General features: G+C 40.5%; 4 protein-coding genes across 15 annotated transcripts; 2 read left to right on the forward strand and 2 right to left on the reverse strand.

Annotated features, from left to right (window-relative positions):
• Window positions 1–509: 509 nt before the first annotated feature.
• On the forward strand, window positions 510–63118 carry GLS (glutaminase). Of its 2 annotated transcripts, XM_032114273.1 has the most exons (18): window positions 510–940; window positions 9017–9113; window positions 9601–9722; window positions 15622–15751; window positions 16443–16522; window positions 18119–18282; window positions 22958–23016; window positions 30587–30619; window positions 30874–30932; window positions 32022–32088; window positions 32665–32715; window positions 35118–35294; window positions 36417–36548; window positions 38008–38100; window positions 58206–58267; window positions 59170–59246; window positions 59406–59469; window positions 59837–63118. In XM_032114273.1, the coding sequence occupies exons 1-18, from the start codon at window positions 510–512 to the stop codon at window positions 59991–59993; spliced, it is 2055 nt and encodes a 684-aa protein (XP_031970164.1). In that variant the 3' UTR covers window positions 59994–63118. The 2 variants fall into 2 exon arrangements, with proteins under 2 accessions (XP_031970164.1, XP_031970165.1); XM_032114274.1 differs by lacking the exons at window positions 58206–58267; window positions 59170–59246; window positions 59406–59469; window positions 59837–63118 and adding an exon at window positions 38935–42098 and having other exon boundaries at window positions 568–940.
• Window positions 63119–63610: 492 nt separating this feature from the next.
• Window positions 63611–87731, reverse strand: STAT1 (signal transducer and activator of transcription 1). 2 transcript variants are annotated; one of them, XM_032114267.1, is made up of 25 exons: window positions 87630–87731; window positions 87193–87332; window positions 84949–85077; window positions 84175–84319; window positions 83395–83493; window positions 82006–82101; window positions 81269–81347; window positions 80546–80637; window positions 80168–80319; window positions 79751–79909; window positions 78637–78729; window positions 78140–78199; window positions 76946–76975; window positions 76766–76859; window positions 75830–75871; window positions 75270–75353; window positions 74617–74715; window positions 74004–74139; window positions 72132–72187; window positions 70878–70972; window positions 68714–68853; window positions 67390–67575; window positions 66821–66896; window positions 66301–66403; window positions 63611–65720 (listed from the first exon to the last, which is right to left on the reverse strand). In XM_032114267.1, the coding sequence occupies exons 3-25, from the start codon at window positions 85074–85076 to the stop codon at window positions 65697–65699; spliced, it is 2268 nt and encodes a 755-aa protein (XP_031970158.1). In that variant the 5' UTR covers window position 85077; window positions 87193–87332; window positions 87630–87731; the 3' UTR covers window positions 63611–65696. The 2 variants fall into 2 exon arrangements, with proteins under 2 accessions (XP_031970158.1, XP_031970159.1); XM_032114268.1 differs by having other exon boundaries at window positions 87193–87401; window positions 87630–87686.
• A 1251-nt stretch (window positions 87732–88982) lies between these two features.
• Window positions 88983–130413, reverse strand: STAT4 (signal transducer and activator of transcription 4). Of its 4 annotated transcripts, none has more exons than XM_032114269.1 (24): window positions 130132–130413; window positions 127132–127260; window positions 125484–125628; window positions 112915–113013; window positions 112044–112136; window positions 110097–110175; window positions 108438–108523; window positions 107647–107798; window positions 106302–106460; window positions 105268–105360; window positions 104370–104429; window positions 103563–103580; window positions 103388–103481; window positions 102463–102507; window positions 99887–99970; window positions 99530–99628; window positions 98167–98302; window positions 96754–96806; window positions 95861–95955; window positions 95163–95299; window positions 94549–94740; window positions 93272–93338; window positions 92646–92754; window positions 88983–89330 (listed from the first exon to the last, which is right to left on the reverse strand). In XM_032114269.1, exons 2-24 carry the CDS (start codon window positions 127257–127259, stop codon window positions 89295–89297), a joined length of 2259 nt encoding a protein of 752 aa, XP_031970160.1. In that variant the 5' UTR covers window position 127260; window positions 130132–130413; the 3' UTR covers window positions 88983–89294. The 4 variants fall into 4 exon arrangements, with proteins under 4 accessions (XP_031970160.1, XP_031970161.1, XP_031970162.1 ...); XM_032114270.1 differs by having other exon boundaries at window positions 88983–90555; XM_032114271.1 differs by lacking the exon at window positions 102463–102507.
• Window positions 130414–163672: 33259 nt separating this feature from the next.
• Window positions 163673–273869, forward strand: MYO1B (myosin IB). 7 transcript variants are annotated; one of them, XM_032114081.1, is made up of 32 exons: window positions 163673–163816; window positions 179377–179517; window positions 193119–193234; window positions 212224–212318; window positions 215435–215539; window positions 218478–218524; window positions 221244–221307; window positions 229624–229722; window positions 230073–230176; window positions 231057–231204; window positions 231889–232007; window positions 232795–232881; window positions 233186–233251; window positions 242479–242484; window positions 243590–243694; window positions 245192–245254; window positions 246047–246247; window positions 248502–248728; window positions 248904–249104; window positions 250133–250226; window positions 250670–250819; window positions 252924–252992; window positions 254649–254735; window positions 255037–255123; window positions 257800–257886; window positions 261011–261085; window positions 261491–261625; window positions 262475–262581; window positions 265481–265613; window positions 267144–267296; window positions 268186–268313; window positions 270869–273869. In XM_032114081.1, exons 2-32 carry the CDS (start codon window positions 179383–179385, stop codon window positions 270990–270992), a joined length of 3417 nt encoding a protein of 1138 aa, XP_031969972.1. In that variant the 5' UTR covers window positions 163673–163816; window positions 179377–179382; the 3' UTR covers window positions 270993–273869. The 7 variants fall into 7 exon arrangements, with proteins under 7 accessions (XP_031969972.1, XP_031969975.1, XP_031969974.1 ...); XM_032114082.1 differs by lacking the exon at window positions 163673–163816 and adding an exon at window positions 175926–176028; XM_032114084.1 differs by lacking the exon at window positions 255037–255123 and having other exon boundaries at window positions 163674–163816.
• Window positions 273870–288358: the final 14489 nt, after the last annotated feature.

Raw genomic sequence — 288358 nt, forward strand, 5'->3', positions numbered from 1 at the left:
GACAGAGTTCAAGAAGTGTTCGGACAAGGCTCTCAGGCACAGGGTGTGGTTCTTGGGGTGTCCTGTGCAGGGCCAGGAGTTGGATTCGATGATCCTTGTGGGTCCCTTTGAAGTCAGCATATTCTGTGATCCTGCCGGCACGGGAGAGGCGGTGCACTTCGTAATCAAAAACATACAGTTTTAAAAAATGGCCATATCCATGGCAACCTGAACCCCACACCGCCGCAGCCCAGCCCGCTCCCAACGCCTTTACACGTCGCAGAGCGAGGGAGGGCGGAAAGGAAGGCGTGAGGAAGCGACTGAGGGAGGGAGGCGGCGCCCCGGGGCCCCCTCAGCGCGCCCGGTCCGCCCGCTGGGGGCGCTGCTGCTCCCGCCCCGCCGGCCGCGCGCGACACCAGCGGCCCCGCGGGGAGACTCGGCCCGCGCCGGGGGCGTGGCAACGCCCCTGAGTGGCGTCCCTGCCGGCCAATGGGCGCGCCGCACGCCTGACAGTTAGGCGGGCTCGGCCAATGGCGCGCGGCGGGGGGCGGGCGCGGCGCGGCGCGAGAGGCGCGGCCGGGCGGCGCGGCGGGCAGTCGGCGCGGTGGCGCAGGATGATGCGGCTGTGGCGCTCGGCGCTACTGCGGGAGCTGCTACTGCTCGGCCCGCCGGGGGCGGCCGGCGGCGGGGCCCCGATCCCGGGACCCCCCGCCGGGACCAGGCGCCTCCCGCCGCCGCTCGCCGCCCTCGGCGCCAGCCCTCCCGCCGCCCGCCGCGGCCCGGCGGCGCTGCCGTCAGCGCGGAGTCTGTGCACCCGCTCGGAGGGAGCCTTGGAGGAGCCGGGGAAGGGGGCGCAGGCGCCGTCACCGACTCCCGGCGAGCCCCCCGCCGACAGCGGCCACAACAATAACCACGGCGGCGGCGGCGGCAAGGAGGTGGCCGGAGGCGGCGGCGGGGAGAAGTGAGTGTGGAGGGGGCGGCGGGCGCGGGGGATGATGCGGAGGCGCCATGTGAGCGCCGCCTCCCCCTCGCACGCGTGGTGCCTGCGGAAGGGGCCGGGCTGGGCCGGGCGGGCGCTTCCCCGGCAGGTGCGGGGACCCCGGGGTCTATCCCGGCCGCTCCCCGGGCGGTGCGGGCCCGGCTGCCGGCGGGTCCCGCGGGTCGCGGCTGGGGGGGTCGGAGCGGGAGGGAAGCGTACACGCGTGGTGGTGGGGCGTGTGCGTCCGTCGGGGCTCCGCTCACCGCGGCGTGGGGCCCAGGCAGCGCCTCGGGCTTCCCCCGGCCTGGAGGTCCCTCCTGCGTGTGTGCGGGGGTGCCGTCCGTGGGGAGGCCCGGCGCAGGGAGCGTGCCGATAGGGTGGCTTTGGTAGCGTTTCCACTTGGCTAAAAATATTTTTCAAGAGAAGCGAAAGCTGTGTCATCTCGCATTAATTATTAAAGGCAGTGTGCATGGTGAGTAGTGCTGCCTTGGAAGTTTTGCAGGATTGTCTTCTCTACGTCTGTATCTACCTGGGTGCGTTCCTATGTAACCCGCCCTAGGGTGACCCAGCCTTGGCAGGGGGGTTGAACTGAGTGATCTCCGGAGGTCCCATCCAGCCCTAAGAATTCTGTGATCTAGTGCAGCCAGGGACAGATACTGCCACTCGTACGTGGCGAGTACAGATGTTTATAGGCAGGATGTGTGCCTGTGCCAAGAGGTCCTTATTTGTCCCTTAGTGGCAAAGGTACGTGCAGGTCATAGAATGATAAGGCTGTATATGTTTATGAAGTTAAAATTCCTTCACTCAGAACTTGAAATACTCCAAAAAAAAAAAAAAAAGGTCAGAGACAGGTGTATCAGCTCCAGTTTTTTACCTGGTAATGACTGGTAGTGGATACCACGGATAGGGTATAATGATGAGGTAAATGGATTGGCAGAGCATTCTGCTTTGTTAGTACTCAGCATTATGCAAGTCTTGAATGTTCATTTCCTACCACTCCCTGTCTGACAGCCTATGCATTGGTTGTTTGAACCTGGGTACATTTAGTATCTCAGATAACCTTTTAGAAGAAGGTTGACAGCTTGACTGCAAGCCCATGATGACTTCTCCTTTGTGTGTGTTTGAAATGTGCCCCGTGGCATTCCTGTAGGCACCCTGTGTGCTGATTATGGGGTGGCATAATTAAAATTACACCCAAGCTGCTTTCTCAGGCTTTGCTATGCTTATTACCTAGATGAGAAGAGTAAATGACAGAAGGAACAGGGCTGAGAAAGGGCACTTGACACTGAGCAAAGTCTCTGTTAGTCTGATGCTAAGAGGAAGTCTGGAAAAGATTCCACAAGGCCAGTCAGGAAGGCTTCCCCTTAGCTTGCTAATAGTTCTGCTTTTGAGTTGTGGTTTGTGGGTTTTTTTTTTTAGCATGAACTTCAATATGGCAGGTGGGGAAGGAGGCTGTGGCCCTGTTTTCTGCTTTTTCCCCCCAGATGTGTTAGCTGCTCAGCCTGGTTCAGTGGGGTATAGCCTGCTTTGAAGGTATCACTAGTTACTTCTGCTGTCAGATGCCTTAAAAAATGCATGCACGTCAGGTTATGTAACCATGTACAATATAATACACAATCATACGGCTGTAATTTTTAAATATATGCTATTGTTCAACAAATATGAAGTCTCTTCTTTGAATTAGCTCTATATATAATGTTTTGGAATTATATATATAATGAAAATTATTCTTCTGTGGCTTGAATAGGTGTGGTTTATAAAGATTGCACTTCTGTTTTCAAGCAGAAATACAGACATTAAAACTTTGGAAAAAAACAGCATGCCAGGTGTGATGGGTTTTTGAGGGTATTGCAAAGGTGATTTATTGAAGAGGCAATGTTTTCTTAAACTGAGCTGTTATTAGCTTCCTACAGCTAGCAACAATTAGTGAAATTCTTTAATTTCTAATGTGTGTGGTAAAGTTGTGTAATCACAAACCAGTTAAGCACTTTTAATAATTTTTGGCTTTTGACAAAATGATGTTTTTTAAAGTCAGATGCTTGTTCTTTGAGTCTTACTGCAGAGTGAACCGGGAGGAATTCTATAAAACATCTATCATATAGTTATGATCAAGGAAAAAGCAAGAAACTTTCTTTTCATTTCAGGTTGTGCAGGAATTCCTGGTAGGACATTAGTCAGGCTGCTGGATACTTTCATTCTTACTTTTCTTAATGCAGAACTATGAAAATCTTCCTTCAAGCATTTGTAAATGGTAGAATACATGTGGAAATCATTGCTTTGTTAAGACAGAGTACAGGGTTGAGCAAAGTGAGGTTCTTCAAAAGATAGGTGTCTGAACTGCATCGACAACTGGGCTAAGTCAGTGCAGTCTGTGTATTCTGCTGATTCCAGCACTTTGCCATCCGTAGTGTCTAACATTTGAGTGGTGTTTGGCAAGTGGTTTGTGGACCCAACTGGCAATAGTCCTTTTTACTCTTTTTTTTTTGTTTATTTGTTAGCGTTGTTGGGCTATTTTTTTTTCTATTTGGTTATAAGGTCATGATTCTGGGATACAGAAATAACCCACAGTGTCAAAAGGCAGCAGTAAGGTTTTCCTGATTATTTGCTTGTCTAACAGTTCTTGCATAGAGAGAGTAGCAGTTGCAAGTGAGAGCCTAAAATGTTCTGTGCAAATACTGCAGAGAAATTTAGAACAGTTGAATTCCTCATAGAATAAATTATGAGGTCTGTGGCTGATGAAATAACTAGTATCCCATTGCATAACCAGATCCCCTGTGCATTTTTTCCTTCATATCTTCCACCACCTCCTTATCCCTGCTATCCAGCCTTCACACTGTGTATCCAACTAAAGCTTAATATATTTTAGAGAGGAAAAATAATTGAGCTTAAACTGAGAGTGGTCACAGACTGGTAAATTTAATTAATGGGAACTGTGGATTAAAACACAATAATATCTATGCTCATGCCTGAGTTATTAAAACACAGTAGCCTAATATACTCCTCAGTTATAGAAGTGTATAATATTTAATACCCTTTGCTCCTACTTTCAATATAACTGTTCTTTTCTTGCTTTTACTTTCAGTATAAGAGTGCATTGTTCATCTTGCATCTTATGCTGGACAGTAAAGGGATCAGTTTATCTTAGTAGAAGCTATTTCTAAATTACAAAGGCCTTGATTAAGGTGAGAGGGAGGAGCAAAATGTGAGTGACCCTAACTTTTGAAAGCTAAATTGCTCACTTTTTACAGCTATGTATACTGCTGGACACTAGTATATAGAATATCTCAAAGCGGTTAAAAGAAATGTTTCATTATTTTTTTTAAATGACAAGGGAGTGGTAGTGCTCATTTTTAAGGCAGAGATGAATTCTGGAGATACTTTTAAAAATAAATTTGCTTTTGCAGCCAGGCCAGATTACAGAGGAATAACTAATAACCAGGCAGTGGTTCATTTCGCTGATACTCCTGTGGAGTGTGGATACAATACTCAGAGATGCAAGAAACAGTTAGAAGTGCACTTTTATTAGACCTTTCATAACGTCTGTAGAGGCCAAGGTTTTGAAGCTGCAGTTTTTTGTTTTACCATAAGCACTTTGATAGCTAACATGTCTATCTTTGGTCTAAGTTTATAAATATGTAGTTTCCTCTTGAATCTTGTTTAAGTTCTTGGGTAAATAGTTGCCCACCTCTGTTATGGGACCAGCGTCTCACTATACAAGTGGACAGAAAGTAGTTTCTTAGTGACTTGACAAGTGTTTGTGTCTCTTGGTTGGAAATACTTATCTGTGTTATGGTGACAACTTCTTCAAGGTGCCTGTTTTAGATAGAGGGGCTATCTGACTGTGACTTGCAGCTTTCATAGAATCCCAGAATAGTTTGGATTGGAAGAGACTATTTAAAGGTCGCTCAGTACAAACCCCTCTGCAATGAGCAGGGACATCTTCAATAGATCAGGCTGCTCAGAGCCTCATGCAATCTGATCTTGAATGTTTCCAGGGATGGGGCATCTACCTCCTCTCTGGACAGCCTGTTCCAGCATTTCACCACCCTCACCATAAAATTTCTTCATTGTGTCTAATATAAAGCTGTTCTCTTTTAGTGAAAAACCATTATGCCTTGTCCTATTGCAACAGACCTTGCTAAAAAGCCTGTCCCCATCTTTCTTATAAACCCCCTTTAGGTACTGAAAGGCCTCAGTGCGGTCTCCCAAGACCCTCCTCTTCTCCAGGCTGAACAACCCTATTTCCCTGAACCTTACCTCTTCACGGGGAGCTGCTCATCCCTCTGACCATCTTGGTGGCTTCCTCTGGACCTGCTCCAACAGGCCAATGTCATTCCTGTGCTGAGGACCCCAGAGCTGGATGTAGTACTTTGGGTGGGGTCTCACCAGAGCAGAGTGAAGGGAAAATCCCTTTCCTTGACCTGCTGCCCACACTCCTCTGGATGCAGCCCAGGACAGGTGTGGCTCTGAGTGCACATGGCTGGGTCATGTCCAGCTGCTCCTCCACCAGCACCCACGAGTCCTTCTCGTCAGGGCTGTTCTTGATCTGTTTGTCCCCCAGCCTGTGTTGATTCCGGGAGTTACTGTGGCCCCGGTGTAGAACCCTGCACTTGGCTTTGCTGAGCTTCATGAGGTTCACACCTGGACAAGCTTCTTCAGTTTGTCTAGGTTGCTCTGAATAGTGTCCCATCCCTCAGGCTTGTCACCTGCACCACTCAGCATGGTGTCGTTGGCAAACTTGCTGAGGCTTCATTCTATCCCACTGTTGGTGTCATTGATGAAGATACTAAACAGTACTGGTCCCAGTACAGACCCCTGAGGGACCACTGTTTGTGACAGTAATTGTGACCGCATTTTTATGACTGGTGTCCTGTTTGTTAATAATGCCTGAAAGTATTATTAGCAATATCATATCTTTATATCATTTGTTGTTCTGTAAATCCTGTTCTGCATTTTGGCAGTTCTATCTTGAAGTACAAAGTAGGAATCTTCCATGTTTTTTGAAATTTAATTTTGTTTCTGTCCTAGAAATGCAGCGTTTGTTAAAATGAAATCATCCCCAGAATCTGGTGTAGGCTTTGTACTGATGCAAAAGGAAGAGCTGAAAGAACGAATGATACGGACTGCAAAGTCCTTGTGCTTGGAATTCCTGTTTTTTTTTCCTTTATATTTAAAACAGTCCACCAGTATTGTAGCCCACAGATTAGTACACTACCAAAGAAGTCTAGTTGTTTAATAGTCTGGTGCTTATTTATTTTTTTAAAGAAGGTAAATAAGTATCAAAAGTCATTATTCTTCAAATCAGGTAAACTGGAATTTCCACTTAATTTGACTGTGAAAATTGCAAGTTCCCCGACCTGAAAAACAGCTTTTTTTACGTGTGTGGAGCAGAATTATCTTGCTAAGTGTGCTCCCAGTGCCAAAACACATCTTTTAGGTTAAGCAAACATTGGTTACTGACATCACTGATCTGATAAACTGCAGAGCAAGCCTTTTCACCCCTATTTAGCTGATAAACTTTATGAAAAGGTGGACTATTTGACGAGGAGCAATTTTCTGTAAATATATTGAATGTCATCCTCTTTGCTTTCGTAGTCTGTGCAGCTCCATTGTTTAATTAGGCTGAGTGACCCAATATTGAACAACAGCAGATGTGAAAGATATGAAGACCATGTTGAGAGATTTTCTGCTGTGAAGGGTGCACATCTCTTTAATAGTTTAAAAGCCTATGAAGAGGCAGCTAAAATCTTGGTTAAATGTCTGAAGTATTTTTCTGCACCTTTCCAGACAGAAATTCTTGGAACAGCTGTAAAATTCTGAGTAATTGCTCAGAAATGTGTAATTAAATAGGTTATCTGTTAAAATTTCTCAGTGTGTTTGCTGGCTGGTTTTGCTAAAGTGAAATAGGAAAGCTTCCTCTGCCAGACCTTCAGCAGTCCAGGAATGACTCATGTAGCATAGACATCCCTTAAAACATGAAATCTTGACACGTTGGGGAGCTCAGTTAAAAGCTCTGTGTAAATGATGAAGATGTAGGGGTGTAGACAATGTAACTTAGCATAACTTTTCAAATTAGTTCCCTGCAGAATTAGGATGCAGATGCAGGGGGAAGCTTTAGTTGCTATGTTGGTAGTTCTGGTTCTGTTGGCTTGACTGGACATACTGTCCCCAAAGGACTGAAAGCAAAATATGCTGCCTGGAAGACCTGAATTTTCTTTAGGAAAAGGGCTGTTCAGTAATTTGCTTGAGGTAGTAGCAAGCGTTTGTCTTGGTTGAATTGCCAGCCTGTCTGTGCATTAGTCAGCCAGCATAATTTAAATTTAAAAAAAAAAATCTAGACTGTAAGACAAGGAAAGTTCTGTTGGCTTACAAAGCTGTCTTCTGTTCTTAGTATGTAAATACAGTGTTTTAAATTAGAAAATGAGAGGTGGTATTTTTTACTACTGGTTTTCACAGCTAGTTACTAGGAAAGGAGGGAGGCAAGGGCAGTCTAGAGGTTGTCTTAAATTTAAAAGGGTATTTGGATATAATCAGATTTTTATTAAAAATAATCATAAATCTGACTTGTGCAAGTATTGGGAGAGGAGAGGATTAAACGTCAGTCAGTAAGATTGCATTGGCCTGTCTAGGGTCTGTGCTTAGTTGTAGCATTTTACTTTTGCAGTTAGAACCCTGACTTCTGTTATTCAAAGATTACTAATCTCTTGAAAACTTCAGTGACTAGAATTTGGACCTGCTTTTTGTACACGCTTGCATGAATGTATAAAAATACATAAATGGCCACTGAGCATTCTAGTTTCAGGCATTAGTTTATCCGTTACCGTATAGTAAGAAAGTATTGCCAATATTAATAGATTATAAGATAGACCTTTACAGTTGATGGCTAGAATGATGTAAGACTACATACTCTGCATTTTAGTTAATATCTACATTTGTTTTCTTTTGGTTTTATGTATGTTTGCTTGTCAAACATCGGAACATTGGCTTTTTTTTTGTCTGGAAGCAAACCTAGGCACTTCAGGGGACCAAAGGATGGGAATCCCTTTGCTGTTGCTGCCCCTCCCAGTCTCAAAGTGTATGTTCTACTGCTTACAGGCCAAGTGTAAAGACTTGGGCTCCTGCCTGCTGCAGGGTGCTTTGGAATATCAAGGAGAGCAAAACTTTTTATAGGTTAAATCTATAACATTCCAAAGGCTTTGAGGGAAAGCTGTCAGTGCTACAGCTTTCTGTCTTAGAAGGAATCTCAATGCTTAGTCTGGTAGGTTTCCTTCAGATTTCACATAAAATGGAGATGCAGGTAACAAGAAACTGCAGCCATAGGGGAAGCCTATCTTGGAGTGAAATAGGTAGCACCTGGGATCTTGGAGAGCCGGTGTGTTTACACTGATAAGCACAGTGACCATTAAAGGTGCATCTACACTGGATTTACTTAGCTAAGTAGGTGTGATGAGAGTCACTCCTGCTTCAGGTGCTCCGATGATTATGCTGCAGATGTCTTTGCTTGTTTCACAGTAGCTGATGGGCCTTACATAAGCTACTAGAAGGATAAGGGCTTCAGGACTCCTCTGTGGAGTCCTGAAAACAGGACTGTTTTGAAGAAAATATTACACATTTATCATCTCCTCTTGCTTGTAGAACAGTTGGGTCATAATGCTCTACAACTTTATTATGAGGCATGTACATCTTGGAATCTTATAAATAATTTATCCTCTTGCAAGTAACATAGCTATCCTTGGTAACATCAAAAAGAGGGATATGTGATTAATCTACTCCCAGAAAAATCTAAATATAATCTTAGCAGTAAATGTATGACAGTAAAAATATAACTGTGTTGCAGTTAAGAATGTTTGCTACTGTAAAATCTACTTGTAATATTACCATTTTTTTTCTACTTAAAGTCAAACTAAGCTTTGTGTTCACTGATAAAAACGTTCTTTGAAATTAGTGGTAGCAGTTACATTGGTAGTGAAAATGTGTTTCCCTGAGAATAATGTAAAAATGTGTATAAATAAAAATAGGCACTAAAATAATCTATACTTTTTATATTCTGTTTTCCAGTAAAATGAAACAAGGTCTCCTTCCCAGCTTAGAAGATCTACTTTTCTATACTATTGCAGAAGGACAAGAAAAAATACCAGTTCATAAATTCATAACTGTAAGTTTACTGTTCCAGAGTGCTGTATGAAAGCTAACTACTGCAAGGTTATTTTAACATTCTAAGTGCAAGAGCAAAGCAAAGAATTTCTGTCGACCATGTTTAGATGTGGGAAGGAATATAACTTGTTTTTCCCCCAGTGCTGTTTCTGTAGTTGAGTAAGAGAATGAGTATATTAATGTTGTTATTCACTTCTTTGATGTGCAAAAGAGTATGCTTGAAAGCATCTGTGCCTATGGCACAGCTCAGTAGTATTTGTGCTTGTGTAAAATGTAGTTGGACCACTGGATTTCAAGTAATATTAATGCTTTGACATATAATGCAGCCAAAATTGCCAAAGGAAATTGCTAAAGAATCAGTAAAGTGTCAAAATGTCTCTGTTGATAATGCAGTGGCAGATCTCTTGTAGTGATAAATGCTGAGCAGTAGATAACTTGATTGTAATAGCATATCTTTTCACTTAGTAATTACTGTTTTATCATAATAGGCACTCAAATCTACAGGATTACGTACATCTGATCCTCGATTGAAAGAGTGCATGGATATGCTAAGACTGACTCTTCAGACAACTTCAGATGGTGTTATGCTGGACAAAGACCTTTTTAAAAAGTAAACTTTCTGTCAATTATGTAACTATAATTCTGAATGAATGCTGTCTGTGTGTTACTGAGTGCTGTCTTAAGGAGAGACATAAGGTATATAAATCGATTAGAAAGGGAGTCAAATGTACACTCCTCATGCTGTTTTGATAAAAGTTTGTTCTCAGATTTCATGTAGCAGACAGGCTCCATGATCTCCACAAGAGTTTAATATGTCAATGTTGTTTGCATGTGTTTTCACCCCATACTGCAACTATTGGTCAGATGCCAAACAAATGATTTGATGCAGCATGAAGTATTTAGTAGGATTATGTAAAACTGCTCTCTCACTACATTGTCAGTTTTTAATCTGAAGTTCAGGATGCTGCTTCTGTGTGGCAAGATGTTCCGAGCATGTGTGTAATTCTAAAAGTGAGTATGTGGGAAACAGTGAAGTTAAATTTCAAGATACGTGGAAATGAGAGGAGTTAGGATGGTAGACATTCCTTTGGTCTGTTTTGGAAAAGACCTGTGTGCTGTATTTTAGTGATGCTTTTATTGGTTTTTTTTTTAGCAAAGTCTGTAAGCTGAATAGTATAAGCACTGTTCAGGTTGTCTTCTGTTCATTTCAAGCACACTCCTTTGCTCCTCTGCTTACAGCTTTTGTGCGCCAAAATATTGGAAATTTGGAGGTTCTTAAATTTTGAAATGTAATTTTTAGGCTATTTTTCCATCTGCATTTTAATTCCATTTACAGGGTAAATCATAATATTTAAAACTTATTTGCACATATTATTTTGTATGTGTGTATATATTATACATATATAATATGTTTATTTTATATACATATAGGTATATAAAATATATACTATACTGTGTATTTGCATAGTTTATATAAGTGTAAATGTATAAACATAAAAGGTATGTATATAGATATTAAAATATATATAAACATTTTTGGAAATAGATTGAGAAAAAGCGAACGTCTGTGTGTGAGAGAAAATAACAGACCAGTCAACTCCTTAAGCAGATGTGAGATACTTTGTAAAGATCCAGCATGGACTGACTTTACTCCTGTGTTACGTTCAAGACCAGGTTTTCACTGTTTTTATTGTCAGCCCAGTAAAAACTTGAAATTGTTAGATTCAGAAACCTTCCTGGGTGTATGGATGGTTTGGAAGGGAAATGCATTTGTTATTATGTGTTACATTTGTACTAAAAGGCTTATTTGTCACAGTACACTCTGAATTACGTTTTAGGCAAGGGCTGTACATTTGAAAAAGGACAAGTGATTGCTAATTAGCAGGATTATCTTATGTTCTATGTCACATCTCTGGGATTCGATCCTCTGTGTGAGGAGAGTAGTCGTTACTATAACAATTTGTGGAAAGCTTACATGGTTGCTTCTTTTGTAGGAAGAATTTTGAACATAAAGATAATACAGACATGGAGAGGTGAATCTTATTTCACATAGCAAGTTTTTCTTTGCAGCAGCAGAAGGTTCCTTTGCAACCTTTTTCGTAAATTAAAAACCCCCAAACTTCGCTTACCTGTTCCTTGTAGGGACACTGCATTTGTTGTGAAGAGACTTGCACAGAATCCCTGTATTTTCTTCTACAAGTGTTTAAGGTGTGAAATATAACTAATGTATCTACTCAACTGTACTTACCTCAGGACTTTGAAGCTTCAGTTTCCTAAACATAGAAGTCAGTGGTGTAATTCTCATCTTGAATTTGAATCCAAAGCTGCCAGATCACATAAAGTATCAAGGTTAAGTGATCTGGAGTAGTGATAACATAAGCTTGACTAAATCAATGAAATCCAGTAGAAATTAGCTGTAAAATACACCAGCTCATATGTCTATATTGTCTGTTTCTGTATGCCTTTTTAGTGGTTCTACACATTAGGCTCCAATTTGACTAAAACTGCTTTATTTTGAAGTTTTTTGGCTTTACAGCACTCTCCACATCAGAATCTCCATGTTACAGGCAGAACAACTTGGAGTTTTAATCTTTCATCTGCGGAATTTCTTGAGTTGAAGATTTCTGGGGTGCACATTTTGGAGAGAGTGCTGACAGATTCATGAATTAGTTGCTTATGTTGCTAACATGGCCGTGATGTGGTCTTTGCAGAGTGAGACCAAGCTGCTACTGAAAGCAGTGTGACATGCTGATTAGCTTGCTATGTGAATTTTCTTCTTTCTGGTATTACTTACTACAGTAGTACTATCTATTGTTAGTTGAAACTTGGGCAACTTAATAAATATGGAAGATTGTACTTGCTAATCTTCCTTACAAAGTGTGCACATTTTGACATGCCCTGTGTTTTTAGAAGTTTCTATGGCATTGTAGCTAGTTTGTAGAAAAAAGTCTGATAATATTTGTAAGAAATCCTCCTACCCCTCTTAGCTTTTCCTTAAACTCATAGCATGTTCCTAACAGAAAAATATACGACTTGCAGAAAGCCCTTTTTCTCAAATAACAATATTTTGGTCAGTGGGGTAGAGTGGGGAGGAGGGGTAGGAAAGGCATAAGGCAATCAGAATTGAGTTAATTTGATTATAGTGTACACTTGAATGAAATGATAGCTACTGAGTAGCAGTTCAACTCTTAAGTTTAAACCCTGTTTTTTTTTCAGAATAGCTTGCTTGGCTTTGTAGGATTAGCCTTTGTCACAAGGTGCTGTCTATCCTGCTTTATTGACCCAGAAGTGTGGTATTGCTACCACGTCTTTGATGTGTGGGTAAGAAGCAGCAGTCTTAGTGTGTTACGTACTGAGCATCAACCTGTCAATCTGTTTCTGGATCTCAGACAGGGTTTGCTGTTTGCTGCTGAGTGGCTGTGCTGCTCTCAATATAGGTAGCAAATCCTGATGAAAACTTTAGTTTTAGAGGAACTTAACCCCAGGTGTTACTAAATGTTTTCATCCTGTTTGAGCAATTAGATTTGAGCAATCTTTTGACAGAAGGTAGAGGATTTCCACCATGTTAGAATATTAATATCTGGTTTGTCAACATGCTACTTTTTTTTCTAAAATGTTTAAATGTGTTGAACACTTGTATAGACCTAGTAATGGAATTTCACATGGCTTTCTGTAATGCATAAACTGTAGCTTTCAAAGCAGGAAAAAAGTGTATCTGTACACATAGCTGAAAAGCTCTTTGGAATTGAAAATTCAGATTATGTTTTTAGCCATGTCTGTTTTGTGTAGGGAAGCAGTAATCAGCAATCTGAGTCAGAACTTGAAAAATGATGGATAAACCTAACAAGGTGATAAAGGAAACAAAGCAATTCTAACTTCATGCTAGAGCACAAAGATGCAGTTTCCAAAGACCCTCAAACTGTTGCTTTCAAACTTGGATATACAAGTCATTGACAGTTAATATAGATCATAAGACTTGCAGCCTAATCTTCCTAACCAAAATGTGTCTGGAAACATTTATAGTTTGAAAAGACTTTTTTTAAAAGTGGGGCAAGAAATGCTTGGATTGGGATTTGGCAAGAGAATTGTTTTTGTTTTTTTAGGCTGAGATTGTGAAGTTCATTGAAATGGAAGAATGTAAAATAGGAAGTTTTTAGTGCACCTGTCCGGAACACTACTAAACTGTATGAGAGATAAGAGCCAAGTTGTTCACAACATTTGACCATAGAAGGGTTTTTATTGATCAATGTATTTATTTATTTAAATTCCTCCCTGTGATCTTTTCCTAGTGCTCCACTTCTTTGGAGCCTGAAGCCAGCCGTCTCCAGGGGATTACCTGGAACATAAGTAGTTAAATATTTCGGTGGGGAGGAGATGTCAGCTGCACAATTTTAGAGGCTGTCATGGCTCATGTCCTGGCTGACTGAAAACATTGCTGTCCTGTTAAAGGGAGACCTAAGAACTCTGTTATTTTGTCCATGCACCTATTGTTCTGAATACCCATCTAGATGACTTGAACCCTTGTATTTAATTTAGTCTGTGAATTCGTATGATTTGCTTGGGTTAATGATAAATACCCAGACAATGACCTTGGCAGAGTCTGGGAAAAATTGGTAGTGATAGGTAATGTCCTTCGCCAGCTTAGCCATTTCTGTGGTGAGTTTCAGTCCCTGCATTAAAATGGTTGTACTGCTGAAGTGAGCATCATAGACTTGGTGTGAATTTTAAGTGTATAAATGCCCTTCCTGTTTCAGAAACACAATGTGATCTTAAGAGGACTGTATTTCAGTGCATACTGCCTTCTTGTTTTCCAGACTTTGTATTGACTTGTTCTAATAGGTTTGGGTGAATTTTGGATATTTTTTTTTCTTACAAGCGTGCTTAATGCTGTCCAGGTGGTATAGGCAATGTTAGAAATGTATCTGCAGTTTGAACCTAGTGGATGTTATGTTGTTACTCATTCTGCGCACAGCTGCCATCAGTGTTATTAATTACTTTTGAAAAGGGGTTTTGCACCTGGAGTAGGTAACTGTAATTGGAAGCTGCTGGGAACAAAAGCAAACAGGATTTTTTGCAAGATACAGAAAAAAATATGACAGATTGCAACAAAACAACTCAACTGCAATTTTAACATAGGCTAAGAAAGAGAAGCGTATTACAGACAGTAGTTTGTAAGGTGACTGTGTACATCGGAAACGTCACAATTTCTCGTTCACTTTCGGAGACCAGTGCCTATCAGCATTTGAAACGGGTATCAATTGAATTTAAGATAAGTCGTCTAAGTACTAAGGACTTTAAAGGCGACTTTAAAGACTTAGAAAAAGAGAGGGGGTTTCAAAGGGAGGAAAATTCTGTCTCTTCACCGATCTTCATGCACCTTCGTTTTGAACTGATGATGACTTTTAATAGTAGGATTATTGAAATACCTAATCTAAGTGAAAACATTTCCCTAAAAATTATTTTTTTTCTGAGTAACTCTTAATTGGAAGGTATGTTCTTCTTTGTAGCATGTGCCTAGATGTTCTTAACTTTTCATTTGCCTGCATTAATAGTATGTGTCTGCTTTTGTCAACACTGCCAGAAGGCATGGCATGAAGGTGTTAACTGTTTGTTTGGTGTTAAACCTCCCTTTGTCTTCCTTGCACTGGGATAGGGCTGTTAATACCCTTCATCAGGTCATATTTCAACTGACTTGGCTCCCAGTTGCCACCCTGCTCGTGCTCTCCCCCCTCACCCACAGACACACCACTTTCAGCATGTCTCAGTTTGTGTTCATCCTTCCTTCTGTTTGTCCTAGATACGTCCTTTTTACCTCATCGGTTTTTTGACTGACCCAGATGGGCTGACGTTCCGAGGGTGTGGCCGATAGTGTAACTGTGTTCTGGGCTGAAAGGCAACAGAGATTCCTTAAGTGCTGTCGGTTTGAAACTAGAAACTTGCGGTACTGCTCACTATGAACTTTTGCTCAGTTCAGGAGATGTTACCAGGTTTTTCCACAGGGCTTTTTTCTTATTAGAAGGGAATCACATTCCAGTTTGGTCTGTTGGCAGCGTTCTCCCCTCAGTTCGTGGTGAAAGAGTCAAGTGAGGGAAAGCAACCCTGAACCTCCTAAGTCTGATCTAACTCTGAAATTAGTACTGTTTTGGACAAGGACTGGGCTAGATAAACTACAGATGGCTTGATCCTGAGAACTGGGTGCTTTAGATCCCTTTTGCAAGCTGAGGTGCTACTTGAAGGCAGATTGATAATACCTTGCAGTATAGCTTCACAGTTGAAACTTCAAAAAGAGAGCTTTAAGTAGAAAAAAATAAAAATGAATGCAATAAAACTATTATAACTAATTTAGAAAAATAGAGTGACAAATTGGAAAAGTAATAAAGCCTTGTTCTTGTAGGCATGTAGCTTCAAGGGACTGAAGGTCCTAATTAAATAACATGTAATTGCTACTTAAGTAGGCTTTTTGACAGTACATTATCAAAGTACTAATAAACTTTTTCAACTTTTTGCAGGTGTGTACAAAGTAATATTGTGTTGCTTACTCAAGCTTTCAGAAGGAAGTTTGTCATTCCAGATTTTATGTCGTTTACTTCCCATATTGATGAGCTGTATGAAAGTGCTAAAAAACAATCTGGAGGAAAGGTAACCTGTTTATAAATTCAACTTCAGACTTCTGTAGGTTTTTAGTATTAACCAAATGCGTCATTTGTTAAGTAGATAGATTTTTCTTAACATTTTTAGAAAAATTAAACTGATAGCGTAATGAAAGAGTTTTGGAAGTTCAGTTATGCCTGCAACTTGTAAACTGTGTTAGAAATACAGTCCATAGCCTCTAAGAATCTTGTAGCGTTTTGATGTTGGAATATGAAAATAGCATTATTCTTTCTTATAAAACTGCTGTATAATTTGTCAGACTACACTTAGTCTATAGAAAAATTATGCAGCTCTACACATCTGGCAATTGTCAATACCACACCTTTGTTAGTAAATAAAATTTATTCTGGTGCTTATTTTCAATAAATTAGTTTTAAAATCCCAGACTTCATTACAAGCTAAAAATTTTATATGATCTGAAAATGCTGAACATGCTGTAATACAGAACACAGATACCTCTCTGAATGTGCTGAAAATTTTACTTTGAAAAAATGTTTTATTTGATAGTGATCCAGTGAATATAATAATTTCTAATGAAGCTTAAATATACCAGGTCATTATTAGTAGTGTAACTCAGTTCTACCTTGTGTATTCTTTCCATTGACATTTATTTTAAGTAACGTAGAGTTAAGTATTTTGGATATTGTAATGTGTCTCTCTTTATTTCACGCTGTAATAGGTTGCTGACTATATTCCACAACTGGCCAAGTTCAGCCCCGACTTGTGGGGGGTGTCACTTTGCACCGTTGATGGACAAAGGTATATCGTAACTTCTAGATTTTGTTCTTGGAATAGTTGAAGGACAGATAAAGGCAATGCTTCTGTAGTATTAATCTTTGGAAGCTGAAAAGCTTTGTCTCATAGTACTTGTGCATCGAGCTGTATAACTTTCTGTGTAGGTCACAATGTACAAAGTGTTAGTTCCTTCTCCGCATTTTAATGTTTTCACTGTAGCATTGTTATATAATATGTGTGTCACTGAAAAAATGCAGATACATGTTCTTTAAAAAGAAAATGAAGATGTGGAAACTGGACAGAGCTGAAGATGATTTTGCTTTTCAGGTTTATCAGGCTTTTCCCTGTGAGGGTTTATGTAGGTCTTAGATATAGTCAGAGTGATTTTATTTTTCTCAGTATTAGTAACTCAGAGTAGCAGACGGTTAGGAGCCTCGATGTAAAGGGATACCTTGCACCATCTAGCTGAGAAGTAACACAAACTCTGTCTACCTTTGTGAGTACACTATGCAAGATGTCCATCATCTCTGCTGACCTGCAGTTTGGTGTGGTCCTACTGCAGGTCCTGGAAACTGCAGTTTTTGGGTGTTGGGTTTGTGAATGGGGCATTCCTGAGAGCATCAGACTTGCTTCTGGTGACTATGGCTTGGAAGTTATTTTGCTATGATCTCTTGAGATCCATATGTTTGCTTCTAATTAGCCATATGCTCTGTAATCTCAGGGGAGGAGCTGTACAAGTGAGCTGAAGTATATTTTTCATCTCCCTGTTTAAGTGTCTGAGCTACAATCTATTAATAGTAAAAAACCTTATACTTTAAATTGGCATTTTGCTTTGTTTTGGATATTATGTGCTAATGAAAGTTTTTATAATGTTAATTTTTGTGATGTTTAATGTTTAGTAATGTTAGCTTTTATATTGCCAAAATGGTATTGTGATTTTCACTGAAGCCTGCTTGTGTTTTTTGCAAAGAAAAGAAGCAAATACACTCCTGATTTTGTCACCAGACAAGTGACTGCTTCAAGCCTTTTGCTCTAGATGTGGCATATGCTGCTTGCATGAGTCACTCTTTGGTGCAGTCTGACATAGATGCTGAAAGTAAACTTTCCAAAAGATAGCATGTAGTAAGTGTTATAAAACATCTCTGCCATTATCACAGGGAATGTAAATGCAGCTATTTGATTATTGTTCTCAAATTGCAAAACCAAACTGTATCTCATATTTGTTTATATAGACATGAATAAGTGTAGTGGCTCTGTTTGGGTCAGCTGTACCCTGTTGAGTATGTGGTTTGCAACTGAGTAGGATAAGTGTAAGATGAGAGGTCTGAGGTGATTTCTTGCTCTGGTACAAACCCGTATCTGAACCCATTTTCATTTTGTTACCTCTGCAGTAGTCAGCAACTGACTTTGTTATGCTTGGCTTATGGAGTCAGTTGCTAAAACCTGTAAATCTCATTGTTAAGTTCTTTAAAATGAGACTTAGTATTAATATGCTTTTGCTTTTTGGTGCGTTTTTGTTATTAGTCCTTGTATGTGGAAGGATAGATGAAGCATTTAACATTCTACTGCCACAGCTGACAATCAGGAAATTCCAAGCCTCTTCATCTGTGTTTTTCCCAGGCATTCTGTGGGTGATACCAAAGTTCCATTTTGTCTTCAGTCCTGCGTAAAGCCTTTGAAATATGCGATTGCTGTCAATGATCTTGGCACAGAGTATGTGCACAGATATGTTGGTAAAGAGCCTAGTGGATTACGGTTCAACAAATTGTTCCTGAATGAAGATGGTAAGAGATACATTTTACTTAATAATGCAAATACTCAGTTTTAGAAAAATATGAGGCAAGCCTACACAGTTTTTTCAGTCTTGTCATTTTACCCTATCCTCTTAAGTCATATTACTAGGCAGCTTTCTGGAATATTTTGCATCAGCAAGGTAAACTTAGTTTTTGTTAGTCACTTTTGCCTAATTTAGAATGCTAGTAAAAGATGTTGTATTGCTTCTATTCTATTTGCTAGTTATTGAGCTGTAGGAAAACCCAAAGAATTTTAACGATGAAAGTATTTTAAATTTATTTTTATTTAGTTGAGTTGGTAGCAAGTGTTCCTTAATCATGGCTTCTGTAAAAATGGTGGTGAAAGAATCAAAGATGTTAAATTGATTTTAAAAAACATATCACTTCTCAGCCTTCTGAGAAGCAGGTGCTGGTGCCAAAGGCCAGCACTGACTAGTTTCCAGAAGGCGAAATCTTCCCACAGATTATTCTAAATGGAATTTGGCTACTGATTCAAAACGATGTTTTTATTTTTTTCCCTGTGGCAGGAGTATTTTAGCAAGAATTTCTCATACAGCACTTACCTAGATTATTTCTTTTTCATGTTATATTAATTCTCAAGCATGGAAATTTAATTTTAATAAACTTTATGGCAAAAATCTGAGAAAGGTGACTCAGGTGGCCCTAGAGGAAATACTGGATATTATCTCTGAAACACAAATGTTTCTTCTAGTGGATCTGTCCCAGTAAAAGAACAGACAATGTTTCCATTGCCATGGTATTGCAATTAATATTTAATTACCAGCATAAGGCTTGGATGACATTTTTCTCAAGGACTGTATTGAATTCTGACTTAAATATCTATATTATTAATATATTAATGACACCTGATTATATTTATTATGTTTATAAATATATTCAAACGATTATATAAAAATTATTTATTTATATCTTAAAATCATCTTACCATATTTAAAAATACAATATATCATGACAATTTATTTTCTCTGTTTTATTATGTTAGTAAATGGTGATGAAATACCAGTATGAATATATTGCCAAGAGGGATTAAGCATTTTGTCAAGTTTTGCTGTCTTGTTTTTGTTTTCCTAGTTTTTCCAAATATACAGTGTTGTAACAGTGTGAAGAAGACTTGTCTTTCATATCTTACAAAAAGATTTACTATAAAAAAAGCTTTGATGGTGCTGAAAATGGCTCCTTAATTCCTTTGAACTAATATAGATGTTCTGTTTTTTCTCTTTTTAATAACGTGACAAAGTATAGAAACTATTTTCTTCTTTTTATTGCTACTTTTAACATTGAACTATTGGAGAAGAACTGGTGGGCTGTGGTCTTTTACATTACTGTTATACTTTAAGAGTGTTTATAAGGCAAGAGTGTTTCTTATGCATATTATGTTATGCATAAGAGAATTTGGACTATGGAAATTTTGACCAAGGAACATGAAATTAATAGAGAAGACTAGTTCACATGATAGAAAATTTAATTTTTAAATATGTGCTTCTATGGCTGATAGACACAGGAAAGAAGTGCTGGGACTGACCTGGATGGCCTCTTATACAGTCGTTATGAGAAGAACTAAAACAAAAAGTAGGAGTCTAATAAATAGGAACATTTCAGTTATAGGGAGAGAAAGGGAGGTTGAGTTTCTCCAAGTGAAGGAAGAGGAGGGAAGAACGGATTATACTTTGCTTGTAGATTTAAACCACTGTATGAACTTTAGATATGCAGAGTATTTGTCAGTTTGAGCATCCATAAATACTTTGAAGATCAGATTTGAAAATGAAAAAAAAAAATAGATATTGAATCTATTTACTTTCTGAATATTCAGATGTAGTTGAATTCCATGTTCATAATCCAGATTCTGTGAAGTGATACACAGGTGTTTGAAAACCGTTTAGACATGCATCTGAAGCTATTTTTTCTATACTTACTTTGTGGAAGATTCCTAAAACAGGATGTTCTTGTATTTCATTGTTTACTAGTATTGAGATTCAAGCTGGAAAGAATGAAGAATATTTTAACATAATTTAAAATTATAGCTAAAAATGCCAATTTACAACAAAAAGATGTTGCTGTGTTTAGAGTATTATCTGTGCTGTGCAATGGAAATTTGGAAACTTCTGCAGGCTTATGCATATTCAATTTTAAAACTTGTTTTATCAAAGGGAATATATTGCCCAGTCCAAGTCAGATTTCTGAAGGAATAAAACAATCTCCATGCTAATTTTAAAAATACTATTCCAGTTGATTGAAGTAGATCAGGAATTTTACTATGTAAAATATGTCTGAAACAGGCATTATCAGGAATAATTTTCCTGGCTATGGTCATTAGGCAGCTACAGGCTTTTTAATATCTATTGAGCTCATGATGCTACAAGTGTGACAATACCTGTATATATGAACAGGTAGTATCTCTTATCCATACATACAACCTCTTCTTGGTGAGAATTCAAACATACACGTGGTATGGAATCTGGTTGTGTTGTTTTCTTCGTACTGTGTGGCAGATTGAAACTATAGAGGTGCACAGAAGAATCAAGAGCAAAATATTTATAAAAATATTTTTAGAATGGGCTCTGTATGATAAAGTCATGAGTTTATGGACTGGAGTGATACCTAATGCTGGTGAGAGGAAGCTGTAAAGAAGAGAAGCATAGCTAGAGTGAGAAATGAGGGTGACAGTGTGTTCTGATTAAGCACGAGAGCCGTGTTGTCTTGAATTGTGTGTCCAGAGTTGGGATCCCCAGCTCAAGGAGAACAGCGAAAAACTGGGGAGGGCTCCAGCGAAGGGCTGCCAGGATGCTGTGCAGTCCAGGGCACGTGCAACTCCCAAGGAGCAGTCGGAAGGGGGAGTCTAGGGGCTCCCCTGGAAGCCTCTTCAAATTCTTGAAGAGGAATTGCCAACATGAAGAGTTCTGTAATTCTTCTTGGTAGTGGCACCTGGTACAACAAGGGCCAGTGGCCCCATGCAGTGGCTTGGGAGCTGCAGATTGGATATTAGGGTAAATTTGTCCTCTAGGATGAACAGGATTGCGGGAGAGGTAGAGGATTTGCCACATCTGGAGGTTTTCAAGACTCAGTTAATAGAACCTTGGCAATAGCCTTGCATTGAGTGGGAAGGTGGAGGAGATGACCCCCCAGATGTCCCTTCTGACGTGCAGGCTGTGATGCTGTGAGTGGTCATTTGACTTGTGTTCAGGTCTGTGGTCCCTAAGGAGCTATGGAAATTGTATGTTTTCTTATCCAGGATCTGGTCTTAATTGAAAGTCAGATACATTTGACCCTCGTTGCTTGCATTAGTAGATTACAACAGGATATTTTATATATGTGGATCTTAAGTATAATCAAATGAAATCAGAACAATTTGTTAGTCTCGTTCAGAGAGAGAAGGAATGGCAGTAACAACTTTAAAATAGTATCTAGACAACAAGTTTGTATTTTAGGGGAGCTCCGCTGTTTTGGAAGATACTGGCCTTTTTTCCCACTAATAGAATAGTTGGATTTATTTAAAAGTTCCTTTTAATATTGACTTTCTGAAAAATACTAATAAAATTGATGATCAGTTTTTGAAGATTAACTGATAGTCATAGATGGCTGTCATTGACCATACCCAGTGTAATTTTCATGGGAAGATGTGTGTTGGCTGCGAATATCAGACTCATATCCAAAACCCCAATCATCTCAAGTTTCCTTTAGAGTCCATATTTGTATATCATGCAAAAAAGTATTACAGAGTTTTTGTGTTGTTTTTTAATTAGTATTTTTTCAAATTTGGAGATAAAGGAATAGCAAATAAAGAATTCAAACATGTCATTATATTAATGCATTGAGAATTGTTCCAAGTTTGCTCAGAAGTCAACATCCTAGTTAAAAGGCACAGCAAAAATGTTAGTTAAAAAAAGAAAAGGGTTATTTGTTGAAGGTGGATTATTTGGGAAAAGTAAGATGGCTGATAAGGAGAGGTTTTTCAGAAAAAGAAAATAGAAGAGAAGGTGATTCATTCAGCAGTCAAGAATGATTTGGGAATGCAAAGATACTGTTAATATGGAGATCAGTGGGAAAAAGGAAAATGTAAGTGTAGCAGGTATGTGCAAGTCAGCTATGAAGTAAGTTAAATTCTAGGGTGGATGAGTAAATACATATTTGCATTTCAGAAGCTGCCGGTAGAAACCTCTGGCTCTTGAAAAGAATCAGTGTTTTGTATTCATGGTCAGCAATAAGGAAATTTAAGAACTGGATTTTAATTATTTTTTAAAGGTCCTGTTTAAACACTTTTAAAATCACTGAGACTTGGTAACTTGGGGGAAAAATTGGAAAGTCCTGGGGTTGCTCTGCTTTTAAGTGTTGCGTTGATCCAATACTGGAACACTGAAGAGCATTTGTAAGTTTCAAGAAAAGAAATTATGCCAAACCAAATAATTTACTGGATTAAGTTGCATAAGACTGAGTGTGTTCTAAGCTGTAAAATACTCAGAATTATAAAATATTGTGTATAGTGTTGGATTACGGTATTTTTTTAAAGGTTTAGGATTATATAATAGCTATTCTGTAATAGTAACTTGAAGTCATACATCTAGAATAATTTTTCCCTTAGGCACTTGACTGGTTTTGTTTGACAAACTTGTCTTGGAATATATTTGTAATTGAAAACTTTATTTCACAGACAGGCCTCATAACCCTATGGTGAATGCTGGAGCAATTGTGATCACATCTTTAATCAAGGTAAAAAGTTAATTTTTAGTTTCTCTCCGAGTATTTTAGTAGAATGTAGAAAAAAATGTCTTGTACAGATTATAAACTGTATTTGATTTTTGACTGCAATATCTGATGGCACTTTACTCATTGGCAGGTAGACAACCTCTGATATTTTGGAAATAGTAACCCTTGCAAACAAATGCAGTGTTAGACTAGCAGTTTCTAACAAGTATCAGTGCATCTCAAAAACTCTGTTTCCTAGATGGTATTAATTTGTTTCCTTCTTTAGCTGCACAACACTTGATATTCTCTCGAGAGTGTTGCCTTCTATTTGTTAATTGCTGAGGAAGTACATTGCTCAGGAACATACTTTATAGCACTTAGAAGTACATTTCTGAGTGTCTAGTGCTCTTATAGAGCATAAAGTTACAAGAGTATTTCTTGCTGTGCAGAAGAAATGGAAGATACTATAATTTGTACAGGAGCAATTGTGCTGTATCTAAATGTCAGTCTTATGTTGAATTTGTGTGCTGTTAACATCCTGCACCACTAAATTATGTTAGGCTTCTATGGTACACAGTTGTTGTTGGGATGTAAGTGTGCTTTCATAAATAAGAATGTTTGAAAATAGTCACTTATTTTGCCAAGCACACCAGGACTGAATAATGACTTTACATCTTTAGTCCATGATCTTGAGACTTTTGGAAAGCTGTATTGTATTTTTTCCGTAGAATAGCTGTGTATAAATGTCTTGAAGTTGTTAATGGTATAAACTCCATATAATGTTAATGCTTGCCAGATACTTGACTTGTATTTTCTGCTGGTGTTGGTCGCCACAGGTACAAAAAATTAATTTTTTTTTCTAAGGGTACCTGCATAGAGTTCTGGGGAACATGTCAGTCCCCTGGAATTTTTGAGTAGTAAGCTTGATACTGTTACTTCAGAGGTCTAAAAGTCTTGTTTACAACCTGTTTCTTGGTTGTGTTTCAAAGTCCAATAGCTACAGTGTGTTTCCTACCCTCTATTTCCAAAACGTTGATTTTAAAATTATTTAGATCTTGATTTTCTGTTATTTTATATTTAAAGAAGGTGTAAGAACTCCTGCTTAAAGACATTTATCTTTGATAGCTGTAGGTGAAAGAAAATGGCCTTAAGTATGACAGGTAAATTTATTCACATTTAATATTTTTTAAAGGTTGACTGAGCATTGAAATTCACTTGGATAATAGTGAATTTTAAAAACTGACTTAACACACTTGTCTGAAATGTCAAAATGTTAGTCCAAATACAACATGCCCTGCTGATCATAAGGCAAAACAAAAGCATGTGCCTCTTGCAGAAGGCACGTAGTTCTTGATAAATGGTGTACTTCTGAATAGATAACATGGATTTGTTTATTGCATGCAACTGTGGTATTTGTTGCAAGGATGGGGGATTGGTTTTGCTGGGTGGCTTTCTTTAAATTTTTATTTGGGTTTTTTCTGTAATATTCTTATAAAGAGTATTGCATTGCACTAACATTTCTGCATGTGGTAACTGCACGTCTAGTGGACGCGTATCTTATCACACCATTATTTGTTTTCAGTGTGATTAAAATGTAGATTATTTTCTGTACTGCTTTCACTAAGATACCATTTATCATTTGAATAACTAACCAAGCTAAACATATTCTGAAGAAAATTATGTAGAGGGACACAGGTACAAAACTACCTAGTAGTTGTATTTTTTGTGAAGTAACTTCTTTACAATCTGCAACTTAACATTATTCCTACTAACCTGTGAATTACGTAATTCACGTTTGTATTTGATCTAATATCAAACTTACCTTTTTTCTGAAAAAGGTGGCTTCATTAACTCATGTTTTGCCCTCAATTCCTCTGCATTTGTTCTTTTTATTTAAGGTGTTACTTACATGTCTTAAAGGCAGTGTGTGACTCTTAAAGTACAAGAAAACTTAAATTCACCATGTATTGCAGATTTATCTAATGTGACAACATATTAATAACTATGGAGAGATTGTTGCTGTATTTCATAGTTAAGAATGCTTTTATCTCCTTTGAGATTCATTATCTCTTTCTGAGAAATGGATCTAAGAAGTCTTTCAAAGTTCTCATACGTGGTACTGAGTTTAGCAGCTATTAGTAGACATGATCTTGCACACAGCTGTCCTTAGAGCCTGGCACAGACAATGGTTACTTGTGGATGAGCAATGATGCTTGGAGTAATCTTTCTGTCAGAATATGTTAACATGTAATATGTTAACATTTTAGGGGTAAAAATGGCTCTTAGCATCACTTACCCGGTTCTGGCTTCTGTAAGAATTTGGTGTTCCCACCTTGGAACAGAGCAGGGACCTAAACTGTAACATTACATTGTCTTTGCAATCCATAATAATAAATAATGAGGGGTATGTGCATGTTAAATTGTACGTTTGTTTGAGTTACTTAGGCATGGCTGTATCATGCTCCTGCCATCTTAAGTGATTCTCCGACTGCCCTGGGTTTGGAGCTACAGTGTATTTACATTTTGGTGTCTCAACCCCTGGCTCTGTTCTGATTGTACTTGCATTACACTCCATAGACTATTTTATCAGTTTAAAGGATGTATCTACAATAAAAATGCATTAGCAAAAGGACATCCTGCAGGTCACTTTTAAAGAAATAAAATTTAAAAAAAACCCCTAAGGACCTTTTCCCTTGTTGATAATTGTACAGCCATTTGCCTGTAATACTAGTTGTATAAATGACATGGTTACAACAATTTTCAAATAATTTTTATCAAAAGAAAATTGTGTGGCAATTACAGGAGTTTGTGGAAAGGTGGTATGAGATAAAACAGTAATTTTTTCCGTATCTTTAAGGAAATATAGGTGCTTGAAAGAAGGTGATTCAACTCCTGTACAGATTTAGTACAGATTCAGTGCAGCTTTCTGTACATCACATTGGCTGGGAAAAGTCTTTATTGCCTGTAGTAGGGATAGATTTTACTGCTTTGATCTGTTTTCTTAAACTTCAAACTCAATTCTCAAAGCTTGTCAACTCCAGGAATAACAGTGGTTTTGTCAGGGACTTCCCACTTCCACTTTACCTGTACTGACTTGTCGTATTAGAAGTGCAGGTGAGATAAAGAGGAAGGATTCACAGAGAAATATGTGGAAGAAGGCAGATGGCTGTGGATGGAATCACCAGAGGATAAAGGATTAATCTTAAGTCATTTTTATTGTGTGCTTTAACATTCCATCTATAGATAAAAGTTTTCCTAATCTAACAGCAAAGGTTCAGGCAAATACAGCATCTTTAAATCCTCTAAGTACTGGCAGCCACACGCAGACTGTAAGACAGTGTGGACTTGAAAGCTCACTGAAGGGAGGTGTTCTGTGGTCTTGAATTATGTGGGAAGCATTTAGACATGTTGGGAATAACAAAATTCATAGTTCTTGCAAAAAATTCGGTGTATGAGAAAATGAAAATGCTGATCTCGCTGACCCTGAAAAGACCTTAGTTCAATGGAAGCTTTTTTTTTTGATAAAACATGGAGGGGTTTGTGATATATTTAAGAGCTTTCTAAATATACTGATAAATCAGAAAGTAAATGAGGCAAAGAGTGGTAGAAAAAACCTGTCTGGCTGTGCCAAGGGTCTGTTTGCTGTCAGGATTCAGTTATTAGGAAACCTATGCAGTTACAGTTTAATACTTGAGAGGTGGGAAAATGCATGGTTTATTTGGCAGTATAGTTATAATAAACTGTACTGATTTAGCTTAACTGCTCTATGCTGTCACTCCAGTTATCCTTCCTGATAGACTGTTGTGTAAATATACATACAAACCACTTTGCATCATGTGTTGGTGTTGTGATCTTCTCTACCAGATACTTGTCTTTACTTTGGTGACATTGCCTCTCTTCCTAGGTTATTAATTTTCTTTTGGTAACTAATTTGGGGATAGAACTTACATCCATGTTTTTCTCCACTTGCTTTTTACTGTAACTCAAGTATATTGGATGTTATCTGATGTAGAATATGTATGAGATTCTGTGAAATGACGTCTGTTCAGTGGTCACAAACGCACAGAAGTGAAGGACACACAAAATCTGACATGTATTTGAAATTTTCATAGTATTTGTCTTAGGTCAAGTACTGTCTGTCACAGTGTACTCTCAAGTATTTCAGAGCTGAAAATGGTACACTAAACTGGCAAGACACCAGTTCTCACAGAACAGGACCATCTTAACAAATAAATATAAAAAGTGTGTAAGTACAGAAAGCTAAAATAAAGACATAAAGAAAAGACATAAAGAAAAATGCACAAGTGTAAAGAAAAGAGTTTTCTTGCACTCTGATGTAGTATTACGATTTTTTGTTTCTGGATATTTTCATCACAGGATAGCGTTAGATTATAAATTTGGCTTTAAATATTCCAGAAATTAATTTTTAAATAATCTTCTATTATTAGAAGATTATAAACTTCTCATGATCCAGGTGTTTTTGTTAGCTTTGCTTAGATTCAAAATCGAGAAATTGCTTTAGCAAGAGACATGTGGTAAGAGCTTATATGGTCTAATCATAGAAACAGTGTTGATCAATGAAAAGTGGCTAATATTAACTACTTTTCCAATAAGTATTGTCTGATTTTGTTGTTGCAAGCTCTGGTAAGTATCCATGGGTCTCTTTCCTATGTAGGCATGTAGCCTTTGCAACTGTTTCTATTTTTTAATAGAAATACAAGTAATATAGTACAAGTACCTTGTTTAAAATAAAAAAGGGAAGATCACCAAAACCTGACACAGTCAAAAAATTCAAATTTATGATTGACAGCCATAGGTTCATTGGGGTTTTAAGTGTTTACAAAATTGTGTTGAGCTGTCTTCTGCAAGTTTGAATTTTCTGCCTATCAAAGTGCTTCAGTCCTAACATTGTAAATTTAATTTTGTATTCATTTAGAAGTGTTTTTTCATATGTTTATACACACAAGCATGTATAAGTGTGTATATGAACATATGTTCCAGTAAATGTACAAAGTGTTTGTGGAGTTAGTGCATGGAATGTTTTCGTTGATGTTCTAGACAGGTTGAATTGCATCTGAACTTTAAAAATGCTTTTTAAGAAGTATTGTCATGGTTGCCCTCAAATTCATAGGTTTATACAGTTAAGCTAAAAATAAGGGCTTGTGGAAGAACAGAAGTTTCCTTGTCTCTTATATTTGTTTAAATTATTACGGAAAAGCTGCTTAGTACTCTAAATGTTAGGATTTTATATTTGCAATTGAATTTTAATCATAGAATGTGTGTTGCCACTGTGTCTCTTCAGCTTTTTAGGAGGAGCAGGATACCTCTGTCAGCTGCTGAAAGAGGGGAACTAATCTGCTGGGGTTTTTAGTCATCATGTGTATGGAAGCAGAGTTTCTCATTTCAGTAACATGTTGTAGTAAATCCCTACTGAGGTCTTGATCGTGTGATTGCTTAAGCAAGTAGTTCAGGTGAATGAGCAGTCTGATTTCAGTAACAATGCTTTTGTGTGTGATATGAAATACCTCTACAAGTGCGCGGAACATCAAGGACTAAAAACTCATCATCTGGCTTAGTATGCAGAAGATTTTCTTCCCAAAATACGAGTTTAGTTGTGAACTTTGAAAAGGAACCTTTTTTATTAAAAGTCAATGTGGAAAAAGTTTGCATTGAGTCTTTCACCCACCAATTTAATGTGCTGCTGGTAAAGCCATGTTTTTGTTGAAGGGAATATTTTTTTCAACCAGGCAGAACAAAAAAGTGAAGTATTATGTATTTATATTTTTGCAGAAAGCATGATCTCTTTCTCCCTCTTTTCTTTTTTTTTTTTTAACAAAAGAACCTGTTTCAATTTATTAAACATGTCTAACCATACAATTATCAATGCAGCATCCCATAACTAATGCTGACCCACTTTCCCAGAAAAAGATGTTCATTGTGCATTTGAAAGGTTGAAAAGGTTTTTGTGGTTTAAATGTTGTTACATATTTTACAGCATTAGGATCTATGGAATATTTTGACAACTGCAACAGTTCAATGAAGTTGGTAATTTCTTCTTTTAATTATTTTTCATTGAACAGATTTGGAGTTAAATTTTTAAGATTTGTGTTCTGGTATATTATACAGGAACATTTTGATGAAATGTATCATGCATTTTTTTATCTAATTGAAAATTAGCTAGAGATTATTGCCTTTAGGAGTAAGGTTATTAGCCTTTAAACATAAGGTAGCCACTGGCGCATAATTTTGAGAGAACAGTGTGGTGTTCCTTTCACCAGTGATCATACGTGTGTGTCTGCACATCCTCCTGTAGATGAGCTGATGCATGGGCTTCCAAGATTATCTGCAATACCCTAATCCACACACAGAGTGGGAAATGAGACTGGCTTTATGCATTTCATTAAGTAAAATACTGGTTGATATAAAGCTTCCGTTTTTTCCACTTTCTTCCCCATCCCCACACTAAACACAGTGCAAGTAGCATCTTGAATTGTTTGAGATTTGTTAGAGGCTTGTTATTCTAAATAGAGTGTATTTAATATTAAAATAATATATTAAAACAGATACATTGTTTCCACTTGTGTATGCGATGCCATTGTTTTTTAAACTTCCTCCAAAAATTCTACTTGGCTACTTAAAAAAAATTAAAAACTCCCCCCAGTAGACCATATGCTATTTTTTACCTCCCACTCCTCTTTCAATCTCTTTTGATAGGAATTTGTGAAAGGCCACCCATCAGAGACCTCTGAAAAATTAATGTTTTTAACTGGCAGCTACTAAATTTGAGAATGTTCTTCAATGTGGGAGGAAAAAAAAAATTCTCAAAGTAACACCCCTCATCCTTCCTGAAAAACCCAAACCAAGCACACCCTAAGAATTAAGTTTCACTATCATCCTTATTAAGTTGGATTTAGATTTTCCTGTACATTGTTATCACAATGATGTGCCCTATGATGTGAAATTCTATTTTTCTAGCTGTTTAACAATTTTTAATAGGTAGGACATTAATCAGATATTAACTAAATCAGATATTTTAAAACTAATTGCAGTTATTTTCATAGTAAGGGGTAACACTTCATTTTTAGTCTTCGGTCTAAATTCTTAGTATGGGCACTGGCCATGGAAATATTTTAACTTCAGTAGCCTCAATCTCCCTATGCTCAGCTCTGTTGGTAATATGAGAATACTTTTGGCTTACTAATCTATAAAAAGTTAGTGTTTTTACTGTAATTATCCTGTTTGTAGTTACTTCTGTATTTTTTTTGCTTTAGCTACAGCATTTACTTATGCTAAGCATGTAAAGTTGAATAGAGAGCACTTAAAATAAAGCATACCTTCATTTATTACCTTCCAGTTTAAATTAATTTCCAACATACAGGTGTTGGTTAAGATTCATAGGATTGTTTAAATTATAATTAAAGATTTACTTACCTAACACTTTAATTTTTTCATTAATATATGAAGTGATTGTAGTACCTTATTCTTAATTAGCCTCATACCTTAGTTATGTGCATTAAAATCCTAATACTGTTAAGTGAACTAACTTCTTTCCTGTGTTAACAATTTTTGTAAATTATTTTTTCTTTTCTTGCAGCAAGGAGCAAATAATGCAGAAAAATTTGACTACGTAAGTTGATGTTATAACATTGCTTTTTAAACTAAATTCAATGGAAAATTTTCAAGATGGCAAAAGAATTGAAAGTTAAATTTTAATAATATCCTATGTTTTGTCTTTGTAGATATACTTGGTTGTTCAAACATTTAGTGATTTGTATTGCATTTGTAAAATGGTGTTGCAAGATTTAGGGTACGGCTGGGTTGAAAGCTGATAACCTTTTCATGTGTAAAAATACTGCTTTTCCTTCTCTTTGTCTCTAACAGGTGATGCAGTTCATGAATAAAATGGCTGGTAATGAGTATGTTGGATTCAGTAATGCTACGTAAGTATTTTTTATTCACTTACTGAGGTTAGGTGGAAAGTGTTTCAGCTGATAACTGGCATACGAGCTTATGACAAAGTTTAGTTATTTACGTTTCAACCAGCATTTCATCCCTTATATTGGAGGGTGTTTTTGACTTAAAATTTACAGCTAAAGTTGTGCATGTCCCTGACATCAGTGTGGCTAAATTTCACCTAGAAGTGTTGGTTACCTCTTTGAAATGTCAGTATTCTGTCTTAGTGCTCTGCTGGTGCTATGGCAATGAGAGCTGTAAGTGCAACTCTTCCCTTCCTGGCATTCATATTAAAAATTAAACTCTGCATGTTGGTGGCTGCGTAGCAAATGTTTAGAAAGCACTGTTCATAACAACTGGGACTCCCTCTGCTTTTTTATTTTGCATATTTAAATTCTTTTCTAGAAGAAACAGTTCCCCTCATAAGCTCAGTGTATAGCATTCCAAAAATCTGGAGAGCTTTTTCCAGCAGCATGAGGGAAATCATGAAGATTCCCTTTAGCAGAGTTGCTTCCAGGTTGCCAGCTGGAATGCACATGCAGAGGTGTTTTTCCTGAGCTTTGTTACAATAAAAGGTGTGGTGGTATAGAAGGAACCAGGCAGGTATTCCTCCTTTAGTTTTCATCCTTACCTTAATCATCACAATGAGGAGTGCAGCCATCAGTCTGGTCACTGTCTGATCTGCTGTGTGTGTGTGATCCTCAGATTCCTCTGCTTTGGTCAGGAATGACCCTTTCGCTGTGGGATGTTCCATTCCACTCCGGCCTATTTAGAAATGCTTCCGAGATTAGGATCTTGCCCTCCTTTGCCTTATCTCCAAGTCAGCTTATGTTGTGTGGGTAACCAGTACTGTGTGTATTTGGATGTCAATGCTGATTCAATCCAGCTGCGTGAACTGGGATGAACTTCTATGGCCAATTCTGTCCCATTAGTAGAATATTTGTGTTCAGAAGTGGTATATCCTTTACATGCAGTTTTACTGAATTACATTATACATCTTGAGTTCAGCGATTTTTGGGGGTTTTTTGGAAAGTTTGACATGTTGCCTTGTCTTTTTTTTTTTTTTTTTCTTTTAGGTTCCAGTCTGAAAGAGAGAGTGGAGATAGAAACTTTGCAATTGGCTATTACTTGAAAGAAAAAAAGGTTAATCTCTTTTTTTCTTGAGTGTATTTTGAAGATGGTGTGCTGGGTTTTATCCATAGTCTGTGAAGACTTTTAATTTATTTTATGTACAGTATGGCTTAAATTAATACTGTATATGTCTTATCAATGTTATTCAAATGCTGTCATTAAAAAAGTGTGATACTTAAGCCATTCTCATAAAACACCTCTAAATATTTTTCTGTATTGTAGCCATGGTAATTTGTTTTATTTGTTGTAAAGCATATAATCTGTGCTGTACAGGTGACTTCATAAAACTCCTGGATGCATTTTTCAGTTTGCTTATTTAAAGATGATGGAAAGATGTACTGAAAAAAGTACATTTAAAGATGTACTGAAAAATATTTTAGTACCTAGTTTATTGATATCGCTGCACCAAGTTATTTTTAAATCTGATGTCATCAAATATTTCTACTTATTATATTTAAATTTTTATATTAAAATATGCTTAATGCTTAGTATGCTGACAAAAATATAGCTTAATTTACGTCTTTCTAAAAGTGATACTTAAAAAAAAATAATAATTTTACCTAAAGAGTCTTTATTTTTCTTCCTCAGTGCTTTCCTGAAGGCACGGATATGGTTGCTATACTAGACTTCTATTTTCAGGTAACTGACTTTAAAATTGAGACTAACTATAGACTTAGAATTGCTATTGTAAGCAGTAGAAGCTGATTTGTGCCTAGACATGGAGGCTTTAATGACTTGCAGTTAAATTTGTCAGCTTCTGTTAAACTCTGGAAATGACAGATGTGTGTTTGATGTATCCAGATTTGCTTTTGTTTAGGTGATCTACTCAGATGTCTTTATTGCTAATACAAACTAGCAATAGTCTTTAAACCACTAATAGAAGTTTAAAATGTCTTGTATTACTTCAGTGAGTTTGACAAAACATTTCTTCTTCTTTGGGTTGCTGCTTCTTATTGTGCTGTGGAGTACTTTACTGTGTAACTGGAGAATGCATGCTGAGCTGTAGGCTTGAGGGGAGTGGTACAAGGGAAGTAATGGCAATATCTCCTTCTTTTAGTTTAATTCAGTGAGTTTAATTTTGAGTAAAAGAATCTATATATATATTTATTCTCCCCCTCCCCCATTTTTTTTCTTTTTGACTTTCAGCAAGTTGTTTGCAACTGTCACAAAATGAGAACTTGGCAAGTGTGAGGTATTTCCTCAGTAAGGGTTTCCTAATGTTTAAATGCTCACAACTCAGCCCTGCTGTGTAGGGTTCTCAAGAGGTAGTTCAAGTTGTGTTACTGATTCACTTCATCTGGGAGAGTTTAAAAAAAAAAAAAACCACAGAGTTCAGTTCTCAAAATCTGTTTTTGACTTAGAGACTTGCTGTTACTTAGGCAAATCATAAGCCATTATTTTCAAAATGCAAATTTTATTCAAGTTTTTTGTGTTTGGATGCACCTGCTCTCTTATCTTTAGATCAGATGAGTGTTTGTGTGTGTGATTAGCTGTAGCTGACCTCTTGTTGAGTTAGAAACTAGGTACAAGCTAATAGTCTGCTCTAAACTTCCCTTGTGGCTGAACAGAACGTGTAATTTATCTGAATTTACTGTGTCAACGTGCTTTTTAAATGCCTTGTATCCCACTGCCTGATAATGTGTTCTAAGTGAAAGCTATTCATAGCTTAAGAAATGTTAAAGCTAACTTTTCTGATGTATTTTAATTTGGCCTAATTTTTGTGCATTCTGATCTCTGATTTAATGACCATGTGTCATTCTTTCTTTTTTCCCATGAAAAATCCCCTTTTTGCTCCATGCTCAGGAAAAGGATAGCTCATACACGAGCAGCATTTCTGTTTTCTTGTTAGGGTACAACGCTTAACTTTCCAACACTCAGATTCTACTTGAAAGTCTAGTTGTTTCTTTTCTTTGGGTTTTCTGTAATGTTCCTTCCTCCCTTTTGTAACTGGGAACTTTCTGAGCAGGAATAAAGGTATTTGCCTATTATCTCTGTAAAGTGAGGATGGATTGTTCTCAGATTAGAGAACCGAGGTACAAAATGCAGGTGCTTAAACTGAGAACCTAGAAACAATTTTTTTTTCAAAGTAGGTGATACTATGTAATACTTCATATGTTTAAAACACGGTTGCCATTTTAGATGCGTCTCTGACAATCTCTTGATTTGCAACTCCAGTTGATTGGACTAGGATGTATTGAGTTTGGCACCCGGAAAATAAGAATTCCAGGTAGTAACTACTCATGCAAACGTGGCTTAGGTAACTTCATGAAGTATCATGTAATGACTGTTTGGCAAAAGCAAGAATACGAGCACTAGTTTGTTTACTTTTTAGAGCAGCATTTCAGCTTCAGGTTGAAACCAACTTATCTTTTGGTTTCTGCAGAAATGAGGCAGCATCAGGTGATGGCATCATATCACATTTCCTGATGTGTCACCAAAGTATGTATAGTCTGTACTGAAGCAGGGATCCTGGGAAAAACTATGATGTGGTTGTATAATTACTATATAAAAAATTAAATATGAGAAAGGTGAAATAAGGCTGCATCAGCAGGAAGTGCTGGCATTAATACTTGCATGTGCTAGAATTTGCAGCTTTAAATTGTACTTCTAATAACGTGTGGGATCTTCTAAGGCTTTAAAATGAAAAGAACCCACCACACAAAACTAGCTCAAATTGAAAAAAGCAGTCATTCTGTGGCTTTGCCATTTAAGCAGATGCAAAATACTGAGATTGTTTTACAGACCTCTTCCTCTCAAAGGAACATAAGGGGGGGTGGGGGGAGGAATTGAGCAGAGACACTAACCCATAAAATACTGTCCCCAGCTTTTAAGAGGGCTTACAAACACTGTCACTGGGATCTTTATAGTAGAAAGATTCAGACTGTATTAATTGATGCTACTAGTGTCATCTGTAACAAATGTATGTTACAGGTGATTTTGAGATGTTATTTTAATATTTCTGTATTTTGTTGATCCTGCTGTAGTTGGCCTTACTGTGCTAGAAGTACCAATGCTTATAATCTCTATTTCTTTTCCATAAGCTTTGCTCAATAGAAGTAACATGTGAGTCAGCAAGTGTGATGGCAGCAACTCTGGCTAATGGTGGCTTTTGCCCAATCACTGGTGAGAGAGTCCTGAGTCCTGAAGCAGTCCGGAATACCTTGAGTTTGATGCATTCCTGTGGCATGTATGACTTTTCAGGGCAGTTTGCCTTCCATGTAAGTACTTTCCAAGTGTTAATTACAGCTGACCAAGAAGACTAATCTGTGCTATTATTTTCTGTGTTCCAGGGGTTGCTTCCTTGTTTTTGAGGCAGAGGAGAGGGCGTTACATGAATTGTTTAGAAATTGAACACACTGTAAGGGAAAATCTCACCTAAGATTCATGGCACTACTAGTGTCACATACCTTATAGCACTCTGCCTTCACATTTGGGAATCCTTTTCCTATCAAAACATGAATACTGTTCCTTAGGAAAGGCTGTTCATGAGAGAAACAGGTCATGATGCAGATGGAACTAAAAACATGGCTGCAGAAATCCTGCTGTATGGGAGTCAAGGATAGCAGAAAGCCTTTGCAGACAGTTGTTTTTCCTTCACTAACTCAGGCTCAGAAATTGTCTTTATGTGTTGTAAAAATGGCTGTCATACACAGCACATGTACTGTGGTCCTGTTTTCTAGCAGTGTGTTCCATACATGTAAATATTTCGAGATGGACTGTATCTTATTGATACTTTCAGTACTCTGGTCTGAGCATTTTTAGTTTTTCCTTAGTGCATACACGTAAAAGTGGTTATGGTGGCGTTGTGTGACCTAAGAGTTGCTGCTTGGAGAGCTATGAGGATGTGTGACATGTTAGTTCCTTCTGGAAAAAAGTAATGCCTTTGTTCATATTGTAAGTAAGTAGGTTATTGTATGATTTCGTAGACACTCTGCAATTTTCTTGTGGTTTTGTTTTTTGCCTTTTCCAGTCAAGATTTTTACAGCTTCATTCTACCACCTTGTTGTAAGCTGTTCATGAGACATACACTTGTGTACTACTGCTTAGTCACAGTTGCTTGTTTTATAATAGATTTAAATTATCTTTTTTCACAGTATTACTGACTCACTGTATTCTGAGAGCAAATAGTTTTATGATTCTGAACCTCGGATTGTCACAAACTGCATCAGGTTATTGTTTATCTAAAAAGAGATAAGTAATAATGCTTTCCTGGCTTCAAGTGCCTTCCAGATACATGTTTTATAAATGCTACACAATAATCTTCAGGAAAATGCTGATGCACTGTGTTACAATAGTCAGGAACATCTGCAGAGGCCAGTAATTCTCTGATTATTCTATAGGTTGGTCTTCCTGCAAAATCTGGAGTTGCTGGTGGCATTCTTCTGGTTGTTCCTAACGTCATGGGCTTGATGTGCTGGTCACCTCCTTTGGACAAGATGGGGAACAGTGTTAAAGGAATTCACTTTTGTCATGTAAGCAGCATTGCCCTTGGGGTTTTTTGGTTGGTTGGGTTTTGGTTGGTTTTTTTTTTTTTTTTTTTGCTTTTGCAGCTGATGTTTACGGAGTTTCAGTTGGCATAGCTGAGATCTAAGTGAATTAAATGGTGATTTGTGATTGTTCCCTACATAACAAGTTTCATTGATTCAAGGGTGAAAGTCTAAGAATAGATATTTGCTTTTTAGTAATAAATAGCACTTGAATTCAGTGAGTGTTAAAATATGATGCCAGAAATGCTGTAGAAATCTGTTGTGGAAAAGCTTTGAGAAGGAACACTTCATGAAGTAACAAAAGTGCTGGATGCCAGTATATTGCATTAAAAACTGTAGAGCTCTATTTATAGACTTCTTTCCCTCTCTTGTCATAAAGTGCAGTTTTCAAAACACTGGAAATGCAACTCTTATTTACTCTTATTTCATTGCAATAAAAGAAAAAGATTGTAATGAAATATTGCTGTTCTGATGTATTTTTAAACTGATTTTTGTAAACCATGTGACATAAAAGATGTCTTCATACATGATACCCAGCTGTTAGGCAAGCTCTTCCTAGCTTTATGTTGTGCCAGTGAAAGGGCTGTGGATAGTCTGATGATAGCAGCATTAGAAGCAGGAGAGATTTTGGGGAGGACTGTGTAATGATTAATAAACATGTTTTGTGGGAGAGGAGAATGTAAAAAATTTCTTCCTTTTTTCTCCCTAAAACTACCTTGTAATGAATGATTGCTTAATTATAAATGGGAGGTTGAGCAGCAGTTAAAACTTTTCATGCTTCTATTTATCTAACATTCGTACAGCTTCAAATTAAGATGTTACTAATTCTAGTTTAAGTACTTTAAATTTCATATGAAATTGTGCTGGTAACTTAACTCTAAAATCCTGGAACAGCAGGCTAGGTGAAGATTTACTGCGTCAATTCTGCATTCCAATGAGACCCAAAAACTGATACATGATCATGGCATACAAGTTACATGAATGTAACATTCACTTTTAAAAATAGAACAGCGTTGCCAAGTTTTGTAATTACAGCCTTTCATGCTGTAACTCAAACTGACTTAGGATCCATTATGTCACACATTTCCTTGTTTCATTCTTTAGACTGCAGTTTGATGTACTGGACTAGCCCAGGCTATTCTTTCTGCTCCTGAAATGTTCCATACAGCTGGAGTAGGAATTTATTAAAATAGGTATTTTGCAAATTGCTCCTTGTTTCGTTCTTCGTTAGAAGGAGTTTAAAGGTATTATTAGAGCTTTATCATATAGTCGTGCAATGTTTAAAGGGCCTTACAGACATGGGTATTGATTTATTAAATCAACCTCTCTTCTTACTGGTTTAAGTTACTAGGATATGATGCAAAATGTAAGGGGTAGTATTATTAACGTATATGCATTTGGCTATCATATGCAGATAATAATGCATGTTCTTAAATATTTGCAGGATCTGGTTTCTTTGTGCAATTTCCATAACTACGATAATTTGAGACACTTTGCAAAAAAGCTTGATCCTCGCAGAGAAGGTGGTGATCAGCGGGTAAGTTACTGTCTGTGTTCAGTGAGTATTGCTTGTAGACTTCAGAAGAAATATGGAAAAGTTCTTCTCTAAATGCCAAACTGCTCAATGACATGTATTGCATCAAAGCTTTCAGATAACGCAGTTAGTGCACATTATTAGTGGACACTTGCCTGGGTGGACCACACTATCACAGGGTTTTTTGTAGTAGAATTTCATATTAGAAATGAACTCCATTTCATACAGTTCATCTCCCCTGCTAGATTAAGTAGATGGTATCTGATCTAAGTTGCAAAGAGCTTTACTGTACTGGTTGCCTTTAATAAAGACTTGACCAGCTGGTGGGCTTAGCCTTTCTGTTGGGTGCTGCAATGCAGGAGATGTGTTTAGCTTTATTTTCATGGGGGTATCTCTGACCCCACATGACCTGCTGAGAGTTGCACAGGCAGTGAATTCAGGCATGAATAATGCTGCAGACAAGAGCCTGTTACTTAGGGAGCAGCGTAAGCTGTCTTTGGGAATGAACTGAATCCACTCCAGCTACACAAAAGATACAAGTGTGAGGTGTTGAGATAAGGAAAACCTCTTTTTGTTTTCAATACCATTAATGTTTTGACTAAGACATGAAGATTTCAATAGGTGAAGTAGAATGATTTTTAAAGTGCTTCTATTTGCATGTATACATCTAAAAAATACCCAGTTTTGAATTTGATTTTTTTATAAGTGGAAAAGAGAAACTAAGAGTTTATGTGAGGAGCTGAGAAACTTGAGTCTGTTAGCAATGACTGCAAGTATGGATTTTTTTTTTTCCCTTCAAGTACACTAATAAATAATGTATGTTGCTTGAACAACTAGCATTCCTTTGGACCAATGGACTATGAGAATCTCCAGCAAGAACTTGCTTTAAAAGAAACAGTATGGAAAAAAGTGTCACCTGAATCAAACGAGGACATCTCCAGAACCGTAGTGTATAGAATGGAAGGTCGGGGAGAGCAGAACTAAACGAATGGGTTCTGGTTTCATTAAATTCTTCATTTTAAAAACCCTCAAGCATCTCTAGATTTAACTTTGGTTTGAATATTGTTTACCTGGTGTTTCATTTATATATACATTTTGTGTAAATTCTGTATGCTATACCAAAAAGATTGTCAAAGTTCAAGGGTATGTGGGGAAAAATCATGTGCAAACAACAAACCCAAAGCTGTAAACTGACTTTTGTAGTTACTTAGAACACGTTTAGTTAAAAAAAAAAAAGTAAAGGTAAATCTTAGTGTTTTCGAAGATATACCACAAAAGTGGTATATATCTGTTTATTTTTGTTTATATCTGAGAATTTTAAGTATACAAACTTTTGAGGCTGAGGAAGAACTTGTGTCACTGAGCAGGGTCAGCATGCAAAGATAGAATATTAATTAAAATATAAAATAGTGTTCAACAAAATACACCAAATTCCTGAATTTCTAAATAATTGTATATTAAGTGGAGATGGGTTCTGAGTCATATTAGTACCGCATCAGGGTTTTTTTAATGTCAGCTTTCAAATTTGAGCAGAAACAGACCCTTTGCATATGCCGTGCTAGTGAAGATTATTTTTTCTTTTAATCAGACCATTAATAATTATTAATGCTAATGTTGTAATAAAGAGAGCAAAAATGCCTGGGCAGGAGTGGGAGAAGTAGGGAGGAGAAGGAAAAAAACCTGTCCTGTTTGCAAGTTAACTAATGCAGCAGAGAGATTTCTGACACAATTATTTTGAGTGTCTCTCTTGCTGCTTGTGCTGCCAGCTGGTAGTTATGACTCAGAAGTCTGCCTTACTAATAGTGCTGTGCTCCACCCTGGAAAGGAATGTAAGCAATCTGGGGTTTGGAGTGGTAACCAACTGAGCAGTGGGCAGGAAATATGTTCAGAGGGAAGCAGATAGGTAGATCTTACTAGAACTGTTTACAGTTAACTTACTTTTCAACCATTAATGCGTGCGCATGTTTGTATATGAAGATGAGAGGTTTCACTTACACACGAGCAAATTCTTGAGAACTTATCATTAACTGCTGCTTTTTGAAATGATTTTGAGTTTGCAGCTCTGTCAGCTTGCTGAGAAAGAGGACTTGCATTTTTCTATAGGCAGCTGCATCTCTTAAACTGCATAATTTGATAATTTGAGTATCTTGAGTAGGATGTAGCTCCAAATGATATATTTAAGCTTCAGGTAGGCTCAAGAGGCAGTTCTGGACAGAGGTCAAAGACTTGCTAAATTCTTAACACTTGTAGGAATTAGATTCTTAATAATGCTAAAAATCTTAGAAAATCATTCTCTATAAAGTTTTCTCCTTTATAAATTTGCAAATTATATGATATGTCCCATCCCTAGTACACATCACACAGAGTCCCGGTTTATCAAACTGGGGAAACTTGTCCAAGCAATGATAAATGGTATTAGCTGGTAGAAGATTTTAAGAGACAGTGACAATTCTGTAGGAACACCTTCACCTCTTCTCCCTGCTCCCTTCCCCAGTCCCTCTCCCTTTTTTTGTTTATCTAAAACTCCAAAATGTTGATAGGTGAGTTTTGCCTAATGGCAGAGTTAGTTTTTTCCTGTCCCTTTTTTGACCCATCCGGGTGTTTATGAGTTTAGGAAGATGCATAAAACAGAGCTTATGTTCTCTGAGAAAGCAAGCTGCTCTTAATTACTCTGTTTAGGTATTCTTGGTTTTGCATAAACATCTGAAAAAGCTCTGACTAAACCCTGAATTATCTTCATTTAGCAGAATATTGTAAAAGGATGGGCTTCCTGTCTTTGAAGCCTAGGATGAAAATATTTAAGCAAAACAGCACAGAACATAAATTTTCAGTGAATTTGATGCCCTACTGGGATGAAGAGGTAAATCTGTGGTGCAGATGTCAGTAATAAGTGTCAGTCATGAATTGCTGAATAATAACTGTTTTATATTCTTATCTCTGATGATAAGGTTAGGTTTGTTAGTGCTTATCCTCAAAATAAAGGCAAAGTCTTGAATTATAAAAATGTCTTGCCTGTTTGAGGATTTTACAGTAAACTAGTAGCTACAGAGACATAAAAAGTATTCAGATCCCACAGAACTACTTTACCTGAAATGCCCTCAGTTGCAAGAGGGAACATAATGTGTCTGTGCTGCTAATGAAAAGTATTTACAGTGGTGACATGTTGCTGGATGCATTATGGATTTAACTAAAAATGGAAAAGGCAAGATGCAGGATTTGCTTGATCTGATTCTACCCACCTTGATTTTTAGTACTGTTTGAAGCCACTTCTAAAGATGTGGTTGAAGATAGAAGATTTTTCCACACGCAAAACTTGTGGTAGAGTCAAGTCCTGCATGGGAAATACAAAAATAAGGAAACTACTAGGTCTTTAATATGCATAATAAGAATATTTAGAGTACAGCTTACACAGTCTTTAAATAAATATATATATATATATATTACAGTTCTGTAATATATGCTTTTGAAGCCTGCCTCAGAATTGAAGGCAGCTTCTAGCTAGGAGGGGTCGGGAAGAGACTCCTCTGACCCAGCTGTTCTTTAACTTGCCCACACTTGTAGTTTCTTGCCCTGGCCTGCCATGTGTGCAGAAGGCTCCTCTTCATGGCAGGGCACCTGGGCAGCCGAGGCCAGGGCTGGGTGTGCCGAGAGGCGTCACCCATGATGGGCAGGTGGGAGAGGCCGGGGCCACAGAGTTTTAGTCATTCCATGTGTGAAGTCTGCAACGGTTTTAGTGTTCACCTGTGCTACAGTAATAGCAATTCTTGATATTCAAGCATTTTAGCTGTTTGTTTGTTTTTCTTTGTCAGCATCATTAACATTTCATTAGAAATGTAAATGCTTTTTAAAGTTTTATTTTAGCATTTGTGTTGTACCTTTTGGCTCAGTTGTTAAGTTACCTGTCTCGTTTTCCATTTTTCATTTGCATTGTATGTTATTTATGTATCTTGATTTCCAGCATGCTTATTTTTGTATTGTTTAATAAATTTATTTTAAGCTGATTTTTATTGTATTTTTTTTCTCTCAATGGAGAACAGATTTGTTCAAACACGTTTTTTAGATTGAAATTGAGATAGTGAGCACTCTGTTCTAAAAAAGATTCTGAAAAAGTAGGTGGAATAAGCAGATTTAGTTAAACCAGTCACTGAAAACTTCCTGAAGATTTTGTAAACATTTTGTGCAATAATCTAGTTATTTTTCTCTTTGAACTGATGTCTTAGAAAGTGGAAAGCAAAAATCAAAGAAGCAAAACTTTGTCACCGTGGCTTTTTTGATAAAGAAGTCCTGGTGCAGTAGAGTATTAACATCACTGTGTATTTGTACGGTTCTGAAGATACTGATTCAGTCACATAGAAAATGTATGGTTAGTGGTGCCAGTGCCAGCATAGTAACTGCTGATCGTGAGCATTTTGAAGGGAAAAATACAGCTTGTAATAAATCCTGTATAGCAAGGATGGGTCCAAATCCCACATTGTTTTGGTAGTGATGGTGGGGCCTTCCTATACTGAGGATGGTCAGAATTGTTAATTTAGCTTTTCTGTAGACTGGTTTATAAGCTGAAGTTATTTGTTCTATGGTTGTAAAATTAGCTGTATGTTTATTATACGTAAAACCATCGCATATCAGAAGAGTTTGTTCTCTAAAAGTCATAAAGATGATGGAAGGAAAAAGAGTAGTAGGTATAAAGAAAGAGCCACAGGTGATTTACTGTAAAATTATTTTGCCTCTTATATTGTGGTTTTCAGCATGTATTTGTGTCAGAAGACCAGTGGGTGGGTAGATGAATAAAAAGGCAATGGATTCAGAGGAGGGTGGGTGGGAGGTGGGGGATGGATTATGTTGGTTTTTTATTGCTCTTATATCTCTTGGTCTTGATACATACATGTCATTGATGCACAGTAATTTGTGAACAAAGGAATTAATTATGAGCGTAATTTATGTACGATGTTTTAGTATCCTAAACATTGTTTGTAGGCTTTTACTGACTTTTTTTTTTTAAATTCTAAAATGTATTTCTGTGGATTATTTGAAGGGAGCTCAGAATCAGTTATTGCAGTGAAAGAAGAAAAAACTTGTTTCAGCTGATGTCATATTAGAATGACTTTATGCACCGAATAATTTGCCTTCAGTGCAGAGTCTTGTTGAGGATTTGAGTCCACAAATGTCTGTAGTAGTTGGAGGGTTGGCAAGAGGCTTCAAATTGGGTAGAAATCTTAACTAAAGCTTTGTTTTTTCATCATGCTGGCATCTTGTCTGTTCCACATTTGTCCAGTCTGGAAAGGCATGACTAACTAATATATGTAAAGACACGGTTGAGTCATGCACAGCCCCATTTTCTTTCAGGAATTTGTGTCCCAGTATGTTGAATAATTTAAATAGTCTAAATTATTAAACTACCTACCTTGAATCAAGTGTGGTTTCTGATTTGCCATTTGCTCCTTCTGGAGAATGTTGTGTGCAAAACAGATATGCCCTCTTTTCTTTGATTTTCATGTGAGTAGGAGTTAATTTTATTACTGGCATCTAATCCTGCTTTTGCAGACTTTTGGTATCACTTGGACACTGAGCATTTAAAAGGTTTTGCAAGACTTGAGTGGCACCGCTCTGCACATGGTTCAGCTACTCCTAAAAATGCCACGTGCGTTTCTTCTGCGCGTAGCAGGGGTACGTGATGGTCACATCTGAGGCTGCAGCTTAGCTGAATAAAGCCTAGAATGGAGTTGAGTGGCAGAAGTATGGTAGGGGGAAGTTTGTTGAGTATTTTGTTTGTTGTTTTTTACCAGTTTAAGCAGGACTTAATTGAGGCAATAAAGCTGTCACTGGTGCTTGACTGAGGACAAGGCAGGGGGATGTTTGGAGAATAATAGACACTTTGACACCTCAGCACTAAGGCTGAGGAGGAAACGGGGTTGTAGGAAGGACGAGGGGAAAAGGAAGTAATTCTAGAATGTTTTTCTATCCTCAAAAATGTTCCAGCCAAGCATACTTTGATGTATTTTATGTGCTAGGCAGGCACGTGGAGCAGCATATCTGCTGGAAGGTGCTGCTTCCTGTTTTAGCTGCTGCTCTGCTCTGATTCTGACTCAGCTGGCACATAGCTGTGCCTTTACGTGGTTTTACAAAATTCATGTGCACACTGTGAATTGGAAATTTATTTTCATATTGTATCTTTTCTTAAATCAGGTCAGATTTACTTAGCTAGGTGCAGTTACTGTAACCTATCTGTATGAGGTGCAGGAGGCACTAGTGACTGTAAGCAACCTGAGAAGGAAACCATGAGGTCACAGAAGCTGGGAGGGATCTCTGGAGATCTTACAGTCCAGCCTCCTGCTCAAAGAACCATCTAGTGTCAGTTGGATCATGTTGCTCAGGGGCTTTGCCAGTCAAGTGTTGAAAACCTCCAGAGATGAGGTTTTGTCATCTGGCTGGGTGACTTATCCCAGTGCTTTAATGCTTTGATTGAAGAATTTTTTCCTAACCTACAATTGGAATTTTCCCTTTGTAGCTTGTGATGGTGACTTCTGTCATTTCACTGAGCATGATGATTTTACCACCATGTTGTAATCTGTTGGCTTTTAGGGAGTCCTAGAAGTGGCATAGGTAAAAATGGCTTTTGGTCAGCAGTAACTAGTATTTTCACTTCCTGCTGTATTTTTCCTGCTGGATTCTAAGTATTTTTTCATTATGTCATTGGAAATGAAGTGATTTAGGGACTTGAAAAGGCCATATTCCCTTTATTTTTCTGCTGAAGCCCAACAGGCTAAATGCAAATGTGGAAGTGTGTAATTTGCTGAGGGATGGCATGTTACTGTTAGGACCCCTTGTGATCAGAGCGCTTGTCAAAACAATGAACTGAGAACACAAGTGGAGTGATAGGAAGAGATAATGTTACTCATTTCCTGTTGATGTCATTCACTAGCCCAGCTTTTTCCTTGAGGCAGGCAACTTTATTGTTTGTTCAGGAATTACTCATGTAATAATCAGGGGTTTTTTGGACTCATAGACCTGCCTTTGGTTATATGTGTGGCTTTTACTTTCTGAATGGAAAGTACATTTCACACTTCTTTTAAAGGACCTCTCTCTTAAATTTCTCCAACTTGTAATTATTGCAAGTCAAATAATTAAAATGTAATGTTGATCTGAGAATAAACTGTTTCGGTTAAACATGTTTTAAAAAATCCCCGCTCATGCCATTGCAGAGCAGGATTAAGAATTATGGTTGAGGACATAGAGAAGCAGGCTTATCCAGCTGAGTACATTTTGTCCCATATACCAAGGCTGATGGGGAGTAATATGACTGTTTGCAGTGTTTAAAGATAAAAGCAGGGAGGCAGAAGATTTGATTAAGCTAATAAATATTTCCAAAATGAGGAAAACAGGTAAGGAATACATAGCCTAAAAATTAGAAGAAGATTTATAGCAACTTGATCCTAGTATTTAGAAGGAGCCTTCACGGCAAGAGTAGACTGCAAGCATCTGGTAAGATTTCCCCATTCTGCTTTCAACCGGTAGGGTGGAGTCAGTCTGTTTGTAGTGCAGGTGCCTTATGTCCTTTGAGAGCAAAATCCTTTCTTTTGGGAATAATTCCAGTTCCAAGTCTTGTATTTAAGAGTAAACTGTCAGCCACAATTTGTGAAGTGCCTACAGGCTGGAAAGTGGGAGCATTGCCCCACTCTACTCTGTTGTGTGGGTGGGTATCAGTGTGTCAATAGGTCCTTGAAAAGGCAGACATCCTTTTGTCCTGTCTGCTTAACACAGCTCGTGTCACTAAAGCACCCATCAGCATTCCACTTGATTCATGTGACTGTGGTTGATCCCAGTCCTTTGGTCCCAAATCTTGCACTGTTAGTGATGTCTATATCCATTACTTCAAAGGCTCTTGTTTTTTTTTCCTGCACCCAGGATCAATGGCTTAGCATTCATTCCTCTTTTTAAGGTTTCTGTATATTTTCCCTATGCTCTTTGTTGCAGAACTGTTAGCAGGGGGTTAGTCTTTGAAAAGGAGCTACCAAAGTAGGTATCGCGACATTTCTGTGATAGTTTACTGCAAGAATTATTTTACCATTTTTGAACTACCAGCCGCCATTATTTACTGACAGAATGTTTCATTGCTGATGAGAAATGCTGAAAAAGTTTGATAGTGGAGTAAGTGAAACTTTTTGAGCGCGTCATTTTCTTACATAACTTGGATGCTTTGGACATGGCAGCAACATTGAAGTATTGCCATCCAAGCTGCTGATGGCAAATGCATGCCACCTAGAAACGAAAATGTGCTTTGTCTTTGTCTTGTGACTTGAAGGGTCTAAGTCTTTATGTTTTAAATCTTTCACTTGATCTAGTAAACTTTTTGTTGAAATGCTTAATTGACCTACCATTCCTTTGTGATACTGTTCATGGCCAACAATGCAGCAGTAACACCTTTGGTCATCCATGACAGGAGCCAGGTTGGATTTTTCTGTGACTGACTCCCTCTTGTTAATTCATGGTTCTGTGGAACTGCCTGATTCACTGTTACTCACTACTGCTATTCTAACTTGGCTTTCCTTATTAGGTGTTCAAAAACCTTTCTTGCTGGCATAGTTTGAGTTTATGGATATCCATGAAAGGTCTTTTAAAAAAAAACCCCCAAAACCAAGAGAGTGGAATCAGCCAACTTTAGCTCTTAAGTCTAGTGAAGGATGATTAAATGCTCAGTTGATATTTTGGGGGTCTTTTCAGCGATGTGCTTAATTCTGTTGTTTCTAAAAGCAAAAAGTGTGATAATTCATTGGTACCAGAAGAAATTGGAAACAGCAGGTGGAAGCAAGCATGGCCATGCTCACTGTAATCTAGTGAAGGCAGCTTTGGTACTCAGTTTTCTCTCTTCTTCCCAGTATTTGTACCTTCTGAAATCAACATAATCATTCCCAAAATTTAGGGATGGGAATGGGTATACCCTATGAAGCAGAGTATAAGACATCTGTCAGAAATTGTTAGTGAGTAGCTCTTGAGATCAGCTCCTCTTCTGCCAGTCTCTTCTGTTTGTCCAGGCACATGTGTGCACAGGCAGGGAAGCTCTCCAGTCACGACATTATCATCTGAGCACTGCTGAAGCTTCAGCACTGGGTACTGTAAGGCCTTCTGTGTTGAAATATTTAGGATGATCTGTTGTTCCGGGATATCTGTGACAGCAATATTGGCTGGGTCCATCCTGGTACCTGTTCTTGATGCTTCATACCAGGCAGTTTTTCCTGGAAGTTTCTTCCAACTACAGATTCTTGGGATCTAATGCTGATGGAGTCAGTTGGTCTGAATCTTGAGCTCTGATTTCTGTGGGAATTTTTTCTGTGTACCCCTTGAACCCAGTTCATCATTAGTTGGTTTTATCTGCTAGAAAGGAGAAATACAAACCTAGTTTGCTTCCCACAACATTTCCTGCTGTCCTGCTCATGATGATGGCACTGGAAAGGAGAAACTGCCCCATCTACACACCCTGGGCGTTCTTATGATACTACGTAATATTTGCTAGTTAAATTGGTTTGGAATTTTGGAATTCCCTGATTCCTGGGGGAGAGGCTTGTATGCAAGGATCCAATTACACTTTGCTTTGTGTGACCCACTCTCCACCTTTGGATATCATGTTCTGGAGTCAGGATTAGTGAATGGTTGTTTCTTCTGCCTCCATCAGGGGAGGCAAAGGCAGGAGTGGGGCAGTTCAGGAATATGGCTGGCCAGAATAGCCTTGGCTCACCCTGTGGGGTTTGCACATCTCGGGAGTGGAATAGATGGGCATGAGCTTTCTGAAAGAATCTCAGTTACTGAAGGTAAGTAGATGTTTCACTTACTCTAGTAAACATTTTTTTTAATTACTTAACTCTTAATTCATCGTAATTAAATAGTCTTACCTGTAATTTAAACAGCATCAGTTTACTAATACTTCAGAATTAATCAATATTCAGAACTGTAAATAACAAGGCATTGCAAATTCCCAGGGTGTGTTGCCATGAAACAAGGTCTCTGCTTCCGTCGCTTGCCGTCATCAAGGGCTGTTCTGTATTTCAGGCGCTTGAGTAAAACCAAACATAGCATGAAGCAGACTACAGTTGCGGAATCACAAACTATATTGGAAAGATAGATGATTCCGAATTTCATTTACAAGATTCTAAATCTCATTTAGCATTTAAAAATTAGAATAATTAAATGTAATAATCTCTGAGCATGCGTTGGCTGAATTAATTGCAGAACTGAGCTCAGTCCTACCTATGGCTCTTGCTTTGTTCTGTATGAGTCAAAGGATATTTTTGGACACTTGAAGAGCTTGCACCTCCTATCTGATAGTGTTCAGGGTGAGTTCACAGGTAGAGAGATGATGTGTTGAGGAATACCAGTGTTACAAACTCCTTCCAGAAATTTGTGTCCACTTGATGGCCATCTTATGAGCAAGAGGTTGGTGTTGGAAGAGATGAATTCTGTCTTTCATGGCTCCAAATGTGATTGGAGGAAAAGTACCTCCTGCTCACAGTTACTGCTTCCTGTGTCCTTAAGCTCTTTCCATTTTATGCAAACTAGTACAGTAACAGAGAAGAAAAAAAGAGACAAGCACTTATGGTATTGTGCTCGTTGTTAGAAAGTATCATTTTCAGATGGTTTTGAATACCTCCATTAAAGTATTTTGACAAAAAAAAGGACTTCAGGCAGAGATGGACAAGGAAATGCAGGTTACTGTAACATGTGGTATCAATACTCTTAATTATTTGCAATTTTGGGTGGCATAATCCAGTACTTATCTTGAAAAGGTTTGAATCAGAGAGAGATATGAATGGTAGAAATCCATTTGATGCCAGTGGGTGGAAGAGGGGAGCATACCACCTCTGCTCAGCCTTCCCTCCAGGAAAGCTCCACTTCTCCTTTAGCAGCCTTAGCCCGTCTATTTGCCAGTAAAGCAGGCTGACAGCTCTTCTTAGGCTGGAGAAAGGGTCCTGGTGTCACGAGAAATCTTTGGTGTATATATTTGGTTTATTTATTTCTTACATTCACCTGCATGCACGGCTTCTGTGACAAGTTCCAAGACTGAGCTACTGGTGCAAGCTTGTTTGAATGTTCCTGTATCTGAACTGAACCTAGTCAAAACTCCTCGCTCTGTTTTTGGATTTTAAATAGACACTTCAGGACCATTGAAAAAAATTTTTTTTGTTAGTGTCTACCAGCTAGTTCAAAAATGTAGGAAGTCAGAAGGAGAAAATGACTAGCTTTATTCTAAAAGATTGGATTTGGATTTGAAGCAGTGTGAGTAGTTGAATTGCAAGAAGACATTTAAATGCCTACTGGGATTTTGGCCAGCTTTAAGTAAAAATAATTACTAACCGGTGTGCTGGCTTGCCTGAGGGTTTTGCAGCTCTGGCAGTGCAGTTGGTTTAGAGCTGCTTTGTGTTTGGATACATGAAAATACAGCCTCTTGTGTGGCTGCAGTCTAGACATCACTCATGGGAGAAGCAGCTTTTGGTATATGCATGGGTTGTGTTTGAGCAGGGCTGCTGGAAACTGGAGGGAGGAATAAATAGACGTTTTGTTAGTCTGTTAGTTTGCTATCAACAGCACAACCTATATGGATAATAGCTGTGCAAAAGGCATTTCAAGTTAATTCCACCAGGGAGACTCCAGAAATAAACTCCGTGGTAGCAGCTTTGAGTCCAAAAATAAACGCTGCACCCACAGCTCGTAAGACTGAAGGAGCTGGGTATCGTCCTCTGTCCCCAGCTGTGAAGAGGGAGGACCTTGCACCATCTAGAGGAAAAGAAAGGATAGTCCAAGGGTTAGAAAAGGGACTGGGAAAAAACCCTGACAAAATCTTGTTTCCTGTATTAGTTTTAAAACATGTCAGAGTAGATATTGGCAGATTCTAAAGTTATTTTTGCACTTTTGTCACATTACATGAGGAAACAAGATCAGTAGTGCAGAAAATAGCCTAAGAGGTGGTGGAAGTCATCAAGAAGAAATTAAAGTTTTATGTAACAACTAGCCTTGTCTGTATTTTCAAATATATCACTATTTTAATGTGTGTAGGTATATGCATTAATTTATTCACACATCTGCTAATTATTTATAGTGTAATGGGAACAAAGACTCTTTCAAGGAATTCTACCTTTAGAATTTCTTAAGACCCTTGTATTTGTTTGAAGTCAGGGCGGGAGGCTCTGTCAGTGTTGGGTTTCTGTAGAGGTACATGGGGTGATTTGATCACTTGCTGAAAGCCTTACTTTTGTGTGCTTCAGGAAGTTATTTAGAGAAATTACCTCTTCTTGTGTAACTGAGTTTTCTGTGGAATAAGGTAATGCTGAGGCTTAATCCAGAGGTTGCTTTGAGTGCCTTCAAGGACTGTCCATCCCTAAAAATATTCATGAACAGAACCTCACTGGTGAGCTCTGAGGCTACTTCAGAGCCAGCCCTTGCCTGGGTGGTCACTTATACTAGTCTGGGATTCATTTAGTGAATAAAATATGACACTTAAGTCTGGGAGCTGTGTCCTGGCAGGTGGCTGGCAATGGAGTGGGGCAGACAGGTCAGGTCCTGGCTGTGAAATGGAGGTGATGCTTGGCTGGGCTTGGAGGGCTTAGAGCTTGGTTGGGTATTTGTCTGTAGTTCAGTCTTAGTTTTTACTTTGAAAAGTAAGTGGTTTACTTACCCTTAGGTAAGAAGTTCTACTTTATTTCATGGGAAACAAAGCAGAAGCTCAATTGCAAGAACAGGCTTTTGACTGAGATTTCTTTCCCTACGAAGTACAACTTCATATTGAACAATGGTATTTTAAAGGAAAACTATGGCTGTCTCTTTTAGACCTGAAGAGTCTGAATTTTTTTCCCAACAATAGCCTTGTATGTGGACACTGGAGAGTAGGTTCCAGGTTACTGAAAATTAAATGTAAATACAAACCTGGCCTGTTTGTAAAATAAGTGATCCTTCTGAACATACAGATACCTGCATTCCACTCTCAGATCCAGCCCTGGTTTATTTTTGTCCTTTTAGGGACTACTACCTGCATCCTAGTTTCAAAGTTGAAACTCCAAAATTCATTTTGGGCAGGTTTGAGGGGTTTGTTTTCTGTTTGTTTTTACTTTATTTTGAAACCCTACATGCCGGGAAAAAGCTGTCTAAAGGCTGTGCTTCAGCGTAGGTGAGCTACAAGTTCAATGTGTAAAAACCGGATGACTAAATTGTTTACTTTGTGCTCTAGATTTACTTTTTGTGGTATCTGTAGGTCAGCGCTGCTGTTTCAGAGTTTATATTGGCATCTTGGGTTTCAAGAATTGTTTTCCTTTGATAAAACAAGCATCTAAAAATTCCGAAGAGCAGGAGGAGGGATTGCTTTTTGCTGCAAGCCCCGATGACCTGCATCAGGGGACCAGCTTTAGGAAAAGCAGCTGAACAGTGCTACTGTGAAAGTGGATTCCTGTTGATTTTGGAGCTTTTATTGCTTTGTGCAGTCGCTTGTGGCTCGCATAAACTCTGCTCCTGCCTTCCTTGTCAGGCCCTGGCCGTTTGTAGAGGCCATGGGAATAGGCAGAGTGTGGTGCAGTCGGTCTGTCCCCTCTGTGGATTGCTAATCCCCGTTCACTGGACGAGTGCTCACCTTGGGCAGCTTAGCAGTCTATTTCTGCGTTTCCGAGTTAATGCCGCGCTGAGCCGGATTAGCTGTGTGCTGCGAACAATGGATGGAGAGCCGGCGTGTGCGGGGCTCCTGGGCTCATGTGTCCCCTGCCAGGCAGGGTGGGTGGCCGCCAGTGGGCTGCGGGAAAGCACGGAGCCTCCTGGCTGGAACAGTGTGCTGCCGGGATGCGCTGTTTGGAAATGCCACCTGGCAGATTTTCCGTGTGAATAGGGAGCTGTGGAGCTGTGCTGTGTCACCCTCGGTGTGGGCGCAGGTGCCCCAGGGAGGCAGCCAGGGTGTCAGACGTGCAGATTAGCTGTGCTCAGCGCCGCTGGGGGTCAGTGGCACGGAGAAGTGTGCCTTGGGGACACTTCCAGACGAGCTGGGCTGATTTCCCTGGTGTGCTCTGTGCTGATGAAGAGCTGCAGGACTGCATTCTGATTGCTGTGCAGCCCTCCTGGGGCTGGGAGCCTCTCAGGAGCCTGGGGAGCACATAACCCAGAGCCCTGCTTGTCTGGGACCCGTTCTGAGATCCCAGTGCATCAGGCCCTGGGGTTGGTGTGATAGTCACCTGTCATTAGGGAAGTCAGGAGCTGAATTTAAATCCCAGTTTATCTCTACAGCTCTGTGCTGTGCAGGGGAACTTTTAAAACTTGGTTGTTCAAGCCAGTTGGCCAGACGGGCAGGGTTCCCCAGAAGGAAACATTACATCCCATTTTAAGCACAAAAAGTGGGATTTGAGAGAAGAGCGTGGTTCATGTGTTCTCTCAGCTAGCTCTACTCTCTCTTTTTAACTCCTTTTGTTCTATTTGAAAGTCTCCTCTGAGCACACTTGGTCTGGTGCACAGTAAAGGTCAGATACAGCAATGTTCCTGAGAAACAATATCCATTCAAACCTTTTTTCCTCAATAGTTTGAACATCTCTTCAGAAGTCTAACCTGGGGCGTCATCCCTAAATATCGGGGAAAGAGCATTGCAAAGTTTAGGGGAGTTGTTTATTTATCCTTGTTTGTATTGCCTTGAGCAGCACTATTATGAACTATAGGGCTTGACTGTATTGCTCAGCCATCTGGAGAAACGTAAAGTTGGAAGTAATACTTTTTTTCAGAATGTTAATTCTGTAATGTTTTCAAAGAAATTGGAGAGGAATTGCAGAGCATTTTCAGGAAACAGGGCACAGTAGGAAATTAAAGTCCAGATTCACTGACCTTTTTAGCTAAGGGCTTCTCATGGAATTAATCCAGCTTTGAGCTAAATTAATTTTTTCTGAAGGATTTGCTTTCTGTACATGTACAGCTGTTTGGCTTTTCTCTCCTGAGCCCAGTGCAGTGCGGGGCAGAGGCTCTCCCTGCCGTGCTGGAGGCATTGCAGTGATAGCAGAGCAGGACAGAGCCCTGTGGTGACAGGGACACGTGGGCAGCGACAGAGCACAGCGCTGGTGTGCTTAGCTGCTTGGGTTTGGCTCCTACTCAAGGTGTGCTTGTTCTGCATTTGTGATGAAGGCAGTGGGCAGAAGGTGTCAGGCCACTCTCCCTTCACCACGAGACCGTAGCAGTTCATTTCTGTCTTTGGGCCTGCATTTCCCATCTTAATGCCAATAGCAATGTCAGTGTGCTCTCTGTGAAGGGTTTGGAGAGGTCTTCTGAGGATGGCGTTAGAGCCGGGCAGTGACAGATGTGCTTTTCTTCAGTTTAAAAAAAATCCTCTAAACTGGTCTCTGTTAAGATCTCAGTCTTGTGTGCGCATTTGCTATTAGCCATCATGAGATTATTTAAGTAAGTCTGGATTTGGGTGTGCAGCTCAAGTAAGGAAAGACTGTTTTGTTACCAATACTCCACCAAGGCAATTCCCACATTCCAGCCAAGCCTTTCAGATCAGTTAGATGTGTTGACATTTCACTTGAAATAAGTAACTTCAGCATATTAATACTGAAGTTAAATTTTTCTTTTTTTCATTAAGTTTTTCCAGTTGGTACACAGAGAAATTGAAAACCACCCCAAAAGCTCTCATGTCATGCCCAAGTCGTTTGTGCTTGGAGAGAAGGGGGGCACAGCCTGCACTTGCTGTGTGCTGGGCCACGTGCTCCCTGCTGCAGTTCCTGTGCATCCGTTCACGTCAGCACTGCTGCTTGAAGGAGGCTTCTTTAAAACTTGCAGCATAACCAGGCTCAGGAGATATTTAAAATAACTGTGATAGGAAAGCTTTGGACGAGGAGTCGCTTTGACACTCAGTTTCCTGTTGTAACTGTCAGTGCTGTAGCTCGCTGTAGCAGTTTGTCCATTTGGGGTTTTCGGATGGTGTTTTTTCCCTTTCGTTTTTTGCCTTTTTGGCCCCCGTGTTTATCTGAAATATCTGCTGCAGCGCTGTGACTTCCTGCCGCTCTGAAGTCCGGCTGTTTCCTTCCTTTGACGTGACCTCAGTGCAGTTCTTGAGCAACAACAGTCTTGATTTTTCTTTCTTGAGCTGCTCACATCCTCACCCACAGACTCAGAGAACCAGTAGTTGGAGAGGTACCTCTGGAGGTGTTGGTCATTTGGCCACCGCCGATGTGAAGCAGGACTTGAATCCTTCATAGCTTTGTCCCGCTGAGTCCAAGACCTCTAACACCTACTAACCTGACAGTGAAACTGTGTTTCTCATTTTTACCGTTGAGTGACATGAGTATTTCTGAGGAACCTTTCCTTGCTGGTTTCACTCCCTGGATAACGAGGATTATACCCAGTGCTCAGGAAGGAGTGCTGTACAAAGAGGGTCTAATTGGAGCTGAGTGAGCAGTGCTCTGTATTGTTGGCATGGTGAGAAGAGAGCTGCCAAGTTGCTCTGCTTCAGTGCACGCAGGTTTTCTCTCCTGATGGACAAAAGGGGGAACAGTTCTGGTCTGGGTTTGATCCTGCCATGCAGCTGTATGGCAGTGTGTGACCCCTCCAGCTCATGTAAAGCAAAGGGACCCCATCCCTTCTCCTTTTATTAAATTTTCATAGTTAGGGAAGTACATGCAGTAGGAAAAGGTAATTCATGGCTGTTGGGTTGAAGGGGAACTTTGTTTCTAAACATTAGGGAAGCTTGTGTTCACCAGTACAGTTATCGAGACACCAACACTGAATGTTCATGAACCACTTGGTGAGAAACTCACTGACAGTGTCTCTAAACACTTAAATTAGTTGCCTTGTGCCCTACTTAGTTTGAATGGATAGAGCTCATCTGTCATCTTCACTATTTTTTTCTCCCCTACAGTTAAAAATCCCCAAATCGTATGTTTGCTGCTGCCACTTTGGAGTTTCTTTTGCCTTTTGATGTTTTTTGCAATGAACCTGTTATTTCAAGCTAGTACACTGTGAGTTTTGGGTAGAGAATTTGTACTTGACTTTGTGGCAGCCTAAGTGAGATTCTGCACAGATACAAAGCTTATGGCAGCAAGTGCTGCTCACATAGTGGGTTTTTCTCACTGTAAATGATAACCTCTTACATGATGATTTAGTATTATGCTGCTTCCTTGAAAACTAAGGAAGACCCATAAGATGCTTGTGGAGATGGTATATTCTTACTTTGAGTTCAAAATGAATTTTGTATTTGCAGATTCACTTTTTATGTGAACTCAGTAAAACTTCTGTTGTTTATGGCTGCCTTCTTAGCAATTTAATTTCATACTTTATAAAATCTGTTAATTTTTTGGCCTGGACTATGCTGCTGTTACAGCAGAGTGCAGTTATGGGGTTCAAGGTGTGTTTTGTTGGTAGCAAATCCAGTCTAATTCTTCTATAAAATCATTAAAGTCTCTCTAGAAGCTGGAGGAAGTTGTTCCAAGTGGATTTTTTCAGCTATGATGGCCACACTTGGCTTGTTCTAGCTTGAGTTCATCTTTGACCAGCTTTGGGTAATTACTCTGCTAATAGTTGTTCTGCTTAATTTGTTGGGTTTCTCCTGCTTTTTGTATCCCATTACTTTTTTGTATTGGACAGGGAGCAAATTTCCTTCTGAGCTAAACAAGCAGAGATCTTTTTGTCTGGACTTGTATTTCTTTTTGTTTTGATCTGTCAAGCAGTTCAGTTTGATAGTAACGTGACGTTTGATTTTACTTGATTTATCTTAAGGAAGGAGCAGCTTTGACCTCTCCCAGATTGCTGAGAGACATGATCTAAGGTGATTGTGTTACAAAGCCTCAGGAATCTCTGAATTACATTTTGTCACGTCGTTATAGAAAACAAAAATCGCTTTTTAGCAAAATGTTCAGCTGAATCCAGGATTCTGGGTTCTGACTGCACTTGGAAAGTTGTTTCTTGAAGAGAGGAATGTGTGCTATTTTTATTTTATTACTTTAATATATATTTGCATTTCCCAGAAACATCAAGAATCCCAGCCAAAATGGTCAGTTGCCTCTGAAATGGTTTTTATGAAAGACAGAGTGTATCCTTTGCTCATCCCAGATCCTGAAAAGGGAGAGTATTCAGCACCTGTAGGACCTGAAACATGGGAGTGCCTCCAGCCCGGTCTGCCTGGGGCCCCAGCAGCTTCTCCTCCCCGAGAAGAGCTCCTGAATCACCTCGATGAAATGTAGAGATTATCAAACTAAATTCCCCTTTCACACCTGCATTTAGTCTGCAGCCCGGTGCCTGTAACAGATGCTGTCTCTGTTAGAGGGTTTGGTATTTTGGCGTGGCTGTGGTGTTTCCTATGGAAAGCCCAGGGAGTGTGGTTGGGTGGTTGCTGCCCTGAGCTGGCCTTGCTGATGCAAGTCCGTGTGTCTGTGACACTGCAGCAGCAGACCCCAGCCCTGCAGGCTGCTCCCAGGAGCTCATTCCCGTGCTCCTGCAGCCCTGCTGCTGAGCCAGGGCTGGAGAGGGGCTGAGCCCAGCATGGGGAGCTGCCTCTGGGGCAGGAGGGCTCAGCTGGGGTGGCTGGCTCTGCCTCTGGAGCAGGGCCCTGCTGACCTGCTGAGGAGTCTGGGTCACTGGTTTGGCTTTTGGCAGAAACTCCAAACAAAAAAATCTTTGTGGGAGGAATAGAATCACTCAAGGCCTGTCCTCTATAACACTGGCGAGGAGGGTCTGGGGCGTGATGTCAGGTTTGCCACAGTTCAAGGTGCTGCGGGGTCAGAGCTGAGAGAGCCTGACCAGGGGCCCAGCCTTTGGAGCCAGTCAGATTTAGGGACAGCCCAGGGGGGCAGAGCCCCTGAGAAAGGAGGGAGTCCTACAGATCTTAAGCCTTACAGCCCTCATAATGCAAACTTAAAAGGAGCTGCAGGAGTTTGTGGGTGCTGGAGTGAGGGTGGCTCTGTGTTCCCTTTGTATTTCCATCCTGGCCTTTGTGCCTCCTCTTCCTTATGCTTCGGTCTCTCCTTGCGTCAGTGCATATTTGAGGTGTAAAAAACAACAAGCAATTGCGTGGCTTTGGTTTAGAAGAGGCGCAGATGTTGGCTCGTCTGTGGCCCTGTGAAAATACACCAGTGTTCTTGCAGAAATCTGTGGGAGACTTGCTTGTGGGTGGAGAGTTTTCATTCTGTTCGTTTCTCCTCCTTGTTGCAGAAGGTCAGTGCAGCATCAGCTCCCTCCTTTATCTCTGTTGCTTGGCTGGTGGCAGCGACAGAGCTTTGTAGACTCAGAAAGCAAAGCAGCATTTAGAAAGTTTACTGGAAATTACTGTGAAATGGTGCCTAGAAGTGGCTATGTCAGCTTATGAAAGAAGCTGATGTGGGATGCTTAAAACCATCTAGCTTGTCATTTTTGGCTCTTGTTAAAACCTGCAGAGTTGTTATGGCCAGGATGTATTAAAAATATGCATGGGACAAGGTTGGTGTAGCCTGACAGTATCATTTCTTACTAGAGTAATTAATACAGCTGAGAAAAAGCACTATGTACCTGAGACTTTACCTGTATCATGCTTTAAGCCCATATTTATCTAAAAAAATGCAACTTTGTCTGCCTGGAAACCTTGCTTATTATGTAACAGAATCGCTTAAAACAGTTTATTTGAGGAAAGTCTGTATGTTGGATGTATGCAAGGATAATCTGTAATATGTAGAAAAAAGGTATCATTTCTTCTCTTCTGCTGACACAGATTTCTCCTGGCATTAGGAATCTTTGCAGTTAATAATAATAATAAAAAAAATCTTACTTTTCCAGAATGAGTTTGCTTTACAAAGGAGTTAATGGTTTTATAAGTTGTGCAGCGTGATGCTGTCCGTGCAATTCAATACTTTTGTTACTGGGAAACTGAAGAGAGAAATACGGTTTGCCCATAGAGCAAGGCTCATATTTTTTACCACAATAGAGCAGAAATTAATTTGTTTTAGTTCTTTTACTGTCCTTAATGACTTCAGCCTTGGAAAGACAGACCATGCAGTACTGGTAGCAAAGCAAGCTGTACTGCAAAACGTGGTCAGGCAAGAACAATTAACAAGTTCATAAACACTGGACCAACTGGCCATGCTGGGTTTTCTTTTTGAGGAAAGAAGATCAGTAAACTGGAACTTAATCTTTCTTTGTAGGTGAAATCTGTGATAAATCTGCTGTTTGCTGCCTACACAGGGGACGTTTCTGCACTCCGGAGGTAAAAATCATTGGGGTTTGGGAACAGGATGCTGCTTGTTTGGTTCCTGCTGTTGTTGTTGATTTAGGAACATGCACATGCACTGTGTCTGTGTGGGGGACATGGAGCTGCATGAGCTAGAGATTGAGTATGTTCACCCAAAACCCAACCATCAAAGAGTACCCTCACACTATCTTGAATCCCACTGTGTTCCATTTCTTTGGATCACAGTAAAGTAATTTCTTTAACCAATTTTTTTATAGTACTGGCAGAAAATCCTACCTGTACTCTCACCTGCTTTAATACTCAATTCTGAAAGTGCCACAAAAATTCAGGTTGGAAAATGTACATGGTTATTGGACAGGTTAGGACATCAGCTTTGCTTTTTAAATCTGGAAGAGAATCTGGCAAAATTTAAAGTAATAATGGTAGGAGACTAAATAAACATTAATTTGGCTAGAATATATCTAAATATAGTTAGTGGGTGGAAAAGTGTGTATAGTTCAATTTTGCTCTCCCATGGCACCATAGTGTGAAGCAAGAACTCTCCCAATCCCTTAATGCTGCTCAGGATTTTCAGACTTGGGAGACTTACTGGGATTTTCTCATCTGGTATAAATTTCCGTTGCCTTATGTGGCTTAGCTTGTCCGTGTACCATTTTAAATGAGGTGTGTTGACTGTTATGTTTCCTGCAAAGATGCTTTATTTTTCTTCATGACGACTAAAGAGCAGAAAAAAAGAGGCACTAACGTGGTTTTTAGAGCCAAAGCCCCTTTCATTATCAGCAAAGATCCGATGTGCTCGTGATGCTGCTTACATCCTCTTGTGGCAGAGCGATACTGTTCCATGCTAGTTTAGTAACGTGCTTTAATTATGGAAGACTTGCCTCTGCAACCTCTTTTATTTTATTTTGTTTTTTAAGGTTTGCTCTGTCAGGAATGGATATGGAGCAAAGAGACTACGACTCACGGACAGCCCTGCATGTGGCGGCTGCAGAAGGTACTGTCTCCTCACACAGCATTTGCTGTCTGTCTGTCTGCCTGTGGGAGGGGGCCAGCTTGCTTTAGAACATCTTTGCTGTCTCTGTGTGTCTGCTTTTGTCTGTACATACATGGATATATAGAAGTACATGCACTCACAAAACTGCTTTTCTCGTAGGACATGTGGATGTTGTTAAGTTTCTGCTGGAAGCATGCAAAGTGAATCCTTTCCCCAAAGACAGGTGAGTGTTTTTATTGCTGCTTTGGAGGAAAGATGCTCCAGTAGTCCCCATGAGGAGGAGGTGCCTGTCAAATAAGAGTGGAATGTATTGAGCCAGTCCACTGAAGCGGGGACAATGGGATCCTACTGATTCTCTGTAGGTTCTGCAGACTGAGCAGGAATAAAAAATGAACCGCTAAGCCCTTTTTCAAATAATTTCATTATTTGAAAGGTTATGCTCAGCTTAATGAAGTAGTTCCACAGTTACTGAACTGAGTGTGGTCTGTGTGCTGAACTATTAGTGCAGTATGTAAAGAGCTAGATTTGAGGTGCTTTTTGGCTCTGTGCTTAACGTGCTGATCTTAAAAATACTGTGCTGCTTTTTGTAGGTGGAATAACACTCCTATGGATGAAGCTTTACATTTTGGACACCATGATGTTTTCAAAATTCTTCAAGAATATCAGGTCCAATACACGCCATCAGAGGATAACAACGATGGGAAAGAGAACCGAACGGTTCATAAAAATCTGGATGGCTTACTATAATCATCTTCAGCTAGATCCTAAGAATCAAATCACTTACCTATTTAATTGTGGTATGCATAAGTAATGAAGAGCGTGTGTGTTTCTATCTGATAGTGGTATATATTTTACAGAAGTCTCTGTTACTTCAGTGTTACGTTGCAGGAGTTTCTATACGCACAGGACAAATCCAATCTCTTCAAAAGAAACAAAACCAACTAAGAATCTCCCTCCATAATGTGAGCAATATTACCTCATGCTGCATATAATTGATGTATAAAAATATTTAGCTGTTGTTGGCTTTACTGTGCACTATTAATTTATTTTTGTGTTCTATGTGAACTCTAGTCCGTGGTCAGGAACTTTTCTGCTGAATTTTTGTTTCTTTAGCCTTCTGTTTCCAGTATGGCCAGGATGAGCCAGAGTACTGTCAGGTATGAGCGTCAGTGAGGTTTTTTGAAAGCTGAGGATGCTGATGTACATTTAGGCTGGGTGTGTTAAGTAAGGATCTGCACTTATCTTTGGGAAAAAATAGAGAAAAGAATTCCACACAACCTTGTTTACATACTATAAATATCACAGAGTATATAGGTGACACTTGTCAATGGTCTTAGAGATAGTCTTGTCAGGGAATGTGTTTTAAGGTTTGTTTGACCAAATGACGTAGGGGAGTGTGACTTGTAGCACCGGTGTGTAGTGGGATTTTTGTTTTGGGAGTGTTTCTCTCCGTTCCCTTTGTCTTGCCTCCCTCCTCTCTCTCTCCATGTTCAGCTGCTAAAGTACTTCCCTGTGGCTGGGGAACTTGGGTGCTTCCACTCCGTGCAGGTGTTCCTTGCAGGTATATTTGCACTACAGCAGAACCCCTGGGGGGCTGACAGGTGCTGCTACTGGTGGCTGTGCCAGGAGCCAGCAAGGGCAATGGAAGTGCTGGAAAGGCAAAGAACTAAACCAAATACTACACGCCAATCTGAGCTCATTTAGGCTTGTAGTGAGGAACACAGATGGAGTGAAACAGCTTTAAGGAGCATAGAGCCAATCAAAACGGGAGCAGAGCAGGAGATAAGCCAGGTTTTTGGGTATGTTCTCTTCTTGCACTGCCATCAACCAGGGAGCAGGATATTGCATCACTGGGATTCCCCTGGTGTAGGACAGGAGTTCAGCACCAGGAGCACAAGTAAGTAAATGCCTTTTGTGGTGAACAGTGGAATTCAATTGTCTTGCCACTGAAGCCAGCGTGGCACGTGCCCCGTCATGGAAAACATAGATGCAGGTATTTGTAGTTCACAGAAGTCTAAAATTGCCACAGCTCCCTGTCCCACGTGCAATTGCTTCTGCCAGTACTGTGGCATAAAACCTCAGAAGTGAGCAGTCACTTAAGATATTCACAAAACACTACAGTTGTTGGACATAGGCAAGAATTTCAGCACAAGAGTTGTAGGCAGGAATCATTTAGCACATGGAAAAGGAGATTGTGCTTGAGAATTGTGTATATGGTGGTTTTTATCCTAGCATGTAGTGTACAAGTCATTAATAGGTCTCAGAGTTCAAATTTTCTGTGTTTTGGCACCAAAATCCTCTTGAAATAATGCCCAAATTCTTCCTAGAATGGCCCAAGCACTTTATAAAGATGATCTGAACCACATTACCCTCCTTTAGCAATGAGTACACTAAGGCTTGGAGAGAAGTAACTTCTCCAGAGCGACCCAGCAGGTCAGTATAGTTGAGAATAAATCCTTTCAAGTTCCTGTACAGTCTCTCGTTGAAATGCCATACTGCCTCCCTGCAGGGAGGACAAGCCACATGGAAAAGTGCTTGGTACTCATCACAAGCAGTGACTGTCTTCATGATGGTGAAATCTTTGAAGAGTCTGAAAGTCCAAAGCCCTCAAATAGCATCTCAAAGCTGGCTGGCATGGTTATCAAACACTTTTTCTCAAGAATCCTACTGTTCTTAAGCTAGTTGGGTTTGTTTTTTGGTTTGGGTTTTTTTGTTGTTCTTCTGAAGATCAGCTGTTTTTCTGAAGGCTTTTAACCCGTTCTCTTCACATCCTGTGTCACAGCCACCCCTGTTGTAACCAAGAACTAAATGAAATGGCCTCTGGCTCCTTGTTGAGCCACACCAGTCACTGGGTAGCACAAGGCCTCTTCTCTGCTGCACTCTGATCTAAATTCCAGCATCTTTTCTCTGGCAACAGATTTATTGGCTTCAGTGTAAAGGAATATTTTCAGATGGATCCTAGTTCAGAATTACGAATGTCAGTGCTAATCTTCCCTATTTTCCCCCTATTACAACACATCCTATAGCTTCTCAGAAAAATACCTGATTTTGCTTTATTTAACTGACATTGCATTGTTCAAACTGGTGTTTTTAAACATAGGTATATTATATAGTACACATGATATAAACAAACCAAAACCAAAAGAAGGATTTTAACTGAGCTAACATTGAAGATCATAGCTGTTCCTCAACTTAATGCTTTCGTACCGAGTGCTTTTAGCCGGTCTTAGCTTCAGTGCATTTTTGCTGGTTAGTTCTAGTATTTTCTCATTGTGAGAAGATGGATTATTTTGTAATGTTCAATTCAGCAATGCAGCTATGTAGACATGGCATTATTTATAAATATATGCAGTACATTGGTTTGGCTGTTTATCATTCATGACACTGACATGTAGATTTTACAGTAAATAGCTTTTGGTTATCTTTACCAACGCTGACTTCCTTATGCTCCAAAGAAGATTCCCCCACTCCTTTGTTTTTATGTCATATATGTTTCTTCTGTATCACAACCTAAAATTGTTCAGCTAACTTAATGCTTTGTACTCAGAAATATTGTCGTAGTCTTAGCATTAATTAGCCTATCTTTGTGAACAAACTTTATTGTACCGGATTTTTTTGCTTCAGAGCTGGACTATCCGTGACTATATTTACTGGCAGTGTACTTCTGGTCATTGTAACTGACTGGGCTGATCTTGACTTTTAGATTCTGTATTGTGGGGACTAGACAGTGATGAATGTATTTCTAGCAGTTTCCCATGAATGAATCTAAACTTGAGCTGTACTGGTTCTGAAAATGAAAGTTATTTATTTTAAGAAATAAAATCCAGATAGTGTTGCTTTTTACAGCATAATAAATGGAAATACCAAGATGATAGTGGTGCTGGTGGGTTTTATTGGTTATCTGTGTGACTGCCATTGAAATAAGTCTTCAGTCATGGGGAAGGCTGTCCAGGAAAACCTACTCTGGTCATTTCCACTGTGCAAAACATACAGGAAATCAGAATGCATTTATCTAATGTAGCCTTTTTCTGATTTTTGTTGGTGTTTATTTTGAAACCTACACTTCCAGAGCTGTGTCCTTTCACTGGCTGCTTTTTGTTAATGCTGGAATTCTTAAGTGGATTGGCCAGGAACTCCCAACAGCTCTAGCTTTCTCTTGCCTTACTCCTGCTATCCTTCATCACACCAACAGTTTCTTTCCTTTATTCTCTGTCTGGCTGTGCAGTTCATATAAAAGCCTGACAAGTGTGAGATGAGGGATTTTGTCACTTAGTTGCCCCAGAGAAAAACGATGCAGCACTGATCCAGCTTGGTAGCCTGCAGAGATGAGCCATAGATCAGTTATCCTACTGTGAGGACTCAAATTAGAAATTCAAATTCAGTTTATTGAAGTTTGTGTGGGGACAGAAACAAATTAATGAAGTGACAGAAGCAGTAATAAAACAAAGTTAACAGTCACCTTCTAAGAACTCTAGTGCAGGCAGACCTGCAACAATGCAGAGAATTAAAAGCTGCAATACTGCCTTGGGCTTCAGAGCTGTATCTCCTTAGTTGCACAAACGAGTTCAAAATGAGATACAGAGTAGTAAAATACTGACAGACACGTCCACTTTAAAATAGAAATGACGACAACACAAGAGAGAGAACAAAAGTGGCAACTAGCAGTTCCATTTATTTAAAACATATATAAGAATATTCTATGGAGGAAAAATCACTGCCTCCAGAACTACCGCCTCTGGAAGGACCAACCTGTGAATAAGGCCACTGCTTTAACTCTCACAAAACTGAAGTATAAAAGTAATAACATGTAGAACATGAATACAAAGCATAGCTCAAAAAACAAGTAACTTGGTTTTTGTATTAGCAACAGATGCACATTCAGCTAGTTACAGCAAGATAAAGGCATTAAGTCACCACTTGCTATTTCCTGTAGCACTGTTAATCTCGGTAACCCAGGGCACCAAAAATAAGTCAGTTTGGCTTTTATTTAAATTCTTGTGTTGGCAATGCTTTCATTTAAATAAAATACATGTGTTACCTGCTCTAGGTCCTTTAATTTTTCTTTGAAGCTTTTGCAGGGGGCACATCAGATGTCTTGGGCACAACACACCAAACTGAACCAGTCCTCTGCTCCCCAAACAGCAGCTGATGGGTCTGGAGAGGCTTTGGGAGGTCACCTTGTCCAAGCCCCTGCTCAGGCAGGGAGGGCCCCCACAGTGGGTGCCCTGTTCCTGTCCCTGGACAGGTGGGGTGCAGCACGAGTGCTCTGCAGCCCCTCTGCTCAGCTCCATGCCAATTAGCAGCCTGCACTAATAGGTACCCTTAAAGGGAGAGACCAGCTGCCTAGAACAGCCTCGCCTCTTGAGTTGTTAATTACCTTCCAACCTGCTGAGAAACAAACCTGTTCCTCCTCTAGTGGAAGCACAGCTTCATCCTTTAAGTACTGCACACTGCATATCCTGCAACCACTGCTCTGGATAAACTGTAACTTCTTCACCCTCCTGTGCCTTACCCCTAATTACAACCCACTTCATTAGCAAAGCCTGTAGAAGCTTTTAGCTATTCAAATTAACAGTTAAATAAATGCCCTGGTTCATAATGCACGAGAAAACTGAGTTCCATTCCCCCTGTTACAACCTAAATGGGGTCTGTATTATGGCAAAAGTTAGGAGTGACCAGATCCCAGCCTCGGCAGACTAAGCACAGTTAACAAAAACATACTTCAATTCCTTTTGCACTCTTTAAGAGTAGGTTCTCATTTTGTCTTATGACTCCAGTCTGCAGAGGCTTTAGTCTTGATTATACACCTTGGGTTGCAAGCTCAGCATATGCCAATGCAGCTTGAAGGTGGTGTCCTAAGAAATGCTTTTTATGAGAGAGATTGTGTGAAACATCCTACACAAGATTAAGCCTTAGGAAAACTGCAGAAGTGAAATGCAGGTAACATTTTGCGCTTTTGCTCTCTCAAAGTGCCATGCCCAGAAAAACTAAAAGCACAACAAACTTCAGCAGCACAGGGATTTGGTGGGGCATGTAGCTGTAGAGTGTTTTGCAGACAAAAATTGAAGGTGTAAGCTTTCTGAACAGAACCTCTGCAAAAGAACCAGCTTTTCTTTGAAGCCTCCTGTGTACAGTCAACTGTTTTAAATGTTTAACTAATTCCTTTAAACAATGAATGCACGTTTCTCCTATCACTGTCATTGAGGAGCTCACATTCCCATCCTGCTCTTCCTCCACTCTGGCACGGTATCTTGCTAATTAAACAAAGATATGCACGTAAGGAGGCTACTCAGGCTGCTGCTGTTGATACTCCCATTAGCTAAAATTGCTACTGCACCTTCAGGTTGAGAAACCAAGGAAGTGAAGTGTGTCCCCAAGGCATTGACTACAGCACAGGATGTGTGAAGCGAATCGGCCGTGCTAATGACGCAGGGAAAACTCAGCCAAAGCTCAGAGCTGAATGTGTGTACACATCTGCAAGGAGAAAAGGAAACCTCCATGACACAGGCCGAGCCCTAGTTCCCAAGTCTTTGCTCTCCACAGAGCGTGACCACGTTCTGCCCCAATCACACCTGATTCCCATCTTAGGATTCAACTACTCAGGGTGGGCAGTGGGAGGGATGACTTTAACTTGTTTCTTTTTCTGAAGCACACCCTGCAAGGATGGCACTGCTCTGTTCACAGGCAGTACCTCACCAGCACTGGCAGGGCAGCACTTCCAAATTGCACTCCTGCTCCGGGCCCTCCCCACACAGACCCCACAGGAAGCACTACTGTGATCCTCCTTCCTCCCTTCCCATCTTCCCTCCACCTGCAAGGCACACACAAGAAGCTTTGCTCTCCTGTTCTTCACCCCCCTCCCTGCAGACAAGTGGAAAAAACAGCTGCTGGCAATCCCAGTCTAACTCTGGATCCCCAGCTTTTCCTATCCATGTGAGGAGACGTGTTCTCAAGTGCTTGCTTAGGTGTCTGAGGTATGTCTGAAGGGGGGGAAAAAAGGGGAAAAGCAAGTTCTGGCTCAACCCCCTGCTCCAGGCTGTTTCATGATACGTACCACAGTATCAATGTCTGCTGGGTCCACCATCCGAGACACCTCATCAAACTCCTCGGGAGACATAGGGAGCAGGTTTTCTGGAGACTGGAGCCTGGAAGGGTGGCTGAGGGAGAAGAGCAGGGGTTCAGCGTCACTGAAGGAATGAGGCACAACTGGGCTACCCTGTCTGGCTCCAAGGCCCAAAGGGCCACTAAGGAGGCCTCTTGTGAAGAACAGCCTGGCTCTAAATGAAAACTCAGGCTATTCAGGGGTGCACATCCTAACCAAAGAAGTCCAACAAGTCTTTGAGAACGTGCTTTTCAGGAAATTACTTGCCAGTACAACTACCTGCAAGTTTATAGGGTTTATACCTAAAAATGGTGTTTTGAACACAGCACTGCATTAATGTGTTGTGATCAGATTCTCAAAGAGGAAAGACTTGACAGGGGCACCTACAGGTTAAATACTGTGAAGAAGCACGAACTACAGCTAAAAACTTACGATCAGTTCTTAAAAATCCAGCATTTTTGTGGGAACTTACACTTCAGATACAGAGATTAACTCAGTCTTGATGTAGCCGTTTCCCTTGGGACCATCCAAATCCATTGGCTCTGGTGCTTCAAGGAGAAAAAAAAGCTTGTGGAGTTTTTTTTCAGCAATTTTATGTCACATTTTCATCTTTATTATACCAAAAATATAGCCTATGACCCAGATAATGTGCAAGTCTCTCTGTCGTGCAGTTTACAGCACTATGGTTAATTTATTCCATTTTTAGTCAGTTTTCCCTTTCCTCCTATAAAAGATGGCAAAGAAACCCCTCCCCTAACCAGGCACGGTCGGGGCTGCTAGTGGGAACCTACATTTCTGAAACAGCTCACGGGCTCACATGACAGCTGGGTTGGAGGGCCAGTGACAATTACGGGTTTCAGTTTTTTGATCTGATTAGATCTCATGTTGTGCCTCTTTGTTAACCTCTAAACATGGGACAGGCTGCCAAGACATTGAGGCCAACTGCTCCCCTTCTTTGCACGCCACAGAAATGGTACAGTGCCCCAGTAGTTCAGGAACAACCAGACAAGCTAAAAGACACAAGCCCCTCACAGCACTCACCCTCCTTAGGCCTGGAGTAGTATTTGCCAAAGGCGTTGTCTTTGGGTATGTTCGGGTACAGGAATCGCAGCGGGTTCTCAGGAATGTTTTCAGCTGCCATCACTTTGTAATTGCGGATGATATCAGGGAAAGTCACAGCAGAGAGCTCCTTCTTGGTGTAGGGTTCTACTGAGTGGAACTGGAGCTCTGCAGAGGAGAGAAGCAGCAACTCTTAAAGGTGGTTTCAAGGTTTTTTCTGAAAGAGTCCAGAAAAGCTGCAGCCACTTCCCCAAATTCAGAGTCCACATGAGCAAAAGGCTTGCCTGAATGACACCTACATTGCTGCAGTAAATATTTCATGCCTGTCAAAGGGAGCATAATTGTTCTGTGGGGTAGGGAGGCACAGTGATGGTTCTTGGCGTGCTTTGTATTCAGAATGACTGGTGTGGCTTGTCCATGGAAATTAACTGCAGTATTTCATTAACTGCAGTATTTCATTAACTAATTCAGGTTGTGCTACCTTTTTAACCTTCTTCCAAATGATGTAATTCAGACTCTGCTGCCTATTAGGAAGTTTGATCCAAATACACCACTTGAGGCTTTTATGAATCATCAAGAGACACAGATAAGCCTTCCTGAATGCTCCAAATACTATCAACCTTTTGCTTAACTTTTGGATGTCTCAGGTAGCAAAGGGAAGAAGCCAGACAAGTACATTCAGCAGTTTCTCTTCCACCTGCTGCCCTGATTTGGGCTCATCAAAGTGTCAACAGCTGTCCCATGCTGGCAGGGGGGGCTGTGTAATTAGTGTGGTAAGGGGAGAGCCCTGACTGGGTACAAGGGAGGTTATAACTTTCTGCAGCTGTGATGGCTCCAAGCTTCCTCAAGATGAGAAACGAGTCCAGCTCACTCTTTCAAAGAAGCAAGCTCTTCATTGATCCTTTTGAACAACGGGAGGAAGGAGAACTGCTTAGAAAATGAAGTATGTAATTTACCTAGGCAGAATGTGGGAAGGCAAGAACAAAAGCTCCATTTGGGTTTGGAAAGAGATGCAGGTGTGTGTGTACTAAAGGCTGGGAGAGAGCTGAAGGAGGCATGGAAGACAGTCCAGGCAGTTTTTCCTACCCAACTTCCAGCACAGAAGCAGAACCTGGGAAGTGCTAGCTGAAACCTTGATCAATTCATTGTGTGGTTTGAGTTACCCCAAGTATGGTGTGTCCCTGCTATTGCTTGTGCCCTGCTGCTGCAGGGGTGTTGTGCTGGTCCTCAGGGTGGAGGAGAAGGGCATAAAGACTTCTTGTTCTGATGCAAGTACATGAACAAAGGTTCTCGGCTGCTGACTTACCATTCTGAGATCCCTCTACCCAAGTAAAGGTGATTGCTCCCTCCCTGCTGCTTTCACTGAATCTCAGTAAAAATGTTCCTGGGCTCTGGTCCTTCAGTAGAGCACGTTCTCTCTCTTTGCTGATGAAACCCATGATGCAGCTGTAATGTTGAAAAGAAAGAGCTGAGTTACTCCTCAACATAAAACCTAAGCTGTGCTGGGCTAGCTAGGAAAACTAAAAAGCTTTCCTCACTTAAAAAAGATGAGTACTGCTGAAAGCTTCATGAAGGCTTTGTCCCGTGAACAGCTGGCAGCAGGACTGACTGACTGGCTGCAGTCAGGTGGTGATTCATGCCCCTTGGCTGCCATGAATCACCACAGCTTCCCTCAGCACTCTCACTTTCGCCTGGGGGCTTATACAAATATCTTTCTGAACTTGGAACAAAAGAGATTGTCCATTTTGCTGTCAAAGCTGGGCTGTGCAAGCAGAACTGAAGTTGCATGTGTGTAACAAGGTCAGATCCCAGCTAGCAGTTAGCTTTAGCTTCAAAAGAATGCTAAGGAACAGTTGTTTCTCCTTTTTGGCTGATGAAACAAACTTTGCTAGCTGCCAGATTACACTCTTAGAGGTGTGGGGTTTGCTTTGGTCCCTGTGCATGTTTTCTAGAGGAGCTGTTAAGCTTGTGTGACTGATTCACTATGCTCAACAGATGCTATTACATGGACAAGGAGGCTGGTGTGGTAATTATAAGAGATTGATTGATTTGGACAGGTACTGGGGAGGGAGCTGTTCAAGTCAGTACTAGGGTATAACCCTGGCCAAGCCCCACCTGTTTGGTTTTGGTTGCTTTGTTGGTTGATATTTTGCTTTTGATAGGGTTTTTTTTGTTTGTTTTTTCAAAGGTCAGAACTTCTCTGCTTCTTATTCCTCAAAATACTCCATCAATAATGAACTTTTGAGTACTATGACTGTCCTTGTGTGCATTAAGTTAGGGAAAGAGGGTTTTGCACAAAAAAATACTAAATAATCATAATTTTGCTTAGAATTTCAGATGCTGTAAACTGCCCTGTTTTACGGGGTTTGGGGGTTTGATTGGTGAGTTTTGTGTTTTGGTTTAAATACCATGCTTTAGGTAACAAATGCATTCAGCAGTCAATATCCTGTGTATAAGGAAGTCTTTTGCCTTCCTATCTCTCAAGTATGAAGAAAGGCAAGTGTTCTTGAGGCTGTACTACCCTTTTGTATACAAGGGGAGTCTCTGCTATTCAAGCCTGTACCAAATCCACATGTAATCCCAATCCCAGAACTGACACTCTGCTTCAGTAATGGTGGCAAATATTCCCACTGCACTGCAGCCCCCTCATCAAAGAAATGGGGAGGTTTGGGGCAGTGAAACAAGGCTTTGAAGAACTCTCCTGGACCTGGGGGGGTAAAAATGTGAAGCCCACTGCTGAATGTAGCAAGACAAAGCAATCCTGCTGCTGTAGATCCTGCAGAACTGTGGGATACTCCACCGTCAGTGTGCTGTTTGATGAGGTTTCATAATGTGGCTGAAGCTAAAAGGCAGGATTGTGACTTTGGATAAGCCTAGTTTGGGCAGAATTACTTCTGAAATCGGAAATCCCAGAATGAAAAGTTTACTAAACCAGTATTAAAGGGCAAATGGAACTGTGTTCCCATCTGGCAGAGTCCCTCTACTTAGTAATAGTCTTAAAATAAGTGAAGACTGCTGGGTTCTGGGCCTGTGCAGGCACAGGCATTCCAAGTCTGGCTGCTGCCACCTCCAGGCAGCTCACACTAACTCTCTTTGGGCAGGCAGTTTGGTTTTTTTAAAATCATATCACTATGACTTGTACGTCCTTGTGTTTCAGTTTTTCTTGGCTGTGTTCTAGGATGTGGAAAGAACTGACTTACAGTGGGAGCAGAGGCAAAACAAAATATAATCTAACATTCAAAGCCCTGCTCTGTGACTTAAACGGGACAACTCAGTCACCTGACGTTCCTGCTTCTAGCAGTTGCCTCACCAGAGGTTTCCTCAATACTACAATCCACTTGCTTCAGATTCTTCTGGTTTCAAGTTCCACTCTCTGCACAACCAACCACCCAGCAGCTGAGGGTGCAACTGCTGGCCTGAAAGTGAGGTCTGAGGCAATGACCACATCTTTAACTTCACTCAGGTCTTACCCATCATTCCAGAGACACAGGAGATGTTTCTTAATAAGCTCCAGGATTCCCTCTATCCACAGCCAAAAGGGGAAATTTTTATCATTTATGTTTTCCTGAAATTCAGAATATGGAAAGGCAGGGATGGGAGTAGGGAAAACAGGGATAATGAGACATGAGTTTCATTAAGCAGAGAGGAAAGCAAGGTTTCAATCCTGCCACTGTCTACTTGTTCTTGTGTTTTTCTTTTCTTTTCTCCCTTTTTCTTTTCTCCCACCCTCCCTATATTCTCTTATGACTCTTTTTCTGTCTCTCCAGGACAGGAACTATTGGTAATGAAGCATGTACTGAATCTTAAGGCAAGAGGAGAATGAGAAAAATGCCTGTCTGAGCCTCCAGTACCCACAAATATGTGATCCATCACCTCTCACATGCAGTAACACTGGTCTAAGAGCAGAAAAAAGGCTCTTGTTCCCTGCCTGGGTGCTACCCTTACTGAGTTGTTGGACATGCAAACCCATTCCCTTGGGGTTTTTAACTGGGCTGGCTAGCAGAAGATTTAGAGACACTTTCTGTTGAGACTTGGATCTCAATTTCTCATGAGACATCCACATTAATGAATTTCAGTGCTTGTAGGTCACCAGAGCCTTGCTCTTCCCCTGGAGTCTGCTCCTGGTTGCTGTGATCGCCTACTTATCTGTATCAGTTTAGGGTCTAAAGCTAAAGAAAATATGAAGAGCCCTCCTGTCTTGCTGCAGCCAGGGCTGTGAAATTGCATGGTGTGGCTCTCTGTCATCATACTGACCCTCTCGGCCACCCCGTGTTAATCCTCACCCTAATCCATTTGCTCCTGGCCTGGGAAATGTCCTTCACTAAGATACAGAAGAATTGTTCATCTTGCTGATTGTTTTGTTTACGTTTTCTGTAATAGTCAAAATGGAGAACTATTCTATTAATAGCAGCTGCATTAATAATAATGAAGGTGCTGTGTTTGAAAGATACATTTTTTTTTCCTATGGAGTTTACATGGATCAAAAGCAGTCTCAAAATCATCTACTCCTTGCCATTGCAAGCTCTTTTGCCTCCTTCTGCCGCTACTTTAACCTTGCCACCAAAGCCTCCCATAACTATGTAAGGTCTAGAATAATGAGAGGATCCTACAGAGAAAGAAGGCACCCTGGGGGGAAAAACAAACAAAAAAAGCCCAAACAAAATCCACAGTAAAGTAAGATGAGACCCCCTCTTCCATCTCAGCTTTTAAAACTGAGCTCATACCTTGCAGAATCTTGTCCAAGGAATAAGGCCATCCTGAGATCCTCCGTTTGTTGGCCCTGAACACAATACATTTTACTTCAGTCATGTTCCATAAGTTACTTAGTAAGGCTAGAAGTACTTAGAAAACCAAGTTCTGAGTTATTATTTGGAATTCAACTGTTGAACTACGAAAGAAAAGGAAGGGCAGGCTGCTGTGCTTTCACAGCTAGTGCAGGGGAGGGTGCAAAGTTCCCTCTGGGAGGTTTTACGATAACCAGATCTGTGTGAGCAGCCCTTGCGTAATGGGAGCCAATCCATCCTGACACTTCCTGTGCTGCGCTGCACCAAACACTTGCCAGCTTCAAAATGCTTCCAGGAAGGAGGCTGAATCCTTGCATAGTTCTTGCCTGCACAAGAAGACTGCAGCCCACAAGCTCCTCTGCAGGGGCTCAGCAGACCCTGCAGTATCTCTCTAAGATTAAGCACTTTACTACCTTGATTCTGGTGACCTGCAGGCTTTTGCCCCAGAAACTCTTGACTCCCAGGTCTACCCCAAACACAGACTCATCTTACTCCTGTTGCAACTGTTTCCCCCAGCCTTGTTTTTATGTCCACAGTGTTTCATAACCATATCCAAACCACAAAGAAAAGTCCTGTGCTGTGACTACAGTAGCTGGAGCTTTGCAGACCCTGACTGTAGTCAGAGCCAAATTCTTTCCATTAATGATCATGCTATGGCTTCCAATAAATATGCTTTTCTCCGTCATTTTTCTGAAAATGAACTGGGTTAGGGAGCTTGTTACTGATACTGCTTGGTGTTAAGAGATCAAGATTCTGTCAATTTTCACATTGCAAAACCAGCTACAACCAGGTTGTAGCCTGGCACTCTGCTAGTTCTGTCTCCTCCTTGCATTGAGGAATCCTGAATCTACAGTGTTCAGCAACCAGGATTTTTTCAGCTGTGTGATATTTTTATCTACAGAGGTAAGATGTAAGGAGCAAGCCTACCATTACCAGAGCTCGACAAAATTCCTGTAGTTCTGACATGCACATTTGCCATAGAAATATATCACTGGTCTCCTTGTGTTGGTTAATTAAACAAACAACAACAAAAAAATCATTCTCCTTGTAGAATTTTGAAAAGTAATCTATTAAAAATTAGCAGCTTTTTGTCAGATCTTATGTCTTGGGGGAATTAGAGAGTGGAATGCTGTACTTGCCACCTAGACACACTAAACTCAAATACCTTTTAAATATAACTTTTTCCTGAAACTTAAGGTCGGTGAAATATACTGAATCAACAGTATTTTTCATCTAGAGTCTACTGTGCAAAATCAGTAGCAGTGGCAAGTGCCCTGCCTATTCAGGCAAACTGCAAGGAGTTTGTTTCCAAACCCCATGGCTGATGAGGCTTTTACTAAGGACACTCATGTGGGAGATAATTCTATTTGATATCCTTTAGCAGTTCCATAGTGTTTGCATGTTGATATTACAACTGTGTTTATGCAAAGTGAATCCCCACTGCAGCTCAGGGCATGCACGGAGTTAAAATAAATGGAGGTGGATTTAAAAACAAAACCCAAAAGATGCCAAGAAACATCCACTTCAAAGACTGACTAAACACGAGTGTTACTTCAAAAGGCAGAATTAGGCCCAACTGGTGTTGCTCTAATGCATAGAACTCCCAAGTTAGAATGGCAGATTTTTTTAATGACATGATCTCATTTACAAACTCTGCCATACTGAAAAGCGGAAAATACTTAATTGCTACAAAGTTGTATTGTAGAAGGTGAAAAGGTGTGAGAGGAAATGAAAACTTAAAATAGGTTGCAGGAAAAGATGCAGAATTAGCTTCAACTGAAACAGGCCATCTGTGATGAAAGCAGACCATACCAAGAAGCTTCTCTCCCAGCATGCTCAGCTGATCTGCATTGAGTCCTCTCTTTGTTACAGAAGAAAACTGCCAACTCAGAACTTCAGAAAGCTTAGACCACTTTGCACAAGGCGGATTCAGAAAGAAGGACAAGTTCTAGAATGAAACAGAAAAATACAAGCTACATAATACACGTAAACATTCATTTTGGAATGCCACTTGAACTTATAAAAGTGTATTGTTGCCAAAACAAACTCCAGAATTAAGAATGGATGTCAGCTTGAGAAGAAGCTCTGCAGAAGCAGGCAGCTATTCTTCCAGGCACTCTTTACCAGGAAAAGCAATCTCTGGGGCTCTGGGTATGTCTTCTCCCAGTGGGCAGAATTGCTGGATTACTCAATGCACCATAATTGAGTTCTTGATTGTTCATTTGTCATAGTGTATATCCTGAATACATCCTCCCCTAATCTGGGTTTCAAACATTGCTCTGTTTAGGTCAGGGAAGTTGCTGCCCCTCTCTACCCCTGAAACTCATTAAGAGTCATCTGCAGAGCTAAAATGCAGCAGCCACTTGCATACAATGCTTGAAAATTACATATAGTACCTGATAAAATATTGTTTTCCTGCAAATACCTTGGGATCAGTAGACAGCATGTTGAACCACAAGATAGAAGCCCATCCACTGGGAAGCTGGCTCACATTTGAGATCACAACAATGGGAAGGGATGTGGTCTGAAAGGGGCACAAAAGGAAACATATCAGGTTACCCTGCACTGCTGCCACAATCCTCCTTGAGATTATTCACAAACCCATTTCCATTCTAATTCCCTGCTTGCACAGTCTTGACTTTTTCAATAGAGGTTGGTATGTAGGGGAGAAAATATCAGTATGATGAAATACTAGAAAGAACTTGGGTAATTTTTATCTAATAAAGACTTTAATGTCAGTTATGACAGCACTAATAGTGACAGTAGAGTTCATAGCACACTGCTTCTGAAATAAATGTAAACTGATAACCAACCCTGTGGTTTAAGCCCTCTAGGTATCAGACACTTTTGCAAAGCGCATCTATTCTTATTTACCCAGAGATCTGACAGCATTCTCTCTCTGTCTCTATACACAGTTGTGAAGTGTCATTCCCATACTTTGAAATAACTGAAAGTGCTTGATATCCCAGTACTTAAAAAAAAGAAAAAAAGAAAACAAAAGAGAGGAAAAAAAAGTTAAGATTGTCAGCATGAGTGACACACAGGAATTGAGGTCCGTCTGTTTCATCTAAGACATACCTCTAGGTCTATTACCAAACCAGGCTGGCACAGCTGCGTCTCAAAACTCAGAGAGTGAAGCTCTTCTGTTACAATGAGAGGACCCTTCAAAAAAAATAAAGGAAAACTTTTCAGGGACTGAAAACTCCTAGGGTGAAGTAGTGGGGCTTTATTATGGGGAAAACCCTTTTTTGCCCACAGTCGTGCTCTAGACCTCAGTAAGAGCTTACAGATCAAAGTCAAGTGACAGTGCTGACTTCCTAGAACTGCCTCTCCAGGCATGTGTTTTTTGGTTTTTTTGTGGCTACTACCACCTATAAGCCACATAAAAATCAGTGCTTGCCAGGAAGTCCTGTTAAAGGTAGATGCCAGTGTGGGAGAGTCCCTCACTGCCATTCTGGCTGTAGTTCTCCTTGCAGACTGTTCCTACATGGATCCCTTTGTAGAAACACTGAACTCCTCTCCTATGATCTCTCATCCCATGTGTGTCTTCATGGGTCTGATCAGAGAGCACTGTCTTAAATGAATGCCTTGTTAGTATTATGCTAAAACTTGACAAAGAAAAGGTTAGTGCTGCTTACCTCATTTGTTCTGCTCCCTGCATTTTTCTGTTCTTTCAGTTGCTGCAAACGAACAAAAACCTCTGTCACTCGTTTATGTCAGCCACAAATGGAAGTGGTAGAGGAGGTTTGCATGCTCCACTTGCTCAACTGTATGCAAACTTGCTGCACTAGTGCCTGATTCTATTTGGCTCTAAGCTGTGGGAGCCAAAGGATTAAACTGTAGGTAACTACTACGCCTTTATAAACTGTTCATCTGTGAAAAAAGATATTGCACAGTTATGATGCAATGCCTTTATGTAAGAGGCCTTTTAAGAACAGAAGCAGTATGAAATCAGAATCAGATGGAATATTGGTTTATCAAAGAACCCCTCTGAATAGGATGGTAAACTCTAAGCAGTCTCAGTTGTGGTCAATGAAGAGAGAGTTCCATGTTCCCTGGTCCTGGACTTGCATTTTTCCTTTCCTGTGGTAGGAAGGAACCAATCTGTTCCCTCACAATGTGCAGATCAGAAGTGTGGTACAGTCTGCTGAAGGCACTGACTTCCTTGCAGCTGCCCACTCCTTGACAATTTTCATCTTCCAGACTCAGAGCTCTTTGAACTATTCCAAGCTTCCCTACCTGTGGGCCTTCCTCTGAAAGGCCCAAACCAGCCTTTCTAGGCTTTTTTAACTTCCTCCTACAAAGAACCCATTGCAGCATAATCTGTATAGCAGAAAATAGTCTTGCTTGCATTCCTGTCCCTATTTCAGTGACAAGCAATCATATTTTGATTGAAACAGGCCAAATATTTCAAAAAGGAAAGCACAAAGAAAAAGGAGATAATCACAGTTCCTCTTTACACAAAAGTAAATAATGACTTCAATAACAAAAGCCATTTGTTTCCTTCCTACCACACTCTACCAACAAAATTAAGTGGCTGTATCAGTAAAAGAAAGAAAAAACCAACCCCCTACCAAGTGCCTGAATTCTGCTGCTAGACTTCCATTGGTAGATTCTTCCATGTTCATTACTTTTGTGTTTGTTCCCAAAATATTAAATTTCCTGAACCTACACAAAGAGAGAGAGAAAATGTAATTAAATCTCAACTTTGTTGAAAGAACCTAATAAATATACAAAACTCTGATGCCACCTACCCTTTGACTGAGTTCTTCTCAGTTACATCTCTGTCAAGAAAAAAAAAAAAGACAAAATAAGAATCTTTTAAAGATTCTGCCAGAGACAGAGAAAATGTGCATTTTTTAGTAGCTGACAGAGCTGACTGAGAACTGGTAAAATGCTTTTGTGAAATTCTTGTGCAAAAGATGAGGCAATTGGTTCAAGCAGTCAAAATAAATACTGTGCTACACAGCCTGTGTTTTACTGAGGCTTAATATTGCTATGGGGGCTTTATAATCAAAGCAAGTACTTTCTTTTACTCTATCTATTTTTTTCTCTTGTGCTGAGGAAAAAAGAATATAGTTCTGCTACTCTAAATCTGCTTTAAAACTTGTTGAATAAATTGCTGCATCACTTGAATTGGTTTTCCCAGCACTTGGGATTCTACTGAGTTGCATTCTGTCTAGCGCACTTCTCAAAGCCTCACCTCCCACAACCACATAAGAACTTTTTTTTTACTTTTTCCCTATTCTATGCAAGTTTCTGGACCCTAAAGCCATTTCAAGTGAACAAAATTACTTGGCTGAGAAGACAAAAACCCACTTGCTTTCTTGAAAGCACAGTCCCCGTCATTATTTTGGATAGCCTGTCATATTTCTTTCCATGCCCTTGAAGTATGGAACTGCTTACAAAATACAGAAGGTTGGTATTAAACTGTTTCAACTGCTGTGATTTTTCCTCTGATTGAGAACATGTCCTATGTTACAGGTAGGCAGATTATACCCCTAACTCAAAGGCTGCTTTAGGATAACCGTATTTCTTACTAGACACTACCCAAAAAGTAAGGTATTCTAGAGACATGACTGAATTATGTGACTGGAAAGGGTGGAGTTCAATTCGACACTTGTCACCTTGTGCTAATCCAGGTGAAACAACCCAGCAGAGCTGTGGCTGTTCCCCACGTGCTGCCCTGTGCCTGATTTAGCAGTAGTGAGCTCTCCTCAGAGGAGATGACGGTGAGAAGCTGAAGCCATCTGCCCTTTGTGACATGTCTCTGGTGTCAGAGATTTAGAACAAGGGAATGGATAAGAAAAAGGGAAGGATGTACTTGCTGTCACAGAGAACCAGCCTGCTGCTGGCCTAGTCAACACTTACAATGTGACTGCTCTTTGGTTTCTGAACGTGGGGACTGTTTACCTTTACATAAGATGGATGAAATAAGTGCAACATACTTATCAAATAAAACTTTCACTTTCAAGTTGTAGTTCAGTTCCTGCAGTTTCACCAGCAATCTGGAAAGAGAAGTATTTTTTTTATGTCAGCAATTGAAAAAGATGGGTTCTCTTCTATTGTGTTGCTTACCACAGATATTTAAGGAGCATGCTTGGGGCCACGTGCAGGCTCCAAGCTTGCTCCGTACCAGACAGCATTTAGAGATGAAACTAAATGGGCAAATGAGTTACTCTTTGGCATGACAAAGTGCTCTGCACTTGTTTTCTTGCTGTTTGGTTGTGTTTGTTACACACTCAGTACACCCCACTTCTGGTAAAGGGTAAAAGCTGAATGTGAGTTAAACTCTGCCAGAAGAAAGCCCCTGCCCATGGCACTTCCCTCCTCCTGGCCTCAGTCCCTGGGCTACAGGACAGGCCGTGCAATCCCCCTGGCTGTGGAAAGCCAGTGACAGGAAAGCCTTACCACAAAACAGGAATAGGGAAAGGGGAAAACATACCTCAGCTTCACAGTAAACTGTACTCCTGTCTTCAGGACTAGTGGCCTCTGAGGATGTGTTGGCATGCAAGGCTGCCTCTCCACCACAAAGGAGCTATGGGAAGAACAGATTAAAGGCACTGTGGTTTATCTGTGCTGTCCTTAAATAAGAAACCACATAAAAAGTGAACTTTAAAAGAATGCTGATTTACCAGTAATACTACACACTTTATTCACTCAGTTTCTATCTACACAGAGGTGTGTGCATCAGTTCCTTTCAATTGTTTCAATGGGGCTAGAAATAGTGATTTTTAAAGTGCTGGCTTTTCTGCAATACATTGACAGCTTGAGGAGGGAGATTGCTTCATCAGACTTCCCTAAAATCAAACAGCAAGGAAACACTGTGCTGTAATTAGCACAGTGCAAGTGAAGAGTGTTGCTTTGTTTGCCATTCCCAGGACTTCCTGAATTCTTACAGTGACAGTGCTGTGTAAAAACAGGTGCCCAAGGGATGGATACACTAGCAGGGGATTTGATGAGGGCCAGCTAACCCAATGAAACAAAACTTCTGGGGCTAACTGGTTCTGATACACCCCAAATTTTTATATGCTGTGTGTGTACAGAATAGGACTCTGATCTTACGTGAGGCAACTACAAGCTACAGTACCTTGCCTCATAGAGGTGGTACAGAGGCAGGGCTGGCCTCCCTGTGCTGGCGGCAAAGATGATGTGTCCAGTGACAAAGGATTGGAGAATCTAGTGTGTATCTATCTTGGGCACAGCTTGATGCAGATTGTTTCTTGCCTCTCTTCACCTGAACTCTGCAGCGTTGAAGCTTGAAGCAAGAAGTGGACTAACAGACTGGGAGTTTGACTCTGTAATCAACGTGTACTGCAGCAAAGCATCTGCTAACTTCAATAATGACTGATCACAAACCCTTTCCACAGGCCTGAACCTGTGGAAATCCTAGATAGAGTAAATCTCAAAAACAGTAATTCAGTTTAATATTTGTGACAAACTTAGGAAAACCTTGGAAAATGAAAAGTTACTACGCAAGAAATACTGAGGGAACAGTAGGGAAGGTGCTCTTCATCTATTTATTCATGTAACACCAAAAGATCCTTCTGGTCTGTTACCTTTGGATGAGTTGTTTGAAAAGAGTGTGCGTTAGGTCCTGCAGAAATTGTTTATTTTTTGTGATGGGATCAGGGTCGTAGGTAAACTTCTGTTCCAGTTCCTCAAGCTTCTTAAGCTGCTGACGAACTTGCTGTAGACTTTCAGCAACAGTGGTGAACCTAAAATTGACACGATCTTGTTACTTTTAGCATGTTTTTGTATTTTTCTAATGCAGAGGCACCAGCCAGGTGACTGTCCCCGAGGATGTGGCAGAGCTTGGAGAACACTTCATGCTCACTAGAAATATAGTTAGGTAATAAAATTAATGTAGTTATAGTAAGACAGAATGAAAATGGATAATATAAATCATCAGTATATTTCCTAGATGTGGTGTTCCTTCATAACCTGGCTCAAACGCAGCCTTACAAAAGACTTACCAGTTCTGCAGCTGGTCGAGGCAGGCATTGGGTGGCCCACCAATGCATGCTGTCTGTTGCCTGTGCTTCCACTCCACCAGCTCATCATTAATAAGGGCAGTCTGTGTGTGCTCTGTGCTGTGCAGCAGCTGTACTATCTTATTCACCACCTCCTACACAGAACATGAGATTACCCTGTTTATTAAAAATACATCATACAGGAGAACTAAGTACTGTTTTAGCTAGTGCTCATCTGTCTTGCAAAACTCTGCAAAGACCCCAGTTCAACTGACATATTAAAAAAAACTTTTCTACTGCTATTTTATGTCAATTCAATGAAAATGAACATGTGCTTAAAATGAAGAGCTGCTGACTTCTGAAAGAACACTTGAGCACTACCTTTCTCTTGAGGTCCAGGTTTAAGAACATCTGCTGGAGACTCAGCTGTTCTTTCTTGTACTCCTCCTGAGACGTATTACTGGACTCGTGTTCTGTAAAATAAGTCCAAATTGTGAACGGGAGGCTGCAGGAGTGCTGAAGGACGGGTGGGGAATATGCTGGGGGGAAAGTGGACAAATACAAAAAGCAAGATTGTAGCTCAGTGCTTCCCTAAGTACCTTCTGAACGTGTCCCTGTTCTGAGGGACAGTCAGCTCTGCCCAGCTGTGGTGGAAACTAAAGCCTTTTCTAGAACAAAGAATTCGACATCAGAGACAGATCTGTATAATGAAACCAGTGTGGACTCCGTGTGTTTCCCTTGGTGCACAAGAGCCTACAAAACCTAAAGCTAGTCTGGCATTTGTGAAATACAAGACGGCAAAGGGAAGCCTAAACATCCCTAATTAAGTGTATGGCTGAATGGCCACAGAGCCTACAGGGCTTGCTACTTCTACTGGCAAAGGGCTGCAAAGGACAAAGGAATGCTGTGTTAACAGGGAGGCTCTCTTACTTGGAACTAAAGACAGATGCAGAAATTTAGGTTTCAGTGCGAAACAGAGTTAATAAAGGAGGGACATTACCAGTAAGTTTGGCCGTGCATCATTAGGCTCAGTGTCTTGACATAAAGAGCAGTTTACTCTGACAAACTACATGCAGTAGGGGATGTCCTTGAAAAATTACTTACCTCTATTCTGCAGGGTTTTACATTTGAAGTCATACTCATCTTGCATATCCTCTAATGCCTTGATGTCCTGCTCCACATCCTGTAATGCATGAGTGAGGGTGGCCACAATTACTTAATATTTTCAAGTAATGCAAGACTACATCTGATGAGGAACTGCCTGGTACTAGCCCTTGACAGACATGAAGCCCAGTTTTGTTACACTGCTTTTTCCTGGAACTCCCTAACAGGAAATATTCCTAAATTTCATCACCTATTCATCGTTCCTACTTCTCAGCTAGCTGAAATCTATTAAAGTGTGGAAGTGCCTTTGTGGTCAAGCCATGTAAGTTCACAGAATTTAGAAGAACCTATGCTACAGTGGAAAAACTTAGCACACAGCATTTTAAACTTTCAAATTCTTAAGTACTGCTTGGAGAAAAGCTTTCTGTTGTGACTGTATTTATTAAGACAAACATTTGTATGCTAAAAAAAAAAAATCTTCTAGTCAACAACAAATTGGTCAGTTACAATTTAAGAGGTTTTTTTCCTCAGTTGCTAGTATTTCAGACAGGTAAAATGCTTTTGTTGCTAAAATTTAGGCACAAGGTACTTTCTGTCTTCAGACAATCCCTGGTTATAGACTTGAAAGCCCCTACGTTACTTTTATTTGTCACTTTATCAAGTCTAATGTACTACTGAAAGCTTTTCAACATCTGTGAATCAACAAACACTACTATGAAAAGTTATATTATACTTACCGTAACACTGCTTTTTATAGCCTTAACTTTGGCATCAAGCTCCTTCTGTTTGTCCAGCATCCCAATCACAGTGTTCTGTACATTCCCTACTTCCATCTGAGGGAAGAAGCAGTACAAGTCAAAACAGAGTGACCCATACTTTTTTCATTAATGTAAATTAGTGGCTTTTGTTGACAAACAACCTGAGGAAGCATGGCTCTGATAAACCATACTAAAATTTTGTAGTATAAGAAAATCAAGTTCAGGTAAATTTGAAAGAAACAAACAAAGTATTTATTTTGGTAAACTGCCAAAGGTGGTTCCCCATCATGGATTTAAGTCAGTGGTGGAAGTGATGGCCAAGCTGGATTGGGCATCAAGCAACCCAGTCTAGTGGAAGGTAGATGATTTCTAAAGTCCCTCTCAATCCAAACCATTCTGTAATTCCCTTTCCCTTTTCGATGACCCCAATTTATTGCACACTGGAAAGGCAGCAGCAAGTGCTTTATGTCACGTGCCAGCACTGAACAGCTGTGCTGCAGCTACAGGGGCTCTGTCAGAGTCACACTCTGAGAGCAGCTGCTTTGGACACTGTTGCAAAGGGCCCCTTGTTGAAAGCCCGTGCCCAAGTGCTCTTCCCACACTGCACATTCAAAGCCCTGCTATAAACTGAGGTATTTCAGCACCGGGAATTAACATGCTTGGTCAGTCATCACTTTATTTCTACATAAATGGATTACAGCTATCTATACATTTTTGCATGCCTTTCCCAACTGCAGAATTTTTACTGCAAAACAGTTATTTCAAAGGAAAAAAAAAAAGGTGAGAAGCTGGAGAACAGGTGACGAAGGAGAAACTATGGCTTTACCTGTAATTCAGAGGAAAGAAAAGGGCTTCATTAAAAAAACCACCCCAAAACCCCACCAAAATTAGAAAGAAATACTTGGGAGACAACTGGGAAGGAGAATGATGCATCATTTTCCCAGAGTAAGTCCAGAGAAGCATGCTCAGCTGCTTAACAGAGAGTAAACTGGGGAGTAAAATGCAGAAGAACAAACCTATAATCTTTCTGGATACGTAAGTTAAGCACTAATTATTAAAACAAAATCCAATTAGCATATCAGGCTACATCGTACTACAGAAGCATTAAAACAACCAGCATAGCTTTTACATCATTCAAGGAATAAAAATTATTTCCTGGCCATTTATTCTGCAAATGCTTCATTCATGAGAAAAAAGCCATGCTGTCCAGCTGGTACATATCAGCGCTCACTCATCTGTTTTTTAAGGAACTTCTTATTGTGCAGAGAGGGAACAGCCTGTTTCCCCTGACAGTCTTCATCCACTTCCCTTATCCCAAATAACAGGAAAGGGGAGATACAACTGCAGCAGACATTTCAACACTGTTACCTCATTCGACGCCTGGGCACTGTTCAGTATTTTTCTCTCTTCTTTCAGACAGTTGTAGATGATCATTGCCATGTGTATCGGGTCTTCTTGGAAGTTATCCTAGCATTAGAGACACAGTCTATTGTTAAAGTTCATACACATCATTTCTTGTCCTTCAGTAACTTTCAGATTAGCAAAAAATAGGGAATTACCAGTGTGTGAGCCTCAGGGAACACACTGGTCATAGCCTGCTGAAGGATTACAAGCTGTGACAGCCACAACCAGCTCCAAGAACGAGTTTCTATTGTAGTTCATTGGCATACAAAGAGACAGAATTGGCACAAAACAACAGGAAAGGGTCAAACATTACTGGGAGATGTGGGATAATACCCTACAGTCCTAGAGAGAGCTCATCCCTTATGAGCCATCCTCCCACACCTTGGTATGGCTGCTGGTTTAACACACAGTCCAGGCTGGATGCAAATTCAACGTTATCGTTTTACCTGCATACAAACTGGAAATGTGCTACAGACTGAGTACTGCCCTGCTCAGGATGGTGCTACCCTGGGGGGTTTTCTTCTTCCTGTAGTTCTCAAACTGTAGCTGTTCTGATAATTAAACTGTAACTTTCTAACCATAGCAAATCAAAACAAAAATGGAGCAACACTTGAATTCTGGCTTTTAAATCAGGATTCTCACACATCCTCTACGAAAACCCCTCATGGCAGGGTAGTTGCTTGGAGGCATCCAACTGCACTGAAGCAAATCAAGCAAATGTATATATATAGAACCCAGGCGTACCTGAAGATTACGTTTGCTTTTCCTTATGTTGTGCTGCAGCAAAAAATTGTTTTCTATCAAGAATCTGCTGAACTGATCATCAAGCTGTGACAGCAGGTCATGGAATAACAGCGTAGCAAATGAGACATTGCTGGCGGCATGTTCCCTAGAATAATTTAAAGCGTGCTTGGGTTAAATACACTTCCAACACAAGATCCAAGAAATACATACAGGTGTACTTGATTTTTAATCCCCAACTCCAGTTGTAGAATATGCAAGTAGTGAGAATTAGCTTCAAATGCAAGCCAATTTCATTCTCTTAACTTTGACTTTACTTTCCTCGATAAAGAAATGTTTTCTCTCTATTCTTTTTGCCACATTCTCTTCAAATTCATTTACTCATGCCATGCACGTCAGGAACCTAAAAGTGACCCTGATGCACGTGCATGTTGTACCACTCTCCAAAGAGAAGACACTCCACAGAAACTTTTGCAGAAGTTCAGTCTTTGAAGAGTGAGAGACTGAGCTACAAAGGCAGTAACTAATTGGTCTTAAAACAGCCACCACTGAGAGCAATGTGAGCAAGGACACTTACTCCAGGTATCAGGCCCCTCTAGAAAGCCCTGAAGAGGGGCAGGAACACATGCTGTAGTATCCACATAGCTACCGAAGCATCCTACCAGCAAAGGTTCACCTAGCAGCTTGCTTCCCCAGCATTCTCCTGCTGCCTGTAACTGCATGTCTGAGGGCATTGCTTATCACACGACCCAAAGCCTAATAAACTTATGTGCTTACCAGTCCTGGTTTTCCAGCCACTGTGCCAGGTACTGCCTGATCTCCATAGGAAAGCTGTCATCATATAGCTGGTGAACTTGCTCCAAAAACTTGGAATCAAGTTGCTGCAGCTGATACCACTGAGTCATCCTGAGGAAGGGGTGAAAAAACAGCCAGTGTAAATGTTTAAGGAGTATTTGGACTGAACGAGTGAAAAACAACTAATTTAAAGTTTTCATGAACATTGACAAAATTGGAACATGTGCTGATTTTGGCTGGGATAAAGTTTATTTTGTTCACAGTAGCTAGCATGGGGCTGTGTTTTGGATTTGTGCAGGAAACAGTGTTGGTAATATAAGGATGTTTTTGTAACAGCTGAGCAGGGCTTACACAGCATCAAGGCCCTTTCTGCTCCTCACCCCACCCCACCAGTGAGGGGGCTGAGGGTGCACAGGGAGTTGGGAGGGGCACTGGGCAGCTGACCCCAACTGACCAAAGGGATATTCCAGACCATGTGGCATCAAGCTCAGCACACAGAGCTGGGGGAAGGAGGAGGAGGAAAGGGGGAAATTTTGCATGATGGGGTTTGTCTTCCCAAGTCACTGTTAGGCATCATGGAGCCTGGCTTTCCCAGGATGGCTGAACACCTGCCTTTTGCTTTGCTTGTGCACGTGGCTTTTGCTTCACCTGTTAAACTGTCTTTATCTCAACCCACAATGCTCCTCACTTTTACCCTTCTGATTCTCTCCCCATCCCACCACATAGGGAGGAGGGGAAAGTGAGCGAGTGGCTGTGTGGTGCTTTCTTTTTTTTCTCCTTTTCCTCTGAACCCCTTTTCATGGCACTTAGAGTACTGCTAGTGTTACTGCTCTCTTGCTTAGCAGGGATATGGGAATGAGGACCTGTGTGTTTGATACCTGTACCCTGCATAATTGAGGTCCTGAACGTGGAGTATTGCCTTTTGTTTGTGCGGATGTATTCCCCATCACCCCCCGCCAGAGCGTGCATGAAAAATCAAAGAGCCCTCTAAGTGCCCATTTTCAGTTGCTTTGTGTCCACACTTGCCTGCTCTGAAAATGGACTAGTTCTCAAGTCACTTTAAATGTTGAAGTACTGGAAAGATGTTTTGTCTATGTGTTTTAGCTCTCATGATCATCTTTTCAAGCTAAATTCAAGTAACCTTTCCAGCAGATACAGGATGCTTAAATGAACTAATATTGTACAGAATAGCTTCTCTCAGTCCTAACACTTTTGTGACAGAGTGGCTTTATGGTCTCTGGCAGCAGATCAGTTAGCCTTACAGGCTGCAGGTTATCACCTTGTAGTGGAAATGGCACGTAAAGATACATCCAAGGAACAGTCCAGGCCGAGAATACAGGTGATGAGATGCAAATCCACTCACACCACTCTTTTTTACTGACTGCCTAAAAGACCTGTCCAAAAGACCAGGACAGCATCAGGGTGAAGGACTATTTTCTATGCTCCTTCCTGCCAAATCCTTTAGTGTTTGTATGCCAGTGCCCCTGGCATGTGCTATGTGTGAGAAACAAAGTAGTTAAAAATGTTGTTTAAAGTGAGGGTTTTGAGGCTTTTCATGCGTGTGCTTTTCAGATTACAGGTAATACAGCATTTGAATGTGCTCTAGCAATCCCAAAAAATGAGACTCCATGACCTCCCTGGGTAGCCTGTGCCAGTCCTCTGCTACCCTCAATGTAAAGAAGTTCTTTCTCATGTTGAACTTGTGTTTTAGTTTGTGGCCATTGCTCCCCATCCTGTTGCTGGGCACCACTGAGAAGAGTCTGGCACCATCCTCTTGGCACCTGCCTTTGAGATATTTATATGTAATGATGAGATCCCCTCTCAGCCTTCTCTTCTCCAGACTAAACAGGCCCAGCTCCCGCAGTCTCTCCTTGTAAGAGAGATCCCTCATCATCTTTGTGGCCTCCGCTGGACCCTCTCCAGTAGCTCCTCTTGTTTTTGTACTGAGGAGCCCAGACCTGGACACAGCACTCCAGATATGCCTCACTAGGGCCGAGTAGAGGTGGCTGATCACCTCTGTCAACCTGCTGGCCACCTGATGCACCCCAGGACTCCTTCCTGGCCCCTCTCTACCTCATTTTCTGCCATTCCCGGGGGATCGCGGCCGATCCACGCGGCGGGGTTCGGGAGTAAAGGACCCGGCAGCCGTCCCTACCCTCGGCCGGCTCCCTGCCCGCGTTCCCCTCGCTGCCGGCCGGCTCAGCCCCTCGGCTGGGAGCACCGCACCTGTTCAGCAGAGGCTGCCCAGCGATGCTGGAGGCATAGGATCAGCGTCAGCGCCGTGCCGGGGACAGGGGTCCGCTTCGGGCGCTCCGGCGCTCCCGGGCAGGGCAGGTCTGGAGATGCTGATGGACGGAGAGTGAAAGCTGTGGACAAGGAGCCAAGAGTCGGACTTGGGAGCAGATGCAACAGATGACAGAAGAGCAGGGGTGTCCCTGCAAGGAATGAAGACCGCTAGAAGATATCTCCCGCTGCCCCTGGTGCAAAGACACTAAAGCACAAAGCTCGGTGTTCCGCGGGCAGGGACAGTCTGAGGAAGCGACAGTTTTAGTTACACCGGGCATTCACCCCGCCGGCCCCCGAGCTGCAGGCAGTGCCCGGCAGCACCCCGCCGTGCCGCTCCCGGCGCCATCCCCCCGGCCCCTCAGGCCCGCTCCCCTCACCTCGGGTCCGGCTCGGCAGTGCCGCGCTGCCGGCTGCGCTCGGGGAGCCGCGCGGCCAAGTGCGCATGCGCGGGGGCGGCGCGGGGGCGTTCCCGGAGCGGGAGCGTCACGTGACTTCTGGGAAAAGCAGCGGGCCGGCGAAAGCGAAAGCGGCGCGGTGCCGTGAGGGCGGGGTGCCGGCCCAGCTGCGGCTTTTGGCCCGGGCACTCCAGCCCCTTTGCTAGCCCGGGCGCCGCTAAAATGCAGGCGGCTGAGCGTTAGTTCCCTTCCCTTCCCCTTTCTCGTAAGCCTTGCTCGCAGGGACGCTGTGGCTGTCTCTTGGACCAACGTGGTGTGTTTGGGTTTTGTTTGGTGTTTGAAGCCAACAGAGACCGGCCTATTAAGTCCAGGCTTTGCTGCGGGTCTCCAGGGTACTTTGTGCACCCTCCCTCCTCAGATGGAAGAGGCAGGTCCTACTCCATAAAAGAAAGAAATCAGAGGTCCGTTTGGTGAACTTCGTGGCATGAAATACTAGGGAGTAGTGGATATATAAACATGGCTATAGAAAAAAACTATGGAAGAAGGTAACTGACCGTTTTTATGTTTTTTAATTAGGACCATTACAGTGATGCACCAAGACAGCACAAAACAATCACATTTTTTTTTACTTTGCTGTTGCAAAACACAGCAAAAGCACAAACACAGTAGAAGTACTTAAAAGCAGACATTTTGTTTTCTCTGGTAGTATCTGGGCACCCCTTTTTTGTGTTCCCCACCCCCCCCACTATTTTACTAGAGAACCACTTTCGTACTCATAGTGGCATAAGAACAAAATTCTCACTTTTTTTAATGGAAGGAGGCTTGGGCTGTATATATTCATCCTACAGGAAATTATTCCAGTGTTCCTTTAAAACAGTGAAATGATTTCAAGTCATGTGCTTTTCAATGAAATGTTAAGCCTACCCTCTGCAAAAATCTGTTCTGAAGCAATAGCAGAAACTGTCCTGCCAAAACGTGATCCACAATGCTGTTCAGGAACACCAGTTTTATTGGGCTGAAGTTAATACTTGAGAGTCGAAGGGTTGCCTTGCATGGGGAGCAGGGAAGAAGGAGAGAGGAGACTGTTTCTCATGCCATATCTGATCTTTTCTTGCTATACTTCTCATGAACTTCAGATGGTCAAAAATATAGGCCATCCCCTGTTTTGTTTGTATTAAGATTGTGAGAAGAGGTTAGAATGGAAAGACATGCAAGAGCTGATGTGAGAGGAATGTTTACTTCTTTAGAAGTCTGTTACTGCTTGTAGCTCAGTTTAAGGTCAACAAAAAGGCAGCAAGACTATTTTTGTTGTGCCTTGAAAAAAATCCACAGAGGTCTGGGTATGCAACTTGAAGCCAAAATCTGATTTTATTCATGCTGGTTATATAAATTACAGATATTACCATGCTATATACAGAATTGCTCTTGTTTTTTATTTTATACACGATGCTTTCTGAACGTATGTGCAACTCGCTTTAAGTCACTCAGGCTAAGGAACAGAGATGTGTTGTTTCTTTGAAATCTACTTCTTTGTATCACAAAAATATCCCATTACTCTGCTTCTGCTCACTCGCTTTCAACTAAGGTAAGTAGCATGGGTGAAAGGAGAATTGGAAGTCCAATCCATGTCTTCCTGATTCAAGGAGGTTATGTTTTCATCTCAGATGTCTCATTTATACCTGCCTGAGAAAGCAGTAAGGTGCAAACATTCAAGGGCTTGTATTTTAAGCATGCATTAACCAAGTATTCTGGGGGCAAGACTTAGGTCTTGATTGAGCCTGCATTTGTGAAATACAGTGGCCTTGTAGTTGTCTCTTTATTATTCATAAAACCATAACAACAAAACCAAACAACCCAAACTCAGCAGTAAACATGCCTGAAAGAAAAAAAGAGTATTAAAAAATTTACCATTTTTACAAAAACTAGTTGTCCTGCTTATTAAATGAGCCTGTGACAGGCACATAATATTCTGTCATGCAGCACAAATTGCCAGGTGGTCAGCAAATGCTGCAGCTCTTCAGTAACTGTTTTTTAAAACTGCCTCCCTGGTGGCGTTGACCAGTTAGTATCCAAACTGTGTCAGGTCAGGATTTTTTATGTGTAGATTTTCTGACAGTACTTTCTGCCCAAATAGATTTACTTCTGCAACTATTTTGTGAGAGGGGGAAGTTTTACTAACTCTCTCTTCCAGTGGTGAAATGGAGACAGCCTTTTTAACACCACAAGTTTTGTGTCTGCTTCCTTTGTGGAACTCCCTTCTCTCCCCAGCCTTGACTACCCGCCTTCCACAACTTCTGATGCGGCATCAGATAAAAATCTCTGCTGAAGGCAATTCATCTTTGGAGAAAAGCAAACCCCAGACACCTCTGGAACATTCAAAGTCAGGGGAATGAGAATCTTTGCTTTGAAACAGTATCTAAATCAGTGGTCCACAAGATTATGATTAAGCAGAAAGTATTTAACATAATAAATCCTAATTTCTCCAAACATATTAATGTCTTTAGGTATCTTTATACACTGTTTTCAGAAGCAAAACATTTTATTCTTATGCTCTCATATTTACAGCAATTCTATGGAAATTAGTTAAATTAGCATGTAAAACTTATCTCTGCTGGCACCCCACTGAAGTCAAATGATTTCCAAGCCAGAAAGAATTTGGTATTTTTTCAGTGACAACAGCAAATCTGACTTGCATAAGGCTATTTGAATTCCTAGGGAGAAAATTCCTTGTTTGTGTGTTATTGATAACAGAAAGATGCCTAAGAATAACAAAATGATTTCCAGGAAAAGCTAGTTTTCAGAGGTGACAGGAAAAAAAAATTATGACTTCTTTAACCCATCCAGTGTTCACATGATTACTAATTTTTCCAGTATGTGAACTTCAGTCAGTGGAGTAAGGAGAACTCAGCTAGAAGAAAAGAAGGAAAAGATTAGTCTCATGGTACTCACAGCTGTTCCTTCAAAAGTAACTGCAGATGAAACCTTCTCTGGCTCAAGGTAACTATAGCCTCACTTTGACAATGTGAGAATCTTGTTTCTAGTTATATATAGAATAGAGGGATACTCTTTAGAAAACACTGTGTGGGAAACAGTTGCAATAGGAATAAGCATAGTATTTCTTTTTATATGAACTTTTGTTGTTGTGGCCTGTGGATATGTATTGCAGGGTTCTTCCTGGAGTCTTGTTGTTTTTGACGGGCAAGGGAAGCTGGATGGGAGGATAGAAGGGAATTCAGCAAGGCTGCAGAAAGTATGCTAAGACTGAGTTAGTGAGTTGCATGATATTTTGTCCTGCTGCAGATTTCACTCTTGTTTTCTTTATCTCACATGGTGCTTTTTTATTGGCATTTCATGGAGAAAAAGTATTGCTTTAATAGTGCAGATTGTGTACTTGCTGTACTTAGCCAGCTCTTCAGCGGGGTAGATTGTTGTGTGAATTTGGGGTGATAAATAAAAAGCCTCCATATTTTCCTCATTTCCATTTAGGAAGGTAAATAGAATGGAAAAAGCAAGGAAGGAATTCTTTTAAAATCTTCTAGAACTCTTTTTCTCATGAAATTTTTAGCAGAGCTTGAAAACCTTCCTAGTAAGAGCCTATAGAAGTATCACCATCTAGCAGCACTGAACCACTTGTCTTGATACCTTTAAAACCCACATGACTGTATTTAACTTTTGCAGTTTGCCACCAGGCCCTAAACAATGGCCATGGTCACAGCTTATTTTGAAGCTCTGAATAGAGATGGTTTGAGATTTACTGTGCCTGCAAGAAGAAACCAAAAATGTTTGGAGCCTGATGTTAAACGAAAGTGAATCCAACTATTTACTCTGCCGAAACTTCAGGAAAGCAAATGCGTGCATAGTTCAGAAAGGCAGTTGAGGAGGTCAGAACCATTTCCACATGTTATACACCACAATAGAAATGAAAGGTGACATGTCTTGGATTGGGTGGAGTAGGTTTTAATGCAGAATTTTAATTCAAGCTGGTTATTTCATTTTCAGCTAAAGAACTAGTTTGTCACGAGTGCTATTGGAGAAAAAAGTGAAGAATAAAAAGATATTTTGCTCTTGAGCAGTTCTTCAGCTTGATGTATTAAAGAACTCATCTATTTATATGTAAAGTCTAACTGTACTTCCAATCATTGACAGTCAGGAAGGATTCTGGTTTCGTTTTGTTCTGTTTGTGGGTAAGGAAGAGTGTTTACAGAGAGGCATTTAAAGGGGAGTTGGCAGGCTTTTAAATACATAACCATTTTAAGATCATAAATCATTGAATATGCAGAAGGTTAAGGGCTAGTATTTAAAAAGATTTTCTTCTAAAGCTGCTAGAGCCAAACCACTGCTGTGTTTCCTAAGAAAAGCCTGCTGGACAAATCCCCACCCGGCTCATTACTCTAAAGACTCTGAGCCATGATGATTCTGAACACATTTTCTAGTCAATAAGGAAAGGAGGAATTTTTTTTTTAATACAATGTTCACAGAGTATTTTCCTAATCTTTCTATATACTAAGTTAATATTACTTTTCTTTGCTGAAAGTGTTTTAGTTGACTTTTAATTTTGCACTTTGAAACCCCATGTAAAAACTTGCAGCATTAAAAAGTTGTGCAAGTTTGCTGAATGGGAAATTACTGTGTTCCCTGGGCAGCTCCCCTGAGCAAGTCCAGGCCTTTGTGCTGTCTAGAGAGTTAGTATAAATTACATGTATTTGTCAGTGTAAAGCCTTCTTTTGTGCAAGAACTCTGGGATCTTTGTGTTCTGACATTCATGGTTCATTGGCCAGCATGTCAGGTAATTCCAGTGCTTTCAAGATGCTTGCAGTATCCTGCACCATTTAGAATAGGAAATATCTGCACCATTGTTTCAGAATGTAGTGCAGCAATTGAAGAAAGAGCTGTGATTCTTTCACAATTGTGCAAGCAGCATTTTGTTAACCAGCATCTGTGCTGGACACACCCTGTTTGCTTAATATTTACTTACGAATGGGAAAGTTTACAACTTACAGCAGTTTCAATGGCTGTGGGACTCAGGTGTTCTCTCAGAACAGCATAAACGCTTGGAGACATTGGAAGAAGATCTGATGGGGAATGTGGTTCTGTAGAATCATTTAAGCTAAAAAGAAAAAATAAGCAAACAAAAAATATACAAAAATAATCTTAGAAAGAACTTAAATCCCTCTAACTTTATGCGTATCAGTGGAGTATGGTGAATGTTTTTTAAGTCTGTTAACCCTGTACTCAGGCTTGCTGGTGGCCCTGCAAGCACAAGCCAACAACCTGGTATACACTTAAAAATGTAGGAGATAGAATCATGTTTATCCTCTTTTTCCTTGGCCTTAATACCAGCTGCTGGAGAGAAGAAGGAGACAGTGAAAGATAAGTAGATCAGAGTACCATGAAATCTGCATTCACTTTTTACAAATGTTTTGCCACATGAATGGGAAAAGCACCATGCAGGCAAAGTTTTTTATGTCCCTTTCTTGTGTTTAGCAGTCCTTGGCCTTGTGTTTCTATGCCAAACTATTTTCAAATAGTTTGGGGAAGGGAAGCAGGGGAAACTCTGAAATGGGATGTAAATTAAGTAAAAAAAAAAAACAGTTGAAGTGTGACACACCTGTGAGGATACTTACATTTTGGAGACTGGGATAAATACAGAAGGAACATAACCTTTGCCTCCTCCATCTGAGGGCTTTGAGACTAGAATAAATAGTAAATAAATTAAATATTGTTGAGTCATTTTATTATCTATTTGAAATTGATTATTTGCTTGAAGTGCTGCAGACAATAATAAATTGAAAAATCCCTGCATAAATAAATAGCCATAAAAGTGAGGAGAATTCCTGAGATTAGTCCTTGAGTTCAGGTCTTAGTCATAGAATTGTCTGTGTTCTCTTGATATGAATCACAATACAATACCACAACCGATGAAAGAGATTTTGTTAGGCCTTCAAAGCAAATACACAATTCTTTAAGTCTGGTACTCTGGGCCTCCACATTTCAGTTCTGCAAATGCTTGGAGCTCTGTCTCTACAGATACAGCTTCAGCAATGTCTTTTGCATGAAATTAAGCATATATGTAAGATTTTAGAGGATTGGAGCATTAGGCAAAGTCCACTGAGTTAAAATGAAGAGGGAGAAAAAAACCTGTAGCCTCCAAATATTTTTGAGTTGTGTAGGAATTTGAGTTCAAATGGAACTGTAACCCTTGATACTGAAATTTTAGAAGAATGTGTTTTATCTATTAAAAAATTAAGGGTTTGAGGGCTTTCTTTAAGCGAGAATGAATTTGATCTAAAAATGTAACTTGGACAAAAAAGAACGTGGGCCTGAACATATTTGGAACCATCCTTTTTTGCATTTTCCAGTGCAGTTGCCAGGGGTTTTTAGGGACATTGTCTGCCACAATAACTTTGTAATTGTGCAGTGTATTGGGAAAAGGTGGTGCAGATAAATTACCTTTTTTAATGAGGTTCCATTGGATGAAATGAAACAAAGTAGGGCTTCCAAGCTGTTTGGGAAATACTGAGTTTTCTTGAAATTAAAGAAACAGCATGCTACAGTATAACACAACTATGAAGCCGATAAGCAGGATGACTTTTCAGTTTCCTCTCCTTTGAACACCCCAGCACTGAATTTTGTGATGCATCAGTCAGGAAAAAAAAAAAATCAATTTCTTAACTTTTTAGAAATATTTTCATCACCTCTACTGCAACCTCTAAGACTAGGGATGTATTTGCAAAATGAAGCTGTCTAAATGATAGACACATGTTAAAATAGTTCTCTTGAAGATGACTATTAAAGGAGGCATCTTAATCTGTTCTCTCCCTCCTCTCTCTACATTCCTAAAATTGCCTCTTGACTTTGCAGCTGCTGTGCAGAAAGGGTAAATAGAGAAGTGGAGCCCAACCTTCATTTGGCTGACAGCTGTAGTGTTTGCCAAAGGCCTTATCTTTGGGGATATCTGGATACAGGTACTTCAGAGGGTTTTCAGGAACGTTGTCTGCCATAATAACTTTGTAATCGCGCAGTATGTCGGCAAAAGGCAGGGCAGATAAGCGACCTTTGTTATAGGGTTCCACCGAGTGAAATGTTACATCTCCTGCAAAAACACAAAGGCACCATCACCTGTAGATCAGCATCTGCAGCTGGAACACACTTTAGCCTTTCTTTTGAGGTTTACACTTGCATAGGCTTTACCTGTTCTTACCTACGTTAGTATCTTTCAATATATAATTTTGGCATATTTGGAAACAAATCTAAGGTCTGCAGTAAGCAGATACACCTCATAGAGAGCTTTGTTAATATAAAGAACTCAGAGGTGGAATGTCAGAGTTTTGGTTTGTGTTTGAGAAATTGTGATACTTGTATCTTGTCCAAAACCATACTATGACATGATATATGTGAATTTTACTTTCAAACCAAACAAAACGTGACTCCAGTATTGCAGGTATATTGCCGAGTTTGGGTTGGTTTTTGTTTGGTTGGTTTTTTTTGGTTTTTTTTCTTTTAAATTATACTTACCATTTTCTAGCTGATCCACCCAAGTAAAGGTAATTCCACCCAGATTGCTCTCACTAAACCTTAATAAAAATGTTCCTGGTGTCTTGTCTTTCAGCAGAATTCGCTCCTTTTCTTTGCTTACAAATCCCATTATGTACCTGAGGTATAACAGGAAATCATGGGTTTACTTTTGGAAAAAAATACAGACTTCCATCTGGGCAATGTGTAGAATCATAGAAGGGCCTGGGTTGGAAGGGACCTTAAAGTTCACCTGGTTCCAAACCCCCTGCTGTGGACAGGGACATCTTTCACCAGACTGGATTGCCCAGAGCTCTATTCAGCCTGGCCTTGATCTGGCCAGACTTTATACAGGTTTCCAAAATGTGGTTACAAAGCTTTATAAGGCCTAGAGACTGTGACCTAAGCTTTGTGTGATTTACATGTGGAGCATGGCATTGAGCTCAAAGTATTATGAAACTGGTGAAATTTATCCCAGTACTTAACTGCATAGACAGAACTGAAGAACAGATCTAAACCTGCATTTCTAAGGGATTCAGTGTTGTTCCCCTTTGGCAAAAATTTCCAAAAGCTGTAAATGGGAGAAGGGAGAAGTATTAAACTCATTGCAAATACTCCTCTGCATAGCTAAAACTGAGATTAGTGAAGGACAGAGAAAAAGCGGAGAGAGACCAATATACAGCAGTTCCCTTCTTGCTCACCCATCAATCCAAAGAGGAAGAATGTGTTTTTTAATCAAGTCCAGGATTGCTTCAAGCCAAACCCAAAAGGTAAAAGACTTCCCAGGCAAATGCTCCTAACGGTTAAAAACAACCACAAAACACAAACAAAACCAACACACACAAGAAGAGAATCATGAGAGTGATGTTACCCAACGTTCACATGACATAGTTTCTTCTCAGTTTCTTAAGAATAAGCTACTTTGCTCAAGTGAGAATGACAACTTGAGCTGTGGTTTTGAGTAACATATCTCTTTCAACCTGACATAAAACCAACTGATTTTTAAGATATGCATTGGAAGCACCTCATTTTTCAAGGGAAAAAAAAAATCACATCTGTTGTTTCTTCCTAGTTAGAAAATCACGTTTGAATGAAATGAAGATGAGAAAGTTGAACTTCCTTCCAAGCTTCTGTTCTTGTTTAAATAATGTAGTTAATGAGAATTAAACGAGCTTACCCTTCTTTATCAATACATTCTCTGTTCCTCATCAAAGTTATTGCATATATTGACTGTCTTGGAATAATTTAGGTCAAAACTGAGCATACAAAAAATAGTACCTATGCTTTACAGAAAATATATTACATGCTTTGATAAGACTTTCAACTGATCATTTACAGAAATATGTTAGGCACACTAAAATGGCAATTTCTGATATCTGTAGCAATATATCTAACTAGATCCCTAATCCCAAGCTTTATGCTTCTGGAAGTGTTATTTTCCTAGTTAAATTTTTACAAGGGATGTGATTGTGCTGAGCTGTAAGTCCCACATATGGCAAATGAGAATCTTATCAGTAGCATCAGGGAAACAGAGATAGGCATGGCTGTGGGTGTTATGAGACATAAGAGTCTAGTTTTACTTTTGGAACAGTACCTTGCAGAACTTTGCCCAGGATAGTTGATAATCATTGTAACTGACTTGTTGCCCTGAAAGAAAAAAAAAGCCCAAATGGTGCATGTATTATTCTGAAGTTATGAAATAGATATAGCTTGATATCTGTATAGGTGGGTGAGGGGAGAAGTACAGTACATACAGACTTGGGGAGGGAGGGATAGGGGCATGCTAAGGGACTGTAGATCTGCTTTTCTGTATTTTTATGAAGCAGGTGATAATTGTAGTTTTGGGAATACTTGCCTAAAGCAGCCCGTGACTTGGTGTCTGCAACTCTACATGCTCAGTTTCAGTTTTTAGCCTAAATGTTACTTCTCAGTTTTCCCCAAGGCCTCTCCCTTCTGGGGCACACTTGGGTCTCAGAGTAGTCAACAGTTCATCTCACTGAGGTTACAGGGCCTCTTTGCTGTGCTGACACCAGTGAAGCATCTCTGGTGAGGTCCCAGAAGTGAACAGACCCACAGGGACAGGTACTTAAAATGAAACAAACCCCAAACCAAACCTCATAAGCAAGCAAAAATACTTCCTTTTGATTTCAGATGTAAGAGATAATTGCTAAGGAAGAAAAATAACATCACAGTTCAGTGTGACTTTGATGCCCTCTTCCTTCAGTTGAGCAGCCTGGAAGTTGAAAGTTGAATTACTTTGTGATAAGAATAAGCTGATGCCTGCTTTTCTTTAAAGAAAAAAAATGTCATTGTGACATTTTTGACATCAGCCCTGGAAGTGGAGGTCATGACGTGCTGGTTTTGGCTGGGGTAGAGTTCATTTTCTTCACAGTAGCCGGTGTGTTTTGGACTTGTGCTGGAAACTGTGTTGGTAATACAGGGATGTTTTAGTTCTTGCCTAGCAGGGCTTACACACTGTCAAGGTCTTTTCTGCCTCTCACCCCACCCCATGAGCAAAGGGGCTGTGAGTGCTGAGAAGTTGGGAGAGGACATAGCTGGGACAGCTGATCCTAACTGACCAAAAGAATATTCTGCACCATATCATGACATGCTCAAACTAGGGGGAAGGAGGAAGAAGGAGGGGATGTTTGGGATGATTGCATGTGTCTTCCCAAGTAACTCTTACGCATGATGGATCCAGCCCTGATTTCCAGGCTGAACACTTGCCTGCAGATGGGAAGTAGTGAATGAATTCCTAGTTTGCCTTGTGTGCATGTGTGGCTTTTGCTTTACCTGTTAAACTGTCTTTATCTTGACCATGAGTTTTCCTACTTTTACCCTTCCAATTCTCTCCCCATCTCACTCTGGGGGAGTGAGTGAGTGAGTGGCTGTGTGAGGCTTAGTTGCCAGCTGGTGCTAAACCACAACAGGTGCTTAAAGCCCTTACCTGTAGCCATCAAATATAAACCCCAAAGCAAATAAAGTCTGTGTATTTCTACACACTTACCCGTAAGTTTCTCTGCCAGCATGTTGAGCTGTTCAGAATTGAGTCCACGACCTACGTATGATGAAAATTGCCAGCTCAGTACTTCTAAGAGCTGGCTTAAAGTGGCAGCAGGGGGGTTGTTGAAGAAAGACAAATTCTGCAACAGAATGAATGCTTTGTTTAGACAGCAGCCATGAAATACGTATCAGGCTGTAACAGGAGGCTGCAAGTACTTGAGCAGAATCTGGAAGTGTTGAAAGTCAGCTCTGTGTGTGGGGAAGCATTGGGGCAAACATCTGTGGGCCCTCCCATCTGCAGGCACCCAGCAAGGTCCAGTGGGGTGCCTGAGAAGAGTTGTAGGGCGACACTCCTAGAGAGAGCCTAAGTCTCTGTGTGCATCTCGGATGCTAAAATACCTTGCTATGCTTCTAGTAGTGTCCTGTGTAAAGACAATGAAAATATGCTTAAATCCTGCCTGAAAAATCTAGATATTATCACTATATTTTAATGTTTAGCGCATGGAAACCTTAAACCATTACATACTAATATGGTGATGTGCTGTTGAATCATTTGGCTTATCTTAGTTTTTTCATTTGTTTTTTTTGGATTGTACACACCATGGACACACTGAAGACTGTGCAAAAACTCTTTGGAGTATCACAGAGTGATAATGCAGTCCAGCCTGCTGGTCTGCTGGCCTGCCACCATGGTGGAGTGTCTGACCCTTTCCCTCCTCCGAGTATCCATGTGACTGCATTAATGCCCAGCTGAAAGCCTGAGAGCCATTGACAGCACTGTTCCACAATCTGCAAATACAGTAACAGTGACTGAATCTAAAATATGTGCTGAGACAGCTGGAGCCTTAGAAAGAATGATTCTGCCTTTGCTCAGGGTTAGAGCCACTAGAAGCTGCTACTTAACATTTATAATCTTCTCCACAGAAAGCACAAGTTCCTATAAAATCCGTGGTGGAAAGCAGCACTTAAGTACATTAGAGACTCACCTATATGCCTGCTTTCATGGTTTGGAGTTGTACTGGTAGAATTATCTTCTAACAGCTCTAGTTTTAGTCAGCCACACCCAAGAAAGATAAATTCAAACTACAGAAGTTAGAGAAGTTGTGGAGAAGGGCTGTCACCTTTCCTTAGTTTAAGAACTACTTTAGGCTACAAAAAGGAAAGCTAAGTGTGCATGTGGTTTTATATCTGGGAAAGAAAGATAAGGAGGACAAGATTAAAGTGTGATGTTGATAACAGCGTATTGTGAAAAAAAGTAAGGCCAGTTCAAGAGCGAAACACATCTTTTTTATACTTAATGTATTTAGTAACCAAATAACACAAATGTGAAGATGCGGGAAATTGGTATTTATATACTGAGGACCTACCTGAGGATCGTTGGTTGACAGATTGTACCAAATAATAGAGGCCCAGGCATTGGGCAGTTGGCTGACATTGGAAATCATCACCACAGGCAAAGAGCTGGTCTGGTAGAGAGAATGAATGCAGTGTGTAAATGCTGCTGAGGAAAGTATTAGTGCTGTGCTGTGCTTTGGTGTTTTAGCCTCTCTTTCTTCCCAAAGCATAGACTTATTTTCCAGAAGTTCTGAAAATCTTGTGGTTACTGCTGAGGGCCTCACCGAAGATAGGCAGACCTGTGGTCTGGCCCAACACAGTTGTTCTTCTATGAACTGCCGGAAAATGCCTTTTACTCTTGCCCCAGAAAATCTGTCTCGAATACTCACTTCCAAATTTATGGTCAATCCGTACAGGCAGACCTGTGTTTCAAAGCTGATGGAGTGCAGTTCCTCGGTCACCATGTGAGGGCCCTGAGGGAGTAAGGAGGTTTTAAAGCTGTGAGTGCACAGTTGGTGTTTTAGTGATCCAGCTGCTGAGGTCACACTTGGAAAGAAAACTCATATCAAATACATAAGCAGAACAGGAAAAAAAGGAAGTGAAGGGAACAATTTGTTTGTTCAACTATAACATTACATTAGTCCAGAAGCTTGGTATTTTTTCTGATGAATCTAAAAAACCCTGAATATTGTTAAAAGAGTACTTCCAAACTTTTAACTTTTTCTAAAATGGTACTTTTAAACACAGATTTGCACACAAGAAGTTAACAGATAATTTTGTGTGTCTGATAAAGGCTGTCTCCAACTTTCCTTTTCCTAAAGTTTCCTTACTGATTGACAATTTGACTTTGAACAGACATGTTCAACTTCAAGGAGAAACAAACTAGAAACAAAGTCAATAGCCACAGCTTTAAAGACAACTAGGCCTTCATCCAGGTTTGCTGTGTGTACTGAGATGGTACTAGTTGAAGGAGTAGAGACCTACATCATTAATCCAAAGTAAATCTGGTATTAAAACCCCAAGCTTTTCTTGGATGGAAAAAAAAATAAAATCTGTTTGTCATCATTGATTGAAGTTTGTAGTACAAGTGTTTGTTGATTACAAACCAGCATAGCTCTGTAAAAATCCAAATCTCTGCCCCTTAGGAAACAGGTCTTTCGAAATACATTTCCATCTCCAGAACTCAAAGCATAAAAATATATTTCTCCTTTTCCTGTTTTCTTTGTTGTTGGTCTTTCCCTCCCTATCATGCGTTTGTTTTGTCGGACTTGTCTTTTAAAAAAAGAAATTAAAAGTTGCAAATCAAAATGCTTTCCCGTATTGAAATATTCTGCTTTCAGTCAATGTAAAATAAAACTATTTCTTGGCAGAGGACCTCGTGGCCTTATCTTTCCCATGGAGCACCTCCTCCAGGATATGTACAAGCCACTGCAATAAAAGACACTGAATAAATGAGGAATTGAGACCACAGGAGATCCTTAGGCATCTGAATAATAAATCTGCCTTGCAAAGGGAAAATCCAGCTTAGACCTGAAGGCTTTTACATGAAACACTCATCCATCAAATGAGCTCAGATGTTTTAATACAGGTTAAATCAATCCAGCTCAACCTGTATTACTGATACAAAGTTGAAAAGGGTTGGTGAAACCACCCTTCTTCCCCTCATTATGATTTTGCAGAAACAAATTTTTCTCATGGAAAAATCATCTAGGCAAAAAGGTACATCTGCATGAAAGGACAAATCTAAAATAGAGAACTTCCACTTTTTTAATGAGGCCAATTATGTTTAACTACACTTTTAGCAAACTGAATGTCTTATAACAAACCTAGTTTTGAAAGTATTATAGTTGCTGTTAACAAAGAAAATCCCAACTCTTGTTCTGCTAATAACCACTTTCACAGACTGACTTGACCAAGGAGAGGCTCTGTTTGAGGAAATCAGCAGTGAGCCAGGTCACAGTCCAGTTGTCCTAATTCTCCACAGACCTATGATAGCTTTAGATAGTTTTAAAGGCACAATGTGTGGAAGGGGGAGGAAAATGCTGCCAGAAGTAGAGTGCCAGCATTTCTTAACCTACATTTTTGCATTTGCTTGTTGTGATGTCAGTGATTTTGTAAATAGCAAAGTAACTGGGAGGTGAGCCTGGAGTTTCAGTCTTGCTAATCGGGTTGTGAGTTGTTCTGTTCAGAAATGTGTGTGAAACAGGCACAAGTATCTCCTGCTCTAGGTTTTGGTAAAATTCTTCATGTTGATCACACCTTTTACTTTGTACTTAAAGACTACTTCAAATAACTGTTGTGCTTATAAAACTGCAGCTATGTGGGCTGTGATATGAGTGATTTTATATATACATATACATATATACATGTGTATATATATATATATATATATATGTTTTTTTGGGTTTTTTTAGCTTGCTAATTCAACTTTACCCTCAGTTGTTGGTTTTAGCGCTTTCGTGCCATACACAGAGTCACCACGAGAGGGGAACCTACGACCAGGCTGGGATGAGTGTCAGTAAATGAAGCACATTTTTGGTCCTGGATGAGGCAGCAAATCCATTTGATGCAAAAATAATGACATCCTGACTTCAGCTGTGAACCTGGCCAGTAAAACATATATTTAAAGGACCTTTCCTATAGGAAATAATTATTTCATTATTATTTGGTTTGGGTTTTTTTTCCAAAATATAAATGACCAAAAAGGTAACCTTTGAGAGGAATGCACAAATTTGGATTATTACTCTCCACCTTCTATTGTAACTTTTTCAATATACAAACTTAAGGCATGCAATTACAATTTGAGTCATTCCCACCAGTTCTCATTATACTTATACTAACATAATAATTGGATCCTGTACCTAGTACGTATTTCAGAATCTAACAGCTCTTTGATTTAAATAAAATCAAATATGAAATACTTGTGAGAGTAGGCAAAAACAACATGTAAAATAAATGCACAAACCTCATTTCCTTTGCTTCCAGCGCTTGTTTTCATTTCTTTGGGTTGCTGTATAAAGCAAAGCAATATTTATGTGTCAGAGAGACTACAGACAGAAGTACATATAAAGAACATAATTTGTAACCAGGATGTTTTTAGTTTTAATAAGATTTTATTTGCAATATACAAATGAAGTCTTCATAAGTCTCTTGACACTACACCTCAAAATTCTATTCAGTGAGGGTCTTTTGATATTTTAAAAGAATTTTTAAGAAACTAAATGAATGTAACAAAGCATTACTTAGGGTGCTTGCCAAGTGTATAACACAAAAAAGCGCTAAAGACCATTGATCTCAATCTCCTTTTGCAAAACTACACCAAGGCACTGCATCTGTGGTTAAGCCCCAAAAATACCACAGGCAAGGGAGTGTTAGTCAGAAAGCAGGACTCACAGGGCTCTCAGAGAAGTCACAGAAGCAGTACTCTAGTCTCTCACAAGGCTGTTATCACAGGCATTAATTTCCGATAGATTTCAAGCATTCAATTCTATTTCCCCTAGAAAATTGTGGTGTGGTTTAGGGTTTTTGTCTGTTTGTTCTGTGTGTTGGGTTTTTCTGTTTGGGTTTTTTTTGTTGTTGGTTTGGTGTTTTGGGTTTTTTTTAACCAAACTCAGTTTCTGAGAAGCTTTTTAATTCAGCATGATTAGTCTTTCCTTTTCTGGTGGTAATTAGGGTTTGCTTTGTCATTTCTGTGAAAATATATAGTCTTATTTTATGGAATGGATAAGGTATGGAATGGTATAAAGAGGTTCTAGGAGTAAACTTCCTGTATAAGCAGAAAGAAAATGAGTGTGGCATTGACAGTAATACAGTTCTCCCTCCACAGCTTCCAAAGAATCTTATATTTCTCTACCAGAAGTACACAACAATAAAAAAGCAGTCAAACCTACCAAATGTCGAAATTCTACTGACAGGCTTCCATTTGCAGACTCATCCATGTTCATGGCTTTCACGTGCGTTCCACACAGAACGAACCTCCGGTTACTGGGGAGGACATTTCACTTATGTACTCAAATACCATTGTATTGGAAAAATTTAATAAATGTGGTACTTTTATTGTCTTACCTTACAGTTGAAACATTCCTAGAAGAGAAGAGGGGTGGGGGAGAGGAAACAGATTGTGAATCAGTAAATATGTAAGCCATGACTTGTACTGAGAAGCATATCTCAGATGGTAGATTTTGCCTGGTCGAAGTTGGTTTGCATTGACAACACAACTACAGTTTTTAAACTGAAGAACTGAAATTCATACTGTCCATTTAGAGTTTTGCATCTGGCCATATGTAGGCAGTGTATTTTATCTTGCTCTTTATTATCAGACAGTACGCGGCTTTTTAGAGAAACAGCCCTGGCTTCTCTCTTGCTCCCTCCTCACTAGGTGTTTTCCTTCTTTCTTGTAGGCCAACATGCAGTAGGTCCATGCAGTCAAGGTGTTTTTTAGGGGCTTGCAGAAGCACAACAAGCAGAAAGAGGGAGGTAGCTGTACTGAGGGCTGGGGATGGAGCATGGTGAGAGCGGAGGTATTTCAAACCTAACTATCCCATAAATGCAACACAGTTTGATTTCAAGTTTTTGTGTGATGCTGCTGTATCACACAATGATGAATTTTTTCTAAGTCTTGAGACAAATCTTAAATGGATTTCTTGCCTCCAATTTGAAAACATCAATTAGACTTAACAGCTTTGTTTTAAAAAAAGACATCATCCACATAAAAAGGAAGTGTTACTCTGATCTTTTAACTGGTGGGGGGTTTTAATTTTTTTTTTCTTTTCCTTTTAAAAGCAGTTTTATAATCAGATAGGGTAGCCACTGAAAAAAACTGTGTTGTCTCTGTAGGGAGAAAGAGAATATCTTCACTTTTAAGTTTCTTACTTGTCAATAGTTGCTTTCACTCTGATCTGGTAGTTCAGCTCTGGCAATTTAATTAGCAACCTTCAAAACAGAAAATGAGAGAGTGAATATTAACAGAATAAGTGTCTCACCAGAAAACACCAGACTAGTTGCTCCAGATTCAAGTATCAGAAATTATTATAATCTGAAAACAGATTAGGCACCTAGGATTATAACACAATTTACAGGGTTTGAATACTCAGTAAGAGGAGCTGGGCTGTACTGGTGGTGGGTGCCCTACCCTCTCTCTAAGTGTGTGGAAAAGTTAGCATGTGTTTCAGGGAATGTCTGGAGAGACACCAAAGTAGTAATAATTAGGAGATGGATTTGTATGATCTCTAACTGCACCACAGATTGTGTGTGGGCTTTCCTTCATGTACCTTTTCTCACCCCCAACCCTCCATGCACTTTGTGCTGCAAGGTGGAAATGAAATGAGAGTTCCTCTCCAATTTTTGTTCTTTCACAAAGTCAGGCAAGGAGCTACTGGGAGAGAAATAACTTGTCTCTGATTCACCAGAGACCCCCAAAATGCAGCAGTTTCTCTTTCCTCTGTGTATTCTCTGAGTATTCTGATTTTGGCTTGTATGATATGGATCATTATTTATTCAGTTTGTAAAGTCATTAGAACAAGAATTCAATGCATACAGAACCCTGAAGGTGCCACCTTTAGCCACAATGTGCCTTTCTTCCTCATGTTTTACTCTTTGCTGCCACTTGTTCTGCATGACAGATTCTGTGGACTTCATATTCCCATTCCAGAAAATCTCCCTGCAGTTGAAAGGATCCTTAACACAAGTTGGTCTGCTTTGCTTTCTAGATTCTCCTAGGATAAAATACTGTACAAAAATGAAGGACTTTATATCAGATTTTTTCCCTTACCTTAATTTAACAGTGAATTGTATTAAAGTTTTGAGAACCATTGGCCTCTGGGGATGTGTTGGCATGCAGGGCTGCCTTTCAACCACGAAGGAGCTGTGTGAGGAGTGAAACAAATGTATTTTTAGGAATGTGTATGAACAAACAGCTGGGTTTTTTTAGGGGGGAGAGGGGGGAATGGGGCTAGTATCTCTTAAAGACTTATTTCTCTACAGATTCTGAAGTGGGAGGTCTGCATTCCAACTCTCAGTTCTCAAAATGATACAGTGGTCTAATTTTCATTTAAATTGTTCCTTTAAGGAACAGATACTTGGAATACATTGAAAATCACACCAAATTCTATAGTCCTAACATACAATGATGATAAAAGTCTTGGTCTTCTAAACTTTTATCAGAACCATGAAACAGAGTATGAAAATACACTATGTCTCCAAGGAAATGAAACTATCATAATTAAACTATAATTTGAACTTATATATTTATATATATATATATACACACACACACGCATATATATATATATCTCAAACAATTGAACACACTTTGCTTTCAGAGACTCACTTGTGGTATATATCTAGTATAGCCAGTAAAAAAACCAAGAGAAATGATGATAATATTTTATCTATTAATAGAATGATGAGTTGGAGGGCAGCAGGAAGAGTATCTTGGTGAGTAAGAGGAAAGACAAGACACATTTACCTTAAAAAAAAATAGCAAGCCTACAAACACAAAACCCCATAACTTTTCTCAGCAGAATGTACGTAACTCCTCCTAAAATAAGGGGATTTCTAGCATGCAGTTAGAGTCAGAACTTGATGACAAACCCTTAAATGCTACTCATGAGAAGATGCCTGGCACCTTCAATTTCTATGAGTTTTGATGACAGCTGTACATACTTCTTATATTAGGAACCTGGACCTTAAAATCCTCAGATATTCAAACTTTTTCCTTTTCCTTTTTTTTTCCTTCTTAACAGTGTGTTCTCACTGTTGTACCAGTTCAGGTAAAGTTCTGTACATTGGCAGTGGCTCACGCACTTCCGGAAGAGGTTGTAGAGCAGAAAGTTGACTTTTTCCAGCAGCTGAGGTCTTTGCACAGGAATAGGGTCCCCATCATAAGTCAGCCTGATCAAGAGTTCATCCAGCTTTTCTAGTTGCCTTCTGACTTGAAAGAGACTCTCTGCCAACAGCGTAAAGCTACAGCAAGACAAAGAATTAGTTCGCAATCTTTTGTGTAAACAGTTTCTTAGAACAAAAGAACTACTGAAGTTCTTGCTTGAGGAACATCAGAATTTGTATTGAATGGTACTTTCCAGCTTTGCCCAAACTCACATCCATTCATCTTTTGTTTACAGGAGTTTATAAATACATTGGGCCAATCACCTGCTTTATCTTCAAAGACAGATATTTTCATAACAACACAACACTGTCTGTGACAATTTGGAAGAAATATATACACAGTCCTGATGTTGTACAAGCAGGGCTCTTGTGCCAGCATTAATTCTTTCCTACAGCCCAGTAGTTTTGCAAAATGTACTCTTTAAAATGATAATATTTATACAAAATGAGTAGGTTAACAAGACTGAAGAAGTGTAAAAGCAGTAAGGAAAAATAAATCCAAACACACTTGCTAACAGTTCAATAGGGTATGTGTGTATAAAATTACATTTTTAAGCTATTTTTAGCATCTTCCTTGGAAAAAAAAGTACTTCAGTAAAAAAAAAAAGGAACCTAAACCAAAAAAAAAAAAAAAAAAGAAGGAAAAAACCACTTTTTTTTCAATCCTAAATTTTTTTTGGTAATTTCCCTTCCTTTTTACTTCTTAATATTTACTTCACCTTTTCCATATGAGAGTTTCGATCGGAGAGTAATGATCATGATATGTTGACATTCTCTGAGTCCATTATCTTTCAAATATAATGCTATTTGCTTTTTACTTGCAATCACTTCAGAGTTGCCACCACAGAGACTACTGCCATTCAATTCCTGCACAGCGTGAAGTCTGGAGGAGTGAGTCAAAGCACAAAGCCTCTACCCAGCCCCTGCCTATACACAACTCCCACTGTCTTCAATGACAAACTCAGTCAGCACCATTCTTACTCAAGCAAAACTCCGGAGAGAGTGTGTCTCATGTATCTGGAGGAACTGTCAAACCCAAAAATGAGTGAGTGCCACGAGTCAGGCTCAGCAGTTCACCGTGGCATTAATTCTGAATAGCGGGTGTTGCCCACCGCATCACTTTTAGTTGGCACCTTTTAGTTATTTACTTTCTTAGCTGCTGATGAATTTGCTGCTGTTGCAGCTGATCTAAAGGAATGATCATTTCAAGTGTAGCAGACTTCCTGTGGTTTTCAGTGGAAACACAAGGTCAAGGCAGGTTTACCAATTCTGGAGCTGATCGAGCCCACCGTGCAGGGGCCCCCCGATGCAGGCGATCTGCTGCCGTCTCTTCCAGTCCAGCAGCTCCTCAGTCAGCATGTTGCTCATCAGCATATCGATCTCATGGATCACACGTCCTATTTTACTGAGCACTTCCTGTAAAATAGGAAAGGTGTTACAAACTGACCTCAGGCAACAGCTGCAAAATTCAGCAATTATCATGAAGTGCTTATTAAATTTTTTCAATTATTCTGAAAGTAACCATATTTAGTTCCTATTGCTTCAGTGACAGGATTAATCACCCATTGTACATTAATCCTAAATCTCTATGAACTGTTCTTCAGTAAAACTTTTTATTTTGGGAGGGTAGGAGGGAAGATTGTTGCATTCTTTGTGGGCATAACATCTCCAAGATTTTGACACTTGCAAGCTCTGTCAAGTTCAAAAAATTCTGCTTTTGTTTTGCATCATATAAAATGCATTGGTTTTTTGTTTGCTTGATTTAATCATAAACCTGCGCCTCCCCCCACCCCCCCCCCCCGGACTCCTTGCTTCACTCCTGAGGTGTGCAGAACCATATCCTTCATTGAGCTGTTACTTAATTGACAATTTCTTAGCTTTTAGTCAAAATCACTCAGACCCACCCAAACATTTTGCAAATTTTTAATTCCTGTGTAATTTGTCTGTTCTTCTGAAATGAGAATTTAAAAAGGCACACATACACATTTGAGTATTTGGTGTGGGAATAAGGGGAGAAAGCAGATTAACCACAAATGACAAAATATTGTCACTAACCTTTCTCTTGTAGTCCAAAGTATTGAGCATTGCCTGCAACGCCAACATTTCCTGTTTAATGAGGGCGCTGTTTTTGTCATTCTGCTCTGCAGGGGATGAAAAAAAATCAGTATAAATACATGTGTGGGTGTGTGTGCCTGTTTATAAGGGGAGGAGAGGAAAAAAACCACGACCAGACTGCAGCATGAACTAGTGAAAAAATAAACTGTGGACATCAGTAGATTATGTAACAGAATATTTCATTTGAAAGGACTAACTTTAGTACTAGTTTAACATAAGGTGTAATGTTACCTGTCTGTAGATGTGTATGTGGGGTAGGAAAAGGCAGAAAACATGCAGATGATACCCAGAGTTCCCTAAATTTCTTATCCCTGTGCATACTCCTGTGTATTATGTACATCTGGCTTGGATCAATGATTGATCTGTACACACAAATGCACTCTTGGTGTCAGCAGTTAGGCTAAAGCTCTTTGGACTTGATGTGAATTACAATGTCTGGCTGAGAGGCATTTGAAACAGAGATGAAATGTTCATCGCCAGGGGAATTTCAGCAGCCAGGAGCACTGATCGCTGGGCATTTCCCCATCTCTCTAACTTCTGTCCTTCTCTGGATCATGTACTAGTTTCAAGAGTACCTAAGCTCACCCATGCTCTTACACATGCAGCTCTTCCCCACCCTCACTTTTCCCGACCTTTTGCATCTTTCATGCTACATTCAAAAAAGAAATCGGTGCCAACTGTGTGTCTGCTAAGCTCTGGGTTGATGCCTTCCTAGTGAGTTAGGGTAGATGTTTCAGTAGAAGTGGACAAGTAACCACCAGCAGCTCAGCCACAGCAATTGCTCCCACACATTGTAAGCTGGATGTGCTGGAGCAGAGCAGTGAAATTTTAAGCCCTGAAAGTCATTCATGTCAGCATGTTTTATTTTGCAAGTGGGGCAGCTTTCAGTTATCTGTGTGGTCAGTAATTATGATTGGCCTGATAACTAAACTCATTAAACTGTGGCAACTCTTCTGATTGCTGGGTCATATCCAGCCTTCAACATTTAGGATTGATGTGCTTAAGGACTCGGACGTTTCAAGCCCAGTATCTTTGCATGTTCAAAGGAAGATAATATAAAGATATCTGAGCAGACACAAGCGGACCCCAGTTTCTTTTCTGAAAAAGATCATGCAAGGACTGTTGCCACGTGCCGATCTCAACCATCACAGGCTGGTCAAACATGCATTCAGAGTGCTTACCAGCTGGTTATCACCACTGTGGTCAAAAAAGAACAGAAAGCCAAGTCAGAGGCTAGAAAAATCAGTTTTGCACAACTCTGGGAAATAAGTGTCTCTTCCTCATTCTGCCAAAGAAGGGGCACGTAAAAGGTGGGGAAATTGAAAAATAAGTTCTTTAAATTAAGAAACGTACTACTTTACGTGCCATTATGCAGCTTACCCATACAAAATAACTATACTTTCTTAACACAATCCTCTTTACCCTCTTAACCCCAAAGGAGTCATTATGTTCCAGGACTATAACTTTATATAAACTAAAGATCCATTTTTATGTTTACATATATTATTTAAGTAATACACAAAACCCCCTGATGCCAGAGTCTAGCTGCAGAATCAGCCATTTCCTAGAGAATCTAAAATTTGGTATAAAAACTCTTACCTAAGCTCTGTATTGTTTTATACCTGAAGTCAAATTCCTCTTGCAAATCTTCCAAGTATTTCACATCTTGGTCAGTCATCTTTCCCAGAAAAGAAATGAACAAATGCATGATGCAGTATTTTCCTTTCTTACCACTTGAAAACCCCAGAACAGTTCTGGGAACTCTCATTCACTATCTTGTAACAGGATGATTGAATAATAAATACATGTTTGTAGCTACAGATGTATTTTACTTGTTTAGAAAGTCAAATATTATCCTCTATCCTGCAGTTGACAGTGGTTGATTCAGCTTTATCCCTTCTTGTTTACTAGCGCAATGACATAGAGGAAAGTAGGAATGATTGTGTTAGCTTGAGCTAAACTGAAATTGTTATGCCAATAATGTTACTCTCTTCTTGAAACTTTAAAGCAGGGCAAAGCAATCATTTTACATTTACTTAAATGGAAATTGAATTGGGGTGTCCAAAGCCAAAAAAGGTGGAGTCAGACACAGAAGTAGAGCTCACAGAATTTATTTACAGAGTGTCTTAAGAATTTGGATAAAGAAATGAAACATTTTTGCTGCTTTGGCATTTTGCAAGTTTCTTTTCATATGTGCTATAAAAAAATGTTGATGATATTTTCTAGTAACCAATCAAAAAACCCCATCAAAAGAAGGAAAATAAAACTGTAGGAAATTATCTGTTGTGCTTTGAAGGCCTGTTTCTGTGCTGTTTATAGGAAGCCTTGATTTTGCCAACAACTCATAAACAATCCTTTTTTAGTTCCCTAAGATGTGCACATTAAGTGTCTGTGAAAATACAGAAACTTGTTTGCTAAATGAGCCCACACACAATTAACCATTTTGGTTTACTCTTTATTTTTGGGGACTAAAGTTTTGATTTATATGTGTAAAGTATGAAATTACATACACGAGGAGCTGGATAATTTCTGTGTTCAACTTAGTTACCTACTGAAAAAAACCCCTGGTATGTAGAAAATGTTCTCATTTTCACTGGTCCTTCAGGGGTGGCTGTGCTTCTCCACAGGCAGAAGGAGCAGCGTGACAGGCTGCTGCTTCGTCTGCTCTGCAACTTTTATCTTACAACTTTATGTGTAGATAGAGATCTAGTATTGCATTCTTCTGAAACTACCTTTATCCTTCTAAGGGTCTGATCTCTCTAACCCTTCTTCCCTGTGAAAGGAGACACTGATGAGCGAATGCTGCTAGGATCTCTTTCCAGTATACCAAGAGCATTACTCTTCAACAACATATGGACAGGTATTTCAAATATAATTTCCACGCTGAGACTGATGCAAAGCTGAAAGTGGGGCTGGGATAGCAATAAAGCCGTGGGTAATCTGAATCCTTATCCTGCCTTGAGCTGAACAGGCAGGTGTTGTCTGAGATTTCAGGGTCTCTGGGACATAGCTATGGGTTTGACTCAGCCCAGCTCTGTCCTGCAGTGGTATGAGAAACTCCTGGAGAGTGGTTACCATCAGCTCCCAGTGTTCTTGTCCCCTCACATCTCCAAACCATGTAATTATGTCACGTAGCCTTCGGCTCGACAAAGGTCTTGGTACGTGACTCAGAGGTCATGAACGTTCAGCTATTGCTGATCCAGCTAAGGGAGGTGAAATTGCAAAAATGCATTTTCTGAACCTTGCATCTTTTTAGAGACTGTAGGTATGCTCTTACTGCACTCAGGGATCTGTCTGCAACTCACATAGGGATGAGTGTGATAACTTTAAATTAGGCAGCTCTCACACTGAGCCCAGACAGCTGCTAACACCTGAGGATCCAGGTGTGTCCTGAGCAGTTAGTCTGGGCAGATGTCCTTGGAATAATGGAAAGTGGTTGGTGTGTCTGTTGGCAGAAGTCATTGTGCTGCCCAACTTAAAGATAGTTCAGGTGTGTCTGTATGAAAATCATGTGGGCAGAGACAGCAACCAGGACAAAAAACCTACCTGAGCACTGTTCTTGATGGCTGACACTTTGTGTTCTACATTTCTTTGACGTTCTGAAACCACAGAGTTCTGCAGAGACTTTTCCAGCGGCCCCTGGAACACATTGAACAGATAATTGGCGGATGAGTAATAATAATAATAGGTGATAGAAACTGAACTGCAAGTTCCAGCACAGACAGGGAATTTAGAAGCCAGTGTTCAACCATCTGGAGACTGCTGTAAACACACAGACATGTTTAGTTCCACAGATTTGAAAAACATGCAGCTTTAACTTTGAAATCCAAAAGGTGAAAAGGTGTGGGTATACTGCAGACATTAAACATCTAGTAAATTAAACGTAGATTATTAGGTTTTTGAGATCTTTATATTCCTATATAGGAATACATATTACATCCATAAGTGATTAATAAAAACACATTTGTCTTAAAAATTCTCTCTGGATTTTAATCATGTAACAATTTCCCAAAAGTAAGTTTCATGTGTAATTTGAATTATTTTTTTCTTCAAACAACATAAAAATCATCAATGACTTTATAAAATATTGGATAGAATGTCTTTTGCATTCCATAATTAATATGAATTAATGCATTGCATAATTTAAAATACACACATCTGTTTTGCAAAGAGTAATCTCTTTAAAACCTTTCCTACAGATTAAAGTCTTTGAAGATTAGTTGTGACATAGAAGTCTCTTATAGCAATGCTTCCAGCAATAGGGCCACTAATGAAGTTCAAATGTGAGTTTAAAGGGCAACATTTGGCAACCCCTAGTGCACACAAATCACTTCAGTGGAATGAGAGGACAGGATTTGGTCTTAAAAGCATGTGAGCAGATTAACATGGAGCAGATTAATGAAATGTAATTCATTACCTGTACAGGCATGCTGGCTGCAGCCAATATTCTTCTTTCTTCTCTTAAGCAGTTTGAGATGATCACTGCTATATGCATGGGATTACCATGATATTTGCCCTGCAAGCACAAGTTAATACAAGTCAAAAGAATTCCAGAATTCAGGATGTCCCTCTGGAAATCACAAGCAATATGATATATGAGTCTCTATGAGCTACAGATTGGTGTGGGTGGAAAAGACTCCCCTTTTCATGTGCTAGTTCAGCCTTTCAGGGCAGCATCAGTTACTGCCACCATCATAAAATATTCTTAACAACATTCCACAGAGATTATAAAGATACAATTCCAAGACGTGTATCATTTGAAGATCAAATTGCTCCTCTGCTAACACAGCTGTTTTGAAAAGGCTTTCCTGTCAGCCTATTCAAGGTACGATTTTATCACGTCTTCGATTTTCAATAGGATGTTGCTGCTTAGCATGTAGCACTTCTGCCAACAAAAAAGTTTGTAAGCATATCAATATGGTAATGATGCAAACAGGAAAGCTTCCTCAGCATAAAGCAGAAGACTTAAATTTTAATGTCTATGAACAATTTTTCTCTTTCACAAAATAATGTGCCTAAGATGAAGGAATAAGCAACTCTTGTCCCAAGCCCAAAGAATCAAAAAAATCTGTATTTTTACACCACCATAAATAAAGTGCTGAATTGCTGATGCGTGACTGAGGACTGGGCACAATTTGAACTAATATTGGTTTATGCTGTATTTATCAAATTGGAATGATCGAGGACTCTCAAGCATCTTCTTTTATTGTGACGTATCCATTCAGTGTTTCTCAGTATCCTTCATGCCTTTCATTCAGTATCATTCATTCAGATACTCTTCATTCAGAGTTCATAGTGTTTGTCCATTCATCAGTATTAATCCATTTAATTTCTTTTCCTGTATAGTTTCCAGTCCTGGACTTCTCTATTTTCTCCTCTTTGTGATCAGCCTTTATTCTCATCCTATCTTCCTGCCACTCAGAACCTCTTTTATTCTAGATGTCTCTCAATGGGGAACAATAAGTTTATACATACTTTAACTGATGCCATATCTTCCTTTGATATCTCATACCAATCACTGTGTTAGAAACAAGGGTGTGAATGCATCTGACAGAAATGTGAACACATTGCTTCTGTATGCAACAACTATCATGGCATTAAACATACATTTCTAATGCTTTTTACTAAACATTTCCTGTGTGCTCTTGCATGAAATGTGTAATCTGAAATATGTTTTGACTTCAATCGCAAAGTAAAGAAATACTATATTAAAGATGGTATTTTTAATCATGGCAACTTGGTTCGAGCTGCTTGGTATTAAATACCATGTGTTACTGTGGTTTCAGGTACAGAGTAAGGTGAAAGATAGGACTCTTAAAACTAAATAACCAAGCTACAAAATGTTCCCTTCTAAGGAAGCTTTGACTGCCATGGCATTGTTAGCAATGAATCTACAGGTTGTTTCTTTGATTTCTGAAGTCTTTTCAGGACTTTTCAGGAAAAGTACATGGCCCACAGTGCAATCAGTGCACACCCAAAGTAGCCCCAGTGCTGTGCCTCCTTTGATTTCCTTAAAAGTAGTTCAGGATGGTACTTAACTCCAACAACCATCTGTATCAATTACCCTAAGGAACAGGAGTTATGAACCTGAGTGGTTTTTAGGAGCTTCTCTGTAAACAAGAAGTGGTGAGTAATATTACCCCAGGACACACTATGCCTCAGATGAAGCACCAAGCACTCCCTCCCTGCCTGCTCCTTCCTGGGCAGTGAGAGGAGACTTGATTAAGGATGCACTGCTGATTTCCATGTCAAATAACAGTGCCAAAGATCTGTCACTACACATTTCTCCCTGACAGCTTCATGGCTGTAAGGACAGTAACTACGATGTTGCTGCACACTTCCTTCAACACCACTGCACTTCAGGCCCAGTAATATATTCAGTCCCCTTTACTGGGCATATTCCCAATCTCTCTCTCCGTAGTGTCAGGATGTAGCTTTGGGAAGGGGATACAGAAATGTGAGAAATTGCTGTGATCTTCCTGCAAAGGATTGAGTGGGGTGTCATGTGGAACTGTGGTCCAACAGCAACAGCCAGGGCAAATCAACTGCTGCAGAGAGTGGCTGTGCTCCTGGCTGTACTCCAGCCCAGTGCCTGACTCCTTAGGGAGCCAATCCAGGCTGCTAGCTGGGGTGGAAACGACTCATGCTTTTTTACTAACTGGATTTTCTGCTCTTTGGTGGACTGAAACTGCTCAGCAAAGGATGAGTTTATTGTTAAGGACAAGCATATGTGAGGTCAGAGAGGGGGGAACAGTCCTGCCTTGTTTCAGCTGTTATCACTAAGCCTGTCTATTCATCTGAACCTCGATTAGAGGGGAAAAAAGTCCAGTTATTAATAGGCTTGGGATGAAAGCTGTGAGGAGAAATCTGCTACTGGTGTAAGTTTACTGATGGACATATTAATTCCTCTGTTAATTTCTGCTTGTGGCTGTTATTTCTTTATGGTAGTAAAACAGGATTTCCCCTTCCCCCTAGATGGCCAGTAAGTGACCGTGCCACACATGGGTACCTGAAGCTACAAAGCCTGGGGAGTGTTTAGTCCTGGCTTACCGCTGCCCAACAGAATTCCAGCACTGCTAGGGTTTAAAGGAGTCAAAAAAAAGCTATTTAACCAAGTCAAGAAGAAATAAATATCCTCTCTTGGAGCTGGAAAAATGCATTTATGTAGAAGAGACTCTTAAAAAAAAATTCTGACAGTGGGATGTGTTAAAATTCCCCACAAAGGATGCCGGTTATTAGGGACTTCCCCAGCGTTTTTACACACTATTCATATGCAAAACTTTCAAAAACTCTTTCTCTCCTTTTCTTTGTTTCATTAAGAGAAACCTATCTGAATCAAGAGATGGAGTGGAAATTCACTTTTTCACCCCTTTCTTTCTTCTCTAACTCATAAAGCTGTGTCCATAGCAATTCCCATACTTATGTCTGGCTGGTGCTTCTTCAACTTGATTCAGTTTGAGTAGATGCCAAGAAGGTCAACAGAGGGCTGCCACTTGTGCTCCTGGAACAGCCCCTTTTGCAGTAAAGGAGCAGATGGATTGCAACTCATCAGTAATAAATTGATAAATAAATTGTAACACTAAATATCTCAAGAACTGCAACTTATTAAGTAACAATAGCTACTAGAAGTCACAATAACCACGTGTTTGACTCTGGAAAAATAATAACACTAAAAATTTTCTGCCTGTGTTTTATACTTCTCAGCTGTAATTACACTTCGGGATGCACCACTTGGTATTCCCTTATTATTCCCCTACTGTCAGCTCTTGTTGTTCTACACTTCCATTTTGTCTTTGGCTGAGGGCAGAATTTGCTCAACATGACCTTGATTTCTGAATGACTAATTGAAAATTATCTCCTATCAGCAAAAGAGTAGTATACGTAGGAAAATTAAGGAATATTAACCAAAAATGGCTTGAGATGGGGGAATCCTAACTTAGTGTGACATGAACACTAGCAGCCAGAAGAGGAAGAAGAGTGTGGATTCTCTAGTTATGCAAAATTGTATTAATAAGTTTAAACATTTAAGGAGAAGATTTATAATTGTCTTTTGATAAATACCAACAAAGAGAAATTGAGGATTCGCTTTTCTTCTTTCACATCAAAATGTCTGCTAATATTACTGTAATTTTGTTGTTCACAGAAGTTTTCTTTCTCCTCTCTTCTGTTCCAATGAGGTCTTTCCATGTCACGAATTACAACAAACAACAAATGATCTTATTTGGACTGGCTTCTTCTCAAGAACTACCAGCATGATGCTAAATTTAAGCAAACAGGGGAACTTGAACTTTCATTCTGAACAGGTGACAATTTTCTGTGAGTGCTGATGACATTTCCTTGGAGAAAACCTTCCTACCACCACCTGGCATGCACTCTTTCTACTTCAGGGACATCTGTTATGACAGTATCTTACTAGATCACGGAGAAAAACAAAGAGGCATTCCTGCAAAAACAGTTTGTACATTACAGCATGCAGCATTTATGCCCTTTAGCCAAATTTTTAAACAGCTTGAACTATTTGGAGTATGTTAAAGGTGCATGATACAGTGGCTGGGGAAATGCAAGGTTTGATTCTGTAAGTTGCAAGGTCATTGAGAAACTTTAAAATACATATTATGACATTTTAAAATACATGTGCTTTCAAAAAGAACACCAAACTACTGTCAGTTTTAGTATCTGGAATTTACTGCTTACTCTGACAGGAATGAAGAAATCTAGACCAGAGTCATTCTCTTGCTCTTCTTTTCTTCCCGCTGCTTACATTTTTCAAATTTTAGCTGATTTTCCTGTGGGCAGGTCCATCACAAAGTGGGTCACTCCCAGCCACACAAACACTGACTGCTTTTCATGTGTCAAAGGTGTACACACCCATCAGTGAATTCTGGATGTGCACTACATGAGCAGCTGGGTCTATTTTCAGTGGTTAAAGCAGGGGATTAGGTGTTAGTTGGTCTCTGCTTGTAATGTAGAAGGATGTGCTGTGAAACCTTTAGAAAATCAATCAGGGGTTTGCCTGGTTATCTCCGTGTTTTCAAGGTGACCTTAGAAAAGGACTTGAGTAGGTTTTGGTGCTTTCCAGTTCTGAAAATTGCTTCAGAATTTGGTCTTTTTTTTCTTATTTCTTTCCTTTTTATTTTTCTCTTTTTAACTCTTAAAACCATCAGCTGTATTTCTTCTCATTTCTGCTAGAAAAAACCTTCTTGAGCCTTTTAATTGTATGCAATAGGAGATTTACTTGGAGGCAAGCAAGCATTAGCTAGTATGATCATTGAAGTGTTTGTTCATATTGAATGAATATTTAAAGAAGCTGATGGAAGGGAGGAGAGATAGGAAGCAGCAATACAAAGTCAAGCAAAAATACATTTCCTTCCCTATTGCTAACTTGTGAAATGATTATTTTATTAAGTCTGATACTAAGCATCTTTCTGGGTAAGCAAATATCTCATCTTTCATAAAATCAAAAGCAGGGAGAAAAACCCCCTTTTCTCTATCATTTTATTTGTTTGAAAGAAAGAAAGATTTGGTTTAGTTGTGTATCTTGACTGTGTGGGTGGGAAGGCATAGCTGTACATACATATTTCCCGTTTTCACCTTCAAATATGACAAATACCACTTGGCCTTGATTTGTTTTCTACCTTTGTTTATGCATCCAGGCAGAAAGTCTAATGAAGACAATAGCAGAATACAAAGAAAGTCGGTCCTTGTGCTAGCCTGGCAAAGGTTAAATGCTTGGGAGTTTTTTGAAACCTTGTACTTAAACAGGCAGTATTCTTACTAAAAAATCTTCTTCTACTAGAAAGATGTCTCTGTTTTATCTAGGTCTTTAAGAGGAAGTACCTGCAACACTATCTATTTAGACTGCTCTTGTTGTACTTTATTTTTAGATTTCCCCTTCCCTTCTCAAAATATGTGAGAGACCTTAAAGGGAACCTCATTGTTTTATAAAACTCCTGTGATGTGTGGGAAGTCCTAATAAACAGGTCTGTTTTTCATAGCATATGATGGATAACTTCCAGAAGATCATAATTTCTTTAGGGCATGTGCAACCAAATTGCAATAGGCAAAGTTGTAAAAGCACAGTGAATGAGCTGTGAAGGCAGAGGTCTTTTTCTCCACCCCTCAAATTGCACTGCTGAGTCCCTCCCAGCAGCCACTAAAACCACTCAAGGAATAGTCTATAGAAGCAGCAGATTTCTGAGCAGGTAGGGTGAGATACAGCTACAGAAAATACATTTCTGCAGAAATCATAATCAGACAGTAGAACTGTACAGACAGGGAGGGATGAATAATCTAGTGATGCTTTTATTTGAGATTCATTTGAGAATAAATAACTTCCTGTTTAAATGAGATTTATTTGAAAGTAAATAAAAATACTGTGTTCCCTATGAAAAGGGTAAAACATCAGAGGACACAGAGGACTGATCCCCACATCCCCCTCCTCCTCTGGGCACAAAGACCTGAGTATTATTAACTAATCTCTCAGGCAGATGTTCAACTGCAACTGGGCTCTTAAAATTTCAGAACAAACAAAGCCCACAGGAGGTTATTTAGTTTGCTTGTATTTTTACTTCTGTCTGTAAGTTAACTCTTATTCATTCTACAAAAACAAACTGAAACATTATAAACTTTTCTAGAGTTGTGTTCTTTAAATAATAACTAGAAACCCCAAAATATTTTACTTCTAACAAGTAACCTTCTTCAGTCTTCTATCAATCCTTTTTAAAACCCTTTATTAGCTGACATGCAGTCACCAGGCTGCAGTTGCTAGGAGCAGGCACCTAGCTGCTTTAGCAAACAGACTTCTGTCTGGGGTTTCCCATTTGCATGCCAAAATTTTCTGTAAACAGCTTTAATGGTTGTTCTGAAAAACTCACTGGGAGCAGTCTAGTACAATCTGAATTAGACAGCAGGACACACTGGTTCAAAACACATGTCCTACTTTAGCATGTTGAGTTTTTGATCTGGCAGGCTGCACGCGTGCTAAATATGGGTAAATAACATTTTGAAATGGATCTTCCGTGGTTTATTAGGAACTTTCTCTGTTTTGTTCCATTCTCACCCTTTTGTAAGCTTTAACGGGAAACTGCAACTTAAACATCGATGGATGTTTCCACTCTTTGCAACTGTTTCTCAGCACAGGGCTTATTAGAATTGTTTGTCAAGGACCAACTGGAATGTCCTGTTTCAGACCTAATGCTATTTTGTCCACTTTCTTTGATGTACTGAAATAAATAATCTTATGATTCCTCATGCATGTTCCTTTCTGGTACAGAGGCTTTTGTAAACAGTCACTTGAACTAAGGAACCTTTATATGTTCATTTAGTTCTATCTGGAGAAGCACAGTGATGTTCAGTTCCCATTGCAGATGGAAACAAACCGGGCATTCTAACCAAGAGCATGACAGAATCAGGAATGCATTGCTCTGTTACTGTTTTAAATAGCATCATGTAAAGATATATTTGCTTGTACTACATAGAAATGGTGAATTTTACATGGAAAGAATTGCCTTAATGTTAATATATGTTGTTTTAGATGACAGAAGATACTTTCAGATGCTATTCCAGACCTTCCCATAAAAACAGCCAGAGCCATGTAGGAGAAAGCAATGTAACTAAAGTAATATTTCCCAACTACTTACTGTAACTTCTGAAAGCTTGTTTTTATATAACTGGTTGCTGTGAATCGGCAGCTCTGGTGCTTCTGCCTGACCTCTCCCTTTGTAAACAGACCCCAAGGTGTTAATGGTGTGTGTGTCCACAGACCTGCTTATTCAGGCATAATCCCACTGCCCTCCCCACCCCTCATTTTAGGCTCTAGCAGGGCTGGGGAGTAGGTAGAGTTCACCAATACTGGAGAATCTGCTGTGAGAATTAGGTGAATTTCATGAATATACATAATTTACAGCAAATTGATCCCCAGAGCACACAGTATACTCATTAACTCAGGCTTCAATGGTAAAGGAGCAGAGCAGCCCTTCTTATTCCCAAAATCTGTTATTTCACTTTTATAAAGGAAGATTTATGTAATCAGATTTCACCCCGAATACCATAAACAGTGAAGTAACACAGATGCATGCTGCCATTAACGAGAAGGAATTGCTTTCAGAAGTTATCTTGAGACTAGAGCATAAATAAGGGCTTCAGTTATGAGTAGGGTGATTCTGGGAATTTCTGCCTTTGTCCTGATGGGGTTGTCCTGCACCCATCACAGAGCACAGCACAGACAGTGGCTCTTCCTGAGAGCCACACTTGGGCCAGGCTGCACTCCTCGGAGCTACTTCTTCTCTAGCAAGCACCTGAGGAGCACTCCAGGTTTCCAGCTTGGAGTGTGTGGGGGGAAGGACATCCCTGAGCTGAACAGGCAGTTGCCCACCAGCATCATTCCTAAATGGAGCAGTGGGACACGGGGGCACAGTGCCCATCTCTGATTCCCAGGCTCCTCTGAGCCTCCCCTGCCCTGGCTCCCCGAGTGCACTGCAGCCTGGCTGCTCTCCCCCAACCCAGGATTTTGGCATGTGAGTCAGGTATATGGACAGTGCCTGTCTTCCATGAGAGTCTCTGCATTTCACCAGTCATCTCTGCACTAAATCTCCTCGTGTATTGCACAGGAGCTTACATCAGGGACAGGTACACTGTCACATAAAAACATTCCTTCTGAAAGCTAGGATGTAATTGTCCACGAGCCAAGGTCATGCAGTCCCTTACACCTGCAATTTGGTTCCTAGAAGTGCTAGGCAGCTCTTCAAAGCTTAACATCTGCCCTTTACATTTTGTTGTCATAACAACAGCACAAACCATCTCCTTGTGACTAATCCGCTTTGTTTTTCTCCATCTAGATTTTAAGGAGAAAGAACCATAGGCATAGTTTCCCTGCTCTTTCCCCACTGCCTCTGAATATTTTCTCCCTCTTCCCTTTCCAAAACTGCTTCTGGGGGGAGAAAGAGCTCTGTAGGAAGATGGACAGAGAATTTAACCTTAGAAAGTGACTGTGCTGTTCTGTCTCCCACTGAAGAGCACAGCAACAAAAGGCTGCTCTGCTATAAAAAGGAATCCAATTTACTGACTAGAGAAGTAATAATAATGTAAGAAGCAAATGTGAAGGATTTTAACCTAAAATGATGATCCTGATTTTAATACAATATGTGCATTTATACCAGATTAATGTCAAGAAGAAGAGATGTTTCAATGAAAGCAAGAAATAGAGAAGCAAATTACAGAGAGTTAGCAGTGACCACACCAAGTGCTTATAACTTTTTCAAATGACATATTTCCTGACTGGTGTTTCTTTTTGCCTGCAGATCATTTTGGAAATGTAAGCAGTCTAAGTAGGAATGCCATGTTCCATAGTTATTTCTCTAATGGTGAGAGAATAGGGATGGTCCCTGTGTTCTAAAAGCAGGGGTGCCAGGCACACCCACCTTCCTGCTTGGACTTCTACTCTTTGCCCTTCACAACCCCCGAGGGTGCCCAAAACTTTGTATTGCAACTGAGGCAGGCAAATTCTCTCTTCTTTCACGATTTCCATTCTTATTTTCACAGAACAACAAACATATTTATGTAAAGATGTTTCAGCAAACAGTCAGAATAGAAGATTTTCTTAATTTTATAAAAAAATCTCAGGGAGATCTTTTACGTGAGGTGTGCTTGGCTGTGGTGCTGGAGACTCCTTGACATACTGTTCTCCAGACTCAGTAACAGCACCAGGAATCTTGATCCTAAGGAGTCCTTATCTGTCTAGAAAACAGCTGCACAGGCCACTTATGAAGTGTACATTGCTTCCTCTTCTAAGGCTGCTCTTCACTAACCATCCAGTTGTATTCCTGATTAAACATTGGTCTCTCATTTTGTGTTTTGTCAAGAACTACAGATTGCTTTTGAATATCTTTTGTCTGTTCTCTAATTGAATTTCTTTTGTATTATTGCTATTGTCATAGTGTTTAGGAACTTTTACCACAGCCCAACATACTATGCTGTGTGCATAGTGATAAGTGCTGGTTTCCAGTGTTATCTATTTTGTCAAGTATTACTCAATAGGGTAATGCAATTTGGCTCAAAATAATGAACAAACGTTGTACTCAGATTATGTATTGAGGTTGGACAGCCTTGTGTGTGTGCACGATGTACTTGGGTCTGTACATCTGTGTGTGGTTCAGAGGGGAAGGAAGAGGAGGGAACTGTGAAATTTCAAAGAAGTGCTTGCACTAGAGAGTGAAGCAGAGATAAAGGTGGGCTCATGGTAACTAACCTTCAGAGAAAGTACAACCAACACTGTTCACAGAGTCACCAGATAGGAAAAGATGTTTACGAAAGCAGCTTCCTCCCCTATTTAGGAACCCAGTCTTTCTTTCATCAGTTGGTCAAAAATCTCATTAGTTTTACAGTGTACCATTCTAGCCTCCCTTTCCCTACGGGGTATGTTGGGACAAAACAGATCATGGCATTCTACTCTGTACATCAGTCACGTTTTTCTGGCATTGTCATGTCATGAAACTGTCACAAACTAGCTCAAATTGCAAGAGTTAGGTATCTGCAACGACTTCCAGCTGTGGGTGGGAAGCCAACTGCCCATTTCCAATCTTCTCAAATATTCAGCAATAAGATGCAACCAGTGATGCATTAAAAAAATATTAGACCCACAATTAGATAATTTGCATACTCAAATTTAAGAACATTACAGAACATACTGTCCATGCTATGTGTCATGTTCAGTCCATTAATAACACTTAACAGTTGATAACAAGGATAAGCTGTCAGCTGGTTTCAATGACTATAGCATTTCTTTACTGATGGACTTACCTAATCAGTGAAGAAATAATTTTAATAGCTGAAGCAGGAGACTGCCTGTGCAGCTCTACAGAACATGCAGCCCACACTTTGGCTGAAAATGTATTAATCTTCTGTGTTCTATAACTTAAAAGTTGTAACCTAGTGCTTTACAAAAAAGTAAAAAATACTGGTCTTACAGATTTCTTAAGACAGTTTAAGTTATTTGTCTTATCCAATAATAACAACCCTCAAACATTGCAAGAGCCTGGTCCTACTTCAGCCTATTCTAATAATTTTGGAAATCAGAATATGGAATACAGTGGGTGATAGTGTTAAAGATCAAAAAAAGCTGCAACAGTGAAAGTGCCAGCCAATTTTTGGTGGTTTACATGTGTATTTTGAAAGTGAATGGGTAGCTTTTCGTCTAAATCCAGGTTATCTGCTGTCTTGATGCAATGAAGAAAGGTTAGCATTATTAGTGATGGGGAGAGCTTCTGGGGTTTTCTTTTGCCTACCTGGAAACATTCTACTGCAATGCTGAAGATTCAGATCCCTTTTTATAAGCAGTGTAATTCCAGCATCACACATGTCCTCTCACGGAGTTCATAGTGCTGTTCAGCTGTAATGGGGATGCCTGAGCATTTTAGCTTGTTCTGGAATTGTGACTCAGACCCTAGCACCTGAGAAACCATTGAATCACAAATCACTCAAAACTCCCCCCGCCTTGGCTTTCTGGAATAAGCCTCCTTTGCTTTGTGCTCTTCCTGAAGCATGATATAATTTCCAAACGTGACAGGACTTAAAGGAAGGGGTTTTCTTTCGGGCCATTTTCACACTGGTTATTACCTGAACTCTTGTGTGTTCTCTCAAGGCCTGATTGCTTGGCTTGGTGTGCCCAATTTGGCAGAGCATGCAGAGCTGATGCCTCAAGTTTTGGTAAAAAATTTAAAATAAAATAAATGGTGCAAAGAGCAGGAGGAACAACGAGAGGCTTTAACTTTGTAGAGCTTATTTGTAAATATATTCTAGTCCTTCTGCCTGTGCACATTGTGATGGAATAATCACAAATGCACTGTCTTTTAAGCCAGGAATACACCAGTGCAACTGCTTGGCCTGAAATGCTCTTTCCATGTATATGCCACTGTGGAAGAATCCTTTACTAAATTGAGACAGCTTTGTGGTAAAGCTTTGTGCCAAGACCATTACGTCTGCAGTTCAGTAAATTTTGTGTTTGAAGAGTACCGAAATTATGAAAAGTGCTGCTTCAAAAACCAGAAAAGAAACAAAAAGTGACTTTATTTTTAAATTACAGGAGGCTGCTTGCATAACGTACGATGAAAAAGTGGTTGCAATGGAAATAGTGTCATATTTTTAAGAGGCCACCACTAGAGATAAAGAGTAGAAAGACACAGCCATAAAGAGAACAAAATAATTGACAAAGTCATGCTAAGATTTTCCAGGCCAGTGTGTGTGTATGTATATATGTCTCAAATAAAGAAAATGTTTTGCAAGCAATGTAATTATCATTTAAGTACTTATGGAAAGCACCATCAAAGAAGAGAAAAACCCCCAAACTTTCATTAAACTCAATGGCATATCTACTTTATGCAGAAGACAGATAGATGTCAGGAAGTAGGTGACTAATGAAGTGGAATTCTGAGAATCCTTGCCTTAGATAAACAATTATTAGAGAAACATTCAGCCAATCAAAATAAATATCATTTTGCAGAAGCCTAACGGTAAATCCTTCAAGTAATTCATAACAAATAATCCCAGAAAAGCATAAAACAGCGAGCATGCTAATGATTTACAGGGGTTCCTTTTTCATGGTGCTGCCCTAAGCCCCAAGCATGTATTTTATCCCATAGTTAAATATCTGTAGGTGTCCGAAAGGTGTTAATTACATTTGTAATAAACATGAGCGCTATACAGCCTTATTTGTAAGAGCTCAGTGAAACACACATATGCACAGAGATAAGAAGTCACAGCATTTGTATCCAAGCTGCATGCATTGAAATAGGAATTATTGTGCCACAGACAGACAGCAGAATTGTTATTTTGAATTATCTTGTTGAAGGCTCAGTCTTGCCATAGCTGCTCGGAGTCTACAGCAGTCAGGGCAGGGCATTGGAACAAAGTGCACTCGACAGAGCTCGAGCACTACCTCCAGAAACCAGCGAGAGTGTGCAGTGCAATCTGTCATTTGAAGTCATGACCCACCTGCAGCAGCTTCCTGACTCTTTTCAGGTTGTGTATCAAGAGCAGATTCTTCTCCTGTGAAACCCGGTCCAGCTGTTCATCCACTTGTATTATCAAATTCTGTAAAAGGATCATTGCCATTGCTTCATTGTTGGCTGCAGCCTCCCTAAAGAATCAATGAACAACAACCATGCATGTTTAAAATGTTGTATGATGTGCCAATCTAGCAGTACGGAAAATTACAATCTATTCAGAAATCTAGGTAGCAAAAAAAGACTTTAAGTATATGGTGACTTGCATGTAGTTAGAGCTTGTGAATAGTTGATTTTTATGATTTTGTGCCAGTTTTTTTAATACTCCTATAGATATGCACCTATAAAAACAGGGTGAAGTGTTAGCACAGACAGTAGAGTCAGCCAGAGGAGACAACCAGGGTTTTCTAGTCTCTGGTCCAGTGAATATTTAAATACTTCCAGCTCACTTGTCAGAGGAAATGGGACTTATGCAAACTGTCCCTCTCACTCAGTCACACAGATATAATTTCTGAATTTGCTGCCCAGTTTCAGACAAAGTTGGCAACAGGCTTGAAGTCCAAAAGATAGAATGTTCTTACAAATTTCATGGAAATCTGGCAGGTTGGTAGAAGAAAGGAATCCAAATTAGTGCCTCCACTGAGGAAAACGGCAGCAATAACTTGCTCCAGGAGGCAACAGCCAGATGGCCAGGCAGCAGATCCATCTCTTCACACCAGGCACCAGATGAGCCTTCCCCCAGCCAAACTATTTGGGGATACAGGAAGACTCTGAGGCTACTGGTGAAGGGCATGTAGGGGACACAGGACACAAACACAGACAAAGCCCGGCTTTACTGGTTCTGCTGTTCATGGTACAGCTTGGGATGTGCAGGGCAATGGCATTAGTCAGCAAAACTGAGGAGGAAAAATTTTGGACAGTATGGCATCCTTGTCCTTGGGATGGCCTCCTTCCTTGCCTCACAAATGGCAGGTGCCTGTTTGAGATACACCTCAACTAACTCAAAGTCTGGCAAAAAGGAGATTTTAATGTTACCTGTGTTGCCACAGCCCCATAAATACTGAGCATTAACTGTAAGGAAAGATTATATTCCTTAACAGATTTTTCTTCTTCCCCTGCACAATAGTCCTCCAATAGTCCTGTGGATTTAGCTTGAAAAATTGAGATGTCTCTATCTGATACGACTAATATAAATTTTTTTTGGCATTTAGTTTGGGATTTTCTTAAGATAACTATCAAGTGAACTGAATCCAAATTTGTGCACAGGCTGACCTCCTAGAGCAGAATTCCTGTAAACAGCTGGCTTGTTCCCCAGAATTATCCAGCTCTAAGTGCAGTTTTGGACAAGTGAATAATTTTATGCTGCAAGAGGTAAATGTATAACATTTCCATTGAAAATTAACTTGCATTATTTTTTAATAAATTTTTATTGGATTTTGTTTAGGAGTAAGTTCAAATGTGAAACCTCAACTCCCAATATTCCTTAAGTTTAAATGGCTAAATCCATAACTAGTGAAATAGTATTACTGGAGTGTAGATACCTGCACAGTTTGTAAATGAGCACCCTAAAGCCTACCAGAAAACCAAAGAATTGTTGGTGATTGAAATAATAGGAGAGAGAATAAATGAAATCCTACCAGTCCTGGCTTTCTATCCATTGTGCTAATAGATGCCGGATTTCCATGGGGAAGTTATCATCGTAGAACTGGTCTACCTGCTCCAAAAACTTTATTTCCAGTTGTTGAACTTGACTCCATTGGGACATGCTGCAAAAGAAAAGAATTAAACAGGCTTGCCCTTGGAAAGTGAATATGAATTACTAATCCAAACTGCATAAATCAGTTATTTTCATTGTAGCTCTTACATACTTTAACATTTTATTCTGTCTTTCAAAACAGGTGGCACTTGAGTAAATGTAGAGTTAAAGGGAAGAGGGAGAAAAGTGAGCAAGGACATTAAAGAAGTTTTGGCTCTTAAACGTGAATGGGCACCTCTGTCAATTCCCTTCCTTTATGTAAATGTTTTGAGGTACTTTATGATGCTTATGAAGTGGCAAGATTTACACACCATCTCTCATCAAGAGAAGAAGTTTAGGACTGAAGTCTTCAAACCCAGGTAGAAATATTCTTATTGAAGAGTAGTGGAAAGCAATGATTTCGCTCTCTTCTTGGTGAATTCACACCACTCAAGTTTTTCCTAAAGCCATAATTGTTGTGTGTTGCTGTGCTGTTCCTAAAGCCCCACATTGTCTGTTTGGAGAGTACTGCTTTACAACCTAAATCTAGCACATCTTCTCTATTTAAAATTGCCATTTAATTATGTTTGATATTACATAAAGGGGGGAAAAAAAAAAGTAAGCATAAAGTCATATGAAAACTATAAGACAAGCAAAAGTAGCACTACCTGATGACAGGATCTGAAAGTCTAGTAAAAAAACTATCCCAAGTAAGTTTTGCCTGATAACTGAGATGCTGGCGATAGAAACTTGGTTGTTCTAGATTGTAGGGGGGACTGAATTAATACCTGCTCCTCTCCATGGTCAAAAGACATTATTTTGGGTGAGCAGACTCTGCAGGAGGACACCTCAGCCTGCGTGACTCCCTCCACTCATGACAGAGTCCATTCTCTAGGGTTGCACCCTGTCATTATTAATCCCACTGGTGAAAACACCATTTTCACTGTGATGTGTTCAATGCAGAACAGACTGCATTGATAAAATGTTGCCTCAGGGCAGGCTATGCCAGGCTGTAATCCCAGATGTGGCATGTGGATAAAAAGTCAGTGGTGGGGTTGAGAACAGGCCACCCTGGATGAGCAGGGAAGAGGGATGCTCTAGGACCTGTGCCCTGGGATCCTAGTCCTCAACTGGGCTCTGCCAACACCCTGATCCCATACCAGAGGTGGTCTTCCCTTTCATCAGACTGTTAGTTCATGTGAACAAAAGACACAAAATCCATTCTGGGGCTAAAGATTGAAGTGGGTCAAATTGTGGATCTGTTGGAACATTTTTGATACAAACTTTTCCTGAAGAAAAAGACAAGATTTCATCAAAATGGACGTTTTTGCAGAAAGCTGACCTTTTTATATGCAGCTTTTCTATTTTCAGTTCTGAATCGTAGTTTCAGAATGCCAACAGTTTCAAATAGAGAAGACGTATTTTTAATGCTGTAGTCTTTCCTTTTGCATTTTTTAAAGTCAGAGGAGAAAAAAAAAGTAGTAGCTCAAGGTTTAATGGAGTCCTGAGCACTTACTCATGCAAAAGTAAAAGTGACAGGTTTTAGTTTCTCCCTAATGAAGGCTGATGGGGTGATTCTGTGTGTGGTATGAAGGACACTGTATATAACATCAGTGGAAATGTATCCAGTGACATTTCCCTCCTCTTTATTATTTCCATTCTGAGAGGAAAAAGATATTGCCTGAATATTTACTTTGTTTCATTAAATTGCTGAGGAGGACTTAAGCACAGGAGTGTTTCGCTGTCTGTGTTGCTGTATTGAGAGTTACAAAGAATCCCAAACCTTATTTCTGGTGATATATACAAGGAATCAAATCATAATGCATTAATAATTTATGGAATAGAATCAGAGAATTGTTAAGGTTTGGAAGGGATTTCCACTATCACAGAAAGTGACTGTAACTTTTTTTCTGAACTTACACTCGGAAAAAAACTCCAGATTTTTAAGTCTGTTCACTTTCAGTGGGGGTTTTTATTGTAATTGCTAGTGAATTCTGGTGATTATGATATCCTAAAAAGATTCGCAAGGAAATTTAATATTTTTATCTAACAAACAAACAAATAAACAAACAACCACCAAAAAAACCCCACAAAAACCCAACCAAAAAAAACCAAGGAAAAAAGGGAAGATTTTGTCCAGCCTGCAGCCCCCTTAGGCCTGCCATGTAAGTTGCAGGGATGCTCACATGCATAAACTCTTAGAAAGCACACAGGTAGGGTTTGTCCCTGGGATTTTGTGACATGCTCAGTACAACCCATGTTCCTTTTGCGCAAAAGGTTTCGCAGGGACAGCTGAGAAGGTCGGGCAGTTGTAGCTCATTGTGAATGGCCCCTGAAGGGAGCTGAAAGAAAGTTTTCAGGAAAGATGGGGCAACACTGTCTACAAGAGCACGTAGTGAGAGGACAGGGGGAATGGGCTCAAGTTGAAAGAGCGTAGGTTGAAGTTAGAATTGGAAAAAATTTCTTTACTGTGAGTGTGGCGAGGCACTGGAACAGGTTGCCCAGGGAAATTGTGGATGCCCCATCCCTGGAGGTGTTCGAGACCAGGTTGGATGGGGCTCTGAGCAACCTGGTCTCTAGTGCAAGTTGTCCCTGCCCATGGCAGGGTGTTGGAACGACATGATCTTTAAGGTCTCTTCCACCCCAAGCCATCCTGTTACTGCAAGGCGGCCTGCAGGAGCGGGTGCTGCGTGACGGCGGGCATGGCGCTGTGTCCCGCCGCACTCCGGACAGCGCAGCGCAGCCCCGCTCTCCGGGTGCCCAGGTGCTCTCCCGGCTGCCGGGCTTGCCCTGGAGCCCGTTCCCATCGGCCCCGCCTGTGCCGAGGGTCGCTGCGCGCCCCGTCCCGTCCCGTCCCGCCCGGAGCTCGGTGCGCTCCCCCCGCGCCCGCCGCCCCACTTGCCTGTGCCGGGTCCGGCCGAGCGCCGCCGCTGCCGCCGCCCCGCAGCCTGTAAGCGGCCGTGCCCCGCAGCCTGTAAGCCGCCGTGCCCCGCAGCCTGTAAGCCGCCGTGCCCCGCAGCCTGTAAGCGGCCGTGCCCCGCAGCCTGTAAGCGGCCGTGCCCCGCAGCCTGTAAGCGGCCGTGCCCCGCAGCCTGTAAGCCGCCGTGCCCCGCAGCCTGTAAGCGGCCGTGCCCCGCAGCCTGTAAGCGGCCGTGCCCCGCAGCCTGTAAGCGGCCGTGCCCGCCCCCGGCCCGTGGCAGCGCCTTCCTGTGCGTCAGCCCCGCGGGGCCCGGCACGGCCCTGCCGCGTATCGCAGGAGCCCCAGTCGCCAAAGTTACCTGGGCAAAGCTCGGAGCGTGGAGGAAGCTGTTTGTCCTCAGGAAGCTGAAAAATACCAAAATCTTTCCCATTCGTGCTGTGATAGCAGAGGGCTGGGTCCCACCTCTCTGGGGGACCAGTGGCATCCCTGGGCACTCAGGGTTCTGCTGTTCCCCCAAAAGCCATGGAGGCACTGATGTCCCCACTGCCCGAGCTCTGCTCAATGAACGCCAGTGAAAAGGCAAAGGGCAGTTCTTGGAGGAGCTGGGCAGCAGAACAAAGCATCTTGTGGCTTACAGTCATAGAGGTTGAACAACACCTCCAACACCATCGAGTCTAACCTTTGCCTGAACATTGCCATGTCAACTTCAGAGCCACAGTCAACTTGTTTATTGAACACCTCCAGGAATGGTGGCTTCACCACTCTCCTGGGCAGTCCATTCCAATGCTTAGCCACCCTTTCCATGAAAAAATTCTTCCTGATGTTCAGCCTGAACATCCCCTGGCACAGCTTACAACTATGTCCTCTCATCCTGTGGCTGGTTGCCTGGGAGAAGAGGCTGACCCCCACCTGGCTACAACTTCCTTTCAGGTAAGTGTAGAGAGTGTCTTTCTGCAGCATTCCTTATTCCAGGTAGTACCTGGGATGCAGAAGCTGCCCTCCAAGATGAAAGATTTGATCCCTGTCCTACGGGGCTAATGATCCAATAGCATATCTGCAAACAGTAACAGAGACATGTTCCAAGTATCTTCTCCCCGAAGAAGTACGTTACTAGAAAGGAGACTTCTATAATTTCAGATGCAACACTGCTGAAACCAAAGTGAGTGAAAAATGCTAAATTATGACCATTTCAAAGCCATCTTACCTCAGCACAGACTTTGAGTGGTAGGATCATGGCTCTGGTGTGATGTGAAGCAGCTGCAATCTGCCCTAAAGCGAATCCTTTAAACTATTGTTTTGTCATATTTTGTCTTTACCAGGAACCCCAGCCATGAGCAAGGCTTTTCTGCACCAGGCTGTGCAAACCTGGAGTAAGAGACACTCACAGAACCTGCCAGGGAGCTGACAGTGCACATCACAGTGCACTTTGTGCACTGGGAGGAATGTGCAGCCTCGTTCAAGGGAAAAAGCCAGGTGCTGGGGATGCAGTTAAGAGGAAGGTGTGTGTCACTACTGATGCACAGTTATGTTTTCTAGACAGAGCAGAGGGAGAATTAGAAGTGAGGTGAGGAGTTTTAGGGAGCTTCTAGAAGATCATATACAGGTGTCAGCAACTGACCGATGTCTGAATATTGGCTGGGTAGAGAACATATTCACCATATGCCTTTGAAATGAGATTTGGCATTATCTTTAATAGCATTTAGCAATTTTTCAGGTGCATTTGTGTAGAGAAAGGCAAGATCATAACAGGAGTTGACAAAAATCGTGTTTTATAGATTTGTGTGGTCCAGTCCATATTTGAGTTGATTCTCTTTAGTTCTGTTACTCTTTTATGTTTTATCATTGCATATTTGTTCTTTTTTTTTTTTTTTTACTTTCCCAAATGAATTGAGGATATAATCTTCTAGAAGATTTTCTTCAGCCTTTTATTTTTTAGCTAAATGACCAGAGTGCAAAATCACATTAGCTTTACAACCCAGAAATGAAAGCTAGGTGTATAAGGCTGGAGGAATTATTTGGTTGCTATTCGTGACCAGAAGCACATTTAGCCCCAAATTGCATTTGACTTCTCTAAGTGGCTATTATTGGTGCTGATTTAACTGCCACTGGCTCAAGAGAACTGGCACTAGAGCAGAAAGATAATATTTTCATTGCTTTTTGTTGGGAACTGAGGACCACACTGGCTGTCAGACTACCTCTTTGTCCAAAGAGGTCAGTCCCCAAATACAGCCAGAATTTGGCAAGTCTCTGCTCAGGCCTGCCCTCTGTCCTTTAGGTTTCAGCAAGCACAGGAGCCTGGTTTGCTTATGTGGAACACATCAGGACAGCGAATTAGTAATTTGAGGACCACCCAGGAAATAACATTGATTAGTAATCTGAGTTTGTGCTGTCAGTAGGGGGAACTATTGCACTGTATTTCTTTTAAATAAATATTGGTAACTATTTGTTTTTCTTTTTACATTAAACACAAATTTTCTGAGCATCCTTATGTGACTGCTGCCTGTAATGATGAGCAGACAGGTAGTTCATACTGTTGCAACAAAACAAGATAGTAACAGATATTCAATCCTCTTTTGCTTGCTTTTTCTCTGCTTAAACCTAGAAAATAATCTATATGGTGGAGTGGTTGATATTAAGACAATACAATGCTTCCTGTTATCTGATGAAAGTCTCTGTTCGGGCTTGCTTCAGGAGATCATAAGCCAAAAGTTCAGCTAGGTGATCTCAAAGTCCAGGGTAATCAGAGGTCATTCTTCAGCTGAGGTTCGGAGATCAGTTTCTGGGAAGATGGTTCCCTTCTTCCCTTCTTCCCTCCTTTTTACCCCCACTTCCTGGCAGGCAGAGCAGTGAAGGCAGGTCAGTGGCTGGGATGGAGACCAGCTGGGGAACCAGCTGTTGGGGCTGCAGGATGCTGGATATGAGCCATGGCTGTGGAGGCAGGAGAACAGGGGCATGATCCTTACAGCAAGGGGTGCAGGAAAATGGATGGAGTCACTTGTGATGTTACAGTGAGCTGGGGACCCCTGGGGCTTTGGGGGAGCTCATTGGAGAAAGAGGAAGGGAAGGGCACTTTGTTTGGTGGAGGGGAATAAAGAGGATTGTGGTCCTAGGGCATTAGAGCTGGATTGTGAAAGGCATTGAGGTATGGCTGGGGTGTGCAGGGTCAGCCTGAGTATGGGGGCTGTTTGAGGGTGGGAGAGGAGGGTGTGGAGCAGCAGAGCTGTCAGGGGTGGTGAGGGCTAAGGGGTTCCCTTCTGAGTCTGAAGCATAGCCCAGCTCTGTGCTCTTGGACAAGGGTCAGTGGGGTGTTAGCACACTGCGAAGGATGTGATAGTGTTTGGAGATGTGAGGGAAACTGCTGTGGAGCAGGACTGAGATAAGAAAGAGATGGTCTAGGTCAGTTCAGGTAAGTTCTGGAGGGGATCTGTGTGGATGGGATCCTGGAAGAGATGGCACGAGGCGTGTGATGGATACTGCTGGGCTAGCGCAGGAGGAGGCTGTGAAGGAGGCAATGCCAGGGCTGATAGGAGAAGTTTAGGGAGTTGTGGCTCACACTCAGTGCAGGAGTTCAGTGAGCACAGATAGCACAGGCCAGGAAAGGTTCAAGCCACCATTGAGTTTGATGGGTCAAAGTTAATCTTCACTGTGTAACGTTTCATTCCACTTCATCCGTGTTTCAGCACTGGTCAGAGCAGGAGAATAAGAAGCAAGTGTCTGCATTGTGTGGGCTGTTTAAAGGGAAGAAAAGGTCTCAAGCGATGGAGATGGAATTCAGGACATAGTAATCTTCTCATCAAAAGTTCACAAAGTTTTTTCTAGGAACACTGAGCCAATTTATTACTTTGATCTCTCTGACCAACCTGTAATCAAGATTACCATCTCTCGTGTTTGGCCTCTAGTCATTATACTCCTTGACTAACCTTTAATTAGAGTATGTATCACCTGTCTTTTACATAAAGAACACATTCAGCTTGTCCATGCTATACATGTGTTATGTCTTGTATCTGAACTGTTCATAGCTTTCTTCGTGCATTCAGAACATGGACTTCTGGTCTTGGTAAGGCGAGTAAATGCTGTAATTATGAGAAATTGTCGTGCTGACAGCGTAGGTCCTTCTAGTCAGCACAAAATAAATCAGTAGTTGTGTGTGCAGGTCACATCCCTAACTGTCCTCTGTTTGGAGAAAAAAGACAGAAACAGTAAAGTTACACGTTATAGTATCATAAATATAATATTTATGAATGCTGGAAAGAACTCTTATCTCTGTGTTCATATGTTAAAAGAATGATCATTATCCTTAGAAAAAGAGGTCTTTGTCTGTTTGCTGGTTCTTAATTGCTGGAATACTTACTGTTTTCCCCCTTCCAGTAATGAATGAACTGTATGTGCAGATGTATAAATCCATCTGAAGTAAAGATACATATCTTGCCCAAATTCAACGTGATATCAATGTGATAAGAAAAAAATTAACTTGACACATGGAGAATAATGAGAAATAAGGAATTATAGAAAATGAAGTTTTCTGCCGCTGACTTGGGTTCAGGTCTCTGCTTTCAGGGTGGAATGGCCTTTTGATACTGCAGTCTCTGGCTTTCCTTTTTTTATTAGGTGTGGGTAGAGTGACCACTCAGCAGTGCACGGGCAGGTCAGAATGAGTGACCTGTAGGTAGATGACTTCTGTCCTTTTTGCTGCCCAGGCTCTAATGGAGGGTCCATGCCCATCCCTGCTACTGGGGAAAGGATCTTCTACACTAGTTCATAGCAAGGTCAAGGTGAGAGGTTCCCTTGTGCTGGGACAGTAGGAATTTTCGTCTTTTATTGTCTGTTATCTTTGAACAGCAGGTGTGTTGTTTTGGTACATGCCTTTTTCATCACTTTACCTCTTAATGTCATATTTGCAGTTTTGCACTGGGTGCTACAGTGTGTGCCCTGGGAAAACTTGGAGGTGTTTATTCTCAAAAGAAAAGGTTTATGTAGTTCTGGTGAGATTTTTCTGGATTTTTCTTAAGGAGAAAGAAGCCTGTGCATCTTGTAGAAGTTAAGGCCAATGCCACTTGGGGTCCTACAGACACCATACAAACTTCTACACTGACAAAATTAAGGTAGGAAGAAATTACATTAAAGGCCTCAGTTCCACCTGAGTGCCGATCTGTCATTGTTTATGGAAAGGGCACATGTGGAGAAATGAAGGAAGCATGGAAAGAAGTGAGGCTAAAGACAGCAGTTTAGAAGAGGCAGGAGAAGGAGAGAAACTCTGGGGGCCTTGTATTAATTACCTTGTAGTGTAAATGAAAAATGGCATATGCAGAACATCATTGTAAATAAGCTTTGTCTTGTATGCCTGCTCCAGTCATTATTTTTTTCAGCAGTTTTCAGCTCTTGAAGTATGTGATTGATTTAACCTGTCCACTTCCTGAATGATATAATGCAAATTTAAGTTTTATTTTTCCCGAATTGCTCTAGTCAGGTCTCCTTTTCTGGTTGTGATTATGTAAATTGTTAGGAATGCTGGTAGTGCTATTTTAACAGGCTTTTTCACTCAGTGTGGACTGTGGGAGCTCAGGAAGCTTTTCTCTTATACAACAGCTTCCCTGACAATTGGTAATGATCACTTTTTGTCTGTGCATAACTTGAACATTTTAAGATCAGTGGTAGAGTGTGAGAAAGGAATACAAAGTCAGTGTGATTCAGTGAATGCTGTGGGTTTTTATATATGTACCTGTGAGATAGAGCTTGGAGAGCAAAATGAAGACCCTTGCTGGTGCAACTTGACTAGTAAATAGGTCAGTGTTGGCTGGACAAGAGAAAAGAGAATTTTTTCGTAGTTAGCTCCCTTGGGATTTGTGCTGTCAATAATTGCTGAGGTTCTTACTGCCCTCCTTGCCTAGGGTCAAGATGACCATGCATAATGGTAATTCCTGAGCATACTTAGGAATATTTTCATTTTGTAGTCTCTTGGAAGAGTCCTTGAGTTTTATTAAGCCTGCTAGCGTAGGCTAATTGCAAAAACCAGTTTGATGCCAAACAATGACTTCCAAATGCAAAGATCAATAGTTTTAGAATTAGTAATGGATTGTGCACTGAGAAGATAACTTGGTTAATTAATTTAATAAAGTATTTTCACAAAGGGAGCAATTAAACCGAAATCTGATTATCTCTGCTTGATAATACTTGAAATATTACATACTGAAATTACAGGTTTTAACTCTGGTGATACCAAGAGGACCTCTTGATTTATGTTATTCTCTGAAACTCCTTATTTTGGTATTCTTTGTATAACAAAGAACACATCTTCAGAAGTGATGTCAGCTTGTTGCTTGGCTAGGCAGTAAGACACCAACAAATCTGAAGTAGTTGTACAGTTGATTGTAATTGTATTGTTGGATATCACAAGCAGGACGGCAATCCCACACCTGTTATGGACTCATTGTCTTCCTTCTGGGTTGCACAAAAAGTGGTATTTGGTTGGATTCTTCTATTCTTGTCTAGCTTCCTATAAAAACTTCAGGTCAGATGAGATTTTATTTTATTTCATTTCTGTAAACCTGCTTTTTTCTGGATTTCAGCCTCTCAGCATGCTGTAGAAAAGGACCCTTGTGGTGGGAAATTTAGCTACAAACTGACATATTCCCCACTCAGCTCAATTCCCATGGCAGCAGGGAAGGAGGAGCATTATGGATGAGTGTAACCATCCTTTATTTATTTTGAAAATTTCTGAATTTCTAAATGGATTTTTATAGGATGTTTCAAAATTTTCAGATGAAGCAATTTTTTAGTACAATCGGTTCACACCAGAAACAAAAAAAATGGGTTAATTTTCACTGGGAGACCATTGGGATGACACAGAGAACTGAGACTGTATGTGGAAATTTAATATTGGAAGTTAGATTGATGCAAGTAATACTCGTGTTGTTCCCTTGCCTTCACAAGAAGAAAAAAAAGTGATTTCTAGAGCTGGCTAACATGAGGTGAAATGCCAGTACGTAAGAAAACAGCTTGTGGCCACAAGAGGACATGAGTAAAACAAAAGCTCAATTATTTTGTCAGTTTGTGGTCATCAAGTTCATGTCTTGCACTGCCCCTGAAACTGCTCTGGTCATGAGGTTCCTGTAGAGTGGGATGGATGTTCTTCTATTTCTCCTGGAGAAACAGATTTGAGATTCAAGGAGACCATTGCTTATTCACTGCAGCCTGGCCACTCACTCAGTCCAGCATCAAAGTCCAGGGATTTTGTGCCTAACAGGAAGAAGTTACGATGTCTGATACACGCAGAAGGAATCAAAGCCCAGTTATCTTCGTAGTAAAAGCTGAGGGCCTTTGTGTTTGGGCATAATGATGCTTTCATTCCTGGTCTGGGTGAAGTGGCAGAGCTTCAGTTGTGAGAGAAAGTACATCCTCCCTCTGTTGGACTCTGAAGCAGACTGCAGCTTCAGGATTGCGGGAGTCTGCTGGAGAGGAAAAGAGAGAATATGTCTGAATCCCCTCAGTCTGGTTAGGAAATTACAGCAGGTCTTTGAGTCCTGCTGAGTGCTTTAAATACTGCTTACTGATTTATTTGCAATGCAGTGCACAAATTTGAAGGGAAGCGTAATGTTTGCAGCAGGAAATCCTCCCTGAGACTGGTGCGTGTCATGCGTTGTTTGAGATGTGCTCTGGGTTAGAGCGTGCTGAGACTCCCAGATTGGAGAGTCCCAAATCAGAACTGGGTTGGGGCTGAAGTGAGCAGCAGGCTCTGGACAAAGCTGGGTATGGGCAGCACAACTTGAGTGGCATCACTTGGACACCCACAAATTCTGGGTGTGTAAAAGACTGCACAGCAATTCTGAGGATGCATTCCAGAGCTTGGCTCAAAAATGCTGCCCAGATTTCATTTTAAGTGCATTTAGGATCTTGTCTTTAATTAAAAATGAGGCTAAGGTTTGTGTTGCTATGGTGCCTTGTGGTAGACAACCAACTCCTGCCTTGCTGCTGCTCTGTGCACGTGGCCATGTTGGGTGGATGGGTCACAGGAAGGAACTGCTTGAGTATTTCTGCATCTGTCCCTGTCAGACCTTTGTGTGCAGGGGGAGCATCCCAGCAAGCTGTCTGCTGTTAGATTCCCACTGGTTAAGAGGAACTGAACCAGGGCTTTTCCTCTTCCACCCTAAGTGTCTAGTAATGTAAATAAAGCCAAAATATGAAAGTGCTGGTACTATGTAGGTACTATTTTAAAATATAAGCCATAAATCACTTATTTTCTGATGTTCTTTGACTCTTTTATAATTTCTAATACTTAATGATATGCATTTAACACAATTCTCAATGCTTTGAACACAGAATAAAGAGTCCCTTTTTGTATCATTTGTATCATTGGTTCTAAAACCAACACGAGTGGAAATCTGTGATCTCAATTTTCCTCTTCTCTCATCTAGTTCAGGATCCCCAGCATCAGCCTGGTAAGAAGCTGCAAGTGAGATTTTCAGACAGACAACCTTGATGGTGAGGCCATCTAGACCAGTGGTTTTCAAGGTTTTTTTATGGCCTTCTAAACTTGTTGGAAAAAATCTGAGAATTGCCTAACCTCTGTGGGGGAAAAAATGAATCACAAATGCAGTGCGGAGTGCTGCCACAGTAGTTATCATTTGCAATCAAAATAATGAGGCAAAGCTTTTGAATTATTCTCATTTTTCCAGTGCTGATTTTGTTTAGTTCTTTCCATACCAAGGAAGGTACAGATATCTTCTAAAAACATCTTACTCTGTGTAGAGTTGTTTTGCAAACTGCTGCGTGAAGGCTTTTGACCTACTTGTGACCCAGAGCTTGAGAAGTGCTGCACCAACACTACAGGAGTGCAGATAACTTACACCACTAAAACTATCTTTTGTCAAAAAAGAAACCACTGGGTTCTCTGAACCCCTGAGAACCAAGCAAGAGCTTCTCAGTTAAATTCTTGTGGTATTTTTTTTTTCAAACTTTGTTTTACAAACCCTCTGTTGCTCTTTTTTAAGGTGCTTTTACTGAGAAGGAAATAACCTAATGCTGTATTTGAACACATGGTGCAGTCACAGCGCTGGGCGGTGCAGGGCACTGAGGTTGAAGTATTTTGTAGTACATGGCCCTGTTTGTGGCTTCTTCCCTTGATGCCCTAGAAATAAAACAAGCAGCTGAGGGGTTTTGCCCAACCTGCTTGCCATTGCTGGGAGAGGTGGCTGCCCAGTGGCTTGATGAGTGGCACAGCTGTGGGGGCCTGAGCCCTGGGGCACCTCAGAAGGGACCTGCACAAACCCCTGAAGGAGGGAGGCACAGCTGGAGTCTGTGTGCTGCACAGTTTGAAGGCTACGTCTTACAAAGTGCCATTTCCTTTGCGGACAAATATTTTTTCTTTAAACTGGGATTGTTCAAGCCAGGAGTGTAAGTGCACTTCTGTAATGAGGGGACTGCTTTGTCTGAGGAAGCCAGTGATCTCTGCCCCTTGGTGGCTCCAGTGTCACCAGCTACGAGGACAAGCTGTACATATGAAAATGAAAAAAAATCATTTCTTAGTATTTAAAGAATATTTAGCAATAGGAACTAATTATTCATGCAAACTTAAATGGCCATACTCAGCTGATAAGGACAATCTTGATGCGTAGTGTTAAGTTTTGCATACTTCTGCAGTTAGATTTGAATCTTCTGTCTCGAGCTCACTGCCAGTGTTGTGTAAATCATACCATATGTTAGGCATCTTCAAAAGAAAACTGAACAAACCACACAGTAATTAAAGTGGGTTTTTTGAAAAATCAGAGGTTTTTTGCTTATTTGAAGATTTGTTGTTTTGCAGTTCTGCTGAGAACAAGTATCTTTACATTGCTTTGTGGACTGCATTATTTTTTTCTCAATAGGAGAATAATTTTTCTGAGTAAATGCAGAATCTATGGTCTTTGTGCCATGCCCATTAGCATTAAGAGGGGGAGAAACTCTGAAGGGAATTCCCAAATTCAGCAGATTATAGCTAGGGGACAGCAAAGCCTACTGCTGTCTCAAAACTTTTCCTGTTTCATCAGTCTGAAAAGATACAAGTGCTGATAGGTTTAATGAGGCTCTCAAATTACAGGAGGTTATGTGCTGATGTGGGGCTTGTGTGGTGACTCAGAGGTGGCGGCATTTTCATGAATGCATTTGTTTTCAAGCAGTGTGGTTATGCTACCTAGTTCACCACGATAAACACTGTGTTTTCTACGTGTCTTTCTTTATCAAAACCTAGTGTTGTGCATGGTAGTGAGTAATTAGCAAGGAGGCGTCTACAAAGAGTTATCCTGATGTAATTACCAAAATTAAAAGAACTGTGCTGCCATTCAAAAAGATCCTGTTGAGAAAGACAGTACCTTCAATTAGGCTCTACCTCATATTATGGAAGTAGTCGGATACTGAATCAGAATTATTTGGGTTGCAAGGGACATTAAAGACCGTCCCGTTCCAATAGCCTGCCATGGGCAGGGACACCTTCCACTATCCCAGCTTGCTCAGAGCTCCATCCAACTTGGCCTTGAACACTGCCAGGGATGGGGCATCCACAGTTTCTCCGGGCAGCCTGTTCCAGTGTCTCACTGCCCTCACAGTAAAGAATGTCTTCCTAATATCTCATCTAAATCTACCCTCTTTCAGTTTAAAACTGTTACCCCTCGTCCTATCACTACACTCCCTGATAAAGAGTCCCTCCCCATCTATTCTGTAGGCCCCCCATAAGTGCTGGCAGGCTGCTATAGGCTCTGTCTGAAGCCTTTTCTTCTCTAGGCTAAACAACCCCAACTCTCTTTGCCTGTCTTCATAGGGAAAATGCTCCAGTCCCTCTGGACTTGGTTGATAGAGCTTTTTTCCAAACCAGATCTTGCTCCCATAGCTACTTCTACTTGCCTAAACATTGGCTTGCCTTGGCTTTGTCCTCTGCCTGCTGGATAGAACATGGAGGATCTCTTGAAACTAAGCCAAAGTAATGGTGTTATGAGGTGTGTTTAATTCCAGCATATTGTAAAGCAAGTTGTGTCTTGCACTGAGATTCAGACTATCCAAGAAGTTGTTATCCATGAAAACATGAGATCAGTATTTCTTCCATCAGTTGCAAACTATCTTTCTGGAAATGGAAAATTGCTTAAAGAGAATGCTGCTTGGAAAAGGTGCTTCAAGCAGTCCAGGAGCAAAGGCAAGATTCAAAATGCAGAAGCCCATTTCTTTCATCAACATTCAGGTTTGTGTATGTCACAGTATCTGCCAGATCACAGCAGTAAGCACTTCTCCACTGCAATAAAATATTTCACTCGTTCTAGTATTTGCTTTACTATTTTGGTGTTGTCCAAAAGGGGATTTTTCTAATTATGGTTCCTTTTTTGTTCTTTTTTAGCGTTTATATCTTAATCTCTGGTAGGTACTCTTGTTTGACCTGGAGAAAAAAAGCGTGTTGGTGACAACACAGGTGCTTCAGAGTGGTGAGGTGGTGCATAAGTTTTGCAAAATAGAAGTATCAGATTGATATGTAATGAGCTTTATTTCAGTAAAATTTCCCTCTCGCAATCATTCCTTCCCATCCATCCTATAGCCAGCCTTAGGACTGTTACCACTCTGTGTGTGTGGTGATGGTGCTTAGAGGCCCTGACTGTATTTTGCTATACATCGTATGCATGTCTCAACCCAGGCATGCATTATTCAAAGACAGATGGGTGTGCAGTTGAATAAACACTAGAAATGTGGAAAGGAGAATAGAAGATGAAAGCGGAGCAATGATCAGCATTTGAAGCAGTAGTCAAGTTGCTCGGCTAACTCTCTGACTCAAACTTTGAGGCAAAACCCTTAGGGTAGAGCTTTTGGCTTTCAGTGGTTCTGTTTCCCTATCTGTAAAATGCATGTAGCTATATTAGGAAAAGTGTGTTGTCCTTGCAAAGTTCTTGGTTTTGCATAAAAATGCCATTGTGATGGCACAGGCATTATTTTTGTTAATAGGGACTTATAGTATTGTTAGAACTGTCTTACCAAACCTTTTTCCAAGGAGACTGTGTTATTAAAATCATCATAATATAAATAAATAAGGCTATTTGGGTACAGCATAGGTCATTTTAAAGATCACCTCTGTCTTTATCTGTTTACTTGTGTTCCTTCCTTCTTCATTTTGTTATTTGTGTCCCTGTTACTCTTTTTGGTTTTTTGAGGAGGTGTGCTGTGCCCCTGACACATGGATCCCAAACAGCCAGGGTTTCTATTGAAATTCCCGTTCTGGGGTATAATAAGTAACAAACCAAGGAAATACTGGTGAGATGAGACCAACAAGTGACCACAGGTGTAATTTGGCAGGTTTAGTACTAGAAATGTTTACAGGCATCTTCTTAGCTAGGTTATTTATTATTGTTTCACATTGTAGTGTCTACTCAGTGATTCTGTCTCTCATGGATGCCAAGACTTCAAACCTCAACAAACTAAAATATACCAAAAAAAAAGAGATTTTAATCCTGCTAAAATTAGCATTGAAACAAAATCCTTGTGCGTAACTTTCTTAATCCTTGTGCAATTTTAACAATTGAGTTTTTCCTGCTTCCTCCCCATTGACCTTGACTATATGGAAAATACCTTTGAAATATATATTTAAAACAGGACTTAGATTCAGGAGCAGACACCCATATATGCTCATCATCTGGAATTTAGTACTTTCATGACAAAACAGGGTGTAGCATAAATCTCTTTGGATATAGTATTTTAATTGAGCAAGAGTTGCTTGTAGAAACACTGGTCAAGTTGTGTTGGAGGTTTTTTAATAAAGGAAAAGATGATGCAAGTGCAAATTGTTGTAATGCTGAAATACTGTAGGTGTAGTTTCAGTGGAAGAATAATACAGTCAGGGCTAATGTCTCTGATACCTCATCCTGCTGGTTATTTGAAGGTAGTGAAATACCATTTCATTGCACATGTTAAAACTTGCCAGTATATTGTTTAACTACTGTCAGATGAATATTTAATTTAAAGGAAATATTAAAAAACCTCAAAGGCTTGTTTTTCAGAGCTTTGTCAAACTATGCTCACCTAGAAATTGTGCTTGAGTTCCCTTTAAATTATCTTGAAGTTCAATAAGAGAAAGCTTGTCAGGATTTTGAGGCTTGCTATGTATTTAGACAGCTCAGCTCACAACTCTGGCTTTGAGAAATCCTGAAGTCCATCACCCATCATTGTGCTGCTCCTCAGCAAGGATTTATCTAGCCTGGTACCCTGGCAAAGCCCAACTTTAATTGCCTTTCAGTACTGCACTTCAGTGTACAAGCCTTTTTATGAGCAGGCAGTCTTATTTGCAGTGAAATCACTTCTTACAAAGCCATGTAGTGAAATAACGAAGTCACAAATCTGCAGGTATGTCAAAATGAGAGCAGTAGATAGCCCTCTGCTATAGGAGTGTTTCCTGTATAATATTGAGCTTCTCAGGAGAGACTCCTAAACTGGGAAAACCAACGAATACAGTACGGTGTTTATAAATCTAGGCAACGTCAAAGTTTCTGTTGTGGAACGGGAAGCGCGGGATTTGCTAAACCACGTTATTGCTGTGAAGCCCGTTAATCTCTTTTTCTTGTTTCTTTGCTTTCATCACTACGCTAAATGCCCTGAGCTATCTGTATAATTATTTCAGGCAGCAATCCACATTGTTAGCTTATTTCCCCTGGGTATGTTTGGTGCATTTTTGAAAGTCGATTTAAAAATTGCATGGATCCATTTGGAAGGAATACAGAAGCCTCCATTCAGTTTTGCCTTATGGGTGTCTCTAGCAGTCTGAATTACCAGAGGCACACAACTTCTTGGGAGCCTACTGTGAAGTGGTAGAGCACAGCCCCACAGGAAAGGTGGTGTTAACACATCATGGCTCTGGTATTTGATGCTCCGGGTGAAGAATTGCAAGACCGGGAAAAGAAAATCACATGTTAAGTAATACCTGCACTTAGTCACTGAGTCTGTAGAGGCAGATACCCCTGCTTCCACTTCATGCATTTGCAGGTGATTGAGCAAGGCAATGAGCACAGCCAGCCTTTGCCACATTTTCAGCTGTTAAATTCACTGAAACTTTAGCTGAGACTGAACCTCTGATTCTTCTTGCCATAAAATAAAAGCAGCTGAAGATTAGAAATCTGGGTAAAAAGCTAATTTACTAATTTTGTATTTTCCAAACCAGAGCCAATTGAGGTGGTCACCTCAAATCTGCAAAGATCAAGGCTGCACAGTGTGCTGAGCTTTGTAAATGGCAACTCAATGGCAGTGGCAACTGCTGAGCACCCTCCTGGACCTCGCTGTGCCCAGCAGCACAAAGATCCTGGACTGTGCCCAGTGGCTTGTGTCACAGCAGCACAGCTCTTTGGCCACATGTCCACCAAAGGCTTGGAGAGCAATTCCCTACATCCTGGGAGCACTTGTATTTGACCTTGCTGATACAACTGCTGAGCTCAGTGATGGCTGAGCTGCTTCTCTCCCACCTACATTTCCTCCTTTCATAGCTATGAGCTCTGAATCCAAAAATGTGGCATCATTAGAGATGTTCCTGCCAGAGCTAATGTCCCTTGAAGCTTTTGCCACAGGACAAGTCCTGTGCCATTCTGGGTTCAAAAAGAAAAGTCCTCTGAACAGCTGGTCTCAGCTTCCCAATCCCCAAATACTTCTCCCAGCATTAACTGCTTAGCCAAAAACCTTCCCCCCTGATGTTGTTGTGTGCATTTCCATTTCAGATTGCAGCTCCCTGGTGCTTGGTGCTTATGTCTCATGTCACACCTTGCTAGGGAACAGCTGCTGGTTTCTTGCTTTCCTCTCAATTACTCAGGTGCTTGTGTCTAAAGGCCACCATGGTGGTACCGTTCAGATGCTCTCCTCCCCCTTAAATGTCACTACTGCTGGTGGACGCATTGATCTGCATTTCCATATCTGGATTTCTAATGGATTTTGCATATCTGTTTCACCATGACCTCAGCATTTAGCTGGGGTCTTACTCTCTACTAAAACCAGAAGGACTTTTTTTCATCTTCTGCCAGGGAAAAGTGACTTAACATCAGGCTTTTCATTTGTTAAAGGTCTTCTTGTAATAGCTGTGGAAATGCTGCTATGACTGAACAGAAGTAGGTAAATACGTTTGCAGTCCAGACATCTGTGCTCTGTTGTTCTGCTTTTATTTTAGAAGACCTGTTCCGATTTTAATTAAACTCCTTGGTTAATTTTAGAAGAAAATGTTTTTCTGTGATCTGTGATCTAATTGTAATAATAAAAAATTGCCTCAATCAATAAGTAAGAGGAGGAATTCAGGGGCTTAGCCTACCATGTGTATTGCAACATGCTAAATGCAAGAAATTGTCCTCTTTACTGGGTTTACATTTCCTGCAGAGACTTGAAGTACAGACCATCTCAACATTTTATCCAGGATAAAAGTATCACTGCCTTGCCTCAGGAAAGAGATAATAAGACTGCGCTTTAAAAATACGTGATGATTACTTCTCTTACAGAAGAATATAAGCAAGCTGTCTGCTGGCCAAGCATGAGGAACTCCATAGAAATATTGGATTTGTTTGTGTGTGTGGTGTAGATGATATTACCACTAAAATTGGCATCCAGATTTCTGCTAAATTCCTGCATAATTCTGAGAAAAGCTCTGCAGGAACACACAGAGTCAGGGCTAGTGGACTGTACAATTAAACACTTTTGCTGACTTACAGGATTCCAACCCTTGATCAAGATGCACAACATCTCAGATAATGCCAGATGTCTTGCTGATTGACAGTCAGATAAACACAGACTTCATGAGGATTTTTGCTTGGTTTTCAGAGTACCTTGCATGTTTGACAGGCACCCAATCTATGGACCTTGGGATGCTCTTGAAATTTGCCTCTCTAGTGGCTTGGGTTGCCCTTGAACTTCAGAATAACAAGGTTTCCTTTGTGTTCAGGTGGAGGAAAGATTTTACTGCTTGGTCCACTCTCAGGCTTGTACATTTAGTGAAAAATGTAAGGTCTTCATATTTACAAGGGTATCTATTTTTAAGCCATTTGCAGAATCAAGGAAAATTTTGTGGGAAATCTAATTTCATTGCAGTTGCCATGTTGAGGGTAGACAGACTTACTCATGAGTGATAAAATTTTGGATGTGTTTGTATTTCAGATAGAGTTGTAATCCAAGCTCCCATAATCCATTGGGACAGAGGTGATGTGATTTCTTCTAGTAAATGAAACATCTAAATGGAGGCCACTTGTAAGGAATACATAGCAACAGAGGATACTGCAGGTGTGAAGCCACACACTCTTGCAGCTCATACCAAGTAATGCTTCTTAAATGATACACTGGGGCACTATTTTAGGTAACTTGCCATCAGATGACATAAATTCTCTTACAACTCTTAACTACACTGAAGCAAACATTCTTGGAGTAGATTGCAGTACCGGAGCCAAGCAGTTAATCAGGTGTAACATGAGGCTTTGACGTGATTTACTGCCTGCTGGTAGCTTGTACTGGGACTGTATTGTCCTTCTGTATGAACTGTGTAATAGTTTTAAGCTGTCCTTAGACAGGACCCTATTGTAAACATGCTGTCTGGCTTAACTGGGATGTCCTGTAAAAATACGTTAATAAAAACTGAAGTCATTTTAAAGGATCCTATTCCTACTATTTCTGTTTCCCAAACTATTCCCACCAGTAAAGTACAGGCCATGCTCTTAACTCTTTCTGTGCTGATGCTTTGCTAATGCCTGCTAGAGCTGTAATTCTTGTTTCAAAGCTGATCAGTCATTGGGTACCCTCTCAGTAGCCTGCTGCTGTGCCTGAGTTCTCTGCTGCTTTGGCTTGCACAGTGCAGAAGTTACCAGAGAAAAAAAGCCTGTCCTCAAGGGGGTCACTTAAATTTATTAAGACTTACTTTATTTCATGTCCCTTCTTGTCTTGGCTTACTCAGGTCTATGGAGGGAGTTCTGAGGTAATACTTTATTTCAGTTAAAGGAGTTTTTTAAACAAGGTAACTTGTGTTTGGTATCTGTATTTGCTGGGTCCTTGTAACCTGGAGCTAGCAGGTCAAGGTACAGCAGTAAAACCTTCATGGGGTGCAATTTTCAGAAGGATATGCTGGAAAACATCATTCACTAGGACAAGCTGAAAATGTGAGTCCTTGCAAATGAGGTGTTGTTCATTAAACAGAAAGATTGCACTCTGGTGGGTTTAGGCATGCTGAATTTTTGAAGGAAACAGGTGCAGAGAGATGCATACTGAGGGGCTTATCAGAGAAATTACTACATTTTATAGGCAGGATGGGACATGCAGGAGAGCCTCAGAGGAGATAGTGACCTGCACAAAGGGCTCTTGTTTCCTAACCTGCCTGCAGTTCCTGGAGCACCAACACCTCTGCTAGAGGGACTCGCAAAGAGTAGCACCAAGCAGCAAGCAGAGAATGATGCTTTGGAAGGATTTCTGATTCCTCCCTCTCTTCTTCTCATCCTGGAGCTCTGCAAAGTACAAATCCTCTGGAATATGGCCTCCAGGATTTTAGCAGGGCCTCAAAGGGACCTGTTGGTGGCTCTAGACAAACGTATCAATCCCAGTTTGAAATAGCCCACTCCCACTCCAGCCATTTTTTTTTAAGAGAAATTTGTGATGTCCTTCCTTTTGTGAACTAGTATGTAATTTTGAATGTAAAGCAGGCATCAAATGTTTTTAGTACAGATTTGAATTGCCCTCATAGTTGGAAACAATACTTGTATGTTGGGTGGTGGTTTGGGAAGGGGGGAGGGTTGTGTGTGTGCAGCTGTTGAAAGCCATTAAAAAGTGACCTGAGCCCCCCTGAGAGCAAGCCTGGCATTAACTGTAAATTGATATACCAGGTCTCAAACACTAATTTCAGATTTCTTCATGGCAGGGTTTTGCTAAATGTTCTTATTCTAGGTATTCTGGTTACACTAATCTTTCATGTACTTTTAAAAATAGACCGCACAGCAAGTGATCAGCTGTTGGTACAACTTAATAATTGAACAGTTAATCCTTCAAATCTGAAACAGAAGAATGAATTCCCCTGATGTATTTCCAGCATAATAGTTAATATAAAATTTATCTTAAAAAAATAAGGAAATATAAAAGGACAATTTTGATTTTTATACTACTAAAGGAAAAATTATTTTTCTTGGTTGGCTTTTAAATTAAGAAATTAATGTTGTCTTTGCTCTAGTAAATGTTTATCTCTGAATGCTACAGGACCTACTGTTGTGATTGTGCTGCTTAAAGTTTTAGCAGAGCTTGGAAAAAATTTGGCAGACAAAAAGATGGTGGGTCCTGATTTAGATTTGAAAGAAGCTTGCAAGCAAATGTCCCATGACGCAAACACTGCTTCCTTCGTTCTGGCTTTTTTGTTTTCCCCTTGATTTGACTAAATTTAAAGTTGCTGCAGTGAACTTTAAAAGCTGGGTGTGGTGGTTGTTTTCCAGGCATCGGTAACAAAGCTGAAGTTACTTGATCAAGACCAGGAGCTGGGCGTCTGAGCTATTGTGTTTGCTGGATAGACGAGGAGACCTGCTGGGAGACAATTCCACATGAAATCCCAGATATGGTGCCTCAATATTGCAGTAGAGACAAAGCAGAGGCGTTTGCCTCTGCTAACAGGGACGGTGCCTGTGTGGGGCTGAGGGGATGGTGGCAGAGACCCAGCACCAGTGCAATTCATCAGGAAAAAATTAACAGTTTTGAGGTGGCAAAGAGCTACAAGCAACTAAATCCTTCAAACGGCCTGAAGATGGTGGCAGCTGGCTGGCTGGTGGGGCTGGCTCTGAAGCTCGCCTGTGTTTGCAGTCGCCTGAGTGCTGCCGTGTGAAAAGGAGCTGCCAAAAAGATTTGGGTGGTAAAAAGCCATATTCTTGACTTCATGGAAGTGCTTAATTTTTTCAAGGCCTCAGTTATTATTTCTTTTGATTCCTGTGAGCAGGATGAGTTCCAATATCACTGGAAGCAGCTGTCAGCTGTTCAGGACAGTGTTCACTTCTTTTCAGTGGGAATATAGAGCTGATGAGTTAGTGCATACCTTTTGTGCCTGCTTATGAGATTTTTATTATTGTTGTGTTATTATTATCAATTATTTTTAGTTTTGTTGCTGGTTTTTTTGGCTGTTAGCTTAATGAAAACACAAGGAATGGAACCTAATTTTTACCATCTAACTGTCTTCAAAGCAACAACACCAAAATCAATCACGTAACATTGCATGTAAATGAGCATCAATGATCTTTGGAGTTAAATACAGACAAATTGCTCGTTTTCAGTAAAAAAAGGCTCTTGCTCTCCTTACCTTCTTTTTATTTTTCAGGTCCTGTGTGCACCAGTTTGTATGGGAGTTGCACAACTTATTTCCAGCAAGGTAAAGCTGAATGTTTTCCTGTTCATGGGGAAAGGTGATGAACCATGGCCCTCAGAATACCATTTATTCACTCAAATGTGTTGGTCATGGTAGTCATGTCTTGCAAAACTTTTTGCCCTAACTTGTCTCCAAATTTTTCATTGTCGTAGTTCAGATTCATCATTTGTTTCCCTCCCTAAGCCAGTGAGATTCAGGAAGAAGTCATGGCAGAAGGTTAAAACCTGTGGTATAACTCAGTATTTAAGCTGTGTGCCTTTTGCATACAGTAAAAGCATCAGGGATTAATGAAAGCATTTTAATGGATTTCTATGTTCCTGAATCATAGCAGAACCATGAGATCACTGTGGATAGCCTGATTACCAGATTTTCAGGCTGGGTAGTGGTCCTCTATATTACTGAGTAGAGATTTTCTACGCATTTGAAAAATTACCCGGTGAATGAATGGTGTTTTTATGTTCCCCGTTGTGTTTTTATACTGTATAAGATGCATGGTAAGGCTAATCAAAATAACGTAGACAGATACAGAATTAATCTTAAATTTGATTGTAGATGAATGTGCCTTCTATCCTTTTTCTGAAAAAGTGAAGCCACTCTAAAATGTCATTTCACACCACAGATACTCTCTGGATTCACATTCATTCCCAACGTATGATAAAAAAGTGCCCGCCTATAAATACATTCAAGAAACACCACCAAAGCAAAATAATCATCTGTTTATTTGAGGGTAAGGTAAGAAGTTACATCTGCCTGTGACATGTAGGTTATCTCTTAAGTATGTGGAACAATTACTCTATGTGGTGCCTGGAGCCAGACTGCTAAGTGCACTGAAAGGTGATGTAAAAAATGGCTGGAAGGGTAGGATAGAGCATGGGCTTGGCCATGGGCAGTTTGTGATGCCTCTGCAGCCACTGTATTTCAGTAAAGCAATTTAGACTAAGCTGAATCTGAAATAAGTTAGTATTTCTAGTCATTCTTTCAACAGACTTAATATATTGCCCTGATTTATGATCCCCATCAGATTTCTCCAAGGAAAAAGCTGTAGGAAGCTTCCTTTACCGTGCATCTTGAGGGGTACAGGGACCATATTGTAGGCTGGACAAAGGGGGTTTCTTTTATCCTGTATCTTGTATACCATACCTGTATCTTATCCATGTGGCTTTACATAGCCTGATTATAAACATGATGCAGTCTGAATTACCTTTATCCTGCCACCAAATTACCAATACCTAAGGCTTGGAAGCCAAAGATTCTTATAACTTCCCTGCCACAGGTCCACTATAGCATTTTGAGTACAGTGGGCGTCAATTCTGAATACGGGGCTAGAAAGCTGTTACTTAATGTTGCTAATAAATTTACAGATGAAATGTCACCATATGGATCACTGCTGTGCATGCAGAAAATAGAATCAGTGTGTATGGCTTGTAGTTCACTTTTCCACTCCCTTTATGTGCTGGGGAGCCTAACTTCTCCCTTTGTAATGAGACCCCTTTACTTCATTCTGGCCTTGTCCCTGGGCCTTAGGCTGTTTCATATGGTTCCTTGAAAGTGCTCTACACTGCTGGAGGGAGCCATAAGGAGTATTTAATGTAAATGTAAATCAGATGCAGCATGACACAATAGGCCTGTTCATTGCTCTGTTTATAAAGTCATTAAAAAATGAGGAGAGTGACTTCAAAACAGAAGAATGAGCAGAACATGTCCAAACTCCATTAGAAACTGGACAAACAGAAATTCACATTTTCTTATAAAGTGATAATTGTTTGTTATAGGGGCCATATGGAGCCTGACAAGAATAGCTGAGATGAGACTAACAGTTTTAGACATTGAGCTTTCTTTAACCAATCATCAAATTGGTTAATGGCTTTTCTCCCCCACCACAATCAACATAAAGCAGCTGCAGTGAAACACTGCAGTGGGCAATGCTATGGAAGACTTTCCATGTGGATGTTAAGTTTGTCCATTTTGCAATGACAGCAAAATGTCTAACATTGTTCTAAAGAAAAGGACAACACATTTAGAAAGACCTTGGTCAGTGGATTGCAGTTCTTTGTACAATCTTTGACTGTTTGCTAAAGATTCAGGGCTTGCAAAAATGCAGGCCTGGAGCATGCAAGGTTTAATACACAGCACTGTTCCATACAGACTGTTTTAGGGAACTGGAGAGAATTCACATCTAATTACTACTATGCACATTTTTTTTTCAATTTTCCTGATTTAGTTTCAAAGCATAGAAAACACCATTTTCCCCATCTTTTGATTGCCCAAGTAATTTTGATTGTTAAAATACATTTAGTATAATTTCTCCACTTAGCCCTACAGTGCCCCCTTTGAGCATCTCTTTTAATTATACTGAATCAAGCTATGATTTCTCTGGCTTAAAATATCCAAGACTGAATGCCAGTAGCAATGTGTTTGGCTACTGCTTTACTCTAGTTCTGCCAAAGCAGAAACTCCCTAGGCTATTCACTTCTGATTTTTTAAAACATTTTTTTGGGGATATCAAACCTTAAAACAAGAGATGCATGATTCAGTGTTGGTTTTGATTGACTTTAAGACTCATTTATCAACACATGTTTCTTCCTCTAGGCAAAAATAGTACATAGGAGATCCAAAATAATGAAAAAAAAAAAAAAAAAAGAAGTGCCTGCTTTAGCAATGAGAAGAGAAGGGATTGGAATTCGCTCAGCATGGAAATGTAGTGGTGGTGAATAGTAAGACTTGCAGATAGTGTTTACAGCTGTAGAGGATGTTTTCTTGTAATCTCATTCTTGCCTTTATGGTTATTACACTGAATAACTTATTCTGTTTGCTCAGGAGAGGTCTGTGTTTGGCATCCTGTGGAGTGGGAATACATAATGCTTTTTTCATTTTCTAGGAAGTGTACACTGAAGGAAGAGAACAAGACAGTGTTTAGCACATCCTTTGTGCCAATAAAATGAGTTGCCATACATTACTGTTGTGTTAGAAAGCAGCTATAGCTAAGTGATTAACAAGGGAAGGGGCAGGGGGAAGGAAATGCTGCTCAACATTTCTTAACACAGATCCTGGAAGGGAACAAGCAAATGAGCAAATCTTTGCTTTTTTTTAAACAAACAAACAAACAAACTTGGTTTCTTGTTTATTTTTTAAGTGCCTGAACTGAAAAAAAAGTGGTATCTGAGATTAGTCATCAGCCTTACTAAGAAAAAAAAAATTCAGACAAGACTATAGGTATGTATGGTGTCCCTAGTTAATATTACAAACTGTTGTGATATTAAATGAAATGGGTGATTATGTCTCAGAACACCAACTCTAAGGGAACACCTGCAGTGAGGACTAAAAGGTGACTTCAACTCATGGTAGGAGTCCTTGTTATGCTCCATTCCACCCTGACTGTGTTCTTGGCCCTATCAGAGGTGGTTCAAGAGTCAGTCTGAGGCTCCCAGCTGCAGTTCCAGCTGCTGTAGCTGGTATTCTCCTAAGTTTACAAGTTTAGCTGGCATCTGGAAGGAAGGATGCTCTTCCTTTCCTTTCTTTTTTTCAGCTTACATTTCTGTGAATACTATGGGAAAATACAAGTTGAGGGGAGCAGTCTCCTCAGCTGTGTCATAGTCTTCTGCTAAAGAGGACAGAGGAGCTGTGTGTCCTAAAGGAAAATTTTGCTATTTCAGTAATAATTGGGTGTTCTTTTTTTGGATAACAGTATGGTGGTGAATTTATCCTGTGTGAAGCAGTGGCATGATCCTGCACTGTGCTTGGGCTTCAGGAAGTTTTCCCTGCTATATGCTTTTTCTGAAGTACAGAGATAAAATTGTTCTAAACAAAATGCCCTGAAATGGGTGTCTGTTTTGAAATATCCATGTAATGTGGGCAGGGAATGATTATGTTATCAATGATGTTTCCATCATATCTTAATGTAAGTGGCTTGGAATCTGAGCTTCACGATGTGTTCTGTTTGGAGTGGTGGCAGATAAGAAGACTATTGGAACAAACCCAGGCTTTCCTGAGGAAGTGTTAATGCAGCTGCAGGATCGAGCTAAAACCTGATGTCCTTCATCACCTGATACCTGCAAAGCTCCAGGGTAAGTGCATGATTTTCAGAAAGCAGTTTATTTGCTGAGTAGGAGTTTTACCAAATTTCCTAAAAGTTTGGTTTGAGTGAGGACTGAAAAAGCAGGAAGGATAACAGGCTGCAGAAGTAGCTTGAGTATCACTGCCAGGGAAGAGTGCATTTGCCCCCTTATTAGTAGAATATTGCTTGCAGAGGATAGGGCTTTGTTTCTGCAGATTGCTGAACATATTAATTGCTATTTCATACCCCTTTCCACACACATTTTCCTGTTGCAGCCCTTTTTGAAAAGCTTCAAACATTAAAGTGTATTATTACTGCAAAAGGGAATAATACAGATGCTGAGTGAGCCAGTGCAGTAAGAAAGGATTCTGCCCTGAGGGGAGGAGTGGGAAGCTCCAGTGTCAGATATTGAATGTTTCAACTGTGATATGTCCATGATTAATATGTTCATGAGGGGCTGTTGTGCAACAGGACACTGAACAGGTCAGTGAGTAAGCATTTGAAAAGCCTTATTTTAGTAGACTGATAATTATGCAGGGCTATTATAATTTTGCAGGAGATATTTCACTATATCAACTGAACCAATAGATATGAAAAGGATAAGTTCAAAAGGCTTCATAAAAATCTAATACTAGTAGAAATAGTTTCATTATTGAAAAATTGCACAAAAGCCTTTTTATTTTAAATTAAACACCTGTATGCTTTTTGTAACAATATCACAGCTGTAGACTCCTGGCATAATCAAAAGACAATAAAATAACAAATCAAAGGATAAAAAGAACCTGTATAAATCCACCTCATAAATGAGGTGAAGGGACTCATTTTCTGAAGGGTTTGTTTTTAAAATCGATGTGATATTTAGTTTCTGGCTTTCAGTATGGCTTTTAATTTGGAATCCTCTCTCCTAGCATGCACAAGAAATAGCAAATCAGTATGTCCAGTTGTGTTTGATTTGTTACCTTTGGCACAAAGCTTCAGCATCTCTTCTTAGCTTTTAGATACACAAGGCTTTTAGAGTGGGGATGTACCTTTCTGTTTTCCAGTAAGACTCCAGGACAGTTTCCTTTAGTCTCTGGGTTTACAATGACAGCCCGAAACTCAGCATAGCTGGCTGAGGCAAAATTGCATCAAATCCTGAACATTTTGCAATCTAAAGTCCAGAATTCAAGTCCAGCCACTGCCACTTGGGATAAGCTCATTCCTTCTGGCCTGATCAATGCTTAGCAAATAAAATCTGGCTGTTCAAAAGATTGAGGACATGATGAACTCAGACACTTGCCCATATCACAGTGTGGATGTTTAAACAAGACTGAGTTGTTCATTAACATGGATAACCTTTAAAAGAAATCCTTCCTTGCCTCTGAGCTTGATTAAGGCCTCTTGCCTCTCGAACTGCACTGTCTAAGGGTGAGCAACTGCAAAGTAATCAGGGTTGATATCCTAGTTTCTGCTCTGGGGGAAAAAAAAAGTGGTTTTCTTTGTGAGCTCTGAAATCTCAAAGTGGCAACAGTTGGTGAGTGTTTGTATGAAATGTGCAGTGGTCTCTGCAGCGCTCATTCATTCCTCTGAGCCCCTGTCTGCTGGAATTTCTCACATGGAGAAGTTATCTGTTCTTTAAACAAGAAAATGTAAATTAATGTCTTTTGTAGGAAACATGCTGAATAAGGATCTCCTACAGACCTAGTTCTGTATGTAGGCTGAGACAGTTCCTGGACTCGAGCCATTCATTTTTCTCCCTACAGTCAAAAACATTCATTATAGCCTACGTAGCTTTACTGGAGTCTACCAGCTTTGTTTGCAGTAAAGGCTCCAGCATTTTGGAGACTTTGCTATCTGTTCTGCTATGTTGTCTTGATAAAGATACCAGCCCTAATTCTTCCATCACAACAAATGTGTTTATCCATCCTTTCATCAGATCACAGAATCTCCCTTGCTAGATATGGGGCAGTATAGCAAGGACTTTTGACCAGTCTGGACTCTTCTTATTATTTTTGTATAGGCATTAAGTAAATGGGTTGGGTAAGAGGAGCAGGCACTGTTTCCTCATCAGTTTCCCAATATTTATAAAATGTATGGCAGGAGCAATCCTTGTGCTCTAAGTACACCACATCTAACTCTCACTGGGATGGGTGATGTGCGGGAGGAAAGGCTCGTTTTTTATTTCATTCTCTCAGGACCCCCACTGTCTTTATTTTTTTTAAAGCAAAAAGACTAATTCAACCCTTAAGGAGGCACTTCAGAGCCCATGGACAAATTATGCAGAAGAACAGGCAGCTTTTAGCTGTTTTCTCTCTCAGCTGTGCTTTCCTAAAGAGAATAATCATAGAAACCATAGGGTCGTGGTTGAGCCCTTTATAGTAGCGTGTGTTATTAAAACAGTAAATCACTTTCATGAGTGTGCTTTTTCTGTGTGGAGGCTGTTGGGTAATTTAGTCCAAAGTCAGCTGAACATCTCTAGTTATTTCAGAGATAGTGTGTCCTACAGATGGCTTCAATTAATGCTTGTTCAGGGCTGTCTAAAGCAAGTAGCCAGTCTGATTGTTTAGTAAGTGTCAGTTAGAAATATCTCTATATATGCACGTGAAATGTGACCTTCAGACCTGTTGTGGTCTGCTGGGTAACACCCCCAAAATGGCTTGGCATGGGGTTTTAATTTATGTTCTTCTCTTTTCACCTTTTTTACCCCATACTGGAAGTGGGCACAATACCCGGGGCTTGTGGGATGGCCAGCCCCAAACCTGTGCATCTGTTTGAGGAACAAAAATAGTGATCTTTGTTAAGCAGTTATTACGGATTTTACAGAGAGTATTTTCAATGTTGAAAGCCTGGCTCAGGCCAATTATTCTGCTTCAAATTAGCGTGTATTTAGGAATAGAACTTAAATGTGAACATGGTTTAGGAACTTCACTGGCTTCAGTCCTTTGAGAAGTAGCAGGGCCTTTTTAGTTAAGCCAGTATTGGAGGTAAATGTGGTTTATTACTTGCACAATAAATATGTTTCTTAATAAGTGAATACAAAATAAAGTGAATGTTTTGAAGAAAAGACAGACTGTAATCATTTGTTGAGGTGATCTATGAAAGCAAATGGTTTGTAATACATATTACAGGACACGACATGCATAGGAGCAAACACCATAAATACACAGAACTTGAATATAATGTGCTTATGTCAAAATGAGAATCTATATATTACACAGAATAATAATCACAGAATAGCTAAATCATACACAACCAGTGAAGCAGTGAAAGTGCTCTTTTTACAGAGAAAGACTAGTGTTTAATCTGGTGACATTTAATAGAATATATTCTTGGATTGAAACAGGTAGTGGAACAGCTCGAGTAACAGCATTGATGAGGAAGCAGTTTCATCACTGTTGCCTTGCTCCTTTCAGTAGAATTGCAATTGGTTCCTGCTGGCCTGGCTGGGCTGGATTCAAGATCCTTGCTTCCAGGAAGCTGTAAATATCTTCTCTTACAAGCACTGCATTCACCTGTGATGGAAGCAGAAACACACCACATACATATGTTATTAATTTGCTGCTTCTTGGCAAAAATTTGCACTCCTAAAGAGCTCACCATGTTGTAATAAAGTTGGAGAACAAAGAAATTGCTATTTGCCTGCGTATAAGACGTGCGTAATCCCCAGTGAGGCGTTCACATTTGGGGAACATAGGAAGAACTCTGGTGCTGGCAACATCTGCCTGGCATGTGCAGTCACATCCTTCACAGCTGAGTTACCTTTCACGGGCTTTTCTTGCAATTAAGGTGGAAGAAATAATTGTTCTTAAGTGCTTTAGATAAATTGATTTCTTTTTTTTAGCTGGCAGGAGAAGTGGAAGGCTCACAGGTTTACAAAATTAGTAAGAAGGAGCTTCCAGAAACATCTAATTTTGAAGTTCTTTAGCCATTGATTTTTCCATGCTGTAATTCTCTTTCTTATTCCTACTGCTTTCATCATTGCTGCCATTCGTACACTGGTGCATAGCCAGCAAAGAGCCTGGCTGAATTGTCCCTCTGTCTGCACTTTTGCATGGACTCAAAAAGGGTTTGGATCCACAGCTTAAAACTTGCATAGTCAGTTCCCCTCTAAACCCTTCTTTAGGAAAATCACAAAGATGAGGGAATCATACATAACTAAAGGAAACACGTGCATCATAGCCTCCGTGTCTGTAAACTGCCTGGACACTGTTCAGGATTAGTATTATGATGAGACCTCTTGAAAGGTCATTCTCTTTTAAACTTCTGTTGTCTAAAGTGGTGCAGCTCCTTTTCTAATACCATCTTCTGTCAATTACTTATGTAAGGAGTGGGTGTGCATTTAAAAAATTATAGTGGAAATTGCAGACCAGTTTCAAATAGTGGGAAAAATATTAATAAAGCGTAACTCCTCAAGAGAATTTCACATCATTTCACACTACCACACAGGGATGGTCATTCCCAGACACTAGCAACTTGTTACACCTCAATATGTGGCATGGGAGATGTAGTATATATATATATATATACTTGGGTTTATTCTGAAGGTAAGCTTGCATATACCTGCAGTTAAATTTCAATGCCTTTGTGTTGGATAATTTTGTTGGCAAGAATGGTTGCAGGCCAGTATCCATAACCCAAGTACAAGTTTTCTTTCTCAGCAGAGTCCTTGATAACAGAGGGCCACACAAATCACAGGAATGTGTCATCACCACGTCCATGTGCCTGCGGGAAGGAGGATCCCCACAAACAGATGTTATGCGTGGTTGGAAATCTCCGTAAAAGCACAGCTCCAACACATCACATATTGTGCTTGGGAATCCACAAAAATACATATATTATGAAATCAAAGGATTCTCTGAGAAGTATATAAAATGGGAAAAGAATGTTCATAAATACTCTGCAGCAAAGGTTTTCAGGCTGTATGTCCCTGTATGCATGGAGATTGCAGTGCAAATACTTTACTGGTGATGTTTGTCTTTAGATGCACTAAGAGACATTTCCCTGGTGCTGTGTGGATTCAAACTGAAGATTTTTCTCTTGCCACTTAATGTGCTGAATGATCTGACATGAACTTTTGAATCTCACGGGACACTGGGCCTTTCCCTTTCCTAATTACAGGTTTTACATCTGGCTTGAGGGAATGCTTATGAAAGGATGCATGCAGCTATGTCTCAAAAACATATCTTTTGCAGAAGGAGGAAATATTAACTTGTTCTACTAGGAAAAATGGGACTTTCTCCTCTTCTGTAACATCAGTGATAAAATCCTTCAGGAGAGTGGGGAAATATTACTTAGGAAGTCTGCAATTTCAAGACTCACCTCTGATCAGACTCTTCCTTGAACTCCTGAAATATGTTCCAAGTTTGCAGAATTAGCAAGATGGCAGTTCAGAAGGTTCTCGCAGCTCTCATGTTTGTAATTTTTTATTTTTTGTGTTCTTCTTAATTTTAGTGGGTGTACTTACCCTTGAATTGAAAAGTAGAATAGCTAAGGCTAAGTGAACACTGCTTCTCAGATCCTGTGCTTAATCCTAACACACAAGGTAAAATCTCCCCTGGGTGACCTCTTCTCTTAAATTCTAGGTCTAGACTTTTAGGCTGTCTTATGCAAGTCTTTGCTGCAAAGGAGAAAAATACCATTCTAATTGGAGGCATACTGCTGCCTCTAGACAAAAAGCCAAAGTCCCTCCTTGGAAAAATGAGGAGACATTATGGCAAAATGGGAAGCTGACAGTGTTTTGACAGGTGGAAATACAAATCCTGTAAAAGATCCATCTCGGAGAAGGCAGATGATCTGTCTCAGTACTGAATGAGCTGATGTTTTACAAAGCACCTGAGGAGCATTCCAGCGAGTGGCTGTACAGAGCCACTGCTTGTTCTCCTAATTGTGTGCAGTTTAATTTGCCACGAGTGGGTGAAGGATGAGCTGTGCTTTCTGGTTTTTTTAATCTAAAACCTGGAATTCTCTGGACCACTGGCAGCTTGTTTGTTGAATCATTCACTTGTGTACAGGCAGAGCTCAAACCTGTGGCCATTTTCCATGACAAAGAAGCCAGAGACTGTTAATGTTAAATCTCCTGCTCAGATTAAAATTTTCTGTTGTTTTGAGTACTGGGATTTTTTTTGCCTGAAGCAGAAAAGTGTTCTAACTACTCTAAGGTATATTCCCACAATTCTTGGTATACACTTAGAACAAGAGGCATAGCTGCTACATTTTATGAACATGCAGAATTTTCTCACTGAGTATAGGAAAAATGGCTAAGCTTGGTCTTGTGGCTAAGAATGGGATTAGAAACATGGACATCTAAACCATTTTCCACTCTGTCAAGGAAATTTACTTATTTAAGTATTTATGGCTTTTTGTTGTTGTTTTGTTTGGGGTTTTTTTGAGTTATTCTTGCTGACTCAGTTTCTTCATTTATGAATAGCAAAATATTTGATCTGGTTTAGTTAATCTCTCCATATATGAAAATTGTATATCCAAAGAAATATGAAATAATAAAGTCATGTCGATCAGTAAATATCCTTTTGTCTGAAAGAAAGATTAAGAAAAACAAGGATTGATTTATTTTTCTATTTTAAAAACTATTGCAAACTGATTTAAATTTATTAATAATAATAATACTTGTCTCAAGTACTGATTTGTTAGTTCTGATATTGAAGTACATGGTTCAACCAACTAAATGCATTTGAGAAACTTCCCATCCAGTTTTAATTTATACCATCAGGTGTTTCTGTATTTCTAGTGAGCTATCCTCATCCTAGGACCATGAACTGGGACTAGATTCCTCTCCTGCCTTGCTGCAAATCCTGACAGGCCATGCAAATTGCAGTTCACAGTAGTTTTGTTCTCCGAAGTGGCTGGGACAGCTGTTCTTTGCCTCTCTTCCTGGCAAGGTTGGCTAGGAGGTACTTCCAGCCATTGACCGGAGCTCTTCTGATTGTCAGGGACTGTCAGAGGCCACTCCGAGGGCTGTTGAGTGTTTGATTCATGGTTTGTCAGACTAAACCATGCCCTAAATCTCCACAGTTTGGCCCTTTCAGTCTCAGCAACAGCCAGTTTTACAGCGGGTTTTGTATCCAACTTCTCGCCTTGTGAAGCTGTAGACTTTAAGGCTGTAATCAAGAAACTGTAATTCATCCTGTGGAAACATCCAGAAAAAGAAAAGAGAAAAATGAAATGTCATTTGTAAATAAGCAGCTCTTAAACTGCTCTGATGTACATGGATATCTGTCCCAGCTTTTGGTAAATTGTGATGCAGGACCTGCAAAACAGGGATGCAGCCACATTCCCATTTTCTTCTCTGAAATGTCTGTAGGCTGTTGGTGAACAAAGCTTCTGCCTGCGCCCCTTCAGGGTGACATCTGTGTGCTAAAGAGAACATATTTAATGATTCAGTACTTGGAAATTCCCCTTAAATATCCTCCAGGTTATACCTCGTGTTTGAGAGATACCTTAATGTGTGCCAAATACTGATTATGCCTGATCTCTTAAATGGCTCAGGATATACTATTTGGCTTTAAGAAATGAGCCATATCTTAAAGAAAATAATTCTTGGTGTCTGACTGATCATCTATGACCAGACATGCTTTTTAGTCTATTTTAGATTTTTAAAATTATTATTTACTGCAGATTGTTTCAGAGGTAGTCCAGTAGCTGTAGCAAAATGAAAAATATTCTAGATTGAATTGGATACTCTCTGCATTGCACTAATTTGCTTTAGGGAAAGAACACAGGTTTTGGGAGCTATGTTTCTTCCTTTGCTTGCTCTACAAAGCACAGAATGTCAGATATAGTGACAAGCTGCTAATTCACATTTTATAGTGAAATTCAAAACTTGACCCAGAATAAGGATGGGTAATGATATACCTTCTTTTGCACAACTCTGAAACAAGGCAGGGAGTGGAGTGCTGGAAGGCTGGGGAAAACTCTGGATAATTTTTGTTTGTTTCACGGAGGAAAAGGCAACTTCACAAAGGTGCTTAATATTATCTGTGTTACAAATGCTACCAAATATCACCAGCTGTCATGGATGGTTGTTGTATTTACAGGAGTCTAAGCATCAAACGGGCATGAAGAGTGTGCCTGAGAAGTAGCCACCGTCACCCCTTTTGAAGCCTGGTGGTAGGACCATGGAAGGAAAGTTGCACTTCTTTATTCCTGTGTGACCCTTCTCTTTGGATCATATGGAGAATTTTAACCTCTGAGGTAGAAAATTTTGTATTTTCATGCCAATGCAATGACTTACGATAATTTTAATGTGTAAAGTGGAAATATGTACGTTCTCAATGAAGTGCTTGCAGTCACTGTCTCGTGGTGTTTCTTATTGTTGTGTGTGTGTTGCAGATAAATAGTGTTGACCGGACAGCAGTTGCTTTCCTTACTGAAACTTGAATTCAGTTTTCATTTAGATTTGGAGTAAAAGGAAATTGTCTTTTTTTTTTTTTTTTAAATTATTATTATTATTTCCCTTCATTATTTGGGAAAAAATGCAATAACTATCTCCCAGAAAGTAAGTTGAGTCATGAGCAAAGCACTTACCTGAAGCAAGAATGAGGTGAAAGGACGGGCTCATGGACTCATGCCTGTGCCTCTTTCAGACCACCCCAAAGCTAAACTATCCTCCGGAGAATACCTGCATCAGGCTGTCACTGTTTCATACACCTGAGTTTTGACCAAGCCCTCAGTTCTTCAGCAGGAAAAATATTTTGCTGAACTAGGTTTTGACCACTTCTAATGAAAGCAGTAATTAATTTCACAGATATAAAAAATTAAGGGCAAGACAAATCTTAGGAGTTAAGCATCTGTGCTGAACATAATAAAAGAGTGATGAGTCTATGAATCAGCAGGGCTTCAAGGCTCCGGTTCCTGGGATTCATCTGAGAGCTGTCTCCAACACTTGTACAGTTACAGATTTGAAAATTGTGTGAGAACACAATCTCTTTCTATAAACAGAAGGACTACCAAGGAGATGTGTGTCTGGGAATGCGGTACTGACTTTGAAATATCTCAAGTGTTTTAATGAGGAAGGCTTTTAGAATGCATCTTGCATCTTCACAGTGCGGTTCCGATCACATTGAATCTGGTGATATAAGCTGGATTTCTTCCACATGCTGAAGAGTTCTGGTTGTGTATCTGCAGTTCGGGTCCTCTTCTCACTGTTATCTAGCAAATGTAGGTTTAGCTCGGGGTTGAATGGAAGGTTATTGCTGTTTAGAAACAACCCAGCTTGGAAAAAGCCTGCTTGCAAACATGAGAAAGTAACAAAATGTGCTAATTGGTTTCTTAGGAAAAAAGCACAAGCAGTGAAACTTTTCACACGGGGTATTTCGCCAGGAAGTGTCTCAGTGTAATACACAGACCTACACTCTCCGTCACTTCTCTGAGTGGGGAGTTTTCACGGGGGTGAGGAGAAACCTCCATTCCTTGCCCTCAGTCCCAGAAACAAAATATGAGCCGTTTAGGGCTTTTTCTTTTTTCCCCTTCTTTTCACACAATGGGGCAATCGCTCTATTATTGATGGCTTCTGCGCTTATCACGGTCAGGATTGGGCAGATAAGCTATGTTATATCAAAGCTTGCTGTAAATACTTTCGGGTGCTTACATTCAGTTGAGGAAATACTGAAAACACTATTGCAGAAACCGAGTGGGACATGTTGGGTTTCACACTGAAACAGGCCAATTTCTCTTTTTCCTTAGTTTTTGACGGCTTAAGGTGAGGGTGAAAGAAATGAACTGGAGAGCTGCAGAGCAGGCGGGTCTGGAGCGCGGGAGACCAGGTGAGGAAGGCGGCGGCTCCGGGATCGCGGGGGCTCGGTGCAGCCCGGGAAGTGGGAGCAGCCCGGGGAGTGGCAGCAGCCCGGGGAGTGGCAGCAGCCCGAGGAGCGGGAGCAGCCCGGGGAGTGCGAGCAGCCCGAGAAGTGGGAGCAGCCCGGGGAGTGCGAGCAGCCCGGGGAGCGGGTGCAGCCCGGGGAGCCCGAGCAGCCCGAGGAGCGGGAGCAGCCCGGGGAGTGCGAGCAGCCCGAGGAGCGGGAGCAGCCCGAGGAGTGCGAGCAGCCCGGGCCCCCGCGCAGGGCGTGGTGCCCGCCGGGCGGCGCTGCGGGGCCGGGGCGGGCGGGCGGTGGCGCCTCCGCCCCTGTCGGGCGGGCGGGGAGGGGCCGGGGCTGGGCCCCGCTGGCTCCGCTCTGCTCCGCTCTGCTCCGCCGGCTCCTCGGCAGGGCAGCGTCCGCCGGCGGCTCGGGGCGGGAGGCGAAGGGCGGTCGCGGGACGGCGGGCAGCGCCCTTCGGCAGCAGAGGTACAGCACCCCCCGGGACTCCCCGGCCCGCACGGCTCCCTTTGTTCCGCGGCGCCGGGGGCTCCGGCAGCCCGCGCGGGACACGCCGCGGGGATGGGCAAAGGGATGGGGTCGGCGCTGCAGCGGCTTGGGGTGCTGGTGTGGCGGCTCGGCGCTGGGTCTCCTGTGAGGAGGGGGCGGCGGTGCCTGCTCCGGGTGCCGAGCACGGGAGCCCCGGCGCCTCCTGGGCGCCCCTTCCCCTCGCAAAACTGCGGCTTCGGGACGCTCTGCGTGCGCTGTGGCTGGCGTTCAGCGGCTGGTGGATGGCAGCGGGGCTGGGACAGCTTCATTTATGCATGAACGCTGTGCGCACACACGCATGGACGGTCCGGGGCTCGCTCCCTCAAGCATATATGTGTGTGTGTGCGTGCTCTTTCTGGGAAGAGAGCGTGGCATCTGTTTCTTCTTGTCTGAAATAATTACCCTGTGTGCGCGGCTTTGCTGAATTCAAAAGAACGGGCTCGGCTGCGGGGCTCGGGGGAACCGTGGGAAGAGTGCTGGTAACTTGGAGCAGGATGATGGATTCTGCTGTCGGGTAACACTTGGAGAGGAGACTTGAGGAAGGGCTTTCCAGGGCAGGGTCATTGTCCCAGAGAACTTCCCTGAGGGGACGAGTTGGTGTAGCCTCCCAAGGAAGACCGCCTGTCTGCGCCCATGGAGGCTGTTGGGATTCGGTGTGGGACATCTGCTGCCGCTGTGTTTTGGGAAGGGAATCCCTTTGTTCCTCGGAGTGGCCAGACTCCCCGTTGGAAAACAATGGCCTTCCTAGAAGAGCCACAGGGAGTGGGGCTAGCGGTGCAGTCACGAAGTGGTCCAGTGCTCGCTTGCCTTGCCCAGGGTACCGATGTGCTCACACGTCCGTGCTCACATGTGCTGTTTGCTTTTTCATGTAATTTAAAGCTTTGGAGTTTCACACCATGTCATGAAATCAGTTGCTATGCATTTAGTCAGGACCACTATTCTAAAGGATGAATGTAACAGTAACTAAATAAAAGCTAACTACTCTTAAAATTTACGTTAGAGAAACAATTTAAAATATATCCAGATTGGAAATGACCGCTGGCGTAAAGGTCAGGTAAAACTCCTGACTTTGCGATTTTTGTGTCGAATCATGAGTCTTCCATATCCGTCTGTCCTATTGTTAATTGTGAATTAAGGCTGGCAACAAGCTGCCCATCCTTCCCTGGATGAATCATCACTTTGTCAAGCCCTGTGTCAAAAACAAGGCTTTCCCCAAAAGTGTGCAGTGGTAGAGAACAGAAATAGTCCAACCCATCTGTTAAAGTAAAGTTCAGTCCTTGGCTGCTTTTAAACCTATGAAAGGTAATGACATTCTTCTCATCATGTGCTTTTATTTCCAGTTGTCCTAGGGCTGAGTTTAAGAATGTCTTCAATTTAGTGCTAACGCTGCCTCTGGCTTAATTTTGTGTGAAGGTGTTAGGGTTGGAGCATTCCAATTATTCCCAAAGTAACATAAAGTGGTCACTGCTTACGTTGGCTTGTAGCAGCTACTGGCGTGTTAGGTTGCCACAAGTTCCTCCATATCCTTAGGAAAGGAGATGTTTGTAAAACACCGGTGGTGGTGTTGGATATCTAAAAGGATTCTGGCTCCTTATGAGCACCACAGATTGAATGCTCAGCAAGCTGAAGGTGAAAGGACTCATGAAAGCATCCTAAATCACAGAAGCTTGCTCCTTTCCTTTCCTTTCCTTTCCTTTCCTTTCCTTTCCTTTCCTTTCCTTTCCTTTCCTTTCCTTTCCTTTCCTTTCCTTTCCTTTCCTTTCCTTTCCTTTCCTTTCCTTTCCTTTCCTTTCCTTTCCTTTCCTTTCCTTTCCTTTCCTTTCCTTTCCTTTCCTTTCCTTTCCTTTCCTTTCCTTTCCTTTCCTTTCCTTTCCTTTCCTTTTTTGTAAGAGACCTTGTTAAATCACACCTGTGGGGAGGAACTCTGAGGAAATGATGGCAGGGGGTGGTAGTTTAGCTCTGTGTGTTAGCCCTTTCAAGCATTGTGCAAAACTTGATGTAATTACCTTTAGAAGGGCAAATGTACATTTCAAGCCTACTAGTGCTTCTGGGGGAAGGGAAAATAAAAGTCTGGCAAATGAGGAGAGGAAGTGGGAGAGAGCAATTGGAAACATAAGCAAAGTCATTAATTTTTCCCACTGTGCACTCTTAAGAAACTGCTGGCAACATACTGGAGATACTCTGCCTCATGGAAGTGTCAGGGACTTGCTTCACATGATTCTCTGAGATCATCTGGTTTCCCTGAGCTCTGTGGGAACAGAAATTCCTCATGTTGGAGGCTGATCTCATCTTCCTTCGGCAGCAGTAGTAGCAGCGGCTTGGGAGTTGGAGAGGAAGGTGAAGAGAGTGCCAGTGGGACGGTTTGGAGAAAAGCTTAGTTCTGGTGTAGGCCAAGCTGGACACTGTTTCCTCCTTTCATTTGCCTTGTCTGGTCAGAGCTGGGACAAATGCTGACATACCCACCAAAGTTCAGTGCCCTTTCAGACTGCTGAGCTCATTTAGCACAGCTCATGTACTGGACTGTCCTATAAATCTTATCCTGTATTTAATTCATCTTTTCTTTTTACTGTACTAGTGAACAGCAAACTGAAATGGAAAGGGGTAACTTGAGTGATTGTATGCATCAAGCTTGGGGAATCTCCTGAGTTTGATGAAAGACAAAAATAAAGGGTTTTTCCCTCCCTTATAGCTATGTAGTTAATCTATTAAATTCTCAGAGCTTTCTAAGTAGTGTCTTTTGTTTGTTGTAGGACTACTGGCAAAAATTTTAGGAAGGCTGAAGTAGTGATGACCAGCCCTGGAGTCTGTAACTTGATCTACAGCTTTTTCTCTTCAACTGGGAAAGGAAGTAACAGCTCTTGTTACACCCTTATGTAACCTCTCCATTCATATCCTCCAGAAAGAAGGAAACCAGAGCTTGATTTCTGGTATATAAGCTGATATCAAGGCATGCTTTGTCATAAAGAAGCAGTAAAGAATAACATTATTTTTTTTCTGTTTTGCAGTTCCTAGAATGAAAAAAAAAACCAAACCCAAACCCCCAGCCCTCCCAAAAGTTAAACATTTTAATTTTGTGCTGATTGGATAGTGGAAATCTCTGCAACTCCTCATCATGTGCTGTGAAGTAGCTGTTAAACTGCAACAAGGGTCTTGTGAATCTTTCCTGGTGTGTTTGAGCATTAGTCTCAAAACATTCATCATTTGCAGTTGTGCCCCAGTTCGCTTGTGGTTTGTGAAAGCTTTGGTCTTTTGGTGTGTATTACTCCAGATTTTGGTTCTAAACAGTGTGGAAACTAGGATTTCTTTTTTGTTTGTTTGTTTTGCTCAGTTTGGTTTTTTTATTTCCTGTTAGTGGCATAGCTTTTAGAGAAAACTGTACAAAAAGTTAATCTTTTTGTCTCTTCCAACTCCTTTTTACTGGGAAATTTCCCATTTGGTATCACCAAGTAAACTTGTATCCATTTCTTGATATATATTTTAAGTCAGCGAAGTCACGCTGGTGATGGAAGTGTTTCAGTGGGAAAGACTAGGTCTTAAAAATACAATTTCAGAGGCGAAGAAGAATGATCAAATCCCCTTTCCAGATGCAAACTGGCTGGGGAATTCTTCTATGCAGACAGTACAGCAGGAGTAATGGACCCTAGAGGCCAGAACAGCCTCTCCAGTACTCCAGCCTTTGGGAGGGAAGCAGTCTGAGAGGTGGTCTCCAGCCTAAGTGACCAGATTTAACACTTCAGCAAACAAGCTGAAGGCTCAAGATAAGGAATCCGAATATCCAGAGTCCCAAGGAGTAAGGGTGAGAAACATTTACTGTCACTGAGATTTTTCTTTCCTCTGCAGGGGTGGGGAGTGGGTGTATCCTGGGGCTTAGGTAATTGCCTTGTCTCTGGCTTTGTGTAGTGCTACCTTGGAATTGCTTCGTCGCTGTGGGTGTACTAATAAACTTTTCTTTGTTCTCCCTGTCTTGGAGAGGCAGCAACCCTTCCAAGGGTCTTATATTGGCAGAAATCCTTACGTTGTTGGGCAAGAGAACCATGAAAGTAAAAGACACCAGGAGGAAAGTAAGAGCATTTATCAAGGAGAAAAAGAGGCGATCATCGAGAGGAATAGGTGCTGAGTAGCAGAAGGGCTGGTGGGTGTTGTACTATCAGAAGTGCTTGTTGTGGATTTCTTTATTTTCTAAATGGAGGCAGCAAGGAAAGACTCATTTTTCCCAACTGTAAGCAGAAATCAGTTTTTAAAAGTCTATGACCACAGCCTGGTCAGCATTGGTACAAGCTTCCTGGGCCCACAAATATGCTTTGTATGTGAGCTGTCTTGCTGTTTGCTTTATGCTTCTCTTTTTGTAATATTCTGTAATTTTCATAGTTTGTACACTCTAAAGTGCTACTGGGGGTACTTTGAATTGCAGTAAGAGTACAAATACAAAATTACGAATAAGAATATTTAAACTGTAGGCTTTGCTACAATGGAAAGAAGAACAGGTGGAGAGCTGGGACATCCTGAAGTGTTTTGTCACACCCCAAAAAGTTTCTACTCTTTTATATGCATTTTCTTTATGGAATCTGTCCTCCGTTTGTCTACATGAGTGTACTGGTGTTTAAAGATCTTTGAAAAGACTGGGCCTTAAGGTAACCACCAGTTTTTATGCACAGTGGAGCATATGCAATGTCCTGATACTGTGCTTAAATCTTTGCCAGTAACCTTTGAGAACCTGCGCCTCAGAAATGAGGAAACTGCTGGGTGATGAAGTGTTGAAGAATTCTGTATCTTCGAAAAGCACAAGCAAAGGAAGTTACACTTATTCTCTGTGTTTTAATGCCTTTGTGTTAAAACAATTTGAAGCACAATTAAGGGTATCTTTTTAGATCAAAGAGGTATCCTTAAAGTCCTTATTGCGTAAGGACTCTGCAGATGGCACTGTAATGAGAAGTCAGCCCTGCTTTTAGGAGAGCTGTTGAAGGGAGTGAGTTGCTATTAATCCTCTGCACTGTGCCTCTATGGAAGCAAATAAGCAGCTTAACATAGAGACACTGATGAAGAGATGAAGAGGTGCCATTTTTTCTGGGACTCTGGGAATTGGTTCACTCTTCACTGAATAGCTCTGCTAGAGCTTCATGTTTGAGGGCTGAGAAGAAAGCCTTTCCTAGCAGAGCTCATGCTTATCTGATGTGAAAGAAGGGATACCTGGGATGTCTAACTTCCAGCAAAAATAACAGCTGCTCTACCTTTTCATCAAGAGAGGCTTGGAGAGAGGGCAGCAGGAAGGTGGTAGAGGTTGAAAGGCAGATTATTTTGGGGAATAGTTAAGCCTACAAGCTAAACAAGTGGTTGCTTGAGTGTCTGGATACCCTTCCTAGCTTTTAAGTGTGTGTAGGTCTGTGACTGATGGAGCAGTTGAGGTTTGTTGCGCAGAGTAATCTAGGGAAGTGCTAACTCCCTGTAAACCTTTGGAGAAGGAAAAAGAGTTGTAGAGGGGGTGAAGGAGTATTCCTGGTGGTGGTGAGGAAATACTGCTGCCATGATGTACCAGGAATCCTCTGTACAGCCTTGTTTAAATCCCTGCTTGGCCAAGATGGGCTCAAAAAGGGGAGGGAGCAGAAAAGGGTGATTGGGATGGTAAAGGGAGATGGAAAGGCAAATGAGAGGGAAATGGGCAATACTGGCTATGCATTATTTGGAATGAAGTCCACGAGATGAACCTCTGTCAATACTTTCCTGTGAGACAGAAAACACATTTAAATTTAAAAACAAAACCAAACCACAGCAGTATGTGCAAAAGCAAGAAGTAGTAGATATTAGCTGATCATGAATAAATTTAGTCTAGAAATAAGGCACACCAAAATAACTATTTCTCATGGAGAAGGATGGAAAATGGCCCTCTGGAGCAGTGCAGTGTAGTAGTTCGTGGCTGTAGGATGCAGTGTGTTTGGCACCGGTCTGGAGCACACAGAACAGATTTGGCTGCAATTGCCATTGTTCAGCTCACAGGCTGTCAGGCTGCTGGAGTTAAAAGGGCTCTGGAGATTACCTTCAGTGATCAAAGAGTGCAGGGCTCTGTTGAAACAAAGTTCACTCCAGGAGAAAGCCTGGAAAATCTTTTGGCAAGCATGGAGAGAGCTGGAGCTCCTTGTGCCTTGTAACAGGTTTCTGGAACATGGGGAGCTTGCCTGTATCTCGTGTGAATAGAACTTTTTGCTTCCCAAAAATTGGCAGATGATAGTTCTCATGAAATACAGCAACAGGAAACTTAGTAGCTTTGAGTTTGTGTTGAGTTTGCCTGCCATGGGACCGGCTGTTTTCTGTCTGTGGAAGGGAGTTACTTTCTATTGATGTTTTAAGAAGGTGTCCCTCTCTACATCTGTGAAGTGTTATATTTTATTTGGAAAATCTCTGTTTATCATGCTAGTTGTTAATAAAAACACCATCTGCTGGTTTTTAGCTTCATGGACATCTGGACAAGAGTGATGTGTTGAAATGCAACTTCATGGACCACTCCCATTGTCTGAAATATCTCTTGATATGATACACAGGAAGAGCTGGAGATGCCTTGATTCAGAAATTGATGACTTTTGTCCTCTAATTGCAGGTGTCCATCTGAAAATGACTGTTGAGGATGAAAATAACAAAATTGTGGGTATAGGTCAACTGCTTGAGACAAGCAAATATGTCTGAACAGTACATGTAATTAAAAAAATTTTTCCCTTAATAGATTTTAATTTTTTCCCTTAAATAGATTCTTTTTTATCTTAGGTTTGGGCAAATAATGCTTCCTCTTCCCACAACACTTGCATCCAAATTCTTTCATTCCCTCCCTTCATTAAAAAATAGCAGTGGCTTGCTGGACAGAAATTGATGTGCAGAATAGACAGCGATGGCAAGTGGTGGGGTGAAACCTTGCACTACTGTTTTACCTTGGCAACTACTCCTGGGAGAAGTGGGACTAGTTGAGTCTGACTTCCTGCAGGTTTTTCTCTTGTGATGGATTGACTTGCAAAGAAGTAATAATTTCCATTTGAAGCTTTTTTGTGCAGCTAGGGAATTTTGCAGAGCAATTTTTCTGCTCTGTGGTAGTTAATAAGGGGTTTGTTCTCCTCGCAACCCATGCCTCCGATGGAATGATTGTGCTCAGATCTCCTGTCCTGCCTGCTTTTGTGTGGAACATCAGCTGTTCTGTTGTCCTTTACTCTGTCCTGTTCAATGAAATTCAACATTAGATGTGTGTAAGAGTAGATGCATAGACCAAGAGAGGTACAGCTGGCATGATTTGTCTTATTTTCGTAAAATACTAGCCTAAAAACATTCCAAACTTTATTTACAAATATTACAAGGACCCCGCCAGTGAGGTTTTGAGGAGGGGAAATTGCAATGGGCAAGAATAAGGTCTATGGCATGGTGTTTGTGTGACTTCTTTTCCTCCTGTTTTAAATGGAAAAGTACAGGGACATTTTTGGTTTACCCAGACTTTTACTGCTTGTAAGAGGATATAGGTGCATGGAAACTGCGGTACCCTGTGAGTGCCAACTGCTCTAGGAGTTAGGGTGTGCTCAGTTATCATGGCTGACTTGATGCTGGGTAGATACAGGCACCAATGCCTCTTCTGGGGTCTGGATTTCCTGAAGCTCCTGATTAGGTTTGTCTTCATCTGTGACTGCTTTTAAGCCTGGTTCAGTGACTGTTGCGATGACTTTCTGTGGCTGTTTTTCCTTCTGCTGTTGGCAGCTGAGTGAAGCTGTGGTGTTACCTGGCCTGTTATTTCATTTTCTGCATATCTTCAGGGCCTATCACCAACGTCTTAACAGGCAGCAAAGCATTTGAGCAGAAGATTAGCCTGTACTCTGGTATTTTAACCCTGTGGTATTATGGCATCTCTTAGTATCTACCTTCCCCACAGTGTAAATCAGTGTTCACTCCAGTTGCTCCACCATGAGCAGTTCTTTTGCCTGGATCCAGGGGTGTGTAGTTCCCGTGCTGTCTGCAGGAAAGCAAGGCTTCCTTTCTGCCTATGTGCTTGTGTGGAATAGAAAGTAAAAATCCTATTATAATCAAAGATCTCGATTACAGCTGATTGCTTGATTGCTCCCGAGGGACTGAAACCTCAGTTGAGAGAAGTGATTTGACTTTGTGAGGGCTGATTGTGTGTAAAAGTGTTTTGTGGAGATCTACCACTGAGAGATCTTTTGAACCCAAGCTCTGGTGTGGTGGCAAGCAACTGCAAACAAAGAAGTTCCCCTTACATAAATAAACACTACCTTGTGTTTTGTGCCCCTGTTCTGCAAATGTAACCTTTGGATTGGGCAGGATCCTCCAAAATTGGCAGAAAACTTTAGGCGGCAGCTTGAAAGATTAAGATAATCAGTTTGAAAAGGCACCCACTGCTTAGTGTAGCTTAGCTGTCCAGTAGTAAAAGCTATTTTTTTTTTCTGAAAGAATGGGGGTGTTTTCTATGTGTCTATATCCTGTACTGACAACTTTTTAAAAGTTGTGTTGTTTGAAGAACACTGTCAGTCTAAAATCAGTTTAGGGGGAGAAGGCAGGACCTTTGACAACTTTTGCCTTTGCAGTCCCATTTTGTTCCTTATTTTGAAAAAGATTTGAGGAAATCTTAGCAAGGTATGTGCCAAAGATGGAGCCCCTTTGTTCCTGAATACTTTATCCCTTTCTGTAGATGTGGACCTGGAATGATTATAAAACTCTGTGGCTAGGCAATGACTAAGAAAAGCCTAAATATAAGAAACCACCATGGATCCTGTTTCTGCTGAACTCAGTGGGAATTTCACCAGAATTTTGGACTGTAAGTAGCCTTGGTAGTGAAGGCCTATTTCTAGATGCATTCAAAATGCCCAAGGTGTTTTCCCCCATTAAACTAAATAAAGAAAAAAAGAGGAACAAAAGGACTCTAGAATAACCATTTACAGAAAAGGCCACTTCACACCTATATTCTTTGAAGCCTGTCAATATAATCCAAAATGTAAAGGAACATTTGCAGAGTAAAAATGGAGTAGCAGACATATTTTGACTGTATTTTCACAGCTGCTACAGAAGAGTGCCTTAGCAACGTTGAAAGACCCAAATGTTTTTCCCAGAACCTGGTGTGACTGTATGACTGACCCAGATTAGTTAAAGTACGGCAGAAAAGCTGACTTAGGAAGTAGATCAACCCCAGAGTGCGATTACTGGTGGCAGTTATTGTGTTGTGGTTGCAAAATAATTATTAGAAGTAATTTGAAGACATGTACTGCTGGGACTGTAAAGTAGAAATAATAGAATAGATATACCCCGTGGTCTCGTAGAGCAGGTAATACCCATGCTAATGTTATTCAAACTGCTGGGAGAAAAATAACAGAAAGTAGCCTTAGAGAAATGCAAACACAGCCCCCCAGGCTGCTGAATTAGTCTTTTTTTAAGGAAGAGAAGAAGGGCAGAGCTGTATCTTCTGCATACATGGCTTGTGTGATTTTGGTTTTGTGGTAAGATACTGTGCACCTTTTCGGTGATACCAGAGTTGTTCATAGTCTCATCTTAATATGAACAGAGGCACGAGAGAGGCATCTCTTTCACTTTAGGGGAGATTACTGATTAATGTGGGTTGCAACCAAGCTGATATAAAAGAGAAAACACCCCGCCCCCAACACCAAAACAAAACCCCCAATACTCCCCCAACGAGCGCCAAAGAACTACAGCAGCAACCAGACCTCTCACTTTCCATTTATGAAGAACCTGAGTCCTGTTAATGAAGAAAGTTTAATCCACAGTTTATGTCAGGAGGAGATAATGCCCCAGCTAACATTTTGTACGTGTGCTAATGCAGTCTAATTTCACACTATCAGTTTTTCTAAACTGCAGTTAAATCCATTGTTAAACTGTTAAAATATGATATTGCCTCACGTGGTTGCAACAGTACCTTAAGTGGCCTGATTCTTTCTTGAAAATTACCCAATCTTTAGATAAATGGCGGAGCATTCATTTCTCCTGTGGAATTCTCTGGTCAGATCTTCTGTCATCTAAATTGCATTCACTGGTGCGAAACTGTCCTAATCTGATGTTGCTAAAGGGCTGTTCCCATTTAGCTGATGCTGAATGCAAACATTCCTGCGGTCCCAATACAAATACACCCCGTAATGCCGCATTTTACTTTTGTAATTCACCAGAGCTGTTTGCTGTTAAGTACTCAAGGAATCCGGTGCACGTGTGTAATATTCAGTGCCCACGGAAATTTAAGAGAGGTTGCACAAGGTTTCAAATAATAACTCTTACTTGGTAGGTAAGATGTGAGAAACATTAGCTAGTTCAAAAGCTCGGAATTATAAACTTTTCCAGTTTGGAAAACACTGATTTTTTCAGTAGGGCTGCGAGAAAGAAAGGAATTCAGAAGCTATTCAGACATTGGCGAAACCAAAAGGAAAGATGGAGAGTCAGAGGAAGCATTTCAGTTCTTTGAGTGCTTTTACTGCTGTTGCGATATCCATTAACATTCCTTCCTGCAATTTGTCAGTCACGTTTCTCAAGTCCATTTTCTTGCAGGAAAAAGTAATGGGGCTGCAGCACCGTGCTGTTTTCTGCATGCTCTTTTCCACAGGACATGGATGTGTCAGAGCAGCAATTGTGAGCAGTCACAGCTGGGCAGGAGGCTGCAGGTGTTAGGTGTTCCTGGCAGACCGCGGCCTGGCAGCAGATGGGAAGGGTCTGGAGGGAAAGCAAGGGTTTCCTCTGGGTGGTATCAACGTTTTTTCACGCCTGCTGATGTCGGGAAATCTAGCTCTGAGTGAAAAGGGCATTGTAACAGTTCAGCTGCAGGGCCTGCCTCAGTTTGCCTGGTGAGCCAGCACTGGGTGTTTCCAAAGAACTTGCACCTTCGGGGCATCAGCCAGAGGCTGGTGAGACACAGGGTTTGCTGGGCAGCAGGACAGGATAAATTTAAATCCTGCCTCTTGCTAAATTGGTACTTAGGCTTGTCATGAGCAGCCCGAGATGATGGTTGCAGCCCCTTTTGGTTTTGTTTTGTTCAAGTAATGACATTGTGTCCCTGGCTGCTTTTTGCAGCAGTGGTCTGTCGATGTCCTCACTCTGTGTGGGCTGATTGCTCCTGGACACAGGAAACAGGGAAGGGGTGGGCAAGCATAATTACAGCCTGACAGGGGCTCAGGATCAGACCTGGAACATGAAATCAGTTTGAACTCCACTATTGAATTACTGGTGTTGCACATTTGTCCCTGTTAAGATTTAGAAAAAGGGGGTTATTTTCTACAGTGAGCTGGTTGTAGTGAACCAAAGGCTTGGGTTTTTTTTTTTTTTTGTTTTTAAGTAATCGGAGCTTGCAGCATATGTAAGCACATCTGTGTCAATTTTGGGAAATTGTCCTCTTGCTACAATGCCAGGAAAGACAAAAAACCAAGCCACCTCTGCAGCCAGTGATAGTTCCAGTGCACCAAACTTCCAAGTGTGAGCTAAGGCCTGCACAGCTGTAGGAAGCTGCTGACAATTGTTGCTGTTCTGCTGTTGGAGGGTGATGTGGAAAACCTCGGACAATTCCATAACATGCTGTATGCCAATAACAGGGCATTACTTCATTTCCCCCATAGAGAATGTGTGCATTTCATTGTGCAAGGCTTCAGGGGTTTTGCCTATTCTCTGTATCCTCTTCTATTTATAGTTCTTATTAGCTCTTGTTTCAGAATGGCCAATGATATGACTGCTGTGGCTGTGGGATGCTGTGATTTTTAATTTGCCATTTTTGTGGCCAAGAGGGGCAAGAAGGTTTTAGATTCACCCGGCCTGGCTGGATGGCAATCCCAGGCACTGCAAGCAGTGGATGCAACAGTCTGTGTTTTAAAAGGCTCTGTGTGGCGTGGGAGTGTGTGGATAAAAGCATTTTAAAGACACAGCCTGCCCAGCACTTCTCCTCCCAAGCACCTTGTCCAACATAAAACAGATCAAGCTGTGAAGGATTACTGAATAAACTTTTAAAGAATTTTTCTGAGAATGGAAACATGTTGCAAATGTTCTCACTCCATTGAATTAAGGACTATATATGAGACTGAAGGGAGGAAGAACAGATTTGACAACTGTCTACAGAAAAAGGAGGTATTTTGAAGCACTGCTGATCTTTCCTTTAGGGACAAGAAGAGTAAATTTGGGAGAAGCCTCAAGTGGTAAGTGGGTATGGGTGAGACCAGGGAGTGTTGGAGGAAGAATCTGATTTGCAGACTAGAAGCATTAGAAGACTTTTAGGGTTTTTTTTCTGAGCTAAATTTTGCTATATTAATAATTTGCAGCTGTAATCTTTGTGCGCTTGCTTTTAATTGAATTTCTGAAATGACAGTGCAGTTCAAATAGAGCCTCCCAGCAGTACCTCTATTCACCTTCCACCATTCAGCAGGCTTCATTTGAAAATCATTAAACCTCTCCTTGTTTAATAGGATACAACCCAGTCTGGTTCTTTTCTCTATCCTAAGACCGAGTTTGCCTGTGTTTGCTCTCTCACCAGCACAGCTGTGGCTTTGGTCACTCCTGATCTCTCAGGCACTGGGAGCAGGTTCTGGTCCCATCCTTCTCATAGATCTGGTTCTTGAGAAACATTTATCTTTTTAAAGGTGTGTGAATATGTGCAAAAGGAGAAGCCGCTTGCTTTCATGTACTGTTCTCCAAACTGGTGAGCATGCTGTCAGCAGTGCTGATGGAAAATATTAACAGCTGCAAGGCCTCTTTGAGTATATGGCAAATACTTGGACATTAATTTGGATTGAGTTTCTGAGCTTTTTCTGGAGTTTAGCCATGTAATGTTGCAAGGGTTTGGTTTTTTCTTTTCATGTGTAGTGTGCTAATTTTTGACTTTTTTTATAAAGCTACTTCTAAAATTAGTATTTGGTATTTTCTAAGTGCTGTATATTAATCTTCCACTACATTCTCCTAGCAGATTAATTTCAGTTATGAAGTCCTATTTAATTGATTAATATATGTTTAAACATTGTTGGTTTCTCTTAGCAGTGCTTTTTTCTCCACTTTTTACCTCAGGTAGACAACCAAATTATCCCACAAACTGGATTTTCCTTTGTTAGCTAAACCAGAGCAGGGATTATGATTGGATTCCACCAAAGCAAAGGCTAACAACAGTGGTATGGCAGCATACTCTTGAATCATACATAAGTGTATGAGGTAATCTTTAATGAAGTTTTGCAAAGGCTAGGCTATTGAAAATGATTTTGAGCAATCAGTGTTAAATGAGTCATCTCAGCCTATTGTCCAATTTTTTCGTCATTTGGGTTTCTAGTATTTTCTAACTTGCAAGTTAATGAAAATATTTTAACCATAGAAATCTGTAAATTATTGTGGAAGAAACGAAGATGAAAATTAACCTTTGACCATAAACTCGAAGTTTTCCAATATATTGTCAATATATTAAGTTAATATTTGTGTACAACTTCTTGATCCAACTTACAGTAGTAGGTATAGTGTCTTCTGCAAAACATGCCACTGAGTTTGGGAATACAGGGATGTTTTTGATCAGTTTGGCTTGCTCTTGCTCTTGAAATTCCCAAGCAGTGATGCATGAAGTGTGGTAGGTGGTATGTAATTTCACAATGGTAAATGAGGTATAGTACTTAGAACTTAAATTTTAGGTTTAAATTGCCCTTATTAGGATTTTTGTGTTGGCTTTCTTTATATGTTTGGCCACAAAGCCATTATTTAATAAGTTCCATATTTGAGAAGGGTTTTATTTTTTCAGCCTTCAAAAATTATTTGAGTTGTATGGTTGCTGTATGGTAAGTAATTAGGTCACTGAAGAAGACTGGTCGTTTAAATAATTTGTCTTAATGGGATGCAGAAGTTAAAGTGATACCTCTGAAAAGATTCTATGAATGTTTAAAATTTTTTTGGAGAGTCAGAGAGGTGAATTTTTAAGAATAAAAGTATCTTTCTCTACAAAAATACTTGTCCAGTGTTTCTGTTTAAAATAAATGCTCTTTTATTTGCTTAGCAGAGTTGACTCAGCTTTGGTTGGTTACCATAATTCAGCACTCTTTTTGCATTTCCATGTGAATTTCTAGTAATTCCCAGGCTTGGTTCAGGTTTTGGGGATCTTTTTGTATCGCTCTGTTAGCTGCCTGTGGAGCTGCACTTCTCTTCGTTGAATTTGGAAAAACATCAAGCAAGACTTAAGTCTTGATCTAAAATCCCTCAAATGACACTCACTGATGAAAAACATCAAATAATTTTTAGTAAAGTAGTGGCAGTAGGCAGAAGGGAGAGGTAAAAGGCTTTACTTGTTTCAAATTAGTTATCTGATGGAGAGCTTCTATGGCAAGGTAGCACTGATTATATAAGGTAATAGCTGCTCAATGGCATTGAGGGAAACAAGAAAAAATATTTAGAATTAAAATGTGCAGCAGGGATAGGGGAAACAAGGATAGCCTGATAACATTCCGTAGCTGGGAGGTGACAGCTGACTGGTGAAGTTGAGCTGTTGTTTTGTGTAGCTGTAGCTGTGCGGTGGCTGGTCCTTGGTTTGCGTGGTCAGCAAAGTTGTTCTCTCACCTCTGGTTCCCTGTTTGCTGGCTGCTGCTGTGAATCCATCCATTTTTCAGTCTCCTCACAAAAGCTGAAAGCAGTAACTATGTGCCTGGAGTTCTTGAGGAGCTCAGTAATCTCCAGCATTTGGATTGGAGGGATAAAAGGCTGGAAGGATCAAAGAAGTGCCAAGTTTTGGCCTGACCTTGACTTCTTCGTCTAAATGACTCCCTTTGTCAGACTTGCTTACTTTGTTTGATCCTGGTCCCCTGTTCAAGACCATCTTCTGACTTCTGCCACTCTGGTTATATTGATGCAGAGTCTCCACTTGTCAGCTGGATTGTTGCTGCCCTGTGAAAATGTTCTCTCAAGCAACAAAATTACAAGTGAATGAAGTCATTTGGTAGCTTCATGTAGCCAAACCCAGCACTGTACTGGAATACAGGCACTTTAGAATCCAAGGTTCATGAACTAAGATCAAATAGTGTGTTTTTTGTCTCTGAGTGGGTTCACTGAGTTAGTTTCCATTTCAATATTGATGGAGTTTGAGAAGTGCAAGTAAGGGTGAAAAAGAAATTCAGATTAAGGTGTTGGCAAATTTAAACCCTAGTTTGGAGATCCTGATGAAGCTTTCAATAAAACATGGGTTTGCATGCACTTGAACTTTGTGTTGAAGTCATCCAAATAATCTGGCTGTGATGCCCACTGGAATCTTCACTCCTGTTTCTAGGAGTTTCATGTTTAATGTACAGTGGACCAGAAGGCATTGTTGACTATTAGAAGTTAAATTTTGGAATCACATGGATTGCCTGGGTAGACGGAATGACTTTGAGAATGCTCCTTGGAAACATAATTTTAATGTAGTGTTCTTTGGTGGATTTTTAACTTTTATTCCTAAAGTAGTGTTACTAGAGAACGCCTGTGAATAATTAGAATAACCTTGAGCTAACCTTTGCTGTTGGTTTTATTCTTGCTTCTTTTGTTTTTCCCAGGACAAAATGGCCAAAATGGAGGTCAAGACGTCACTTTTAGACGACATGATAGGGGTGGGAGATATGGTTCTTTTAGAGCCACTTAATGAAGATTCGTTCATCAATAACCTGAAGAAGCGCTTTGATCACAATGAAGTTTATGTGAGTATATGTTAAGAAATAACATCCTATGGGGAGCTATGCTGTCATTCTTATGCTATGTGTTCATTTTTAAGGATACACACAGATTGAATGCCTGAACATTATCTATTGTATTAGGGATGTTTTAAACCTTACTTGTGCTGTAGTCTTTCCTGTACTGTATTCTTTGCACTTGATCTTTCCCATCTGGGATATTTTTCCTTTTTCTTTGTCCCCATTGCACAACACGGGAGACTTCTGATTTTCATAAAGACCAGTTCCAGAACTGCTGCTGACAGTAACTTCGATGCTCCTGTTTTCAGAGGGCATTTGCAGTTATAAATAATTCACTTACAGGGAAGGCTCTTCCAGGATGTTAGAGCGGGCTGAAGTAGGAACAAAACATGCTTGGAATATGCTAAGGCTGACTTAAATGTTGCCTGCTATCTTTGATTTGCAAAAGCATTGTGTTTATTAAAATGGTTGGATTTTAAACTAGATACAGTGAGCTTGGATATGTGTGGAAATAATCAAAGTCTTCCGGCATATTAATCTCTGAGTGATGATCAACAGGAGAGATGTTGTGAACTGGCAGTTGAAACAGGCAGGGAATGAAGAAGCAAATTGTGATTCCGGTTAAGCCTTTTATTTCCTGCTTCATCTCTTCGTTCCACTTTTGCTAAAATGTGCACGGTATTGTATCTGTTATACTGCTTAGGCTGTGTGAACTTAATGGTTTGTAGAGACTTGCCAAGGCTGCTGGTGAGCCTCAATATTAAAGGCAAAGTATAGCTATGATCTGCAAGCAATTGTGTCTGCAGCTTACTACAATCAAATAAGTGTTCTGTACTTTATTATAATTTAGTCTTCCCCCCCATTTTTAGTTTTTAGTGTGATTATATTTTTCATTCTTGCTAAGCATTTGGACTATCATGGTTTCATTATACTGGAGAATGGAAGGGAGAAGGTATGGAAGGATCTGTGCTGTTTTTGTTTGCTTCTTCTATCCCTTAGTTATAGTCTGTGCTTTTGTACCTCTGCTATTCATTGTCTGTCACATCTCAATTTTCCTGCTCAACCAGGCCTGCTCCCTTTTCTGGAGACATTAGGTTGGTAATACACAGTTGCTTGTAACTGCTGTTGTGTCATCTCCACTTATTTGTCCTTCAGGTTGTGCTGACAATTTAAATTAAAGAGAAAATTAAATTAAGACAAGGACTCTCAGTATCCATGAAAACCTTGTTGAGGAAGAAACCAAAACAATGTATATTTGTGGAAACATTTTTTTCCACAATGATTAAGAAAAATATCACTTTTTTTTTTCAGCTTTCCTTATACCCTTGAGAGTTACATTTGCAAGACTTTGTGTCTTAAATTTTCCTTGTTCCTTGACGATGTGTTCTGTTCCCTGTGGATAATAAGCCTTGGACGTTGATACGGGCAGGTTGATATCAGACTTCTCTTTTCTGCTCTTTCATCCTGCTTCTGGCAAATCCTTCATTTTCAACAACTGCAGTGGCTGCTGCTCCTGGGATTCAGAGGGGTTTTTTTCCAGTCAGTAGCTTGTATACTTAACATGTTCCACATCAGTTTTGGGGTTAATACTCTGTTCCTAATGGCTACAGTAACAGTGGGTGATACCGAATCATCTCATTCCACTTAAGAAAGAATGAAGGAAAAGGGAAGAGAGCTATTTGCCTGGAGATTAAAGAAGGCAGTACCATGCAGCCCAATCTTTGGGTCATAGTTGAAAGTTTTATTTAGAGCATTAAAGATACAAACCTGTTCTGTGAGGGCACCCTGGACTACGCAGTTTCTTGTGAAGGATTGCTATAAATCTTAAGGGAGTGGATTTCTCAAGGGGATTTTTTGGTTTCTTTTTTCTTTTCTTGTTTTCTGTAACTACTATGGATTGCAAAGTATTTAATTACATGTTTCTGCTTAATTCAGACTGGATTTTTTTTCTTGAAAGAAGTTGGTTTGAATGGCAAATGAGTATTCTGTTTTGTTTTTATCTGCTGTTATGAGCTAGCTGACAACATGTGTTCAAACGCACAGTTCTTTGAGAGGGAGACAGTGATGTATTTCCCCCAGTTTCTGATTCTATTGCACCTGGCACTGATGTGCAATGTAATTATCTGTATTGTGTGCTTTGGTAGGTAATACCAGGTGTCACTTTTCCCTAGCAATGTAGGATTCTTTGGCTTGCAGGTGGGAAGACCTGTTTTTTTAAGGTCTTACAAGCTCTGTGTGTGAAATCACAATATGAAGGCCAAATGTTGCAGATCTTTGCAAGTATTAAAACGTTCATTACATACTATGGTGGAAAAAAGGGATGTTTATGCCTGTGCCACATGCTGCTACCAAGTATGCAAGTTACTTGGCTTGTGATGCTGCATGGTTTTATTTACCAAATCACTTGAGAGTATTGTCTCCTCTCCATATCAGTTGAGTTTTGCTGCATTGCAAATTTTCATGCCTCTGTTGCATATTTTAGAAAACTTGTAACACAGTAACAGTTGGAATGGTGCTCAGTGTAACAACCACATTAATTTTCAAGTACAAACTCTTCTCTACTTTCTCCTTGTTGCCACCAACTCTCTTCTCACTCATGGCAACTACACTTTGCATTTCTGCTTTTAGACTCTGATAAGGATAGTGAAGCCTCTGTTACACCTGGAAGCAGGGCTTGTTTTACCATGTAAAATCTGTAGTTTGCATTCTGGGGAAACCAAATTTCACTATTAAAGAGCTGTTGTTGGTGCTTAACCAAGACTGCAGATTTCTGCTGCTCTGACAAGCTACATACAGAAATTGACCTCTCAGGATCCTTCCAGAGGGCACTAGGAATGGATTTATTCTTTAATGGCTCAGCCGTGGGCTGAAGTTCAGCCCTCACGTCAGTGCTCCACTGCAGGCATTACCAGAAGTTGTGTCCAAGTTTAAAGAACAAAGTCAAGCTGCAGCAAGCCAGTCTTGCCCAACATGGGTTTCTAAGCTGTTTCCTGCAGTCTGAAGGCTGTGTCTGCGCTACATATGTTAGTTTTAAAAGGGAGTTGCAGTTATAACCTTTGGAAGGGTTTGTTGTGAGGAATGAGACCTTTAACATGGATAGCTTTGAAGGTTCTGTAAGGTTGGCTGGATGCTGCACGATTGTTTGCCAGTCTTGGGTAGGTAAACGCACAAAGGGGGCTTACGAGAGAAGTGGGCACAAACTTTTTAGTAAAGCCTGTTGTGATAGGATGAGGAATACTGGTTTGAAACTAAAAGAGAGTAAATTTAGACTAGATAATAAGCAAGAAAATTTTTTATGATGTGGATAGTGAAACACTCTAACAGGTTGTCCAGAAAGGTGATAGGTGCCCCATCCCCAGAAACATTGAAGGTCAGCATGGGGTTGAGCTATGAGCAACCTGGTCTAGTTGGAGATGTCCCTGCTCATTGCAGAGGGGATTGGACTACAGACCTTTAAATATTCCTTCCAACTCAAACTCTTCTGTGATTCTGTGAAATGTGAGAGTCAGATCGAGCCATCAGTGAACAATGCCAAACCTCTCTCCTCCTCACAGCCAAAGATGACAAGATAGTTGGGCTCATTCCACTAGAAGATTTTTTTGCCTTTTCTAGTCTCTTTCACAGTTGTTATGTTTGATGCTGAATATTTGATGTTGGAGATCCAGGTGCCAGCTCCATTGGCCCCTTTGAAACTCTAGATCTTCTCCATAAGAGCTCCCTTTCCAAAAGCATTTAGATCTGGATCCTCTGATGGTCCTTTTGTATCATGCCAGGCACATTCACTGTAAGCCTTTCAAGAACATTGGGCAAAGTTTCATGCTGTGGTGCAAGCAGGGCAATGAGTTCCCTCGTAAGACTGAGGGAACAGACTGTGGCTTGATTACCTGTTGTTCAATTTTATGTGTATTTGGTGGAAAGTTTAATAGACTTGGGTGTTGTGTTACACACTAGAGTGTGAAGCTGGAGGCTGTGCCTATAAAAATAAGCATGAAGGCTGGTGGAGCTGGAGTTAGGCCAAATATTCTGCTAAAGACCATCAGATTCTGCAGTAATCTCATGCTGAGTGGCTTGGGGGAGGGGGGCGGGCAGGGTTTGTTGGGTAACACACGTGTTAATTGGAAATGGGAATCTTAAAGTTTAGTCATGTCTGGAAATGTCTGAGGTATGTCTGACCAAGAAAAATCTCATTAGAAAGCTGTAATTGTTTATTATATTGTTTTTTCAACTCTTAAACTTTACATTGATAAAATTTTCATCGCTCTTCCACAAAAGTTCTTTTCTGTAACTGTTGGTAACAAAAGCCCGTGGGAGTCTTTCGTTAACTTTACAAAGTAAAATGTGGCTCATGGGCAATGCATTAGCAAATAGGAAAGAATCCCACAATGTTGATTATTTGAAGGTTTCAGGGAGCAGTTTGTGCGGTTAAAATGTGTGACCTGCAGACCACATGGAAAACTTTAAATACATTCATAAAGTCCAGTTTGTGTGTGATTGATGAAATTTTGACTTGTTCTGTTGAACTCCCCCTCTTAAAGTTTTGGTTTTTTTTCTAAGTTGGCTGAAATATGCTCGCCCAATCCAGCTCAGCAATTATTTTTCCTTTGTAGTTTGGGATACTTACAAATGGGAGGGGGCATCTGTCTATATATGCATTTACAGTGACTCGTGAATGGTAGAGATTTTGGATAAAATGTAGTATTTGTACTGGTCTGAAACTTATTTTTATACTGGGTTTGTTGCTTTGTGAGGCATGTGGAAGTGTCAAGGGAGGTGTGAGGAGTCTGGAGGGGAGTGGAGCTGTGTAGACTCACAGGAGTCAGCCTTTAGAGGTCAGATTCGGCTTTATTCTGCTGCCCTGCACATTTTTCCCCACAGCTATGTTGTTTCTTGAAGTCTTCCCAAATTTGCAGAGGTCAACATTTTGTTCTTTACAAGAAAATGTTTGTTTGCTTTTTGTTCTTACAACAAAACAATCTTTCTCTGATGTCAGCGTTTAATTTGTATTTTCTGGTGCGTGGAGTTTGTGGGCTGCTTTGGGCAGCAGCAGTCTTATGTTACTGAACATTTGTTGTTTTATCACTGAAACATTAAATATTTGTCATTCCGGGGTAATAACTCTGTTTTATCTGTTTGAGGTACCATCGTCGTGGCTGCCTTCTGATGGCATGGCCATTGTGGTGCGCTTGTTTTGTAGACTGAGCTGCTGCCTGTTAATCTCTATTGCTTTAATATTTTAGAGTTAGCCTTTTTGGTTTTGACTTGCCTTTACTGCATGGTGTCTGTCTATACTATTGATTCATCCCATTTTCAGCTACCTTAGATTATTTAGGACTTCACTGAATTGCTGTCAAGCACAGTGGCTTTGTTCCTGCTGCACTCATACCTGGTATTCCAGATGCTATGTTTGCAAGAACAGGGTAGGGAACAGAATTATGTGAATGAGGCCAGTTGTTCTGGTTTGCATCAGCCTTGTGTGACCATCCCATTGCTGCTGTGAAGAAGAGAGGCTTGTGGTATTGGGATACACAAATGCAGCTTGCTGGGAAAATCCGTGTGGTAGTAGTAACTGAGTGATTGCTGAAGTTCAATTTTATTCTCAATTTCATTACCTCCTGATGCCACCATGGTCATGTTCACCTTTAAAATGTTGTTGTTGAGGCCAGGTGGGGTCCTTTGTTGGGTTTTGGTGAGGGTTGTTGTCCCCTGTGGTTTTTGGGTATGCCCTAGCTGTGCATGTGCTGGCTGGTAGCAGCACTGTGCTTTGCTGCTCCTGCAGCAACACGCAGAAGAGTCTTTCCTCCTGCCAGATCTGACCCTGCTCTCTTGTACTTTCATGTATTTACTTGAGTTTATCCAGCGAATCCAGCCTGGGCTCTGGTCTTCCTTTGGGAGTTCGAGGAGTGGCAGGTGCGGTGGCTGACCAGCTTCTTAAAGGCAGGGTGATTTGAGAGCTGGATCAGAGCAGCCATCCATTCGCCTGTGATGGGAGCCCAGGGGACCTGAGTTTCTTCCCATCTCCTTCTCTTCCTCTCTTGGGGAATGCCTGTGTCAATTTGAGCAATTTTCCCATCAGTGCTTCAACAGTTTTGCCCTTTGAGGGAAGCTACTGGGTTGTAGTAATAATATTGTTGCAGCTGCCACAGGCTAAGACTTTCAAGCCTGCTGCTTCTTCAGATATGAAGAAAGGCTTGTGTGCCCAAGGCACATCTTTTGCTGTGATAGCTTGTGGCCTAAGAAGTATTCTGCCTCCTTGCAAATCTTGTTTTGCTTGTTATCTAGATAAAAATCCTGTGGGTCCTCTGGCCCTTCACATCAGCCTGCTCTGGCAAAACAAACTTTATAACTTGCCCAGAGTCAGGAGTAAAGATTCTCAGAGGCAGCAGGTTGGCTGCTTTTTACCTTGAAGTGCTTCGTGGGAGGAGAGTTATTTATCTCAAGGCAGTGCTTTGTTTCCTTTCCTTTTTGTACGGCTCCCAGGATGCAGAGCCTCGTGTTTGAGGCACTGTTTGTAGGGCTGCATGCGGTATTTGCATGAAGGAGTAAGAAAACAATAATAAGGATCACAGAAAACTGTATGCATTTGGTGGGATGTATGTAGGGGTCTTCTCCTCCCCTACACACCCTTTCTTTATTTTGCCTCTGATGTGATGCTTTGAAAAAAGAGAGGAGAAAGTGTAGGAAATGCCTCCAGTTATGGTATTGGCTTTGCCTCAAAATACTATGCATTTCTTCACTAAGGTGATGATGACATTTGGGGCGTTTATTGTTGGTTTCAGTGTATGTTATATGAAACTAAAACACAAAAGGAAGATTAATGAAAGATCAACAAATGACAGAAATAGAAGCAAAAGTGTCAAAGTGCTGTAAAAACATGGCTTTCACCCTGAAGAGCACAGGTTAGCCTTGGATGCAACATGGCAGAAGGTTTCCCTTCTCTCCCCTCACATTTTATTTATACAGAAATAATGGAACATTTTTGAGTGAATGCTCTTGGTAATGTTTTCACCAATGGTTTATTGGCACAGACCTATCCACTCTTCAGCTCCTGTTTGCTTGTGAAAACAAGTCTTTATCATTTGAAAAGTGGGCAAGCACTGATGTTCGGGGGTGTTTAAATGCTGTCTCGAAAATTTCTCTTGTCACCTTTGGGTTGACTTCCTCATCATGTATTTACAGGTTTTGCCTATATTTGCATGGTGTGTAGAAACTGTTTGTATAAATCATCCCAATGTAGCCAGAGAGGAGACCAGTAGAGAGGATTAGTCTGCTTCATTAATAGGAACACTCAAGTATGTCATAATGATATTGAGGTCAGCAGCAAAGTTCACTGAGCAGGGCAGAGATTTCTGTGCCCTCAAGAAACTCAGAAGAGAAACCTGATAATCTGTGCTCATGCATCCACTCAAGTACTCGCTCCAACTTGCTGTATGGGTGTCTTTCCCTGGCAAATGATCTGCTCTTACTTCAGGGCTAGGATCTCAAACAGGTTGCAGTGTTGTTAAGGGCTTGATCCTGGCCAGTGTGGGTTGCCCACAGCTTGTCCAGACTGCTGCTGCTTGCACAGTGGCTTGCAGGATCAAGCCCATATAGAAGATTATTTTAGCAGTGTGGTTATCCTCTTTGACATAGGTTGCCTGTGTTGTGAGTGTTTGCTCTGGGATATGGATGTAGGCTTCTGCCTTTGTGTGACCTGTCTGAGCTTTGTTTTCTTATATCAGCCATCAGTGTACTTGGTACAGGACTGTTATTTTGTCTCCTCAGTTTCTTATTTTCCTTGAATGTTTTTCCCTTCTCAGTTTCAGGAACTCATCCACTGTTCTTCTGAGTAGTTTTTTTACAGCCTTTACTGTCCCGTCCAGGTTTTACAAGGCTGCCCATCCTGGTTAATAACTGCATTAAGCACACGGAGTAGCTTACCAGGATGGGGTATTTTTCTATTACAACATACAGACTTTGTCCACTATGTTTCTGGGACTAAAAGTCTGTTTCTGGGAAGGTGGGCTTGAGCAAGAGAGTTTTCATCATCATGGAGAATAGGCTGTGTTTGTTCAGAAATCCAGTGATACCTTTCTCTGCTCAAGCTCCCAGCTCACTGAAGCACAAGCAGCTTTAGCCCAGTACTGCCTCAACCTGAAGTGCAGCTGCTCAGCTTGGATCACAGGTAGAGTTTATTTTGTATGTGCTGTTGCGAAACGGCACCGGCAAACCCTGGAGTGTTACAGGATGAAATCCTCGTTTGTTTGTTTATTTGTTTGTCTTTTTCAAGTACCCAGCCCATCCCTCTCCACCAAGGAATACAAACACCTCCGTTGCCGTACACAGGAATACAGTAAACCAAAGCCCCAGAAAAGCAATGGGCTCAGGTGGTTTTGCTTTTACTCTTGATGTTACTCTTTTCCTTACTCTTTTCAAACATCATCTCTTGCAACTTTGTGTTTCCAACCTGAAAAAACACAATGGACCAGAGGCACAGTGCATTTAACTGTTTTGTTGTGGCCAACCACAATGTAAAACAAATTTGAGTGCACAACATCGTTGTTCAGGTAATAGTAGCTGGTAAGGTTTATTAAAATGGGAAAATTCATTATAGAGTGAAGTTGCAGTTTTAAATTTGCCAGGCTCTGTTTGAGATTGAGACAGCTCAAAAAACTTAGAACGTGTAAGTACAGGCTTCTTCTGCCATCTCCTTGGCCTCAGCTGTTCTGAACATGCAGCGGCACATGTGCTTATGAATTGGCAAGATCCAGAACTGCAGTAGGTCAGGCAAATACAAAGGAAAATGAATATTATATTAGAAATATAATTTTCATGTGTCACGTTAAAAAAAACCCCTGCAAAACCAAAACACAGCCCTCCCCTACCACAATGAAAATAGTGCTGGGCAAGCTTTGGTTTTGGATTAATTCCAATAAAATCTAGTCACACTTTTCTTTGATCTTCCTTTTTTAGCTCTCATTTCAATGAATAGTTTTGGTGGCATGATCTGAAACACTTCAAAGTTGTAGGAACCAAATGATTACTTGAGCATAGCCATTACTAAAGGAATGTGCATTATATATATCTGGAGTATTAAAATTGGCCCGCATAAATGGAAGAATATACACTAGCAATCTTATTTTACTAAAATTTCTTTGTTTTCTGTTTCTGTGCTCCAAAGTTTAACAAATAAATAGAGGGAAACCTTGTTGGCCCCTGGGAATTCAGTGCACTTGCCAGGTACATTAGTGCTTGGGGCATTTTACAGCAGAACTGACTTGTGTGCAGCAGCAACTTCTCTGGGCTGTAAGAGGCTACAAGAGGTAAGAAGCAGTGGGTTTGTTTTTAGCAGAGCTGATGAAAGGGATGTAGGATACAATTCCAGAAGGCTTGCAGCAGATCTGTGTAGATGTTTAATGATTTTAAACTCTGCAGAAGGTTGCTTTGCAGAGATTGCCACAGATCCAGAAAAGCTTTTAAGGATACGGAGCAGGCTTTTTGACCGCCCCAGCTGTACAACTTCTGTGCTGCAGCCTCAGCTGTTGTCAGTCGTGTTCCCAGGCTTCTGCAGATGCAGTCTTCTCTCTTCTGACCCTTGGGGCATTGCAAGTCTAACTTTGACAGGAGGAAAAATAGCTTTATTAATATACTGTATCCCAGGGTGTGAAATATTCTCCCATAAGTTGTACTAGTGGTCTTTTAAAGGATCTGCTTCTTGGGTTGGCCTGCACTGCCTCTATCTTGTGCATCAGATTTCACTGCAGTGCTTGTGCGCCCTGGCTGCAGAGGTGTTTGGGGACCTTTCACTGGGCTCACTGTAAGGTTTCTGCAACCTCTCAGCTGAAAATGTCTAGTTTATAGCAATGACTTTCCCTAGCCCTTGACTGGGAAGAGGCTGCTGCCTGTACATTTCTCACAAGCAGCAAAAGCCTCATCAACTTGTTATTTGAGGCTTTTTCTTAAGCCAGTCTGCTTGGGTTAGAAGGCTCAGAATGCCTTGCATGGTGCCTATAAACTTGAAGTAGCACTAGTATCTTGCCCCAAGTGGTTACATTAGCTTCCAGTACTAGGGGGAGAAAGTGGGACGTCAAAGGGTCTTGGTCATTGCATCTCAACCAGTATTTAGAGGTGATGTGTAACAAACATTAACAGTGTCTCCAGTTGAATTGGAATTTGGAATTTTCTTCCTGCTTGAGGTGTTAACCCCTGAACTGAACATAAATGAGCTTTATGTGTTGTTTTGGTGGAGAATGCAGAATGTGTTGTCATTTAAGGTGATAGAAATTTGAATGCTCTGTTCTGAAGCTGATGTTTTTGCCCCTTACAGTGTTGCCACGCTACATGAGAGATGCACTGACAAACGATGAGTGAGAGTCCTTTTACTTTGTGCTCTGGGCAAACACAGAATTTGCCTTTGTGAGTTGCAACAACAGAGGAATTGGGAGGAAGGAGTGTTATCAACAGTCTAGTTAGCAAACTTGAGGATACAGCAGATCTCATCCAAGACCGTGTCAAACCAAGAAAGAAATCAAACATCAAACCTCCTGACTGTATTCTGTGCATCCATCATCATGAGGCCACTCTTCTGGGGTTTCATTTTTGTCCTTAAGCAGGGAAATTCAAGAATCTCTTTCATCCCTGGGGTGCTGTGGTATGGTCTCCCACTACTCTTGGGCGTTCTGCTTTCAGCACTGGAATGTTTCTGTGCGTGTCGCTCGCTCAAGGATTTAAGCCATTTATTTTGTTTGTTTATAATAGAGTTCTGGTGGGAAGACAGATGTTATGTGGGAAAGCTATTTTCCGGATCTGTTTATCCCTGTTATGTGGAATCTCACAGACCACCAGTAGCAAGTAGCTATTAGGCATCAGCTTTGAGAGATTGAGAGATTGGCATTTTCAGAAGAGGAAATGTATTAGTTCTTGTAAGCAGCTTTGCAACAAACCCAATGACTTCTTGGCACACTTTGGCTTGGTGTTTAAAATGGATTGGAGTATGTCTTTGTTTCAATATAGCCATTTGACCTTTTGAAATATTAGTATTTTAGGAAATGGTCCGTATTTGCTCGTGTCTGACAGTAAAGAGCTGACTTGAATTCCCAAAATACATTTTCTAAGCAGTACTTAGCTATGAAGACATGGTTCTAAATAAATCTCATTTAAATGCCTGTATTCAAAATTAAAAATCAAGGTTTTCACTTTCAATCATCTTTATCTTGATGTCCCAGGGTACTTCAAGGAACTTAGCAATTAAATTGTATGCTATTATGGTAGCAGAATAGGGACAACTCTTTGTGTTCCAAAGAATTCATGTTTCAAAATACAATGTTCAAGATTTGGCCTTCATCTCCCTCCTGCTGATACTTTGCAACACTGGTTTCACAACAGGCTGAACTTGCAAATTCTTCAGATTTAGCAGGAAACAATTTATTAATGTTTTATCAGAGAAGAGTCCTAATTGGGGTATCCATGCACTTGGGAAGACTAGAAAGCTTCTTACTCTTGGGCATCTGTTATTCTTGCCAGGAATCTGTAGACTTGCAAATTGCCAAGGCCGCATGTGCTGAGAGAGAGCAAAGTAAACACTGTAGAAAGGCAATTTTAGCATTTTCATCTTGTTCAGCCAAAGAGATTATACATAGTTGGAAAATGCTTTCCTCTGTGGGGGGAGGATGACCACAAAACTAGAACAATTTTTTCTTTATTTGAAGAACATGTACATAAGCACACATTGCGGTGTGTGCTTGAAAGAAGCAAAACTCTCAATTATTTTGGGTTGATCTCAACATCTGAATGGTTGGGGGCACTTCCCTCTGGATTGTGGTGCAGGGCAGGTTGGAGCTGTCCCTCTGCTGGGGTGCAACCCCACTCCCCCTCACAGCACTGGGCATGGGCTTTTGGGGTACAACCAGCCTGTCTGGGGGTATTGGCTCTGTACTGGGCTCGAATGCATGGGGGCAAATGTTTTACAGGAGGTTTCTGGCCAGTTGAAGAGAGAGGAGGAAGTGTGTGTTGCTTAGAAATGGTGAGTCTTGAGCCCAGTTAGTGAAGTACTGTGTTCCATTGTGGCGGCTGTTGTACGGTGAATTGTCAGCAGTGGCTGCTTCTGATCCATCCCGGGAGTGGGAAACACTACAAGGATGAACTGTGAAAGTCTCTGGAGACCTCATGCCACTTGTTTTATCACTGCAGTCTGGTTTATTCCACTCTGTTTGAGACAGAAAATGCCACGTGAGTTCACAGCTTGCCTGTGTGTATGTGTGCAATGGAAAATTAGAAATATTCCTCTCCTCACTTAGGACCAGATTTAGTAGCATTTAGCAGGAAATTGCTTTAGACATGAAAGTTAGATATGGAAGGGTTGCAGCAATTAATATTTTTCATTTGTTACTGCAGTTCTGACTGTAATTTGATGCTCTACTGAACATGTTTGTCAGTAGCTTGTCCTCCTCATATCTCTCCTTCCATTTAAAAGTGCAAATTACAGTACTTTTCTCTAAGAAATATTGTGGGGAAAAATTCAAATAGTGATTGTCAGGTGCTGAGATATCACTGCACAGAAACCCTTTAGAACCATAGCACATTAAAAAAAACTATTGTTTTTTTTTCTTCCGTAGTTACTGCAAATGTAATCTAAGTATTTGGAACCTTCAGCTTTTGTGTAGAGCATTTACACCTCCTAGGGAGCAGTGGTTACTGAAAAACCATGTTCCATCAAGTGTTATTTATTGATTTCACAGTTGTGGAAAGAGATACCAAACACTTGGGTTTTTTTAATCTTTGGTCAGTATCTGCAGGCAGGATGGAATGGGGCTTTGGCATTTTTTGCCACTCAGTGTGTTTGATTGCAGCCCTTGGAGCTGGAGGGAGGCACCGAAAGCTGTGGGATATCTGGCAATAGGCTGAAGGAATTCAAGTTAGTTGTGTCATGAGCAGACATGGTAGTCATGGTGTACAGAATTGGTCTTCCTTCAGGCCAGCAGTGCATGGGATCTAGCCGAGTAAAACAGCACATTTCTCCCTTTGTTTCCAAGGGTGGTGGTGAGCATGTTTAGAATCTGGAAATAAAAATTGCACTTCACGTCTGCTGAGGAACCATGGTAGGACTTTGTCTGGCTTGAACCCTGGCACTAAATCTCTCCTTTGACAGAAACCTGCCAGAGGCTGTTCACCTTCAGGTTTCTTCTGTGCCTGAGACTTTGACAAGGTGACGTAAAGCTCCTCCTTGGGTAGAGGGGCACAGTCCAATGCCAGCCTTTTGGTGTGAGTGCCCAAGGGCTGCAGCAAAGCTCGTGTGACATTTGCCATGCAGATGGAGTCAGTTCTTCGTGAACATCTGTGTCCTTTTGCCTTTCCCTCCCCCAGCTGAATTAGTCACAGAAATATAGTACGATGGGGCTTTCTTCTAGAAAATGTTCATAAGAGGCTTTCAGTTATGCAGAAATAGGTACTTGGTACCCAACAGAGAGTATCTAAAAGGTGTTTCAAAATGTATGAACATATTTATTCATTGCTACAATTAGGCTTTTTTGTTTGTTTTTTTCACATAAGTATTAAATAGGCAAATAGTGTATAAGCAGCAGAAGTATGTTAAAAAGAAAAATCCACAATAATTTTCTCTTTTCTTTTAACAGACGTACATTGGCAGTGTGGTGATATCAATAAACCCCTACAGATCTCTACCCATTTATACTCCAGAGAAAGTGGAAGAATACAGAAACCGAAACTTTTATGAACTCAGTCCTCACATGTAAGTACAGCAAAGAAATTTTAGTTTTCATTTTGTCCAGGAACAGATGGTACCAGCTGTCTCTCTCCTCAAAAGATCTGTTGATTGAAGCAACCAAAATGAAAATCACACCACCACTCCCCCAAAATGAATTTTTATTAGCTCATCCGTATTTTAAAGGGAAGTTAAAATGAGTTACTCTTTCTCTTTCATGCACTTAGGCTCTGGTATGTGCATTTCAGAACATTTCCCCTAATTGTCAGCAGTAGCGAGTATTACAGCACTGTAAAATAAGCAGTCTGTTTTCAAAGAAATCTGTTTCTTTCAAAGTCCAGACTGCCTCCTGGAAGCCTCGAGGTGTTAAATATGTTTGAATCACAGAGTGTTGCTTTTGATATCTGAAACTCTTAATTTATCTTTGTGCAATGAAGAAAAAGAACCCCTCTCATGATGAATGCAGAAATGTGTTGGATATGTCTGAATGGTAACTGTAGGAAAATTAAATCTTGGTCTTCTCTGTGCTGGGTAGAAATGAGCCCATTCATAGAGGACAGCCAGAGCACCATAAATGCATAATGCAAATTTTAAAACTAAAATAGGATGAATAATAGGACAAGGTTCTGTTTGCAGGTGTGGGTGGTGTGGCTGAGAGTAAGGTGTGTGGTCTTCAAGGTCTGCATGTTGCAGTAACCATTTTATCTTGCCAGTCGTAGTGGTGAGGCTAAAGCCAGCTGTTCCTCCCCTCAGTGTGATGCTGGGAAGGAGAAGAGTTTCCAGCTGGTTGTGAAGCTGCACCTGACTCTACAGCCACAAATTCAGGAGACTGACTTGAGCAATCAGTGGCTGGATAAGTGTCTAAACAGGGCCATACATTTATGCATCTTCTTTCAGTGTTAACTTTTAGGTTAAATGAAAATTATGCGTAGAAAGTTTTCTGGAAGTTATTTGGTTCTGATTAATTTTTTGCCTTAACATTTCATCTGTCACTCTCCCAGATGCATTGTTTGAAATGCAAACAGCCCAATAATCAGATCAACTAACCTTCTGGTAGTTCTTGGGCCTCTTGGTTCTGAACTCTGGCTATGTTCAGGTTTTCTTTCTTCACAGTTTTGTTTAGCAAGCACAATTGCTAGCTAAATTGACACAGTTCCTTGCTAAAAGAATTTTCTGCTCTGCTAATTTTGTTCAGCTGCATAAAATTTGCTGTCAAATGATGGAGTATTTTGAAAATAAAATCTGTGAGTTAAAGTTTGTCTTGACATTCTGAAAGTCAGTATATGTACTTGGTTACACCTTGAATCAATTACATAGTAACATATTGATCTCCACATTTTTCTGTCTCTCTTGAGAGATGGCTTTCCAGAACAGAAATGGTCAACAGTCATTCTTGTGTGTATTATGAGAGTCTTAACTTGGTACAAAAGTATTTCATAAACATCATTCATCACAAAGGACAATAATTGTATGGTCAGTTTCCCACCTCACAACAAGGACTTTGGGAGCCCAAACACTAGAAACCCAATTTAGAGGAGGAGACTGAAGTGAGAAAATACTGACTTTTAACTTTTGTCAGGAGGTCTCAACTGCATGATAGTAATAGATTTTCCTTGCAAGTTTGGATAGAGTCCCAAGTCAAGTAAAGTGTGAGCCTAAATTGTTTTGGACAGATATGATCTCTTCACAAATTTTCTTTATTTTGTATTGCTTCTGTGTGAGAATTTTGTCTTCTGACTCTTGCTAAGTGGACAAAATAAGCATAAAGGATTAGGAAATAATCTTTGTTATGGTTTCTATTACTGATACAGCATTTCCAAACCATATAAATATAAAATGATCTTAGTTTATGGTGACCTTGCTTCCCTTCCCACCTGTCTCTAGAGGCTTATGGGAATTGCAGAATCAAGGAGAGTCACTTTTGGCTCTGCTAAAATTGGTAGACTTCTCACCATCTTTAAGAAATATTTGGAAGGTATTGTAGGTGTATTTAATAAAGTGCTATGAAGGCTGCCTTATGCCATCTCTGGCAGGCCTAAACAACTTTTCATCCCCTTTAATGTGCAGTGCCTTGTGTTGTACCGAATGATTTGTGCCAGTCCAGTTGTCCACTCTGCAAACCTGGAGCTGGTCCTTGAATGCTGGTTAATAGATCATGAGTTGAGCTTGCAGGGTGGCCACATAGTCCTGCAGGAGCCAAGCCTGGGCTGTTCACCAACTCTGTGCTTGCCTACCCCCCTGGTCAGGATGGACTAAGAACTGGGTTTGGGATGGAGCATCATCCCATCCTTGGCATCATCCGATCCTTGGAGCTTGCAGCTAATTCTAGGGTTGACTGCTCTGGCAGCCTTAGGCCACTGCTAAAAGCAGGGTTCAGGCATGTCTAGGGAGGTTGCTGCACTTCCCCAGAGACCTTGCAGTCTTCAAGGTGCCTTTTTTTTTAGCTGCTCCGGAGCTTTAATGAAGAGATGCCATGAGACAAATTGCAGTTTGTGGCATTTGTTCTGCCTCGAGGGTAAGAAACCTCCCATTGATTTGTAGAAATGTACATACTTAGTTTTCTTTGATGTGTAAATCTCTGTTGAGCCATGGCCTCTTCAGAAGAATTGATTGTGGGTAAACCCACTGCACCACTTGGGAAAGACTTTTGGCTCCTCTTGTGTGATCCTGAGCAAAGTAAAATTCTTGACTGTTTAGAAGGGAACTAATGCATCCAGCCTAGAAAGTGTGTCTAGAACAATTAGATATAGCGTGTTTCTTATTTCAACTTCTCTTTTTTACAAATAATATAACTTTGGTACTAGTGCCAGCTAGAAAAACCCAACCAATTAATTAAAAAAAATTTCTAGCAGTGGTTTGCTTTGAGATTCCTACAGAAACCAGGTCAGTATGGCACCAAAACTCTTCCATCTCCTGTTGGTGTGACAGCTCACATTCTCCCGAAGTCTGCAGTTTTGGAGAGAACATTCAGGTTTGGGAAGCCCAGGATTTAAGTGTCAGCATCTCTAGAGCAATCTGCCATGGGATGTTCCCACAGGTATGGCTCCATGTGGGAGCTCCTGGAGAACATAAATCAGGTTTTATTTATTTTCCAGGAGTTTTGTGTGACCTTCTGTCTAGGCTGGAGGTACTTGTGTGTGCCTCAGTGTGATGGGTAGGGAGGCTGTGCTTGAGAATGCCAGCTGTCCCAGTTAAAGAGCAGGCCTGGTGAGCACAGGAAAACAGAAGGAAAAAGAGACAGAAGTTTATAATGACATGAAGGAAATCCCTACCTGGAGATTTCCTGCTGTATATGGTCACTGGAGGAAACACTTTAGGAAGTGAAAAATCTGTTCAGGTGTTTTCTTAGCCCTAATCTGAAAGAGGAGGGAGGGAACACCTCGTCCTCTGTTCTGTGTTTCCTCAAGAGCGTCTGTGCGAGTGACTGATGCTTTCAGTGTCGCCAGTTCATACTTAATTGCAGGGCTGGGACAGGGTTTGTTTTTCTGTTTGTTTTTTTAAATGATCTCTGGAAACTAGAGTAGGACCACAGTCACACTTTGAATGGGCAGCCAAACTGAATTGCTGGTCAGGTGATTTTGGATAGTGTTCTAGCTGATAAAATTTGATCCAAGAGGTTTTATTTTAATAGTTCATTCCTCTCTGAGTACACTACTGTGCTACTGCTGTTGTGGCACCATGTAATAAAAGTGTTATTTTTTTAGGTCTCCTGGAATGCTTGTTTTCATAGTCTGTGGCTATTTGCATAGATGTAATAGGAAGTTTACCAAGCTTTTTAATTGTTGGCTTGTTGTTTTTGTTTTAATGTTGGTAATCTTGCTGGTTTTGTCTTTATCTGCAAGGCAGGATCAAACTTGTCTCTGACTTGGCAAAGTATGACATTTCAGTGTTCAAACAGTTTGCTGCTTGATTTGTGCAGTCCTTACACTTCTGTTCTGCTCTCTCAGTTGATGTAATTGCTGCTTTGCTTACCTTGTGGCTGAGCTAGTCATGAGAGCAAACCAAGCTGTCTATCTTGTTTTTTTACATTGGTTTTCACCAGTGGCAAAAGCAGCTGCTGGCATCTTTGAAGTGAATGCAATGGGAAATCAAATAGATTATCATCCCATGTATTTGTAACTGTTGTGCTGTATCACTTTTTGTTGAGCCATGTACCAGAACCAGATTTGCATGAAGGGGTTGGAGAGTAGGTGCTTTCTTGTGTTTCCTGTTTTAACCTTGTCTCCTGGCTACTAGCAGCTCTCTGTCCCTGACAGGGAAGGTGGCACGTGGCTTTTTGCTCCTCTTGATGTTCTGAGATGCCTTACCTGCTTGCTCTAGAAGAATTACAGATTATTTTAGGTTGAGGGACAAAGTAAAAGTGGCAGCTGTAACTGCTAATGGCCAGCTGCATTCAAATAAGAGTTCAGTCCCTGTGCATTTTTTTTGACTATGCACTGAAGTTTTTAGAGCAGCAGTAAAAATCCAGAGGTGGCTTTTATCAGACACCTATTGAATTCTACTTAGGCAATTTGCAATATATTCTATTCACTTGTTATCAATTCTTTTAAACCCGACATTTCTGAAGTTTTCTGAATGGTTTTTCATGTAAAGCTTTCAAACTTAGGCTTAAATTTACGCAGGCAACTGCAGAAAACCAGCTTGCCTTTATAGAGAATACGAGCACAAATATATCAATATACCTGTTAAAATGCAATAATGAGGAACTTATTAATGTTCCTCATTTCAATTATTGTCATGTAGATAATTATTGGGATAAATAATTATCCTGTGGATATCTGCAGTTACTCTGACAATGGATACAATTTGCTGTTTCCTTTTCAAGTTTTGAGCCAATGTAAATGCAGAATATAGAAGTTGTATTTTTGCTTCTGGCTCTTCTTTTTTTTGGTGGTGTTAAAGGATTGGATATCTTCAAGAACACCAAGGTTTCAGTAACTCCTTTTCCTCTAAGATGTAAGGCAAATATTTCTGTCTGAAGGGTGTGATAAAGCCCCAGCTGTGAAGGATAGTTTCTACCTGTATGTAAAACTAAGCTTTTCCCCATAGTTAGCAGAGTGGTGAGATACATAGTAGCTGTCTTTATTTGTTGAAGAAGATGATGGTGGGATGAGAGCCTGTGACAGAATTAAATGTCCTTCACTGCCCCAGTATGTTTATTTTAACATTTCCGTTTCAGTTAATACTTTCCTAATCTTAATTTTCTTTCTTTTTCTTGTCTTTTTTTTTTTTTTTTTTTTTTTTAACCACCCCACTGTGGTCTTCTTCACCTTGCAGTATCTGCTTTTTACAGATGTTTTGTTCTTATTCCTAATAATTCCTGACTTCTCCAGAGACTTGGTCTTCGGACTTGTTTGTGTGGCTTGGCAGAGTGCTGCTTCCAGAAGAGATTTATAGCTGAGAGAAGATGGTCACTTCAGAGGTTAGTTGGCAAAACTGACCACTGGGCAGGGAGGGAACATCTATGACTGGTGGAAATCATAAATAGCAATTAGGGAGGACTGTCGGTACCTAATTGTTAAAGCCATGCTCAGAGTGAATTGAAAGAAGAGGGGGATGGAGCCCTACAGAGGACATTGAAGTCTTTTTTTGGTAGAGGTCAGACTAATTATTCTCTTAACCTCTGTAGAGAGGCAGAGCTGGATGTGGTGTGCCCATGAATGTCAGTCCCTCAAGCACAGAGGTGAAAAGGGGATGGATGAAGCACCACACTTGCTTCAAGTGCCAGAAGGACTTCATGCCTGAGAGAGCCTCTTCTATTGCAGTGTTCTCTCACACCCACCATGGGATGCACAGTTTGCTATGTTTTACGCTTGGTAGGAGACCTCAGAAGTCCTTCTGAGGAAAAAAGAGTTTTGAGGAAGGCAGTTGTGATGTGGCTGTATTGAAGTGGCCATCTGACCTCTGAAGAGCATTTTGGAGCTGATTTGCCAGTTTGAAAGCTTAGGGTAAAAAGCAGGGTTTCTCTCACATACAACAACAAATTTAGCTTTTTCCTGAAATTTGAGCAGGGCTGTTTTGGTGGGTTTGGATAGCACATAATGCAGCCATCTTGCCCCAGTGCTCCAGAGGTGGATGTAGTCTTATTGACAAGAACAGAAGTTGCTTGTTCGCTGCTGGTTTTAGATTGCATGAAATTTCTAATAATGCAGAATAATACAGGACCTGACTTATGGCAGGATGTGTGGTTGTAAGGAAGCTCCAAAAATGCACCCAACACCCAAGAAGCATAAACAGCCTGAAAAAGCAGCGTATATATGAATGTTGTGCTTTATTTTAATTTTCAGACTATTCTGGAGTGACATTTAGACTGGATTCCGGAGTTTGGCGGAATGAGCCTTTCCGTTGGTCCTCTAAGTAGCTCTGTCTAAATTAAGAAATGAAAAGGCCCTTTAAATTCCTTTTGCATGGCACTGGTACTGTCATCCTCCTGTTGGTGTCCGGGACTTGGGATGTCCAGGATGGGAGCGGACGATGCCGTGTAGTGGCAGAGCTTTGCACAGGTGGGCTGGGGCTGGCAGGGCTGTTTGCACACAGTCTGTGTGGAGACAGGGTGGATTTCTGTGCTCTTGTGGCATTTGAACACTTCCTAGCCTAGGAAGGAGTATATATAGAGACCTCAGGGGATATAAAAAGCATCAAGGCAGAACTGCCTCCCAAAATACCTCAGAAGATGGAGAGTACTGGCTGCCTCTGGTCTCACCCTCCCTCATCTCTCGGCCTCTCAGAAGCTGCAGCAGCATATTCTGCCGTGACAAAAGTATTCAAAAGCACCAGTTCTGCTGGCTCACAAACATTTGAGTGTCCACAGCCACACCAGCTGGCAGTGCTGTCAGTCCCACTGCCAGAGCCCCCCTCTCTGGGCTGGACCCACCTGGCTCCAGGAGAGCCTGCTGATCCATCAGTGTCTTCTTTGGAGAGTTGTGTGTGGTCCTTGCCAACACTCGTGTGCCCAGTGGGCTTCTTGAGGAAGAAGAATGCAAGAATTTGGGTACCTTTAAAACATAGTGAGTTTGTAAGGGAAACACTTAACTTGAGATCTGTTCCAGATGCTTCTGTAACTCTATAATTGTTGTCATGGTGTACAAAGGAAAATAATCTTGGAGCACCCTTCATGAATTAACTGCTGGCTTAGAGCCTCCACAAAATAACTTTGTTTTCAGAACCGTTTTCAAATATTTACTTGTACCCCTGTACACAACATACTTCACATTTGACTTCAGTCATGTTGGGGATGTAGAGTCAAATGTTTTTAGTTATCTGTGACGATCTCTTTTTTTTCTGCGTGTGAGTGTATTTGTTATAGTCTGTGTTTATTTGTAAGCACAGAAAAGTTTGGAGCTTGGCTAGATTGTTAGACCAAAGATAATTAAGAAAAAAAGCAAAAAAATTAAAGTGCCTTAATATAGTTGGGGATGTGTGTAAATGCTTCAGCAGTCTAAACTAATGGTAACTTTTTTGCCAGATCCCATTTCTCTCACTTTCCTGGAACTGGATTGTTCTGTCTAGCATTCATATTTTGCCATTAATATTTTTAGGACATAAAATACTGAGATTTTTTAAAAACTAGTTCACATTGTCACATGAAGTAGAACGTTCAATAGCTTCATTTTTCCTTTCATTAGAATTTTGGGACTTTTTGCACACTGAAAATAATGAGTTGTACTTAAAAAGGAGACATTGCTGTGTTTCGCTTCTTAAATGCAGTCTGAAAAGTGAGGACAGGTAGAGAGGCCCTGTCAAAAAGGAGACAAATCCCATTTTAAGCACTGTGTGTACATGGACCAGAATTTTCATTATGCCTTTCCTGCACTGGCAACCTGGTACTCTCTTTAAGATCTGGGATTTCAAATTGCAAGTAGGAACAGCTGTTGTCCTTTCATTGGAGGTGTCTCATTGTGTTTAATGGTTGTCTTTTTCTCTTCTTTTTTTTTTTTTCCCTTTAAGCAATTTAGAGCACACCAGAAAATGCCCATCTGCTCTGCTAGGAGCCTTTGTCGTGATTTTCGATACAGCATAAACAAGGCTAATGTTTAAAGCCTTAAATAAACTCTAGTAAAATTTCAGATGTGGTACCACTGTCAGCAGCAGATCATTTCCTATTCAGTCTCTTTTTATTGGCACCATTATGCAAAAGGCTCTGTTTTATTCAGCTCCGGGTACATCGTGGTTAATGTAGTTTGGGTTATTAAGGATAAACTTTTTCATGTTAGGAATCAGGAAATACAGTCTTAATATTTGCAGCCTAGCACACTGAATAATCTTTTTCTTGTGTTTTGAATAGATAAGAGAGCTGGGACCGGGGTTTACAAACAAAGGTCTGAACTACAAAGACAGTTTAATTGTGGTCATTTCAGTAAATTAGTTTAAATCTGCATTTTTCTTGTATACACAGTTTCCATTTTACATACCGCAGAAATGATTTTGAGTTGCTAAACCTTGTGGAGTTCAAGCTGCAACTGGTCTTAATTACTCCCAAGATGATTCTTACTGAGGATGAAAACAAATATGTGCAGTTGACATCCTCCTTGAGCATCAGCATTCCAACCAAGTAGATTTTTGCTGGAAATAGTACACGTGAACTGAACTGGGGCCTCGTGTTTGAGCAGTCTGAAGGAGGCTTTTTGTTTCTTGCTTTGACCATTCATAGAAAGATAATTTTGGACATATGTCCACAAATCTCATTCACAAACTTGAGCAAATGCCATTTAATAGACTAGATAGACATGCTAGCTCAATGTTGTACCTGAGCTAACAAGCTCTTAGAAGCTCAGATAAGCTTTAGTGCCTACTTTGCCCAGGGTTCATGGCAGGGACTTTATTTGGAGAAGAGCTGGGAGGCAGAAATTAAGTTGTGTAAGACTTCTTAACAAACTACTTGGTTTGTTAAGAGAACTTGAGAGTTACTTGCAAACTCAAAAAGGATTCAGTCACACCTCTGAGTAGAGTAGCAGCATAACTATGTAATTACATAGTGTTGATACTGCCTTTCAGATGTTTTCCAGATAAGTTAATCATTTTTATTTGCAGTTCTGTCACTTTTGTCTCTGATAAACTTGTGGGCAGCTGCATTCTAGCCTTTGTTACAGATCCCAGAGCCTGGATTTCAAATCTGGTGATTAGCGACTTACTTTAGCTTAGAGATAGCTCTGAGGATGTGAGAATGCTCCTGTTGCCTGCCTACCCTGCTCTGGTGAGGCCCCACCTGCAGTGCTGCATCCAGCTCTGGGGTCCTCAGCACAAGAATGACATTGGCCTGTTGGAAGAAGTCCAGATGATCAGAGGGATTCAGCACCTCTCCTTTGAGGAAAGGCTGAGAGATTTGGGATTGTTCTGCCTGGAGAAGAGAAGACTTTGGGGCGGCCTAATTACGGCCCTCCAGTACCTGAAGGAGCTGACAAGAAAGGTGGAGAGGGACTTTTGACAAGAGCATGAAGTGACAGTTCAAGGGGAACTGGCTTCAAGCTGAGGGTAGTTTTACATTGGATATCAGGAAGAAATTCTTTCCTATGAGGATGGTGAGGCACTGGCACAGGTTCCCCAGAGAAGCTGTGGATGCCCCATCCGTGGAAATGTTCAAGGCCAGGCTGGATGGGGTTCGAAACAACCTGGTCTAGCAAAGGTGTCCCTGCCCATGGCAGGGGTTGGAACGAGATGATCTTTAAAGTCCTTTCCAGTCCAATCCTATGATTCTGTGATTCCATTTCTCCAGTACTGTGATATGAATTTGGTGGAGTGCTTGGCATTTTTTCTGCTGGCAAACTGTTGCATTCCACTGCAGTGTGTTGCACTAATGCCTGACTGACATCTATTTACCTGTCTCACCAGACAGAGGTATAAAGTCATTCCACAATCTCATTTTCACATGAGATGATGTAGCTCTTGGGTATGTGCTGCGCACTGGAGTTTAGTTGTGCTGGATTATTGTCCTGTGAGGTGAGACCTTTTAAAACGTATCCCTTTCTATGCAGTGAGTATGCACCTCCCTTTGCTGTTTTTCTCTCCCTGAGTACTGGAACATGTTTCTTTACTTTAGAATAAAGGAATAAATTTATTTTTCTCTCTTGAGTTAGCAAAGAAGAACAAATTTGTTTGGAAAGCACTGATAGTTCTGCAATAAAATTATTTGCAGTGAGAGAAGTCCCTGCATGAACACATGGTATCAATAAACCCTGCATGGTTCCAAAACTTGACTTGCTGTATCTCTTGCTGTCGCTGTGTCAGGAGGAAATAAGTTATTTCTGCCTTCTGACTTCAGGATGCAAAAAACCCCAAAAAAGTAGGATTTTTGATTTGCAATGCAGGAGAAATTTTTTTTTTTTTTTGAGGCAGAGAAACGGAACACTATTTGCTAAACACTTTTTCATGTGAAGTCATAAGAGCAGCACTCTGCCCTCCTCTGCCCCAGGAAAACCCCACAATCAGTACAGCCCTGTTGTGGCTTCATTTGTGAGATCAAGAAGTCACTGGCATTTTTGAACGGATCAAGTCAGTGCTCTGCCATTGACTGGGACAAGCACGCACTGTAAGCCCCAAAGACACATCCTATTTATAAATTTAAAAAAAGCAGAAAAGCATTTAATCATATATTCCTGTCTGTATAGGAAGAGCCAAGTTATAATGATCATTGTTCCTCTAATTGGATAATAAAGTCTTGTCTTCTAAGCATCTCACTTAACCTGTATTTCTGAAATAGCTATGAATAATTATAGGGACCCCTTTTAAACCAGTGTTTTAAAAATGAGGACTAATTGTTTTGCATTGTTTTATTTTGATGGAAAATATGTTCTTGTAGACAGCTAAGACAAGATGAATTTCATGTTTTTTTGCGGGAGTTTACTAATAGCATGCTATTCTCATGGTGTAGCAGCATAATCAAAACATTTCTTGTTCTGCAGAAAAAGATTTATGTAAAATTTGGTCAAAGCTGACATGAACTGAACACGTGTATTTGACAAATGAACTTCCCTGTGTTTCAGACACATGCTGTGTTAGGTACAGAAACTAATTCAGTTTTCTGTAAAAGTACTGAGAGTCTCTATATTTCAGTGCAGAAAGGGAATGGCTGTTTTCTCCTGCTCCCTTTTTCCTCCCTGTCCCACCAGCACTTCATTTCCACACATGTGCAAGAGCCCAGAGGTGCAGTTCAAATCTCCTTCTGTGTAGATGAAACAGTAAACTGGGATTTTAAATAATTTTGTGCCCTCTAGTTAAGCTCTGACAGAAGCCAAGCATGGCAAATGAGTTTGCCCCTCTCTTCCCTTACTGTTCAGCTGTCTGACCCCTTGCTGCTCTATTTGAACGAGGGAAGTGGAATAAATCCCAAATTTTTCAAGCCCACCCTCAGGGACTGGAAAGCTTTAGAAGTTCAGTGGAGAAAAATGAGGAGCTTGCCATCAGCATTTCTGCTGTGCCATGGGGCTGCTTCGCCCCTGGTGTCTGCAGGCTCCTGTAGTGCATTTGGGATGGCAGCTCAGGGAAAAACCTGCAGCTTCTGATGCAGAATATGGCTACCAGGAAGCTTCAGCCTATAGTTTTGCCGTAGAAACACACAGTATAAGGACTTGGCTGGTTTAGGTAGTCATCAAATCATGCAATTGCTGATTCATCCTAGCAAATAAACATCTAACTAAATCTGATTTTTGATGAAACAGTAGAAAACACTCCCTGAACTTCCCTTCAAGGATATCATAGCCTAATAAAATTATTGATTTTGTAAACAGAAATGCCTTTTCCCTCGAGAAACTTGAAATCTTTGCTGTGCACGTGACAGCAGACTGACTTGGGGTTGTTCTGTGGGAGGCCTGTCTGTGTCCTCCTGTGTGACCGTGTAGCAGCTGGTCGTCTGCCTTGGGTAATGCAGCCTGGTGTTTGGGGTGAGAGAGTTACAAACTCATCTGCTTAATGCTGTGGAACTGGGAGTTACTGGTTCAGGCTGAGCATTGGTATGGGTGAGGAGGTGATGGTTATGTGCCATCTAGCTGGCTGATGTAATTTCAAGGAAAATGGGACTAGTCAAGGGGAAATCCAAGCCAAGTTGCACTTCTGAAAAGCAAGGAGATACTTGCTTCCCTGCCCCGCCTTGATTTATGCATATCTTCACTTTGACCGACATGAGCCTGCTCCAAACAGGAGTTTGCTAGTTTAGTTCCCTTTTTTAGGCAGACTAGGTCACGAGCCATCCCTGTTGTTTGTGGGCAGCTGCAGGTGTTTACGGTGTGCACAGCTGGCACTGGTCCACATCACTTCAGCTTGGTGTGCCCTGGAATACCCAACCCAACCTGGTGTTCCATGATAAACATGTCACCAAGGCAGGGGACAGGCCTGGTGGCTTGGTTACCTGCAGCACCAGGGTTCTGCCTGCTGCTGCCCTCTGCCACTATCCTGCATTCCTTTGGAGGACCCAACCTTGGGCCCATGCCCAGGCCACTGTCCTGACGGTCTGCTGGGTGTATTTCACTGCCAGCTGACAGGATGGAGCTGTGGGATGGGATGTGGGCATGCTTACCAGGCTTGCTAAAACTCAGAGGGAGAATTTATTTTGTAGTCTGGGTTGGAAAATGGCATGGTCATCCTCAGCTACAGAGTTCTTGTTTTGCACTGGTTGAAGGAAAATAAGGGAACAGCTGGGTCATAGGCTCCTGGTAAAAGGAACCTATGTTCTTGTTTTCCATCATATTAATGTGAGCTCTAACGAGATGCCTTAGATGTTGAAATAGGCAGAAAATCAATGGCTGCGTTTTTGGCTTTTCTGTACAGTGCTGGGGAAAGATCACAGCTGGTTTAAAAAAACCCAGAGAAATAATTTCTTTTGGGCTTACAGCAAAAGGAAGTGATTAAAACTGATAAAGCCTCTCTTAGAGTGGGCATGTGTGCCATCCTGCGAGAGGGAAAAGGGCTTTGGTGAGCTGGGAGGTTGTGCAGGCACAGTATTTTGGGAAGAAGCATTGTCTGAACCTCTCTGTAGGGAGCTTTTTTGAGTTGAAGTTCATTGAACATGTCCTAAATCTGCTTCAGTCTGAGAAAGATAAGATTTTCCACAAGAACTTTTTTTTTTTTTAGTCCAGACCTCAGGTTGTGGGTCTGAGACAAGTCTTCTGCTAAGCCTGCAGTGTATATATGAGCATCAGAGAGTATATTATATTCCCAGTCTACCAGAAAATAAATCTCTCTGGCTTAATTTCAGCCTGCGTGCTATAGTGTTTTATTCTTGAAAATTAAGAGTGGCTTTGTCCTCTTCCCCCTCCCTTTTTCTCTGTCCCTTCCCTTCTGTAAATGTCAGCTGCTTCTTACAAATCAAATGGGCTGATTTGCACAGCTTTGGGTTTTGTTCTGCCTCTAATAACATCACAGGGGCTCACGTGAATAATGAAGTGAGGAGGCCTGTGTAGGAGGTACCCTTCTGCTGTGTGTATTACCACACAGTATTGTTCATAAAACAGGTTTCTGTGCTCACCAGGAAAACAAAACTGGAGGATATGAATAGGAGCAAAGGCTTTCCATCTGTCTTAGCACACCTCTTTATCCTGGTGTTTAAATTTGTTTTATTTTTTTCCCCTGATTGGCATTTTTGAAAGAGCAGCTGCTTGCCTGTGAAGGTCTATCCTAGCTGATGCTCCATCAATTCAGCTGTTATTTTATTCACTCCCGTGGCAGGCTAATCAACCTTTTCTTTTCAAGTGTGTCAAAGTGCTGAACATGAGACAGTTTGTAATTACGGAAAATGGGAATACACTTTTTATCCTTGGGGCAATTAAATGATTCTGCACCATGAGCTAATACTATAAATAGTCTCCTACAGTTGTTTTTCCTGAATGGTGAATTTTCCACTGAGCTTCAATGGGTGGGGGAATATATATAGCAAATAGTGATGATTTACAACATAAAGTCTCAAAGCACTTTATGAAATCTGCTTCTACTCTTCCTAACTCAGGTTGTTTGAATTTTTATACTATACCAAGCAAATGGTAATTCTGATGTTTTCCCACTGCACGTCATGAGAGAAAGAAATAATTTGTTGGCTGCTACCCTGCTACTGAGCACTTCTGTGCATTCAGAAAGAGAAGGAAGGAAATGAAATGATGCTCTTAATTAAACTTGAAATAATTAAATTACATTAAATGTAAAATTCATATTAAAAGCACTTGCGCAATTTACATATCACTGCTGCTCTTTTTAGTCTAGTGTGGTATATAGTTTTTGATAAGCACTGGCCTTTAGCATCCTGCCAGTGTGTTTAGGCACATTTGAGCAGAAATGAATCCTGGTACCTGAGCAGTTGAGCCCTGCTACCAGGACTCTGCTTTATGAGGAATTGGAACAGTCAAGAAAAGAAGTTTTCCTAATTTCCTTTGAAAGGAGTAAGTGAATTGTCAGCCAATAGCCAAGATTAAGCAATAGATGCTCTGAAATGGGGACCAGGAATCTCTTGAGTCAAAGCAACAGCTGGTGAAGAAATGAATTGATTCTATTAGTGCATGAGAAGAGCAATTGGAGAGAATTTAAAATAGTGTTAACTAATTACTTTTAATAGAGAATGCTAAGGAAAATGAAAGAAAGAATGGAAGTGATAGCAGAAAAAGTACCAGTATCTGGCAAGTACTGACCCTGGTGAGTTTGGCTTAAAGGAAAAGAAAAGCTGCTCCTATGAGCTGAATTTCTGACAATAAGAGCGAGGTTTTTATGGCTTTTGTAGTTGCGAGTGCAATCTGGAGTGTCCAAGTGCAGCACTTGCTTCTTGTCTCAGGGTGAGCGAGTGGAAACCTCGCTCCTGTCTCTTCCTGACTCCAGTGTTCTGTTCAAGCACAGAGGTGCTGTTAAGATGCTGAAAATTGCCAGAGCCCTTTGGAAATCCTGCTTGGAGGGCTGTGCTGTTTCCCTTTGTTAAATTTTTGGGTTAGGACTTTGTGACAGATCTGGCCATCTGGAGCTTGTGGCTGAACAGGCCATGCTATAAAAAAAGCAGAGCCTTCTTACTGAGCTAGGTGTGGGTGGCATTTTGATTTCAAATTGCTTTCTTAGTTAAGTCTTAGCTAAAAGAGAACTCCAGTAAATATTTCTGTGTTTGTTGTGGTAAGAGAATGTCATCTTCCTCCACGAAAACCTAAAAATCAAAGGAGAGCTTATTATAAGGTATGGTGACTGATGCTGCTGACACACTCATCAGCTAATTCGAAACACATGGTTTATAACTGCTTTTTAAACTATTCTAAAATTTTACTTAGGCTCTGTAATTGTGAGGTGGCTCAAAGAGTGGTATGTGGTTTAAATCTATGGTTGCAAATGTTGACGTTACAGAGCCATGTCTCTTCATGTTGCTAAAAGGAAAAGGCTAGGGTTCTTTGTGGTCTATACACCATTAATATGTGTTAAACTTAAATGACCTTAAATGAAATTTTTTTTTTTAACAAATAGGGAATAGCATGAAATTCTATTTTTTTGATCAGATAGAGTTTGAACTAAAAGACTCAAGGTTTGTTTTTGTTTGGGTTTTCTGTTACTGTAAAGATAGATGTTGATAATAGGGAAGGGCTGTGAGGTGTTAACATTGTGCGGTGAAAGTCAACGTGACATCTGAATAGATCTATCTTTTTCTTTGAGATAAAGATCTTTGTTCAGACTGACATAAAGGTGCTAATGCTCTTTATGCACTGCCAGAAAGACGAGTCTTAGTTGTTTAAATAGACTCTTGGTTATTCCTCCTCCAACTGAATTGTTGGAACAGTGGTTGAAACATCAGTGGTAGATTTTAGAACACTTCTGCTGGGTCACTTTTGATAGGTACTTACACAAAACTTCTTTTGAAATGAATTGACTTATTTTTTCTTTGGTCTGTAGTAGATCATATTTGACATATTGGTGGAGTTTTAGGCTTTGTGGGTTGTGTAGATTGGAGGGAATGACAGTGTATGCCAAGCATCTCTGACTAGATTGGATTAAACCAGAACTGGACTAAATCCCCCTCTCTTCTCCAACTTCAGAGACCTCATTGCAGTACTAGGCTCTCTGTTTCTCTGTGGAGGAAGGAGAAAACACCTGATTTGGTGTCTTTAACTATGCAGTGCTGGCAGAGTTGATAAATACATCAAGCAGTAAAATACATTTTGACAGGGGCTGTTGAGAAACTTAAATTCAGTGTATTAGAAAAGACGAATGAGTATTAAGCTGATTAACTCGTAACTCAGTATATCAACAGAGAATGCTTTCTCTGTGCTTGATGCTGATTTCATTTCCCAGTGTGAAACTACTGCCAAGAAAATTGTTCCAACAGTGAAAAACTAGTTGATGGCCAAGATGGTTTGAAGGACAAGAGGCACAGAATGAGCCATCCAGTCTATAAATTTGAAAAGTATCTTAGACTCTTATCTTCTTGCTGAAGGACAGTTTCACTCAGTCAAACCTGTGGAAATCACAGCATTATTGTTAAAGTTTGTCTCACATGGCCCATGAATGCTCAGTGCAGTTTATTTTTTTCATCTTCATCCTGTTGCTTTTAATTTTTTCCTTATGAAAAAGAAGGTAATCTCTTCTGGAATGAGCTTTTCTGAGTGCTGTTGTACTTTTCAAATTGCAAGTATATCTGCAGCAACATTCAACAAATATTATTAATTTCCTAAATATGTCCTGTAAGAGAGTCTGGTAAAGTGTTATTGCTACTGTAGCTTGGACTCCAAACAGTGAAATGGGTGCCAGAAATTATGTCATGGTCTCTCAGCAGCAGCAGAGTATTTTATATTTTTTTTGCTGGTTCTCCAGCGTGTTGGCCACATCACAATGTGACTTTGTTGTAATGCTAGAAACATTACAGCCTGCTACTCTCTCGTAAACACATTTTCACCTCCAGCTGAATTACTGAGTTCAAATGCTTCAATCAGCACAGCAGTATTAAGGTTTGAGAGATCAGCCTTGCTCTGGGTTCAATGGGATATGTATCAAAAGGAGTTAATGACCTTTGATCACGGGTGTTAAGTGGATGGCCCAGCCATCTGTCCAGAAAGGAGAATTGTAATTTAGTGCCTTGGACAAAGTAGGCTGGAGAAAAGCAGTGAGAAAGGTGGAGCCCTGGGCGGGTCATGGAGCTGGGGAGGCAGATGTGCTGCAGGAGAGAAGATGGCAGGGGCACAAGGAGGGGCAAAACGATGGCATGAGCATCCTTGGCAGGCCCTAGAGAGGGAGGGGAGGGTGTTACTGCTTAGTAACAGTAACTTGCAGCAAAGGAGCTGCAAGGTATTTCATTTACCAGTTTCCTAACCTTTAAAAATGCCCCTCACTTGGTTACCCTGGTCTCTTGCAGGGTGGCTGGGCTGGTAGCATGATGTGACCATGAAACCAAATAGGCAAACGAAACCAAAACCCAAATAAGCAAATATGAGATGAGTCTCATACAGGTGAGGGGTGAGGAAGTAGAAAAGACGGTGTTGCACATGCACCTGATGATAAATTGGAGGCAACATGTCATGCTCTTTATAAACTTATTGGGGAGAGAAGCCTGGAGCTAAGGGACAGCAGTAGCAATAAATACGGACTAATTTGGGGATATATAGATTTAATATTTGAAGCTTTCAAACTGCAGCAGTAGAAGCCTCTAGAAAATGCCCTGCGTGGCTCTCACTGCTTGCTTTGTACTGTTCCTGCTTTCTCTAACTGGTGTCATGACAAAGAGCTTGCTTTTCTATAAAGGGGCTGTGGTTGCCTGTGGAAAAAAGCACCATATAGCTATGTTGTCCAAAACAAATACTTGATCTGTTTGCGATTATCAGCTGAATACAAAGTTCCTGAACTGTTGTAGAAGAAAGAATCAAGTTTCTAAAAAGTGCATTGAACCTGCAGCGATTCTGCATCTTATGTTGACCTGAGAGTTCATTTCTGGTTTTCATACATGTTTTTTTTTGCTGTAAATAATAAACAATATCCACTTTTGGATACATAAAAACACTAAATATTTTACTAGATGCAGTAATCTAAGAAAGCTCTTGGTCTGTTGAACAGCTGTTTATTTCATGTAAAAATATGCCCTGTTTGGATATCATATTTTTTTCTTTAATTGGGTAATGCACGTGTGCCTTTTTATTTGGATTTTGCTTTTATGTCCTTTTACAGATACTACTTGTTTAAGTTTTTCCAAGGGAAAAATGCTTAGTTTACCGAGTACTTCATTCCATTAATTGAAAGATGCAGTTGAAGGAAAATCTTTATTCTGTCTCAAAATTACTACTAAAGAAAACTAAATACAAATAAAACATCTGCATTTCTCCGGAATATATGTTGCTGCATGGCAGCAGAGCACATCTGGATTCAAATTGCAGCCCAGGGGTTTCGGGGTCATGATTATTCTGAGCTCCAGGAAAAGACATTTTTGGTACAGGAAATCTGTTGGCTCTTATTATATTCTTTAGGTTCCCTACATGACATCACACTTAGTGGGTTAAGAACACAGTTAGTGGGAAATAATTCTGCATATTCATGCACAAGTCCAGCTATACTCAAAGGCTTAAAATGCTCAGTGTTTTATAAGGTTGTGAGATTTCTTCTTACTGAGCAGAAATTGCATTTTAGTTACTGCTCAGGGGTCTCCTGTTTCTTTTATCTTAGAGATGTTGTCAGACAGAACACACCCTGATGATGCATTGACATTTTTTTCAGTGAAGAATATGACATTTTGTTCAATGAAGAAAGATAGCTACATTTCCCTAAAATTCTGTTATTTTATTTTGACTTTGCTATCTTTAGAAAAACTTCAAGATTATCTTTGCTTGTTCCTGGAGGAGGTCTAAGTAAGCCTCTGATAAAAAGTATCAATTTTGCTTCTGTGGATCTTTATATTCTGTAAAATGAATGCTTTTATCAGTTATGCAACATTAGCACTTGGAGGATTTTGGGTTTTTATTGGTTGGGTTTTTTTCCTGGATGTGTGAAGGACAGATTGTAATTATCATTGGTATTTGGTAGGGTTTTTTTTTTTTCTTTTTTTTTTTTTTTTTTTTCTAATTCTCAGTTGGCTCTTTCTTTCTTTGCAGCTTTGCTCTGGCTGATGAAGCTTACAGGTCTTTAAGGGACCAGGACAAAGACCAATGCATCCTTATTACAGGAGAGAGTGGAGCTGGGAAAACAGGTAAGGAGCAGTTTGGACCTGATTAAAAAACATTCAGGGTTGTTCAGAGTCTGGCAAAGGGGTGCTGGAGTCTGTAAGAGTTGAGAGATGTCAGTAACTCTTTGTGTCTGGCCATTGCAGAAAAGGGGTGCTGTCACACTTGTTGCTGCAGGTGTGAACTCACATAAAATAGTGGTTTTTTCACACTGTCACCATGTTTAAGTCCCATTTCATGTTAGTACAGTGTCCTCATCAGTATCCAGAGTTGTACCAAAGTAATGCTGACTTGTCACAGAATATTCCAAGGGCCAGAAAACATTTAGGCTCTGCTGGTGGGAAACTTGAAGGTGTAGAAAACAGAATGCTCTGGGTTTTCTAGACTTTCTACTTCTACTTGTCTCTCAATAAATACATGCCTTTAAAAACTGGATTATGCTATTTGTCTAAGGACAAGAAATAACAGTAGCTGATTACTTTGGAAATTTTATCAGCCTTTTGCACACTGTGCTCAACTGCAGTGCTAAGATTGGCTTGTGTACCAGAACACTGAGTTTCTTAGGCAAAGCTGACATTTCCTTGAAAACGACTGCTAGTTTTTCAACTGGAAGGTTAGAAACCAAGTGAGGATTGCGTAACTGCAGTACATTTTAGGTAGACTTTAAAAAAGAAAGAAGCCAGTTATTTTCAAAGACAGCAATTTAAAACAGAGGTGACTTGCAAAAGAGGCAGCGGGTAGGAAGGCATACATCTGTTTCCAAGTAATTTGAGAGATTTTTCCTTTGAATCTGAGGCTATACGGGGCTTTGTGTGCTTATTCTGAGCAAGACTTAAAGTAGGTTACAAGAAGTTGCTTTCCAAGACTTTTGTGAAAATATAAAATGCAGACTTCATCTTTGGTGCTCCTTGATTAGCAGCATCCAATTGAGAGGTCTTGAAGTCTTGTAATATAATCCTTATTTACAGTTCAATAACAGGAAAATGTGTTCAGTAAAAGTGCAGATTAAAAAACCCAAGTTCTTATTAATATGACTGAGGTTCTGTCTCGAAGTTCAGACTTTAGAAAAGAGTCCTGTACTGGTGGTGTTTAAACTTTTGATTGCCTCACGAACTGTGAATTATCAAGCACCTCATACAACTGAAGTACACATATTATTGATTTATTCATTTGAAAGGTGAATCAGAGGTTGAGTTGTTGAACTTTGCTATATGTAAATAGTAAATTCAGATTTGTATAGGGATTTTGACTATTCTGTAATTTTTTATAGCCATATGGGAAATATTATGAATTGTTCCTTTTTTATAAAGGTAAGTACAAAATTGTCTAGGATTTGAAATTCAAGTCATTCATCGACTTGGAATCTGTGATATTCTCTAACATTTAATGTAACTGCTGTTGCTGAAATGGGTCTATGAGGTGAGAACTCAGGTTTTCATTAAAAATAAAGGGGAGTGGTAGTGCAGGGGGGTGGGTAAAAAGTTCCTGGAGTTAAGGAAACAAACCTCCTAGTACAGATACACTATACAACCGTGTTTTAAAGTTTTGGTAGCCAGAATATTTGACATTTTTGCCCTAGAAGAACTGAAACTGAACTGTCATCGGTTGGGTCTGTTTATTTGCTTCCTATTTTGTTCTTGCTTCTCTGCATGTTTTTCATATTAACTGATAGTAACACTGGGCAAGGAAACATGGTGCATCACCAGAACAAGTGATGTATTTAAATGTTTTGAGATGTTAGGGTGAAAATTCCCTTCCTGGTGTCTTTCTTGGGCCAAACGCAGTTCCTAAAAAGAGAAAGGGCCTTTATTTTCTTTCACTGATGCTCAAAGCCTGTATTGAAGTCATTGTGTGTGAACTATTATTACAGCTTTTTTGCTGCTTTGATGCATGCTTCTCTCAGTGATTGAGTGGCTCTGCTTAAAGATGTTGACTGTTTTAGGAAATATCTCAAATTAAATAATTTGGTAATTCCAAGCTCTGGAGGGAACAGAGTCTTAAAAACGAGAGCTTTGTTCGAGGCACAAATAAAGGAGACGGGAGCCTTCTTAACACACCTATAGTTTTTGCTCCTTGCTTGCTCCCTGTGTGGTATGTTTGCTCAGTTTCCTCTACATTATGGGATAGTAATACAATGCTAACAAATTTGGTTAAATAGAAAAAAATCAAAATCCAAGGGATAGCATCTAATCCGTCAGTTCTTTCCTGCAATGCGACCCTTAAATTTGTAATAGATCTTTGAAGATCTGCTACAAATGTGATGTAATGATTTTTTTATGACCACAGTCTTGAATTGATAGGGTTTCCAGCTGTTAGTAATTACATTGTATATCAGCCAATATTGCCTCAAATTTCACTGTCTTGCATCATAGTAACCATCACAGACTCACTTTATAAACAGAATCATTTTCCAGCTGCTTTTTTCTGACCAGCAAAAACATAAGGGTTGGATGGATTATCTGATCTTCGTTTCTATCATGGGTGGTTGACACCCCTATGAACCCAGCTTTGAGAGTCTAAAAATTGTTCCAGACTTTGTTAAAAGCACCTCCAAATTAGTTTCATTGTTTAAATGAATGCTTCACTTTCTCTGTTGGTTATACTTTCAAACAGACTGCAGCACGTTATGTGATGCTGCAGTTACTCAGTTGCTTGTAGATTACAGTTGTAATTACATGTGTACAAGTGTTGCATGTTTGCACTTGTTGTGTATCTGCTGATATAAACTGATTGAATTTTGTGTCTTGAAACTGCCTGAGACTGTTTATTTTCAGGCTAGATTAAAACATTTCCAATGTGTCAGCAGGGGATAATGTTCTTCCCTTGAAGAATGCCTCTTACTGAGGCTAAATGTAAAAGGAGCAGGTAATGTGCTGTATCCAGTGGTGGCTTTCTTTTAGCTTCAGTAGAGGCTATGGGTGTTTAAATCAAGAGAATTGCTGATGTAATGGCATGGGTCTCATAGCAGGGTATGCTCCTTCTGCATTTCCAGATGGTACAACAATGCAGGATAAAACTGAGATGAATGTGCTCACCGTTCCTGTCTGGCATTGAGAAAATGTGACAGAGATTTAGTCTGTAGAATAATGTTGTGGCCTTTTTGCCAATGCTTATCACCGTTTTATTTGGCTCTCCCCCACAGAGGCCAGCAAACTTGTTATGTCATATGTAGCTGCTGTGTGTGGAAAAGGGGCAGAGGTTAATCAAGTAAAAGAACAACTTTTGCAGTCAAATCCAGTCCTTGAAGGTAAGAATCTCACAGAGCATGTACATGTATAAGCATATTACCTGTGTGTGTACTGGTGTTCCAGCTGAGCTGGTTTGGAAAACTGTGCCTGCTGATGTTTCGTTGTTATTTGGGGTCCAAAACCATAGGAGATGCTTTATGTGAATACAGCTGCAAGATTTTTTTCAGTTCCATGTAGGTTTTCTTGAGAAGAAAATGGTTTCCCTCATGAAGGAAGAGCTTAGGAAGTTAGGTCATACTTCCCAGCCTCCTCCTCCTGCTGCTCTCAGAGGGCTTACCCTTTCTTTACCCTGCCTTGATGATGCTTGTCTGTATCAAAAGACTTGACTTCAGTTCAGTCCCTCTGATTCATTTCCTTCCAAATCATATTATTATAGTCTCTAGTAAACAAACAAGCTCTGTAAGACATTATTTTTCTTTTAGAAAAAAAAAAGGGTGAAGAAATGGATCTTAGAAAAAACGAAGCCAATCCATATGCATGCCTGTTGTTCCTTGAGACTTAATGTTCCCTGGGTCTGGTGGCTGTTGGCCTGTTGTCCTGACAACTGCCATTCCTGCTCTCCCATGAAAGACTTTTATTTTTTTAATTAGTCATTTTATTTTAAAGATGTTGGCCGCCAGAAACAGGATCTTCTTTTTTTTTTTTTCCTGGAGATAGGATATATGATCCTTAAAGCTTGCAGTGTTGTCCCATTGTCTAATAATTGCCTTCAGAAGTTCCTTGGTTAGCATTGACTTATTTAGGTCTATTGTGTCGATTCCTGGCTCAGTCTTTCCCAGAATTCTTGAAGCTGTTGTAGGGCTGAGACAAAGTCAGTTGTCAAAAGACAATTTTGCACTATGGCCAGATCATATGTGATGTTTGTAAAGACTGTTGAGTGTCAACATTATGTTTATTGCCTTGCTTATATGTGATGAATTGGAGTCTGTAGGGGACAAGCACTCTACAAGCAAGAACAGAGGGAAAAGTTAAAAAAAAAGTAAAGGGAATGCAAGAAAGTGGGCAGAGAGCAGTGGGGAACTGGACGGTTAAAACGTGGTCTTTGTACAAAGAACAGAAATTGTAAGCAAAGACTTGTAAAGAAAGGATGAAATGCTGATGTTTAAGAATAATGGAAGTGCTGGATAAGCCTTTCTTTGATGATCAGCTGTGTTCCCCTTAGAGCTGAATGGGGGGATTGCAGCCTTCCATTGTTTTGGGTTCACAGAGAAGAGCTGCATTGTTTTATCTCTGTTCTGGAAGCAGATTTCAGATATAGACAGAAATGGCATGGTGGGTGCAGAGGCTTTTCTTGCCAAAGCTAGATTGTTCCCCAGGGACTGCTAAATGTGTTTGATTTCTTGTTGGTTTGTGAAGCTTTGGTTTAATGCAAGAGGAATCAGCTAGGCTTACTGAAGATTGCCTTATCATTTTAAGGTACTATTTGTTCTGCTTGGTGTGCTGGTAGTGCCTGTTTAGCTTTTTTGGAAGGTTGAACACTGGCTTATTCCATAAGGAATAAAAACTGAGCAAGCCTGGCTGCTTATATAGGTTTTAGAGAGAAATTAAGCATTTGTGGTCAGATTTATTTTTCTTTGGTTATGTAGCTCTGTTTCAGTCAAACTGCAGTGCAAGAAAATTACATAAATGTTACATATGCATAATTTATCTTATGGGATTATTTTTTTAAAACTACAGTTGCTACTGTAAATTAACTTTTAGAAACAATGAACTTTAGGGAAAACCAAGGAATGTGTCTCATGCTTTATAATGGAACATTTGTGCTTGACTCCATGCAGTTATAAATGACTCTACTGTTCAGCACTGCGTTTAAGAAAATGCAGCTCAGAGATTTGGTTGTTGAAAAGATGATTTATTGCAGGGCATAAAGATTTTAAAAACAATTCTTTCACTTATCCTGGCCTTTAGGATCAACAAACTTTTCATTTTGGCTCTAGTTCTTTGGTCAAGAATAAGTCTACTCATGCAAGTTTGTAGAAGCCTAAAGGCATGTATTTATTTCTGCCCAAAAACCATTGATTTGACTGGATCTTTGAAAATATATATATGCTATGTAAATAAATACTGGGATAAATAAAGTCTCTTGTTAGAAGTAGGAGTGCTGTACCTAATGATGGAGTGGACACTCCTGTTTGACTCCATGTGCTTGGACAATGTGTGAGTTTCAGAGCTGGAATTGTCCCCCAGTCTGAGTTCTTGTCCTGCCCATGCTCTAAGATGTTGACTGCCTATCTGAACATAGCCCTGGGAAGTCCTTTCTCAGAGAATTTTCATTGTCATAAAACTTGAGCTAAAGAAATTGGAACCAAACTATTCAGAAAGCTAGTTTAGGTCAAGCTGAAGACAAACTTTCATTGTAAACCTGACTGATTTCAGCTGATTAATATTCACCTTAAGGTAGGACTAATGAGTGGAAATGGTGTAAATAAGTCAGTTTCAAAGCATTGATTAAACTGTCCCATGCAAACAATTTTTAAGTGTCATTCTGTAATTTCCTCCGTTCTGGCCTCCAGCTTTTAACATACTCTTTTCTGGGAACTAGGATTCATTTCTGTCTCTGAAATGAAGAGGAAGAAGTACTTCCTGTATTTAGTTATTTGGGTAATAAAATCATGAATTTGTTGATTCAAACCCCAAAGATATATGCTTAATATGGGTGCAGTTTTGTTTTGGAACCATTTCCTCTTGTACATTTTTCTTTAGCTTTTTTAAACAAGGAAGGTGTTGAGACTAAACTTCTTTGGACTTCTGTAGGTTTTTCTCATTTGTGATCATGTCTGTCACACTCTGTCCCCAGTGACTGATGCCCATACAATGAGCAGAGTATTGTTTCTCAGAAGTCTGTAATTCCTTTAAATATATAAGCAGACCTGGATATTTTATCATTTAAGTGTTTTTTTACTGATAGATTTGCTTGTCATATTTGTTTTTCTCCAGCTTTTGGAAATGCCAAAACGGCGCGGAATGACAACTCCTCTAGATTTGTAAGTATTTTCTTCTGTCCTTTTTGAGGAGCATGCTGTGCTGTTGGCTACTTCTGGTTTACCATGTGTCACCCATCGAGGCATCTGTGAAGAGGGAAGGAATAATTTGGGGAGCTTTCTTGTAGTTGTCTGAGGACTGTGGTGTTTGAAGAAGGCAAACACCTTCAGCAACAATCAGTATTTCATTTTGTACATTGGAGCTTGTTCCCCTTCACCAGTGTGTTAGGAGGGCACTGTTAGTGACCCCTCTTAAAAGACATTTCACCTCCTTGCCAGAAATCTTTTTGGTTTCTGATATGGGCATAGAGTTCAATTGAATATCAAAGTAGAGGCTAAAAAAGAAAAACAAAATTAGGATGTGGCAGCCTGTGACCGGATGAAAACGTAATTACAGTGCAGCTGGGTTCTTTAATTTTTTGGCACTGGTGGCTTTTTGTGTCAGTGACCATGTGTCCAGCAACTGGTCTGCTTAGCAAATAGATCTTTCCATGTGATCTTGTTTTCCATTCATATGTATATATTTTTTGTTAAAATTACTACTTTAGGTTCCCATTTGCTTTCTATAACATTTCAAAATATGTTCACAACTTTGGTTTTAATATAAACATTTGTAATGTTACTTTTTTGCTTAAATTCTTTATAATCAGCTGGTTGAATTCAGCCTTTTTTAGCATGAAACTGAATGAGAAATTATCAGAATTGACAGTTGGGAAAACAGAGAAGTTGAAGCTAGAGTTGAGAGGTTCAGAAGTGTGAATACTTATCATAGTTTCTCCTGCTAAAATCAGAAAGCTGAGTACAACTCTGTCATTTGCTCACTTGTGTCCAGAAGAGTAATACTGTGAGATGTATAAAGTTGACAACAGAAGGAAGATCAATAAACTGGGAGAATGGTGTGTTGTGAGTAAAAGCAAATGGATAAAAGTGCTGGACATTGTGAGACTGGAGAGAGGCGCTTTTTTTCCACTTGGGAGATTTCCTCCCCTTCCCTTCTAATTGTCAAGAGTTGATGATGTTCCATATGTCTATGAATGCTCCTTCTGCAGCTCATTGCGTCTGATTGTGAACAGAGCAAGGGGTGTTCATCACGAGGGCAGGGCCAAAATTTGGGGCACCTGTAGAGATCTTTAAAATGTTTTTTAATAGAAAGGGTAGAAACATTGCAGTTATCAGGCCTGACACTACAGAAATGATGAGCAGACAGCCCAGAAGTCTTTCCAGGACAAAGTGCAACTAACAACTATTTTGCCTTTCAAGTCTTTGCTTATAAACACAGAGCTAAAAATACTTTTGGAAACACCCAGCTGTCCCAGTCTATGGGAAATGAAAATTTAATTATCTGATTTAATTTTTTTATCTCTGAAATTTGAATCAGCTCAGAATTAACCTTGAACAAGACAGTACAAATACTGTCCTGTCTAGCTACCTCATCTGGCAGCAAGGAAAATAAGAGTTTAAGTAGAGTCAAGCCAGCCTTGACAAAATACTCAGTAAATTAGAAAGTATCTTTGAGTGAGTCAGTGTAAAGTGCTTGGTTTTTTATGTTCTGTAATTAAAAGTAAAATAGAAAAATAAATAAAACCCAATCTCTTCCTAAATGCAGTGAATAAGGAAGTATAAACACAAGGCTTTTCAATGTGCTGTTTTTGTCCTAGAATCTTGGAAAGGTTTTGGCTGGAATGGACCTTAAAGGCCACCTCATTCCACCTCCCTGCCATGGGCAGGGACACCTTCCACTGGACCAGGTTGCTCAGAGCACTGTCCAGGCTGGCCCTGAACCTGCCCTGCTTCTCTGGGCAGCCTGTTCCAGTGTTCACCCCCCTCCCTCTCAGTGAACAGCGTCCTCTGTTAAGTGTGCGCCAGAGGGTGGAATTTGGCTGAATTACTACCAGCAGCTTTTATCTCTCTTAAGTGCCTTGGCAGTGCGAGCAGCATTGCTTTTGCCTTTTCTGCACAGTGTGGTTCTGTCCATTTTGTCACTGTTAAATTTAGCTGTTACTACATTAAGCACTTGTCAAATAAATTAAAATGATGCGAAGACCAGAGCAATCTTCTATGATGTGGAAAAGTCAAGCAGAAGTCAAGGAAACATACTGCGCCAGCATGGCCAGGATTGAAATCGCTTGTGCGGTGACAGCCCGTTAATTGTTGCCTCTGGTCTCCTGAGTTACGAGGGAGAGAGTTCAGCGGGAAGAATCCATCACTTTTACAAGGCAGGCACACGCTCAGGGACAGACGTCCCGCGATTGCGAGCAGCGCTCGCTGCCAGCCGCTCCTTCGGGCCAGACTCAGTGGCTCTCCGTCAGCTGCCTTGATTCACGCTCTGAGAGCTCCCATTGAGGAAAGAAGGCCGCCTGCAAGATCATTTCTTCCTGCATCCTAAATAAGTAAATAAGCATGGCGATACCTAAATGGCTGCAGGGATTGTTTGGTGTTCCTGGCACTCCGATGGAAGTTTGTATAACGTGCGTTTTCTTCATAGAACCTTAGAAACTGAGCAAGCTACTGGGTTGCTTTACAGACCCGATTAAAGCTGTTTTCATAAAAATCCCTGGCTGTGATAATGTCTTAGAAGATTTGAATAATTTTCTGTTTTTCAGAAATCTGACAGGAGACTCTCAGATCACTCTTTTAACCTTTCAAGCAACTAACTTAAACAATGTCTTGAGCAGTTTTTCTTAAACAGAACTTATAATCTTAAAATCTGTTGCTTTCACAGGGAAAATACATGGATATTGAGTTTGATTTCAAAGGTGACCCACTTGGGGGAGTTATAAGCAACTGTGAGTATTACTTCTGGTATCAGCATATTCACAGATTAAAATGTTTTGTATAAAAAGGGAGATGGTTAAATTATTGAAAAGATCAGCTGTGATTGTCTAATAGAATCTCTCTCCATTATGTGATAAATTCTGCTTTTTAATTTTTTTTGTTGTTACGGTGCTGGATAATGTACCTTAGAGTGAGTGAAAACAGACTTGAAGAAGTAAGCATGAATATTGAATTGACTGTGTTGTTTCAAAGGTACAGAGTGATGCGTGTGAGTCTGTGTGTTGTTTCTGAAGCTGGTGGCAGATGCATATGGATATCTGAGGGTCTTTTTATGCTTGAATCCCTGGAATCAGTTGTGTCACTAGGTTTGATGGGTCATGTATTTATGGCAGATGATGTCCAGATGATGCTGTCCTGTAATTTGCAAGGGTGATACAAAGTGTGCTGGAGATCACTATGAGATGAGTATGTTCACTTGGAACCAGAGCCTTCTGTGCTAATTTACACACCTCAAAGTGTAGGAAAAGGTTTATAATGAGAGAGGATGAACATCTGTTGAGTTTAGGGAGGCAAAGGTGGCCTTGGAGGTTGTTTTATGACACCTGTAGCAATTCAGAAATTCTGACCAGCTCTCTGTTGGGAGGAAAAAGGCTGGGAATTGAATGGCAGCCCAGAATGCTTTGACTTGCTTTTCTTTTGAGGGTTTAAGTGCCACTTTTAAAATAAATTTCTCCTCTGTGCTATATAAAGCTATATTTGTTTGGTTTTCTTTTTTTTTTTAAAGGGGAGGAAGAGAGCAGTGAGTGACTATACTAGGTGTCACTGACCTAGCCTTGACCTCTCTTTCCACTCAGCCAAATTCATCTGCTGCTTCTAAAGATGTGACTTTTGACTCCATTGGCATTTTACTGGTTGTGAAATAATGAGACTCACCCAAGGTGAACTGTACTCTCCATATATAACATAAACATTTTAAAAACACTGTGAAGAATTTTGCACATAAATGTAGGTTTTGGCTTTTTTCAGAGGGCAGACATTTTTTCTGGACCAGGTCACCTTTTGGAACTGTGCCTGAAGAGCATGATTTTTGTGACAGAGTAGATCTTGAAACTCAAATTAGTCACTATATAAGTGTTTGTGGATGTCTATTAGATTTGACATTTGGCAGTCAACAAAATTAGGGGCCAAACATAATATATTCATAATAATTAAATGTGAGCGAAAAGGTTCTAAAAGGCTGTTACTAGTTTCTTTTTATTTCACATTCAGAATGGATACATAAAAATGAACCCTCCTTTGTAAGAGTGGACATGTAACAGTCTGTCTTTGAAAGTACTGCACTGAATCATGTAATTAAAATATTGTGTCATATCAAAAGGCAATCCAAATAGTTGCCCTGTGGTTTATCTGCCCCATAAATCTTTGCATGGTGTAATTATAACATTACATGTAATTGTAATGATGTGATGACATATGTATCAAAGGGCAGACATATTTCTGGATCTGTCTAAAATATGCCTGTTTTAGGCATTCTTTCTGTCTTGTCACATGTAATAAATATCTAATAGCAAGAAGATTAATTCTATTTAAGAATAAAGACATGATGTGTAAGCCCTATTGTGGAAAAGATGTTACTTGTTGAACTATGAAACGCCTCATTCTTGGCAGGGTATGTCACAGGTAAATACTGAGTTCTCATAGCAGCATGTTAATATATTGCATCTTTGATTAAATGTTTGCAAAATTTGGTACTGTATCCATCTCTCTTTAAAAGAGATTTAAAATTCTTTGCAGTTTCAAAGCAAGTTGATTGTGCTGCCTTAGATCTTTTCCACATGTCTGCAGCAGTGCATTGCAATGCCAATGTCTTTTTCTGTGAGGTATCACCATTCTGAGGATATTGGGGGCCTAAATTCTTTCACACCACTCAGAATTTACTCTGGTTTAAGTCAAAATCAGGATTTGTCTTCATAATTCATCAAGCATGAAGTCAAGTTGCATCAAGTGCTGAAGTTTCTTATGCTTAAAAGGAAAAGTATGATAATGAAAAAATAAATATTCTTTGATTTCTGACCATCTGTTGGTTTGGTATTAATATGATGTGAAGATGACATCATAATGCTTTGATTAAACTTTAAGAGTTGTTTTTGACCAGCTTGATTTCCAAACGTCAGTTAAGGTAGTGGGCTTTTTGGGCCACAGCCTATGTCACCCAGATGTATTTCATACTGTGAGTGGCTTGAAGCAGACACGGTGAACATATAGGTTATTTTGGTGGCAAGAATGGTAACCAAGATAAGCTACTAATTTTATCAGGCTGGTGTAGATAAGCACAGACCTGTTAGGCTGAAAGGTCTCTTTTGGAATGGCCTGTTCTGTCCTGCTCTGGAATGCTGTGAAGCTCTGTGGAAGGCTGGTCCCTCTGCCCATGGTGAACCTTCGTGTGGTGGCTGGTGCTGCTGTGACCTTCCCTCAGGCCATTCTCCTGGTGCCCTTCAATGATCTCCTGCTTCTTAATGGGATGGGTTAAGCTTTTACCAGATGGAGTTAGAGGGTGAAATTATCATGACAGTGCACACTGCATGTCTGCCCTGTCCAGTGTGCAGCCAGTGGGAATATCCAGCTGATAGGTCTGAAACATTTAATGTGCCATAAACAGAAGGGTGAATCTTTTGAGTAGAATCAGAATGGAAGTAATGAAATGGAAGGGATTTGTGGCATCTGTAAATTCAGAACTGGTATGTACCCAAACTGAAGATAATGTTGTGTTTGAACAGTGTAAAATCTGTGCAGTCTCATTTCATGTACAGTACATGGCAGCTCAGATCTTCTGACTGTGCTGGTTTCCAAGGAAATTGATATATTGTTATATCATCATGAACAGTCATAAAAAGAAATTGGGGATGGAAAATTTGAAATGAATGTGATTTATGCAAACTTTCAGTTTTTTACTTCAGTAGGAATTTTTTCCCCTGAGACTACAAGGCAGCATGTGTTGTTTGATCCTCCACCAGCAGGTGTGGGGGTGAGTAGGAGGGCGAAGAAGGCTGACTGAGGTGTGCTGTAAGCCTGAGTTGTTAGTCCTCCCTTTTTGTTAGCTTTCTGTGAACATCCCAGCTTGTTTTCCTAATGGGTGGGAGACGCTGGAGCCCATGGAAGGTGCTCAGTCCTGGTGCCAGCTGCTAGCCAGCCCATCCATCCATGGGTGCCCTGTTTCATGTGCTGGGGTTAGGAAATCCAAACTACTCCTGTGAGCATTGGTAAACATGAAACCTTTTCTGTGCTGCCACCTGGGACTGTGGGCATCCCATCACGGTTTAGTAGCAAACATGAATCCCTGCTTAAAGGTGTGTTGCTGCTTTAAATGGCACCTGCAAACAGGGAAATGGCATTTACATTTTCTCTCTCGGAATTGAGTCTGAGGTGTATCTGCTCTTTCTGCCCTCCTGCGGGGTGTTTACAGTCACTGCTGTTGCAGTGGACAGTCTTGTCAGCACTTACGCACTCAGAGGGGTTTTTTTACGGAGCACTTTACTAGTAAAGGCAGCATTAGAGTGTTGCTCTATGTGTTGCTGGATGTAATATTGTGGAAATAAATTACAGAAAAGATCAGTACTATTCTTAGTTTGCCATTTATTATAACTACTCTGTTAGTGAGGATGAGAGAAAGGAGAATGGTAGTTTCTTTTCCACCTGCAATTACGTAATAATACCTACCTTATGTAAAAATAGGTGTGTTTGGTTTTGAAGTAATAGATGCTAATTGCAATAGCTTTTTTCAGCTCTAAAATATGACTCTTTGTCCACAGACGCTGCATGTTTTGTACTTAAGGCAGTGTTTGTGTGCACACTTGGTTTCTTAGTTTTGTGACTTGTTTTGTGTACACTAAATTTGGTGGCTGAAGTGGTTTTGCATAGTACAGCTCAAAATGTTTCACACTTACAATAGTTTAGACCTTTTGAAAAGCATGGATCTTACAATATCTTTCCCAGAATTTTTGTAAGTCTTAAATTTTCGTGTTTCACCTGGAATTTCCTGCTGAAAAATACCTGGCTCTTAGCACTAGGTGATCTTTCCTAATCTGCCTAAGCCCTTCAGTGATTTAATGATTAACTAGGAGACAACAGTGGTGCAGGTTGTGAAGTAAAGGATACGCAATGCCTGATCTGGAAAAGCCATTTTTAACCAGCACAATGTCCTTAGAGTCCAAATAACAAGAGATTAAGAAAGGGCCCTGTTTTGCCATCTTGTCCAACAACAGCATGGAAGAAATCTATGCTGTTTATCTAAGGCAACAACTTTTTCTTTTTTTTTTAAAGCTAGCAAAGTGATAACTTTGCAACTTACTCTTTTTTGCAACTTGTTTGTTCATTTTAAAAGTCGGAAGTAATTACCCACTTACTGAGAAATCTGCAGCCTGAGCTGTTGTGTGGCTGCTGTTGGAAAGCTCCTTTCCTTAGGGAAATACTGTACAAATTGGACAATTAGACATTATGGGAAGAGATACCCATTCTTGTTGATTTTCTTTTTGATTTTTCTTTTTTAATCTTCACTTGTTGCAACATCTCCCTTGGTGTTCCTCTTAGCACAGTTACCACCACCTAGGCAATGGTTTTGCCTAAATTAGGAAGAGTTTGAAAAAACAAACTACAAACTATACTAAACATTTTGATTAGCTTGTTTTTAAACATCATTCATTCCTTACTTGAGCAATGAGGATTTAACACTTAGAATTGTGCAGTCGTTGTCAATGCACATACTGCCCATGTAGTTGTTTTTGATTGACACAATTATGGATCAGTTTCTCCAGGAGAACATTATTATAAACTTGGTGGTAATAATAGGGAAAAGTTAATGAGAAACTTTTTAATCAATGACTTTTTTTGATGACAGCTAGATAATCAAGGTAGGAAAAGAGAAAATGTGGCTGTAGAAATAAGCTGCTGTGACTAGAATATGTTCTGTAACTTTGGTTAAGCAGCTAAAAGGGTCCTTGGTCATGGCCAGCTGAAGAGACTATGACTAAAACAAACTTCTCCTGGATTATTTAGAAAGTACCAAGGTAGTGTCATTTTTTGGTTTTACTGTTTGCTTGCTCCTTTCTTGAATGTTGATTTGATTTCTAGTATATTTAGAGAAATACAAATATCCTAAATATTTCTGCACCCCTTGAGTTCATGGGTCAAGTAACCAAAAAGAAAAATTGTGTAAAGTTGTGCATTAGAGTTTGCAGAAGTATTCAGCATGTTTTTTTTTTTTTTCTTTTATGTTCAGTCAAATTGTTTAGCAGGGTGCTTACACAGATCTCTTGCATTTAAACACTGATATCTAGGAATAACACAGAATCTTCAGAATCTGAGGCCTGTAGCTGGATTTTGAGTCATCCAAATTGATGGGTATTCAGAGAGTATGACATAAGAAGGTTGAACTTTTCCAAGGCAATTTAATTTTTCCTGGTGCTTTGGTGCATGCACCAGGTTAAACATTCCCATTGAAGCAGCAGCAGTGTTAGAGGATGCAGAAATAACACCTAACCCATAAACACACCATATGTAATTCTGTATGTGCTCTCCTGGTAATTCTGTATAGTCCCTATACATAATTCATATAGGCATGTAACAAAATGTAGTGTGGAGAGAGTTTGGGGGTTTTTGGTTCTGTGGATTTTCACATAGATGAGCACCATCTGTCCACACCGTCAACAGAATCACTGAGTGGCCACGTGCAGCAATCTGAGGTGCAGCTTTGTCTTTCCTCTTAGGGGTGTTTGATCCTCAGAATTGGTAATTGGCTGAGAGTTAACAAAAAGTTACTGGTATATGTGGTCGATTTATTAAAATGCTAATTAGGGCAAACAGAGGGAAGAAGTTTTCTGAAGAATTGGGCAGATGGTCTGGATCTGTCTTACAAGTCTGATTTCAGTCTGCATGTGAACAGAAAGAAAAGGAAAAAAAAACCCTGATGAACGCAGATTTAAAAAGAATTGGCAGCAGCTGCTTTGTTAAGGAAAATATCTGATTTTCTGACAGTGACTCCTTTCTGGAGCTTTTTTCCTCAATTATGAAGACTGACAGAATATGGAATGTTAGGACTTTTGAAAACTGATTGCTAATTGGTTAACTTTGTTGCTTCTAAAAATATATAAATAAGATAAACTAGTGAAAAAACCAAAACAGTTATCCTCCTAAACATAACTAATTTCACATACGTTCGGGAACCTGCTTTTTAAATCTGCTGAATGCATGTGATTAGAAGGCTTGCATACAATACTTTGCCAGGATGTGTAGCTGGGCTTTTATGACAGCGTTTGACTAAATTTATAGGTAGAGTATTTTTAAACCCAAATAAGCCAAGCCACATTGCTTCAATATCCTTTGAGAATACAGCCATTTCCTGAAGTGTGTGTAGCCACTGTGGGAGCTGAAGTTGTTTATTTTTTTGAGATTAAATTTGGCTGCGATCTGTTCCAGCACTTGCCTGGAGAGCCTTCACAGCCAGCACAACTCTGAGCTGCCTGCTGCTCACCTTGCCTTTCCCAGCCCAAGTATTAACGCTTGGATGGGGGATGAGCCTCTCTCAGCCTGTAAATACTTGGAACATGTCCTACTATCAACCAATCACAAAATTAATAATACTGTCTGAATTTTGTCATTGTTGTCACTGGCCAATTATTAGAGCAGAAAGTAATTCTTGAACTTGACTCGCTGTAGTTTATGTGGAGGAGGGACTCTAAGACTTGTGTAATTTTGTATGTTGAGGTTACTTTGGGCCCTTCAGAATGGTCTTTATTTCCTATTCCATGAGAAGGGATGTAGATAGGTAATTACAGTGGGCAGCACAGGCAGCATGCACTGCCTGTAACCAGCAGTAATAGGAACACACTCTATTGCACTTCTCTGTTAATGAAGGGAACCCCAGGACAGATACACCCCCCCTCTCAGGCTAAGCCCTGCTGGGCCAGGAGCTCCTCAATTGCTCCTCCGTGGTGGGACTGGGGTGGGGAGTTGCAGCACAAAGGTTGCTGACCTGAGTGCCACCTCTAACTTCCCAGATTGCTGAGACTGAACAGGCTCAAGTTTCAGCAGGAAGGAATCTGAGAAAAGGTGTAGTAGAATACACCTCAGATATTCCAGCAAGGGGAGGTGCTTAACAACCCCCATGTTATGACTTGGTGTTCCCCATGTCTTACCTTTGTGAAACCTCATCTCACTTTGTGGATGTTCTGAAGAGTGACAGTTCCCTTTGGGAGTTTCCTTCTTGCACAGGCTTAGAGAGAACTTAACCCCCAGTCAGAGGGATGTGGTGGGTGTGTCATGGTAGGAACATGGGGGAAACTCCTTTACTGTGTGCTTGGAATGAGGCACTGAATGTCTCTATCTCCATGTCCCTGAATATGTGTAGCTTAAGAGAAACACATGGGAAGTGTGTGTTTGCTATCTGGAAAAATGTAGTTGTGCTATTGAGAAAAGAAGAAAAAAAGCATGTGTTTTGTACCAAACCAGCAGATCACACCGATACCTGTCCAGATGTTCTCTTATTGCATTCCTCTTCCTTCTCCTGGAGCACTGTGAACCACAGCCTTCCAGTGCAATGCAGACTGAACAACCTTTGAATTGCCACCTCTGTGGTAAATATGATGTTGAGTCTGAGGTGGTTGCATGGTGTTACAAGTCAGTCTGCTTATGCTGCCTGGCTGGATTCCTGTCCTCCTGAGCAAGGCTTAGAAATGTGTCTGTCACTGAGAGCAGTCTTCCTGTCAAGCTACTCCATCAGTGCAGTGCTGCTTTTCAAAGTGCTGCTTTTTCCTTTCACTTTAAGTATATCAGGATGGAGCTTCTGTCAGCCTCACTGGGAATTACTTCATAGTCTGATGTACCTGAGGATCACAAAGTGCTGCATAATTATTCGGTTCAAATGCTTTCTTTATTTGGTTTCCCCTTTTCATTTACCCATCTTTCATATGCTTAGCCTGGTAACATTTTGCCTCTTTTCAAACCTTCGCACATCCTCACCAAATCCTCATTTTGTGGTGGTACTGTAAATCAGTTAACATCTTTTGAGCACATTGCCTCCCTGACCTGAATTCTCTTTGCAGCTCATAGACTGCAGCCTTTACAAGTGCACTGGGCTTGCCACTTGCTCAAAGAAATATTTGAGATACATGATATACTATGATAAGGTTCATACCTACCATTTATCATCTTCTGGTTTACTGATGGTGATATAAAGCAATGAAGTAGAAAATGATGGAGGGTTATATTCATTTTAAAGGGTTTTGCTCCAGCAGTCTGTCCCTGACCTGTGAGATTTTTGTTTGTTTGTTTAGATCTACTAGAGAAGTCTCGTGTTGTTAAGCAGCCCAGAGGTGAAAGAAACTTCCACATTTTCTATCAGATCCTGTCTGGTGCATCAGAAGAGTTTCTCTGTAAGTGTTGCCCTTGTGCCATGTTCAGATACAAGTCTTCTTTATATTTGATGTGCTGTTCCATGCACATCGTCTTTTGTGGGAAATGTGCTATTGATTCATTTTTTAAAATTATTGGTGGTACTGGCATTGGTAATACCTGAAGTCAGCAGATGCTTTGCTATTATCCAGATACCTGAGCCAGAATTGGCTTAGCAATGTATTATAAACAAATTATAAACCCTGTTCTTATTAAAAGATCCTTGAAGAAAATCCAACAATAACAACAGTTCCTGACAATACTGGTTCTGGGATAAAATCGCTACTAACAAGAATGCTGTTGCTAATGGTATTTTTATTTGGTTTATTAGGCAAACTCAAACTGGAGAGGGACTTCAGCAGATACAACTACCTGGGCCTTGATTCTGCCAGAGTAAATGGAGTGGATGATGCTTCAAACTTCAGAACAGTCAGGGTAGGAAGGAGAGGGGCTGGCTGTGCACTCAACACCAGTGCAGGGTTCTTACGGCCCTGGGTCTGTCTGTTCATGCAGGGCTGGGCTGGGAGTGCCACCTTTTCTGAGTGCTGGCACTCTTCATGCTGGGATAGAATGTGTTTGCGCAGGGACTCTTGGATACAACTGGGAAATAGGATCAAGTTTCTGGAGTATTCTTATGGGAATACAGAAAGGACAAAAAAAAAGAAGAATAAAAAAAGAAAAAAAACCCCAAACACCAAAAGGAAACAAACAAACAAAAAGAAAACAAAAGAAGGGGGGGAAAAAAGCCTAGATGCCTTGGTCAGGTCCTGGGAAAAGTTATGTTATATAGTGGCTTATGACTGCAGGGACTGAGCGTCAGGGACCAGGTGATGCTGACCAAGCCCAAAGAAAAAGGGGACTGGGATGATTCTCAAGGTGATTTGCTGTCCTCTTTTTGCTTGATTGTACTCAGGGACAAGATGGATACAGGACCTTGTTCCCAGTGTATGCAAATTTAGATTCTAAGAGTGACTGGTCTGAGAAGACAGGAGTACCTGTTCATTTGACTGTGAAAAACTGGGTTGGGTTACAAACTAAATTAAGTGGCTAAAAAAAGTACAGCATTTTAGAAACCCAAATACTGAATGAGTCCTAGAAGTGGACTGGACTGAATGCCAGCTCCATTTTCACACCTCCTGTGTATTAAAAAACTTACTTGTCTTAGCATAGGAATTATAACATGCATTTTCAGTAGCAGAAGTGTTCATGAACCATTTGTAATTTATGCCTATGCAGATAAATGGTGAATTTTTCAAGTATGATCTGTTTAAATGTAGATTCTTTTATCTCATAATTTTATTTGTCCCACTTCCAGAATGCAATGCAGATTGTTGGGTTTATGGATCATGAAACACAGTCGGTTTTTGAAGTAGTGGCAGCCGTTCTGAAACTGGGAAATATCGAATTTAAGCCTGAATCTCGTGCGAATGGCCTAGATGAAAGTAAAATCAAAGATAAAAATGGTAAGATGAGATTAGTGATGGGAGGAAAGCCACTAATTTGTCTGAAGTCATTATTAATTTTGTAGTTTCTGCAGACATACAATATCCTTACATGTGAATTAAATTAGATTGTTTCCAGAGCTCACCCTCGGGCAAATACAGGCTGCATTCTGTGCAATTACAGGCTGCATTTTGTGCAATTTCAATCGTTCTGTTGGAAATTCCAAAAAGGATTTTTTCCCCCCCACTTTATTAACACTTTGTTTTAAAATGTTAAATGGTTCTGTGCCTTTCTGTAGCTGCTTGGTTTTTCTGCAGTAGAGGATTTTTGTTCTGTGCAGTATATCTACCTGTAATGTCGGATTCATTTGGTGATATTTTTGCCGCTGATGTATTTTCAAAGTTCATTTGCATCTGAAAGATTTTCATTATGAAAAATAGTCTGCTATAAATGGAGGGAAAGTTTCTTCTCAAAAATAAGTAGTTAGGAAATGCTTTCAAAACCAGTAACTGATTCCTTGTGCTGTGCATGTTTTTAAAAACTTTGCTTGGCAGGGTGGTGGGGAGAGAGCGTGACTGGGGAACACTTCTGTTGAAGAGCACTTTGGGAAAATACCACACTTCTTAAAAGCTGGTAGTTTTGGGGAAGAAAAAGCAACCATAAAGAACGATTAATTATGTTTACACTTGGCTTTTTCTTGCTAGAACTCAAGGAAATCTGTGAGTTGACAGGTATAGACCAGTCTGTGTTGGAGAGAGCTTTCAGCTTCCGGACGGTTGAGGCCAAACAAGAGAAAGTTTCAACAACACTAAATGTGGCTCAGGTAAAAAGAGGTCCTGATTTTAAAGGCAAGAATAATTTTAAATGGCAATTTTTTTCTGCGTGATTAAATCATAACTACCCCAATAAGAAGTACAACTGATAGGCTGCACTGAATAAATCAGAAGTGTAAGTGTGGGTTTTTTTCAGAGGTTTCTAAATGTTCAGAGATACTGGATGCTTTGGTTTTGTGTGTGAATTACCTCCAAAAGATGAGGGAGAGGCAAATGTTGCAGAGAATGAAAAAACAAACAGTCCTGCACAAAGCACATGTTGCAAGTGTTGTGGCAGACTGTTTTCATTTAGGGCAACTGCTGTAATTCCATGTGAGCTGTAGGCCCCGGGCTGCTGAAAAGCCTTTGCTGCCAGTGTGAATTCATGTTCCTGTAATGCTGCAGAGCCAGGGTAGTTGCCACCTGTGTCTCATCAGCTCAGGCTAGCAGGAATGTGCCTTCTCCAGCTGCAGCTGCTCAGGTCCCTTTGCCTCGGATTAGGATGGGGGATGTGAGTCTTCAGTGGGCATCTGGAAGAGCAGGAAGGGAGCTGGGGTGCCCTGGTTATGGCTGCTGTTCCAGCCAGCCCCTGGCCAGGAGGGCAGAGGGGAGCACCAGCAAGGTGCTGCTGCTGAAGTGTCTGGCAGCCCTGGTCTGGCTCCTGTGCCTGCTTGGGCAGAGCCAGTGCTCCTTGTGCTGGTTTACCTCAGTTTGTAGCACCTTTAAGACATGTCAGCAGCAGGAAAATGTTTGGTTAAGCCCAGCATTTATAACATTTTTCTTCTTTCTTCTGTTTAGGCTTATTATGCCCGTGATGCTCTGGCTAAGAATTTATACAGTCGCCTGTTCTCCTGGCTTGTTACCAGGATCAATGAGAGCATTAAGGTATTGTTGCTTTGTGCTTGTAAAAAAATCAATAGAAATCCTTTAAATTAAAGTGGACAGTAAAACCGTATTTTCCAATTTCATTTTTCCTGGCTGTTCACTGCTACACACAAATAACTGTATCACAGCTCAACAAATTGCTCTCTGCCATGTTCTTAAGCTTATAAAAATATTCACATTAAGTGTATTTTGGGAAACCACACTTAACATTTTAGTTTGCAGTATTTGACAGCCTACATTCGTTTTCTTGAGTCCCAAGTATGCAATGTATAGATGACTGACTCAATGTTTAATTTTGTTTAAGGCACAAACAAAAGTGAGAAAGAAGGTGATGGGAGTGCTGGACATCTATGGCTTTGAAATTTTTGAGGTAAGACCTATATAATGGTAACCATTTAGTGAGAGAGCTGTTATTAAAGCTTAACAGAGTTGTTCATGAATTCATAATCAGAACACATGTAATTTGACTCAAGTGTGTGTTTCCTGACAAAAAAAAACCACAGTAAGCCAAAGAGAGATGTCTTAACATGTCTGGCAGTTGAAACAAGAAAGTATGAAAGTCAAACTTGTGTTTTTACACCATAGATAAATAAATATTTATGATGGATAAACTAAATATATTTTGTTGTGACATACATTCTGAGCATAGGAGAAACTCTGGCACTGTCATTTCTGCCCTGAGGCATTTTGTGGATGTCTTTGAACAAGCTGTGTATCCTGAGAGGAGAAAAAAAACCAACAAACCCAACAAAAACTATGCATTTTTTTCCTGTCAAAATTAAACAAGGACTTATATTGCATTTCATCTCAATTCACTTAGATAAATACTCTGTACTTATTCCTAGCTAAAGATCTGTGGCTCACTGCTGTTTGTTTACAATAGTATTTTTAGACTGGTAGTATTTTGAAACAAAACAATCAATGAGGAGTTTTTAATTGGGTTAGAGAGCACCAGGGACAGGGCATTTTCATAAATCTTGTTCTGACAGTTTTTGTTAAGAGATTTATAGATCTTGGTTGGAATCTGTATGTGTTTAAACTAGAAACTCATCTGTGGAGAAAAAATCAGTAGAAAACATGTAATCCTGACCCACTTCCCTATATCCCTCTTAGAAATATGGGATGTTTAAACTGTGTAGAAAATGTGAATAATCCAGAAGAGAGTAATTGTTCACGTGAGGGTGGTGTAAGTTTCATTTCAGAAGCAAAACATCCAACTATGTGCAAATCAGAATACCTCTATGCAGAGGAAAAGGCAAGCTGGGAGTTGCCTCAAGGGCTGACTGAGTGAGGTTGTGTTGTTTGCATTAAACATAAGAGCATATTTATGAAAATATCATGCTAGAGGTCAGGTGGCTGAAGGGGGATCTTGGTGCCAGATCTCTTTAGAGCTGGTGGTTGGAGTAGCTTTTAGGAAGCTTGGGCACTGGAATGGTGCTGCTGGCATCCTCAGGCAGGACTCTTGTTTTCTCTAGCTGCTCTGTGTTTGATTAGGTTAGACATGCACAGGGAGGTGGGAGACAGAAGCTTGCACCAGCACACAAAGCCAGCTGAGGGATTTGTGGGATGGTGTTCCAGAGGCAAGGCTGTTTCTCGCATGTAATTTTCATCTTTTATACATTCACCATCTTAGAAGGTCGTAAGTAAGTGGCTGAGTGCAGGAGAAAAATGAAAAAACAGGGCTCTTTTCACTTACCTGTCATACTGCATTATGGTGTCGCTTTCTCAAAAGCTGCAAACCCAAAAGCTTTAGAGTAATGTGGGTAGCTATTGTTCACTCCTTTAAATGCCGAGTGTTTGTTTTTCTGGAAAAGGTGGGAAAGGTTTTGCCTTGTGATTTGAGGATCAAATTCATCAGTACATTCATACAAGGCGTGACTCTCTCATGAGTTAAGAACTGAGGTGAGAATAGTAGCCAAGCAGCTCAGTTCAGCATCACAGAAATAACTGAATTATTGTTTAAAGTTAATTATATTAAAGCAACTAATCAATAAAAAAAATTTTGACACTGTACAGCAACGTAAGTCAAGGAAAATTTAATAATGTCTTAAGCTTTATAATATAAGAAATACAGTGGAATTTGGGGTGTTTTGCTGTGTGGTACATTTGTAAACATGATTGCTAAATGTGCAAAATATTAGCTGAGGTATAGTTAATGACAGTAACATACCCATCTAATTATAAGTTACTTAAAACCTGTGACTAAAAATGTGCAGTTCCCTCTTGAACCTAATTCTTAAGCCAGATTTCGATTTTCACATCTGTTCCTGGAAGTTAGAACTAATGTCAGCTCTGCAAATAGTGTTGGTTGGCAAAAATGCACTTGAAAGACTTCATCTCTAAACTTGTGCATTTTAAATGTGCAAGCTGTTTGATGTGCTGAGGGTAGAAAGGCCCAACATTAATCAGGTTTCTGCTCAGGAATCAGGTAAGTTTATCATTAGTGAGTGGTCTTTTACCTGAAGTGGCCCTGTACCCTGGAGACAGAACGTATCAAAACCCACAGGAGGTGCAGCAGGAGTGTTTATTACACTGCAACAATACTTACACAGGAAGCTCAGTATCACTGGAATAAGTAGCAAGGAGTGTGTTTACTGAAGAGTGTTTTTTACATTTAAAATTTTTTTTCCTTTGTTTTAGAGGTTTCCTTTGTTTTTGGTTTCATAATGGGCAGGGCACAATATTTCTCAGGCCTTATTTCTCTTTAGCATGATTCTTTAAATCATCCTACAGTTTCTTGTGTAAGATTAGTGAATACAGAAATCCAGATTTACCATTCTGAAAGATCCTACACTTCACCTTCTTGATGACAATAGCAGTCCTGTTCTATTATACATAAATTGAAGCTTTTAAATGAGATTTTTTTCATCTATTTTTGAAAGATTAATTCATTTACTGCTCACTGTGGTTTCTGCAATTTTCTGTAATTGAAACTGAAGTTAATTTACAAGGATTACTGGAGTTTTCCTGGAAATTGACAGAGAAAAAAATAACCAGAGTATTGATGCTGCTGGCATATACTTTTTGGGATTTGGGTTTTGCTAGGATATTTATCAAATACAGACCCCATTTTTCAGACAAACGCAAAAACCATCCAAGAAAGTAGATATAAGGACTTGGCTGTCTAAAAATTCAGATTAAGGAATTTAAATCTATCAATAATCCTCAGCCTCTGTGCGTTTGGCAGATGTCAGCAGCAAGCTTGGCTACGCAATCCACAAAATAGGTGCTGTAAAGCTGTGTTTATTTTTGAATCCTGCCATGCCTTTTGTGGTAAGCCAAATGCTGTGACTGAATGTTTGCAAAGCAAAACGCTGAAATTTTGGGTGGCTCTGTGTGAATTGTCTGTGGGCAAGGATTTAGGGACTAGGATTAGCGTGGAAATGCAGGCTGGAGGGCTGGGCTGGTTGTATAACTGTGCTGCTGGAGTTTGGGCAGTGGACCGAAGCCTGACACTAATTGCTCCGAGTATGTTTATCCACATTTTTGAGCAGCTGCGTGCATAGTCAGTGTGCAGTCTAGACTGTGATTTGAGATGGGGTAGGGATGATGGCTGGTGGCACTGGGATTTTTAGAATCAGCTTGATTCCAGGCTTCCTGGGGTAGGTTTGGGGCTGTTCCCATTTTATTCCATGTTTGATGATGTATTTTTGGGCAGAGTGTTGGGGCGGGGTTGTGGAAGGGTGGGGTTTGTGAACAAGAAGTGAAGGTTGCAGGAGGCAGATGATGGGGGCCTGCCAAGGTTCAGCAGAGATGAGCAGAAGGCTCTCTCTGTTTGCTTTGGATCTTGAGTTTCCTGTTGTGTACATTTCCTATGGAGACAAGAGCTAGGGTGTGTGAAAATGAGTGTTGTGGAGCAGGAGTGAGTATTTCATCCTGCCCAGCCCTTCAGAGATAGAAATGTCTGTCTTTAAGCTAGCTGGCTTAAAGGCTTTATTCTGAATATTCAGGCTCCACTCTGCAGCTGGTCCTTATGATGAAGTTAATGATTTGGAGTGCAGTTTTATGAAAGTTAATGCTGCCAAACAAGGCTTATTGTTGAAATTTGCCAGGCCTTGGGAAGGCAGTGTGAGTGCTTTCTGCTCAGTCCCTTGGTGGAGCAGTTTGTTCCATGTGTTTTAGCCTGGCAAGAAACTGGGATGCAGCGGCGATACAGCTGCAGAGAGGGACTGTTTCCATTTGGTTGACCTCAGGTGATGTGACTGCCTTGTCTTTGGGGACAGCATCTGACCAACTTCTTTTGCTCCAGGTACACAAGAACATGCAAAAACATGGCAGAATCCACCACTTTCTCTGTAAAACCCACCAGTAAATAAAAATATCCCCAGTAAAGCAGCTAAACAAGCCACCCAGCAGTAAAACCAGGTCCATTTCTCACAGTCTGTGAGAAATGCATTTTGATAGTACTTCATTTCATTTAAGGCAATTAACTTGTTGTGTGTAGAAGTCTCTTGAGATGACAGAAGGAAGCTTGGTCATGCTGCATGTACTAAGTAAGCTGTCATCTGGACGATGATAGAATGACAATATCTCTGTTGAGGGAATATGTTAGAAATACGAAGAATGCATTTTCTTCATATTAACAAGTTCATAATTGTGTTAATTGTCTGTTTTTAGAGGGAGGTAATCAAATAAAGAGCAGTAATCACTGAAAATGCCTTTCTGAGATGTTTTAAGGTATGAAAGAATAGGGGAGGTATTTCCATTTTCACCATAAACCTGTACAACAGCTTGGTCCAGTTGCTGACTGGTTGCTTTGCCTTTTTCTATCCTGTTGATTACATGAAGGACATTACAGTTTCAGAGCATACTGAGCTCTGAGAGATTGCTCCTGGATCAGTGTTTTCCCCCCACCCCCCCAAGGATTATTTAACAGGAGAAGGATCTAGTTATTTGCTAGCAGGATGACATATTAGACGCAAAAAAAAAAAATTCTAAGGAGGAAGTTGACTTATCAGGATCTTATTTTATCTTTTTTTTTTTTTTTTTCTTTTAAAGAATCTGGGAACCTTTTCTTCATGTCTTGACTTTGGCTCTAACTCAGCCATGGATATCTGTTGTTTTGTTATTTGCCTTAATCTCCAGATCATAACTTGCAGCTGCTTTTTCTAGGCTGTCTACCTTGCAACAGATTTCCTTTTTGAAATTGTTCAACCCTTTGCTAATGTCCAGAAGTTTAGCCTACACTGGCAAGCAGCAGTGCCAAAATGTGTGTACCCAGCCCTCTGTGCCTTCTGGCAAAGCCCGGTCTACTGGGAAAGAGGAGAACTGAATTTTAATCTGTAATCGATCAACTACCTCTGCTGGCAAGTGTTATGCAAGAGAGGAGCTTTACAGAGAGGGACTCTTGGTTGGACTCCTAGGTGCCAGGGAGGTTTTAAAATACTGTTAAAGCAATCATTTCCTTAAGTGATAGGATGCTCAAAGCAGAGGTGCATCCCAGGAAGTTAATCACCATTTAATTAATCGCATAATAACATAAGTATTTAGAGAGGCTTATTTTGCAACATGCGGGTTTATGAAGTAAATCCCGTTGGCTGGCTGTTTGCAAGAGGAAATACTTGAAATTCTGGAGCAAAAATACACAAATGCTCTGCTTCAGGTTGTGAGAATAGTGTTTTGCCCTACAGCAGCTATTTCTGTCTTAGTAGAGGAATGGCTCTGATAACACAGTAGGTTCTTGCCTGTTTGTAATTCCTGTTGTTCCAGGGCTGTGGTTTATCAGGTTGAGTTTGTTGAAGTGATAGTACCTGGGTTTTGCCATGAGCCACACATGCACTGGATTCACTGTAGTTTCTTGCCCTTTTAATTCCAAATTTGGTTCAGACCTGTGTGCCTGGGCAGCACAACTGGGAGCAAGATGGATTTCAGGGTGTGTGGTTCTCTACCTGGCACACAGTAAGGGCTGGAGTTGGTTGAGCTACACAAATATGGAAAATGGATAATCCCCAAAGCTTTGGCATAGGTCTGTCTTGCTTCCATGAGGTACACCGAAACATGGTTTGATTACATACAGTGGAATATTTATAATTAAAAGATGTGCTTCTCTGGTTCTTTGCCTATGGAGATATTTACACAAAAGCCCAGAGCAGTCTAGTTTACAGGAAATAAAGCTTGATTGCTCAAATGTTTGTATATGTAAACAGAAAAGAAAGGGATAAATATTGATAACATGCCTTTACTAAATTTGCAAAAAATTTTGAAAAATTGTTACAGCTGAGTCACGTTATAACTGAGTCATTGCTGTCTGAGATTAAAATAGTATCTTTTTTCATTTTCTTTAAATGCAGTTTGCTGATTTTAATTTCCTAGCATTTATATTCCTTAGTTTCATCTCATAAACTCGTATGCTTGTGTGGTCATACATAAAACCCCCTATCCCCAGACACCACAGTAGCATATAAATTGAATTTGCTGCTTGGTTTCACCCTTCATTCCACCATTCATCTCAGTGAAGTGAGTATGTTGGTCTTTTATCATCATTAGTTTTGCCATCTGGCTTTTTCTCTAGGGGCCTGATGGAACTACTTGGGGTCACCTGCTTATGTTAGGAGGTGGTCAGAGACTTCTGATGCCTGGAGCTGTGTTGATATTTAAGATAACTTACCTTCTGGGGCTATTTGTGATAGAGCAGAAATATCAGTCTCTGTATGTCTTTTTCCCTTCTCACACTGATGTAAAAGTTCATTTTCATTACATCAGTCCTGTTGATTTCAACAGTCTCATGACTTGAAATGTTTAGGTTTTCTTTTAAAAGATGCTTTTCCTTTAAATACATCTCATGTATTATTTTAGCTGTATGTGTTCATATAATATATTTGAAGAAGTGTTGCTGGACACCTTTTTGCAGTGTGGTTGCAGACTGAGCAACGTGTACATTTTTGAATTGGCCCTGAACAAGAATGGTGTGATGAAAGATTAAGAAGGAAGAGGAGATATTGAGAAACACCTACAAAGGTGTGACATTGATGATATACCTGAGTCTGTGGGTTTGGATCCACAACATCTGGTTAATCTGGGGGAAAGAGTGGAGAGGACACAAAAAATGGAACACCTAAAGTTAGACTTTGTTAGGCAGGTGGACGGTAAGAATCTATTCCTGCCTGCTAGTATGGAAATGAAACGCGGTTTTCAGTTTTAAGCAGGTATCTTAGTTGCTGTGTAATCTTTGGAAATCATTGGAAACGGGGTACTCAAAAGTGAATTTGAGTTCTGTGTGAGGAGAGAAGTTTAGAAGGTATATAACACTGATAGGAAAATGTCCTGTTTTAGATATTTTCTGTTCATAAATCTAATGGAGGCATTTCTGCCGGAGACCAGTAAGAGATTTTTAGCCTACTTTTTTTGACAAAGATATTTGTGTCTGTTTCCCATTGGCATTTTACTGGTATAAAAATGTCTAAAATCAGGAACCACCATATATGTTTTTTTCAGATGATTCCACGGAATCTTTCAAAGAAGTTAGGTAAAATATTAAGGAACAAAGAATATTTTCTGTAGGACTTTTAAGCACCTGCATGTAATAGCTGTGGCCCACAGACAGAACTTTATAGCTAGTTTATGTAATCACTTTATTTTTGCGTGGAGAACAATTTTTTTGGAGTTCAAAATGTGCTATTCATGAAATACGACCCTGATGACCAGTAGTTTGAAGGTTGATAAAGAATGAAGCTGTTTGAGCAAGACACCATTATTTGTGAAGCGGGAAACATGGTGAAGTAGGCTTTGATTTTTTTCAGTGAATTTTTCTACTCCTCTGAATTTAGTGTTGCATCTGATAAAAGATTCAGAGGATAAGCTGAGGGTGGTTGGTTGAGCTGTATCTATAAATTCAACATGACTTTAAGCCTATCTCAGGTGACATTCTGTTTTCCTAGCACCTTTATTTAATTTGAGAGACTGTGTGGTTTTATATTCCCTGAAGGTTTTATTTTGTATTCCACAGTGCTTTCAAAGGCATAGTTAGAAAGCTGCTGTTAAAATGCAGGGATTTAAGTGATGCCTTCGACATTAAAAGTAGCAGAATTACAGCCTGGAAGAGAAGGTGACACCTTGAGAAGATATGGTCTTCCTTTCTCTCCCCCTGCCCCCCCCCCAGTTTCCTAAGAATATTTGATAGCTTTTCCTCAAATTTTATGTCTGACTGCACTGCTTCTGTGTTGGTCAAACCCCTTTCTGTCACTTAACACAAGTGGTAGCATAAGGAGCAAGTAGTCTCTGATGGCTGGGTCCCTCCAGCCCATCTGCTGAGTGGGTTTAGTGATACTCTACCACTGATATGGGTTATTCTCTACTGCCTTCTAGAAAAAAAGGTCAAAAGTCCTTTAGATCCCTTCTAGTTCTGTTGTATTCATTTCTATAAGACCTTCATTAAAATATTGGGGGGGGACAATTCATTTGTGAACATTTGTATATGCTTTGTGGAGCCCTCCCATAATTAAAAATTATAGATACTCATTAAGGCAGAATAAATGCACAACTGTTGTTGCCTTAGTGAGAATTGCTTAGAGATAAACACCCATTGTTTTTTTCATACAGGGTTTTTTAAAACCTGTAAAAGGAAACAGCTCTTTCTGAAGTATATTTAATTTGCCAAATGTCTTCTGGTCTTGCTCAGAGTTTAGTGTTTTGAGAATGTCAGTAATTTCAAACATTTTCCCTAATTTTCTTTTCTGTAATTAGCTGTTTTAGCCTTTTGCTCTGTATCATTCATAAAGAACAATATTGCTGCTGCTCTTCAATAACTTTTTCTGGAATAGCAATTTTCAGTGGCTTGGCAATGTCAAATAGAATTTCATAGCTCAAAGTGAGCGATTTGTGGAGAACTCTGTGGATTTTGGTTTGCCTTTTTTTTTGGCAAGCCATAAATATCATAGATACACAGCAAATCAGGAAAACATCTAGCAATTACTTTAATGTGTTGTTAATGACCTTTCAGTTAGATGGTTTAGCTGGATTTTCTGTTCAGTTTCCATCCTCTTTTGATGACTGAGCCTGTATAATTTGTGAGTGAAAAGTCCTGCAGCCCTTTTAATCAGAATAACCTGGTCTTTTGGAGAAGCAGTCTCTCTGAGTTGGGTGGCATGTGCCTGGCAGGAGGATGCAGAGTGCGTTTTGCCCTTTCTCTGGGTGATGTGACAGTTGGGGTCCTTTTACTTCCAGCTCAATGTATCTGAAGTGATGGCCTTATCTGAATGTGTCAAGTAAAGTTACACTCATTCTTCCTGCAGTATTCTCTATTCCCTTCCCCATTCTCCCCTCCTGTTGCTGGGATTTGTATGCCCAAGGTTATAAATGTGGCTTTTAAAGGCAAAAAGTGCCTGGTGATTTAGAGACAGGGCAATGCAAGAATGCTGTTCTGTGTTAGGCTCTGATGTGTCTCAACCTCTTGGTTTATTTGATAGTATTTGGACAGTAGCTAAAGATAGACTCAGCTATGAAGATGTAATACATAACATTTATATAGTATTTTGCATTTTCAGTGATACAAAGATTGATCTACTTGGTATGCTAAATAAATGCTAATAGATATGTTGTGTATTGTTATGGAAGTAGTATAAGTACTGACTGCAGTTTATGTAATTTTTTTTTCAACAGAATGCAGTAAGTATGACTTGTTTGCAGTGCTGATTTTGCTGCATGCCAAATTTTAACTCTCTCATCTTGAGCTATGCAAGTTTTGCAATCTCTGAGTGATAATTGCAGTTGGTGAGAGGGGCAGCGTTTGTGGCTGAGGAATTTTGGTGATCAGCTATGATTTTGCTTCATTTAAAACTAAAATGATAAAAGTAATCTGTGCTACCTCAATATTTTCTAATCTGCGTGTGTGTTCTTAATCTCATTTAGCAACCAGATCCTTGATTAAAACATTCAAATGATTGCACTTGCCTTCAGTGATAAAAATTCTATCAGCATTATTTAAGCTTCACAGGTATTGTATAGCAGATGATTTGGTAGTTTAAAAAGGCACAATGTCATGTCACAGCCTGTGATGGGGCAGTCACCAAGCCTCCTTCCTGTGCCTACCCCTCCTGCTGGGGTCTGCTCCACTCCCCGGTCCCTTCTGCAAAGGGTCACACATCTGCTTGCTCCCTAACCCAGTTTTAGATGAGTTAGCCTGTTAGAGGAATTTTAGTCAATGAAGCTCTTTTGTTTCCCATCATTTCAACGGGCAGTTTGTTGGCAGGGAGGAGGTGGGTTGACCTCTGGAACCAATAATCTCTTAACCCAGGCTCAGATGCAACTGGAATAGCAGCTTGAGCCCTGTTCTGTAGGGAAATAGGATACTTTATTGGCTGCTGAATGGAAAAGAGCTGATGCTACTATCATGATTTTATTTATCGGACCCCACAGGAGACTACGTTTTACATATGGGGACAGATTGGTGCAGGCAAAACTTTGGTCATTTATTCCCTGACACCACAGGTGTCCTCATGACTTGTTGAAAGGGATCAGTATGGAGGCATTGTGAACAAAACCCACAGAGGTTTTTGTCCCTCCCAATGGACAAAGCCTCAGGAAAGGATTTGGTCAAAAATTTCTAAACTAATCGTGATCTCAATCAAGTATTCCTCCAACCATCACATCATAAAACTGGAAGGAGTAGTTAATGCAGCAGCTTGTTGACCTGCAGCTGCTGCAGTAACTTACTCCAGCTGGGTTCCAGGCTGTTTACACAAAGCAAACTCAAACGTATTTCATCTGACAGGACAACAGCTTTGAGCAATTCATTATCAACTACTGTAATGAGAAGTTGCAGCAGATCTTCATTGAACTTACCCTCAAAGAAGAGCAGGAGGAATACATCCGAGAGGTAATACTTGAGTGCATCTTTCCTTATCCTCTTCCCGTTGTCCCTGCAGAGATACAGGCATGCAGGCTGGAACCATTTTTCAGGCAACAGAGGCACTTCTTGAGCACAGGACTGACATGGAGCATGTTTGTGTGGGGCTGTGTGGTAGTTACATGAAGCAAAAAATGTTGGTTTGGCATTTGTTTCACATTATGAATTCTCCAGGTAAAAACCAGACCCAACTCTGATTCATTCATTGCCAACAATGACTGGCAGTTCTGAGCAAGGGCTAATTGATTTATTAGAACACTAATACCACTTTCTGGTATTAGTGCCATTGCCCTGCAGCCTGCATTTTGGATTACGCAGCAATGTCTGGGATGCACCCCAAGAACAGCCACAGCCAGTCCTTTATCGAAGGGAACTGGGTGGCTAAAATAATAGCATGCAACACTAAAGAAAGTACAAATAGAGTTTTGGTTCTAGTGTTCTTTCAGGTAAGTATTGAAGGGAGCCGTGTGAGCTTTACGGATAAATTTAAGATGTCCTGTAGAGCCCAGCCTCTGGTGTTTGATGTTATTCTGTGAGTGAACATCAAGCTAAAATTTTAATAGGTTTTAGCAGTGCTCCACATGATACACAGAGCTCAGACAAAATACCAGCTCCCAGCTGTAAAAACTGGCACACGCTGTTTGTACTCCAACTGGATGATACCATTTTGCTGTATAAACATTTTTTTTAATTACATAAAGTTCCTGCCTTATGATCCTGAGGATAACATGAAATTTCAGCATGTCTTTTTAATTTTGCATTCAGTGGTAAACCATCATTGCTGCAATTTGGTTCTTGAATGATATTTCAAATGCTCTGAGAAAAGTAAACTGTAAGAAGTACCACAGAGTGCAGATTAAGAATGAAATGAATATGTTCCTTCTTTCAGTCCTTTCCCCTACCAGTGTTACCTCGTGATGCATTGGCATCTCATCCTGGAAATTTTATCATTGATGTTTGAAAAAAAAATTGGGATATTAAGAACATCTGAACAGAAGTCATGCTCTGGATTTTTCGAATGGTCTTATCTAAATTTAGCCCTTTTTCTTCCTACCATGAAAAAAAACAAACAAACCAAAAAAACCATCCCAACAACGAAGAACTTAGAAATTTTGATCTCAGGAGCTTGCAGTAACATGGGCTGATTTCCTTCTGGCCAGTGGGAGCATGGGCAGCACGGGAGGAGCCTGGCCTGGTGCCAGGGAGTGCATGGGAAGCTGACATGGGTGGGGGAAAGGAATGGAGAGTGAGTTTGGCAGCAGCTCAAGGACACTCATTTTGCGCAGATAATGATAGTAGTAGATAGTTGCATTTTTTTTTTTTTCTTAATAAATAAATTGTTGGTAAGCATGCAGAATTAAATTTCAAAGTAGTACCATGGTTAATTGGAATATAATGGGAATTGCCTAGAGGAAAAGCTCCCTCCATTTTTTTCCTGTTCATACATTTACTTATATTTTCTTACAGGGGATTGAATGGACTCATATCGAATATTTCAACAATGCTATCATTTGTGACCTAATAGAAAATGTAAGTTGTATTCAGGAATCTCTCTGGATAATTTTTTAATGTGGATTTTTTAAAATAATTTTTTTTTAAATCCATTTTTTTAGTGGATTTAATTTAGCTGTAAAATCTATATGTATCCTCATGCACTAAATTTTGTGAAACATGCCATTCATTGTATTATTCATCTTACTTTGAATGGTAGAAGTTTATTTTACTAAAAAGGTTTTTTTTATAAGTGATGTTACTTTTGTAGAAATATTCAGCAGTATCTACATGAAAAAAGTCCTCAGATCAAATAGCTCTTAAATGTTTACATTTAGAGCTGTTCTCAATAGCAGATATCACATGCTGCATTGTAATTAACATTTCTTTTCATATGGGAACTAGAAAACTCAATTACACATTCATTACTGAGTGTTAGAGGTACTCAAAGTACTTGTATATAATGAGAAGACTTCCAAAGCAAGAAAGATAAAATTCCTTAACAATCAGAAAAGATAACTTTTTAACCATTAACATAAAATACATGATGGTTTTACTGTAAACTGGCAACTTTCAGTTGAGTTGGAGTTGCTACAGTCTGAGGAAATGACATGAAACTTCAATATGAATTTCAGGATTCAGATCTCATAAAAAGTCTTTCAAAAATGCAAGTGCTAAAAATCGGTTGGAAATGGTTGTGGGGTAAAAAGAGCCAAACCTTGAGATGGCTTGAAGAATGTTTTTCTGGATAGCAGAAGTCAAACAGGAGAATGATCTCCTTTTTGTGCTGTGATGGAAACAAGTACTAAAGCTTTTGTTTTGAAACTTCAGAACCAAACTGGAATCCTGGCCATGCTGGACGAAGAATGTCTGAGACCAGGAACTGTTACCGATGACACCTTTTTAGAAAAGCTGAACCAGGTCTGTGCCACTCACCAGCATTTTGAGAGCAGGATGAGCAAGTGCTCCCGGTTCCTCAATGACACCTCCCTGCCTCACAGCTGCTTCAGGATTCAGCACTATGCTGGCAAGGTACCTGGTGAAGGGAGCATGTGCGGGCTGGTGTAGCTGACTAAAAAATCCAGGCCTGTCTTAATCTTTTTTTGTCTTAAGCCTAAAATCTGTGATTTGGGCTGGAAGGCTTTAAGAGATCTTGAAATGGTTTTGGTTGGAAGGGACCTTAAATATCACCTAGTTCCAAGCCCCTGCCGTGGGCAGGACACCTTTCACTAGACCAGGTTGCTCAGAGCCTCATCCAGCCTGACCTTTAACACTTCCAGGGATGGGACAGCCACAGCTTCTCTGGGCAGCCTGTGCCAGGGCCTCACCACCCTCATAGTGAAGAATTCCTTCCTAATAACTAATCTAAACCTGCCCTCTGCCAGTCTGAAGCCCCTACCCCTTGTCCTGTTACTACGTGCCCTTGTACAAAGTCCTGCTGCTCCGGTTGAAATCAAAACACTTCTCCTTTCATCAAAGGAGAAAGATGCCCACTGCTGCAGTGCTGCTGTTAGGTCTCTGGAAAGAAATCATTGCTCAAGGTGACAAAAATTCACACACATTTGTAGGCAACATATTTTGGAAAACATGCTCTTTGTCACTGAACTAGCTGTAGTCCTTAGTCACATTGTTGAGAAAATGCAGTTTTAGTATGTTTGAAGGAACTGAGTTTGATACGCTGTTTAAACAGAATATAGAGAAAGCTACACAGAGGGCTTGCAAACGTATTTGCATTTTGCAATATAAGAAGTATGAATAAATACAAGTGTGACAGCTTTCAGTGTGTAATACATTATGACTTTTTATTAATGAAAATCAAAATAATTAAATTTGTAGACTGAAGATTTAAAAGAAAATTAAAAGTAAATGTACGGCTGAAATTATACCTCTTGTCTGAATCTGCTGAAGTGATAATTTCACACAGTAAAGAATATTTGGAAAGTGTTTAATTTCCCTAGGACTGCTTAATGCTTTTTGAAATTTTCTTCATCTTATAATTTTGAATAGCTCAATAATTTTCTTGTTCAGAATAGTCCTGGAAATATCAGACTTTCAGCCTTTCAGGCAGCCATTCATTAACTTAACATTATTTGCCAATAAGAGTTTGTAACTGCCTATAATCTATCAGGGGTTAATACCTAGGTACTTCTTTGGTTGTCAAAAATGTAAGTGAATTGAAAATACTCTAGTACTTGGAGAAGGACTGTGCACAGATTGTGTCTTAGCAGGCTGTGAGGGTCTTTGATTGTTACAGGCATTCAGTAGAGCGAATTCCTCCTATTTTGGGAGGAATGTTGTTTTTCCATCCTCTGCTAAGAACATTTTGATCTTGTCAGTGGTCAACAAAAGTTTGACCCTCCTTTTAAGAAATATAAGTCATTTCATGTGAGCAGTTGTTTGGTTTTTTTCAGTAGTGGCATTTACTGCACCTGTCAGAACCAGAAACATGTTCTCCAAAATAAAGTGCTGCCTGAGTTCCCGGTAACTTGCTGTTGTGTAAAATATGTGTCAGTACTATTTTCATTCAGTATTCTGTGTACATAGTACATACCTATGCAGAACTGAGAAATCATGGATCTGAAGAAGAATCTGTATTACCAGCCAGATGACTTGTCACAATTAATCAGAGAAGTTTCCTACCCTCAAAAATTAAAAAAGCCAGTAGCAATCTGAGATCTGCATGAGGTTCCTCTGGCTGCCTCCTGGGTGCCCAGCTGCAGGTCAGAGCTTTGTACTTGTGCTTGTTGTTGTTGGACTGCTTTCCTGGTAAAAGTCCTTTAAAATAACAGTCCACTGGGGGCTGCACAGCTTGCTGCTTGCACTGCGATAGCAAGAGGTGGTATGCCATATCTTGTTTTAGTTAGGCAAATAATGTAAGCATAAGTACTTTGAAGGAAAAGGGTATTTTTGTTGTTTTGATCCAAAAGAGAGGGAGAAAACTTCATCAGACCGAGAAAAAAAGGATTTTTGTGGAGTCTTGGCAGGTGGTGGTGGTGTGTCAGAGTTATCATGGAAAAAGGATTTCTTCCACTTCAAAAACCAGAACTGATCGACACAGGGAACTGTATGGCAGATGAGAAAATGCATCTTTCTCAGGTAGCATGTTCACAGACATTTTATCCAACAAAAAGTCATCCAAATGTTAGATTTAAAATGAAAGCTGAAATATCTTTTGTTTCTTTTGGACAGTGTGTAAGAAGGAGAAATCAATTTCTTGGGCCAGTTTTGAAGTGGTCTATGTTGTAGTTCAAAACCTGTGCTGATGAGACTCTTCTCTGTTGTTTAGGTTATGTACCAGGTGGAAGGATTTGTTGACAAAAATAATGATCTTCTGTACCGTGACCTCTCCCAGGCCATGTGGAAGGCCAACCACTCCCTTATCAAAGCATTGTTCCCAGAAGGAAACCCTGCTAAGATCAATCTAAAGAGACCACCAACGGCAGGTTCACAGTTCAAGGCTTCAGTTGCTACCCTGATGAAAAATCTCCAGAATAAAAATCCAAACTATATCAGGTAAATTCCCCAGTGCCAAAGATTTGGTGAATTTGTTTGGTGAGGTTATATAAAAAAACCCCACCTCGATATCCAAGGATAAACTATTGAAATCTATGGTTTCTAACTATCACCGTAAGAGTTGTATACATGTACAGTGTTGCAAAGAGATGTCCCTTTTGGTTTTCCTTTCCAGGTGCATCAAGCCCAATGAAAAAAAGGCTGCAGACATTTTCAACGAGGCCCTGGTGTGCCACCAGATCCGGTACCTCGGGCTCCTGGAGAACGTGCGGGTCAGGAGGGCGGGTTACGCCTTCCGGCAGGCCTACGAGCCCTGCCTGGAGAGGTACAAAATGCTCTGCAGGCAGACATGGCCCCACTGGAGAGGGCCAGCCAGGTAGGCAGACAGCAGTATTCCTACCTGTCCTGAGTGAAATTCCTGTCTTCCACGTGTCCTGATTTTAAAATTTTTTTGCATACGTTGCGAAAGGAGCATATTGCAGCCCTTACTGGTTTGGGTCTGACAGAAAGGGCGTAAGAGAGATACTGCAGTGGATTCAAAACTGCAGGGAGGTCTGGAATGATCAGGAGGGCACTTATCTTTAATTACCAACTTTCAAAGTGTAAGAACACTCATTTCGTTGAAGACAGCCATGCAGTCTTCCCCTGCCCTTTCAGGAGTAACTTTACATAATGATTGGGGAACGATTATGAGATAATATCTCTTGCAAATCAATTGTATTAAATATATACTTTTAAATTGCATAGTATTCACGTGTATTTTTTGCAAATAATGTCTGGGATGGGCAAATAAGCTTCTATTATTTCTTTTTACATGTGGCCACCAAAAGCATGATTTAAATAGCGTTCATAATAGATTAACATCTTTTAGCTACAATTTAAATCTTTAGGTTATCAAGATAATGGTGGAAGTGCAGTATTGATAAAAACAGCATTGTAGTAATCATCACAAAGATCTGCACAGTTCCTCTCTCCTTTTTCTGTTGGTGTTCCTAAAATGCATTTGGTAAGAGTGGAACACTGACGTTTGTCAAACTCGTTAGTCTTTGTTTCACATTTTGACATTAGTGTGAGAGCCCTTCCTTTTTCCTTTTTTTTTTTTTTTGTTTTTAGGTAAAATAATTATAGATGTAAGAGGAAAAAATAGGCCATTGCTGATGCTGTAAAATGAAATTTGCTCTTTTTTTCCTCAAATTATTCTGAATCTTTATGGTGATTATTCTTGCCTTTAGCTGAATAACCACTGAGTAAATGAGTTAGGTTTTCAATCTTCTTATGTCAAGCACTATTTAAAAGTTTAAAATATGCTTTCATATGCTTTCCATAAATTAAGCTGTGAATATGTGACCTAAGAAGTTTTAAAGCTGAGGTTCATGTTTGTTAAGCTCATTTATTCCTTCTTAGGGCTGGAGTAGAGGTGCTGTTTAATGAATTGAGAATCCCTGAAGAGGAATTTTCATTTGGCAGATCAAAGATATTCATCCGCAACCCAAGAACAGTAAGTGAAAAATGCCTTCTGCAAAACCAAGCCCTCTCTCTTGAGGACAGCCTGCTGTGAGGTGCATCATTCACTACCTGGTTCCTACAGATTTTTCTACATGCAGTGCTTTGATATATTGATGTGAATGTAGCATTAAAAAAGCACTTTTTCATGTTAGACCCATTAAAATCAATGTGAATCAAGATTCTACAATAGCTGTCAGCCTTTATTTAATATAATTTTAGAGCATTGACTTGTGACAGTGTATCTGCCACAAATCATCTTGGTATATCTGCCTATAGCTCTGGAGATGAATAAAACAACATGTGTCTGAGGGGGGACTTCAGTAAAGAAGTGATTTCTCTTACAAGAGCTGTGCTTATGGGTTTTTTCCCTTGTCTCTTCTCTCCTGCTGTTTTTCTTCCAATGTCAAACAAAACCCTAAAAACCCCCACACCCAGCTCTTCAAACTAGAAGACCTGAGGAAGCAGCGTTTGGAGGACTTGGCTACTCTGATTGAAAAGATTTACAGAGGCTGGAAGTGCCGTACCCGCTTCTTGTTAATGAAAAGATGCCAGATTGTGATTGCTTCCTGGTACAGGAGATACGCAGTAAGATACCATCCTTACTACGTCGGGGGTTCTCTTCATTGTTTAATACATATAACCTTCATAGGATATTCTTCCTCAATATGTACTGAGAGCTGTTGAAAGAATTCAATTTTATGCTAATATTTAAGTACCAATAGCGGGAATAAAGAAAATTTAGTTTCTATAGACCACTATTAAGTGCTTACATTGTGCTTGTTCTTAAATAATTGAAAAGCTCTCCAGAGTCCTTTTGCTCTGGGAAAACAGGATTCTGTGGCTCAGCTGGGAAGAGTCTTTTTCATTAAGCTTAAATGCTGTGCTTCCCAGCACTTCCGGTGCTTTCAAAACATGTGGTTAATGTGTAAAAAATGTTCAGTAATATACATGTGCAGTTCTGTGGAATTCAGTCATTCCTAAGCCTTTTTGTGTTTTTGCCTTATTTGGAACATTTGCCTTTGACTCAAGAATGCTGCCTGGGAGGAGGCAGCATATAATTTTAATTATAACTCCTAAGACTTGTAATTCAGTGTCATTATTGATACAGTCACTCCTAAAGCAGTTTCAGATCTATCTGTGGACTGGATGTTTGGTGCCACAAACTGAACAGCATGGTTCTGTGATTCTTTGGCAGTTAGGAAATGATACTGACTTACGAGATAAAAAAGATTTATTTGTTTCTAAAACCGTTCTTGAACTTCTCAGCTGTGTTTTGTTACTGCTAGAGAATAGCACAAGCGTATCGGAAACCTTGATAAAATATGGAAAGAAAGTCTTCTTAAACTGCAAGTTGCAGAGTTGACAGATCCCTGTTTTTCAGTTGACAAGCACTTCTGTTTGTCCTCTTGAAAGCCATCAGTGTTTGGTTCACTTCTCTTGGATAATTAGAGGGAAGTATAGATGATTTGGAAAAAGTATGCCTGAAGCACACTTTTTTACTGTAAAAACTCTTCTCTCTGAACTTGTGTGATTGAAAGCTCTGTTCCTACAAACAGCATCATTACAGAATTGCGTTGTACCCATATGGCTTCATTATGATCTCATGCAACCTTAATGAATTTAAAATGGACTTAATGCAGCTCAATTGGCACAACTTTAAATATAAGGAAATGAAAACAAATACACGGCCAAGAACTGCTGATTTCTTAACTGTGAACCTTTACTGGGTCACTGGTGAAACATGGCAGCAGTTGTTTTATTGGTGGTGATAGAGAGGTTTCCTCAGCCTCTTCATGCGGATGGAAGGCACCGTTCTCCTCACCCAACATGACTGGTAGGCACAGTGCTTTGGAAGGTTTCATGGGAAGTCCCTGGAATGAATAAAGCTTTTTTGAGCAACACCTTGTGCTGGAGGCTTGACTCAACGATATGCAGACATTTGTCTGTCTGTTGCCTTGCAAGACACAGATGGCAGCCGTGGCATGAGGGTGGCCCAGAGGGGACCCTCTCCAGCTTGCTCACAGAGATGTTCACTGTCACTGAGTGGGCTGAGTGTCAAGTCTAAAAGCCCTGTTGCAAAGTCTGTCAATTTAGTATTATACTAAATGTTAGGCTACTGGAGAACTGAGTTTTAGAACTGAAAATGCTCAGCTGTCCAGGAAATTTATAGTTCAACTTAGCATGCTTAAATAATACTGCAGCATCTCATTCTGGAATCCATGGTTTTGGTTTTTTTCCTCTTCCTGAGTTATCATCAGCACTTGGTATAATAAAAGGAAATTTTATTTTATGGGTAACAGGAACAGCTTGTCTTATGAAAAGGTGGTAAAAAGCTTAGCCAACAAACCTGAGCATTTGGGACAGTTTGTGTGCTACTCTGGTGGTGGGGAAGACAAATAAAGCTCTTACTGTTAGCATTTAATCTGCATTTGTGCTGCTGACCATGAACTTAGTGTTTCTGTAAACAGGGTGACATTGTCCATGCAGCATTGTTGATGTGCTTTGTTTCCCCTCGAGTTGAACACAGAATGTACACTCTGATGTGCTCAGTCAAAAATTGTTCACTTTTTACATTTAGTGCTTGTCTCCTCAAGCATATGGTCAAATGTTAGTAATGAAAGGTTTATTATGCAGTGCTTAACAGATGTAATATTCTGTTCTAAGCATCACATACTTATTTCCAATACAGCAACAAAAAAGATACCAGAAGATAAAGAGTTCGGCTATTGCAGTGCAGTCGTACATCAGAGGGTGGAAGGTGAGTTTCCTGCTACTGCGGCTGTCTGTACGGTGAGGCGAGGAGCAGGTCAGAAAACACATCCCAAATGCACTGAGCCTCCTGCCCTTCATGCCTTCCCTCCACGGAGCTGTGGCTGTGCCACAGCCGTTGTTAAACACTCGTGTTTGCTGTGAGAAGGGGTGAGTTCAGGGTATCTGCGTGTGTTGCCCGGACTATAAATCCCTGCAAACCCTGCAAGTGGAATGCTGGGACCACACTAAACTACTGGGTTATCCTTGAGGCATCTTCTGCCAGGGAATTTGGAGGTAGGAGGCCTCTTAACATGGACTGGAGTGTAAATGAGTGAGGGTGGTCATTAGAGCACACCTAATCAGCCAGGCCAACTGCTCCAGAGCAGGATGTTCTGGGGCTCTGCCAGTGGGCTTAGGAAAACTGTAGTGCTGGACTGATTTGAAAGCAACAAGTTGTGGTTGGCGATTATTTTATGCTTAACAGGATTCTCAAAGGATGAATTAAATTGAAAGCAGGATTAAAATAAAGAGTTTGTGTTGCCTGGGCAATTTGTTACTTGGGTTAAGTCTCCAGTTCTCCTCTGTCTGCTAAGTGGAGGAGTGAAAGTGTACTTGGGTTGAGAAAGTAGTTTATTGCTGTTGGCTTGTACTCGGCCTCAATTTGCCACAACTCCGCTTCTTCTCTGAGAGGTTTGTACTTTGTGAAGGGATAATCATGCATCCTAGTAGATATTTAAGGAGTGATGCTTTATTAAGAGGTAAAAATGAGGCTGACAGCTCGCATGAGAGCAGCCATGATGCTTAAAGCAACTACTGCTGTCCATCTTCAGAAAAAATAACCCTGGGCTCCTCTGTTTCCTTATTAACCTTTCTTCACCCTACTAAAGGTAGATTTCCCCTCTACTTAGGGAAGAGAGAACTGCCTTTAGTTCTGGAGTCAGTTCCCTTTCTGTCAGACAGGGAGGGAAGGGGCTGCAGTTAGGAGCTATTGGTGTAAATAGCCCTCTCCTGCCCAGGCGGCTTTAAAATTTGCCAACAATAAGGTAACATAATTTGACTTTGCTGTTTCTCTGGATTTTTACTTTGTCTTTATTATTTTGTTTAAATGGGTTAAAAAATCCTTTCAGCCTAACTACTGATGTGCTGTCTTTTCCCATGAGTGTTATTTGAAGAAAACTGGGTTAAAAGCATCATCTCGAGTTATGCTTTTCTGTTTGCCATTGGAGAACAAGCTGTTTTGCAGTAGCATTACCGTGCACGAAAGCCTGATACGACAGCAGCCTTTAGTGTGACCTAAAGCCAGCAATTTATTTGTGATTTATTCTTTATTGCACTCTAAATGGATTAGACATTTACTGTATGGAGAAAAAATACTGTTGCCATTGTGCACACAGACATATAGATATCTCAGGTAATGCAGCAAATCTGGGAGAAAACTGAACATTGAACAAAGATCACCTGACCTGCCAGTCCCAAACTCTTGCAGCACAGAATCCTCCCTGGAACAGCAAATGTTAGGCTGGGCAGCACTTGTGAATGTCTTTGCTTTGCTTGGGAATTTGGAGGCAATGTGTTTTGGTTTTGCCTAGATTTACAAGTTGCAGTGCCCTATTTCAAAAACCATAAAAAGTTAGTAAAAAATAATGTTTTAAATTGTTTACAGGCTCGGAAACTTCTTCGGGAACTCAAGCATCTGAAGCGTTGTAATGAGGCTGCCACAGTAATTGCTGCTTATTGGCATGGTACCCAGGTAAGGAATGGCAACAAATTGTGCACTTGTGTGTCCCTACGTAGAATGAAGAAGGTCCCTCAGGATAGTTATCTGGGAATAGTGTCAGTGGCTTACACTGCTTTTACTGCCTAAACTGGTTTTTTGGTTTCTCTTTACTGCTAACCTGTCATAGCTGGTGCAATCTGGGAAGCAGGGACACGCTTTAATATTTGCCTTTTGTAGTGACTGGTTACTTCCTTTCTTTCTTGCACCAATGGGAACTTGCAATAACCTTTTCTTTCCTAAGCTTTTCTATATCCCGTTTTCAAATGCATCACAGGCACGAAGGGAACTGAGACGACTGAAAGACGAGGCTAGAAATAAACATGCTATTGCTGTTATTTGGGCTTTCTGGCTTGGATATAAGGTACTTCATGCACATATCACGTGCCCCCCTCCATTACCCAACAATACCAACATTTAATCACTAGTTCATTGTAAGAATTAATGACTAATACAATTCACTCTTAAATAATAGAGCATGATCATCGATTCCTTCCATTTCCATTCATGCCACACCTAATAAATCTGATAGCATTGTTTATGCCAGTTTTTTGTAGAGTAGGAAATTCTTTGCATGGCAACCAAGTACAGATTTGCACTAACAAGCCATTAGACTAGATTAAAAATGACTAGACTATAGTATTCTCAAATTAGGAAATGCATTTAACTACATGTAAATATGCAAAGTATGTTTTGTGGGGGGGAGACAAGGTCGGGGTTTTTTGTTGTGTTCCTCCCCACGCCCCCAACAAGTGCTTTCAGTGACACTGTGTTAGTGATCCAGCTGAGATTTTCACCACATATTATATAATCTGTATCCTGGACAGTCATCATCTACAAGTTCAAACCAACACTATTAAGTTTCATTAAATTCTAGTTATGATTGGTTTAATTGATTCTCTGCCTGTGATTTGAACCAGTAAAAAAATTTCAATAAGTACAAGTAAAGCACAAATTTATGAGCTGATCTTTTAGCAGAAAATGATGTTAGTTTGCAATTCTAAACTTACAGCCCTAGAAAAATCCCAGGAATTCCAGCATCAGCTGTTTGTTTTCAGAAGCAAAGTCCCACTGAAAGATGCTTGCTAATCCCCAGCCTGTAGTTGTGGGTTATGTGAACATTTGAAATGCTGTTCACTAGAGGCCAAAAATATATTGGTTTCAATTAATAAATTCCTAATTTAGTTGAAAACCATAAATACATTAGATTTAAAACATTTTTCAGTTGTTATTTATGTTGGGGGTGTGTTGTTAGAACACCTTGCCAACTGAATGGAGAAATGTGCTCAAATTACATCTGGAGTATAATGCTGTGTTTGACCTTTGCTATTTTGATATAAATCTATTAGATTTCTAGCAAAATGGCAGCCCTGGGAATTCAAACAAACACGTACAGAATTTCCTTCATACTAGAGAGTTTTTGGAACTTTTCAGTTCTAGCTTGATATTTAGATAACTTACAATATGTATATAATATATAATTTGACAGACACACTGTTTCCTCATTTGTTTAAGCACAATACATTGAAAATTTATTTTATTTTTAATCAGAGTTCCTTTCACCAAAAAATTGCTCAATACTTCAGAAGAAATATTTGTTTTCCTAGTTTTAAGATATGCCTTAGAATTAAAAGATATATCCAGTGGATGCAATAGTGTTAACTATGTTAAAGCTCCTCATTTAAATATTTAGTAGATTTGGATAATTTTTAACATGGTTTAGTAGTTATTTTTATCAACTGGCTCACAGGAATTTAGTGAAAAATTGTCTCCTTATTCCTTAAATAGAAATAATCTAAATATAATAATATATATGTATATAAAGATAATAATCTAAATTGAATTAAGATTAGAAAAATAATTAGTCTCTGATAAGAGAGACAACTTTTTATTGGTGTGATCTTTTATCTTTTCTTGGGGGAAAAGTTAGAACAAAAGTTCTTAAAAGTTATCATCAGAAGTCTCTTGCTTTACCAAAAACCCCACAAACAAAAAAATAAAGTAAGAGTGAACCTCAAGTACTCAGTTTCCTTCCTTTTCACAAGATAGACAAATACTTAGCTTTGCATAGTTCTTGCTTTTACAGTGCTGTGCAGTAGGAGCTTTTCTGCCTAGCAGATGAGTGGAAACATAATGTTTGAGTCTACATCCACTGCACATTAACCTTTCCATCTGCACCAGAAGAGCATGACTGGCACAGGCTGGAACTGCTGCTGCACAAGTCTGATAACTTACAACTTGACAAGGGCAGATACAGGGCTAGAGCTGCTCTGACTGAGCCTATAATACTGGAACTGTTCCTTGACTGTTGTCATCAGATAACTGAATAAAAATGTGCTGGTATCTCCTAAAATGCGACATTCTGTTAAGTTGCCCACACATGCCTCAAATTGCTTTCCTGAAATGGAGTGATTGATGAAAAGTAGGAAGGTGCCTACCTCTTTGTACATGAGGAATGCACTAGGTTTGATGGCTCTGCCCCTTAATTCCACACAGACATCATTTACCAGGCTGGAGAATTTTTTTTTTTAAATACATAAAGATCAAAATAAAAAATAACCTTCAGAATAAAAGCCCTCGTTACAGTGCTGGAAAGTCACCATGACACGTAGTTTCAGAGCTGATTCTGTCCTGCCCAGGCACTTGCCAGTGGAAGAAGTGACTAGATAGTGAGATTTTACTAAGTCTTGATTTTCATACACATCGTTTTGATCACGAAACTGCAGGGAAAGCTCTCCCATTAGGATCAAGTTATGAGATGTGTGCACAGAAGAGAGGAGGAGGAAAGGCTGACAGTGAATAACAGGGCTGACAAAATTCCCACCTGTACTTGCCCCTTCAGCAGCAGTGGAGGCTTTCTTGACCTTCTCTGTGGCTTCACACCAACTCACATGGGCATGTTGGGTGTCAAAGGTCAAGCGCTGCTGCTCCATCCCTTTCCCTCCTGGTTGTAAACCTGTTTGGTTTGGGAGAGGCGTTTCCTGGTCGTTGTGCTGTCTGCATCGGGCTGTCTCTTTTGTTCACTCTCTGAACCCTTTAGGCTCGGAGGGAGTTGAAACGCTTGAAGGAGGAGGCTAGGCGTAAGCATGCTGTGGCAGTCATTTGGGCTTACTGGCTTGGACTGAAGGTACTTTCTCCAACACTCCCATCTGTCAACATGAACTCAATGAAGCGTGGCACACTACTTACTAACACTTAATAAACAAGCAGTTGTGTGGGCTCACTAGAAGGAGTGGGTTTTTTTTACATTGTTTAACTTTGTCATGGACTTGGCTGAAAAAGTCGTAAGCTGAAAGTGCCTCACAGCAACATTTAGGCATCGAGACTTTTTTTATCATATCCGGAATCGCAGCTTTCAAGAGACAGACAAAAGTCAGATTAAAGGGACTCTATTACAGTTGTTGACTTAAAAAAACTGACCTACCTTGGCAAAGGTCCTACCTGGAAAGATTACAAGGATGTATTTTCTGGTTGTGACTTCTGCTTGTTTGAACAGGAAGTAGGGTGGAAGCGTCTGACTCTCACTGCTGCTCACAGTAGACCCCTGATCCCAGTGTCAAGGAGGGCATGGTGTAAAGCCAATGGTCATGTCCTGTTGCATCCAGAAGCCTTTTTAGGGCCTGGCATTGCACACAGCTACCTGTGGCTTGTGACAGCTATGAATTCCTAGAGAAATTGAGATGTGGAAAAGTGTTTTGTTTTCCGTCCCTTGCTTTCAAGGACTGGTTGGCAAAAGAAAACACATCTGTAATCTGGAAAAAAGTAGTTCTGCTCTGTAAATAGACTATGAAAATGGCATCTTCAGATGTTTCAGGTCTGTGCCCAAATGATTTACATAACACAGTTTCACAGATGCAGTCCCGAAGAACTGCGGAAATCTGAATCTGTTTGGTTTGGCTGGGGGTGACTTCTGCTAATAGGGCTGTTGTAGACTACAGAGGTATGAAAGGAACAATTCACTCAGTAATGCAGAGTAAAGTTCAGCTCTCATATTCTTGTACTTATCCTGACAGTGATGAAATGGGAAAAATAGTTAGAAAACATATATATAATACATGTTCATCTGTGTTTAAAAAAATCCATTTCAATACATACATGGAAACCAGAGCTGGAAAATACAAAGGAGCCATTTTAAGAAGTCATTCTGCAGATCAGAATCACACTTTGGGTACTACTGCCAAAGTAGGTCTGTTTTTATGATTTTAAAACAAGGATATGTCCCTCCTGAGAACTCAGAGGCTGTTTTATATCAAACAGTGGCATTTAAATGCAAACTGATAATTCCAAAACCTTTAGGGTGCGTTACAGCAGGAATACATCTCTGCAGTCTGTGGCATGGTTTTTGGTGAGTTTGTTAAATAGCATAAGCAACATTTCCAATTTCCATCTCACCTGAAATACACAGATTTTTCTGAATAAGACCATAGTCTGTCATTCCAATACATCACTGTTACCACAGGTAGTTTGAAGGCAAAGTGTTTTCACCTGTGACATGCAAGGCTGAAGAATTGAAATTGATACAAACAGGCAAGATTAAACCATTAAGTTGTGAAGATTTTGTTACTTGTTGGTTTTATTTGATTATATGCCGAGTAGATTTTAATAGCATTTGTGCTACTTTCCAGATTTAGGCTTTTCTGGAGCAGCTTGCATTTCTCAGTGCTTGCTTTGCAGCTTCCCTGCAGCACCAATAGGATGTCTATTAGTCCCTTTCTTCCAAATTAATTTGCCCACCTTGCAGCTCGCAAAGAATAATATAAAGCAAGATCATTAGGGAGAGTCTATGAGAACATGGTGAGATTTGGGATGACTGTGGTTGGAGTGGCTTTGAGCGTGTTAATTACCATCCCTGAATAATTAATAAAGGATGTACTCTAATTATAGAGCACTAAGCCTTGCAGAAAATGAGTGAATAAGAACTCGAATATTTTTTTCTTATAAAGTGAGGAGGAAAAAATTATCCGCTGAATTTGCATAGAATGATGACAGCTGAATGCTGCCAGTTTTGTTGATGCATCTTAATGTGTGATTAAGCAAAACTTGTTTACTTGTGGGGTGTTTTTAGTCCCCAAATGATGACAGATTCTTGCTTTCCAAATGCTGGTTTATCTCAAAATGCATGAGTCACTATGAGGCAGAAGGGGGTGCCAGGGTAAATTTTTTTCTGTAAGTTGGTGGGGATTTTATTCTTTGGGTTTCCCTTTATATTCTGGTAACACAGAAGCCAGCAACACACAGTGAGTTAGCTAAAACCACTAAATTTTGCTCTGGGGTGAATTATGCAAAGCCACGATGTTTTCCCTGGGTTTTGCCCAGAACCCATAACAGGTGTGTTGCAGGCTGTGCCAGAGTTTGCAAAAAAAGTTGGGGGATGTTTCGGCTGACTTGAGGTGAGCCTGGGTGTCACATAAAACTGCAAACCAGTTGGGCCTTCTCTGGTTGCCTTTTCTGAATTTTGATTTATGCTGATTAACATTGATAGAAAAGGCAAAACAAGTACTCTGAAACTTGCACTTCTAAGGACATATTAAAAGTTAATGTCACCAGCAAAAATTGTTTCGATGATCACTTTTTTGATTTTTTTTTTTAATTGTATTGGTTTTTAAATAAATTTTGGGAGCAAATATCAAGTTTGCTGACATTAAGCAGTCTTTGTGTTGATTTTCTGCTCTTACCAAGCACCAAAATCTTATTTTTCTTTCAGAATGAAGACTGCTTGTGTGAAAAGAGTTTTTTCATGCAGAAGTGTGCTCTGAAAAAAAAGAATTCCCTTTTTATTATTGAAAACTCTGTGTATTAAGAATTTTAATGGAGAAAAATCTGAAAATTTCTCCAGTTAACTCTGTAATTAACATCAAATCAGTGTCACTTCAGACACAAGAAAATTGTGCCATCGCTGGTGATGCCTCACTTTTTCCAGTCCAGCTTTATGCAAAAGCTTATTGAAAATAGATTCATGCTGTGAATTTGACAATATTTGAATAATTTGGCTTTTTGGAGGGAAGTATTTCAAATTCCTTGTTAAATTTGCAAATAATTGCACTCAGGTCAGCCGAGGTATCTTTCAGACATCTTGGTCCATGGTCTGTTTCACATATTTTAACTGTGACCAGGTGATGTTCCTATTTCAGGAACTCTTTGCAGTACATATGCTTGTTTTAATGTTTTCTACCATAGAGCTTTTTAAAAGAATACCTGTGCAAACAAATACTTTCTTTTTATTAATTTTGAAGGTTTGTTTAACTTTCCAGGTCCGTAGAGAATACAGGAAATTCTTCAGAGCCAATGCTGGAAGAAAAATTTATGAATTTACCCTTCAGAGAATTGTATGTATATATCTGTACAAAGCACATGTACACTTTCTGTGTTTTAAGTTTTTATTTTCTATCAAATACAACAACTGTGTTATGGCCTTGATAGTCCTTGTAAGGAAATGTCCAAGATAAGCACATGGAAAAGTGACAAATTAATATTCTGATATTGTAAAGAAAGGATAGTGATAGTATTTGGTGGTGTAGGAATGGTATGAAATATTTGCCACAGTTCTGTGATATCTAATCTGCATTTCCAGTATACCTGGCTTTTAAAATCCATATTCTGGCTTATGAGAGCTGAGAGTTGCAGTTTGGTAACTGTGCTTTTTAATCACAGAGCAGCTGCTTTTCCTTGCGTACTTCAATAACTCTGATATTTGAACATTAATAAAACATCTTGCTTCAATTTTATCACAGATGCAAAAATACTTCTTGGAAATGAAGAATAAGATGCCTTCTTTATCACCAATAGATAAAACCTGGCCAGCGAGGCCTTACCTTTTCTTGGATTCAACTCACAAAGAACTAAAGAGGATTTTCCATTTGTGGAGGGTAGGACACATTCTGGTCCAGTCTGTGCAGAACTTCTTCCCATGATTCTCAACAGTTTTGTTCACAAAGGGTCTATTTTTAGGATGTATTTCCTTCAATTCCAGCCAGGATAATTTTATTTCTTTGGAAGGAGTATGTTTTTTGGTCATTGCCTTTGGCTTGCAAGGGATATAACTATCCTGGCTACTCCTTTCTGGGGCTAGGGGGAAAGGTTTGCTTCCTGCCATCCGCCTGTTAATTAATAGCTTGTAATACTTGTGTCCATGGCCAGGACTTAGACCAATGCTGGAAGTGCTGGGTGGAATTTTTTGCTTAGGAGCTGTGGTTAGCTGAAATTTGTTTTGGATCTTTGGACGGAGAGAACAGCGAGAATCTGTACAAATGCTGATGGGACTGTTTTACTGATCTTGTGGGCTGTGTTTTCTGTGAATTGTCAAGGAACAGTTTTTCTTTCTGAGCCTGCAAAATTCACCCTCTCAGCTATGGTTTTTTTTCTTTCTCTCTGCCTATACAAGCTTCCAAATCCGTGGAACTGTATGTATGTTTCTGTGAAGCTTTTTAGCACAGTCTTCCAATAACTGGTATCTCATAGATTAAGCTCGTGTTCGAGTGCAACATGCTTACATTAGATGTCCTATATATTGTTTCTGGTGTAATTCAGAAGTATCTAGAATGGGTGAGGAGAAAACTGCCTCTCCTGTTTATTACAGTGGCATGTAGGATGGAGCTGAGTCACTTTAGAAGCATACAAAGAATGTGCATCTTGAGCAATGAGCAAACATTAGTCTGTGGTGCTGTGAGATTGGGAAAGATAATTTTATGGTTTGTTTAATATATCCTGTTTTGTAGTGTAAAAAGTACAGAGATCAGTTCACAGATCAGCAGAAGCTTATATATGAAGAAAAACTGGAAGCAAGTGAACTTTTCAAGGACAAGAAGGCTTTATATCCAGCCAGGTAATGACTGATTCTGCTGCCTTTAGTGTACAAGAAATTCTATATCCTTCTGTAGATTTGGGAAACTAAGTAAGATTTTGCGTTTTACCTTAAGCAGGAAAGTGTATTTTCCTTGTTTGACAACATCCCTCCATCATTTGACTTTATCATCCTGAAAACTGACCTCAGTTAGAAGCAAACTTAGCTGTTGTTACAGCCACTAATCCTGTGATACCAAGAACTTCTGTTCAGAATCCATGGTGGTTTGTTGTTTGAACCCCCCATGACCTGTTCACGTTGTAAAAGTTTGGGGAACTTGCAGAACCCTTTCCCCTCGTTTCCATCAGGCTGTTTCCTGCAATGATAAAGGCAGAGTGAGCTGGGAGGCTGTAAGTGACAATGTCACTCCCTCCCAGATGAGCTGTGCTGGGGAGCTCTCCTGTGTTCAAAGTCAGCACATTTCACCATCATGCTCTAAGGTGAAGACTGGGTAATTTAACAGTTAGATACACTGGTGCATATCTTTTTGCAAGGATACTTTTAAAAAAGTTCTATTTCCATTTTAGGTTCTGTTTTCTTTTTTTTCTTTTTAATCATGTGAAATCTCTTCAAATAAGTTCTTTGGTTTCTCAGATTATTGAGTTCTCTAAAACTGACAGATTCTTGTCATTGCTATCTACAGAGCTAGCATTACTCAAGAAAGTACAGTAGTATCTGATTTTATTTAAGGAATGCACTTCTTTTGGTATGCAATAAAACTGACAAAAGAGAGATGTCCTTGAAATAAGTTGGCTTACACTTTTTAAGTGAATATGAGCTTATAAATTGTATTTTTTTCTTGAAAACAAACATCTTGTCCATCTCAAGAGAGTTTTCTTGTAGAAGCTGAAATTTGAGCTGAGCAGGAGCAATTTAAATGAGAAGCAAGGTTCGGCAGAGGGAGGAATGGGAATCTGCAAGAGTTTATGAGAACAGTTCCATGCGTGGACAAGCTCTGCTTGTTGTTTGTGTGTTTCCTTGGGTTTATTTTGTGTCATTTTTTTAATTGAGACATTTCCTGTTTTCCTGTAATGGGCTCAGTGTATGTTTCTCTTTTTTTCCCTTCAGTAGATCACTTATTTAATGGCTATATATGCTAGCTTGTGGTTTGTTCCTTATTTGCTTTGGGATGTCTTTTTATGCTGCTGGGAAAAGAGAAAGATTGTGCCTTTGGACTTTCCTAGGGACAAGCAGGTTGTTTTAGGTTTTAGTCAGTATGCATCTGATCAGCAGAGAGCTCATTGGGAAGGAAGGAATTCTATTTATATCCCTGGTTTGGTACTTTTTACACCAAGGCTGAACAATGAAATAATATACAGCAAAATATATTTATATTATTTATATCTATATTTGTATTTATGTTTATATTTATATCTAAAACTCATATATATATATATATATATATATATATATGTATGTGAGTAGTTTTTATCCAAGACATTCTTAAATAGTATACATGATAGAGGAACTGTTGATTCATTTCAGTTTTAGTTGTAACTTGTCATCGTTTGATCAGGGATGAAGTCCACAGGGAATGTACTGTTTTGATGACTATGATTTCATAATGCTAATTAATAAAAACCAAAAAACCCTGAAGCTCCAACATAGTGGAAAGTTGGAATGCTTCCCCCACCCTGCATTCATTTAGAAACATTTCCATCTCTTTTTGTCTGGTATTCAGAGCTGATTAGCTCCTACTGTTGTTTTGTTGGGGTTTTTTTTAATAGGCCTAAGGGTAGAGAAAATTACTGTATAAAATTTCTGATTAATTAGTATGATAATGGTTCATAGGATATGGCTAATTTTCTGTGTATAGTATAATTATTTAAGAAGAGAGAGGGACTTGTGGGTACTAAAATTCAAGTACCCTTCCTCTTCTTTCCCATTTATCTGTGTGCCAGATTGCAATTGCAAAGGCAATGCTGTTCCACATACTGTACTGGTTTCTCTTGGGCTCCAGTCTTGGCAGGGCTTTGCTTGAATACTTTGACTGTACTTAAAGTGATTATTTAAAGTGACTTCCAAACAAAGCAAGCAGCGACTGTATTCACCAATTCTTGACCTGTAGTGAAGCCCTTACTTTAACACCCTAAAGTGTATAAAGGTGGGGGGATTTGGAAGTGGAGCAGATCTTGACAAAGAGCTGCTCCATGCTTCACAAACAACAGCAGATCTTGAAGGCAAGTTCATGTCTGTCACTGAAGTCCTGCCTGTCAGTATCAATACTCTGTCAGTCCTACTGAGGTTTTATTTTCTGTTTTCACAGGGACTCTTACTGGGTGATTTTAAATCATAGTTGGCTGCATATGCAAGGATGTCCATGTGCCTGATATCCAAAGAAATTTGGCCCATTTAATTGGAAAATGCTTCCAGAGCAAGAAAAAACCCTATTCTGTCTTTGGTGATAACTTTCTCTTCATTCACCATCGCTGGGCTGTTAGTGTGTATAAGATTCTGTATCTAATACACATGCCATTTCTTACCCCTCCTCCTTTCTCCCTTCCCCTGGGATGATGTGCTGGGGGATACATCCACACAACTTTGCAGCAATTCCCATGTTATTTTCTGCTGGCACGCTCTGCCTGCTTGGCACAGATTAATGCTGGCACCAGTGTGCTGAGTGAACAGGTACAAAAGGTGGGCATTGAGAGTAGAGGTTTCTGGCTTGTTAAGACTATTCCCTCACTAAAAGTGAAGCAGCAAGTAACTTCCCCTGGAAGAGGGTGTGCCAAAGCTTGAGGAAGTTTCTAGCTGTATAGCCAGAAATGTATTGAAAATTATATTTGGGGCATCTCCTCATGAAGCCTGTGATGGTGTCAGGTTTGCTTCTTCCTCGAGATTCGTATTTAACTCGTGTTTCCTTTGCCTTTCTTTCGGGCAGTGTTGGGCAGCCATTCCAAGGGGCTTACTTGGAGATCAGCGAGAACCCCAAGTACAAAAAACTCACAGATGCCGTGGATGAAAAGATCATTATTGCAGAAGTTGTGAATAAGATCAATAGAGCCAATGGGAAGGTAATCAAATGGATTTGATTTATCCAGAAGGGTAGATAATTTTTGTTATAAATACACTGGAAGTGAGACTCGTAATAGTCTGAGGATTTTTTAAAATAATGTGTATTTTTAAGGGTGCAGGACTGGAAATGTTGGTTTTATGTAATTGGGTGATTTTAACCACCTCTTTTAAACTTACATGAAGATTACTAAAATACTGTTTTGTAGTTTCCAGTGACTTTTCAAAAAAAAAAAATTGTATCTCATCAACTGGTAACAGACTGTATTGTGTCACAACTAAATGTGGTCTCTGTACTCAGCTAAGGTCTTCTATTTGCCAATTAAAGAAAAACATTTAGAGAATATTGTTCTTCTTCAAGTATTTAGAAAACTTAACTTTTCAAAGTCCACGCTGTCAGTCAAGCTTCTGATTATCACATTTTATTATCTCTTAAAATTATGAGTGGTATACTCTGCTAGCTTTGCCTGTCTTCCAAAGCTCTTTGGAATGAAGAGGCAAGTTTCTTGTATAATTTGAATAGAATTGTTAAATATGGTGGGTACTTTTTTATTCGGCCAACACAGAACACATTTTGCATTTAAATTGTACTTATTAAAACAGGAAGTATTATTCTACCTTAGTACATTTAATAGCTTTCACCATATCTGTCTAAATATTAGAAGTAGTAGATCTCAACTTCTCAGATGTAGATGTCATTTATGCATTTGTAGGAGTGAAATTAGGTTGCCTGTTGTTGATGCCGAGTTAATTTTCTGGTTTAGAAGAAACTAATTAAATGAAGACAGTATCTTTCCTGTACTTGCACAGGCTACAGCTCTCAAGATGGAAAAAAAAAAAAAAAAAAATTAATGAACTATGGTTCTATGTGCTTAATGCAGCTACTTCTTAATTCTAATAAAGATTTTATTATTTAAAAGTTTACAGGAGAAAAAGCTGCATGTGGATTAAGTTCTCATTTCTCTTTCTTACTATTTTCTAAGACAAATTTAGGAACACACATTTCATGCTTTAAAAATATTTGTCTTTTGAAAATATGAATGCTTATCCTCCTAAAGGGTAATTCCAATAGATAAAGGGAGGAGAACATAATTCTGAAAAATACTTATATGATTTGTGTTGCTCTGCATCATAGTTTTGGTGAATAATGGTCAGTATAGAGACTTAGTGTGTGATGATTTTCCTGGAGATTTTAAATTAAAGAGCATGAAAAATTAGGTTATCCCGATTTGCATAGTTTCAGAGTTTCACTTTCTGAATTTTACAGCTGTAAGCTAGTAATTAGAGGAACTGTTTATACCTAAGCATATGTGCCAAAATGAGCTAAGCTTCTCAATCTATAATTAGACACATAAATAAATTTGACCTGATTTTAACTGATCTGCAGCTTTTACTGAACATCAGATGTTCACGTGTGCTAACGTGGGCCAAGCTTTTTAACTCTATGAACTCCTTGGAGTCTTAGTAGGTGCTTAATGAAAACCAGTTCTCTCCTCATGTAGACAATGTTCTGCATTTTTGCATTTTCACAGGCTGCGTCCAGGATTTTCTTACTAACCAAAAATAATGTTCTTCTTGCGGACCAAAAATCTGGGACTATCAAGTCAGAGGTTCCATTGGGAGACGTTACCAAGGTGTCCATGAGCTCCCAAAATGATGGATTCTTTGCAGTGCACCTCAAGGAGGTTGGTTACCACTCCGTCACACCACGACGACGGTTTTACATGCAGTGATGTAAAACCTGTTTGTTAATTATCCTGTAGCATTAAATCATACAGGTTAGCTCGTAGGCTTAGAAATTTACTGAACTTTGCCATAGCTGAAAAAACTTTGATTTAAAGCTACTGAAGCCAAATGAGAACAGTTATTACATTATGAACGATCGCTTAACTGTGAAAATCAGACTTCATTCTTCACTTCAGCCTCTTCAGGATCAGAGTTTTCCACTTGTAATATGGTTCAGGTACTTTGTGCCAGTGTTTTCCTTACATATACTGGTAGAATATTTCTCTCTTCTTTATGGGATGCCAAGAAGTCCAGGGTGAGGCACAGTTAATTTGTTACTCAGTTCTAAAGAACTTAGCTCAGTGCTATATTTGCCTCACTGCACTGTAACCATTGCTCTGCTAAAATCATTAAGCTGGCATCTGTATTCTAGCCTAAATGGATTTGAAGACTGTTATATACAGTGTCTTTTCATACCTGCTGCCATCATCCTCAGCCTGGTGTTGGTAATTTGCTTTTGTTCCTTTCTGCACGTACTGGAAGCTTGCTGTGGTGTATCCAGATGAGGGAGACAGAAACACTACAGTTTTGTAGGACAAATGAAGATGATGCTCCTTTAGGACCAGAAGGGATTTTTTTTACCTTTCTCAACTGGTTTGTAGATTATTTGGGAGCAAATGGCTTTTTGATCCTATACACTGCACTGCATTCCCTGTTTAATTTGCAGGACAAAAGATTGTTGTTTCCTTAAACTGGGAAGAGAAGACTCCTTGTAAATCCTCCTGCTTGGCTGCCATTTAATCGTACTCAAGGTTTTGGTAGTCCTAACTACTTTCTTTCCTGTTTCAGGGTTCAGAAGCTGCCAGTAAAGGAGATTTCCTGCTCAGCAGCAATCACCTTATTGAAATGGCCACTAAACTTTACCGCACTACTCTCAGCCAAACCAAACAGAAGCTCAACATTGAGATATCTGATGAGTATGTTTCTTGTTTGTTTAAGAGTACATTTGCTTCAATGCAGCATGCTAAAAAGTCAAGTATCTAGTGTCAGAATAACAAAACACTGTTGTGTAGCTAATACTTCTTTTCTCTTGACAGAATACTTGTAAAGAAGGATCCAATTTTCAGTGTGTGCTCGTTATAGTATTCATTTTGGCTTTTATGTCCCTGAAAGTCATTACAGAAAATGTGCTTTTGTTAAAGTAGTTTCAAATAGGGCTGTGAAGCAGAACTGCTGCTGTAGAAATAATCAAGAGTTACTACATTTAAGAGAACAGCTTTGCATGTGACTGAAAAGTTCACCAATTTCTATGAGATATTTATAGATTAGAGTGGACACTAGGTGCCAAGTTCTCCTGAAAACAACCAAAACCAGAATACAAAACCCCTCCCCAATTCAATGTAGGTTTATTAAGCTCTACCTTCTCTCTTGTGAAGGTGAAACAACCTATTGTTTTTTTGTTTTTTTCATTGTTTAAAAGCTTTGTGTGATAAAAAGTTTGCATCTCAAAATAGTATTTCTTTCTGCTTGGTACAGTTTCATATTTTGGCCTTAAATAAGAACTGCCCTTGTGGTGTTTTTAGCTATGGAATAAAGGTGTTTGTGTGTGTGTGTGTGAACTCCTGAAGTTTGCTGAGGAAGAGTCCCTCACTTAGTCCACCATTGTCATGCACTCCTTTTGTTCTGTGAAGTGACCCCTCTTTTCAGCAGTGTTGATTTGGTGGGTTTATTCATTTTGAATAAAGAAGAAAATTTGGAACCCTTTAACAACAGTGAAATAAATTTCCTGTAGGCAAAAATGGAACCTTTTTATCTGGCTGCACCACACTGTGTGTGTTCTAGAGTCATGGTAGTGGGTACAGTTTGTTCAGATTTGAGGATTTATTAAAAGGCTAATTTTGCTCTTTCCTTGAAAAGAAAATCTGCCATTTTCCTTTTTTCTGTTACCAGGTATCATTTAATTTGCTCAAGGGTGTGTGTTTTTCAGTCTCTAAGAGTGTGGCTATTCCCAGTAAGCTTCTAGTTTAAGGGGAGCTACACAGGAATAAACTAAAGCAAAGTTTAAGCATGCATTGCACTAGTCTGGAGTGCCTGCTTACCTTAGGTCTGGAAAACAGCCTACTTTCAAGGAGTCTTTCTTGCTTTTCGGGATGTGGTTTTTGTTTCTTCTCTTGCAGATTAAAAACATTCATGTGTGTATTGCTATTGAGTTTATCCAGACTAAGTAATTTTAAGCTTTGCAGAGTCCCATCTCTGTTGATGGTGAAGCAGGAGTCTCTTCTCCTAGAGTTTAATCTAGAGTTTAGACACAAGTGCAACTAGGAATTAAGAGGAAAATGTAGCCTCATTTTGATTATCCTGCTTTTTGGGAAGAGAGCTGATACAAGAATGCTGTTGATGCAGGGGTATGTTTAGGAAGAGACACACCATTCACATGTATAATATTGGAACAGTGGGTGTAGGAGAATGCAGCTCTGGTGATGAGACAATGGCTGTAAGAGCTGCTCACGTTTTTGGAGTGCCTGCATGGCTGGGAGTACTGAGCAAGCTCTGAGTGTCTGGGCTGTGCAGCAGGAAAGCAGGACCGAAGGGCAGCTCAGCGCAGCAGAGGCCACTTCCTCCCCTGAGCTCTGCCGTCAGCTTGATTTGTGGTTTCCGGCTGCAGAGCAAATTCTTTGAAGTTTTTGGCCTCTGCTGGAGGACTTTTTAAGGATGCTAAAAGGGAAAATCGGCTGTATTACAAAGGACTTTTTAGGTCAGCAACCACTGCATGTGAGCCAAGAGGCAGCACTGCCTTGCTTATTGCTTTTAATTTCTCTATCCAGATCAGTTAGAGGTTAGAGGCTCCACAAGGAGCCTGTTGGTTTTTTGTGTTTTGGGTTTTTTTAGGCAATTCTCTGTATTCAGTGAAATTTCCCTTCCAGTAAAAAGTGAAGAGTCAAATCCAGATTAATTTACCCAGAACTTTAGAATTTAGAAAATGTCTAAATTTGGAGATTGCTGGGCAGGAAGTGAATTTTCCCAGTTGCCGAGCAGGGGCCTATAAAGGCCAACTAAGGATTAGACGTATGAGAGGTGCTAAAATACCAGATGTACTAAATTACATGTAAACCAGAAGAAAAGCACTCCCAATGTTGCTATAGAAGTATTGACCTTCCTTCCATGAAAACAGAGAAGTCCCTTTGGCTGACAGTGAAGTAGTTGGAAATAGTCTTCGCTGCGTTTCTGGTACATTAGAAATTCTGTTTCAAACTGCTTTTTTTTCTAAAGGAATATCAAACTAACTTCTTGTAAAATGTCCACAGTTATAGGCAAAAAGCAATACTTAAGAGATACTACCTGAAGGAGATTCTTGCCATTCCATAACCTATGGCTTTTTAAATTTATTCCCCAACTCTTTATTATTAATACAGAGCTGAAAATGACATCTTTTGGAGTGATGCTTAGAACCAACAGGAAAAGACTTCTGCTCCTCATGTGTCTTTTTTTTTTTCCTGCCCTTAACTAAAATTTTTACTATTCCCTCTCTTAGGTTCCTGGTCCAGTTCAAACAAGAAAAAGTGTGTGTGAAGTTCATACAAGGCAGCCAGAAAAACGGCAACATCCCAACTTGCAAGCGAAAAAACAATCGGCTTCTTGAAGTGGCCGTCCCTTAACTGCAGCTGGTGACTCTCCCTTTCATGGACTTGTTTCTTTGTAATAGTGCAATTTTAGTTGTTTGGTTTTGCTATTTTTATCCCTTTCTGGAGCTGTTGATGGCTAAATAGCTTTAGAAACCCTTGGCAAAACATTTGATCGATCAACTTTGAAATCTTTTTGTCCATGCCAGAGTTTTAACCCTCGAATCGCAGACTTTTATCCAGTGAGGCATTTTTACCAGCTGGCACATATCTGTCATACAACAAATCATTCTCTTTGTTTAGCAGCCGTATTTTAGTGCAGCATAGCATAAACCCACATATTAATGATGAAGTACTCATATTCCTTAGTGTAGAGATCCACTTAACCGGAATGACACGTGGCCTTGATGCTGGGTGGCCATTTGTGCCCGGTGTCCTTTTATCCCGACCTGTCCAGAGGGCTGACAGAGGCTCCTCAGGTCCCACCCCTGTGCAGACCAGTGGAGCAGAGGCTGATACAACAACTCCTGTAGCTCACACTAGGACATATGTAACTCAACCTTCCCATCAATGCAGCACAGAAACATCTAATCCTGCAAAATAGGAGGAATAGATGATTACACAAGCAGCTACACGCATCATTTTATAGAAAAACATGTGGAAATTTCGAAACAGCATTTTTAATTAGGTCAGATGTTTTTAATGACTTTATAAAGTAGAATTCAGCAGAATTAAAGAAGCTTTTTCTTTTTTTCACAAAAGCTATAAAGTTCAAGGCATATTTTCTGTTCTGCTTTTTTTCTTTTAAATTATCAGTTAAGATTAGAGCCTGAAAAATGCAATAGTATTCATAACACAAGTAAATGCTAGTTATTTAAACAGCTAGTTATCAAGTGAAAGGTTTGAGCCTTTCTTTTAAATATTGGCATGTACAATGTGCAATAAAACATACGTGACATTTTGTGAGAATTATTTATAATACACTTTTGTGTGGAAGAGAGAGGATTGGTGCAGACTGCATAGACAATGTAAGGGTTAAAATAGATCTGTTTTGTTAATTTGCAGTTTTTAGAGTGTACACTACAGTTGTCAATTTGGGAAGAATACTTAGAATTTAAAAAAGAAAAAATCCTTAATTTGGGGGTCTGTATATAAATTGGTATTATGATAATAAAACTGTTCTAATTCTGTGCTGTTTGGTACTCCTATGTTATAACCATATTTTTGTACTCCAAACTATTTTATATAACTCGTGTGCCTGATGTAAATGCGTGCACAGAAAATGCAATCAAGAGCCGCATTATAAATCTTCAGTGTAACTGATTGCACTTAATCTTTTATAAGCCACAAGCATTAGCTGAAATCCTTGAGAGGAGAGATGCTTTGCCAGAAGGAAGGAACCGCTCATGTGAAGGGTTTGTGGGATGTGACTGTGTGATTTGTTGATGCGAAGACAGCGGAGAAAGCGCGTTGTATTTTTGCAGTCTGATATAGGACAGATTAAGGCCCTGGCTATCTGATGTGCAGTGCTGGAAGTCTGAGCATAAATAAAAGAAAGATAAAGAAAAGTTCAGAGTCTCCTTCCTGTCCCGGTGGGTATGTGATGTAGCGCTCACAGCTGTGAAGGCTCCTCTGGGTAGTTCAACGTTAAAACAGTGTTCACTGCAATAGGTGTTCAAGTGCTAGTGGTTATTAGTCTGAACAATACAACTGGTTTGGGTTACACCACACTCTGCTTTGGGATTAAATGGTTTTTCTATGATTTGGACACAAAACAATTGTTTTTACAGGCTGCTTCAATGTTGCTGCTAAAAGTCCATACATGTGACCTTGAAAGGTGGGACTAATCAGAAGATCTATTTCCCAAACTGACACAAAGGTGCCTCTTCCTCATAATTGTAGTTCAAACCCTTCTTCAAATAAATGAGTCAGGTTAATAGTTTAATAAAATTTAAATAATTTTACATGTATTGTAATTATAGATGCTTGTGAAGGAAATTTTAGGATAGATTTATGATGCAAAATTATGATACTTGAAAGGAATTGTTCCATTGCCTTAAGAAGACAGCACATAATAATAACAATGTGGCATTTAAAACTCCTAAATCCCGTATTAGAATTTCTGCTCGGGAAAGATTGGAGAGTTTGTAAAACTGTTCACTGTCTTGGAAACCTTTACAGTAAGAACCACACACAGCAAATTCTGAAAATTAATACAAAAGTAAGAAAAACAAACATTTGAAATCTGGTGTAATTCTGTAGTTGTTTGTAGTTAAGAAATGGGAGAGTTTAGATTAAGAACATCTTGATATTTGGCCCATGAAACTAGGGTATTACAGGATAATGTTAGGATATTTGTCCCATCCCAGCCAGGTCCAGTACACATCCCTTCTAGTTTTTGATCTTTGCAGCAAGTCTTAATAGCCATACCTGCAAAAGACTGGAAGAGGGACAAACTCCTCACCTTGGTTTCTCTTGTTTCCTTTCTTTTTTGGGACTTCTGCAATTTTTACCTTACATATTAGCTGGTACTTTGTGACAATTACCTTTTGACTCTTGAATACTTCTCAATGGACAGAGCAAGTTTTGCAGAACATGAATTATTAGATATACTAGCAGAACCATGGCATCTTGATGTTTAGATTTAAGTATCTAGGATGTTGAAAATAAAAATGCAAGGTCATCTAGCCACCTGGACTTTTTTTTTTTCTTTTCCTCTGTTTTCTTTTATAACTGTCTATCAAATGGAGTTGTAAAGAGAAGAGTATTCCTCCCATGGTGCTAACCTTACTTTTGCATCCTTTTACTTTGTAAATGCTATTCTTTCATCTCAAAGCTGGGCAAGGATCATTAAGAAAAAAACTTGTTGCATGATGCTTTCTAGAATCAAATAAAATTCTGTTTCTATACCTATATTTTCTCTATATCTGTATTTTTCTTACTGCAAAAGGAGCAGGTGACTGGTTTTTAGGTTAAATATACACAACACTGGTGTGTGACTTGAAGAAAAAAGAAATTTTTATTTTGTATGTGATTCCTTAAGAGTCATCCTCGGTGATCCACAGTAATATTTTTCAGTCCTTTCCTCATCATAGTTTTTGCTGAAAATTCTACAAACTCAACTTTCCTAACATTGGGCTTTAGACCAATTGCCTGAGAACAGTATTACAGCCAGTTAAACCTGATTTTTAAAAATGGCTTTGTGCCCCAAACCTATCATACTGCATATGTTGTCTTGTGATCTGTTTCTCTCCTTTTATGCTTAACAATTCTATCCTGATTTTTTTTCTATTTTTGTTCAAATTATGGAAGAAAAGAAACTAAAATGTAAAATCAGGAAAAGCATATTCAGTTTTGTGTTTCTTTTCTTTGCCAAAATGAAAGCCTTTTTCTATACATTTCTGGGGGCAAAAATGAAGACTTAATTCAAATTTTTGATGTGAAATGAGAACATTTTCCCCAGTCTGTGTAAAGGTCTCTGTTAATTCTTAAGCTTTTAGATCCTTAATCTTGAAGAACAACATATTTTCTGTATTCTGTAGGAAATGGGCGTGGTTATTTCTAAAGGATTGCTCAGTAGTGTGATGGTGATAGGAGATGCACACGTTATGTGCTGCTTTGGACATAGAACTTCCCAGCAAACATGTTTCAAAGACAGAACTGGAGGGGACTCTGGGGATGCTGACAACTACACCAATATAGAGCAGTGTGAGTTTGAAGGAATCTCTAGTATGACCAAATGAGTTCCGACTCTCCTCCTGTCTAACTTCACTCCTTATTGTAGTACTTTTTAGCTTACACAGACATATGACTATGAGTGGGAGGGACAATTGTTTGCCAGTGTTTGCAAAACCCCTCAAAAGTGATCAGAATTTTCTGGATACTGCTTTTAGTCATGTGGTTTAAAGTACGTGCTTGGTATGTCACTGTGACGACCTTCCAGTTGAAATGTAGCTAAAGGTTGTTGTCATGTAGTGTGATCTTGCAGCCATTCCAGCACAGGATTTGGTGATTTGTCTGTCTGCAGTTGTGTGATCTGCTCAGTAGTTTCAGGAGACTTAATTGAGGCAGTGGCATCCTCCTCAAAGAGAACACCATTCACGTGCCAGTCCCACTTACAGTGAGACTTTCCATGTTCTGACTCACTGGAGTGCTTCCTCCTGGACATGAAGGTAAAGGGAGGTTTAGTACATGGAAAAAAAAAACTTAATTGGCAGAGCAGAACTTGCTTCTGCCGAAATATTGTAGGTGTGAGCAGTGGCTGCTTTAAGCACAGACACTGCCCAGAACTGCCACGTTCTGTCTCACAGGGTGACTCTGCCCACAGCTCTCCCTCAGCAGCGCTGGATCTCTCCCTTCCCCTGCACTTCTGAAGCAAAGTGGAAAGAGGACTGTGGTGAATTTACAGTTGCTGTTAGTAATTGTTGTGGAGAGGTGTATTTATGTAGGTTGGGGCAGATTTGCATTGGGCAGTCTTGAAAAATTAGCTGGAATGCGAAGAGGAAAAAAGTACTCCTATGACTTTGCTGGTTTTAAATAAATGCATCGCTATCTTATGTCTGGCTGTGTTTGTCTACAGTAAACTAGTGTTATTTAAAGAATTGGGATTATGATATCAATCTCATTATCAGCTAGAATCAGTTCTGCTCCTGTTCCCTTCCGCCCATGAGATGAGTATTCAGACTGTAACTCAAAATGAGAGGTAGGACAGTCTGAGACCATGCAGTTAACTTTGATTATAAGCAATTGATGAAACTGAGTCCTAAAACTGTTAAGAAACAGATTGCATCTCTCCTTCATTCTAAACCTTTAAACCATTGACATCTGGCTGTGAACTGACTAGGTGAAATTATGAAGTACGAAGCACAAAAGGCTTTATACATGAATGAAAAAATAACCTCTATCTGAATCTCTTCTCTTAATAATTCAACTGGTTTCCACGGCTGCACCCTGCACTTAGCCCAAGGTAAGGATCTCTTTGATGTGTCACATTTTACTGTTTATGGTCTCCAATTATTAAAAAAGACAAACCCAAACAACTAAATATTCTTCTGGTCAGGGAATCCTCTTCCCTGGAAACATGGGAAAGTGCTGGGGATCTGCAGGGAATCCTTCTGTAGGAGCCTGGGACTTCACTGCCGACTTTCACCTTTACCTTCTGAAACATTGAATGCCTTTGGGCTGTTCTCTGAAAGTGGGACATACTGGGGTTTTGCCACGTTGAATGGGGATTTTTACTGGCCTGGCAATGTCCTTTCTGGATGTTATGAATTCTTTCCCCACCAGTATCTTGATACTGGGTGGTCTTAGAGATGCCAGATGACGTTTCCTGCTCTGGCTCACATCACGTTCTGATTTTCTCCTGCCCCCATTCCCTCCTGTCTCTGATGTTCCCTGCAGTGATAAGGGGAGGCAAATATCTCCGAGACACAGCAACAATGTGTTCCTTCAGGCTATTCCATTATCTACTGCTGCATCTTGGCACCTTGGTTGCAGCTGAACATACAGGAAATGTTTTATTTCCCTTCTAACCAAGAGCTGTTTTTAATGAAAGATGCTTTGTTCCCTTTTGAGTTACTTCGTTAGCTGTATGGTATTGCCAGTGTTTCCCAAAACTCTGACAAAATCCAAACCTGAAGCTTGAAGCATGAAAAGCTGCTGCTGCTATGTGCTCTGTCTCTTCCTGTTAGAAGGGAGATCTCCTCCAAGCGATGTTGTGAGGAGTCTCTGCTGGTTTGATTCACTGCACGAAGCCGTCAAGGTTGCTGTGTGTGCTTCTTGTAGCCTGGAAAAATGAATCCATCAGAATACCAAACAGGCAGTTTCAAACTGATGCCAGAAGGAGGGAACTCATTTTTAACTGATGCAAAGGAGCATTAAATAGCTGTGAATACATCTGAATACCTGAAGAGGTATCTCTTTACTTGCCAGTCTGCTGTATAGCTATGGGAAGGGATCTTGGCATAAGTTTAAACATGAAGACTCGAATTGGAGGCGTTCAAAGCAATTCTGTCTGATTAAATTCCCCAAAAGCTATTGATTGTTATTAAAAATTAAATCTTAAAGTCCAAAAGTTGTGGCTGAGTTTGCAGAAGATCCTAAATGTTGATTGCATCGCAAACTTCTTAATATCTTATGGGGATTGTGGCCTTGTGATGGCAGGTTCCTGAGTTTTCATGAACTGTTCTGGGGATGATTTAAAAAAAAAAAAAACCAATTCAGCTATTTCTGATAAAGAAAACAGGCATTTGTTCTAAACAAACAGCAAACCTATAGCAACATAAGTGTAGACATGTTTCCAGCTCATTGTCAGCCCATTACTGGCACAGAGATATTCTCCTTGACCCTTTATTTGAACACTATTTATGAACTGTTGTGTTGATATCACCTGCTGTCCTGTACGTGATTAGCTCCAGGGATGTGGGGTTTGATCCTACCTGGGTGGTTTTCTTCCTACTGCTGAGGAGGCAGGATTTCTCAGGGTAAAACAAACAAACCAACAAGAGAACAAACTGGAAAAGGAAAATGGGGACTGTGAGCCATTCCATGCTTCAAGTTTCAGTCCCACAGAATCACGGAACAGTTTGAATTGGAAGGACCATTAAAGATCTCTAGTCCAATCCCCACTTTGATGAGCAGGACTTGAACTACATGAGATTACTCAGAACCCTGTCCAGTGTGACCATCTTCAGGTTTTTCTGCACAAAGATGGTGAGGAAAACCTTTTCAAAGAGAGGAGAGCATCCTTACCACCTGTCAGACCCTGGGATGCCATGGGTGGGGGTTACATCCAGCCAGGGTGGAGCAAAACTGGATTTGATCTGGTTTTGGTTACTGTGCTAGTCCCAATCCATGGTGTTATTTGGAGGCTTCCCTTGGCGTGGCTTTTTCCTCATGTTTTGCGCTCCCAGGTGTTCCCTTCCCTCACATTGCCCCAGTGTGCCCTACAGCTCCTTTTTGCTCAAGACCTCTGCCTGTCTCTCCAGGGTCTTGGTCATACTTGCAGGGAATTTCCTAGAATCTGATGTAAGGAGGGGCATGAAATTCTCTCAGAAAGAAAAGCAAATCCAAAGCATGGTGTGGGTAAAAGGCACCTGGACAAGGTGCCTGAGCTGCCAGGCATCAGGAGCTTTCAGTGACTGCTGAACTGCAGCCACCAGGGTTTAGCTGCTTTGGCTCTTCAGTCTTGAAGACCTGGGGCTCCAAAACCCGCATATCAGAACAGCAGCCATCCTACTGGTGCCTCAGGGAGCTCGTGAGGTCTGGCAGGCAGCTTTTGGAGTGCCATTGCTCAGTTCAATGCCAACAGCAACTTGAATCAGTGGGAAATGCATTTGGTGGCAGGGCAGCACTGAGGAAATGCTGTGCCTGCAGTTCCTGGGAAACTGCTTTTGGTGTCCTCAACTGGAGTGTGTGAACATATGTGCTTCAAGGAAATGAAAATGTGCAGGGAATGTGGACGTCTTCCTCCTGGCACATCCACTGGATGCCACTTCTCACCGTCTAAGGGAACTTGTCACTTTGCTCCTTGAAGATTGTGCCTGGGCTCTTGTGGAAACCATACTTCAGGTTGAGTTTCTTTGTCCTTTTTTTTTTGGATTGTTGCACTTGCAATATGGCATAAAGGTCACTGTGGCTTTAGGGATGCGTCTTTTTTCTTGTGAAAAAAAGGTAATTTTACACATTTTTTTTCTTTTTGAGTGAACTGGCTACTAATGGAATGGAAAACCATTCTCAGTCTTGGAAAAAAAAAAGAAACAAAATGGATCCTAGCAACTAGAAATGAGACTTGTATTTATAGCTATTTCTTTCCTAAAAATGGCTGGAAAAGTAAGATTGAGGCTGCGGTTTCACATTTCAGCATGAGCTGAACCGGCACGTTCCCTGTCACTGCAGCACCATGGTCTGGTCCTTCCTGGACCCTTCAGTGAGCCAGGACCATGGGCTGCAAGGGCTGAGAAGTCAGCCGGTGACAGGAGCTCCCTGGGGGCCACAGGTCCCTGCGCAGCCCCACGGGGTGGGACGGGGGAAGAGGACATGGGGATCTGTGGCTCCGGCTTGGGCACAATGCACAGCTGTGCACTGGGATAGCAGTTGTGCTTTCTGCAGCCATAGCAGGTGCCAGGGACTTCATAAACTCTATTAGAAGACACTGTGTGTCAAAATCCCAGATTTTCTAACTGAAGACAGACAAACATCCCTGAATTTTTCCAGCCGTTCTTTGAAAGCACATAAAGGAGAGGAAGCAGTGGATACAGATCCTGCTCCAATGTCACCGTCTCGTCCCAAAGTGCGGTTCAAAGACTCTCTGTGCCCTGGTGTTGACTTTGTTGTTACAAACCAGACCAGCATTTGTACAGGACAGGGCTGGGGAGTGCTGGGAGCAGCACAGCACATGTGCTAATGAGCCCAGCACTTGGCAGCCACACGGGGAAGCCAGACGTGCAAGGCAGCAGGCGGTGTGAATGCAGCCTACTGTGTCACTGCACCACATCCGCATGGGTCACTCAGGGAAATTAGAGATGAGCACGAAATTAATGACTGGATGAAACCTTTCCCCCTCCCAGATGATGACAAAATTCTCATCGGCTTTGCGGGGGCCAGAACCTCTCCCCGTTCTCATGTAGGTTTTCTGTGCAGACACCAAACAGTTCATTACAGAGCTTCCAGCTGGGATCATAATGTCATTTCCTCTGCTATTTCCCTGGATTCCTTTTTCGTATGTTCCCATTCCCTCCTCAGGCTTGCTGAAGAACTGCTTTGCTAATTTACAATTTACCTGCCAGATAGCTCTGGTGGAAAGGTTGCTCTGGGTTTCCGAAAAAGTTATTGCGCTAATCAGAGAGTTGGTGCGTACGGCTGGCACAGAGCAAAGCACGCGCCTCCCTTTGGCTCTGTGGATGCAATATCCAGTGTGCAAGCTTTGGCACGAGTCCTCAGGCTGGCCTGCCTCCAGGCCAAGGATCACATCTCCTGTCCCTAGGGAATGTGAGGTTTAAATCACTGCAGCTCAGCGATGCGGGGAATGTGCCACCAGGAATCCCTGACTGTGCCCTTCTTCAAAGCAGGCAGTGCCCGCTCTCCCCACATGCTCATGGCAAACATGAGCAATGTGCACTGTCAGTGCTCCAAACTTGGCTTCTCCAGCCTGCTTTCTATGCACAGGCTGACGATGGAAGTGTGAAGATGGAAGGAAGGAGAAGAAATGTGGGGAGGCAGCGCAGTGCTGGCACGCTTTGAAAGCTGACTCCTTCGTTCCAGATGTTCTAAATCACATGTGGAGAAGTGTTTGTGGTCAGATGCTGCTTGAAACTGATTGTTGATAATCTCCTGAGACAGCCTGTGACAAATTGAATAATAAAAATGCTGAAAATAGCATAGTTATTCCCTGGAAAAGCAAAGTTCCCACAATCCAATGAGCTGGGAAAGTTGTTGAACTTTCTTTGGACACAATGTGCTCTTTTTTTGTGTGTGCATGTTCTTCAACCTTCCATGGGTCTACGGGCTTTTTCCTTATGACCCTTCCTCTTCTTACGAGCTCCAAGCAACCACGCTTCCAGCCTCCCCAGCAGCAGCTGAACTGATCACCAGCCTTCCTCATGAAGAGCAGTCTCCCGCACTCCACGGACCTCACAGTTTGCTCCCTGGTGTCATGGGGTGTTGCGGGTTTGTCTTTGTAGAGCATTTTTCTCAAACTGTATGAAAGCTGGCTCACAAGACACCTATCACTGAGATCTTCATCACAACAGCCCATCCTGGCCAGCAGCAGTCCTCCCCTGGCCATGCCTGGCCTATGCCATTGTTGATTCTTTTCCCATGTTGTCCCCTTGTGGCACTGCAAGGCACAATCCTGACCTTCCATCCTCAGTGCATGGGCAACCAGGGGGCAGCCACCATGCCAGGGTTTGGTGCTCCGTGTGTTTTCCCTGAAGCAGAAGGCTTGGGGTCAGCCAGTGCCCTGGGAGTGCTTGGTGAGGGCAGGTCCCTCTTGAGAACTTTGTAGTTTAATTAGTGGAAGTGGAGGTTTTGGTGGTGAGAGGGAATTTGCTACAGGCTGCTTATGCTGCAGTAGTGAATTGCAAATCTGGTGGCAGAGGTGATAAGAACCATGGGTAATGACAAGACATGGAAATGTTTGGAGTGCCCAGAGTGAGACCGTGTGTGCTTTGCCAGCCAGCAACTGTCCTTGTCATTTGATGGATACTAAATACAGACAAGTGACCCGAGTCTGTCTGCTACTGGAAAAACATCACCATTACAAAAACTACCCTTCTGTGTGCTGATTTCTGTATTTCTCTGATACTGGAATTAGCTATAGATCTTGTCCTTTTCTGGTACGAGTTGCAGATCTATGGGCATGTATAGTTAAAATTTTCTTGCCAATAGATTTAGGGGACGGTCTTGCAAACATGGGCTCATCTTAAGTGATGCATTGTGATGATCTTTCTGTGGGTGATGATTTCGACCACAGCTCAACATAGTGATTTGTTTTAGCTGACCATTCATTCTGGACACTGGCAATGTTTGGACTTCCAGCAGAGTTCACAGCTGAGGTAGTCAGCTTTTTAACGTATGCATTCAGTTAAAGTCCTGACCCTACATGCCAAAGTCTCCTCTGATGCTTTTTGCTCAATGGAATGTTCCACTAACCCACCAACCTGCTCATCCAGACCTCTGCTGCTCCCCTGATGTCAGGCAGGTCACCAGCTGATGCCCATTTTTATGTCCTCCCTGACTGCTGTGGGGCTGTGGAGCTTTGTTAGCAAAGCGTCCGCAGCGCAACTCTTCCTCCCCCACATAAAAATCTGAGGCGTGCAGAAAATTCAGAGGTAGAGTAAAACCAAAGAAATGGAGCAGGGTGCAATGAAAAACACAAATGTTTTAGGAGTGTTATAGCCAAAATATGAAAGGCTCCAGTTTCGCAATGAAATTAAGTTTGTGCTGAGCTGTTGGTCTGAAGTTTAGATCCTGCATGATGTGTTGAGAATAGCATTTGCAAAAGATTTAATCTGCTGACAGACTGGTGCTCTTTCCCAAAACCACCAGCACAGTTCTCTCCATGACTGTCGCCCACCAGGCGCTGTCTGAAATAGAGTAACAAAAGACAGAAAACTGGTGGTGCTTTTTCTGCCATGAAGATGAAATGCAGAGGATGATGGCTGCAGGAAAGGCTACAGTCTCCACTGTAGTTTCTCCTAGATAGCTACGTGCCCTGAGTAATGGCTTGCACTCACAATATTCATAGTTAACCATGCTGCTGAGTCAGAAACTATTGTGTGATCAGCTCAAGAAGTACCTAAATGAGTGTGCTGCTTCCCCAGGATGGCTGAACCCCACGTCCCCCTGTGCCACCACTGCTGTCCCACCAGCTGCCACATCATTCCCCATTCTCCCTTCTTGGGCTTGGAAGCTCTGTCCCTGCCTGGGCCTGAGCCACCCCTGGGTGCTTCCTTCACCAGTTGTAGTTACCTTCCACTTGGGCATAGTGATTTGTGGATCTGTGGTTCGTGGGGAGTTGCTTTTGACATTTCTCCCCTTATTTATTGGAACGTGTGTGTGTTTATTTGAAGGCTGGTGTGTTTTTATGTGAAGCTTGCTAGTGGGTACAACCCTCCCACAGGTCCTTCTTCCAGCAATTCCCTGGCTCCATCACTAGTAAATAGAGCTCTCAATATCGGAAAAGATAATTGGCTATGTAATGCACAGAAAGCAAAATTGCTTTCCTCAAGATTTATTAATCAATTACAGCTTGCCCCGGATGGCGCAGATTGAACCATTTTCTGACAGGGAGGAATATGTCAAATAGAAGGGAAGCTGCTGTTGTAATGAATGACTGGGTGCATATGTGCATGACTGCGTGGTTTAGCTCTTCCATAACAGGTATCCTATTAACATGCTAATGAACATGCAAACAAGAAGCCAAGGATTATCATTATTTTTGAGGCAATAATGTGTATTTTGGGGCTTTTTGCTTGTAATTAATGAGAATGTTGTCTGGTCTGTTGGTGTCCCCTGGGCTGGCTGTTGCTCTGCCAGAAGGAGGTAGCAGCCCATGTGCTGCACAAACCCTGCCTCTCCTCTTGGCAAACTCCGGTTTGCCTCCACCCACTAAGCCCTGCCACGTACTCGTGGAGGAACTCCAACATCTTACCAGCCTTCAGGCTGGGCATGCCGAGGTCTGAGTGAGCACTAAAGCCAAGTCAGCTGCAGTGGATGCTCCATCTGTATTTTTAATGAAGGTTTTAATGGAAATGGGATGTTCCTCTGGAGAACATAATGATATGACAGTGCTGTGCAGAGTATTATGAGGAAACGATGCTGCCAGTTACGGTTCCAGTGGTGACACTGAACCATGCCGTAAATCAAATCCCTCTGGATGGGAGAGAATTTGCTGAAAGTCCTTGAAAGGAGTTTCAAAGATAAACCAAGACTTTTCCTGGAGTTTCAATGCTTCCAGATAGTTGTTTATTAAGTCTTATCAGAGGAACAGAGCCACCAGTGTGACCCAGGTACAGCATAGAGCACAGAAAAGCAGGAGTGAGGCTCCCCTATCAAGATTTACACAGCCTTTTAAAGATATTTTAACCAATAGTTACTAAAAACGTACATTATTTTCACTTTCCTACCAATTACTCAGTAACACGGGCAGGAACTGCGGAATTCTCTATCCAATCATCCCAAACTACTTTTACTGCAGAACATGGAGTAGTAGAAGAAGGAGAAGAAGGTTTAGAGAACAACAACAATCCCATTTTGATATTTTTTACTCTTATCTATTTACTACAAAGAGAAGCCCAAAACCTCTAAATTTTTCACCCTATGACAATCTTACATAGTAGTCTATAACCTAATTCACACCACTGTATTTTCTAGTTCTTGTCTGACTGTTGGTAATTTTTTCCAAGGTTTGAGGCTAAAACAGTGTTGTTCAGGGGGGTAAGAACCCTTCAAAACAGGCAGAGAAATATTCTCAGCACTCTGGGTTCCTACACAGTGGGTTGCTACAGTACATGGAGAATAAGCAAAGTGACCATATGGAGGAGGAACGGTCAGGAATTCCTGAAGGGCTTGCCCGGAGGTGCTCAGTTCCCTCAGCTAATACTTACTTTAAAACAGTTTAGTGGGACTTGAGAGCTCTCAGTTTTTGGTGGGATCTGGCTTCTCTGTAAATATATTCCTGTGAGGATACAAGGTGGTCTGTGACCCTGTCGCTGGCCAGGTGACTCTGCTGGTGCTGTGGCCATTGACCTTGTTACACTGTTGGTGTTAAATGGGTCTGCTAAGAGGCATTTAATTAGTTTCCCTTTTTTTTTCTTTTTCCCTCAAGAATCACTTGTATTGTAAAGCACACTGACCTGTGCTGCTCAGAAATGCTTCCCTGATGCTGGGTGATGCAGGAGGCAAACATTCCTGCGGTGTCTCAGTCTCTGCTCTTTGTGAGGACACCCCCAGACTGCACACTCCAAGAGAAGATTTCGTCCTGCGACCAAGGTGCCTCTCATTTATGAGGTGAGATCTTCTGAGGCAGAGATGATCAATTAAAAAAAATAACAACACCTGTACACAGGATCTGTCCCAATAGGGTTCCTGTGACATTTAGGTGCTACCTGAATATAATGAACATCTGCCAGCTGAGAGGAAGAAATAACACCACAAATGTCTTTTAGGGAATCTGTTGGTTGCTGCTGTGGCTGATAATAACATGAGAGGGAAGGAAGGAGCACAGACACCCCACCCACCCTTGTGTAGCTCTTTAACTTCAAAGAGAAACACCTAACAACCATGCTCAGGTCCCTATGTCCTGTTGCCTCCTATAAGGGCAGTAATAACCAAAATGTAATTAGCAGATGGAGGCACTGCTTGCTGTCCCACATTTTAATGGGACTAGAAAATACAGTTATTTATGTCCCCTGCTGTCAAACTCATGGAGAAGTCTGTGTATCTCGGAAACAAAGAACAGTTGTCACCTTGTAGCACAAAAAATTGTGTGTTTGTGGGATTGCAGAGTAAATCATGCAGGAGGGGAGGCTGGAGATCTCCAGCCCAATGTGCTGCTCAAGGCAGGGCCAACTCTGAGATCAGACCAGAAACTTTGTCCTGCTGGCCCTTGGAAACCTCCAAGGATTGAGAAGCCCCAGCTGAGGGCAGCCTGTGCTTGTGTTACATCCTGTGGTGTGAGTGCTGCCTTGACTCTTGTAAAGGGCTGTTAAATGCAGTTAGGATCCCTTATTCAGAACACGGAAAAGAAGCTCCAGCCATCTGTGTTTGTAGTCTATTTCCTTTCATTCATTTACGAGATAAAACGAAGTTGATTTGGAAGCAGTTTTGGGAGAGGAAATTCACATGTCTTTCCAAGCCATCAAATATTGTTGAATTTATTATCACTTGAAGACAGAGTCATGATCTGGCCAGAGGACGAATGGCCAGGGAAGGTTTGAAATGTAATGTAAAATGAAATCCCCTTGGCCTGAGGTAAGCCCCTTAGGCTGCGCACGGTAACACGGGGAGAATAATATTTACCACTTGGTGTAAGAGCAAGGATTAATGTTTTCTAGGCACTATGAAAATGAAAATATTATTCATAGAAAGCTTCTCGTTTGCAAGGAAAGTTATGTGCGCAAAGACCCCCTGGATCCTCTCCTTTGGTGAGGTCCTCTTGTTAGCTTTTTTAAAATTATGCTTAAGATAACCAAAAGGCTCAAGACAGGAAAATGTTTGTCCCCATTCTCCCTCCATATCTCTTCTGGCAGAGAAGTAAGCGTAGTTCACCTGTAGAGATGGTGAAAAGAGAGGATGAGGACATCTTCAGGTTGACACAAAATCATGGAGACCCATAACTCTGTGCAGCGGGGTCTAGAAAAGAGCCAGGAGGATTCTAGGTCACTGGAAAAAAGGCTGCTGGCACTGAAGGCTGCAATTATGCAAACGTTAATGTATTCAAGCAGGGCTGAATTTGCTCAATTGCCTGTTGGAAGCTTTGCCTCCGCAGCGAGGCCGGGTCATGCAGGTACGGTGATCTGGTCCTGCCCGACCTGCCGCTGCTGCCTGGGCCCGGGGTAATTGGAGCAGGTCACTGGGAGCCCAGCTCGGCTGGAGGCAGAGATGGAGAGCCCTGGGAGAGCCAGCCCAGAGTTAGTGCAGGAATACGTGAGGTGTTTGATTACCCCGCAGTGTTTTCCCACAATTCATGAATATACTTATCTCCAGAGTTTTGTAATGTGTAGACTTTTAAGTAGCTGAGTCCTGAAGCTTATCAGACACATCAGCTATGGCCTAAAATCTTGAAAGCAAATTTTGCTTAGCTGAAAAGGGAGCTTTAATGTCAACGTGCAGTGAATTACCTCCCTTCCTTTCATTCTCCTGAAATAAAGGCTGTATTTCAGGCAAAGTGATGCAGAATAGGAACAAAAGAGCAGTGGGAGGAGAGCTATACTAAAGGTCTGGAAGACGTCTTTGAAATTTATAATGCTCTTCCGAGATTAAATGGGGTAAAATTGCTTCAAGATGATCTCAAGAAAACACTAAACACTCCATTCTGCTGAATGTCCTTCTAAGACTTCCTCTAGCTGATTTCAAGACACACATTTAAAAACCTGAAAGATTTTCCAGTGAGCCTGTTGATGGCACAGGGCACCATGACAACCAGCGAGAGGGCGGTGGATGGGGTAATGCTCACAGCATGTAATGACCCAGCAGGAGCCAGGTGCTGGCACACCACACAGCTGCCTCATACAGGCATTGACCTCCTTATCCTTGGAGAGGGACTAAATAGCACGTAGTTATTAGTGTACCGTGCATGGTGATCAGGTCCCCCACGGAAAGGTATTCGGTGCTGGTATCACACAGGACCCTTCATTTCCAGACTGCACTGCACCAGTATGTTCCAAACAGCCCGGGGAGGACAGAGTCACACAGCAGAATGAGTCTGGTGGGACTGATCAGGATATTGATAACCCAGGGTGGCTATTTGTGCCTCCAACACGTGCTTATTCTAAGTTCAAAGGCTGTCCCATAAATACAGGGCACTGTGCTTCGTGGCTAGGACACTGGGGCTCATCTGCAGGAGTCAGGGAAGCGGCACTTCCATCGACTGTGCACCTCCCAGGAAGGTTAAAAAGCATTTCTACCCTCCCGAGGAGGAGATAAGCTTGGGGAAGCAGCAGGTTTAGCACATGCAGAGCCCTCTGGAAGGGAGGGGTGCTGGCAGAGCCGCGAGCCTCTGCCTCGTCCTGCTCCAAGCCTCTGATCCTGCCCTCCTTCAAAACTGACATCCCCCTGGTGCAAATTAGATAAGAATTGGCCCAGGGTCTTTAATTGTGATTTTTATTTTAAATTTGCATAATTAGACGTGTAATGGACTATCTCCGCAGCCTGGAGACGGCTCTGAGGCCGCTGGTGCCGGCCCTGGGAGATCACCATCTGCCTGCGGAGGGCGAGGCCACGGGCAGCCTGACGAGCCTCCTGTGGCTCGTTCCAGCCTCTCCCCGCTTGAACCCCAGCTGCTTTCCCAAGCCACCCGAGGGGCTTCAGCCTTGCAAAGCATTAGTCATCCGTCCCGGCTCGTGTCCTCAACAGATGCAACCGTTTAGGAGAATGTGGTGTGAGAGGAGATTAATGGGGTCTGGGTTTTAGAACGACCCCCTCTGTATTAGCTTTGTCTTTAATGAAAGAGGATTACGATAGAGCAAAAGGAGAGGCAATACAGCAGCCCCCAGGTTGGGGGGAGGTACCTGGAGGCAAGCAAGGGCTGGAGGGAGGCATGAGATGGAGATGGACAGGTGCCTGGATGTCCTGGGGCATGGATTGGGATGAGACTGACAGGGTGGCTGGAAGGCGAGTAGGAAAAGAAGTGTTGAGCCTTGCTGAAAATTTCACTACCCTGAAGTCCACCTCCTTGCTTCCCACATCCTTATGACTTCTCTCCTTCCTTTCCATCCCCTTCCTGATCCTTCCCAAGTCTGTTTCCACAGTCATGGATGGCCACAAGACACCCTTTGTATCCCATTACTCTGTCTACTTTGGACTTTGCTGCTGCAAGGTTTATTTTGCAGCTGTAAGGAGAAGAACAAAATAAATCTTCATTCTGGGGGTGGCAAAATTCCCTGTAGCCTGAATGCTGAAAGGCCTTGGGCTGGCTCTGCTGCCACATCCTGTTCTACTTAAACTGCTGCTTTTAATAGACCCAAAATGTTTGCTTTGGGAAAGGTGTTTCCACCTCCTCCAGCAGAGTCACGTGCACTGGTTTGTTCATGTCAGACACAGCCTGGCCACGGGCTGTGCTGCCACGGCTGTGCTGTGTCAGCTCACAAGGCACCAGCAACACCATCAAAGCACCCCACCGGACGTCAGTCCCAGTGGAAGATGCAGATTGTTTAGAGGGGGTTGTAATGTCTCATGAGAGC

The sequence above is a fragment of the Corvus moneduloides genome, chromosome 7 (genome assembly GCF_009650955.1).
Source record: "Corvus moneduloides isolate bCorMon1 chromosome 7, bCorMon1.pri, whole genome shotgun sequence".
Taxonomy (NCBI): domain Eukaryota; kingdom Metazoa; phylum Chordata; class Aves; order Passeriformes; family Corvidae; genus Corvus; species Corvus moneduloides.

Bases quoted from the DNA above. Each gene is read 5' to 3' on its own strand.
- GLS (XM_032114273.1), top strand. From the start codon at position 510: ATGGCGCGCGGCGGGGGGCGGGCGCGGCGCGGCGCGAGAGGCGCGGCC. The intron at 941-9,016 runs GTGAGTGTGGAG...TCTGTTTTCCAG, and splicing joins GGAGGCGGCGGCGGGGAGAA to TAAAATGAAACAAGGTCTCC. The intron at 9,723-15,621 runs GTAAACTTTCTG...AACTTTTTGCAG, and splicing joins GACAAAGACCTTTTTAAAAA to GTGTGTACAAAGTAATATTG.
- STAT1 (XM_032114267.1), bottom strand. From the start codon at position 85,076: ATGACTCAGTGGTATCAGCTGCAGCAACTTGATTCCAAGTTTTTGGAG. The intron at 76,976-78,139 runs GTATGTTGCACT...TTTTCTTGACAG, and splicing joins GTGAAAGTTTTATTTGATAA to AGATGTAACTGAGAAGAACT. The intron at 67,576-68,713 runs GTAAGTCAGCAG...TCTCCTCTGCAG, and splicing joins GGTAGAGGGATCTCAGAATG to AGCTCCAGTTCCACTCAGTA.
- STAT4 (XM_032114269.1), bottom strand. From the start codon at position 127,259: ATGTCCCAATGGAGTCAAGTTCAACAACTGGAAATAAAGTTTTTGGAG. The intron at 96,807-98,166 runs GTAAGTGTGTAG...TTTTTCTTTCAG, and splicing joins GCTGGCAGAGAAACTTACGG to GGCAACAAGTCAGTTACAAT. The intron at 89,331-92,645 runs GTAAGTTGTAAA...CTGCTTTCTCAG, and splicing joins CCACAGCCATTGAAACTGCT to GCAGGTATAAATGAGACATC.
- MYO1B (XM_032114081.1), top strand. From the start codon at position 179,383: ATGGCCAAAATGGAGGTCAAGACGTCACTTTTAGACGACATGATAGGG. The intron at 248,729-248,903 runs GTAAATTCCCCA...TTTCCTTTCCAG, and splicing joins AAAAATCCAAACTATATCAG to GTGCATCAAGCCCAATGAAA. The intron at 255,124-257,799 runs GTACTTCATGCA...TGAACCCTTTAG, and splicing joins CTTTCTGGCTTGGATATAAG to GCTCGGAGGGAGTTGAAACG.